The sequence below is a fragment of the Falco peregrinus genome, chromosome 2, assembly GCF_023634155.1.
Source record: "Falco peregrinus isolate bFalPer1 chromosome 2, bFalPer1.pri, whole genome shotgun sequence".
NCBI lineage: Eukaryota > Metazoa > Chordata > Aves > Falconiformes > Falconidae > Falco > Falco peregrinus.
In genome coordinates, this window is record NC_073722.1 from 108,871,446 (window position 1) to 109,079,416 (window position 207,971).

A 207,971-nucleotide genomic window follows, 5' to 3' on the forward strand; every position below is an offset into this window, starting at 1 on the left:
TCTGGATCCCAGCTTGCTGCTGGATCTCCTCTTGGTGAGGTACATTAGCTCTTTTAGCCAGGCTGCTGGAAGATCCAGGCTTACTTCATTTTCCATCTCGGAGCTCGTTTCGTTCCCTCCTGAGCCAGAAGACAGTGTCCACTCTTCTTGGTTTAAGTGATGGTGGTTTCATGTCCTTGCATGTGCAATGTCTCTGTTATACTGGGAGTTCTCTCTTGCACTACGGGCTAATAAACAACTCTTATCTCGGTGAAAGTTAAACTGTTCCTCTCCCTTCTGTATTGCATCAGACTGTATGTTTGGCATCTATATGTGCCTAGCTCAGCACTTGCTGTGCATTTGAGTGAGATGTGATGGTGATTAATCCCTTAACCACATGCAGAATTTATTTATTAGTTTCTTAAGTTGGATTGTCGTTTTTTTTAAGTTGGGAAGATGTAGTAGACAGGCAGGTATTTTGGACAGCTGGTAGGGACCCAAGTTTTTATTGCTCACACAAATGCATAAGAAATGAAAAATTTAACCAGGTGCTTTGCCATCACGTAAAGGCTGAAGAAAGGCTTTCATACTTGACAGAGACTCTAGCTCTGTCACCTTGGATGCTGTAACATGACTTCAGGCTATAACATGTTTCATTATAAACGTTTTGTGACTGAGAGGGGAGAAATGAAGCCTGGGGCCAAAACTGAGGTGGGGGCTTCCCCAGAGGATGAATTAGCAGGGAGGTAGCTAAGGCAGGCTCTGGTGCTAGTGCAGCTGCTGGTTTGTGACCTGAGAGCAGCTGCCGGGAGGGAGGAGATCAGCCTCTCGCTCTGAAGGGGCTGGTGTGTCACTTTGCCGTGCAGAGCGTGTGTGGTTAATGTGAGCTGCTGCAAACACTGCTGCCGGCTCCAGCCGCGGGTACGGAGCGAGCTGGGAGCATGGGGCAGGTGGCTTGGAAGGCTTTATTTCTATCGCTTTTTGATTACAAAACAGAGAAATACGTCATTGCGAAGAACAAGAAGGTGGGGGTTCTCTATCGAGTGGTGCAGCTCTCCATCCTGGCATACCTGGTGGGGTAAGAATCACCTTGCGTTTCACGTACTGCTGCGGTTGTGTTTGCTTGCTGTGTTGTGATGAAGATGAATGTAGGATACTTGGCGTACAGTGACAGCTTGCTGTGCCTTAGGATTCGAATGCAGCTAGTTATGCTTGTTTATACAGCTGGATTTTATAATGTCTAATAGGTTATATCTGATTTTTCACCTGCTAGGGATTGCTAAATTTAGTTCTACCTTCCAGATTAAGGTCGGGTTAAAAATAGATCAAACGGCGCTATGGCTTTGTACTGCATTATTTACGCCTTTATTTCTGTATTTGGTGGGCATAGTGCCAAACCTCAATACCTGACTCATTAGGAAGGATAGCATTTATGGCCATGGTTGCCCTGGGACAAACCTGGGTTGTCTGCGTGACATGCTCGAGTCTGAAGGGGAGCGAACCCAGCACAAAGCGGCAGATTTCTTTGCTGGAGTGGGCTGCAGCAGCGGGGATTGAGGAGGCTGAGGCAGCACAAATGTCAGCTGCCATGCATTTATTTTGGAGCAGGGTGAGTTGGCATGGAGATGATAGCCAGAGCACTTCTCAGAAAAGGCCCAGTTCTGCAAGAGGCTGGTCACACTGACATGTAATGAGCACAGCAATACTCCTTGCAGCTTGCAGGCTCAGACCTGGAATTATCCAGCCTATGTGCTGTCTGTGTCATTGCTTCCTGAGTTTCTGAGGCTTTTCAGAACGTGATTCATAATTCTTTCCCCTCACTGTCTGTACTGAGTCCCTTCACCTTTCTCACACCTCATGTTTTCACTGATTAAATATAGCAGAGTCATTTTTATGTGCTGGGTTTATTTATAGAAAGAGGTACAGTTCCAGAGCCTGTGTTAGTTAGGATGGCAGAAATGAAGTCTCAGTGGTCTGGCATGTATTAGCTGCTAGAGAAGGAATCCTGTAGATAACATTGCTGAGGACACATCTCCCATCCCAGAGGGATAAGCATGACCGGTGACTGTGTGAGCGTTCAGAGACCAGCTTTTTTCTTCACTAGGCATCTATTGCCTCTGCACACCTTTGGCACTGTCACTGATGGTGCCTGCAGTGACTGTTTTGTGGCTGGGGGCTTACAGCTTATTGCAGACATGGTTAGTGTTAGTCTGATGACTGCTTGATTATGTACCCCTTGTACCTGCTTAGAGGCTGGCTCGGGGATTGTGATCACCTGATCATCAAACACCTCTGGATTGTTTCTTGCAAGCAGCTGCCATTTTTTCCCCAATTCACTGCGGAAAATGTAAGGGTCTGCTTTTGAGCCTTCCTGGGAGAGAAGAAGAGTGTTCTCAGGGAAAACGGGAAAGTAGGAAACTTCACAGTGGTGGGAAATTAGTCAGGTTTATCACCAGTAGCAGGTGAAGGGCAGCATTTATCAGTGCTGCTCAGCCGAGATGGATGCTTTCGCTTTCTGTAGTGCATTTTCCATTTCAGTAGTGCACTCCAGGTCAGCGTGCTGCAAAGGGGAGCTGTGCCAGCAGATGCAGCCTGCATCCCTCTGCCAAAACCTGCCCCGGCACACGTAGCTTCTTCAAGGGTCTGGGTGATTTGTTGTCTTGGCAGGTGACTTGGGCAGTATTGCGGGGAAGCTGGAAGCATTTTGTTTACGCCAGAGAGGTTTTCACCTAGTGATACAAAGCTCTTGCTGCTTCCAGTGGGGAGAAATAAGCAAAGCTTTTCCCTGGACTGCTTAGCGAGGCAGCAGCCCTTCCAGGTGTGCCAGTGAGAAGCCTGAAGCCCAGCTCAGAGGCCAGAGTGCAGTCAGGTTTGTTACCATTGCGCTGGCTTACAAAAGATCCTGTCTCCATCTGAGAGGATTCCCTACAGGTTGCTGGTAGTAATACTCAGGTGACCTGCAGGAGTTGCATCTCCCCAGCCGTGGTCTGTTGCTGGACCAGTAACCTAATGGCAGGCTGCAAAAGTGGGAGTCAGTCGCGTATTTGTGAAGCCAACCACGCTTCACTGCAACTTGCAAAAGCTGATATTATTTTTCATCTTGAGGAAGACAGAGCCCTCCCCTCCCCTCTTCCCACTGAGGCTGCTGAGCATAGCACAGGACAGGGAGGTGGAGGCTTTGGCTTTTCTTACCCTGTGAGCAGTTATTACACCTTTCCCTGCATGGGGGATCTTAGTCCTGACTTTTTCTCCAGTGCTGTAGGTAAGCACAGCTTATGTCAGAGAGTTTAGAATAAACTTGCAGTAGTAGTTGCAGAGAGCTTGGTGTCATTGGCATGCTTTGATTTGCCCTTGAATGGTGTTTGGCCCTGGTGTAAATCTTCTCTGGTTAACTTGTTCCCTCACCCCACTTGCTAATGCTGCCACCTGATGTGTTCTTCACAGGTGGGTGTTTGTTGTCAAGAAAGGCTATCAGGACACAGACACGTCCCTCCAGAGCTCTGTCATCACCAAGCTGAAAGGGGTAGCCTTCACCAACACCTCGGAGCTGGGGGAGAGGCTGTGGGATGTTGCAGACTACGTCATCCCTCCACAGGTTGGCATCACCCCGCTGCTGTTCTCTCTGCTGTTCAGCTAGAAAGACATCCTTCAGCGTGGTCACTGGTGGAAGGGCTGAAGTGACATATCCATATCCAGGTCCTTCCTGTGAATAAGCAGGAGGTGGGCTACAAGAAAGCAATGCTGTGCCTTCTCTTAGGTCCTTTCAGCAAATATCAAAGCAGCCTTGTCTCTCTTGCAAAGGTCTGTGATACTTGGCAAACAGAACCTTGCAAGCAGAAGTCCTGTGGACTTTGGTGGGACTGCTCAGCTGAGCAAAGTATCTGCTTGCCTCTGTTCCTGGGCTGGGGCAGGCATGGACGGGGCAGCTCAGAGCCGGGGGAGATGGAAAGAAAATGTGGTGCAGTTGAGGGTTGCTTGAAATGTGTCCGGCTAAATGTGCCTTGCTGCTTCCCTCACTTGGGTGAGGTGAGATGGCTGATGCTTAAGGGGAGAAGCTGGCAGCAGACGTGGCCCAGCACCAGGCTGGAAGTTGCCGAGCTGTGCTCACCAGGGGCTGTTTGTGCTTCCCCTGCCAGCATCCACCGTGTGTGTGGAAAGGTGCGAGGGGAAAATCGTGCCCCTGTGCTGATGGGGCAGAAAGCTGTAAATTGAACAATTTACTTGTCTGTACAAAGAATAACATTTCACATTCCTCCTGCTGCAGCCCACTCTTAGTCAGACCTGTGGATCTGTGCTCTGTATCTCCACCAATTCCAGTGCAAAGCCTCAGTCCCAGGCTGACGTGTGCTGTGCAGCAGGAAGCCAGGCAGGTGCTTGCGGTGCCTCTTGTTCAAGCTGTGTGGAAGCCCTGGGACACTTAGCAGGTGGCTGGTGTGCGCACCCAGAAATGAAATGGTGATGCTGACCTGTATTTTAACTGGTCAGATGTTTCTCCTGTGACTCCATGGCCCTGTTATTGGCTGTTGGCTTATTGGGAGGCCTTGTAGTGTGCTGTGCTGAGTAAAGATAGCCAGCTCTGCCTCTGCTGCTGTGCTCTGCGACGCAGATGTCTGGGGTATGGCATCATGAAGCCAAATGAGACTGTGTAATAAGGCTACAACATTAAATCCAGCATTACTGCAGTCTGCTCTGGTGTGCATCAGCCTTCAGCAACCATGGTGATGTTAGACCCGGGGCTCACAGCGAAGCTCAGCAACTTCAACTGAGCAAGCTGGGGGTGCAAATGTAGACATCTCACAAGGTTTCCTGCTCCATGTGCTGATTACTGTTTGTCTGCTGAATGTCTCGGCTCAGCCATGAAATGCATTCTGCTTGGGTTTTTAGGAGTATCTGAACACCTGCTACCAGCACATTAAGTGACTTGCTTTGCTAGCTGCTGCGTAATCTGTCTCATTTCACTGTGGAGGAAGAGTCCTGCGTTGTCCTGCTGGGTCTGGGTGGGCTGGTTTGCACGGAGAGACCTGGCTAGCAGAGCAGGAGGCAGTGAGGGCTGGGAGAAACCTTTCTCCTCCCCAGAGCAGTGGGCAGCAATCCTGAGCCCACCAGTGCAGCTGCTGACTGACTGTCCCTCCTGCTGGGGCAGGTGTAGCAATGTCCCGGGGTGCTGGTGGAGCGTGGGATAAATGCACCCCATGCGAAGCACAGCAAGGGAAGGAGAGTGAGCCAGGCGACTGCGAGAGCACTGAGCTCTGTTCTCATGCATGGAAACCGGAGATCTCTGGGTTTTGCCTGCAACAGGCAGGGCTGTGTGTTGGAAGGGGTTTTCTGAGAGACTCCGGAACAAACAGCATGTACTCAGTGTGCTGAAATTCACTCTGAGGGCTGCGAATGCCCTTGGACAGGGTGAACCACTGGCACTTGGGGATTAAGCTTAATATAGAGCAGGGATTCACCTGGTGAATCCTTCACTTGTTGCTTTCTTGGGCTTGTTCTCCAACAGGTTTGCAGAAATGTCTTGTTTCCTGCTGTGGTTCAGAGCAGCCTTGTGGGGTCAGGGCTCCCGAGCTTGCTCCTGGTCATGTGTTTTATCACCAGGTGCCTGCTCACGCACACAGCCGGTGTGACACACGGCGGGGCTGGACACACTGCTGGTTCCTGTTGTGGGTGAGGATTTTTTTGTCCCAGGGCTGCCGTGCCTCACGCCAGGACCGTGGGCTGGCTCTGATGGTTGTGTGTGCCCCCTCGGCACGGTGAGGGTCAGGCTCCCCAGTGCTGGGGGGCTGTCAGGAGACAACCCGTGTTTCTGTACTTGCTGCTTGGTGCTGACCCTCCTCCCTTGCCCACGTGCACACGGTATGGAGCAGAAATGGTAGAAGCACGTGGTTTATTTTGACATTGATTTCATTTCTGAGTGGGGAACCAGCCTCCACCCACAGTGCCATGGTAAGCTGCTTTCTCTCCCTTCTCATTGACTGTAGAACTGCCTTCAGGCTTGTTTTCCCTGTGGTTTCCTTTGGTGGTTGGTTGTTAAGGGGAAACCATTAAGGGCAAAAGTTAACTGTTCTAACTTCTTGGTGAATGCAGGGAAGGGACCAAATGGAATCTATAAATGTGCAAAGAAAGGAAGGCACCAAAATGGGAGTCAGCTGTGCATATTGTGGCTTTGCCTAAATACAGAGGAAACACTACTTTGCTAGAAATAAGGACTTTAGGGATGAAAATGCAGTCAAGTCTCACCTTACATGTCTCAGACAGTCATCCCGACAGCTTGATAAAGGGATCTGTATGCTCTCTATTACAGCTGTGCTAGAAATGCTTTGTTTTGTTTTATCACGTCCACAGTGTCGCCCTAAGTCTGCTCCTGCGCTGTGCCCTGCTGCCTTGCTCCACGAGCTTGGGCTTGTAGCAGCACAGCTGGGGCGGCCAGCCTGACCCTGGCTCAGAACAAACACCCTGGCTCGGCAGTGGGACACCGCCTTTGATCCCTGATCAGGCACCATGTCCTTATGGAAAAGGAGGACAAGTGCTTGCCCAGCAGCCAGCAAGCAGAACCCCTTAAGTCAGAGACCCACCGACCTCGTCCAAACAAGTATCCAGACACAGGGTGCTGTTGTATCTCAGCCTGAAGAGCATCAGGAGGGAGGGAGGCGTTACTGTTCTGCAGAGCTGCAGCCTCCTCCTAACAGGTACTTTAAGAGTAAATCAGGTTTTCTAACTCTTCCTGCCTTACTTTGTTTATTCTAGGGTGAAAATGTCTTCTTTGTCATGACGAATCTGATTGTGACCCCAAACCAGAGGCAAGCCACGTGTCCTGAGGTAGGAAGAACTGAGCCCCTTGGCCCCCAGACCCCTACAAAACTGGGGGTAAGAACTGACAGAGGACACCTGGGGAGCAACGACTACAGGAAGGATGAAAGGCGAACGTTTTTTTTCTGTAGTGTAGTATCGCAGTTGTGAAAATCGGGCCGGTTACTGCAAACCTGGGAGCTTCAGCTGCCTTAATATCCAGAGGCACTGATCACGTAGAGGAGTTTTGCTGGCTTTAGTTGAAGGTGGTGGACATTGCCCAGCTGGGGATAAGACCAGAGCAGTGATTGCTCAGGGTCACAAGAAGCCATGGGAGAACAACTTTGAGGTGACTCAGCCTAGTTACGGGTAGAGGGGACTTTCTGAGAGTTTTCCATCCTGGGAAGAGCTGAACATTCAGGCTTTCGCTACCTTCAGGACATGGGAGGGTGCTTAGTACCTTCCAGAACGTGCCTGATGGACCAGAGGCACAAGTTCTTTCTGTGTTGTGTTGAATTGTCCTCTGTGGTTCAGGATGGGATGGAGCCTGGGGGAGGACGCTGGCTATCCAGGCAGTGTTGTCTCCATGCAGCAGAAATTAATTTTCCATATAGCCGGGCGGCGAGCGCAGCGTGCTGGTTCAGGACACGGCTGTCCTCTAGTGGCTGCGTTAGCCGGCCGTGCAGCCGAGAGGGGGGTAACCTGGGGCTCGGAGAGCTTGCAGCTGAACTCAAAGGTGGGGTTATCTCTTCAGGTGAAGTACTGTGGACTCCTGCCTGTTTTCGGTGAGTGCTCCGTGGTGTCAGGGTTTTTCCCCAGCCCGTCCCTCTCCAGACTGAACAGAGCCCAAAAGCAGGGCGCTGTAGCTGAGCCATGGTGTCGCTGGTGGTGTGATACCGCTGAGCTATTTGCACAACCTACGGTTACCACTTCAGCTGCACGTTTAAACTATTCACCATCCTACAGAGAGCTCACCCCACATCAGCAACTCTTTCTTACCCCTCTGAGTCCCGTGTCCTGTCACCGGTCTCACTTCTGCCCTCTTTCACTTCACAGAGCATCAGCATCCCCAGCGCCCTGTGCTACAAGGACGAGGACTGCCTGGCAGGGGAAGCAGTGGTGGCTGGCAATGGTAAGAGAAGGGTCCCTCCTCCTGCACTGTGGTAGAGTCATGTTGCTTCAGAGGCATCAGCCTGGTTACGGCTCCAGATATCTCTGATCACAGAGAGCGGCAAGGACTTTCTTTTCTTTACTGTCTTTTATTAAGATGATTGCCTTGCTTACAGCTCTGTGGTGGCTGGGCCAGAGCACCCCGGGCTGCTCGGAGAAGCAACAAGAGATTGGTTGTTCCAGCTGAGAGGCCCTTGCACAGCAGGGAGGAGGGCTTAGGGTAGCAGTGAAAAGCATCTGATTTTCACGTGCCCTGTAGGCAAGGAGAGGAGGTGGCTGCTCTGTGTGACCTTTTTGGTGATGTCTGTGCTGCAGGGGTTAAAACTGGCCGTTGTGTGAAAGACAGGGACAGCATCAGAGGGACTTGTGAGATACTGGCCTGGTGCCCAGTGGAGAAAAGGTCCAAACCCAAGTACGTGGCCATCCTATGCTATTTCCAAGCTTGGGTTGCTTGGCTTGCATGTTACTCAAGACGGTTCCTGGGTTCCTTCTGCTTGGACGCTTGCTTGAATGCTGGCTGTTCAAGTGCAGGAGGGAGCTCGGCATGGCCCCCTGGCAGGACAGGCCCCCTGCTCCCCCCTGCTTCGCTCACTGGCTGTCCCAGGGCTGTTTCCAGCGCTCAGGGCTGTCCCTCATCCTGCACGCTCCCCGCCAACTCCTTGCTGGCAGTGTGGGGAAAGCGGCGTGGCTGGCCTAGTGCCCCGGGGTGAAACCGAGCTGTTTCTAAAATGGCAATTCAAGCTCTAGCACGTGGGCAGGGCACAAATGTAAAACAGATAACAAACCCTTCTTTTCCAGGAAACCGCTTCTCGCCAGTGCAGAAAACTTCACTGTTTACATCAAGAACTCAATCCACTTCCCCAAGTTTAAGTTCTCCAAGTAAGTGCAGGTGCTTGGAGATCCCTCTGTCCTCTGCATCACAGCACCAGTAACCTCAGTTTGCTCCACTGTGCTTCTGCCTGAGGGCTGGGGTGGGCAGATGGTGTTCGCTCTTGTGCAGCAGCAAGGAGGTAATGAGGGCTTGGAGCTCCTCAGAGAGCAACTGGGATAAGCCTGTCCTTCACCAGATTTGGTCTGCGATGGCTCCTACAGCATGGGATGCGCCAGAGCTCCTAGGGCAGATGCATCTGTCCGCCAGCCAGTGCATAGTCAGGTTCCTGAGCTGCTTCTGCTCCCAGATATTCCTCCTCTTTTCTAAAAATGAAGGTGCCTGGACAAGGCTGGGAAAATGCAAGTTAAAAAATATTTGTTTGCATTTGCTGCTACATACGAACAAAACAAATATGTGTAGAAAGGAGTGTGGTTTTGCTATTCTCCCAGGCTCAGCTAGACATTTCTAGCATCTTTATTTTTTTTTCCTTGAGAAAACCAGGTGGCCCTGGAGCCCTCTGGCAACCTGCTCCTTGTGAGTCCTTTCTTGAGCCCAGATTCAGCTGGCCTAGTCCCTGTCTGGCCTGGAGGTTGTTTTTGTGTGGGCAGACTGCTTTCCCTGGGCCAGCAGTAGAGAGGCTCACAGGGCGACAAGGCTGGTGACAAGGTACCATTTCTGTTGTGCACGAGGGGTGTTGGAGGAGTCTCCTGTCTCTGCAGTCTGGGAGGCGTAGGCTGTGCAGGCAAGCAAAGAGGGAGACAAGGTGGATTTCCCTCTTCCCTACATGCAGGATGAACGTGCTGGCCACCAACAATGAGTCCTACCTGAAGAGCTGCTACTACAGCAAGGAGCATCCCTACTGCCCCATCTTCACCCTGGGGAACATCGTGCAGTGGGCTGAGAGCGACTTCCAGGAAATGGCCTTGGAGGTAGGAGTGCCCCTCGGGCTCAGGTGTGTTCCCAGCCAGCCGTACCGCTCGCTGGGTGGCTATGAGGAGAGCCACTGGTGACCGCCTGAGGAACTCTGCAGTGGAGAGATGCTGGTGCTTAAAGTCAAGCCGGTCCCATTTATCCTGTCCCCAGGGCACGGGAGACAGGGGGATGTGGGTCCTCTGGAAGAGATGCTCAGGTCAGTTGTCTGTTATTCCCAAACCGCTGCCCTGCCAGCAGGGTTTTTTTTGTTTAATTTCAATGTTAGTACACCATCGATTTAAACCCAGGATTCTGGAAGGCCAGTGGGGCTCCTCTGCTCAGAGCACACCCCAGGAGGCTTCCCTGGACAGACACGTTTCTGCGTGGAGTCCTGGGGCTCAGTGCCAGGCAGGCTGCGACCTGGTGTGCAGAGCACAGTGGGGAAGATGGAGCCAGCCTGAGGCATCCCGAGAAGCGCAGGGCGAGAAGAGGGCAGGCTTTGTGCTGGCTTCTGCGCTTGTGAACTTCATCCCCGCATAAAAGAGCATCATCTCCACTGAAGTAGGTTACAGCCACCTAAATTAACGAAATCAGTGCCCTGGGATGAGAAACCTCCTCCTAGGATACCAGCATAGGGAAAGCTAGGGTTGTGGGTAGAGTAATGTGATTAATATCCTAAGCATGAATTTAGCCCATCCAGAAGTGTGTGTGCTCGTGTCTGTGACCAGAAGTGCAGCTGTTCGCATCCCTGGGGAAAACTTGCCCAAGGATCTGACAGATCTGAAGACGCATTAATTGAATTAAGTTTAAAAAACTCACACTGTCTCTCTCTTTCGTTAAGGGTGGTGTGATAGGAATTCAGATTGAATGGAACTGTGATCTTGATAAAGCCCCTTCTGAATGTAATCCTCACTATTCTTTTAGCCGGCTGGATAACAAGTTTGCAGAAAAGTCCATCTCTTCTGGGTACAACTTCAGGTAGGTGAAGAGGAGAACCCAGTGCAGTGCTGCAGCTGGGCTGGTTTGGCTCGCGGGCACTGGAGGTTGGCAGCGAAGTCGTACGGGACTGTGCCAGGCACGGCCCCAGCCAGGTGCACTGCTTGGAGAGGAGGGGAGGGTGGAAGTCACGCTCGTGGCAAGCTAAAGCTGATTTTGATAGGGGAATGGATCTGTGTGACGAGATAGGTGACTTCAGATGGGTTCTTGTGTGTAGGGGGCAGATGATGGAGTTAAAATCAGCATTGTTGTATTCCAGGTTCGCCAAATATTACCGGGATGCTGAGGGGGTTGACTACCGGACGCTCATTAAAGCATATGGAATCCGCTTTGATGTGATGGTGAATGGCAAGGTGAGGACCCAGGCCAGAATACTTTGGAGCCTGCAGAAAAAAAAGGGGGCAGGGGGCATTTCTCAGTGAGAAGGCAGCTCTGGGATGAGAACAGCCTCCCTGGCTTGGCGTAGGAAAGGGCTCTTGCCATTCATCCATGTGGAGCTAGCTGTGTAAGAAAGATGACCTGGAGTGCATGTAAGTCAGCATCTCTTCTACCTAAAAGCAGGCTTGTGTGAAGTCTGACAGAAGTAACTATGCCCCAGAGACTTGTTTTCCGTGCACATGCACTGCAGAAAAAAGAAGCCTAAGCCAGGGGTGGTGCAAGCCCAGGAACGCAGCCATGGACAGTTGGATCGCAGACACAGACCTCTGGCCTCCCAGACTGTCCACTGCAAACCTTCTGGGGCTGCGCCTGCCTGTTGCTAACAAAACATGGTCACGGGCACGAGCAGCTTCCCTGTCGTACCACACAGTACCGAGCACGTTTCTTGACTGCTTCTTTCACAGAGTACCTCACGACTTTTTTTCTTTTAGGCAGGGAAATTTAACATCATTCCCACCATTATCAATGTTGGTTCGGGGCTTGCTCTCATGGGAGCGGTAAGTGAATGTGTTTTCTTAAAGTAACAGGCTGGGACCCCCATCCCTCATTTAGCTGATGTGAGGATAAAGCAGGACAGCTAGTTTGTATCTTCTCCAGCAGAGTTTTTGCTGCTCTGGGCAGTCAGGTGTCTATGTCCTGGCTTAAAGGCCGTTGTTAATGTACCTTAGTACATCAGTACTAAGGGGTAGTCAAAATACCCCTGAGATTACATGGAATGTGAAGGAAAATACAGCTCCTACAAGTTATTCTTCTTTAATTAATGCTGATTGCTAATTAGACCGGAACACTTCCTCTTCTCCTCTGAAGATAAAAACACAAGTTGTTTCTCTTTGCAGGGAGCTTTCTTTTGTGACCTGGTGCTGCTGTATCTGATTAAAAAGAGTAACTTTTATCGAGGGAAGAAGTATGAGGAAGTAAAGTAAGTGGGCTTGGCTTTTGCATTTAAATATAATGGTTTTATTGTTATGACTAACAGAAGCAGAAGGAGATATGGGAACACAGTAAACACTGATGGCAAACAAAGGCCAATTCCAGGAAATTATATTCCTCCAAGTGAGTTTACAAGCTCCTCCCTCCCTCTGCAATCCCTTGCTGCAGTTAGGAAGCTGCTGTGTCATGGTTGCACTGTAAATGGCCTTGCCCTGTCGGTCTGTAATGGCTGGGGGTGGAACTGGGGCAGCTCCAAGGGCTCCAGAGCCTCGTGGAACTGAGACCTGGGGCTTCAGCTGTCCGGAGGGTGACAGCCTTTGTGGTGGGGTGGGCAGGCCTGGCTGGGAACCTCTTGCCCATGTTGCTTCCTGAAACAAAAATAGGCTGCTCGCCTTGCCCATCACCTTTGCTTGTTTCCTCAGGTCCAGTTCCAGGAAACCGTTATCTAGCCCTACGCTGAACGGGAATCAGAGCCCCGACCAGCTCGGTGGGCTCTAGGCACAGTGATGGGTCTGCCAGCTGGACGTGTGTCCCAGGAAAACCATGCAGGTGTGAAATCACACCAGCACTGGGAGGTGGAGATACCCCAGATCAGGTCCGCTGTCTATTATCGGGATACCCAGGGGAAAAAAAGTCCTTTAAAGACCGCCCTTCTTTCCCTGAGATACTCTCTGGTATCCTGAGCTTGCAACAGTGTGTCGTCACTATGGATTTATAAAAGGATTTTATAAAAGGAAAAAGAAGGCACCAAATGAATGTTTTTGTATCTACTGGTAGATGTATGTGTACCTACGTTGGTAGCCAGCGTTATCCTGTGGCTGCGCTTTGCTTCCACATGCAGAAGAGCCGTGATGTGAAACATCACTGGCACTCCAAGAAGTGCCGAGGCTGATGTTCAACCTGTCTCCTGCTCCCCTGGCTTGTGGCCACCGCTTCCAGCTCTCGCTTGTGTTACGTGCAGCTTTAGATGTAAAGCAGCAGGACTGCTCTTGTCGGCAAGCGCAACGAAAGGCAGCAGTTAGCGGCTCTCAGAGCCAGGAGGGGAAGGGGCTCGTTGTCCTTCAGCACCCGTGCCAGCCGGGCCTGTGTCAGTGGGGGCCATTACTCTTACTGCGGGGGTTGCGCAACGATAGCGCTAGAAGCGGTGCTCCTCTGGGCAAAGCCTTTGCAACAGCTGCAACAAGGTGCTCAGCTCATCTCAGGAACAGAATGTCCTGCTGCAGCTCTGAACGGAGCGTCAGTTCAGCCACTGGGTCCCAGCTACCTCACCCACTACCCACCGGCTCTGGCTGTAGCTGGCCCAGGGAACCGACACTTGAGCCCAGCACAGGTAACAGCCGGCAGGAGGATTTCTGAAGCGAGGCAGGGAGATGGTTCTGTGGCTGACCGTGGAGGGAAAAGGGTGTTAACGCACTGAAAAGCAACATGGTACTGGCAGTATCTGCACAAGGACAGTCTCATGTTCTCCCTCCTCCTTTGTTCAGTGGCTGGTTTCATTTGCTGGGGACTGTCCTTCCTGCGTAACTTACCCATTGCTTGTGGTGGGGAGAAATCTGGGCGGCACACTTCATCCTTCTGCTGTTTCTTGTAGCACCCTGAACAGTACTGCAGAGGCTGGGAAGGGGACCTCTGTCAGGTGAAACGGATTTTTCCAGGTTCTGCCAAATACACCAACAGGAGGAAAAGTTTAGAAGACAGATGTATGCTACTTCAGCACTCCGGTAACTTCCAAGAAATGAGGGCTGCTTTGTTTCTCAGTAGAGAAGCAAGATCACTGCAGCCCACTTCGTGAATTTCTGCTCATGTGGGGATGTAACTAATCTCAGGAGAGAAGAGTGCTTACAGAACGTCATCGTTGCAAGTTCGCATTTGCCCGAGCTGACAGGAACCATCTCACCAGCTCCTGAAGACAGCAGGTGAATAAATACCCCTGCTTCATTGAAAGCTTCGACACCGTGGCTTGGTACAAACCGAGCAGTATTCTGTAGATGCTGCCACACTGTCATGGATCAGAAGTTGTCATGCTAAAGGTTGTTCCTGTGCACGCTTTGAATATGCGGATTTAAAGGACTCCTGCTGCAGCGCCCTTGCCTAGTGCTTGGGCAGCCATAGAGGGTGGTGCTGCAGGGAGCTGCTGTCACCAAGTGTTGCGCACAAACAGGACAGCGAGCTGCACTCACCTGTGCTCTAACTGCTGCAGGGTGGTTACTCTGAGGTACGGGTTGACTCTCAATTAAAATTCACCCTTGTTAGCAGTGGCAAACTTCGAATCCAGCCATTGAGAGCAACCCCCACCCAGTCTCATCCACTCCTGCTGCTTCTGTTCAGATGCAAGTGAGTTACCGAGTCAAACATTTAGACAGAAAATAGAACTAAACAGTGGACTTAAAATAATTTGAGGATAAGCTGTGTACCTCTGCTACAATCACATCCCATGCTGCCTCTCTTCATGCCACATGCCTCTCCTCTAGGCAAACATGAGTCAAGATGCACATAACTGCACTAGTCAGGCCTGGCAGAATTATCGTGCCGCTGCAACAGCACAGGCTTTTGACTGTCAGAGCTTAATTCTGTTTGAATAATTTCTAGATAGTGAACCCCACATGTGACATCAGGCCAAGCCACAGCTCATGGAGCCCAAGTAGCTCATCGTAACGTGTAAAGCTGACCGTGCTCTACTGAAACCAGTGTTTCAACTTAACAAAGCACCATCCTCTTGGTAGACGACCAAAGCTGTTTCCTGAATTTAAGTCTTCAGGCCCTCAAAATCCCCTAGAATATTTCCCCTCCTTATTCCACCTGTTTAACACAATTCCTACAACTGCTGCTGCTAATAAAACGTAACCAGATTCCTTTTTCTTTAGGTTTGATTTCCCCCCCCGCCTCCTTGTGTACAGCAATAAAATTTGTCGCTTTAGGGCAATGTTCGCCATGGCATTTCTGTTTAGCGTGGGTTTTAGGTTGCAGATATCACCTCTTTGTGAAAACATACTTGTGCTAAGCAAGTCAACCGAACACTAGGTTTGCAAAGCCGATCTATAGCAAAGCTGTTACCTGTACGGCAGGTAGTTGAATTTGCCCTTCTGTTCCTGCCAGAGGCATATGGAACCACAGCAAAGTACTGTTCAATCACAGAAAATGCCAGCAGGCTGAGTGTGTTCAGTGCAGACCAAGCTGGCAGGGAATAACACGCTGCACTTACCCGACTGTCTACATTTCACGGGACACAACTGTACTAAAAAGGAGCAAAGCGTCTGACTTGCGAGAGCATTGCTTAACGACCACTGTGTACGCCAGCGAGGAGCATCCATGACAGCGTAACTTGCTGACAGCGTGTATGTAACAACTGCGGAAGATGTTTGCAACTCAAATACATTTCTGTACCGAATCTTTACATACAGTTAATTACATGTTACTGCGCAGTATTTCCCTGTGTCAGTGAATTCTTTTTCAGAGTGCTGCATTACACACTGCTTTTACTGGCATTTGCGTGTAGGGACAGGCAGCAAATCTCGAGGGGATTAACTGGTGTGTCTTACCCAAAATGCAAAGGATACAAGGGGCCACGTTAACCAAACCCCATGGCTGTGCCGTTAGGGATGGAAGTTATTCCTTACCCACCAAACAAATATTCATGGGAGGCATCCAAGTGGTGCTTCACATTCAATTTAATTAGAACAGTACTACCGATTCATTTGTACTTGGACATAATTTACTGACAGTATTAACAATACAAGCGATGAACAACAGTGTAAAAGGTGAGCTGGCCTAGCTGTGTAGGTAACTTGGCAACAGTCCTCCTGCTTCGTTAAAAACCGCTGCAGCTAACGTGGCTCCTGGTTAGTTTAGTAGACGTGAACCATGCCGTACAGGAAAGTCCAGAACAGGACGTAGGTGAAGAGCCCCCCTATAAGCCCCCCCGTGAAAAGCGGCCGTCGGGATTTAAAGTACTTGTTCCACCGCCGGCCGGCTTTCAGCACCAGGAGCACGGAGAGGAGGACGGATGCCAGGAAGTAGAAGATGAAGCCGTGCAGGCCCGTCAGGCCGAGGATCCCCGCCGTGGCGCCCGACAGGGCCGAGACCGACGTCCTGCAGTAGTCCAGGATGGCGGCGTTCCCCCGCACCGCCGCCTCGCTGATGAACTGCGGCCCCTCGCGCTTGGCCACCACGGCGGCCATGGCTGCCGGCCGGGCTGCGGCGCCGCCTCGCTGCCGGCCGGGCTGGGGGGAAGGAAACACGGGCTGCGCGGGTGGGGGGCGGGCTGGCCGGGCGCTGCCCCGCGCCCAGGCGCTGCCACCTCCGGGGAGCTGGGCCCGCCGCCCCCGCCCGCCGCCCCCGCCCGCCGCCTCAGCCACGCCGGGAGCCCCCCGGCCGCGCCCGCCCGCCCGCCCCCCCCGGCCTGGGCCCGTACCTACCTCTCATCCACGGCGGCGCGCCGCTCCGCCGGGCGCTCCCGTCACGCCTCGCACCCTGCCAAGGGACACCGCGCACCGCCCGTCACCGCGGGCCGCCGCAGGAGCCGGGACCGCCGCTCCGCCCCGCCGGGCCCAACCTACCGCCGCCGCCGCCGCCGCCTCGCGCCTCCCCACCGGAAGCTCCTGTCAGGCATCTTGGCGCGGGGGCCGCCGGGAAAGCGGCCTGGCTTCCGGCGCTCGCGCCTTCCGCCGCGGGCGAGGCGGCACCTGATTGGCTGGTGGCGGCGGGGGGCGGGGCCGGGCGAGGCGCTTTTGTTCGGGCGGCGGCAGCGGTGGCGGGGCCATGTCGTACGTGCCGGGGCAGCCGGTCACCGCCGTGGTGGTGAGATGGGGCCGCGGGAGCTGCCGGCTGGGGCTGTCGGCGGGAGGAGGGGCGCGGGCTGTGGAGACGACAGTTCCTGCGGCGGGGGCTGTCAGTGCCTGGGGCGAGCCCGGCCCGCCCGGGTAACGGCACCGAGCCGCGCCCGGAGCGGCAGCACCGCCGGTGTGAGGGCACGGGCCCCGGCCCAGGGCCCTGCCTGGCCGCGCTCTGCAGGGGACGAGAAGGGGCCGGTGGCGGCCGGCGGAGCCTGGCGGGACGCGCGGGTTGCCCCCGGCCGTCGCCCTCCCCGGGAAGCGGGGCTGTGCCAGCGCAGCCGTGGCTTTGATCAAGGAGCGGCGCCAGCAGAAGCCTCTTGTGTCATCCCCCGGCTCAGTGCCGACGGTACCGGCACTCTGGGCGGTGCGAGCCGGAGCCCAGCCGCGCTCGGATTGTCAGAGGGGCAGCCCCGAGGAGCCGGGGGGGTGGGGGGGTGCGGTGCGAAGAGAACCGTGGAATGGTTTGGGCTGGAAGGGACCGGGAAGGTCACCTGGTCCAGGCCCTGCAGTGAGCAGGGACACCCGCTCCATCAGCCTGACGACCCTTCTGGGTTAGGTGGCTGTTTCAGCCAAGACCGTGCCTTTTGGTCTTGGCACAAGAATTGCACAAGCTGGCGTTTGTACAACGCTTAGGTAATGCGCAGCGTTTGTCAGGTGCCTGTGTTCACCAGACAGCAGGGAACCTGCCTCTGGATTATGGAAGTGTTGATAAGTTATCTTGGAAAAGAACCACCCTAATAATAGGTTATTCCTGCTGATAGGGCTGGGCAGGAACAAGGCACGCGGGTAAGAGCAAGATGAGTCTAGCTGTGAGTGACTGCTAGTTATTAAGACATGACTCATGATTTAAGAGACCTGCACTGGTTCTAGTGTCTTCCCCTTGTATCTCGGGGCAAGCAGTAAAGCAGCGAGTAGCTGAGGAGCTTGGCCATACCCTGAGTATGCCACTCCTGCCCTGCTGGCCCGTGGTGGGGCTGAGAACAGCTCAGAGCCAACTGCTGTCAACACCGAGGTCGCATGTGACTGGCAGCGAGTGCCGTGTGATTGCTGTGTGCTGCCAAGCGCTTTGAGAGCTCACTGCTTATGAATACATAAGCTTACCAAGCTGCGATGCAGCCTGCTGTAGTAGGCGCTACTACCTGTAGCAGCACAGGTATACAGTACTTCTGAAAAACAAACTGACTCTTAAGTATCTGTGCCTGAAACACACTTGAGATGTATTCCAGTGATGACAATACTGAGCTGTCTTATCTTTTTTCTTTTCAGCAAAGAATTGAAATACACAAGCTTCGACAAGGTGACAATTTGATTCTGGGATTCAGCATCGGAGGCGGCATTGATCAGGATCCGACTCAGAACCCTTTCTCTGAAGACAAGACCGACAAGGTCAGATGCTCGTTGTCTTCTCTAGCAGCCCCCTCTGTAAAAGCCTGGGCATATCCAGCTCAGCCAGCAAGCTCGACTCACTTGCATCTCTTCTGTCCTCTCACACAGTTTGCTACTAAAGTTATTCTGTTGCCACGTTATCATTTGCAGACTGAGTTTGTTTGAAGTTAGCTGTCCGCCTTTTCTACTTTCCGACATTGCACAAACCTGTTTTTAACTAGAAACCTGCAATATACTGGAAAGTATTTTTGTGTTGTCAGCAGAATGGCCCTTGAGTATTCAGTGCTCCTGAATGTAGTCAATGAACACGTAGTATTTTTTTCCCCAGGGTATCTATGTCACAAGGGTGACAGAAGGAGGCCCAGCAGAAGTTGCAGGACTGCAGATTGGAGACAAAATCATGCAGGTAAACACCAAGATAAGGCAAATACTAATGTAGTACTAGGTGCACACTGTGGGAGTTTCTGCTGGTGGAAATACTGTCTTCTGGATATTTCCCAGGATAGTCTGCACGGCTTACAAATAAACTGAGCTGTGGCATAAGCATGTCTACTACCTGGTGCTGATGGAACAGTTATAGCACACCTGTGAGTCCATGCACCTGCCTCATTTAATATTTCTTTCCTAGGTGAACGGCTGGGATATGACAATGGTGACCCATGACCAAGCTAGGAAGAGGCTGACAAAAAGGAATGAAGAAGTGGTACGGCTGCTGGTGACCCGGCAATCTCTGCAGAAGGCTGTGCAACAATCCATGATGTCCTAATCTATCACCAAGTTGGGGAAGGGTTGGGGAGGGAGATGTATAGACAGTTATCAAGCAAGGAAGCAAATACTAGATGGAGCAGGTGGTCTGGAAGGAGTGCATGTTCCTAACTGTGGTAAACACGTTTTTTTTTCCTTCCTCTGGTGTAACTGGCAGTAGTAAAATCTAGTCCCCTCAGCAGAGCGCCTCTCTAAAGTCTTCCCTGCAGGTACATGGTAAGACTTTATTGTAGTCAGGGCTTTCAGGAGGGCAGGACAAACCCTAGTTATTTAAGAAAGCAACTGGAAAAGCCTTAACTTTGACACACACAGCACAAAAGCTTCCTATTTTAAGAGGAAATGTGGTTTCTGCTATGGAGGATAGAGGGTTTGCTGTGCTGAAGCTTTTAGAAATGAGCTGTCCTGTCTTCCCACTCTAGCAAATGCTAGAATTAGAGTTGCATGCTGCTGTGGGGAGGAGCACTGTACTAATCCCACATTGTGTGCTAGCTAGACACAGTATGCTGAAGGGTTTGGGGCATTATGTGTTACTACAAAGATTCCCTGTGTGCAAAAGTAGCCTCTTTGGACAAGAAACAACTACAACACGAGTTAGATTAATGCCTGTGAAGTACACTAAAAGTTCATAGACACTATAGTTCAGAGTAAAACCTTAATTCTCCTTGTTCCCAAGTAATTTGTAATGACAAATGAATCAAGTTTAAATGAAGGGAATATGGAATAGGAAAGAAAACACTGTTGTTGAACTTGGCAAGAAAGCTGCTCGTAGCTGTAGAGTTTTCAGTTCTTCATTCCACTTTGAGACTTTAAATGGGAAGGGTGGATTTTGGTCTGTCTTATAGAAGACTTTGCTTAAATCACTGATTATTGGATGGAAGAGATGAATATGCCAGTAATTTGCAAAAGTGCCTCTTGACCAAATTTAAACTTCTGGTAAGATACTAAGTTGTTTAAATCAACATGCCGCAGGATTTAAGATTTTTGATGCAACACTAAGTTAATTATCTAGCATCCTAGTGGCTTTTTAACCAGTTAGCTTTACAGTTATCCAAAAACTGGAGTTCTTAATCCCCTTCAGTTGATTTATACAAAGCTATACTTTCCTTAAACGGTCTTCAGGTAAGCTGTTGTAAATAGAACATGAGGAGGTGGCAGACTAACTTATTCAGTACATTACTGCTGTGCCATGTACGTATGTTGTGATTAATGCATCTCAGACTGTTCTGTACACACCAGCAGATGCTTATTTACAATTTTTATATTATGGAATTACTACAATACTGCTTTTGAATTTTGTAAGTTAAGAATTCAGTGGTAAATTTTAAGGCTTTCAAGTTGAAGTTATTTTTGTTACTATAAAGATACACTGCTATTTGTACTGCTATTTCACTTGATTTTACACACAATAAAACAGTTGGATTTCCTGAGCTGTTTCTCCTTACATTTAAGAAGACCACATCACGTGAATGCCTCCAGTTGAGACCTTTTTTCTGGCTTTAAGTGGATTGTGGCCTACATCAATGCAATGGAGTCTCAGGTTAGTCATGTCTGATTGTACTGGTGGGTGTTTGCAGTGTTAGTGAGCTGTCAAACCTCACGTGGTCTCTAGTCAGGGGTGCGGGGGGCAGGGGTTCTAGTTTTCCTTGGGTTGACACCTAGTAAGACATACTGGCTTTTGAGCATTCAAATATTCTTCAAGTACATGTATGGATTCCCTTCTAGTTCTTTTAAAGGGTATAACGCTTACCTTCAAGTAACTCAAGAACTTGTTCTCTACCTAGAATGTATCACATGTAGTTAAAAAGTTGCCCAGGAACAAAAATGTATGTTCCAACTTTAATCATGAAGCTGTTAATGTGATCCACTTAGGAAAAATCTCTTTAAGTCTGAAATCTCTTTGATAGTTCTGAAATCTCTTCAATAAGTCTGTAAACTTTACCATCCACCATTTAGAATTCAAGGCATGTCAGTAGAACTGAGCAAAATGAAGTTAGTGCACTAGAAGTATTCAGATAAATCTGGGTACTTGTCTTTGAAAGAGCGTTCAGTGAAATAAGAATACAGTTTCTGCTGCTTCTCAGTATTTTTTTACTAGAGTTCATGTTCTAATATTTGGGTATTTGCTACCAACAGCTGTAGTGGTACATAAAGGGGTTAACAGCCAACCTGAGCAGTGTTCTGCTGTGATCTGTTTGTGAGGAGTCAGCAGCAGCACTTAGATCCACAGCCAGTCTTGTCATTACATTAAGATATTATGTGGTTGCTTAAACACAATCTCAGATTTCTGGAAGCCAGAACTCTGCTCTTCGTAGTTACTTCTAGTGAGAAAGAGATCACTCTGGTCTTTCTCTTTCCTGTTGTTAACGGAAAAAGAATCACATGTTTCTTAGACAGCTCACACCAAGCTGTCTTCGCAGCTTCAACAGGCATGAGTCTTCCATTTGCAAGTGGTGGCTAGACAGCCTGCTGTCCTTTAAGGCATCTGGCAATGTGGCAAGGCAATAGCTTGTATTCCCTACCAGAGAGGATCAAAGTATAAACGGAGATCAGAATCAGTATTTCTAGTAATGGGCAGCAGGTGTCTTGAAAGCCCTCAGCCAGGGTTAAGGGCAAGTTCAATTTAAGGTTTTTGTCTTCGAGTGATGTTATTCACAAGGTTCATATCCTTGTCTCTTATAAAGGCAGTAGTGCTGGACCATAAAAACAATATCAAAGAGAATGGAGAAGACACCCAGGCCGAACTTGGTGGGATCTCCAAAGATTAACTTCCACTGATCTGTCAAACACAAAATTAGAGAGTTAAGGCTAACTCAAGTGTAGTCCTGTCTCAAGACTGCCAGGTCATACCATACGTATTGGAGAAGTTCATGTTTATCATGGACCACTTAGGCACACCTTAAGACTGACTGACATCTTATGCAAAGCTAATTAATAACTTTCTGTGATTTCTTCAGAATAGCTATTTCATTTTCTATCTTCAAGGAATACAGATTCTTTATTCTTTGTATAAGAAGAGCTACCCATGTTACAGCACAAAGATCATTTTCCCAAGATAACGTACTAGTTCATATCTGCTTTGTAGCAGGGTTTTCCCACCCCCTTAAGAAAGGCCCCAGCACTTAAATTCCAGGCTTACCATTGTTGTATGACTGCAAAAACATCTGGAGAAGGCTGAAGCTTCCACCAGTGAAGTCTAGTAATACACTTCCAACACTCCATCCCTCAGTACTCTTCCGATGGAAATTCATGTATGCCTGAGAGTGTAACAAGTTGTCAGTCAGTGTATCAGGTATGAGCATTTCTGAGACTATACAGAACGCTTCTTAAATGTTAACTATGCTGGTTTTGTCACTGAAAGACTTCATAAATCATTGCTGGTTTAATCTAGGCCGGCTTTCAAGAGCATACACTGCAGGCTTAGGGTGACAGGAATATAGTGTAGAAGCATAAAAGTTCAGATTTACCTGTGGAAAATATTTTATCAGTGTGACTGCTAACTTAATGTAAGAGAAGCAGAACAAGAACTGTAGCCATGTCATTTCCTCAGCTGCAGCAAGAAACAGTGTTGTAGATGTGAAGATCCATGCAAGTGCCAGTAGTCCAACAACAACTTTGGATACTTTCTGACTTGCTCTCTGAAACAGAAATGCAGATACACTTAGACTGGCCTAGGTCATACATCTCCAGACACACTTTAAGATGTTATATGCTAATGCTGTTATGGTTAAAGATTCATGGTTGCATTCTAATTCTTTGCTAGAAAAGATGGGCTGTTAAAACTTTTAGGTTTAGCGTCACCAAAGGAAGCACCCCAAGAAAGTAAGTTATTAGGTAGAGAAAATTGGCTGTTCAGATCAGAGGATTTTACAATGGCAATTAAACAGAGACCCACCTGACTATAACAATAAGAGTTAAACAAAGACCTACCTGACTATAGCAATCAGTCTGAAAATGAATGGGGATTATAAAAGGGCCTTTGCAGCTGTTTTAAGAAAAGTGGAAAAAAGCTAGAAGTTTGAATTGCAGGGAATCACTAAGGTCCTGTCCTAGCCTGAAGAATGCTTCAAGTAGTGAGAAACAGCAAAGCACCTACTACCACTTCTACCGTGTAGAGTTGTGATCTATGTCCTGCTTGGAGATCTGTCTGGGAACTTTATGAACTTGGCTGTTTGCCTTAGTTATTTTGAGTCTGCAAGGAGTTTACTTTTAAGCTTAGAACACCCACGAGGCTGAAGTAGCTAAGCTTACTGGACTTGCTACTGGTTCAGGAAAGATAAAGGCAGCAGGACTGTGAAGCCTGACTTCTTGAAAGGCCAATGGAAAGTGCAATGAAGAGGGACTTTGGAGCCCAAGGAGTGGGCAGTGAGTGGTGAGGAGCCCGGCAGAGGGAGCTCGGCCAGAGCTGGCAGATCAGCCCAGCACTGAGACTTACCTCGTAGATGCAGCACTGAATTATGGTGAGGAGAGTTAGAGCTAATGCATGGAGACTGAAGAAAACATCATTGATAGCGACAGGGTTCACCCCACTGGGATAACTGACTAAGAATTCCTCCTAAATGTAAGAGAAACCAAAACCAGCCAAATGCCTTGACTCCTTTCCATAGATACACACAGCTCCCCCACCCCGCAAGTATTAGGAGATAATCACACTCACCTTTATCAAGGGAATCCAAAAGAGTCCAATATTAAACACACTGTATGCTATAAAGCCAGTAAGGTTTAATGCTATAAAGTCAAAGCTTAGTCCAACAACACTAGAGAAGGGGGGAGGGGAAAAAAAAAAAGAGAAATATGTATCAGAGCATTACAGGCAGCTCCAGGGACACCTTGACCGTAGAATGTACTGATTTATAAGCAATTTTTGATGCAAGTGAAAGCTGCAGGCTTTGTAACAACATGATGCTGCTGTGAGTTTAGGAGGAAGCAAGGTGAGATATCCCTCATATGCCATGCACTGGTACTCACAACAGCTCTTGCTGACAAGGTTGTGTCCCTGCTGTTTAACTTCACCCCTCTAGGAGCTCAGCTAGTCTGATAAAACCATTCCAGCCTGAATTCAGAGCAGGAGTAGTACATCTTTGCCAGAACAAATGCTTTAGTTTTCATATATAATAATGTTTCTGTTTAGAGTCACTTAGTTTAAGAGGAGCTGGCTGATAAACAGTTCACAGGGTCAGTAACCTTTGAAAGGGGGTCATCACAATTGGCTCAGCCAGATGATTTGTGACATGGCACCAACGGGAATGGGGAGGTCTCCTTTTCACAAATTAGGACCTTAGGATTAGGTGTCTACAGGATGCACTTAGTTTTCGTTGACCTGCATGCTCACTGGGGCTGTATTTATTCAGGCCCCCTCTTTGCCCTGCTTTTTTCCCCAGTCTTTCTACATGTAATTCACAATGACCCAGACAGATATAACCGAAGCTAGGAACACAACTCACAGTAAGTGACTTGCAAACACATCTTAAGTCTCTTTACCTTTTTCGTCGCCAGTTCTCAAAGACTTGAGGATAAAAGGAGATAGACCAGGCGAGGAAATAGATCCAGCCAATCACCTCATCGGCGTATCTCACTATGATGCTATGAATCACTTGAAATTGAATCCTAGGTCTAATGGTTAATGCAAACAGAATTAGTTAATTTGTCTGTTCACACTTTTTTCAGGAGATTTTGCCTTGTTTGGCTTTGAGAGAAAACAGAGTCCAGGTGTTGAGATAAGACAATAAAGGTTCACTGTTGGTTTCAGTTGAGTTGCTCCCCTTTTCTTTAGTGTCCTTGTTATGTTCAGGACATCTCCTACTCCTACCCTCAACCTACACCTTCCTTCTTGCTTCACTCTTTCTTTCCATTCCTTTACCACAGAAATTTAAAAAAAGGTCATCTTGTGCTTATGGCTTCCACTGTCTCAGCACAAGGTCTGTTATGCAAGAGCAGTTCCACTTGCCACGCTCTGCCAGCAAAACCTCACAATCATGCCTGTCCTGTTGAGCATTTCATGTGCTTAGCACCTCTGCATTTGCTTTTGTGTGTGTGTCTTAAAAGCAGAAGTAAAATGAGGAAGTGCAACAGGATACTCTTGTTTTTGAGTAGCATCTAGGCAACAAGCAAATACAATCCAGCTTTCTCCACCTTGCTAGGCTGTTTTCCTCTTAGGGAGGACTGGCATCTGTGAAAAGAGGGCTCCCCTAACCAGAAAGCAAAACACCTGTTTCTCACGGTATTCATGTGGGCACACAGCTGCATCAGGCTATTAGCACTCCAGAACAAGTTCAGCACAACAAGAAGAGTATCCCACTGGATAATTCCAACCAAATGTTTCCTGGATCAGAAAAGCTGGCATGTAGTTTTGATACTTTCAGGAGGGGTTACTAAAACCAGACTAAGGAGCCATGAGAACTCAGTCATCTAGTAATAAAATCTAAGATGCCAAGACTATCACTCTGCTTCACATACCCTGTATTTACCTGAATACCATGGGGATTGCTGGAGGGTTACCGCATCTTCTCAACTACATACCATCCATGCCCCATTAACTATTTAATTATAAGGAGGGAATAGTTACCCCAAAGTTTAAAAAGCTGTAGGACAGTAAGTGGAACTAAAAACCAGTTTCTCACCCAGTTAAGTTGGAATTAATGGTATAAAGATAAACTGTTACTTGTCCAACATCATCTGCTTTCACTTGGAAGTCTGCTTTAGTGTGACCTGCAGGCAATTGTACCTGCAAGGCAAAGTGGAAAGAAGAAAGAGGAGAGTTGCATCATACTAGCGGGAAGCTTTTGCATAAGGTCAGAAGTCTGTTCTGCCACTTACTTCATCAGGTAGTTCAACAATGGTGCTATGTTTTGATGAGTGTGTAATATTAAGAGTTATCACCAGTGTTTCATTTAATGGAGCCCTGTAAAGGCAGAAAAGAACAAGTTAGACCAGTGCCTGAGTTCAGAAAAATTGCTTCAGGGCTGTGGGACAGTATCTGCTAAATCCGCACAGCTGTTGCAAACATAACAAACAGTCCATACACCACAGTACCTACCTAGTACTCAGAGGAACACCAGCACCAAAGTATGTTAGCATTGTACTATTTCTTTCATTTGAACTAGCGATGGGCACTAGACAGTTACATGGCCACATTTTACCTCCCTCTTCTCCATACAAGTAGCAAATCAAAGTTACTGCTGCCAGAATCCTATCACTGTGCTTGTTCACCCTTTGCTGGTAAAGAGGGGCAGAAATGATGGACATGTACTTGGCGTGATGAAGGGCAGAAATCATAGCAGTGCAGTAAGACAAAAACAAAAAACCCCAACAACCCTCAAACAAAAAACCACCAAGTGACATAGTCCTGCACAGCTTTCCCAGAGAACTCCACTGACCACTTGTCCAGGAGGCTTAATTGCATAGCAGTACTTAAAATATCATAAGGTTCAAATGCCTGTACTTGTCCATGAACGAGATTACAGTACCACATCTTTCTTTGCAAACAAAAATAAAACTTCTAGACTGTTGCAGCCATGTTTTGCTATTTTCCTCTTTATCACAATTCTTACATTTTCATCTGACTGTTTCCTTTACACAAACTTTGAGACCCCAAAGGGGAGGGGTGCACGTGTTTTAACAATCTTTTCCTGGGAAGAGGCTGACAAAACAAAACTATGGGTAAACAGTGCACTGTATTAAACAATGAGACTAAGGCGCATCAGCCTCCGCTCTGGAGTAGCTGCATTTCTTTGCTAGCAATGCAAAGTTCTGTTTGCTTGGTAAAGTTTTTTTTGGTGATCCTTCTAGGATATGCAAGTTTCTCTTAAGCATCAACTTTTAGAAATTGAAGAACTTTATGTTCACATATGGAAGACAGTAAGCTAATTACAGAGCAGACAGCATGAAGCCCCTTTTCCTGCTCAGCTTCCCATACAAATGGCATGAGATATTGTCAGAAGCCAGCCATATAAGGCTGTCTGTGAGAATGCTGCACTATCTTGGTCCAGACTAGTACTAAGCAATGTGATGGTCTAGAAGTGGCCGGTCACACCCACGAGACTCACTCTGTATGAACAGTTAACTGAGTCTGCAGGAAAGTCTTGGTATATAGCCAAGTTCTATCCACCTGCTCATCCTCTGTTCCAAAGAGAAACTAAAGATGCAAGCAACTTCCTTAATTACAAATGCAGAAAGACAGAAAAAAAATAGAATGTAGAGAGCCAGGACTGAAGTGATAAAACTGGGGTGGGGTGGGGCGTGGGGGTGTGTATGGTGTCTGCTTTTAATCAAGTTATATCATCTTACAAAACCTAATGATTTGTTTCTTCTCCAATGGGAAGATATCTGTGATTTGGGGTATGGGTTACTGGTAAATTGGCGTATAAGTGAGTTTGTCCTTCACTGGAATTTCACAAATTGTGCACTCCTTTTATTGTCTTGGAAAAGCACTTTTGATTGATTTAGGCTTAGTGGTGGACTTGGCAGCGTTAGGTTTACATTGAACTTGACCTTAAGCTCTTTTCAAACCTAGATGATTCTATGATTTTACCTGAGAGAGATAGTGACGTTGGTTGAACTTCCACTTTCTAATGAAACCACTTCAGGGACAGACAATACAGTGAGTCCATCTGGGGGCAGGGAAAAACACAACCAAACAAAAAAACCCACACAAGTCTCAATTAGTACGAATGGTGAATAGCTCCTTCAGAACTACCTACTTTCTTTTGTGATATAGCCATTTTGTCCATTGGTACCTGCAGTGTCAGATTAACAAAACCAGTACACATGATAAACACCAAAGGGAGTACAGCTTGTTTCAAGGAGACTAAACAACTTAAAAAAGGAGAAGTAAATAACCATCCGTTGAACACGTTACAAGGAAGCTATTTTTAAGTACTTCCAGTGCAACAAAAGTTCATGCCAAAGGAATGCTATAGGATACTTCAAAGATCCACTAATTGTTTCTCAATGTGATCCTAGTAACTTAGGAGTCATAAATGTCCAAGATTTAGTTTAAAATTGCTTCTTGGGCCACATGTTCAAACTAGGTACACAGTAAGCATACATTCTCTTGAACATCTATCTTAACACTTCAGTAATCACTAGGACCTTACTATAGTGCTCTGCAATATTGCTGTTAAGGGGTACACTTTACAACAATCCAACTATACTGTACCACATCACGCTTTAAGAGAGGCCAAGATTCCAAGCACCACTACAACCGGTATCAAAACCATAAGCTGGTCACCTGTCAACAATTTTGACATTTGGATCCAAGTCTATTTTATTCACTGTATGTTTAAAGGACACAAGAGATGAGGAAGAACAAATTACTATATAAAAGTAAGACCATAAGTGGAGAGATAAACAGGCTGCCCTGGATGCATTTCTTACTACACTGTTCTTAAGAAGTTCAGTGCAGGAGAGCTCCCTAGCTAATCAGTGACTGTACCACAGACAGTATTTAATCTGCTTCTGCAGAGGCAAGTTCAGAGCATGAGGCGAGTCCTCCATCACAGCGGTGCCTCAGCAGAGCACTGCCTGTGTATGAGCAGAGCAAGTCAAAGGTAACAGTGAAAGAGCTGATGGGAAGCATGGCACGGGTCTCTCCAGACAGGTGTCATGGGGATGCTGCAGTACAGCTCTCTTCCAACTTTTACTGGTCTGGACCTGGCCCCCCGCCAGCCCTGTGGGCCCGAGCTGGGATGACCAAACACTCACCACCAGGCCCCAGCAGCACAAGCGAGAGGTACAGCAGAGCATGGAGCAAGTATCGCATCCTCCTGGTGGAAAAGCTGCAGAAGAAGCAGGGAGAAGGCCTTGCTTAGAGCCCACACGTTCTGAGGGGGCACCAGCCCATCCCCTCAGTGGGCAGCTCCCTCCCACCACAGCACCACAGCCCCTTCCCAGCTGGGGAACCCTCAGCACCACTGTGACAGCACTAGTCTTTCTGCCTGCCCAGGCCTCCCCGGGGACATTTTTACCTCACGGCTTCTCCCGCCCCCGCGGGACCCCTCTCCTCACACATGCGGGACTACAAATCTCAGCAGCACCCGCGCCGCCAGGGGTGGGGGGCTGGGGCGGCGCGGTGCACGCTGGGACTTGCAGTTCCCGCCACGCTCCCCTCAGGAGGCACGGTGGCGTGCGGCCGTCCCACGTCTTGCGATGCGCTAATACTGAGGGGGAAAAAAACCGCTGAGGAGAGAGCGCCTACCTCCTTCTAGCACCGCAGCTTCGTCCCGCTCAGCCCCGGCTCTTCCCTTTTCAGCTTCTCACGTGAGGCGGCCGCCTATCGACTCCCCGCCCAGCGCCCACCGCGCGTGTGGCGCCGCTGCGGCCGCCCTCGGGTGCCATCTTGGGTGCGGCAGAGCGGGTTGGGTGTTGCGCTGGTGCCGCCCAGGCTATGGGGAGGGAGAGCTGTGAGGGGCGGGATGGCTTGTTGCTTCAGTTGTTTGTTGAAGTTTCATTTAAAGCTGCGCATGTCGCTGGGGAAGGGACAGTTTGTTACGCTGAAGTTGGCGGGGTAGTGGCTTGGTACTGCTGAGGGGAGGGCAAAGTCCAGGCCGCTCTCCGAGCCCAGCCTCTGGGTGCCGCTGGGGTGGGAGCTCCCACTGCTTGTGCCTTCGGTACTCACCTTTTGGGGCAGGTGCCCTCTTAAAGTGAGCAAGGAGCGGCGTGGGGCTTAGCATGGTGGTTGTTGGTCTGGTCACCGTGTAGAGAGACCCGTGTGTGGTGGGGAAGGTGAAGGCCATCCCCTCTCCCCGTAGCAATGGCGGCCAGCGAGGCGGCAGGCAGGCCAGCGCCCACTTGTGTGCTTGGCATAGACCTGGGCACAACGTCAGTTAAGGCAGCCCTGTTGACAGGGGCAGAGCAAGGGCAGGTGGTGGCAGAGAGCTGCTCCAGGGAGACGCAGGCACACACCAGTAGCCTGGAAGCTGGACCGCAGGTAAGGTCTGGCAGACAGCACTGCTGGCAATTTCAGAATGCTGGCCTTGCCTTGTAGTGGCCAGGTTGTTTTGCTACGTTATGCAGACTTCAGTGGCTTTCCTGGATTGTTTTTGTGCCTAGATTGACAGGTGGTTGCTGTGGGTGTCTGGATATCTGAAGGGGAAAGTAGAATTAAAGTGCTCTGTTTACTGTTTGAGAAAGTAGAGTAGAGCTGCTTGATTAAAGAAGGACCCAGCTTTTGAAAAGTTGCATAAGGCAATCTAAAACTGTTCTCCCATTAATCATCACCTTGTCTTTGACACTGCTAGTCAGGAAACAGCAACCACTTGCCAACTGGAAGGGTATTTTGCGCTTCAATGAGAGATGGAATCACAACCAGGAATTCCCCATGGAAATAATCGGGAACATGTAGTCCTGTTAAAGATCTTTACATCCATTGTGTTGGTCAATGTAAGAAAGTATGCATCAGAATCATAAAAAAATATGTATAAACATTCCTCTGGCCTAGTATTGTAGTTAGTCTAGGGTCTAATTTCTGATCAAAGATACCAAACAGGCCTCCCTACTGTCACGTTTATGCAGCCAAAAGATACACAGACTAGTTCACATCTATATGTAGACTGTATTAGAATACTTTTGATTGTAGTCTTCATATGGGTCTGTCACAAAGTAATCTGAATCTTTGAAAGTGTGAAAGCTGGAATGCAACTTCTCTTGTGGCACCGTTTTGCCGAGTGTATTAGTTTGTTAAGTTGTTCAAGGAATAGACTATGCAGAAACCAAGTATCGGCATCATCAAAACCAGCACTAGGTAGATACAGAGGAGCATTAGGCAGCTGTAAGGGAGACTGCATGCCAGTCAGAACACACAGATAATCCTCTTCGTGAGGCAAAAGAAAAGCAATATGTAAGGTGGACTAAAGAAAGCATGTAGTGAGTGATAATGGAATTTTTAAAAAATGTTATAGCTGAGTATGGTAGCTTAGGAAATTAAGAATTATTTGGCCCTAAGTTTAGGAGGCTGTTATTTCATTTAAGCTTGCTGGTATTGGTTTCTAGGTTTTGTGGTTTTGTGGGGGTTTTTTTGCTTTTTTTTTCCCCAATTTAGTAGTGAATGCTATTGTAATACATGCGATTAAGCTAAATGAATTCTGTCCTTCACTTCTGACTAGAGTAGCCTTGTTTAATAAATACCCTGAGTGAATCCTAATGGTTTTATCCTCAGAATAATGCTTTATGATTGCAGGGAATGGAGCAGAATGTCTGGAGAATAGTAAGAGCATTGAATGAATGCCTTGCTGCTCTACCTCAGCAGCAACTTCAAAGAGTCAGTCACATTGGTGTTTCAGGACAAATGCATGGGATACTATTTTGGAAAAAAGATAAAGGTAACATTAATGCTTTGGCATTCCTTTTCAGAGTATTACGATGCAGAAAATAAAATTTTAACACTGAAATGATCTGTAGGAAAGTGCTGCATGTTCATTTTTGGTCTTCTATTAAACAGAAATAACAGCTCTTCTGTGGGAATTTTGCTTTAATTATTGGAATTTCAGCTACTGACTATAGTTAACGATATTGCTTACACACATTAGTTAAAGAGTTTAGTCTAATGAGATCCCAGCAGAGTCAGCACAGTTATTAGGAAGAATAACCTATTTGTGGCTTGTTAATTGTTTGTGTATCATCTGCTATCTGCAGCCAGTTGAAAACACTTCTGCATCATGTGAATGATTTGGGGGGGTGTGGGGGTGAATCTTACTCACCTCATAAAACAATGAACTAGCTGTTGTCCAGTATCTCAATACCTTCTAATGAACCTGCAGTAGCAGAATTAGCAGTGTTGTATATGCCTTGAAAAATAAGTTATGCTTAAAGTTTATGTTAAAATGTGCATAGCATAAGCTATCCAAAAGTGAATATTGCTATGCTATTTTGAAATGCTGTTTTGAAGGTACAGTAGGAGGAAGACTGAAGTTCAATAAAAGGTGTTTTCAGGCCTTGCTTCTCCCCCTCCACCCCATCCAAAAATCTCAAGGAATTTTTTTTCTACTGAGTCAGACTGTCATGTTGCATTCATCTTGCTGTTTATACTTCTGTTAGTAAGAGCTGAAAAAGGATTATGGTCATGATTCTGGATACTCTGCTGCTGGTAGAATGAAGGGTCAAGACCTCAGAAACAAAATCAACTGCAGTGACGTAGTCACATGGGGCTTGATTGTGTAAATAAGTCAAATAATCTTTGTGACAGTGAGGATGTCTGAAAAATTCAGGCCTTGGATTGCCAGCCCTGTGAGATAGGGATGCATTATCTTCTTGGCTAACATCTTTTAAATCTGCTGGAGTCTAAGGCTTTCAGAATGTGATCAGTGTCTTCTTTCTTTTTACCTTATGATGCGCACATCTGAGCAATTATGCAAGTCTTATAATAATAGGAGTTATGCAGATGAAGCAAAGATTTATTGTAAACCACAGAGTAGATTTCCCAAAAGTGCTAGTCACTGCCTGTCAAAAGTTGTCAGAGTCTTAATTGCTTTAAGAGACACTATGCTATTCATTACTGGCTGTGATTTTACATTAAATACTAAAATGATTAGAAAGAAAGAAATCCAAAGGCTGATGGACTGAAGGAGCTGTTGTTTGCTTTCCAGCTGTCCCAAGGGCTGCATAACAAAGCCTCATGGGTTCATGGTAGACATAGATTCTTATGTCATATTGGTTAATATTTTATTTCCTAAAGCCACATGCCACTTTTGTTTCATTTCTGTCGACTGAAAGAGGGTGTTCGCTCTCATTTGTTTTGAGTAGACTAAGTGAATCCGTGCACTTTGGGACACAAATTACATTTTTAATAGCATCCTTTAGGGTTAGATTTATGGTTAGTAATATTTCTTAGAATCCATTTAAAACTAGAAAAGCAAACCAATTGGAAATTCAGTTTAAACAGACTTGATAGAACAGGGAATTAAGGGAACAAGAAAAAGTATGTGTTTGCTTTGAATGTTTCGTATAGTACTTTGCAGCTTTCACAGCTGCTTTTTGCTGTGTAAGTTCAAATCCCTGTATCCAGCCCAAGAAAGACTCTCTTAGCTATATTTGTGCTAGTCAGTTAAGCAGACGGGTCTCTTCTCTGACCTCTAGTCCAAGTGGCACAGCATAGTTGAAACTGCTCTATCCCCTGCTAAAAACCGAAATGTTGCCTCAGTTACAGAGCCAGCTGGAAACAGTGTGTGGTCTGGCCTGGCCCCACGTTGTGACCAGGCATCACCTGGGAGAGCAGTTGTCATCAGAGGCTGAAGCTGTGCCATGAAGCATGCTAGCAAACATCACATGCCAGTGCTTGAGCTCAGCCTTTGCTTAGTTTGCTGCTCTGATGGGACTGTATGCTGCCTTTGCAGGATGCTTGTGGTGAGCGTGTCAGGGCAGGAAGTAGAGCACTGAGCCAGAGCAATAGTGGGCATTGCTGAGAAGGCTCTGAGCAGCTCTGAGAAGTTGCCATAATTTAGCTGAGACCTTCACCTGAAAGAATGCAAAAGTTTTATCAAAGGTGTAGTGTTTGTTTGAAAGGAACATGCTGGACTGGAAAAACTGAAAACTGAATGAAACCCTATTCCACCTTTGGTGAAGCTTTGTTGTGTGACACAGGGGAGGGATACTGTTTAGTATTTTGCAGTCCATTGCTTAATACATATAGATCTGGGGTTCTTGTTGCTTTGGCTCAAAAGGTGAAACTGTTCTATCCATCATAGGCAGTTTGTTACTAATGCAGCATTCTCTGGCTCATGATGTGGCAGATCCCCGTTATATAAGCTCTTTACTTCCCATAGCAAAGTGCAATGGATTTTTGTTTTGGTTTGTTTGTTTGTTTGTTTTTGTGGGTCACCTGTTATTTAAGTTGTATCATTAATATCTGCTAGTGCAAGTTGCTTCTTCCTCTAGGCACTAGGAGTGCTTATAGAGAACGAGGGCCTTGGATACTATTCTTTGTTTTAGCAAAGGATGACTGGCATTATGATGTTATCTAGAGCTGAAAACTATGACTAATTTGATTACAGTAACTACTGGCTCGGTTTCTGCTCTTTTTCCAATTTATTTGACAAATTATCAAGAGTGACCAGAAATGAAGAATGGCAGGCAGACTACACTGCAGGGAGTCACTGGACTTCTCGGATACTCTGTGTTACAGGTTGCAAGTGGACAGAGTGTAGTACAGGCCCTACCTTTGAGCCGGAGGAGGTCAGTCATCTGATTACTTGGCAAGACGGCCGCTGCAGTCCCACCTTCCTCTCTTCTCTTCCTCTGCCACAGTCACATATCAGCTTGGCTACAGGATTTGGATGTGCCACAGTCTACTGGTATTTAAAGAAAAGGTACATCATTTCTCAAAAGGGTTTCTGTATCAAGCTGTTTCATTGGCAGTTTCTCATCTTGAATTTATGTGACACTTAGTATTCCTGTAGCATGTTAATGCCACTACAGGCTGAGGGACTGCGTTTCTCTGTAATCATAGTATTAAGCAGTCAAAGGATATTTAAAATGGCAGTATTCAATATAAACTTTATGCAACTGAGCACACAAGAGTCTCTGACCTCATAAAAATATTACAGATCTTTTTAACAAAAAGGGAAAGTTTTTGACCATATAGTAACAGAAGTCTTAAAGTATCACAGAATAATTCTAGACCATCCTGCCACTCCGAGGAGCTCTGCTAATGCGGTTTGAACACTATAACTTTGCCTTGTGCAGATTGTCAAAAGCACAAACATGCCTAAAACAGTAACAGCATTGCTTTGTCTGGTTGCTGCCAGATGCTAAAACAAATAGTCCCTAAATTAATTTCAGTTCCTTCCTTCCTTCCTTCCTTAGACACTGAGATACTTATGAGGTGTTACAAATGGTGTGCTTTGTTGTGGCATGTTTGCAAAGGATATGATTTTTTTTACTTATGACTTGGCATCAGCAAGATTTGCTCTTCGGTTTCGTCTGCATATGCTGTGCTTATCAAAGGGCCAGTGTCTTCCTCTGCAGTGAGTTCAGGTTCAATAAATGGGGGAAAACTTAGGCTGGAAGAAGAAACCAGGATCTAGCGTGTCCAGCAAATATATGGAACATGGCATGATCTTGCTTTAGAGCTGTATAACTCATGAGTCTAGCTGCTTTGTTTTGTTCCTGTTTTGTTTCACCATTTGGTACATTTCCATTCATGTAATTTGTGGATCATAGAGCAACTGCAGGAATTTACCTATTTTTTCCAAATGGTCCAGGATCAACAAAGAGGAATTTTTTTTTGTGCAAACTATTACTACCTTCCTGGTAACTTTTGCAATGGTGTGGTTTTGAACCTAGACAACTCACTCCTTAAAGCTGCTGTCTCTGCATCATCCAGCAGGAGAGAAGCGTTGCTGCTGTGGTAACAGCTTGGAAAACAAATTCCATTTAAAAAACCAAACCAACAAAATGCAGGTTGTTTACTGAGATGGCTGTTTCATTTTCAGATGGGGCCACATGTATCTGAAGTTCCCTCTAGCAATGAAAGTAATCTTGCTGCCACTGCCTTAATGCATCCCTCATTGTCTTTGTTTTTTAAATGTTTTGTTTAAAAGCCCAGATTTTCTGAAGTCTTATGATGCAGCTGGCACTATCCATGACTATGTGGTTGCCATGTTGTGTGACCTGAAGAAGCCACTCATGTCCATCCAGAATGCTGCCAGCTGGGGATATTTTAATTCTAGAAAAAAAAGCTGGAATACTGACATGTAAGTGCTAAGGTCATTCAGTGGGTTTTGTGGTGCATTGCTTGTGTCAGGCAATGTCACCACTTCTTTGGGCCCTAAGTATGGATGTGCTACAGATAAAAAAGTGATTGAAATTACTCCTAATCAATTGTGGTGTGGCCTGTACTGAAAACTATTGAGAGTTTGCTCTGGTTTGTAAGGTATATGTGTTTAAATTATATAAAATACGACACAGTATTTTTAGAAACACCTAAGACAGCAGAGCTGAGAAGCTTGTCAGTGTGGCCTTGTATACCAAACTGTTCTCTCCCTTTCTGTGGTGGCATGGGATGGATAAGTGCATGCTGCAGCCAAGGTATTCCCACTGTGCTGGTGAAAGACAGTTATTACTCTTTAGTTCTTTCAGCTGAGCTCCTTCATAAATACTGAGACTTACTTGTGATAATACCTAAGAGTTATTAGGCTACAGGAAGTCTTACAAGGAATCAGTTTATTTATTTACTTATTTCAATGATTTGCTCTTTCAGGCCTGAGTGCTAAGGCCTTATGTATATATTTCAGGGTTTAGGTTAGGACTCCAAGGTGAAAAGATGTGCTCATGAAGGTATGAAAGAGTGACTGAAACTTGTATCTGGCCCACTGAACTTTTACTAATATGGTGTTGTTGCTGTAGCAGTGTAGTGTATCTTGCAGTTGATTGTGTAAGGAGCTTGTTGGACTTAACTCTTTGTGATTTGGTTTTGAACCACTAACTGCATGACAGCTTAAAGTTCTTTGACACTTAGAAGTTGCATTTTTTTGGTGATTTCGTGATTTTCTTTTTACCCTGGAACTGCTTGTCTGTATGACATCAATAGGTTAAACTTGCTAAACATGTACTCCTGGATAATCTCAGGTAATCAGATTGCATATAAAGGAAAGCTATTTATTCTTCTAGACTGTTGTAGTTGACCCAGCCCATTGAACTGGAATGCTGCCCCTGTCCAAGACAAAGCTTTCTAAATAGGTGAAAGCATCCATAAATCCAACAGCCACAAATGTGCGGCCAGGTTCATCTGTGACTTCAAAGAGGTCTTTGTAGTCATACCACTCATTCCCATACTGCTTTCCTGCAATAAAATTGTTCTGATTGCAGACTGAAAAAATCTGGCTTTCCTGTTCACTTGCTCCCGGAGGTGGGAGACCCTGGCAGTATTGCAGGCAGGACAATCTGTGCGTGGCACGGAATACCCAGAGGAGCCAAAGTAGGAATTGCTCTGGGAGACTTCCAGTGCTCTGTTTATTCCTGTCTGACTGAGAGGACTGATGCAGGTATGATTATTGTGGTATCTTTTATTCGGTTTTCTCATTTTCCTCTTTCAGGGTAGCGTAGTTAAATGCTGATTTCCCCCCCCCCCCCCCCCTTCTTTTTTCCTGTTGTGTTCTAGTTCTTAATATCGGTACCTCTGCTCAGCTGACTATCTCAATGCCCCCGGGATTCCAGCCTCCAGAGACACCAGATCCTTCCTCAGCTGTTACTTATTTTCCTTACTTCAATGGTGACTACTTGGCTGTGGCAGCATCACTTAATGGAGGCAATGTGCTAGCAACATTTGTGGACATGGTGGCACAGTGGACAGAAGAGCTAGGTAAGCTATTCCAAAGATAGCTTAAGCTTAAAATTGAGGTTGATCAGCAAGGTAAAAGGAAACTAAGGCAAAGGAGCAAGCCTGGAGCTGTTTTGTCATGCCATATAGGGAACAAGGATGTAACTCTTGGGTCATGCTTCCTACATCTCTGGAATTTCGTGCTGAGGCTTGTGAACATGCTGGGACAGTCATGCTTGGATTCCACATACACATTGCCTCTAGGTTTTGGGTTTCAAGAACACAAAAGAATTTTTTTTTGCAAGTTCTTTTTCAAAAGGAAAGGTCAGCAAATTTGAGGACAGCCTCTAATTTTGTATGACTGCAGTCCACAGAGTCCCTTGATTGGATCCATTGCCTTTTGTGGCATGTTTTGCAGCACTCTAATGGATTTTAAGACTCAAATTCATGTAATACCTTGTAACCACTTTAAACGTTGTCTTCCCAGGTTTTTTAATAATCTCTTGGGGTTTGCAGTATAGAAATAAGCTCTGAAATTGTTCTTTCAGTGAGTAATTGAAGTGGACTTTGTATTCACGTGCAATCCAGCCACTGAAGATGAAGTCTGCTATTAGTGCCTTTAAAGATATTGTATTGTTGTTGTTAGCACAGTACCAGCAAAGAGGAATAGCTGTATTATCAGGAAGGGCAGTTTCTGTAATTGGGAAAAGATTTCTAGTATCACAGATTCTAGGTACACTTGAATGGGAGAGCTGTGGTTCATAATCCTGGAAAAAAAATTACCTTTGGGACATGGAAAAAAGTATTCAGTGTTTTGCTGAACAGGTGGATCACTGTCCGTGTTAAGTCTCCACATGTAAGACACACGAGATCCCTTCAGATTAGTAACATGCTGTTTCCCATCTGCAGGATTTCAGGTTGAGAAGTCTGCCATCTATATGAAGATAATCAAAGCAGCCTTGGCCCAAAATGACAGCAAACTCTCAGTCCACCCAACCGTATTCGGAGAGAGACACATTCCAGAGCGGCTGGCATCAGTGACCAATATTGCTTTCTCTAACCTCTCCCTGGGTCACATCACTAGGGCTGTGTGCCGTGGCATCGTTGAAAACCTCTGTTCCATGCTACCTGTGCAGCGCCTGATGGAGACAGGAGTAAGGAGGATTCTGGGGAGCGGGAGTGCCCTTGCCAGGAACGAAGTGCTGAGGCAGGAAGTGGAAAGGATTTTTCCATTCCCTGTGGTTTATGGGAAGGATGTTGATGCTGCTGTGGGGGCTGCCATGGTGATGTTCCACAGAAAATAAAGTCATTGTCTGGAATGGCCTGAAAGTCACCTTTTTTTTTTTTTCTCCACTGACTGTACAGTATTTCCTTTCACTTCTTTCACTTTTTCTGGAGTTATATTCAACATGCAATCTCACTCACTACAGTGGAAAAAACCCAACCAACCAACAACTTGCATTTAATGTCTGCTTCTGGGTGTACGCATTTTGTTGCTCTGTCATTCTCATTTGTGAAATGAGACGTAATTACCACATTACATTTGACTGAGTGACTAGGAAAGATCCATTAACTTTCTGCATAAAATGATACTTCATGCAAGTCTCATTTTCCTGGTAGGAAATAGGTTTAGAAAGACTGGGAGAGATGAGTAGCTGTCTGTAACTTGGTCTGAAGCTTTCGTTAGAGAGTATTTGTCCTTAAGCTGTCTCACAATATACATATATATAGGCAGCAGACCAGGATGTCAGCCTTGTTTGGGGAGTTCATTGGCTCTTGCATAGAATGAATGCCAGTTTTCACATGTTGCATGTTGTCTCTGTAAAAGGAATACAACCTTGGTGTGGATGTTGAAAAAAAAACCAAAATAAAACACAGGATTATTTCTGTGGCTATCCAGGTCAGGTGCAGTGGACTAAGGTCAAAGGCATGGCTAGGCCAGTACCATGACTGGAGATAACTGGAATGCAGGGCTTATATCCAAGTGGAAAATACATTTATAGGGTAGGAGGTAACTATTTCCCTTATTTGGCATATGTAATTATTTTACATTTGTTTCTTGGTTGGTAGAGTGGATCAGGGCCTCTCTGAAATGGTCAGAATTTGTGATACACTGGAGGAGCTAACAAACTCAGAGTTACAAAAGCCCAATTATCACCTCTTTCAGCTCTGATTTCCATTTTAAGCCCAAATGCAATTAGCATTTTGAGAGATTTGTTCTTGTAGTATAGTGCATAGCTATTTTGATAGCTATTGATCTGAAGGTGTTTCTGATTCTGCCCTTCATGGATTGTGTCAAATCAAGCTTTAATACAGCAGCTGCCAGGCTAGACTGTAATCTATTTTTAATGTTAAGTATTTTTCATGCAAATTCACTTAAAATTTCCAGGGTTTAATCCCCTATGTTATGCTCTTAAAATTTATTTCTCCCCCTAATCTTTATTTTAATGTGAAAACATTTTTACTTTGTCTAAAGCAAGATGCATGTACACCTTTTCCTCTCAGATGAGGTTGGGAAGCAAGTGAGATAGTTTGGTGTTATCTAGATACAATTTCATTATTTAGAAGCATGTATTTTGAATGAAATATGGACATGTATTCCTATCTTGCACATTAGCAACATCAGGACTGGCTAATTTTTGTAGTGAGAAAGCTGTTCTGAGATCTTTATTACAGAGATAGATTAATTTCCATCTCCCTCCATGCATCTGTTCCATGCTGTGTTTAGGGAACTATTGGCATAGAGAGGAATTACAGAAAAAGTGTAGACTAGATTAAGGGTTTTGTAAAAAGTTGGAACTTGTTGTATATTGTTTTCCCTTTTATGTTATTATAAAGTATTTTTGTATTGGATGTACTTTTAATTTTTATTGAATAATTGAAGAGAGCTGATAATACTATTCCAGCATGCTGTTAACTGTGAAATCAAGTGGTATTTGTTTCCAGAAGCTGGTAAATTGTGGCCTTGTTGTAGGTTCTATTAGGCAAGACTATCTCTGACCTGCAGGCCAGCTTTGGATACGTCTTTAAGATCTATAGTTCATCCACTGATGTTTTTCCATTTGCAGTGATGGAGAGGGCTCTTAGTCGGTAAAATCACTCTCAAGCACAGAAGTTGCATAAACTGAAGCAGCATGTTGGATGCAGGCCCAAGAAAAGGAATAAAATCCTTGTTATTACTGGCCTGTTTTGATAAGCATTCACATCTCCTTATGAACTTAACCTTTAAACCAGGTCCCTGCTGAGATGGAATATGATACGTCCAACAATTGTTGCAAAAAATAGTGGAGTGTTGCTGGTAAGAAATAACATCTTGACAAGAAATACAAGTCAAGGAGCCTGATGAAGGAGGCATCAAAACTCAGAAAATAGCAGAAAGTTCCTGAAGTGTGTACATCGGAGCACAGTAAGACTGAAAGGAGCTGGTGCCTGAGCTGGGAGAAGATAAAGAAGGATCATTTGGCAAAAGCGACCAGCAAGAAGCTAGAGACTGAACCAGGGAGACCCTCCACTGATCCATATAGTTTTCTTCCTGAGTCTCTGCTTTGGAAATGGTGGAGTTAATTGTAATGTTGAATGAGGTGCTCTGCTCAGCGAAGCTCCAGGAGCACCAGCTAAGGACTTGGCTTATTGGTAATCTACACTTATGCATTAATAAATAGGCATTTTGTTTCTATTGAGTACAGTGCCGTAGGGTGTTTTAAGTAGTATAATTAGTTTGCTATTAAGTAGGCAAATATATTATTCTTTTTAATAGATAGATAGATAGATAGATGGCAAGACTAGAAAGATAGTTACCAAACAAACCAGATAATTTCACTGAATAATTTCATAACCTAACTCAAAACCTCAGGAGCTAGAGGTCTGGAGGTTGCTTCTAGCCTAACAGCTACAGCCTGTCAGCTCAGCCTGCTGGAAAAGCTGTTCCTCTAGACTAGTTTTGGGCAGAAAGGTCTTATGTAAATTATGTATTTAACAATATATGACACAGTTCTCCATTTTTAAGGGTGTTAGATCCATCCTGGATTAGATAAGAAGGTTTTTTCCCCAATGACATAAATATTTAAAAGCTGACATATATTATTTAAATAAATCATAGTAGGAACATGGAATGATAGAATGGCCTTGGGAATTTCTGTCATTGGTTCTCCCTCAACTCTGTTCAGAGTCGGTTCTCTTTTAAAATACTTGGTGGGGCCTTAGAGTGGACACCCAAAAACAGATGTCCAGAAAGATGACTGATCTCAGAGAAGAGCTGTGGTATATTTTATGAAGTTTTGTAAACTGAAATGAAATTGTGAACCAGAAACAACTGTTTTCTGGTGGTTTTGGGTTTTTTGCAAGCTTGAGTGTATTTACAAAGAGGAAATCTGGAGAAGAGTATCCATTATTAAATGCAATTAAAGGGGAGGGAAAAGCAAGAACAATTTACTGCAGTTCTTGTAAAGAGCTTTGCTAAACTCCTGGGAATAGAAGCCACTGATGCTTGTTCTTAACGATCTTATTACTCTGTTCTTCTAGTGAACTTCACGTGATTCTAAAAATCATCAGACACATAGCACACTTTTGCAGACAGATGAAGTGGAGAAGCAAACTCTGAGGACTTTTCAGTTCTGGCACCTTAGAGGAGGAATATCCAACACCAAATTCCTATAGATCAGAGGCTGTTTACTGAGACTGGACTATTTTGCAGAAGACAGGATTTTTTTTGCAATATTCGTAAGTTCTGCATGTATATTTTAATAAAATGGTTGTTATTTGTAAACTCTATTATAAGCTGTGATGTGGTTAGACATTCTTTCAAAAGTATTTCCTTATTTATTCTGTCAAACGTCAGTGTACACAGGTTTCATAGAGTTCAAATAGATTATGCAGTTTTTTAGGATAGATATTTTTTTTAAAGACTCCTTCCACAGAATTTTGAAGGTTATTTCCCTTGCAAATCATACTCGTGAGGAAATACGGCTTTGTCTTAATTATCAGAGTTACTACAAACGGGGTTTAGAAACAAAAGCACATATAATGACTAAATGAGGTTTGAGGAAATTTCCAAGGAGACAGGATTGAGGATTGAGTCTATTCTGCAGATTTTAATATTGCACCTATTCTGTGGAAAATGTGATTCTGTTTTCCATAGCCATCTCTGAGGTGTTTTTTGCTAATCCACATTCATTTAAATAAGACAAAAATTCAAAATTATACATGGCTGTATTCCCAGTGTATTATTTTCCATTTTTATAAAATTATTTTTATAACTTTTTCACTGAAGTAATTGTTCTTCTGTATTTTTAGTATCATAGTCCAAATAGAAATATTTTTCTGTATATAATTTCTTACTTGTAGAACAATTAAGTTAAAAAATGCTATGTTATTATTCAAAGTGATTCTAAGGACACAAAGAACTTGAAAGGTGAGTTCGGAGGACATAGTGAGTTAAACTGCCATCATGCTGTTTTGCTTCCAATAACCCTAAATGTCCAAGTTTGCAAATTTATGTTTTCTTTACGTGTATATTGTACCAAATTACAGGAAATGCAAATGCCTGACAAAAGTTTCTTTCCTGTCCTATTTGCACAGGAAAATGTAAGTGACCCCTAATGTATTAACTGGTCCCACAGAACTGAAAATCTAGCTCTTATGTACAATGTAGGTTTGCAGAGAACCCCTCAGAATATTTTTTTGAAGAGAAACAACCTTGAAGCGTGTTTATAATGTTTTTACACTGAATGTACAGAGAAGATTGTTGACCACTGTAATTTTGTTTATAATTGAAGACTTTAATTTAAAGATTTTATAACATTCCTGTGCTCAAAGCTGTAAGATTTCCAATCAACCTAGGATTTCAGAGTATGTTTCTAAGGCTGGTCGTCTCTCTCTAAAAGCCAGCTATGCAGCAGTTCAAATACGGTGCAATCTTGTCTCCACTGCTGAGTTCCAGAATATTTTGCATTCAGTGGCATGAAGACCAATATTTGTCTGATTAAAACAGTTTGATAAGAAAGCAAAAAAACCCCACCAACCCCACCAACCCCACCAACCTGCTTTACTTTCAGTATAGCGTATTTGTTAACTTGTGCCAAATTCTTTGTGGTTATAAATCAGACAAGATCAGACATGTGGTCTTAAATTAATCTCTTATCTGTGGTAACCTTTCCCTTTCTGTTTCTGTGTCTCATGTTTAAGGTGACACTCATCTCCCAAGAATCACATGCTCCTATTTTCATCTAGCACTGCTGTAACTGGTAAAGCCATTAAGTGATAATTTTCCTTTATGCAGGAAGCTTTCTGTGCGCAGCATCACTGTGATACGGTTATGGCACAAGCAGGCTTTTTTTTAAAAAAAATTTTTTTGAGAATATATTGTGGCACAAACCAGTCTGAGATTGCTCAGGCTTTAACAACAATTGCATAAGGATGAGACAGTAGTTTTGAGCAGAAGCAGTCAGCTCTGCAGTGGGGTGGCTGGCAAGCTCTGGGACATTCTGACTTGCTTTCTCCGTTCTGAAATGGGTAAAGGCAGTGGGGACAGTAACAAACAGCATGGAGGTAATGACCTACCAAACTGTTCCAACTGGGCATAGCAAATAATGTGTGAATCTGTCTCACTTCTGGGATGATAGCAATCAGTCCGTTCCCTGCTGTTTCTGGAGAGTAATCCTAGGCAAAAGGGGACTCATGGCCCTGTAAAGTGCTGACTTGAGGTGTTTGTGTTGTTCCTCACAGACTGCCTGCTCATCATGTCTTCCATTCTTGGTAAGATGAAGAAATTTGGCAGTTACGACATGGAGGAATCTGAAGTGACAGATGAACACACGGATGGGGAGGACTCCATGCTGGAAATGCCTGACAGCCTCCAGGGTACATTCAGCACCAAGGTGCAACCACCTAAAAGCAACATCTTTGCAAGACGTGGGCGGTTTGTGATGGGGGATAGTGACAAGGACATGGCTCCCATGGACTCCTTTTACCAGATGGATCATCTGATGGCACCTTCTGTCATCAAATTTCATGCCAATTTGGAGAGGGGGAAACTTCACAAGTAAGTTTGCCATGTAAGATCTGGTTGTAATGAATAGTTTGACAGCTACAGGCTGTTTCTTAGAGCAGCATTTATTCTCTCCACATGAGCATGCCCATTTTTTCAGTTTCGCTGTTCTCTATGCCAAAATAAGGAGTGTTGCGTCTGAAAGTGACAATACCTGTTGTCTCTTGGCATCTCTGAAAATTCAGTCCATGGATATTTCGCCCAAAATTAGTGGTAAGCCATGATTCACTTGCTTGAGACTGGTCAGTGAACGGACACCACTCAGAATGAGAACATGCGCTTGCCTGCCTCCGAGGCCTGCAGTTAGACTGGCCTACTTCAATGCCTCTTTTAAGTCTTGTTCTCAACTTTTCTGCAACTGATACATAATTTTATCAGGATGGTTGCTTGGAAATTTTGTTGATCTTTAGACTTTGCAGATCTATCTATACTAATCTGTAATGCTTACTACTTAACACAAGCAAATGGTATTTTATAAAAGGTCTGCTAAATATCTGACTTTAGGTAACTGAAATTTACCCTTGTTAGGCTCCTATCTACAGATTCCATCACAGGCTGCTCAGAAAAAGCTTTCAAATTTTATGACCGCAGAAGGATCTTTGATGCTGTAGCCCAAGGCAACACAAGGGACCTGGATGATCTGCTACTCTACCTTAATAGAACCTTGAAGCATCTCACAGATGATGAGTTCAAAGGTACCTTTTAGTGTCACATACCTTAAATTGCCCTTTTATTCTTCTGAAGATGAAAACAAAAAACCATAATTAAGTGTCTGCAGGAGGTCCTCTAATAGCCAGTACTTCCCTGTTGATTGGGCAACTCGTTGATTGTAAGGTTATAGGAGAATTCAGAAAAGTTCGAATTTTCTGTGAAACCCTGAATGAGTTTTCTTGTCTTTTGAAAAGAACCTCATTAATTCCTGCATGCCTGGGAGTAGATGGTAGATTTGTAATTACTTCTGTATAGCTGTGATTTTTTTGCCTTATAGAGCCAGAAACTGGGAAAACCTGCTTGCTGAAAGCTATGCTGAATCTACATGATGGGAAAAATGATACCATTCCTTTGCTTCTGGATATTGCAAGAAAAACTGGAACTCTGAAAGAGTTTGTTAATGCAGAGTATACTGACAACTATTACAAGGGTAAGGGAAACAGCTGCAACAGTGAATTTGGTGCTAAACCTTAAGATAGGGTTAGGTGGGGCTCTCAGACAGTCTTCTGCATGAGGCCTTATGCCTGAGGATGTAGCACCTCGAAGTTTCAGTGTGAGATTAACAATCAGTGCATTGGTGCTAGGGCAGTTGTTTAGTTAGGTGTGATATGCTGCCATTTTTAATATGCAGTGATTTAATAGCAAGTTCAGGGGACTTGCATTTTCTGTCTGTACCATCATTTTTTGTTCAGTTCTAGCACTTCTTAGGCTGCAAAACTTTCAGTTCCACCATCTTACATGGAGTTGAATGAATTGCAGTGCCTGAAAGCTCTCAGTCTGTATTAAATGTTGAAGGTTTCTGTCTGATGAGTGTCTCTGTAGGCCAGACTGCACTTCACATCGCCATTGAGAGAAGGAACATGTACCTAGTGAAGCTCTTGGTCCAGAACGGAGCAGATGTTCACGCAAGGGCCTGTGGGGAGTTCTTCAGGAAAATCAAAGGGAAACCCGGCTTTTATTTTGGTAGGGGTGAGCACAGTATGGGCTTTATTGATTGGGTTATCCTAGCATTATCCCAAGTGCAAGCTGTTAAATAATCCTGTTTATGTGGGACTGGAGGCTCAGAAGTACCAGATGGGCTGTTCTACCACTTAGTCTAAATATTTACTCCCAAAGGCTGAGATTATAAAGAAACACAGTTGGTAGTTGATGGTGTTGAGTGTGAGCTTGATGTCTGCATCCCTTTGTTTTCTTGGCACTCTATCCTTTGAAAGGTTGTAACCTTCTGCTAGCTGTCCTTACAGTGCTTTTGTTAAACAGCCACATTTCTCTCATGCAACGAAACCAAGGAAAATGTAATTCTAACAGCTAGCACAAGAATTGTTACTGTATCAGCCAGAGAAATTCCCCTTTTCTCCTCATGGTGAAAGATGATGATTTTTCTGTTCATGCACGTGTAGTAATGGGCTTTCTGACCACTCATTCCCATTCCTTGCCTGTAGGGGAGCTGCCTTTGTCCCTGGCTGCCTGCACCAACCAGCTCTGCATTGTGAAATTCCTCCTGGAGAACCCCTACCAGGCAGCCAACATCGCTGCTGAGGACTCCATGGGCAACATGGTCCTGCACACACTGGTGGAGATTGCAGATAATACTAAGGATAATACCAAATTTGTTACCAAGATGTACAATAACATATTGATCCTTGGTGCCAAAATTAATCCAATTCTGAAGCTAGAAGAACTCACCAACAAGAAAGGGCTGACTCCATTAACTCTAGCAGCCAAAACAGGGAAGATAGGGGTAGGTGAGCAAATGTGCTTAACTGTCCCATTACTCTATCAAGTTATACATGCAAAACATTTATGCAGGACAGATTTTATCATTGCTTATTGTTGGGGCCTTTTAGTTAAAAGGAACTGACGCTGCAGTTTTAACATGCAAAACTGCATGGTCCTTAAAGGCTATGAAGTGTTTGTATGTGCCCAGCTGGCATTATTCATATACCACTGGTATGCAAGGCAGCCAAAGTGGAAACAGAAAGTGGGTCTCTGCTATCATCTGAACCACTAGAGGCCTTGTACTTTTGACTGGCTGACAGAACTCATCTTCTGGCAATCCCCATTCAAAATGTCTGTGCTCAGAGATGTGTAACATACATCTCTGCTTTTTTTCTGGCTGTTTTGAAACAGATAATGGCAAGCTGTTTTTGTATTTCTCATCTCCCAGCATCCAGTGAGAAATTTAATTATGTTTACTTCAGACATTGGTCTCTGCGGTGCTCCAGTGGTTTGACTTTAGCACAGTTAAACTAGCAAGAAATTAGCCATCCTGTCCTGTGGAGATATTGAGGAACTAGAAGTCCATTAGCACTGAAATGTTGGTTGTATTGTTCTTTTGCAATTAGATTTTCGCTTACATCCTCAGACGAGAGATCAAAGATCCTGAGTGCAGACACTTGTCTAGGAAGTTCACTGAATGGGCTTATGGACCTGTCCACTCATCTCTTTATGACCTGTCTTGTATAGACACATGCGAGAAAAATTCAGTGCTTGAGATTATTGCCTACAGTAGTGAAACGCCAGTGAGTATGCACCTCCTTGGCATTTTATTCACAGGCTGGGGGACTGTTGGGGAAGAGCTCCATGTTCCACACAGTGCAGCTTGTGCCTCATTTCTATAAAACAACAAACTTCCCTCCTGAGTTTAAGGGTACAATAACATTTGCTCAAGATTAATATAATTTGCTGTTTTCAAAGCCTAGTATATACTGGTCTCATCAAGATTCTCCTCTTCCTCCTTCCACTCAGAACCGTCATGAGATGCTGCTGGTGGAGCCCCTTAACAGGCTGCTGCAAGACAAGTGGGACCGGTTTGTCAAACACTTATTTTACTTTAACTTCTTTGTCTATACCATGCATATCATCATCCTCACTGCAGCTGCTTACTACAGACCTGTAGACAAGAAGGAAAAGGTACGTTACTCCTGTCATATATCAGACAACCCAGTGCTTAATACCCTAGATCTGCCTTCCATTTGAACGTGTGCTCCTAACATCAGAATTTTTATTTTGGGGAGATTTTGACCCTGCTTCCTTCTTAGTCTTGCCCCCTTGCTGCAACACTTTCAGAAGCTTAACTGGTCCCCTAGAAAAGTGGTTACTTTCAGCTGCTGGCAAGGCTAGGTCTTTCCTAACTCCATTTCTGCTGAACATATCTATCTATCTTCCTGTCTTATACAGCCTCCCTTCACGTTTGGTCACAGCACTGGGGAGTATTTTCGAGTGACTGGAGAGATCCTGAGTGTACTGGGAGGTCTCTATTTTTTTTTCAGAGGGGTAAGTTCTTTGAAACTTTTCCTTTTTGCTGTTTGGGCAGGTGTAGGAGAGAATCACATATGCCTTTTCTATTCATCAGCATTGGCTGCTAAGATGATCCATGTTTTGGTGAAGAGCTAAAAATCTTTTTTCTTGGCCTGATTGGGAGTTCTCAGGTTACTAATGAGCTGAGATGCAGTTTTATCTGTTGTATAAAAAAGACAACCTGTGGAAGTTAATGAGCATCTTGGCAATTAGCCTAGCCAAAGCTTAAGAATGGGGTATTGCAAATAGCCAGGCCTCTATTAATGATTACCTGTCTTAACTTCAAGTCCCCGTGATTCCTCTTGGCAGCCAATGGAGAGTGTACAGTGAATCACAGGTTCTCAAACCAGTGACTGAATAGATTGTTGTCTTCAAAACTCTGATATCAGATGTAAGAGAAACGAAGTGTTGATAGAAGAGTCCTCCTTAGATGTTGCCCTGGTGTTGGTTTTGAGCTGTTCTTGTGAGATGCTTTGTAGGTACCAGCTCCTTGGTATGGGTATCAATGCTTAGTTGATGCATTCCCATGGAATACTTAATCCCTCTTTGGATGCAAACCTAGTCTTCATTCTCATTTTTTTTTTTCAGATACAGTATTTCGTGCAGAGGCGCCCATCATTCAAGACGCTGATAGTTGACAGCTACAGTGAGGTTCTTTTGTAAGCTCGAATATCTTTGATTGCCTTTCAGCATGAAACAGATGAGCGTGTGAGATCTGTAGCTTTGGCTGAAGCCATTTGTGACAGGCAGACACTTTGCTGTAAATTCCTGGGTCCTTCAAAAATAGTTGCAAGTGGATATTATAGCACTTGAACGAGTGGGTCTGAATCAGTAACCTCCTTTGGAGGTAAAGCAAATGAAGTGTCTAGAAGTTCAGTGACTGAGTCATGCAGCAGTTAGGAGCAGATCTCCAAGCTGGACTTGCAATCAAGTGCATGCAATGTATGTGCATAAATCCTCCATTCTTAAAGGCAGAATTGCCTCTCAATAATTTGGGTCCTTTCTCTTCCCAACTGGAGTGGAGTTAAGCAGGGCAATTTCATGGGTCTGTGGAAAGAGAGGGAGTGCTGAAGAACTTAAGTGTTTTCAAGGACTTTTCTTCCCTCCAGTCACAAGGAAGAGCAGGGATGAGACTACAGAAGTTTCTAAGTGGGGAAACTCAGGAGTTTGCAAGAGGAACTGTAGGATTTAAGAAGGGAAAGAATGAAGGGAAGGGAAGAAATGTCTGCTAAGGCTCCTTTGTTTTTTGGAGAATCCCTCATTCTGCCCTCATGGGTTCCTTTGTTCCCACCATCTGTGGCCAGCTCATCACACTCCATTCAGACCATGCTTGTCTTTCAGCTTTGTTCACTCCTTGCTCCTCCTGAGCTCTGTGGTGCTGTACTTCTGTGGCCAGGAACTGTACGTGGCTTCCATGGTCTTCTCCTTGGCGCTGGGCTGGGCTAACATGCTGTACTACACCCGTGGCTTCCAGCAGATGGGCATTTACTCTGTCATGATTGCCAAGGTCAGTCCAGTGAGGCTGGCAGAGTGCTCAGATTAGGGGACAGCTGCCAACAGCCCCATTTCCAGGAGAGAAGTAGCCATATGTACCTCCATGATGCCACTGGGAAATCTCATATCACTCTACCATATTTGGTCATTATTTTCTGAGTGAAGTGATACAATTTATGTAGAGAAACCTCCTATTCCTCATCCATACATTTTATAGTAGTGTTGATATTATTATTATTACCTGCCATGCTTCAAAATAACCATGGTTGGATAGATATGGATGAAAGTAGACTGAGAACAGTGCAGACTGGTCTGGTGTGAAATGGCACAGCTTTCTACCAGCTGGAAATTTCTTTGGGTATAGTTTAAATGTTACCAAACAGAGCAATTAGCTAAGAGGCAATAGCTGGCTGATAATACCTCTGTATATGATGTAGACAGCTAGCCAAGAGGGGAAGAAAGATGCAACTGTCTTAATGTGGTTCATACTGAAAAAGATGAAACTATCTGGCATGCGTATGTCTTGCATATGCGTGTAAACCATTGCATGAATAACGGAGGAGAATGTTTTCTGTATTAAAGTTTATTATCTCAGCAGGATAAACAACAGTTTAATGCATGAACAGCCAGTTCACAGCAAATACCTTCTTGAGCTGAAGTAGTATTTTCTACCAGTTTTTGTTGTAGTTTATATTCAAGTTTTAGCAACATAAAAATACTCTGTTTCCATGTTACAGATGATCCTTAGAGATTTATGTCGCTTCATGTTTGTCTATCTAGTATTCCTCTTGGGATTTTCTACAGGTAATAGCATACTTGGAGTTAATTTTTGTTACTTCAGAGAATGTCAGAAAATCTTATTTTTCAAGTGGCTTAGACTTTTTGTTTCCAACTAAAACCTGACAAATTAACCTAATTATAAAAAAAATCTCTTCAGAATAACAATGATCTATAGTCATTTCATACAGCTTTTCATCTCTGGGTCTCAAACTGCTTTGCAAAGCTGAATGGAAAAGCAGGCATCCTGTTCTATATAGATAAAACTGAGACGACACCTTCTGAGAGGGTGTCAGTTAGGGGAGTATTTTATAGAGCAATTTAACTGGGGACAATGCACTGTAAAGATAAAATGCCTTACCTTTATGCTCATTTTCATTGCTTGCAATGGAATTATGATCTCAAATTGTATTTTCATCCTGCATATATGATTCCTCTTTTGCAACAGCTGTGGTGACTTTAATTGAAGATGACAATGAGGGGCAAGACACAAATAGTTCTGAATATGCCCGATACTGCCATATGAAACGAGGCCGCACATCCTACAATAGTCTGTATTATACCTGCTTGGAACTTTTCAAGTTTACTATTGGGATGGGGGACCTGGAGTTCACAGAGAACTACAGGTTCAAGTCTGTGTTTGTAATCCTTTTGGTTCTCTATGTTATCCTTACATACATCCTCCTGCTCAACATGCTTATTGCACTGATGGGGGAAACTGTGAGCAAAATTGCACAGGAGAGCAAGAGCATCTGGAAACTCCAGGTACATTGGTTCTGTGAGGCCACTATCCAAGAAAGTGGGTGTGGGGATCATAAAAAATTTCAGAGAGAATCTTTAGGAACTGACACGTTTCTAAATAACAGGTCACCACTTCTTTGATTCCCCTGAACAGTTCCTAAAAAAAAGTATATTAGTTCCTTTTCCGTGCATATTTGATGTTTTGCCTGAGCAGATGTTCCGCAGATGTTCAAAATTTAAGAAAAGTAGTACTTTTGTAATTAGAAAAAATTACTTGGGCTTTTGATGATGGAAAATCCTGATCAGACTATGAAGACAGGGATTATGCCAGGGGAAAACCAATCCTAACCAGAATCTCAAAGGCACATCAGTTTTTTTTGAGGTAAGAAAGGGAACTTCATAGTTCTGATCACAGGGCTGTAATTCAGCATTTTTAGTGACATATTAACTGAGGATGATGTTTCAGAGATGGTTACAAAGCCTGCTCTAAGATGGTGATAATGGTAAAAGCTCAACGTTTTTAAAATAAAGGCAGAATTCAGGATTTGTATGACTTTGACACAGCAGCCTCTCAGTCGTCTGCTTTCTTTTACCTGGTAGAGAGCCATCACAATCTTGGATATTGAAAACAGCTACTTGAACTGTGTGAGGCGCTCATTCCGGTCTGGGAAGCAAGTCTTGGTGGGAGTCACACCTGACGGCCAAGATGATTACAGATGGTGCTTTAGGTAACCTGTTTGTATGTCAAATGAACAATCTTTTCTAGACAAACAGCATTAAGGTAGCTGGTAATGGGAAGCAGAACTCTCCCCCTGGTGCACTCTGAAAAGTAGTCTGCTACCACTGTCTGCAGTACTCAGATTAATCTGTTTTCTGGGTCAGATTTGAGGCTTGAGAGGTGGCAGTTTGTGATATAAACTCATCCTGGAGTTGTCTGGTGATCCTTAGGATAAATACTGGTTTTGTTGTTCTCTCCCCAGGGTTGATGAAGTGAACTGGTCCACATGGAATACCAATCTGGGCATAATCAACGAAGACCCTGGGTACTCTGGGGACCTCAAACGAAATCCCAGTTACTCTATCAAGCCTGGCAGAGGTGAGGGTTTCAGGGACCTAAATCCTAGTATGGGTTACACACTGGTGATAAAAGCAGCATCAATTAATTGTTAGAGGGCAGTCAGTTTTATGCACTTAATGATAATGGCAGTAGCTAAGTTAATGGCATTTTCAGTCAGCACAAAATGTAAATATTAAGTGGGCTCATTATTCACATCGCAGTTTTACTCTCTGAAATAGAAGCCCCGTATATTCATCAATGTGATTGTAGATTTTACAAGACAGATAATATATGTAAGTCCTGAGGAGACAGAACAGTGTATGATGGCAGCGAAATAGCCAAGAAGCTATTTTGGAGACCCCAAACCCTATAGTTTGGGAGATCAGCATCCAGCATGGAAGGATTTAATTGTATGGTCAGTCTCTGCTGTACTTGCCAGCTGAAATATGGAAAACTCATGGAATAGTATGGGAAAGAAAACCACAAAACCCTTTCTTCCTGCTTCTTTCATTAGCTTCCTATTTAAACCACTTACATATTTTCTTCTGTTTCTGTGGATAGGAAAAAATTAACCATTCCTTTTTAGTTTCAGGGAAAAACTGGAAAACATTGGTTCCGCTTTTAAGAGATGGAAGCAGGAGAGAAGAGACTCAAAAACTACCAGAAGAAGTTAAATTAAAACCTATTTTGGAACCTTATTATGAGCCAGAAGATGCTGAGACGTTGAAGGAGTCAATTCCAAAGTCAGTCTAATCTTACTTTATTTTTAAGAAGGTTAATTCTAGTTGCCTGTGTTGGCCCTCACAAGCAGGGCAAGTAAGAGCGCTTCATTCCTAAGAGGAGGTTTTTGGAAAAAAGTTAGAGGACTTAGGAAATTACTGTGTGCAAGGATTCATTAAGTATGCTAAATAAACTACTTGTTGTTTAAGCTGATGTCTTCATGTTTATTTTTAATACAAATCAGCAAGAAACTGCCTATACTACTTGATTTATATTTACTTGGCTAGATATTTGCATCTAGGGTATCTCATGAAGTGTTAGAAATAGTTCCCATAGTTTGGAGGTTCTTTTGTTTGTTTTGTTTTATAAAGAAACACATTGAGAATTTCCCACACTTCAGAACTATCTGTAACATAGCTAGCCCTTTTTTAATGCAGATTTTTGTCCAGTCTTCATCCATTTCTTTTACTCGTCGAAATTTCTCTCGACACATTTCTGAGATCTGAGCCGACATTTTCATTTAGCTAACAGGATCTTCGCTAAGTTTTGCAGGTTGGTGCAAGTGGCCATTGATGGTGCATATACTGTTGGTAATATGAAAATAATAAAAACGCCTATAGAAAAAATGTTGTCACTCAGCACCCTGAATATAGTAGATTTCATACCTTCATCTGCTTTTACATTCTTTTTCTTTTAGACATTATTTTTGTGAGCAGCTACAGGCCCTGATTTTGTGGCTTTGCACCCTCAGAAACTAACCAACCAAACTATTATGAGAACGGAGGACTCACAAAAGAGCAGTAAAAGTCACCAAGAGCCCAGAGGTATGTTCCTGTGAGGAAAGTTTCTTGGAAAGCAGATAAATAAATAGGGACACAGAGAAAGAATACAAAATAGTGAATGATCTAGAGATGTTGTTATTCTTTTCTCGTAACACAAGAACAAATATACTCTGTGAAATTTTAAAGGTTGAATAGTCAAAATCAATGAAATAAATGTTTCTTTTACACTGTCTGAATAAACTCCAGAATTCAGTTATAGTTACTAAGGCTAAAGGCTTAACATGATCCCAAATTTGACATTTATTTAGATAACAGATGAACTTTGCACAAAGTAAGAGATAGTGGTTATAGAGACTATATGTTTCAAAGGTCAGGTGTATAATAATGTGTAACAATAATAATCTTGAAATCAGAAAGTTTTTGTTCTTGACTTTGACAGCAACAACAGGAGGAAAGAAATCTGGTGCTGCAAGTCCATCTGGCTGGATTTACAAAGAATCAGGAAATATATCTGAGAGAAAGTAGGCAGATATTCCAAAACTACAGATAGGAATTATGGAAAGAGAGGGAAGAATAGGAGCAGCTTTGGCATCCTCTTGAAAAGTGGCTGGACAGAAAGGAGCTAAGGATAAGAAAATCTGTCTTATAGACAGCTGGCCTGAAATTTCAGTGCTGGACCTGTGTAGCTGTGTTGGGCAAGAAAAGGTAAATTGTTTTACCTTCTTTCTTTGCTATGTCTCACTAAAGCACTTAGACTTAACAGCATTTAATGCCCAAGTACAGCATGCGTATACAAGTATCCTTAAGCCAGCAAGGTTTTTAACCATGGGTTTCAGTTTGATTATGAGCACTGGTTTTGTGGTTGCATTTGAAGTACAGTTGTGCTACACCACTTCTGTGAAATTGGGCCAGAGTGCACAGCCTTTGCCAGGGAAAGCCCATCATGCTTAGCCTGTGATGCATCCAAAGGCTGTGGCCAGAGAACATTAATATGAGTCATTGAAGTTGAAAAGTGTATGCTGGAGGGCTCACTTGCAAATTATTGGGAAAATTGGAAATCAAAGACAGAAAATTGAGCCAACCTTTGAAAGATAATTTTAATCAATACGTCCTATAATTTTTCTATGTTTAGTAAGATACTGAAACATTTACTATTCTTAAAGAGAAGCAGTTATTATATTTATATACAGACTGCTCGGGCTGTTCGACATCAGTTCTTTTGTAGGGCCAGGATTTCTCACAGGGTAATACAGCATATTACAACATACAGTATATTACAACAAAATCTTTAAGCATCCAGCTGTTTTGTTTGAAATAGTAGCACCATCTAGAGGACTAGTAATTCTTGTTTCTTTTGCTAACGTTTTTCAGGACAAATGTAATTTTATTTTCATAGAGTTTGTAGGGTATACCTAGAGAAACTCACCAAGGGATTTGAAAGAATTGCTTGAAAAAAAAATTAGAATTTAAACCCAACAAGTTTGTCTCTGGTGGACAGGGAAACCACAAAAGATATTTAAAGTAGGTGTGTTGAATTTCATACCATTACAAAGGTGTATCTCTAAACACTTGGTAGCAGTCTCTGTAGGATCCACTCAAGACTTCATTATGCTCCATGCTGAATATGGCAAGAGACAGTCCACATGTAAAACAAGTATAGCTAAGCAGACAAGACAGGCTCAGACAGTGGAGTAATTTGTTATTAAAACTATTAAGAAATGGGCTGACCAGGAAAACGTAGTTGATTGTCTCCATGCCTTTGTGTGCCAGGGCAAATTTATGTTTGAAAGCACACCAGGATCATGATATAGCTGGAAAGTATTAATGAAATTTCTGTATTCCCTGTGAGGGATCCATTTCTCATAATTATATCAGCCTGGGTAGAGACCTAAGCCATTGCTTAAATTCCATCTTGCTTTGCATCATGTGCCTCTCCAGAAGGATTAACCAGCTGCCCTGCGTAACCCAAACAGAATCTAGACCTCTGCTTTCCTGTCCTTTTTTGCTCCAACAAGATTACAAAGACTGCAGGGGACTTAAAAAAACCGAAATGCTTCAAAAAACCGAAAACTTACATCAGTATAATGCTGTGGTTAAAAATGTAAATGCCCTATATTTGTGGGGTAGGTTTGGTTGCATTTTTTAAATCCTTTAGTCTTCTCTGGGAAGCAAACAAAATTAATCCACTTTTCTAGAGTGAGTTATTACTTATATCTCAGGATTTCCAGCTCTACCATCACTTAGTTACTGCAATTGGCAGAAATTTGTTTCCCACAGATGGGGAGTTATAGCTTGGCAGACTCCAGCCTGGTATCACACACATTTATTCAGACTTAGCTGGCCAGGGATCTGTTTGCCACAGTTTACTTCCTTCATCTTCATTCCACCTAGGTGTGTAGAATTGCCTTTGGAAATGAAGGTGTGTCTCTGTTCATGCAGACTGGGCAGGTGGGATGTCTATGGGGACGTACTTGTTCTGAATGGACAGAGAGCACAAATACTCACCCTCATGGCAGAGGGCTGTAACTAACCCCCAGGGAAGAGAAGTGGCTGGTCAGGAAGTATTTGTGCTTTAAGAACAGCTTTGCTAGGACCAGCACCTTTCTGTTCCTACTGCTGGGTGCCTCCACTGGCTGAGGAGGAGCATGGCTTTGCAATAAATTATCTTTACTTGGATTGGTTTGTGGAGGTTCTGCTCACCTTGGCAGACATATCTTGCATGGTCTTGCAGAATCCATGTATTGAGCACTTAGGGATGTTTTTAGTATGAAGCCTGCATAACTATTTCACACTGGGTATGGTTAGAAATAGAACATGGTTCCCAAGCTGCTCCCTGAGGCTTGCAGGTGGTAAAAATCTATCCTCTCACTGTTATTAGTCATAGTAATTTGTGTCCACACTAAATGCTTAATATGAGATGATCAGGTTCAACAACTGTATATATCCACCAGCTCCCAATAATCACACTGGCACAAAAGCAAAAGAAATGAAGGGTGTTGATGTGCTCACCTCCTGTCTGTGGGTGATGACTGTAATTAGCAATGACTGCAAATGTATGTGAGATGGGAGATAGCTAGAAGCAGTGAGCTAGATGAGGGTGAGTTGGGCTGCATTTCACTGGGATTTGAAAATGAACTGATGAACGTGGAAAAGCAAAAATGTGATCTCTGTATTTTACAGCATTGCTATACCTGAAATGCACCTTGTCTAGTCAGCCATATAAACTGAACTGTTGTATCTTTCAAACTCCAATAATTTCTGAATTAGCTGAGAAAAATATATGTCCTACCTGAAAAACTTGGAGCCACATAGCCTGTTGTTTTTGTGTGCTCATTGTACCCTCTGCAACAGCTGGCATTAGAGTCTGAACAGCCCTTGTCCTAATTAAACAGTAATGTTAATCCATTCTCAGGCAGCACATTGGTAGTTTTTGTTGGGTCCATGGAAGACACCAGGGCCCACAACAGGGTCCCCACACCATGCAGGGACGCTGCCTAGTCCCTCTGGGCTACCCCATAACTGACTTGCCCCAGGAAAGCCCCTCTCCCTCTCACACCAGTCTTACTTTGCTGCCTCTGATCAAATTCATTATGCAGAATCATATTTATCTTTGCCAAATGCCAGTTAATGCTATCACTCTTCTGTGGCATCTATATCACACTAACATATTACTCCGTCATGCATCTTTGTTGGAGTCCTCAATACTCAAAAACCCACAAGGTATGTGCCCAGCAAGTGCTGCTGTACTACAAAACACAGGGGATCCTGCCAACCCCATAGCCTTAAGGGATAAAGCCAGTGGACTCAGGTTCTGATGCTTGAAGTTTTCAGAACCTCATAAATAGGAATTTCATACAGTGTTTTTGAACAAACAAACTTCCAAACTCAAAACAATCTATGTATGTTAAAAATCTCAGATAAGCTGATGTTCAGAGCGACCCACTATCAGCCAGTGTCTTGGATATTTTAACACCATCTTTCATGTTTTGGTGCATTAGAGAGAACCCTCTTGCAGTGAAGGATACTTCTTACAAATCTTTCTTGCTCCATTAGGCAACTGACATGAATTTACTAGAGCTTGGGAGAATGAGGTCTCAACTGATGCTGCCAGATGTAGCATAGACATCCTGGGTCTTCTTGATGTGATTATAGGGCTCTGAAGTGCTTTCCATCACCCATACTGTGCAGGCTGGGATTACTTCTGGCTCTGGAATAGTTTCCACAGAGAAAATACGGACCCGATTTCTCCTGCATCAGATGTTAAACTATACAAAGCACTTCGAAATACATGGTGATGATTACCCTGTTTCTCTGGGAAGGAGGAGAAATTACCAAATGACCTCATTGGACTTGTCTTTTTGTGTGTTTGTGATACTGTGGCAGAGCTACGTCATTGTTAGTAACACTTCCTGTTTCAATGTGCAGGCAATGAGTGGACATGAGGAGATGTGAACCTTTACAGAATCACCAAAGTTTTCAGACTTCATCGTCATCCACAACCACACTTCTCAGTCATTGTTATTATCAGTATTTAAATTCAACATTTTAGTCACCCAAATGTTGGTATGAAAACTCATGTTTCCTGGAATTGCCATGTCAGCTAGCTGCTCCACAGCCAGTGGGAGCAGCTCCCAATTACAGGAACTGGAAGGAAGTGTTTGACTCACTCAGCCAGTAAGAGCAGTTTTAAGCCATGTCACTAAGGCAAAGTCATTCATTTCCAAGCTGACATAGTAGGTTTAGCCCACACAGCTCCTCTTATTCCAAAGGAGAATGTGGATAATGAACCACCTAGAGAAAAGGGATCGTATCCTCAGTTTCTGTTAGTCAGAGGGGGAAAGCCAAGAGTGTTTAACTGGCACAGAGGAAGACAGAAGGAAGCTAGTGTCACTCATTACCAGAAAAATACAGAATGGAGTTTAGGGCTAGAAATAGGTTTCTCAAAACACTGATTTGCAAGGACAAATGGAAACAGCTATATCTTATCTAAGCACTGAATAACAGAAAATTGAAGCATTGACAAGGAGGGGAGATGGTCTACATAATAAAAGGGGTTTTAATTAGAATAATAGGTTGAAACTGAGACAAGGAAAATGTATCCTGAGAAGATGATCTTTCTATGGGGCACATATGATGTGTGTTTGCCCAAAGAACTCCCTTTGGAAACAGTAGAAGTTTCAAACTTCAGCCCATCTAAGCAAATGTATCCAGAGCCATCCTGACTGCAGTGATGTGGGAGCTGGAGGTTTTAGCTCTCATATTTTGGTGAAACCAAGTACCTGAGGGTTTCTTTCAACTGGTAGATGTTCACCTTCAATTCTGCTTCACTTATTTCCCAGAAAGAGCTTGACAAAAAGTGGAAGGAGGCTGCAGGGAGTTTATTTTGTCATAGTTAGTGAGCATCTCATATGCTGCGATAGTTGATGCAAAGTTTAACTTTCAGAGTAAGGTCTGATAGTGGGTGAATTTTTATTCCCTTCATGTTATTTACAGGTCTAACCAGATCTTTGGGTGGAGAAGGAGAAAGAACTATTCCCCAGATTTAGAGAGATGAGACAGATAAAAATCTTTTCCTTTTAAAAAGGGGGGAGGTTTGATGTTCGTAAAATCAAATGACTGAACCACTGTTCAGATTGAAATTATTATAACATTAAGGTTCTTCCCCAGTTTTGATGATCACCCTCCAAAGACTCCTTGAGTCAAACAGTGGCAGTACAGACTCGAGCAAAAATAAAATCTAGCATATAGGTGGGGCACACTTTCTTCACGGTGTATTCCTTGAGGCATTTTCATATTGCTTAATTCCTCTGCACTGCTAAGCATTACCAGAAACTATGCACCAACTGAAGATTTACTGAGGGTACAAACTCAGGCTGAAATAGTTGGAGAACAACCCTGACCTAGTTGGGACTGTGAGGCTCAGAGCAACCAAGCAAAGTTTGTATTTTGAAGACCTCAGGGAAGTGTTACATGTTTCACCCAGCAGACGTGGTACCCTCCTGGGTGACTGTGAAGTGAGAACTAGTAGAAGTAAAACCTGCCTGTCTCATGGTCTTAAAACTGGTTTTCCTCTAATAGAAGCTTCAAAAGGATGCATAGCCATGTGAGCCTCCCCTACTAACTGTGCATAGCCTGTGACCTACAGTACCAGCAGACAGAATATGTGCACAGGACAGGGACAAGAAGAAGTACCCAATACCCTGCACATCTATAGAGTGCTGACTGGTAAAGCTTTGTAGGTTTGCACTGTTACTTTTTGCCTTAGGAGTGGCAGTGAACCCTAACAGTAGCACAGATACAGGAAAAGAGTGAGAGAGTCATTCTTCCCATCACTTATTATTATCTTGTCCTTAAGTAGTCCCCTGTAACTTTGCCAAGAGAAAGGGTAACTATGACCTGAAGTCAAATACTGATACCACTTATATTAAATAGATTTTTACAGCACTTATTTCAGCTCATTCATGACTGAACCCACCCCTTAGTAGGGAATTGGCCACAGGTGCAGGAATTAGAGAGATTCAGGTGGAAGTGAGTGCACTCTCAGGTGGAGAAAGACTATAATAATGGACGAAGGGAGAGTTTTGTTTCTTTGGCAAGGGGCTGGGGGGGAGCCGGTGGGAGCTGAGACAGGCTCAGGCTCATTTCTGTTCTCTTAGCGTATGTGTTAGAGTAGCCTCTGTGAGCTCTAGTTATGGTTCAGCAGGGCACTGCTATGTTAGGTGCTACTCAGAATATAAATGTTTATCTTTCCAAACTTTGCTGTAGAAAGGAAAGCAGTAGCAGAGACAGACTGAGGAATACCATGAGCACTGTTGCTCATTGATAGGCAGCAGTCTCAGGGCATCAGTACTGCAGCTGGAGAAAGCTGCTTGAATTGGGTCCAGAAAATGTAATTTTGGAGGAACAGGAAATTATTAGGTTGCCTGGCTATTGGGTAGCTTTGACAGTCCCAACAATAATGCTATTCCTTCAGTGCATTAGGCTAATCTCCCTTTGGTTTTTTGCCTGAGTGAAAGAATAAGCTGCATAGTGACATAGTTGCAGGGAATACGCTTGTGATGGAGGCTCCAGTAACTTCTCTATCCTTCTATGAATGGAACTGTTCTTTCATGGCAGGAATCTCTGGGGAATAAAATCTCTGGGCGTATATGTTATGCAAATATGCATAACAGTATTGCTAAAAAGGCTGACCTGTCCCTGCAGTCTAGACTCTACCAACTGATCAGTGATATCCCAGTGTCTTCCTGGTATGATTTTCCACAAAGCTGTCTCCTATTAGGTGACAGTCAAACCCTTACAGACTAATTCATTTCTCTGTTGCTCGGCTGCACAAAACAATCTTGTACCTCACATTTTATGAGCATAATATTGAAATATTTGCAAGTGCTATTCAGTTGTCTGGAGCAATATGAAAAGCTCTTCAAATGCAAGTAGCAGCACACAGATATGATCCTAGAGCAAGTTTAACTTTGGAGGAATGAGGAGAGCATTGTATCAGAGAGAATGTTGCTGAAACTATGTACTTGAAGAGCAGTCAGGAATATGCTATTTTAATTCTGCAGGCTGCAGTCTCAGAATCTGAAAGTGTTTGTTACTCGTTACTTGGGATATAGCATGATGTGTGTTTCCAGAAGTGTTAGCACAGTAAGAAACTCAGTACATACTTTTGCTGATCTGCAGGGTCCCTTCTTTTTCAACCCTCAGAGTAAGAATAGCTAAATAAATAGTGAGAAATAGAAAATGTTATGTTGAAATAACATAATCTATAAAACAAGGAACAATTTGGTGAAAAGTCAAGCATAATTATTTAAAAAGCCTAAATCATTTACAGGACTGACATATCTCTCTAATGTGGGGAAATGCTGACATGCATATTAGAGGAGGATTTGTTTCATCTGGGATGATATTTGTACTGAAATAATGTGAAAACAGAAAAGCAACCTTTAAAAAGCAATGTGCATCTCTTTGAATTCAGATAGAATTCTATGTGATTAGACTTCCATTCTTTTGTAGGGGAGACTGGGAAACAGTAACACTGATCTATTAATAGTTGTGGCATTATTTTTCCCTTACGAAGTTTGTGTGAAATGCCTTGTGAAGGGAAGCACTAAGGATCAAGGTCAATCTATCAATTCAAGGTGGGATGATATGTCTTTCTTTCTGATAGAGTATTTTCTAGGAACATAAAAAAAAGATCTGGTGCAAGAGAGACAACTGACTGCTTATCATAACTGACTGAAGAGAAATCAGTTACAGAAAACCTCTCAGTGCTGGGAAGTGACTGTACCAAAAAAACCTGACTCCTAAAATCAAGAGGTCAATATTAGCAAGCAAGCCAGTAAGATCAGGAGAGCTTTGCCTTGCTGTAGCGTCACCCCCTGTGGAATGACTGCAGCATTTACACTCTTGAAACAAAAGATTGGCAGTAAAGCACCTTTTCTGAGCTCTAGTTGAGGTAGCACTATGGCCATACTGTTGTGATCTTCCTATTCTCTCCTACTTCCTTCCTTCTCACTATCTGGCTAAAGATTAGCTGGAAAAACTATGGGAAAATGATAGTATCTCATCCATCTTATCACACCTTACAGAAGTACACCTTCATGTGGTTTTTCAGCATAAACTATACTACTAGCATTAAATGCATACACATTCTTTTAAAGCCATAGTCTCTACGGGTTATCTTGTGGATTCGTCCCCCAACAGACCAACAAGTCTACATACTTTTCCACAGAAACAAAAAGAATTTAAACGCACTTTTTCCACAGTGAAAAGTCATGAAAGACTCTTGTGAATCAATTAAACATTATGCTCAGGAGAATTGGGCTGCTGCTGGTAGTTGGCATGCAGTGTTTTAATACTTAGGCTGTGGATTATTTTTAAGGAGCTTGGGGGATGGAATGCTGACAATAAATAATTTACAATTATCCTTGCTGTTACCTGTTAATGTTAAAAACACTTTTTAGATGATGGCTTTTCCCCTTAGTGATTCCCTGTTGGGGTACTGAAAATCATAGAATTAAACATAAAATTGAATAACTTCTAATGCAAGTTTGACTGGGATAATGTCACGTAACAGCAGAACAGAAAATGCAGCTCTGACTCACTGATGTCAGATGGCAGATCTCCAAATGTTCAATCCCTCCCATCTGGGGTTTCCTTCATCTTGTTCATTTTAGTTTCTAGTGAGTCTAGCACTTGCTCAAAAAACAGAATAATGAATGCCAAATAGGGCTTCCGCTGCTTATTTGTACTGTGCAGACTATCCAAAGGTAATGTTTTCACATAATTTTTCATAAGAGATGCACACCTAGTTATTAATATTCCTGACCTTTATGGCATCTCTGTTAGTAACTGAAGCAGCTGGTAACTGTTGTAAAACCCTATAAAATGGTCTGCATAGTCATGATAGACCCTATTGCAAAACTCTCTGTGGCTTCTGAAAAATGCTAGCCTTGTCAGAAATCTCAGGGTGGAGCAGGTCTGCGAACATAAAGGTTAAGCAGGTTAATGATTAAAACTATAAGAAAATGTTTGCACAGATGTGACTTACTGTAGGTCTGCCTCTCATTTCCTGACTTTTAAGTCTGCCCTTAAAAATAGCTCCCTTCAGGCTCACAACACTGATGAGTAGCACGTGATGTCCTTATCTGTTTTTCAGGAGGATTAGCTAGAAACAGTCTGGGCTCATGTTTCCCAAATCTGACAATTGCACAGAAAAGGCCGCACTTAGGTTTAGTGAGTCAAGGCTGTCCTCGGAACAAGAAGCTGTTAATACAGAACAGGCAGGATGAAGTGTAATTCTCGTGCGTGTGAACTGTTACAGCTCATACAGTCTTCTACACCTTTTCATAGGCAGGTTTGAAACAGGGCTCTGACTCTCTTGCTGTAGCTTGTCCCAGTTTTTCTTTTTGGATAACTGCCACTACATTATAAATAGACCACACTGCTAGGTCCTGTGTTCTGCTAAACCACACAGATCTGGGTGCTTTCAGATATAGCTGCTTTCTGAGTTCAAAGTACTGCTTGCTGCCAAACTCATTTTCTCTCCTTAGCAAAAGAATCTCTTAAGCAGTCTTTTACTGTGGTTGATATGAGAGTTAAAGCAAGAGTCCTCAAATGCACCTTCACCCAGATTTAATCTAACTTTGCCTGTTTTCACATTTCCATCCTCAGAGTGACTTCAGTTAAACAGTCCCTCACAGTTTGTGTTGAGAACTAAGCTGATGTTCTCCCAGGCAAGATTAAATGGCAGTATCCAGTCCTTATTCCAGGTCATTAGAACAGCAGTTAAGAGACCGTCAAAGCAGCTGACTCTAGATTGTAGCATATTGGTTTAGGCAGAGTTGTTTGACAAGATGTGAACAAACTTTCCTGGTACAGGGTTTGGAATGTATCACATAAATTTGTGTCAGGCAAAGCTGGATGTGTGCTCAGCACATCCAGCCAAAGGTGTCCCCTAATGCCAAATCAAACTCGCCTAGGCATGGCCCGTTTCACCATGCTGCTTGTGGGAAGCTGATTCATTACCAGAAAGTGTAGTGCTCCTGCTATTTCATGCAGTAGATTTGAGGCAAATGTAATACCCAGTAGTCCTGTTTTTAAAGATGTCTACTTCATGAAGAGGAGGAGTTTACCTGCAGTTTGTAGACAGATTTTAAAGCCATATTCTTCAGATTAAAATTTCTGGTTGTAGGTCTTAGTATCCTAAGATATTCTGTGGGTTTATTTCCAAATTTTTGATCTACCTCCTACCAAGAAAACCCAAACTTGACTCTTTCTTCTGTTGCCTACAGCTGGAGAAAGATTCCTGTTTTGCTGGCCTACATGGTTCCCCTTAAACTTCCATCTATCAATCAGGTAAAGGAAAGACCAGCAGCTCGAAGTACATCTCTTAGGCCTAACTGCAAAGTTTCAAACATGCTATTTCTGATGATAATGGAAAGACTCTATAAAAAGAGCACAAGAATTTATGGTCACTTGTCTGACATGTCACAAAACAGAAGTCTGCATTAACCATTGCTCAACAGCTCAAAACTAGCAAAGCTGAAAAATGCAATTCCCAGTAGCTGGCACAGCAAGAAGTAACACCAGTACTGTTTATGCGAGACACACCTGTTTGTACTCTCACAGACCCAAAGGGTACGCATTCATCAAAACCCATTATAGATCTCAAAAGATCTAAACATGCCCACCATGTTTTCACTGACATAATCACCGTGAAAGTGTAAGATTTTCTAAGGCCATTTCTACTTTTTCCAAGTAATAGCTAAAATTTTTGCTTTCTGGAGCACTCAGCATGATAGTTTTCTCATTTTTGCTTTGTGCTTTCTGAGTAGTTCCATAACACATAATAAACTAAACATGACATAAAGGGATGTAATTTACAACCCAAATGCATGTGCATAACCATTTTCTTTTGAAAACAGTATGTAAACTGCAGAGCAGTGATCGTTTTAGATATTCTACTGCTGCCATTAAGTCATCCGTGAGCAACTCAGCTTTAGTAATATTTCAGTATATAATTATTGCGTGTGTGTGTGTCATCCCACTTTGGCAGCTATGAAGTAAAGAGTTTGTTGTCTAGCAAGTTTCTCTCTGCTCCCTAATTTCAGATGTAGCAAACCCTGTAAGGCTGCAGTACTCCAGCACTGTACTTACCTGTGCTTTCCAACAGCTGAGCAAACTGGATGACTGAAGAAGGGTGGTTTTGCGTTTTTAGGATAGTTCTGAGCTTGAGTATAGTTTTACTGATTTGGCAGATTAGCTTCTTTGGATGTTGTCGCCAGCGTCAGTGGGCCCCTACTTTGAACTTCATTCGTACAGTTCTGAGGCGCTTTGTCTATACCGAAATGCAAGTTTTGTAAGCGGGGTAAGTTCTCTGGGAGCTTCTGTGGGTGTTTGGTGTAGGTGTGATGCTTTTGTAGAGAGTGAAAACTTCAAGAGACAAAGACTAAACCTATCTTTCAAATGGAGAATGCTTTTCTGTTGTCCTTGTTTCTTTCTGATTTATCAATCTGTCTTTCTCCTGAGCCGTGCCACGCTGACTCCTTGGTCATTCAGAAGTGAAGAAAGATAGACCTAATTTTGTCAGCCTGATGCACTGTTACATTTCCTAATTTCTGTGCCAAGGGGATCTGAAATATACTATCATAGAAGCTAAACAAATAATACATTCATTTTCCATTGAAAGTTTCAGTTACTGTAGTGAATGTTGAAAGTAAAATATCTAGGCTAGTAGAATAGTTTTTATTTCAACTCAGTAAAATTTATTCTTTTTAATTAGGAGACAGGCAGGTAAATAATCTTAAAGTATTTTCCTCAGGGAAAACCATTTCTTTTCACAGGGTCTTTTAAAATTTCTGTTAGGAAGAACCTTCATAGGAAAGAACAAATTACTTGCTAAGAATAAAATAACACCTGATGTCTACTAATGCTTCTCAGAAGTGTAAAAATCTTACAGAAAGTTGAAACTCTTTCTAGCAAGCGTAACTTTATGCTGATAGGATTCATATACCATAAATAATGCACAAAAGTCAAAATGAAGTTTTGTCGTATTTCCCCTCAGGGAGGGGATTTCTGCTTTTTATGAGCTGTTAAGAATTAGGTTGTAGGTGCTGGAAAGCATAGTGGTCTGTACTATGGATGTTCGAAGGATCCTGGGGATGAAACCGCTGTTAGTAGTCACTTCCTCTCCTCTGCCCCTAAGGAAGAAAAGACCTTTGTCCCATGATATCACAGCTGAGTATTTCTCTTGATTTGTAGGATTCTCTCTTTAGCCACTTTGCTTATACTCTTATTGAGCTACAGAGATACTGATATGTATGACTTTTTCTTGTTCTCAGATAAGCACGAGGTAAGTCTGTGGTGGTGTGTGAAGTGTCACTGTAGGAGTGGAAGAGCCCCATTAACCATTACAGACAAATGCCCTTTTCTTATCCCCAGCACACTGGAGATACTAAGTCCTTGATGTCCTCAGAATCCCCTTCAAAGTAATTCTTAATACTATAAATCAATGCAGTGTCTTTGTCTCACTGCCCACTTCAAATAAGCCACTTCTCTGGTGGCCTGTAAGTAACAATTAACTAAATAATGGGAGCAGAAAATAGGTACAACAAAAGAAGAAACTCCATAACAGGTTACATGAGCTACGCTACTTATGATTTGATATTCTTCAGACTGTCACGCTATTTTTCTCTGTATGTCATAGATTACAGAAAATGATAGTGCACTGGAAGATGACGACGAAAGCCCTAGCTTAGTTTTCATCTAAACATGCAATTAATCGTGATTAAAAATGAGAAACAGACGCTACCTCAGCACTGTAGCAAGGTACTTCTACTGTTGTGCCTGTAGTGATTCTCTTCCTTTAAAGTCGCTTCTTTTGAGAAGCTATTTAATGCCCATCTCCCTTTTATTCTAGTCAACTTATATTTGATTTATGTCAAATACCATATTTGCCTCTTCCTTTGGATGGGAAATGTCTTTGCTCATAAACTGCTGTGTATTCTTAAAATACTTGGTAAGAAGTAAATAGCAGAATTATTTATGAACTAAGCAAGACAATAGTCATTTGTTTTAGCTGTGTTAAGATTATATGTTTATCAGTGTATTCACTGATACAACATGTGTCTGAAGACTACCTGAGTTGCATTTTCAAAGGCATAGATAAATCCCTTTTTCCTACCTTGAATATGTAATAGCCAAGTTCAGTTCTTTTGTGCATTTACTGCAGTGAAAGCTATGGTGTACTTTGTATGTAAGTCTACTACGTAAATCATGTTTGCCCTTTATAAGTTAATTCTGTGAAAGTTGTGATATGAATTCTTAGGAAATACATCCAAACCAGGCATATATCTGAGTTGCACTAGTGTGAATGCTTCTACCAATGGTAGAAAACAGAATAAAAATTTATTTTCATGCCTGTTTTTAAGCCAACATTTTCAAGGTAAGGAGTAGTTTCCAATATTCCAGATTTCTGTTCCATTTAGTGACAAGAAATTACAGCTGTACTTACATGTGTTTGGGCCCTGTAAATTCTGTTTTCTGTACTTGGGGTTCAAAATCTGCCACACTTAAACATTTGCTGTTTATGCATTAATGGATTTTTCATTCAAATATTAATGTATTTTATATGCTTGTCTCCTCTTCATCCCAGGTGTCGTGTCTTACAAACACACTTCATGTCTGCTTTCTGTATCTTGATACTCCCATAATGAAGACATTCTAGTGCTAAGGCACATTGACAACATTGTGACGGGAGTAGAAAGTTTGTGTGTACATTTGTCACATTAAGGAAAGTGGAGGTAGGAGAAGAAAAATGTGTAGTGCATTTTGTTCAAACTTGCAGGCAAGTGATTTTTATCATTTGTCCTTGGGCATGGAAGGCACTCCCCTGATTTCCTTGGGAACGGGTCCAGACCTTGTAAAACTTGCTATTTTTATGTTCAGTGAATTTTAAAGTATCCTGAATTCACCTTCTCACTTTCAAATTATCTTGGTGACTTAAAATGGTGCCCTTGAGTATTATATTGAGAAATAGGAAGATAGTTATTCATTATTACTTACAGAATTAATGTTGTGGGTGTTTATAACCAGATAACATGCATTAAGATCCTTTTGTGTCATGTGGTGCTGATTGTTCCTATCCTATCATGATTTTTTTTCTTTTTCCCTGAAGAAATGTTGAGAAATGTCACCAGGACACAAAAGTCCTTGATGTTATTCATGTGATTGTTTGTTCAGCTGAGCTCAGCCTGGGCATTGTATTCAGAATCTATCTGTTGCTTTTGCTATTCTAAAGCAGTGAAAAGTTTCAGGGCTTTTTCTGTGTTCAGTACCCTTCACATGTGGAACCTTCTTTCACACATTGTATCTGTTGCACAGATCTTCCTGGAATTTACCACTTTTCAGAAGCTGTCTTGGATAAGAGCAGACTACTTAGATTAACTGTAAATATGCACAAACTTTAGGGTGACTTGTGAAAGTCAATGTGTTCTTGTTTCTCTGAATAACATCTACTATCATTGTGATTGACAGACTCCCTTCAGTTTAATTTAGGTGCATGCTTGAATTTATGGTTCCTTTGGATTTATGGTATCACTTTTAATGGCACTTTTCTTAGGATGCAATTTAATCAGTCATGAATATAACCCTGCAGCCTTGATGCATAAAATGGTGTTTATGTGCCTAATAACTGAAAAATGAGAAACTTTGGGGGGAAAAAATAATCAAAATTTGTGTGCTTACATTTGAAGAGACAGTGAAGAGGCAATTTGGTCACTACTTTCTTCAAATGAACAGGAGTTAAGTAACTGTGAATCTGTCTACTACAGAAACATGATTAAAGATAACAACGAAATTATTCCACTAATGGGCAAGAAAACAAATCCATCTGGTATTCCCCCTTCAAACCAGCAAGAGAAAAAGCCAACTGAAGGCACTCCCACAAAGAAAAGGTAGGACTCTAGCTCAGTTTAAACCACTAAAACTCCCTGTTTTATGTCCATAGATATTTGCACTGAAATACCACTAGCATCTTTATTCACGCTGCATATATGAATGAGAGAGACCTGATGAACCCAAGGTATCTTCAAAACACCATATGCTTATGCTGTTTAGAAGTGGAAGAGTATCCTGGTTAGGCAGACATATGATACATTTACCCTAATGGGACAAATATTTAACCCCTATCCTAGAGATACTACAATTTTAAGTTTGTGTCTCGTATCAGCTGGGCTTTCTGCATCTACTCTGTATACTTGTATAAGCTTACAAGAATGTGGTCTAATGATGGTCAGTGTTTCAACAGCAGAAGGTAGAGTGATCTTTTCTAATAGAGAATCATGTGGCAGGGTACACAAGGTTTTGTGCAAGAGATGCTGGCCTGAAAAAAGGGAGCATTTAAAACAGCCTCATGTGGAAATGTGACAGATCATGGAGAGGCAGAGGTGAATTAAAAAATGAGGGCTGGTAGAGCAGGAGGTTTGAAAAATTCTGTCACAAACAGAAACCTTAATTCACTCTGTTTTTCATTATTCTGATTAGCAAGACTTCATTATTTTATAAAATTTTCACTTTCATAATTTATGATAGAGAATTAATAAAAGGATTAAGGGTTTGTATTGAATATGAATGGGGAAATACAAGCAGTAATTCATCCCTGCAACTATGCTATTGAAGTCAACTAAGTTACTGTAGAGCAAGGATGATTTTTCATTCATAAACTTTTCACTCTGTGGCTAATTAGTGGCTATTATGGCAATTTTTGAAACTCTGAATGCCTAGGCAATTGCAGATGTTCTGACATTTGTAGTTCTTAATAATCAGAGGACTCACTTTCCACAGAAATGGTGTCATTAGTTACTTGAGACCCACTGCCTGGATGGCCCAGTTCGTCTTTCTGTCATTAAATTAAAAAATAGAAGCTCTTTGCTTGCAGAAGGGGGAGACGAGGTGGTTGAACAGCTCACAATACACCCAGTACTTCAAAAAAGGGCAATTCCATGGAGGATTGTGTAGTTCTAACAAATACTGGCAGATACTACCCCTCAATTACTTAAGTTAATATCTCACATTCAGTTTTGTGGCATCACTAACCGTAACCTTGGGGTTTTTCCCACCTCTCAACCAAAAGCTCAGGGTGTGGCCGACAACATTCCTGTAATATAAGGAACGAAATCACGTGAATTTTAATGCAGAGGTTTAACGTGTTCTATTAATTATATGTTTCTGTGCTGCTGTTCTTCTGTTGCTTCAAAATGCTTCCTTGTACTGTGCCACTAAGCAGCTAGTGCATTTCCATGGGTGGCGTTTCTGACTTGACAAAATGTACTGGAAATATGTACTTTCTCAAAAGACGACAACTTCCCCTTCTTGAAGGTCCTGGTATTTGGGTGGACTAACAGTATATAATTAAGTACAGGAAAACCAACAGGCAGGCTGGGAGGAGTGCTGCCAACGTTGTCAGCGCCTGATTATGTTTGTGGGCAATGTTCTGAGAGTGTGCACTATGGCCACGTAAGCACTTGGGTATTTGTTGGAAGCTGTCCGCTTGCTTTGCATGATGTCTTTTGGGTTAGTTCCCCCACCACTACCAGCGTGGTATTCCCAGATAACCTGCATGCCAGGATGGGTTAGGTGTGTCAGCTTCCAAAAGAGCGTCTACTTCATAGCTGCTGTACATCTATTGGATGCCAAAATCTTCAGCATGAACACACTGTTGGGAGAGCAGGAGCTGCTTTCAGACACATCAGCCTGTAGGGCACCATCCCTTCCTGGTGCTGAGCCAAGAGCAGGTGAGCTGGTCCAGCAAAGCCTAGAGCTTGGCACTTCTGGCTTTATGGAGGTTCACTGTGGCCTCCAACAGATGTTTGCCTGTTGGGACAGCTCCTGCACTTCATGGTCAGGGAATGCAAAAAAGCAGGATGAACCCATGTTTTTTCCACTCCTTAGTCTGGCTGCCAAGTCCAGGCCCCAGTGAAGCAACAGTGATTTACAGCAGCTGGCACAAGTGATGGCAATGGCCCTGTTTCTGTCTGGGTTTTTCCTGTATTCTGAAGAGCAGCCCCTGCTAGGTAATGTCAGGGACACAGTCCTACTAACCTGAAATGGCATTTTATTTGCTGCCTCCTTAGAATACATTCACAGGCACATCTCAAATGTTAAAAGGTCACGTAAGTTTAAACAACAACGCACAGTGAAGTAACACTTGGATCACCAAGCCACTGGAAAATGAGATGAAGTAGGGCTGTTGGATCATGCTGTCTTTAGCAGACATCAACAGATTGTTCAGTAGTGTCCTAATAATATATTGCATTTTAGCATCAGTATTAACAGGATTCTTCGGGCAAGATGCAGTTAAAAATAAGAAGTACCCTACAGACTAAACCACAAATACTAGGTGAACTGGAAACATTTTCCGGGTGACTACTGGAACATTTTAGAAATGTGAGACAGTTTCTGAACAATAGGCCACATGGGACTCACTACGTCCACCACCACTGAAACTCCTTTGTCTTTGGTGAAATGTAGCAATGTTTTAATGAGATCTAGTAATACCAAGCTATTTATTTTTGCCTTTTAACTCTGCAGACTTTAAAGGGCAAAATCTTCCTATTCTTATCACATTCCTTTTTCTGTGTTTCAAATTTTTCAAATAAATAATTATTTATAGGGAAAAGAAGTAGGTTAATGTTATGCACTGACTGGCAAGATTACAAATTCAGCCCTGGATGATGGAAACTCCTGATGTCATTTAACATGTGACATTTCAGACTGTCTGACTTAATGATTTTCACTGCTGATGGATCTGAAATGATCCATTCTGATGGCTCCTGGCTGAAGAAATAGGGACTAGAATGCAGTAGATTAAAAAGCATATGCATATGTGCTTGCATATGCATACATGTATGGCTGTTCAATAAATGTCTGGTGTTGCATTTAACTATTTGCACAGAAGTTGGATACAAGGCTGTTTTTAGGCTGCTGAAGTAGCTGCTTAGACATGTCAGGATCTGATGCCATGTGTCCTAAAAATATCTTGGGATCTTTTGTCCATCTGCCAGCATGAAAGTGCTGGGTGCAGTGCTGGAGGTTGGGATCCCCTGAGGGGAAAGTAGATAAGCCTCTGTTCCAGTGTCCTGTTAGGTATAATGCCAGAAAATCTAAATTGTCAACCTTGTCCTAGGTGTGTACGTGTAGTGCTTTGCTTATTTTATGGTTGAGCTTGCTTTTTTTACTAATATTTTTGTAAATGCGCTGTGTTCAACAGTTCACACTTTTTTCTGGAGATTGATGGTTTTGAAAGCAATGCAACTCCAAATAATACGTCTCCCCCTGTGTTTTCAAAACCAATGGATTCAAATATTCGTCCATGGTAAGTTATAGATGTATGTGCAATAGTCATATTGCAAATATATCTCTTTTCTTTTCAGCAGCAACTCCTTATTTCTCCTTAGACTTCAGAGCTAAAATGTCACATGGTTTTTCATAGCTTTTGGTCACTTCAAAGACAGAAGTCTATTGGACGTCAGTTGTTGCTACATGATTTCTCTTTATCTACTGCTGTCATTTACACTGAATCAATCCGGCCTTAGATTTGAATAAATTTAGAATCAGTCCAGTCTTTTTTTTTAATTTTAGTCTCTTATTTATGATACATTAGGACAAACTCCACACATCCATTTGTGTATTTTCTGCTGTGTGAAGACCACAGCTTAATTTAGCAAACCCACCCTATTCCCAGCTGTGTGCTGATGTCCTCTCTTTATTGCTCATTAACAATCAACATGGAGATGCTAAGTTTGAAATATTCAAAGGCAATGATTTATGCTGAATGAATGGAGAAAAATTATGACTGGGAAGAATGCACTTAATTTTAAAAAAATATGTGGGGTACTAACAGCCAATAGCTATATGGAAAATATGCATCAAATCTAACATAAATATGTATCAAATCTAGCATAAGCCCAGAGCGGTCAAATGTTCTTGTGCCTCATGGATGTCTTGTCAGCTTTTAGGAATTAGCTGACAGTCCTGTTTTGGTTTCAGAGGAGAAGTATCCAAACTTCTCCCTCTCATTCAGGGACTTAGCTGCACAAGACACACATACGCTTTGTCACCAGATTCCTCACAGTTTTCTGCAGAGAAGTGACAGACTGAATAAGAATGGATTTTGAGCTACCAGCTTTATTTCAAAGGGAAGGGAATATCTGCAGAGCAACGCTAAATCCTTGCATCACTGTCCATATGTCTGTTTTCTCAATAACCAATAGTTCAGGCTCCCTAAGTTATTAACCTGAGGCAGTTTATCAAATCTAAACCTTATAGAAAACAAAAATACAAGTAAGAAAACTCATAATAAATTATTTTAAGTCAGATCTGCTTTTAGGAATGTCTGGAAATGATGTACAGTGATTACAAAACACCAATGCCACTGAAATCCTTTAAATTTATTACCTAAATACTTATTTAGGGCCCAGTCCTCAATTTCTGTTAGCTGAAGTTTCCATTCAAGTCAGCTGCAAAATGCTTTTGAGTTGCCTACAGTGTACTGTGTAGTAAATCTTTAGGTAAATCACTTCCATTGTGTGTTTGCAACCTAAACGCTGTTACTGATTTAGCACTTGGTTTGTGGCAGATGAAAAATTAGGCACGTGAAAAGGAAAAGCGTAAGCCTGAACCATTCAGGATAATGCATAAAAAGCAGTGATCATTAAAAAAAATGAAAAACTTCCCACAGTTTCATGATCTGTAACAGTAGAACACAAACCAGGTTGCTTTCCTAGTGATTTTTTAAAATATAATAAAATCCTGTGGATCTCTTCATTTTTAGCACTCACTTTAAAATTCACAGGGGAGATAAAAATGATAGAATTAAAAAGCACAATGTCAAATGTGACTAATTTCAGCTCTACTGTAGATACTGCTTCCTAGTATTGGCTGATTCTTCATGCAGTTTGCTAAAATGTCTTCCAGTATCTTCCTGACTTAGCACTTAGGCTTTTCTGTTTTCTACAGTGCATCTGCAAATGGAGAAGATATGGACTCCCCACAGTCTCTTCAGGATGATGCAACTGAATATAGCCCCAATGTAGACAGCTGTTGGTGAGTGGAGACATGACGTATTTCTTAATACATTTTTGATGGATTAAGTCTATGGTAGCGTAGATATCAACTATGCCATGTTTTAGAAATAAGTTCATATATTTCTGATTCTTCAGGAATTAAATTTTGAAATAGACAACTCTAACCTCTGCTTTTCTCAAATCTCAAATTTAGTGTGAGGATTCTTCATTGATGATGTCTGTTTCCTAGACGACAACACAGAACCGAAACACCATGCACAACTAGGCATGAGCTAGGAATATTTCTGATAGGGGGAAAATATTAAATCATTCTTATTCCACAATAATGCATGATTAGGAATGCTGTGTAAGAACATATGAGGTTAAAATTTTTCTGCTGTGAGAGAGATGGGTGCAGCTGGAGATGCAGCATCAGGTGACTTCAGACACTGAAGTCAGTGAGTTGTGGACAGATAGAGAAGCAGACAAGTATTTCTTAGCCTTTGTTCTAGGAGAAATAAACTGGAAAAAATGCAAAACAAAAAACTCGGAAAATGTACATTTTTATTATAAAACTCCTTCTCAATAGCCACTTACCTGCAAATAAGCAATCTGCAGAAACATTCTGACATCCATGCCAAGATAGATATGGAAGCAGGGCAAGTATAGGTAGTCTGGGGCAAGTAGTTGTATTTATTTTTCCTCTTACATAGAAAATAAAACACAGTAAATTTAATCAGCAGCTTCATTATTATTTCTTACAATTCAGTGCCAACATATCACAAGGACCTGAGCAGACTAGTGCCCGGAAGAAGCTGAAAAGATACATATTTCGGGCAGTATCTGAGGGGAATATAGAAGAGTTGCAATGTCTGCTCGCAGAGCTAAAGGAACGATCAAACGCGTGTACAAACATGACTGTGCCAGGTAAGCTGTGGAGTTACCTGAAGGATTGTTAGCCCTTCTGGCAGCATATGTTTAGTCTTAAGCTGGGAAATATGTCTGTGCAGCAGCTACTTGCCTGTGAATTTGTGGTCATTTCTTTTGCAATGTAATGTATGCCACATTTCCTATTTCAAAGTGAAAGCCTAAGGTATTCCATCAGGCACCTCCTTGCTGCCTCTGAAGCAACACTGGAGAGTATTTGTCTCCTAATTATGACACATGGAGGGTCTACCTGCACTGTATTTCTGTAGCCATACTTAAGCTAGTCTTCTGCAGCATAAGCTGATGTCTCTATTTAAACTGCAGTATAGACAGGGCTTGTGATGTGTGCAGCAGATGTGTAGAACGGGCAAAGAAGTTATGAAAGAGTTCTGGGTCTGTCTGGAGTTAATGTGGCAGTGGGATGTCCAAAAGAAAAACCAGGTGCATTGGCTACCTTATTAATTGGTACATTTCTGAATGCATCGTCTCACAAAGTATACGTAGCTCAAATACAAAGTAAATAGGATGGCATAATTCTTTGGCAAATAGTTTATGTTCTTATATATCCCTCAGGTTCCACCCCTAATAAACAAAAGACTAGAATTCTTTTCCATCCACTTTAATAAATAATGATGATTAATCTCAAAATTCACTCTTGTAGATTATCTGATGAAAAAATTCACAGCTTCAGATACTGGCAAAACTTGTCTGATGAAAGCTCTGTTGAACATCAACGAAAACACAAATCAGATAGTGAATGCACTACTGTCCTTTGCAGAAGAAAATGGTATTTTGGAGAGATTTATCAATGCAGCATACACAGAAGAGGCATATAAAGGTATTGCCATCTGATACCAACTGCAGGTATATGGTTAAATACACCATCCATAAAAGTAATGTTTTCTTCAAACATTCTAATGATGGTTTAAATTCCTAAAACAACTTTTATTCTTTATCACTGGTGCTATCCATCATAAAAAACATCATTAATGTTTCATAATGTGCTCAAGAGAGTCAACGCTAAATACTCATGTCTGTTGTTTCAGGCCAGACAGCTCTAAATATTGCCATTGAAAGAAGACAATATGAAATAACTCAGAGCCTTATAGAAAAAGGAGCTGATGTCAATGCTCACGCCCAGGGTATTTTCTTTAATCCCAAACATAAGCATGAAGGCTTTTATTTTGGTAAGTGGACATGTGATCTCTCTGGAAAAGTTAGGAAGGAATACCCAAACAATTAAGACTGTATGAAAGACAGGCAAGTGTGAATCATTACTGTAGCTAAACCTCATGTCACAAGATACAAAATGGCATAGTGCTGTTAGTAAAATTAACATGCTGGTGTGCAATGTTACAAACACTCAGAAAAAACTGTAAAATACAAAAAAAAAAATCATAAATGCTGGAAGTTTAATAAAATGTAACATTTGATTTTGAAGATTGTATCCAATTAATGTTCTATGCAAATTAAGCTTTTATAAAACAAAAGCTAATTCAATTAATATGTAAATGTGATTTCATATATTAAGATGCTTAACACAGTCACTTTTTTATAGTGTGATTTGAATGCTTGTAATAAAACATGAACACATGTTGCGTTTTATAATTTTGTAGGTGAAACTGCACTGGCGTTAGCTGCATGTACTAATCAACCAGACATAATTCAACTGTTAATGGACAATACCAGGACTAATATTACCTCTCAGGATTCCAGAGGAAACAATATCCTCCATGCATTAGTTACTGTGGCAGAAGACTTTAAAACCCAGAATGACTTTGTAATCAGAATGTACGATATGATTTTGTTGAAAAGTAAAGACAGAAATTTAGAAACAACAAAGAATAAAGAGGGTCTGACACCACTACAATTAGCTGCAAAAACTGGGAAATTAGAGGTGGGTATTATTTCAGTAGCCTCTAAGAGGAATTAAGTATGGGGAAAGAGTCAAGGCCAACTACGTACTCAGTGCTCTGATACATAGTTTTCTATGCTGGTGATGCTTGTACTATGTTCAAAATACAAGCAAATGTTTCTATTGCAATGTTGCTTTTACCCTTCAAGGTTTCCTCTCTAACAACCCTTCTCTGTACAAAATACACATGCTGTTTAAAAACAGCCTTGCTAACCCTTCTGTTGTACCGAAACTCAAAAATTCTGCACTTGTTGCAATACTACACTTATACAATATACGGTCTTTGAATAAATTCAGAAAGCTCACTAGAACTGCTGTTATGCTACTGTAGAATCTGGCTCTGATAAATCAACTGTATTGTGGTAAAGAATTGACAATTAGATAATTTAAAAGGTAATTAAGTTAAAGGGAGATATAAAGGTGAACGCATGGAAAATTGTGCTTTCATCCTTTAGAATAACATCTCTGACAGAAAATCTGGAGGCCTTAAAAGCACTGTATTTCTTAGAGATCTGTCATCTCTAACACTGCTTACTGAATAACAGAATTACAAATACATTGATTTGCACTACCGTAGAATGTGATAGTTAAAAGGTAGGGGTTTTGACATGCGTGTGTGTTCTTTCTCCTTTCACATGAAGAACACATCTGCTTACAAATGATTCTGTTAATGTTTTAGATTCTGAAATACATCCTGAGCAGAGAGATAAGAGATAAGCCTAACAGGAGCCTGTCAAGAAAATTCACGGACTGGGCTTATGGTCCTGTTCAATCTTCTCTCTATGATCTGACAGAACTAGATACCACCGCAGACAATTCAGTACTGGAAATTATTGTCTATAATACGAATATTGGTGTAAGTAACCTATTTCTAACATATATATATATATATATATATATGTTTCCTGGCAGTACACTCATTTCAGATGTGTTAGCCTATACGTTGGACTGAATTACTTCTAAAAGAGTAAACAGTAACTTTTGGTTCTCAGTTTTTCTATCAGGAGTAAGATGAATTCTATATGTCTGTAGATTGTCAACCATAAGCAAATATGCATTCAGCTCCTGAAACACATGCTAAGCATTTTGGAATTGGGTTTTTTTCCTGCATTTGAAGCATTAATTTGCCTTGCATGGGAACACAAATATGTCCCAGCTGGTCAGACCAAAGCTAATGTCTCATCTCCACAGAGTAGCCACTAGCAGCTGCCCAAAATAATGCATGAGAACAGGGCAAGCAAACAGAAATACAAGAATATTCTGCCTAAAGTTATAAACTTTACTTAACAGGTACGTATTTTAGGTGTTTAGGAATGTTAGCTTTTCAAAGCCAGAATTTTACATTTGCTAAATTCATATACTGCCATAAAACACTCATAGGAAGCAAGACCAGATGTTCACATTACTGCTTTAGCTCAATCGTAATTTACTGGAGTATGGCAGGTTATCTCAGCATAGGTCAGAGTTCTCCCATTGTATCTTCTTAGATTAGGGTCTGACATATCTTTGAGCACATCTAGATGCATTTCTAGATCTGCAGGGACAGATACTGAATGAAATCCACAACACATGCCTGAAATTATCTCACTTTCCTTACAGGTGGCAAGTTCAAATCTTTATTGTTATTTTTTTGACAGAATCGTCATGAAATGCTGACTTTGGAGCCCCTGAATTCACTCCTGCGAATGAAATGGAAGAAATTTGCACGACACATGTTTTTTATGTCATGCTGTTTTTATTTCCTATACAATGTAACATTAACATTAGTTTCCTACCACAGGCCTAATGAAAATGAAGTGAGTACAGCAACAGAGTCCTACCAAATTTTACTGATTTAAAATGGAATACAATTTTCTGAATTGTATTTAAAATGCTAAACCAAAACCAGCTATCAGAATATTTGGCTGTAGTGAGATCAGGTTCTCCCACATTAGGTATTCGTATCTGGAAGGAAGAAGAGCAGTAGTAGAGAAGGTAATTGTATTTGCATTTTGTGAAAGTGACCCAAAATACAAATATGTAATAAAAAGACAGGCAGTTACATTTCTGAAAGTGTGAAGAAGGTATTTTGTTTTTATTTTAAGATAAATAAATCTTTTTTTTTAAGATATTCTCTGTTATTTCAAATTTACATGTTAGGGGGCTGATTCTGTAAATCCACTGGGAAGAAAAATCTCACTAAAAGGAAAGAAATTGTGTAGCTAGAGAGCTACATACGTGAGGCTTCCTGTTACTTTGCCTTTTACACTTCAGGTATGGAACTAGTCTTTCATTTTGGACTTGTCTTGCAGGCTCCACCTTATCCACTAGCTCTGACGCGTGGTGTGGGATGGCTGCAGTTATCAGGACAGGTGATGGTTATGTTAGGAGCAATATTTTTAGCCATAAAAGAGGTAAGACTTTTTAATAACAAATACATAAACAACATAGGTGAAGAAGTTATCTAGATTTATGAATACACCTATGATGATATTGGCAATACATTTGGAATATCTTTATGATATGTATAATTTCTAAAAGTCTGGCACAATACATCGCTTACTCACAATGACCTTGGTTATATATTCAAATATAACTGTACTCTTCTGCGGAACAAATATGAAGAGTTTTCTTTTCAAATTCTTAAGACAGAGATGTGATATTTGATATATCATTGATGTCAAATTCCTGGCTATAAGGACCCTGCTGCATTAGAACTTTTAATTGGAAAAAAAAGATATAATTTTTACCATATACTCTAAGTAATTAAAGCCAGTTGCTAACTGTTAAATCATGCCAGAGGTGACAGAAATGTAAACTGTGAAGTTACAGCCCTATAAAAAGATTTTTAATTTTAGAAGTTATCATGTCTTATTATTAGACAAGTTCTTTTAGAACACTGATTAAATTATTTTGAAAAATACATTTTGAGGCCTACTTTCTCTTACTACCATTTCGGTATTTTATGTATCTGTCTACATAGAGTGTAGCCATCTTTCTGCTTAGGCCCTCGGACCTGCAGTCAATTCTTTCTGATGCGTGGTTCCACTTTGCATTGTAAGTCTGTCGTGCATGTATTTTATACTATATATAAAATGCTTATCTGTGGCATGGTCACAGAGAATGTACTCCTGTAGCAGATGCTCATTTTTCTCTAGATTATCAGTTTTTAGAGAGATGGATGTAATCTTACATGCAGCTTTTCTGTAGCACATGCTAATGGTAGCATGGGTCAGTAACGATACTGGGGGTTGATGTGTACGAACCGGATTTTTTCCCCAAAGTGCAGTACTGTCTTTAGCTTGTCCTGGTGCTGTATCTCTTTAAAGCTATATATAGAGAAATGTGTTTAAGAAACCAGGTTAATAAATGTGATAGTTTCACACTCCTTTCAGCTCCTTTAGGAAGGGCAAATAGCATAAAGCTGGTTCAGCTGGCCTAGACAAAGCACAGATGATTCCCTCTCATTTCTAGCATATGACTGTATGATCAATCAAAAGAGAGGTGGCTTAACTCTTACCTTTCTTCCTCCTCCTACAACCACACTGATACCAATCTTGTGCTGCTAAGAATCTGGTCTACATCTTATCACAGCATATCACACCTTCTACTAGTGTCTTCCTTGTTCGTGGAAAATCTGTAATGATTCTAACAATTCATTAAGCTAAAGCTTGAATTAAATGGCTTCTAAGATATTATTAAGAATTCTTAATGTCTTTGTGAGAAAAACCTGTATTGACCAGCTATTTTGGGGATAATAGTTGACTTTAAGGTTTAATAAATATAATCCTGATATGTTAATATTCTTATACCACATGTACTCATTTATTTAATTATAAAACTATAATGGTAATATTCATATGGAATAATAGAATGCAGTATGAAATTAGAAAAGAAGCATAAGAAGCAAATAAGTCTTGTTTTCATATTTTTCCATTGTTGTTGGTTTTGTGCTAGTAATTTCCCTTTTACATACATGTGTTTGTTTTTTAACAGTTTTATACAAGCTTTGCTTGTGATCTTCTCTGTCTTTTTGTACTTGTTTTCCTACAAAGAACACCTCGTGTGTCTTGTTTTGGCAATGGCCCTAGGATGGGCTAATATGCTTTATTTCACCAGAGGTTTCCAGTCCATGGGCATTTACAGTGTTATGATTCAAAAGGCAAGTTTATTTCCTTTTGTTTTATCTTCCTTGTTATGATATTTAGTTGTTACGATACAATCCCAATCAAGCACATTCAGCAATTTAGAGGTATTTTATAGTCCATATTGAAATTTCTTGTCTTCAGTTTATATGTATTATTTCAGCAGAATACACTGTATAAATTCAATGGCAGAAACTAGTTTATATCTTAAAATCAACATTTTATTACAGTAAATATATAAGTTGGGTTTTTTCAGTTAATATCGTTCTGCTATTTAATGGTATCATACACCTACATTATGCATTATGCATTAATGCCTATATTGTACAGAGTTAGTCACCCTTGGATAAGGCACCAGGCTCTCAGTCATTGAGATTAAAAAAAATCAGACCCAAATCTCTGGGTTTCACACTGAGACTACAACCAGTTTGCTTAATGAAAGCAATCTGATACTCTTAGATTGTACCACACCTGTACCACTGCAGAATTCATAAGTATAAAACTCATTATCAATTTTCATTTCTGATAAATAATTTAATTTATTTTTTAGGTCATCCTGCAAGATGTGATAAAATTTTTAGTTGTCTATATCGTGTTTTTGCTGGGATTTGGCGTAGGTAAATATTACTGGAGAAAAGCACTGATGCTCTGTGTGAGTAAAAATTTTAGCATTATTATTCATAAGAACCCTATTGTCGTGATGACAGCTCATGTTGGGGTTTCTTCTGGATATTAAAAGACCTAGTTTAGAGTTTAAAACTGTCTAGAGACTTTCTGAACTGATAAGTATTTTGGCTCTTTCTCAATTTCATTTGTATGTGGGCTTTTTGCTTCTTGGTAATCTGTCATCTGTTTGCTGCTGTATATGTTGCTGGGCAGCTCTAGCTCTTGATTACGCAGTGCATTTTTAATTCTTTAGGATAAAATGTCATGTATGTATAAAGCATTATTGTGATTAACATTTTCTCATGCTTTCTTCTCAGCTCTTGCTGCATTGATTGAAACTTGCCAAGATGGCAGCGAATGCCATTCCAACAGCAGTCTGGGACCTGTTCTGATGGATCTTTTTAAGCTCACCCTAGGACTGGGTGATCTGGAGATCCAGCAAAATTCAAAGTATCCCGTACTATTTCTTCTGCTCCTCATAACTTATGTTGTGTTGACTTTTGTTCTTCTCTTGAACATGCTGATTGCATTAATGGGAGAAACAGTAGAAGATATTTCTAAAGAAAGTGAGCACATCTGGAAGCTCCAGGTTTGTTTGTGAGTTTGCTTAGTGAAAACAGGCTAAAATCTTTTTAGCTGTACCTATGGTAACTTGTTACGCTGACAGAAGGGGTTAGGTATTAACAGTGATAATCCCCATTTGTATATGTGTACAAATAATGGAAATAAGTAATTTTAGTATTAGCATATCATAACTTTAGATTCAACACCTATCCTAAAAGTAATCTTATGGCTTGGATTTTCAGCCTCATGCACTGTCACATACCTTTATGACTTTCATTCCAATTGATACATCACTAGGAAGGTTTGTTTCATTATCTGCCTGGAAATCTGTAACACAGCATCTCTGCTATTCTGTCCCTTCAGTGTGAACAACGCATGAACTCATTCCAGTTTCCCATACCTTATCCAAGCCTGGTCTTTTACCAAGGCTAGACAGCTCCAAGTCGCAAGCTATCATCAAGAACACAGTCGTAATTAGGACTGGAGTTGCTTTCTGTGGTGGGCAGCATCCCACAACAGGTTATATATGTCCCGTGGCAGGGTGTTTCATGAAGGTTTTTTAGCATTGAACCCTAAACACTGCGTTTAGAGTGAGATTTCTTGATTCTTCTCTGAGTATGCCTTTTGCAGCAGGGCTAACAAGAAAAAGCTGTGGACTCCCTGTTTACACATGACAATAAGTGGCATGCCATCTTATTTGCTGTTGTTGGAATCAGTGTTGGTTATGGATGGTGGAGGGATGTATGACATGTTATAATGAAACACGGAGCCTGCAAAATGTATATGCTATGAAATCGAATAATTTTGAATAGTTAACCATACATGTGTTACTGTTTATTGTTAATAGAGAGCCAGAACTATTTTGGAATTTGAAAAATTCTTACCAAAATGTTTGAGGAAAAGATTCCAACTGGGAGAACGGTGTAAAGTGGCTGAAAATGATACCAGGGTGTGTTTAAGGTAAAGCAAAGCTAGAATATTGTGCTATCAATTCTGCTCTGTATGTTTCTTCAAGGTTATTTCTCCTCAAAAGCCTCTAAAATACATCTCTGCAAATTATATTAGGTGTACCAAAATCCAATTTGGTTTCTTCAGTTGAGACCAATTGTTTTAAAAAAAAGGGAAAATATATAGGGTTTTTTAATGTAAGAAATTTTTAGTAAGAAAACAGATTTTCAACTTAAGTTTTTAATACACAAGTAGCAAGTCTGCTTGCATTAAATGCCACTCTGTTGTAATTTCCTTTGAATGTTAGCTTAAAAGTCATATTTAAATTGATTGCTAATTGATGATTACCATATTAAAGCATACATTACTGTGCTGTTTTATTGAAAATACTTAAAATATTTAAGGTGAGTTTCAAGACTGTACTCATAACGTGTGAAATCATAAAGTATTTTTGGTATTATTCTCATCTTCATGTAGTACATAACACTGCAAAAGGCATTCACCCTTTTTAGTACTAGCAAAGCAGGTGCTGATGGTAAAGTATGACAGTCCCAAGAAGAAATAAAGAGATAGAAGGGAAAGTGCAGCTATGTCACTGGGAGATATAATGAATACTAATAACACAACTTATATACAATATAAACAGGATTAATGAAGTGAAATGGACCGAGTGGAAAACACATGTTTCATTTATTAATGAAGATCCAGGGCCAACAGGTACTGCAGCATTTTACAACACTATATTTGCGAAATCTTTTTTTTCTTAGAAATGCTTTGATATAATTTAATACCTTTAAAAATACAAACTCTCATAAACTAGATATTCAGCGATACTTAACTGCTAGGGAAACTCATGGCTAATATGGCAGGGGTGTTACATTGTTTTTAAAGGTTCGGAGAGAGGGTTGGTTGCAAACTCAGTATTTACACCTTGGTGCCAAAACATAGTGGTTTTACCTTTTCTTTATTTTTCTCTAAGCAGTTATGCTTGATCTAAGTTTGATGTTCTGTTATGGCATTTGGGTGGTGTAAGGCTGGAGAACTTAACAGACAGAAAATGTTACTTTGAAAAATTGTGATAAAGTGCATTTAGTACTTAGTTACATATAGTATTGCAGATTTTGGCAAGAAATCAGACTGATTCTGCCGAGCAATACTATACTCTGCTGGTTTGAACCCTCAAACATTCATGTTTATGTTTTGCAATATGTATCGGATGACAATTGCCTCTCCTGAACGTTGACCAGGAAATTCAAGATACCCATCTGCTGACAGTGTTAGAAGTGTAATAGCGAAATGACCTAACTTTGAGGTGTCAGATGTCCTTCTAGCAGCAGGCGTCAGAGTTTATGATAGGGGCATACGAGGATCTGGGAGACGTGTTCTGAAGTTTCTTCTTAAGTCAATTAGCATTTATATTGCTTAGTAGAGTGAACTCAGTAATAATAAAAAAGGGCCAGACAGAAAAATTTCTGTGTAAGATATGGTAGTAAACTGACAACTTACTGCTTAAATAAATGCATGTTTTTAACGAAGAAAAAATAATGTGCAAAACTTTGATCTTGCATATACAGTTTCTACCATGTCCTGTTTTGTTTATAATGCATTTTTTTGCAGATCCAAGCAAAATTCAAGATAATTCAAGAACTAATAGCAAAAATACCCTGAATACGTTTGAAGAAACGGATGATTTGCCTGAAACTTCTGTTTAGTTGTGCTGTATTTGATATGTGGTTGTTTAGAAGGTTCACAGCATCAGCAGTGGATGCTAAAAGTTTTGTTGGTATTTTGGACAGCTGTAGCCAGCTGGAACACAAACTTTCAGTGATGTCATCTGATGACTTTAACCCATTTAATCAGGGCAGCTGAGCTAAAATAAAATGGACTATTTCACTGGTTCACTTTTGAGCCTCTTGAAAACCATTGATGTCCAAGTTTGCATGACACTACTCAAACTTGGCTCTAGACTTTTTACTGGATAAAAAAGTTCAAATGTGAGGTATTTCTTCCTTTTGTGGAAAATTAAGATCATTGTGATCCCAATCTGCTGTCTTTTGGAATCTCTAACTCATGAGAAACGTTTTGTAGACTGAAAAAAAAGTTCTTGTCGTGGAGAAAAGAAAGGCATTTCAGTTCTGAAGACTACCAAATGAAGTATGTTATTTTGAAATAACAATGTTCTTGGATACATTTGAAGCTTTTGTAATGACTGTCAGTGTTATTAGAGGCTTGATCCCGCAAGTTGGAGAAAGCCTCTTCAGGTCTTGTTAGCTTTGCCTGATCTGTTTTTCTGTGTGTATTCCCTAGGTTCTAATGGGGTGTTTACTGCTTTCTGTTTATTAATCTGTATATGTGCCCTCCCATAAAGTAATAGGGCAGCAATATAATTCATGATGGAGAGTATTTGAGTTTGTTCCAGCCACAGAATCTTTACTTTTCCTACTCAGCTGTGGTATCTTGCTGCATAAAATAAGTTATCACATTGGAAGTTCTTCTGGTTTAAAAGTAATTTAATTTCTGTATTAAACCACAGCAGGAAAATAAGAAGTCAGTATTTCTTCCCAAAATGAACAAAGTAAGTTAAATGCAATGCAATTGCAGACTTTTAAAGCCTTTTTTTTATTCAGAGGACTACATAATGCATTTCTGTAGCACTTGATATTTCACTACCTGATGACCTAGTACTATGAATTATATTTTTAGTTTTCTATTTTTTGTGTATATATAAAAGAATATCTGTTCTGTGTACTTTAAAATTTAATACGTTATGTGTCTTCAGTGTCATGGGTTTTCATCATATATATTCATCTGGTGCCTGTTTTAAGGGTGCTGTTTAAGTAAGACTCAGGTGAATTTTGTTCTGCTTGAACAATAGTAAGAGTTGCATTGGATTCTTACGGCTAAGCCTGATGGGGGCAAAATGATCCAAAAGACTTTCTTAACACAGAAGAGAGCATGAGGGAGCTCTCCAGCGGAAAGGATAGTGCAAAGCTATTTGCAGGAATGATGAACATGGTTCTCGCTACTCAACTGGTCTTCTACAGATGCTGTATCCCGTGTTTCCTACCATGTATGGCCTGGATGGATGGGATCAAATTGAAATCTTCAATTCAGTTATGTTTTTACAGGGCATAGGAATTTGAGGGGAAGGACGTTTGTGCATATCAATAGACCAATGTAATACCTGAGCATTTTTGGTCGTCTTAGTAGGATATGTGAGCATGAGAAGAAAAATTCCTGTGGTCTTGGAATCTTTCATCTTTGCTGGTTAATTTTGCATTGAAACTGCCAACAAAGAATATTGCCTTAGGACTCTGCAGTTCCCTTTGGATTCTTTTGAGTGCCAGTTTTTGGTTGTTTTTTATTACATACCTCTTCACATATACTCAGGAACCAGAATAAATTAGCCTGTGCTGTACTTCATGTTGCTGTGGGTAGACTTTTCACTGAAAACAAGTTCTGGTATCTCTGTGCTGCACAGAGGTTACACTGTAGGTGTAGCCATAAAACAGGGAAGGCACAAAAATATGTAAGAATGTGCCGTGCCAATGACCAGGTACAAAACTGCATCATAAAACTGAGGAAGAAGCTGGGTGTTGTTTCCCAAAGTTCTTCACTGACAAAATATCCTCCTTTTGTGGCCACAGCCCTGCCAGATCACACATGCTGTCTCCTCTTAAGGCTGTTACCAAGAACACTATGAATAATGACTGGAGCGGACAATTCTGTACTTTTTATACAATGTTTATTTAAATTAAATAAAACTTCTAATTCAGTAAACATTCTTTCCTGTGTTCTTATTTTATTGCCATAGGAATTACACAAAGCAAGGAAAAAAGAATTTTGGCTTAGTGGTAAATAAGGAAGAAATCACTTTTTAAAAGGTATAATTTGGGGGTTAACTAGACAGTGAATTTTTCAGTAAATAATTAATTATTGTATCCTTATGCAAAGTTCTTGATGTTTTCTCTAGCCCCAATTATTGTCAAATATATTAAAAGCAGCTTTAGAAAATTGATTAAATTCCCATTTTCTTCTCTTTTTCAGCTACTATGACAGGCTTTCTTTCCACAAATACAGAACAAGTCAGTCTCAAAATTCTCAGAAGTTTCCCCATATGGAATTCTTCTTAATTTCCATTCTGAAATACTCAGGTATGGTTTGTACATATCTTTGCATCAAAACCTGAGTTAATTTCCTAATCTTGCCTTCCTCATTGAAAACTTTTGGGGTGCAACAGCTGATTAAAATTTGATTTGGAAAATGTTATAAGCAGTAGGTGGATACACCTAGAAAGTTATAAAGCTATAAACTTCTCTCATCTCCATTGCAATAGAAAGGTAGAAAATTTCTTCAGAAGTTTCACAGGATAAGCACATCTTTTTCCTGAATTTGAATATTGCTCCAGTATGTTTCTAAATACTAGATACTTTCTAAATTCAAACCTTTTTGTCTTTAATGTTAAATCAGAAACAATTTGAATTAATATTGTAATACTTTAAATTTAAAAAGCTTTAAATTTCATTTTAGTATATTTTTCTCAGAAATCATACATTTTTAGCTTGTCTTTGTAAGTACAAAAAGAAAAAAAAAACCAAACCTAAGGCTTCCACCTCAGTGCAGTAGGTGTTAGTTATATATGCAAATAATATAAAAGTTTCAAAATACATACTGTCACTCTTTTTCTCACTCCCTAGCTTTTCCTTTGTCTCATATTTTGTATATTTATCCAAGGAATTCGTTTCAAGGATCACCCCATTTTAAAAGGTGTTGGTTATTGTGGGTTTGTTGTTATAAAATAGAAATGCTGTAATTTTTTAATGTAGTTTTGTGGATTGGTATCTTTCTATATGATGCTAGATATAAATTTTATAGCCACTAACCCGTATGTGGTATATTGTTCATTTTATGTAGTGTGAACTAAGGAACTTCATAAAAATATTTATTCTTTGCTTCTATAGCAATCTATTAGAACAAGTAAACAGTAGTCATAATTAGCATTATGACAGTATGTTTCATCTTAAAAGTGCTCAGCAGTGTTAATTAAATTATAACTTAAAATTAGATTCTGCATTTATTCAATGAATTACTACTGAATGACGCTGGATTTCACAGAGAAGAAATCTACTTTTTGTATAGAAAAATCTGTAACAAGCTTTTAAGAAGTGCTCTGGTCTAAGACTAAGGATCTGATGTGTTTTGCAGTGAGTTTAATTTTTACTGTTTTTACAAAAGCTTGTTTCTTTTCATAATATGCAGCTTCGTTAATAAACGTTGGATAGACTGTACAGTTCCCTTTATATTCAATTACTTCTCCATCAAGAGTCAAAAACAGAGGATCACCATTGTTCAGTGGCTGCCAGTCTTGATCCTTAGAGAAAGAAAATAAATAGAATATATTTACTTTCAAGTTTTTATATATTTCATGTGATTTCTGAGTTTATGCTTAATAACTATATTCTCTGCAGTTTATGGCAAAAGCTTTTAAAATAATTCTTTTTAATCTTCTGTACATTATTTCAGGTGCCTGGCCCTTGTTTTGAGGCTTGTATAGAATTCACTGCTAAAGGTGAACTAAAAGGAAACTGCATATGCTCACAATTGATTAAAACCAGGCCCTCATTTTGAATTAAAAATTAGATTTATATTTTAGAATATGAGCTATCTATTTTCTTTTTCTTTTTAGTTTTAGGTTCAAAAGTTATTTTAGGTTCAGTGATTCCCAAATCTGTTACTGAAATACGGTATGACCTTAGTGATAGAACTTTACCGTAGGAAAGGTCTAAATTATTCAATAAACCCATTGGCAATATTCTAATTTTAAATATTTACTATTAAAATATACTACAATATAGCAGAATTGACACAGGAATACTTATAAAATGTCACAAATTAAAACTACTTTACAATTTACCTGCAGCTTAGGGTGAATAATGGCAATAACTTCATCATTTTTATTCCTGGGATAATCTACTTTCTCTATTATTTTAAAAACCTCAATTGTACATGGTGGAAATTCCTTTCCTAGAAAGAATAAATGTAATTTAATGTCAAAATGAACAACTGCCTGTTAAAAAAAACCCAATGCATTATTTATTCTCTTTAGAATGGCTTAAATCATTAGGTTGTACCTCGTCAAGGTTTACACACTAGTGATTAGCTTATATATCATAAAAATGTCTAGGTCCAGATATTTTTCCCATCAAAGCCCAGACACAGAAAGATGGTCCAGTCACATCTTGTAGCATGTGGAGCCTAGATCTAAATTAGCTCCTGAAATGTGGCTTCTCACTGTATACTTAAAAAGACAAATTTTGTAAATGAAGAAATCAATGAAAGGCCTGTGTTTGATAGTGCTGCACAATACAGAAATGTATCAGTGGTATTTAATCTTTACAATTCTAGCACAATAATGGAGAGTCACATGCACAACTACGTTCTTTTCCTTCTACTTCCAGAAAAAGCCCACTGACAAAATGTACTCTAAAAGCATTTTAAACACCTGTTTTTGTCAGTAGGTATTTTAGATAGTACACAGGTATAACAAAATCTTACAAAATTTATTAACTTTAATTTTAGTTAACAATGCACAGAAGGCATATAAATTGAACATTTCTTAGTATTAATTTATATGTATTCGGTATGTACATACTACTATGCAAATATTGTTAGCTAGTATTTCAGATTCTTAAAGCAACTGTAAGATTAGAATCGGTATACTTATTGAATCTTCAGGAAGAGGAAATATCCTTAAAGCTACCCAAAGCAGCTATACATGAATGCTGACGTTCTGACGCCACACTTAAGTAGGTCTAGAGAACAATCCTTCCCCCCTCCCCTTTTACCTGTGTAACTGTAGAATGTTGTAGCCCGATCTATTTTTTCAAACAGTATTTTCCTGAAATAGTCCACTGATATGACACAGGCGGCTATATTCTCTTACTACTTACTCTACCTTCATTTAAAAGTTGCACAAAATCAAGGCCGTGTTTGACAATCTTCCTCATTTTGTCCAAAGTATCAGCTCTAACAACACCTTGCGGCTGGGGACCCACCTCCACACCTGTTTGCAGATGAGGGAGATTATTAATATAGCCATAATATGTTACATGCTTAGATTACACAGCAAAAATAGATGTCTGATTGGGTCTGTGGTTTATGCCTAAGAGGTATTGTAAAGTACAGAGTTATGTGATTTTTAAGACAAGCAGAAAACTTAGCTCACCAGTCAGGATCAGTTTAAAGAACCATAGGTATGTTTGTGAGCATGCTACTAGGGTAAGAGAAAGGACACTACATACATCAGTTTATCTTATTCTTTTCTTCATCCTATTTTTCTACACTGCATTTTAAAGAACTATCTGTTTAATATAAAAAGCAAACTAATATTTTTCCCCCCTCTTGTTAAGGTTTTGATTCCATAAATGAAAAAGTTAAAAACTTCCATGCAGAACATAGTTTCCCCCTTCCTTTATCACTTAATCTCTTTTCCTCTTCTTGGCTAACTACCAGCATTTCAGCCAAGGCTTATTTAGAGGAAGCAAGCAGTTCTTTCCTGAAGCTGTTACTTCCTCCTTATCCTTATCTATTATAAATATTTTATGCAAACAGTGGGTTAACTGAGTTTAAGAATTTCCAGCTGGCTTCTGTGTATTTTGTAAGCCAAGTATAAATCAGAACTCTTCAGAAGGAGATCATCACGTACATTTGATTCGGTAAAGACATTGTCAAACAAATAGCTACTGGTGATCACAGTACTCTGTATAACACAATGAAATGAACAGATCTGGAAACAGGCTTATTTTAAAATAATGTACAGTGGGTTAAAATAGTCTTTATTTTTCATATTTACCAACAGGATGTTTTGCTACAGATCGAGTTGTTGCATATTTCAAGCTAGGATGTTCAATCAGCAAAACAGGGCAGTGTTCTGGAGCCAAAGCGTTCTGTGGAGATTGTTTAAAAATTTCTTTGTTATGCAAATGTTTTAAAATGTTGTGCCACAAAAGATTACTGATGCAGAAGTGATTTACACATTGTCTTCAATATGTTGCCTTTATTTCATGGCCCTCAAAGAAGTAGGACATCTTTAGAAAACGGACAAAGCTGTATTTGTTGGTCTCCTTTCCATTAACTCATGCCAGGCATACTTCACTGAACTTTGCTGTTTCCTACTATAACTGAACACAGTTCTAGTCTTAAATTGCTAACAGGAGGAAAAATCTACTCATCAGTGTTCCAAAACTTAGAATCAAAATACTGTAAAGCAAATTGCAAATATTTTTTATGTCAGACTTAGATTCTTTTATGGGGAATTTAGGTTGTGAATTAAGCCTTATTTTAACTCTTTTTTTTTTTTTTTTTTTTTTTATGTAGAAACCTTTTCCAGGCCTCTTTCCTGATAACTGCCTACCCTTTCTCTTCATATGTTATTTATAAGTTTTCTATATCATCAGATATGTTATAACATTGAAATAGGATACATGTAATAAGAAAAATGAAATGTTAAAATAAACCTTGTTTCTAAGGGGAAAAAATTTTTAAATTTCACACCATTGGCTTAAGCTTAATTTCATCAGTCATTGTCTAGGTCACAAATACTTCAACCGATTATGCTTAAGCCAGCACTTTTGCCAACCTTTCTACCAATACTTAGCAGGTTCAGGAAAAGCAGAATCACACAGCTTCTAAAGATCTATCATTGTTCCTATAAATAGTGATGAAGGAAACGTTTGTGATTACCTAGCTCCATTATTTTTTACTTGTCTTTATTTCATAGAATTAATGTTTCACTATTTAGCATGTGTGACCCAAATTTATCCAAACTCCGGACAGATCACTATGAAAGCAGATTAAATGACATTAGTTTTCATAGATGTTATTCTAAGCATTCCTCTTTGACCATCAGTCTTACTAACGCTCATTTTAATACATGAAGATTATGAGTTCAAATCTGAGTTACCGGATATTATAATGAAATTATTAATTATCTCTGATTAAAAAAAACATCCTATGAGTGATTAAATATTTTAAACAGTTTTGCAGAATAAAAAATAGTATATTTAAAGAAACTACAAAACTATATATAGTAATAAAACATTACAACTAATAATCTATTTTAATAGTTCATTTAAATTAGTTTTACCTTGATATAATGAAACATTTGAATTGTAAAGTCATCCCTGGAGTTTTCAAGAATAAGGGTACCACCCATGTTAGAAGTGGTGTTGTGAAGGTCAAAAATAAGGTCATACGCATCATCACTACCTTTTGGACCAAATATATGATTGATTTCCTGAGCCCTTCTCACTTCATATGGAATATCTTCCATCACTCTCCTGCTGTTAATATCAGTACAAAGAAATTAGTAAGCTCATTCCATGGCTTTACAGTCAACAAAATACGTATACCCTTTTCTTTTTTCTTTTTTCTTTAATTCCATAATTGACTAAAGTTGAAATCACCTATTTAATTACCAAACTGTTAAAACTTGATGAATTTGTGCTTGAAAAAACAAGTATGATTGTTAAACAAGTCTTACTATTACGTGTCTTGAGCCAAAGGGTAGCAAGCATGTTTTGATCTGATTTTAGCTGGAGGCTATTTCTATTTATTTACATCCTAAAATTTTCCCCCCTATACATAAAACTAACTCAAAATCTAACAACTTAAACCACTTCCAAGATTGGACCCACCACCTCCTGACGACAGTATTTGGATATTGGTCCATGCCCATTTACCTTGGACATCACTCACAAGGTCCTTTGTAACTTCCTCTGTGTCCTGTCTTCTCATATTCTGATCAGACTTTTACAGACTGTTGTTTTGAGACCTCCTGACACTCAAAGCTCATAGAAGATTTTGTTATCTCAAATCTATTCCTTCAAAGTTTTACTACTTGTAATCTCAGGTGACTATGTCTGTACTACACTTCAAAAAATTGGTCTTAGCCTAAGGAAAGGTCTGAGACAGGTTTCCTGTCTATATAAGGGCTCTGTAGGAAACTGATGTATGACACAAGGACATCCATCTTACATATTAACAGTGAACAAAGCTGCTCTAGGCTCGGACTTTTCTGCGCAGACAGCAAATCTGGTTTTGATGATAGGCTTGGGATACTACCCAAGTACAATACAGACATGCCAAATATCTTTTGGGCCAAATTAAGTTTTCTTTCTCGATACAGCTCAAACTTTGTAATATTTTAATTTTGTAGAAACAATGGTATTAAGTTGCATGAAGAAAGTTTTGTTAAATGCTAACAAAACACCTTACTAACTGCATGGGTATTTATGCATTGGAAAAGGTTGCTGAGGAAAATTATGGGATCAACACTGCTGGAGTATTAGAAATGGCAAGGTATGATCTGTTAGGAGTGTTTACATGCAGTTGATCTACTAGTGGATCATGAGGTGGATTAGAATTTATATGTGAGGCCCCCAAGCTCCTTTTTCTATTTTTATGATTCTGTATATCGCATAATCTACCCATGTATTCTTTGGTTCTGTCTTTGAAATGCAAGGTTTTTTTCCACATAAGACTGTTAAATTAATACTTCCTATCAGAGCCAATGAGACTTCCATCATGACTTTCAGGAGTATCAGGATTTCACTCCGTTTTGTTATTTTGTAAAACAATTTGTGATCTTGAAGGGCCTGTACTTAAAGGGATCAGGTGAAGGTATTCCAACCAGCCAGTAGTGTTGTAATAGAACTGGGCAAATTAATAGGATTCACTGAGCAATATTAGTTTAAAAATGAAGACAACCTGCAGGTGTCTTAATCTGCTATTTTTTCAAGTGTTCTATATACAAAGCAGCTGAAAACAAACAGGACCGCTTCCCCCCCTGCCCCCCCCCATTTGTCCTAAGTAGGCAATTAAAAGAAGGGCCTCAAGAGTTACGTATTAAGAAGTCTGCTAATCATATATAATAACAACAAAATTCTAAGATGAAAAGACATGCAGGGTAAGAATAACCACACTTACAAAATACATGGTACATATTTCTTTCAGTAATATTCACCTTTACCATTAAGACCTTTCTGAAACAATTACCTTTTTAGCATACAACTATACCAAGTGTAAGAATGGTTATATAGCAAAGTACACCTCTGGAATAAATGGCTCAAAAGCAGAGAAACATAAAATCCCATTAAAAATGTAAAATCAGTTACTATTTTACAGTAATTAGAGACTGTATTTCTTCTAAAATAATGAATTAGTTACATTACTGAGACTCTCTGGCTATAATTTTGCTATAGAATACATTATTTCCAACTGCGCTAATTTCACCTTTTCATCTTTTACTATATATAACTGAAATTACATACACTTCCCTGATTTGTATACCATTCTTTTGTATAATCAGATGTCTACCTTTAAATTGTTTTTATCTGCTATCTTCCTGCAAGTATAATTGTATTCAGAAGAGCTCCAAAGCCGAATTGCACAAGAAGGCACGTGAGAAATAATGACTTTGCAAGTCAAAACAGAAATACTTTAGTTTACACAAATACAGCTAATCTAATACTAATTCAAAAAGTTGTGTTTAAGATTATCTGTTGGTTTGAGACTCATTCGAGTAGCAGTAGTTCTAAAATGAATCTGTTAACACTCATGCGATTTTTTCTTTTTGGGTTAAAGGTCAGTAATTTCAGTTATGTGACTACACAGTTAAAACAGTAGTGGAACTTGTGTTAACATTTTAATCTGGAAAGGAAGCTCCTTACAATTTAAAGAAAACAGAGAAGTAAAACAGCAGAAAGCACAGCTATTCTTACCCCAGATTATCAGGGTCAAAAACACGGTTCAGATCACAGTCAATGTATCTAGTACACTTCTTCACAGCTCTTGGGTTGGTAAGAAATGGTTTCACTTCCATTCCTGTTCTTTGAATCTCAGCTCCGTTCTCTTGCCAGTGCTTGACCAAAAATACCCCTGATAACTCATTGCCATGAGTTCCCCCGAAGATAGCAACCCGTCTTACCGGAGGTGTATCAACAACAGAAGAGGAAGTCATGCTTTTCAGCAGCTCTAAGAATTGCTGAAAGCAAAACAGAAAATAATTCTAAAGTAAAACTTTTGTCCTGAAAAAAAATGTTTCTTTTTAATAGGAAATTCTTGATGCCTGTTTAGGTCAGATGTGAATGAAAGTGAATTAACATTTCTCTAACAGTTTTCCACTCCTGTTGTGAGCCGGGGAGTTGCTAACCTGGCACTCCTCCCTCTCGAGGAGCCCTCCCCTTCATTTACCATATTTAGTAACATCTCCAAGTACTGTTACACAGTTCAAAAGTTAACTTCTACAGGCAATCTCTATTAATATACAATACATAGGTAAATCTTGTACTAATGACAGCATGAATAGACTTTTTTATTGTAAACTTTAATACTGTACTTAAATATCTCTGAGATCTTTGCACTGCAAACTAGGTGTAACAAGTATACTCGAATATGTTTGAAGTTACATAAACATTACAGTATATAGGGGCAGAAAGATTTAAAGTGAACAAAACCAGTAAAATAAGAGTCATATCTTGGCTCTAGATCAACACATAATGCTGAAACATCAAGTATTTTCCTCTAAAAAAACAACAGCTGAGTTCCTCAAAGCATGTTGTTGCTTATATGACGCTTTTTGTTTCTAGTATCTGAATAACAGTGATTAGAAGGAACACTAGCTGAAATTAAAAGTGCAATTTATCCACAACTGACTTATATAGCACTCCTTGCTCTGTCTGGGGATCTGCTAACACAGATCTCTAACACATTGAAACAACTTTGCCAGTGCCGACCCTTCTAACTTCTGCAATCTCTTATTAAAAAGGGAACAGATGTAGAGCACAAGGGGACAATAGTTGTGTTCTCCCCAAAAAAACTCTTGGTCCACAACTTGACTTCTTCCATTTCCATTACATTCAGATAGGCTTCTGAAACTTAACCCAAAGAGCAGCCGTGACTTCCACCATGAGGATCAAAACATTCAGAAAAGGTCTTAATAACAGAAAATAAGTTTTTCTGCTGTAAATGACAGAAGCATTAGTATCCAACACACAAAATAAATATAAAAAATGTTACATTGCAAGGGAATAAAGAATGTTTATTGAACAATTTCTTTTTATGAAGATTATACTCCAGTGACTGAGAAAGTATTTGGCTTTGGCTCGTGCCTGTGGGAGAGGCTTTATAACCCAGGCTGATAGACTGTAAGTCTACGAAAAGAAAGCTAAACACAGGACTTAACTAGACAAGTTCTGCCAGGAATATATTTCCTACAAAAGTTGCTCTCTATGTTTCAGTTTATGCATACAGATTTGCTGAACCTTACAGCAAGTTAATACAGAGAGACCGTTTACTTGAATCCTGAACTGTATTCCTTCTGTACTTAGAAGCTCTCAGATGTTTAATCATAGTAAGTAATTTATTAAACAAAGCAGTAAAGTTGTATTTTACAGCACTGGACAGTCTGTACTGTCCTTTGACCCCGGTCTCTTTAGCTGTGGTGCCAAAACGGCTATTTAGACACTGCCTGAAAAAAATGACTCACACTCTCGAGTCTTGGTTTGCTGAATTTAAACACCACAGCGGTTTGAAGAGTAAACAGCAAAATGCAAACATGCAGTGCTAGTACGTATAGTTTATATTTTATTGCTGGTGGTACTGTAATGGTTATAATTCCTTGCAAAACACTGAACGGAATGCAGAATTGTCTGTGCACTTACCTCATTTAACATGCAAGAGGTTTGTCTCCTAAGAGCTTTCTTAGGACAGATACAGTGCATTTCCAAACATGAGTTTAGGAAGTAAAGCCATGGAGGCTTCTTTTATACCCTTAGAGCACTTTAACTTCCAAACAGCTTTTAACTCCTGGTCTCCCAGGACATTACAAGAATTTGTGGCATAAATGCAGATGCTTCAAAAGTTGTCACTCTTCTGAATTAAACACCAGGACCAATCCATTACTCCTGTGCTTTGCCAATACTTACACTTTGAAAAATTATGTAGTTTATTAAGAATTCAAGTTGTTTATATACTACATGCAGGTACCTGGTATTGCACCTGAAAGCTTAGAATGGGTGCTGCTGACTGAAAAACATGCAATAATAAAACGTGAAGGGAATGAAGTCTAGGTATCAACGTTGCAAAGGTAGATATAAAAAGTGTAACATGGCTCGCCAAAGCCTTCCAGGGCTGAAGAAGAAGGGTTACAAAAAAATGACAGGCTCCAGTCCTGCTGAGCTCTAGGATTTTACACAGGAACCAGCAAGAAGTTAGATGGTTGAAAACAGCCACATGTAAAAACCCAGAACAGTGGCGGGAAAGAAAAAACGTGACAAATGCTGAGTTTTACTTATATCCGTGTTTGTGTTCACACATTTGTGGATATTCAGCTCCTTCCCTGGGTTCTCTTAAGTGCCACCATGTGCATCAGTTCCACGGGTAGGGAGGTAAAGAATTAAATCCTACAGTGCACAGGTGTAATTGCTCCTGCCAGCCACCCTCCGAGCCACCCTCCTCACTGCCTAGGGTCGCGTCCGGGACCACCGCGCCCGGCTCCCCTCAGCGCTGCCCAGGGGACGGGGAGGGGAATGAGGCCGTAGCCGCTTCCCGCCCTTTTCTGACTGACTTGGCGCGCGAGCGTGGCGCTTCGGGCCGTTATTTTTGGCGGGCTTCACCTCAGCCCGTCCTTCAGGCACCGGCAAGGGTTTCAGGCGCCTTCAGGCGGTGACTGGTACTGCTGCTGCGTGAAGTGCCGCCGAGGCTTACCTTGGTATCTCCTGTTCTCCATCCTTAACTTACTTTTTCTCTATAGCTTTCGCTTAGGATTTTGGTTGTTTATCTTCAAGGGAGGACAGAAAGCAAAACAATACAGTCTAAGATCCTATGTAACACCAAAGCTGGCACATCAAGTTTATGGGGTTTTGTTTTACAAGTATGTTGCTTGCTGGTGGCCATTGGACTTCATAGTGCTAGCAATACAGTTTAAATTGTGCAACAGCAATGAAGTAGAAGCTGCTCTAACGCTGTCACACATGTAATTGATGTATCTCACAGAAATAAATCGACCTATTAGTCTAGCTGCGGTAGATCCTTGTGCTTCATTCTTATCAATATCTTTAATAGCGGTGTATAGTTAACTGCCAGATCAAAATAAATGTAGAGTTTACTGTCTTATATTATTTATACACACAAATATGCAGTGTTATTCATATGCCACTAAAGGCAATATGCACCAGTAACTAACTTTGTTAGAATAGCAACTAATGCTACACAACAGTCTAGTATTCTCAATGTGTGCAGTAATACATAGGCATTTACTATAGGAGCAGATAAATCAGAAAACAGATATGGTGTGTGACCTGTACCTAATATGGTAAAATGTATTTTTTCTGTTCACACTATTTAGCTGATAATGTTTTCTTTTTACTTGTGAAATATTATATATATGAGGAAATTGGCTAAAAGTTTTAGGTCTGCATCATAAAGTACAGAATTTTGGGTTTTGAAGTGTGACACTATTTTTCACAAACCAGTTTTTTACTCAGAGCCATGTACCTTGCCATCACACTTTGCAGCAATGTATAAGGATACATTTTCTATTAGTATTCTGTTTTCAGGAATTAAAGAATATTCCTTGTATTTGAATGTATATACTTTTAAATTTGGAATTGAATTCAGTATTTTTACAGCATTCAAAAAAAGTAGAGAATACAACTTTTGCTTCAGAAATACAATCATTTGGGCCCTTAATCTGCAAAGAGCAATTTCTTGTCACTTGCATACCTGTGAAACTTCTAAATTCAGTACAAGTGCTCGCATCTTTCAAGCTTGTGTCTGAAGTAATGCATATCACTGAGTACACAGAGAGTTAAGAGAAACTGCCATAAAATCACATAAAATTTGGATGCGTTTGCAACATGAATCAATTTACTTAGTTTGTTTATCTAACTTCCATACAGCGAATTTGGAGTAATCAATACATTGTTGCCTATTAAGATACCGCAAGAGAATGAAAAGGAGTCTAGCTGACACTTCAGGTCGCAGCACAGCAGGTACCATCCATTCTTTTGTGTGTTACCATTCATACTGCATTATGCTTATATATTTAAATATATATATATATATACACATAGATATATATACATAGAGATACATACATACATACATACATATATATATATATATATATACTCGTGCTCACAGACGCATGCAGTATTATTACAGGATATACAGTATTCAGTCCTAGATCCCCATTTCCTGAGTGGTCTTGCGTGGGTTTCAGTTTTATTGCAGCACAGGGCAAGATTTTTGAATGGAGTCAGGGGTCTGGTCACTAAGGGAAATGTTTAATTCACAGGATTTTGTGCAGGACGGAGGGCTGGGAAGAATATAAATTCTGTGAGGCAATGGCTGATGTGTTATGTGTTTATGAAATGCAATTCCTATGGGTGACACAAAATAATGGTTAAGTAATCTTACTTAAGTGTAGATTGTGTATCCTTTTGTTATTGGTATAGTAGTATTATTTGAATCTTAATTTTAGGTTGTCTGCCTGTACCTCTGTTCAATCAAAAAAAAAGAAATAGACAGCCCCTCACTTCAAGTCCACTTAAAAATGAGTTTGGTACCAGTTCTGGGACTCGTACTTATGACTTTTCCCCCACATCCTTCGGTAAATAAGATATATTTTATTTTTTTATCGGATCTAAATCCAAGTAAACCTTAACTGTATGATTGTATTTAATTAAATTAGACATTGTCTTTATCAAGAACAATATGCATCCTTTATGTTTGTTTCTGAAAAGTTCATTATGTAAAAAATGTCCTCCAGGAAATTTCTTTCTCTTCTATACAATTGAGCTTTTTATACTTTGTGTCTAGAGGGAGTTTGACTCTTTGTATGTTAGAGAATGAAGTAGCACTGGCATTTAAATAGAGTCTCTTGAATTCTGACCTTTTGTTTTCAGTTGATTTCAATCAACATTCAAGTCCTGTGTTGCAAGAAGAAACATTTATGAGATATCTTTCTTGTAATTCAGAAGAGAACTGCTGTTCTACAAATTGTGCTTGGAAAGAGTGATGCAGAAGTCTCTGCCTTTAGTACTTTCATTATGTTTTAATTATAATAAAGTAGAAGTCTCTGTGCTAATCAGTCTAACTTAACCATGGTCTAGAGAAGCAACTTACTTGTTAGAAGTTACGGATATCAAAGGATCATATAATTCCTTTTTTTTTTTTTTTTTTTTTTCTCCTTCTCCCTTCCTCCTCCTTCCTGTGTGAGACATTGTGGAATCTTAAGCAGATAAAGTGTAGGAGCCCTAAGTAGACCTATTACCTTTAAATCTTTTTAGTCTGTGTCCATATTCAATTCTTTGTCTTTTGGGAATTAGGCTGGGGAATGATGACTCCAGAAGTGGTTGAACTACAGAAAGAAGCAAGCAATGGGTATGTAAAAGGAGATTATTTGTTGCTTATTGATTTTTATTTGGGTGCTAATTGTTCCACAAACTATGATCCATATGTCAGTCTTACAATAAAGCTGCTACTGCGTCACTGATACTTTAAACTTATCTTTGAAAGTCAAACAGAACATCAGGTGGCTTCTTCTGTTATGAAACCACCAAATGCATCAAAGTCTAATTTAGCAAATGCTGGGAAAAAACTTGTATGCCTCTAGGTTGGTGGAGTCTTTAATTTTTATTATCCTACCTTAACCAAAATTATTCTCATGTGAAAGTATATTTTACATTTTTCCATATTCTTGTATATTCAGAGAGAACTTTTAATTCTCAGATCATCACCATAGTCCTAAATAATTACATTGTGCTTATGAGCCAAAACGCACTGAAATGAAGTACTTTTCCAGTCTACCTAATGAGTCCTATTAATTAGCCCTAATAGCTAGCCTTATTATCAAGCCTGAAATTCAGTCTTACCATAAAAGTTGATTCAATTTTGCTGTCTTAGATGCAATTTTTTGAGATTCTCCTTTATGTGAAGTTTTGTCGCCTTTCAAACCATATTTATCAATAGTCTCAAATTTAAGTTTCTATCAGTGTACATTAGGGCAATTTTATATCAAAATATTTAATCAAAACTGAATATAATTGTGAACACTGTGCTTATATAAACTAAGGAAAAGCTTCCAGATTCAGATGCCTAGAGCTGGCAGAGACACTTCCAGCAATGTTGTAATTGTCTTTTTTATCTCTTCCCTTCCTCCTATTCCTTTCCAATGGCAAAAAGAGTGAATGTTTTAAACAAGTGCCTTCAAGGGCGAAATGAAACTGAGGTGGAAGGCATTTCTGAGCTGCCTTTTATAAAGTGTTAGAAATAATAAGGTCAGCACTAAAGTTTGTGGTAAAATGATTTTTTCAGTGATGGTGGTAGAAGAATTTAGAAATATCATTCTCAGAAGAAACTTTGCTTATTTAATTTTAGAGTTATGGAAAAAATGTGAATCTTAGGTCAGGAAAGATCCCTGATACAGGGCAGGACAATACTTGAGCAAGCTTTTAAGACCTATTGAATTCAGCTAGGTTTAAACACAGGTGTGATCATGGCCCTGTATGTGGATAAATTTAAGTGTATATACTCAAGTGCTTTGAGTCTGAATATTTAACAGATGTTTTTAAAACTAAAACAATAGGTTGCCTTTATATAATTTACGTATCTAAGTATTCAGATTAGATATTGTGATACTGAACTATTATATTGTACTACAGGGCAGCAGAGAAGACTCCCAGTACTAAAGTTTGGAACAGAAATGGATATACTCCTCCAAATAACACAACAAATGCAAGATCTGATAGTGGAATTATTCAGAAGTTTGAGAATCTTTCAAATAATTTGAAAACTGCCCAGCAGCAAAAAAACCCTCATAACCGTAATTCATCCCAGCTTATTAAACCAACAGAAACTAGCCAGACATATATATCTAAAGGACAGGGGCCAGTGAAACCTAACATCGTTTCAAGAAGTCTGCAGGATCATAGTCTGGGATATAAATTTAGCCGCAATATTCAGCAAAATAAAATGAATGAAAACCAATTTGGTTGTGTTCCAGAAGACAAAAGCCAGGTAAGCTTATGGAGAGAGTTAATAGGAAGATACAATGAAGAAAATAGTAAAGGAAAAGAAAATTGAGGAAAGATGAGGCTTTCATTATTCCTAGCTGCCTTAGTAAACCCTTAAGTTTCTGAAAATTTAGAATTGAGATTTTTATATTATAATAACCTACAGTTATTATATGTATAATAACCCAGCATGATCATATAAATTGGCAGGGAGTTGTTTGTATAGTCTGAATGTACACTAGTGTAAATATTGGATATTTAACATAATATAGAAATGTCTGTGTGCCTTTTAAAATTGTGTGTTTATCTCTAACTTGCATTTTCATATTCCTCTAAAAGGAATTTTCATCATCTCAACTAAAAATTAAAGAAAAAAATAATTCTTTGCGAATCATATCTGCAGTCATTGAAAGTATGAGGCACTGGAGTCAATATGCTTATAAAGCTGCACTATTATTTGAAGTTTTAGGTAAGCATGGTAGATTGTGTTCTAACTGATAATGGTAGGACAACAGCCAAGAGAAAATCTTATTAACTGTAGGAACAATAGCTGTGAAATACTTCAAACCACAAAATACTGGCATAAGCAGCATCTTATTTTCCTGCTGGGAGATCCATTCAGCTATCAAAGGTGACTAAAATGGGTAAAAAATTAATAATACAGTCATCCTCCAACATTTAAGCTCTTTTTATCATCTTTTCTTTCCTTCTTTTTAGAATGTGTTACAATAAATTTTCCTATTTAATAGGAACCTTCTGTAGAGAGGTACAGTTTTACAGTAATTTTTAATACAATTAATCTAGGAATAAATTGAAGTCTGGAGTACTTCTAAACATAGATGACTTTTAGTGTGTTTCACTTTGTGTTTTCACATCTGAGAAATGAACATGACAAAAGACTGAAATGACTAAACTTTAAATCAAGGTGAATAAGAATACACAATATGATGGTATCTCAGAAAACTATTATTTTGACAAGGTTGCAAATATTTAAAGTTGATTTGCATATGAAGATCAATAAAACCTAAAGAGAATTGTGTTGTGCTCTGCTTAACAAGGGAATAACCAGATTACAGTGACAATTATGAAAACCGCATTTGGTCAGTCAGTTTAGAGAGACATCACATATAATTGTGCTGTTCAAAGACTGTAAAGCCTATAATTTGTATTGGAACTTCCAGTGCTGTCAGCACAAGTTCTCACAGAAAGCTGATGCTGATGCTATATATTGTAGTGCTTTTGTGTAGTAAATGTTGTTATGGTATCTTTGTGTATCATACTTAGTACTGCTCTGACGTTTACATCATGATTTATTTTTGCTAAATTGTATAGGCACACTTGATTCTGCAGTCACACCTGGAGCGTATGGGGCAAAGAATTTTCTTTTGAGAGATGGAAAGGAGAGTCTGCCTTGTGTATTTTATGAAATTGTAAGTATTCTATGTCTGTACCTAACACTAGAATCTCTTTTATGAAGCTAATAATATGCTGTTCTGATAAAACAGAAAGTTGCTGTGTGCAAGGAAAGCTGAATGCTTATACCATGTTGTTCTCAAAGTGGTCTAGAGCAGTAATCCTCACTATTTAGGCATCCTCAGACTTCTGTTTCAGCAAAAAAGTTGGGACTTTAAGTTCAGCTTCTAAGTAGTTGATAACAGCAAAAAAGCTGATGTAAATTCCTTCTGCATTTGATGTAGTCTTTAGAAAGCAGACGTTTTGAGAGCTTTTATGTTAGGTGATACAATTATTTTGTTTGTTTTTTATGCTTTTGATGAAGGACCGGGAGCTTCCAAGACTAATTAGAGGTCGAGTGCACAGGTGCATGGGAAACTATGATGCAAAAAGGAACATTTTCAAGTGCGTCTCTGTAAGACCAGCAACTATTCAAGAACAAAATGCTTTCCAAGAATTTGTTAAAATTGCAGATGTTGAGATGACAGCATATGTAAAAACAATGAATGAAATTTAAAAGTCTAAATGGTTGTCCAAAAGTGATTTTCACTCATCATTACCCGTAAAGGCTGGACATCCTAAAGCATTTACCAAAACTAATGCTGAAAATCTGATTCAATAATTGGAAATATCACTATGCTGTGCTATCCAACAAATGTTAGTAAAAATGTTTTGCTTCCACTATTACTTTTCATAGCTTATATTTCCCACTGAAATATGCAATGACAGGGTTTTGTTTCATAGTAGATTAGATTTTACTGGAGAAATTCTGAATTAAAATGTTTAAGTTTTTCAGTATTGGAAGTGTTTTAGAAAAAGATTATTTATACTAGTTCAGGTTGCCATTGCTTTTCATTATCTTCAATTTTTAGAAATTCCTTCAATACCTATTTCAAAACGTTGACTATATACTTTTGAGGAGTATTTGGACAAAGTTTAGGAACTAACAAATATCAACAAAGTTCTCTTTGGCTCTGCATATTGCATTAAAACTGCTCTTTGATAGAAAGTAAGAGGGTAGTCTTTATTCCACTTCAGTTCCAGTTAACAGGTTCCCTTTGCTGCATTACAAGAACATGTGTAAAAGCTTTTCTAGAAATGATTATAATAGATACTACAGAAAGATTTCACAGGATGCAGCTGTATGTATTAGGTATTCATATGGTTCCTATTGATATGTTATCTGATCCGTGTTTTTTAAAAAATAAATAATCAGTATAACACCTGTATAAAATAGCAACAGACCCTGAAGCTGTAGGAGGATTGCTCAAGGACACAGAGGAAGTTGGAGAGAAATAGTTATTTGAACACAGAACTTCCTTGCCTTTGCCATAGAAACATCTTTCATGAGGGATGGACCATTTACATGTTTATGTGTTTTTGCCTTCAAACAGTAACTTCCATAGATTATTCCTGCTGTCTCTATTTCCTTTTCCTCTTAGCTAGTTCCCCTACATCAAAAGCTTTGTACCAGCTCTGTTGGGAATTGTAAAACAAAAGAGTTGTCAAGAAAATAGTGAACGGTGCGATTTTTTTTTTAATTTTATTATACAGTGTTGGCAATTGGAAATTTCACATTTAAAATAATTGAAATATTGTATCCAACAAGTCAAATACAGAAAACAGTTAATATTCTAAAAAGGAGCCAGCTAGTCAATGCAGAAACACATTAATGGAAAATACAGCTTTTAGTTACACTTAAAAAATTATATATTTAGGATAAAACTTGAACCTGGTCCAGTAAATCATTCGACTTATAACAGGAAAACGCTTCTACACAGTTCAACGCGCAGACAGTCTTTATTTTAAAAAGTGATCTGTCAGTGTTAGCACATGTATTGTTAGCAACATGCCCCTTAATGTTCCAGTTGAAGATCTAAAGTATGTGCTTTACTGGTGTAAGAATCACTTGCATTATCATCTTTACCTTCTGTGCTAAGCTGGTTCTGAGCGTGGATGTTTCAAGGAGAGTTTCATCTATCCAGTTGTAGAGGTCATATACATATATTTGATTTCCTTTATGTATTATAAAATATTAAAGAAAGTTCCAAATGGAAGCATTAGCTTAACTCATAAAAGGTGCAGAATATTACAGTCTGTGGAGCTTGTCGATGTTCACAACAGAAGAGGTTGAGTTTTAAGAAGTAAAGGATTTGCTACAGCAGTGCTGTAAATTGTGGGGCTCCACTGTAACAGTAACTTAAAACTACAAAGGAAGCTTGAACTATGGGACCAGACCAGCATCTGTGCGTGTCATCAACATCACACAAATGTTGTAGGCCTACTGATTTCAGTGGACTGAGTGATGGTTCCAGTTCTGCACATGTGAAAGTTACATTAATAAGTAATGACAGAAATAGGTTATTTGTGTCTACTAGGTATGTTATGGCTGTTAATAAAAATCTAAAATAATTTTACTGTCAGTAAGTGTTTAGATCTTTGCAAAAAAGAAAAAGTTTTCTACTTTACACTAACAAATCACTTTTTCTAGCGAAACATTAAGTGAACAGTCGTAAACATTACACAAAACAGAAGAAACCCTACGTAATACAGTTTATACACATTACTCAACATTTTTCAGTTGTTGGTTGTTTTGTGTTTTTTTAACCATATTGATCCTGTCTTGTATAATGGTTCTAGTGTAAAGGCACAGGTTGGTTAGGAAAGAAAAGCCTGCATCTCTGTCTTTCTACTTCGTGGTGATTATTTTCTTTTTACATGTTGTTTGTTATTCCTCACTTTTCTGACTCTTAGATGAAAATCATCAATTTCAGCTATTCATTAAAAAAAAAAAAGCCTAAGACATTACTGAAAAGTACATTACTATACAGAAGTGACTGAAATTTATTCTTCTTACTTTAGAGGCATTCCTTCAACCTAATTTCTTAAATATTTGGAAGATTTAATTCCTTAGTCACTGTAAGCAAAAACGCATAGCATGTGCTCTCTCTCTTTCTCAGTGCATTTAATTCTACACTGAAATTGTATTTTTCAAAGATTAGTAATGGAACTTGCTAGTTTACGTGCAGAATTTGCTTTAGAGTGCATGAAAATGCAACAACAGACAATTACTTTGGAAAACAATGCAATGTTCCACTGAAGTTTAGAAGGGTGAGGAATGTAAACAAGACTACAGAAGTCTTTTTCAGGTATTAAAATAACACAGCAATTGTTCTGTTTGCATTTTCTTATACTTCCTCAATGTGTCTCTGTCTGTCCCTTCATGTACGCTTTCAATTAAAATAATAATTCAGGAATCAGTTGGACTCAGCTAAGTGAAGAATAATAAATTTGATCACTTGGTTTTTGCCAAAATACAAAACTAAAAAGTATAGCTTTGAATTAAATATAATCTATGTGATACTTTCTTTTTTAATAAATAATAGAAAATAAAAGATGAGAATAGAATTAGAAATCAATTTTTATTTTAAATGAAAAACATAACAGTGGGGTGAGATTAGAACCCAATGTTTCTTTTGCTTAAGGCAATCAAGTGCACTTATTTCAATGCTGATAGTAATGAATTCAGTGCTATTGTGGAAATCAAACTTCACAAAATTCACATACAAACTCATGAAATATGGCAATTTGCTAGTTCTGACACAGCATCAAATTCTTATTAGTAGTGTTCAGTAGCATTTCACTATTTTTTTTTACAATAATGGGCTTTTAATAGTAATGGAAATATTAGAATCTAGTTCATTCTAGCTTGTATTATCACTACATATAAGGGTCATCGGGCACATATGTTTTTGTAAACAGAGTTTTCTCTTTTCAGCCTTAAGAAACAAACAACAAACACCAAAATCTACAAGTTTAATAGTTCAAATAATTTTGTAAAAGCCCACCTAAAATTATAATTTAAGAAATACTGGAAACAAATTCTTAACATTTTCCCCCTGTTGTTAAACCATTAAATCATCATGAAGCTTTTGGAAGTAGTTAGATATCTCTTTCTAAAAAAAGTAATCTAAACTTTATGCAAGTCTTCATGAAGATGACTCTAAATCTTGACTATTAGATTGGCATTAAAAAGTGTGCCAACAACTTATGATATGCAGGCACTACTAATATATAGAGATTAAAAAGCAATTATTTTTTTTTGTATACAACTCTTTTTAGATATCAAGTTTAATTTTAGGCTGTGGCTACTAGTAGGTGCTTTTCTCACTAATCAAAATAATTGTAACAAAATATCATTGATTTTAAAATTATTGGGTTCATAAAAGTTTTGACATTTAATAATATATAAAAAGTGAATTGAAGCTTTTAAAAGACTTACAATTTTGAGACACAAAAGAAACTGGGAGGTAGACAGATGTTTTGAGGATAACCAGATTTTATTTTATTTTTTTTTGTCTAAGGCATTATGCCACTATATGTTTAGAGCAGTATAAAGGCTGCTGATTAATCTTATTTCAATTCCAGAGTGTTTGCTGCTCGTACTTACGGAAGACTATCAATGCACTTTTGGTCTTAGTGAATCTGACCTTCTCTTCCCCATCTCCTTTTTTCTCTTCAGCCATACAGCTAAATGGAAGTGCTATAATTTCTGCCCATTGCCTGTAGACAGGAATGTTCTGTTCTTAAACAGTAATAAAATACTATAAAATTGTAGGTATTGGAGTTGGAGATATGTGCTCTTTTGGTGCATATTTTGCAAAGAATGGTAAAAAGACAGACAACATGACCCCAACAATTGCCAGCATATACCCCCATCCAATCTGGCAGTCTCCTGCATAGTAGATGTCTGAATTCTCACAGAACCTCTTCACAGTAGCAGAGTTGAAACCAAAAGGGTAAACCAAAAGCCCAGAAGCCATTATGAACACTAGAAAGGAGAGAAAAAAACCACGTCAATTATTATCAAACACTTAATTACTTAAGAAAAAACAAAAATTCTTTTAGAAAGGCAAATATGTTATATTAAAATCAATGGGAAAAGTCATAGCTTAAAAAAACCCCTTATGATTGGCAGATCATCTTCCTTTTCATAATTACCTCTTATGGACAGCAGTGTCATAACAGGGTAGCAACTTGGCTTTGAGATTTTTTTCTTGAGAAGTCTTGCCCATTATGTAACTTCAGAAACGTTGTAATCCAAATTAATGGAGCCATTTAAAAAGCAAGATGATTCAGATATAATGGAATCCAGAAGAAAAGAATTCATAGGTTTGCAGATTACAAACCAGCTTGATTTTCTTCTCAATAGCATTTTTGTACTTGAGACAATCGCTTTGTTCCGCCAAATAAAAACTTTCAATGATAGAGTTTAAATGTAGTTTTCAGATTGCGCTGATTAAGTTCTGATAATGGGAGCACTTTCTCATTATTCTTATTATTACAAACTTAAATTGTTTAAAAAATCCTGCATTTGACCCAAAGGTTGAGAGATCAAAAACAATACAATCTGTCTTCTTATTTCAGTTTTAGCATTGGAATCTTTCAGTATTTTTTTTTCTTCATTCTCTCTGTAAATTCAAGTATTAGAAAAAATGTTGACCTATGGTTGAGACCAAAAATACTAAGACCAAAAGTTCCTATATTATCTAACTTTGACAGCTTAAACTCTAAAAACACACAATAAATATAACAGAACATGCTGTAGAAATCTAAAGGTTCGCTAGGTAAAGGCATAGAGTTAAAGTAGCAGGAAATCTCTCCCAGTGAGTCAACTTTTACTCCTACCCAAATACACTAGAAGATTAATCCTGTGCATAATGAAGAAATTTGTCTACAGTACAAGCAAAGCTTCAGCCACCTCTTGATGTTGGAAAGCCAGACTTGCCTGCTGCAATTACACTGTCTGTATTATCTGTTAGCTTTTAATAGCACTTCACAGATTTTACAGTCTTTAATGACTATGTTATATTTAAATATCATGGCTTATGCAATTAATAAACATCAGAACCACTTTTCCAACTCTGAAAATAAGATGGCCAAAAGTATAAATCATGACTATGATAAAGATGCATTAAAATACTCCAGGTACGGTTCTCAGAGCCTGTTTCTGCCCACCTTGGAAGTCAAGAGGGGCTAAGCTAGGCTGGTGCGAAGGGTTATGCCGTCCCAGCCATTGCGCATATACTCTTGTTTGACAGGACACTGAGAAACCCTTTTTTTTCTTTTCTATCCTTTCTACTGATAAATTACCACTGTATTTAAAATCTATAGTCTGTTTTAAAAGGCTTTATTTTATGTACCAAAAAGATACCACGAAGCAATCCCTTTTCCTACTTTCCTGTTTTTCCAAGACAGTGTTTTGTTCAAATTCAGGCTGGATTGTTAGTGATTCAAGAATAGTGGTAATCGGAATTAACAGTTATGTTTGAGCTGATAGATAATTCATAACCAGCAAACATCTAATGAAACATTAGGATTATAAAACAAACACTACGTGCTATTCTTTGTATTTGTAATTGCCTTTCAGGTAGGGCATGTGCATATTATTTCCATTATAATATTGGAGAGAGAGGCTTAATTTTAAAAGTATCCACTAAAAAAGGGCAATCACTCATTAATCTTTTTAATAAAAACCCAACAACTTTAATAAGCTTGAGGGCTAGATGAAGTGAAGAAGTTTAACATACTCAGCCTGTAAAGTCCCTGAATAATTTGAATTAAACCTTTGCTTCTTGCCTAAATGGAACCACTGAGTTAATCCCTTGTGAAAAAAACAAACAAACCAAAACAAAACAGTAAGAGCAAGAAAATGGAAATTAAAAAGAGAAAAACTGGAACAGAAGCAAACTTGTTAGTCTGTTTCCCTCTGGGGTAACTTATGTATGGGTACAAAGAGAAACTGCTGGCCAGTAAGCGGAGCACTCTGAGAGCAAGGTTTTAACCTGCCCTCGCTCCCAAAAACCACTCTCCTTCCCTTTAGGCCTTTATGTGTGAGTTTTCAGTGGTTCCCAAGGAAGGACACTGTGGCCTATCCCTCTTTCCAGGCTGAAGGTGTGTGAAGGTGATGCTGCAGGAGCCAGTTAAGGGAAGGTCCTCCTCAGCACAGGCCACATCCCGAGCACCTCTCACACTGCCTGATACGACTCACCCAGCTGCACCTGCTGTGGGTGCCCAGGGCAGGAGGGAGCTTACAGCAGCTGTGCTTGTGCATTTCAGCTCTAACATTAAACAAACATGCAGAAGCTAAAGACAAAGAAGTAAGTTGTATTATGCATATCTCCCTTAACTACACACATTTGACACCACTAAAAACAATACAAAAAATACAATAAAAATTAAGCTAATCTAGACACACACACAAACATCTTGTCTAGCAAAGGTCACTGAGCTTTCCCAAAAAAACGAAAAGAATGGTTTGAGTTGGAAGGGACCTTGAAGATCACCTAGTTCCAGCCTCCCTGCCATGGGCAGGGACACCTTCCACTAGACCAGGTTGCTCAAAGCCTGATCCAGCCTGGTCTTGAAACTTCCATGGAACGTAGGAAGCAACCTAGGAGAACAACTAGAAAAATGGGAGATTTTCCCTACTGCTATTGTAAACTTGGAGAGCGTTAAACTGCTAAGCTGATCAACAAACTACACTGTGTTAATCCGCAGACCTATGTAGGTTGTAGCATGCACTTGCAGGCTAATACAGGTAGGAAGCAGAACAACATGCTATCTAAGAAACGGTGATGCAAAGTGGCTACAGAGGATAGCACCAGTCAAAACCCAGACTGCTCAACTGCATGGAGAATCTTGGAATAGCCCGTGGTGCAAAATGTTCTGTAAAATGTTGGGCCCATTTGTAAAGGCAAGTGAGCCAGTTTTAAGAGAAACAGCAACTGCTCTAAGCAAGAAGCAGGTCTAAAATTAAAATTTCAGTTTGTTCATCTTTTCAAAGCCAAAATAGTTCATGCATCTCATTTGGTGAAAGAAAACATTATGCAGAATTGGAAGCAATCTTTTTATCAGAAAAATTATTTTAAACTTGCTAACTGTTAAAATTTCCTGGCTTTCTGACACTATCTCAGCCCTTTGCTCTACTTCACATATTTGCCCGTATATATTTGCCCGTTTTCTTTTTGATTGGGCCTACACAGAATTGTTTTGAAGGCTGTGCTTTACAGTGACACCACTATTTTGATTACCACTTGGTGCTGATGTTGTATGGTGTGATTTAATGGAAGAAGCTTTGTTTTTTGAAGGCTAGAAATAATCTGTCACAGTTGAATGTAGTGTGTTCAGATATCAAACGGGCTAAAAAGTTACCCATGGTTTCATATCCTCAGGCATGTCATAGAATGACCTCATTATTCTCATTTAAGTGCCCTCTTTCTTACAGAGCCTCAAAATATTGAATAGCCTGTTATTATCAGCAGAAGCCAAGCTTTCAGACATGGTGCTAATGACTGCTTAGTAGTGCGGTCTATCAGCAACACTGTTAGCTGGGAGAGCACACAAAGAAACAGTGGGGCTCCATTTAGGCTCCTCTTATATATATAGCACTTATGCCTCTGCATCGTTTTCCAACAACAAACATCACTTTAAAGCATGTCAGAATACAGTAGTGAGTGCATCTTACTGTTATGTGTAGCGTAATCTGCTGTCACACAAGAACACGAGACGGCTAGACAACGTATTTGGGTCTGTTCTACAGTGTGAAGCGTATGGAGTGTGGAGGGGACTTGCTGGTAGAACGGATAGTCGGAGGTCTTTTTTTAACATGGCTTGACTGGTCATTTGATTCATCTCCCATCAGCCACTGGGTCTTTTTAAAAACATGCTTTTTTTGTTTGTTTTATAATCTGACACATGGTGTTTGTTATTGCTAGGTCCCCATCACCTGAGTTTTCACCAGTAAGTCACAGCCACTGCTGACTGCAAGGTGGTCTGAAGTCAAGTCCGCATACATCGGTTCAACTGTAAGTTACTTTTTATTTCTATTTTCTAATCTTCTGCTCTCCCAGACAGTTACAGTCTCACCCTCTCCCATCCTCTTTATGTCACTGGTGTCCTACAGCCGGATGGTAAATGGCAGTTTCTCCTCTGAAGGGTTTGCTAAGGCAGGACCTCTGCGCTGTGCTTCTGCTCCCTGTGTGGGCCCAAGGCTTAAAAAATACGGTGTACCTATTGGGTTTTAAAAAAGCTATATTCCTGATTTTGTTGATTTTAAAATTTAATTAACAAGAATGAGGTATTATTAGAAAGAAGGACATTTTTTTTTTTAGGGAAGATAGGGCATTTTGTGGCAAAAGTCATAAATTGTTGGTGATAATACTGAATCAATGACACTTCTACTCAGGGAAAACAGCATTTTCTGCTACTTTAAACTCTAATGAACTATAACTCTTTCTCATCGCAATGGTTCATTCATTTCATTAAGCTCCTGAAATACTGTTTAATTATTTAAATACCTATCACATACCATTTTCAAGTTTATTGTAAACCAGACAAACCAACGTAATGCAGTTCTCTACAGTGTGTGTAGAGGGCACCAATGTACAACTCTCTTAAATACCATGCACAAAAAATGGCTATTTCCATTTCCACTTCTTTTGGCAAGACTGATGGGAGTTTTAATGTATGAAACACAATAGTTGAATAGTTTTCTGTGTTGTGAATTAGGAATGTGAAAACTTGGAAAACTTGGCTAAGCTTATGTGTATCCTTTTGTACTGATGTTGAAATGGATGGAAATCCAGAGGTGAACCACAACTATTGTTTTTTAAAAAGCTATTTTATTTTATTGATTTTGTTAATATGTTTAGATGATATGTGGTAGCAATACTTATCACCAGTAGGAAAATATCCTGTGTGCATAAATTATCTTCCTGAAATTACCTGCTGTGAGAAGATTAGTTTGTCTTAGAAGTTATTTTAGTTATTTGCTTATTTTAGGAGTGTATCATATTCCTAATACTTGTGACAATGACAGATTAATTGCAAGATTGTGGGACATATCAGACAATCATTAGAATTAGGTCTGAATAGTAGGTGAGGAAGAGTATTATTCCAAACCTATTATAGATCATCCCAGTCTTATCTCTTCTTGGAACATTTTTATTGACAGCTTAATCCACCAAAGCAGTTTTCACTCATCAAGAAGTTTCCTCTCACACATAATCTATTAAGTCCCTTCTTGAAGCTGGCAGCTCTTCTTATGCATGGTCAGTTGACTTTGAATAACAATTTCCTCTCAGGTTTATAGATTTTATTAATCTAATAATTTTATTAGCCTCTTTTAAGCTTTTCTTTATGTTTATGTGATTTTACTTACATAATTTTAAATTAGAAAGAAGATGCTGATCCAAAGCTTCAGATATCCTATCTGACAGCAGTGAGAAAACCTTTCAACTACTAACACAGGCAGACATCTTCAAAACCATCATCTCTTGTCCTATTGCACTGGCTAGCCTATATTCACTACTTTCCAGCACTCTTCCCAAGCAAATATGTTTGTAGGATGCCTGAAGGTTTACTACATTTAGGATATTTTGGACATAGGCAATGCAAGTTCCCTTGTACAAAAAAGAGACACCTATATGTCTCTTCCAACAAGTGGAAACCTAAAGACAATGCTAAGTAAGATCCAAGGTCACAGTTATTGTTGATTATAACTGTGCATGAGCGTTACAAACAGAAACAAGATGGAATTTTGTGCTATCCACAAATCAGTGATTTCCTTTTGGCTACTTCAGAGTAATTTTGGTGAGAGCTGAAATACATCCAAAATCAGCAGGCATCATTTTAAATGCCAATGAATTAAAAATAAATTAAACAGGAAAATGACCTGTCAAAGATAAAATAAACCAGACAAAATCCTACTGCTATGGAAGCAAAACTTTTGAGGGGCAAGGCAAACAAGGACCACTGTTAAATGTCATTCTACTCTGCTGAACTCCTGGCAGGTGCATGTCAGGTACCTACAGCTCAAACTTGAAAGCAGCCCTAGCAATTATTCCCTCCAAGGAAAGCAAAATGGAGAGCACGGAACAGGGATAATAACGTCCATATACTTGGTACCAAGATGTAGCTATCTTCCTTTGTAACTGAACAAAGAGCTAGAACTCGTAATAATGATACAGCTACTTCCAACATATAAAAGTTCAGCTCTTCTCCTTTGTAAAGAATTATTCCATTGGCTTCATTTCAGTCAAACATGTTGTGATCTGAAGAGCATGTATCAGTGCTGGACTGTTGCCAAATTAGTAGGTTATACCAGTTCCTTTTCTAGCTTTTCTAAAGGCTGCAACTCACAAGTTAGCACTTAGCGGCTATAATATAAAAGCAGTTATAATGAAAGCTATGTAGCTTGCCAAACCCTTTTGTTAGCTAACAAAGGAAATTTACTAGTTTATACAATGTCTCCAAGCTCAGTGTCTAAGTAAATACTGAGTATGCAACTACAGCTCACAAGCTAAGGAACTGCATCAGATATAGTAACTTGTATTTTTATGTATGTATATATATGCAAAACTACTGGGAAATATATGTACATAAAAACCTAGACAATGTTTTCCATTTCAGTTTATTTGGATTTAGGTGAGGTGGAATAAGAACAAGTTATTTTAAATCACTCGAGCACTGAAATAAGAGTGCCCATGCACCTTTTTTTCCACGCATCTTTTTAGTACCACTTAAATACCCCATTTAAGTTCTGTTGGCACAACTTCCTCATTCAGATGGGCCCTTATTGCACAAATAGCCTGTTTCAGAAATGTCTAAAAATTGTACAAATAGCTGAATCTACCTCACTTATTAACTGAAGGGAGTAGAATCTGACTATCCAGACTTTGGAAAAGAAATTCTCTGAAGCCAACATAGAGGTAATTGGGCTTGGTAATTGCTGCATTAGCTGCAAGTTTATTAAGGGCCACAAAAGGAAATGCCATCCCAGTGACCTTTGAGGTTGCATTTCACAGCATGTTTTCTACATAAGAACAAATGATGAAACTTCACTATTTCTGCCAAGTGAGTGGTAGCTACGGTGAAGATTTATAGTTGCACTGTGGTAATCTATGGGCCTAATCATGCAGTTATAGAGTTGCGTGTCATTTACTCAAAAAGGCTGAAATGATCTAGCACTGTGTAGACTATGGTGAAGAAGTGCATTTTGTCATCTGCAAGGTTAGAAGATATACAGCCTATTTAGCAGACTGTAAAAGGGAGAGACAAGAGATAATGTTTCTCAAAATACCAGACTGTTGCACAAAATTCTACAAGAGTCAGAGAGCTAAGAAATGGGGACTGTCAGATGCACTCCAGTTTGGAAGCCATTATGATTTTCTTTTTTTGTATTGCTTCAATAATTATATTGGGTTTCTATTTATTTTTTTTTTTAATTATTTAAGTCATGCTCACTTCATTTCTTTCAGAACAGCAAACACAGAAGCAGACTAATAACATAATAATGGCATATTTAAGTGTTGGATTCTTTAGGTGAGAGCAGCATGTTCAGAATGTATTGTGCCTGTAATGTGCCTGTATTCCTTATCGCTGTGTTAATATTTTATTCCATAGTTAAGAAGCACTAATAGGAAGTGCATATTTCAGTTGTTCTATTTTAGGTAAACATAATAGGGTACATATTTTCTAGGTAATGCACATTAGTTAGCCGTTCAACTCCATTTCTACAAATAGAAATAAAGGTGGCAAATGCTTTGCTTCTCTTCTTAATTAATGTATCCATGCCAAACCCGGTATGTTCTCTAGCACAAGCAGGGAATGAAAATGATGACTGAAAATTTAAATTAATACTTTTTCTTGTGATCTTTTGGCTAAGAACAAGAGCAGCTTCAACTCACCATCTGATGCATTCCCTAGCAAGGAACAGTATCAGCCTGGATCCATATGCAGCTGGAAGTAGTGCGGGAGCAGACAGATTTCCTTGCAGCATATTGTCTCTGCTTTGGAGCCAGCTCACCTGGGAAGGGGAGATGCTGCCTAGTCTACAGCAGCAGGTCTTGGCTCCTACTCTGGCTGTCAGTTCCAAGTTCTTAAATAGCTGTTTAGAGCAAGGGCTGAGGTCCAAAAGACGGGCAGTGATGTGTAGATCACCTGAAATGCCATGATTCGACATGACACATTGCTCCCTTCTTTTCCCCACCTGCTCACCTCACAGGTCTGTTTTAAATCAATCTTTTCACCTCTCCCAAGACTCACAATTTAAGCAGAGCAGACGCTTGTGAAACCAGATTTATAATGAAGCTGGTGGCCATTAAATACTAGCCTTACATCAGAGGTGACCTTATTGTAAAGCATTGTACAGTGAATTTATTTTGACTTTGCACATTCTATACCTTGTCTCCCACATCACAGAGATGCATGATATGGCAGCTGAGTTCAGTGGTGGTGGGAGGCCTGATGCCTGAGAATAATGCCCACGTCCCACTTCATTACAGTTGCACTTCACATCCCAGCAGTCCCCAAGCCTCAGGGATATCGCATTCATTACCTCTTTCAGAGACATGTATTTTACATAAATGGCTGAAAGGTGATTAGAATCCCTGACAGAACAGCATTTTATCTGGTATGTAACCATTAAAAATAGGTGCCGAAAACAAAAAAGGGATCCTACATCCTTCTCCTAATTGATTTAAGCTACAAAGAACAGCTTCAGTTTTCCCAGAGCACAGGAGCTACCAGGAAGACACAAATTGCATGTTTTCATATCTCCTAATAAAAACTCCCTGACAGGGGGTTGAAACCAGAGTTTTCTATTTCTCAGATGTCCTAGTCCTGTGAATGTCATCAGTCAGCAGAAGCACACATACTGCCACCTGATCATAAAGAACAGTTCTGTAACAACCCTCATTTCACGCTGCTGACTCCAGCCCACCATAAATCAGCAACACCACAAGTAATGTTGGAAATAATTGTCTGTTCCCGAGCTCCCCTCTTTTTACAGCCCAGGTGCCACACAGCTGTAGCCATATGGTAGACTACATCCTACTGAAGTGGGTTATAGCAGCACCTCCAGCAGTAATACTACCTGAGTACTTTGAAGCTTTTTAATGCTGCAAACTGGAAAAGTGCAGCTTGTACTCATGCAGTGGTTTTCCTAACCATTAAAAACATTAGAAAAGGAATCAGCCCTGGCTTAAACTAGATGCTCTGCAGAAGGGAAACAGGATAGCAACTGCTAATTCACTGAAAGCTGCCTGGAAATGCAGCAGGTGATCCCAGAGCTGATCCTCAGACAAGTCTGCTGGTGTGCTGGACTTGGACCTGTCCTCCCTCAGTCAGTGCACCCTTTTTTTACCATCCAGCTTTTTTTTTTTTCTTTTTCTGAGCAGAGGATGCTTGTACTGACTGCTGTCTGTGCAAATGAGTTAGTGCAGCACAGCTAACATTTGGCTTCAGCCATGTTTGACCTCTGTGTTCCTTAGCCAGATCTTACACAGCAACTTTCAGGAACATGTCCTGTTAAAGCACATGGTCAAAACAGTACCAGGCTGGTCAAGCCACACACTCCATTAATTAGCATCAGACAGGGCTACCTGCAAAAATCACCAGCCATGCCTCACACAAGAGGCTGATTTAGTCCAAGGCTGCTGGAAGAAAAGAGCTGAAACTCACCTGGCATCTTATTGCTGAGCACACCATCAGCCTGCTAGTGGGAAGGACCAGGTGTGCTCTTCACTTCCCACTACGGACACTGTTTATAGGTACCTGAGCAAGTCATTGCTTGCAATGGCTCCTGTCAACTGCAACATTTTGCCATTCTAGTGCACTTCAAAAGTTTTTGGGTTTAGCTCATGTCTCTTCTCCACTGCATGGGGTGAGAAACTTGCCGTTGACTGATGTGTTTCAACTCCCAGCTTGTAAACATACAAATGTAACTTCAGGACACAGTAAAACAAAAAAAGTAATTGAGTTCTGAGGGAGAGCTACTTAGGTTAGAAAAATAATGTAGAAATCCAGAGTAGTGGTAGAAATGTCCAAATTACTAGCTAAATAAAAGTGATTTGGGATATCTGATCATTTTTATCAGGTTGGCCCAGCTGCACAATTTCCCATCTCCAATTATACCAAAAGGCCCATACTTCCTCCTTCATTAATGCATTTGAAGGATTTAATGAGTTACTTCATTAGGTTAATAAATCCCTTCAATAACTTTATTACACTTTGATACAATTATTCAAGTGGTGCAGCTAACAAATGTTCATAATTTATATTTTTTGATAGAATAAGTTAGTTAATATATTTGGACCGTGAAATAACAAAATTCATAAATAAGCTATGGGGGTGATCAAATGTCTTTGTGGGGAAGTTTTTTTCTGTCTCCATTTAAGGTAGCATTGGAAATCCTCAGACTCTTGTGCAAGTAACCTCAGGCAAGTGCTACGAAGAACTGCAGGAGGTTGGTGCCTCCTAGCAATCTGCTGCTCCCTACTGAGTGCTTAGGAAGGAGGCAAGCTGCTGCAGGATGCATACTGCCTATAGGGAGATGTTTTAAAATGCATCAGAAGGGGCATAACCTATATTTATTTGTTCCAGCACTTTATCAGGTTTAAAATCCAGCTTCATAAAGGCTGTTCCATTTCTTGAGGTTAAGATCTTTGGCTAATTTTGACAAGGTGCAGTGACACCATCAGAAAATAACATTATATTCTGGAAATTATTTTAAAACTAAATTGAATTGGTTGCCATGCCATTTTTTTTTCCTGTGGCATCATAGTAAATGACATCATCAACAGAATAACCTTAGGGGCAAGGGTGTTTTCAGAATCTTAACCTTCGAATGGGCAACAGTCTTACAGCTTCCTATTACCAGAGTAATAATATTTATGGTACATAGACTGCAAGAATGGAACCATACCATTTATTTACTTACACTTGATAGCTACCTCTGGCAAGAACAAATTTCCCATTAATCACCATCTTATCTCTGTAAGAAACAGTTACTCTCAAGGACATCTGTATTATTCCCTTTGTTTTATTAATACAGAGAATAGCGCTGCTATGGATCTTTTGACACTGAACTTTATTTATTTTCTAGGTTTTCCTTTCCAAGGGGAACTGAAATGCTTCAACAAAATAAACATTAGTCTTTCTTAAAAAAACTATTTAAGACCCCAACTGTAGTGAGGGACATGCATTGGAAATTTCTCTAAATATGTTTTTATGTAAAGAAACTGCAAATCACTCTCTTCTCTTTTTTACCTTGTGAAACTCCAGTTATGAATTCTGAGTTTCTCCTGGGAGTGCAGATGACCTTGTTAACATGTAAGAGTGCCAGAAGAGCAATGCCCTCCAGTCCAGGGGTCAGGGAAATGAAGACAATTTCTAAGCTCAGATCTTGTAATATAAAAAAATGCATATTTCTCTTCTCTTTCACATAGTCTTTAGCTAGAATTTTAAAATTACATATTATATTGAGCTCCAGGCTGATTTGTTTTTGTAATTTTTCAAGAGCACTGTATCATATATTTTCATCTTTAAAAAAGAAATCAATATAGGCCCAGCAGGGGACATATCAGACAGCCAAATTCTCTTTCATGTAAAAAGAGCATTAGTGGAGAGACTTCCACAAGCTGAAATTTGTGGAAGTTTCTCCCAGTTGGCAGCAGGAGCTGGTGATGCTTGTGTTTTTTAGATAGAGCAAAGTAAAAGGCTCTGCCACCAGCCAGCTGTGTGCTCCCTGTGACTTCATCTGTCTCAGCCCAGGACACAGAAGACAGCCTCCACACTGGTTGTGCTGATCCATCCTGCAGGCCTGAGTGTCCTTGCCGTGGAAACCAGAGCCTGAAGATGGAGAAGAGGAAAGAGAAACCCAGTCTGTGCCCTGTATGGCACGATGGCCCTTCCTCAGAAGTGGCCATGTGCTTGACAGGAAAGAGATATGCCCTGTTGCCCAAAAGCAAATAATTCATCTTGCAACAGGGCAAGTCTTATGCAGTACCCAAATTAGGTGTTTGTGCTAGTGGAATGGGAAACTATTCATTTTAATTTGCTGTTTAATTAGGTGTCCAATACCATACAATGGTGAGACACTTGTTTGAATGGGATAAGCCACCTCATTGTCAAGTGAACACACAGTCACACCTGCCTCCTAAACTCAAGTGATGCTCGTACAGCAATTACTCTGGAATCTGTCAAATGTGATTTAACCAATAATTTGCTTGCAAAGTGAAAGGTGCGCTTTCAAATATAGTAAAGGACTCTATCTTCTCTCCTGCCCCTGTGCCACTGCCGGGTCCAAGCTATGCTGGTCCTGCCAAGGATGCTGCCCAGCACAACTGGCCTGTGTAGGATGCCAGGTGTGGTAGGGTTGGTTGAGCCAGGAGAGAGGGAACCCAGCAAAACCTCCAGTGAATCTGTGTCAGTTTGGCAAGTTACGGCAACCCAATGGATCAGTGTGTGTCAGTGAGGGGTAAGGATGCTATTGGGAGGAACGCCATCCATGCAGCTGCGTATCTCTCACTCCAGTGGGTGAGCAGAGCCCGGCCTCAGGCACCCCTGATCAGCTGTGCCTGCCTAGCTCCCCGCCACCCTGCTGAGAGCTGGGACCCCCGCTTTGCTGCAGGCACTGGAACCAGACTGCCAGCCCCACGACACAGCAGTGAGAAATGCCCCAGGCAGGCACTGGTTAGTCCATGATAGGGGCTTCCTTCAGGGATGACAAAATAACCCCACAGCATTTCCATCTTCCTGCATTTAAATGTTTGAGTTAATAACATTTATGGGGCAGCACAGATAAATGAACTTAAATACATCATTTGTCATCTCAGGATACCAAATTACACTGTTCCTTAAAGAGACACAGAGAAATGTGTCCAATAAACATAGTATACTTTGCACAATTTACGTTGCATTTTCCATATCCTGCAACAAGCACAAGATAGAGCAAGGCTTCTTAATGATCATAATATATGTGCAGAAAGAGCAGTTCCCTGAGGACTACTGATTAATCAGGGAAATACTCATTTGTTCTGGCAGAAGTGATGTGCATCTAGGCAGGGCAAATGGTGAACCCTAAGTGCACACAGCAGCCATCAGGGGCCAAAAGTTTCCATTCATTTAACTGATTTTCCTCCTAAGAAAAGAACATGTTTCAGTACAGCACCAGGACATAACAGCACTTGTTCTCTGTCCTAATTCCTTTAGGGTTTTGTCTGACAAAAAGAGGCCCCACATTCATTTTAGAGACTATAAATGCATAAGAGTCAGCTTCCAAGCTAAGATATCCCTGCTGCTTGCTTAGATACACTGTTCAGGGGAGGACATAAGGTCTCAGCTGCAGTATCTGATTACTTGCGAGGAACTTGGGAACAAGTTGGAAGATTTAAAGGATTTTTCATCAGCTGATCTAAATCCCTGCCTGGGTTTTTTGTGCCTGGGAATCACTGCATGCCTACTGATCGCAGTCCTTCCTACGCTCCATCACAGTCATATTAATTTCGTGGTTTGGCAGAGTTGTTGCCACCTAGAAGTTTGCAACCTGGTGTTTGCTAGTAACGATGTGCAACCTTTGTGCTGTACACATATTTCTGTAGTGTTCATTTTCAAATTAGCCACAAAAAGAACAAACTAAAAGCACGTGTCATACTTTTCTCTGTATGTTTGGAAGCTCAGTCATGGAAATATCTTTGTCAGATAAATGAATTCCAGGTCACTGGAATAAATAGATGCAATAAAATACTTGTATGTAGAAGAAACAAAATACTTGTATGTAGAAGAAACCCATACAAAAATGTCATCCAACAACTCTTCAAGGAAATTGCTGTGTAAGAGATCCAACTTTGAGGCTTACCTCAGGCTTTTGCATAACATGATAGTTAGTACTTTAAATTGGAGAAAATGTGATGGGATCTTTTGAATTTTTTCCACTTGCTTTTTCAATTTCATGGGATCAGCAGAAATTGAAGGGAACCAAAGCTGAAATAATGTTACGCTTTTGACTCCACCACTGCCTGAACACACGGCAGGGATTGCTTGGTGGAGAAAGGAGTATGTGTTACCCCTCTTACGGGCATCCCAAAATTGCCGGGAAACGTGGATTTTTTACTTGTTTTCAACATAACATGAGAACAAGTAAAAACAGAAATAAATGAGAAAGCTGAAAGATAATCAGAAAACAGTAGTAGTTTGGCTACCTATTTATTAATGCATTATAGTTATGCAGTCAGGAATAAACCCTCAGTTAATAATGTTCTTCAGCTCTAGCTGGGATTATTTACAGGAAATAAAAACAGTTAAAGAATTAGAATGAAATCCTGCCTGTACTGAGTCAACAGAAATGTCGCCACTGACCTCATTAGGCCAGGTTTTGCCCCCAGATATCTACAAAGAACCACAATTCTCTTGCAGTATGACTAGCAGATTAATATTCAACACCACCAGTTTATCTTTCCCTACAAAATCTTTCATTTTTATGCAGCTGGCCTAAAAATTTTGCCCCACAAGCTTGCAGTTCAGTGCAAGACAATGATCCATGCTCCTTTTTAGGCTGTTTGCCCAACATCGCCATTCCGATTTGGCTCAAGCACCTTCTGAAATTATTATTTTGCCTCATGTTCCTTATAAGAATCTTTTTCCCCTGAGATATCGGCTTTCTCAGCAGCAATTTTAAGGCATTTCAGGCTATGGAAGAACTATAAAATTAACACTGTGCTCATATATATATCGTAAGGAACATACTCCTTTAACCCTATCCTTCAAAAACCCATAAGCATTCACTGTACTTTAGCAATTCACCATATGCTTTTGCGAGGAACATTTTGCACATGCCACCATAATACAGGAAAAATGCCAGCTTTGCAGGAGAAAACATTAACTAACTTACACAAAGCCTTAGGTGGTCTATTAGCCCTGCATAAAAACAAGAACATGTAATTACTGGATCCACAGACAGAATTAGATTTGATTGACTACAAAGAAGCAATGAGTGGAACAATTAACAACAAAGCCCAAGTAAACTCCTCTGATGGGGAACCCTTGGCCTGGCTGAATGAGGCTGACAGCACAAAATCTAGCTCTGCTGTCCCAAGAGACTTATCCACACCAAACCTTTAACTATATGCAAAGAGTTAAGATTCTGCCGACAACACTGTCCAGCCATCTGCTGAACTACTGCAGATTGCTCAAGATACAAACCAATAACCATATAACCAATTCAGCACAGCAGTAGTCTTCTGGCATCCTTAATTTTGTCAAATCATACTTTGTCCTGTGTTTCTGGATGTGGATGGCAGCCACCCGAGGTGGTTGCTCCTCCGTGGCTAATGCCGTTTTGGGAGGATACAGTGTGGCTCACTGGAGCACCACATGCCCAGCAGAGCAGTGCAGCAGATTCTGTCCTGCAAGAGTGATGGAATAGTTGCTCCATAGGCTTAAGTTCATTAGGATAATTGTGACTGGTCAGAGTCACAGGTGCACAGTTAAATGCTGGATGGCAAAACCCGTCCAAAAGAAAAGCGTATCCACTTTCCAGCTCCTCAGCCATGTAGGTTAATTGCAAGTATTTTGCCAGTGCCTGCGGTAAGGCAGGAACCTGGGGTATATCTGTCGCAGCTTCCACCCAGGACTTGATTTAATGCCCTCTATGAGCAATTGCATCTCAGTGCTTGTAATAAGAAAATGTCATAAAGGTACCTGCTGCCTGGTTCAACATCTTTTGGCTTTGACAGTTCAAATTTACAGCTTTAATTCAGGAGTCTGGAAGCCTGGTATTCTGTACACATTTAGTGAAGGGCTGAAGGAACAATATTTTATACGACGTTTACCTGTGTTTGGTGACCCATGGGAGGATATAACCCCTCAGACCTTGTGAAATGACTTGCAGACAAATTCATAGTCCATATTATCCAGTGGCAAATCACAAAGTCCTAGTTAAACCCCTGTATGCCTGGATGTACAGACTTGAATGTTTTGCCTCCATACAATAAAGAGTTGAACTTTCAGCAGCTTAATTGAACAAGTGCTCAGCTGGGGTTATCTCAGCCTTTTATAAGATCCTCTCAAGCTTGATTTCTCTATCATGTATACACCAAGCTGCATTTCAAAATTGTCTCCTGTTTTTATGTTTCTATAACTCTTTTCCTAACAGAACTATTTTGCTGAGGAATGGAGTAGCTGAAATACACAATTATCAACCAATTCACCACCACCACCTGACAGCTCTTGCTGCAATTGACTGAGCACATGAACCACTGAGGCCCCTCCCATGGCAGCAAGATGCGGATGGTGCAGAGGGCACCTATGCCCTGTGCTTGTGTGCCACAGCCAAGGTGCTGCCACAGCTCCAGCTGTATTTGGCATCCTCATTAAAGCTTCAGCCTGCCACTGAGTCAGAAAAATTAGCTTTCTTTCTCCAGACTAAAATCAGTAGGATTTAGGGGTTTAAATTCTGACTTCTGTTGCCTGACCCTTGCAACATTTCCCATACTAGCATTAGCACAGGCCCTTTTTCCAGGGGATTCTGTGTGTTTCAGTGAGCCAGAATACGGGTGGCTCTGGGGCCGGGGCCAGGACAGCTTGCATGGTGAGAGCAGGTCAGATGTGGTGTGCAAGAAAGACAGCTGGTTTTAGCAAGCAGTTTCTGTAGCGATGATGATTTGCCTTTCCATGTATTTGTTTGTATTCATTGAAATGGTTTATAAAATACTGTGAAGGTGTTACTGCACTGAGCATTATCATAGACGTGTAAGGCTGGCACAGTAAGCCAAATACAGCCCTGGGTTTCTAAAGACTGAAAGAGACTATTGAGGAAAATATATATATAATATCAGCAAATTCAGGCAATATCAGATCCTTTCTCTCAGTTCTATATCTATATCTACAAGTCTCAGGACATAACATTTAGAGAGTAACATTGATCAAGATACCCTGAGTTTATTGGCACAAGACTGCCTCAGACACGCTGGCGAGCGTGGGGCAAGCCAGAGAGGTCACAGCCCAACCCACACACATTGACCAGCGAGGAAGGAGCCAGGAGGGAGGTGGGACAGGCTGTGAGTATCCATAGCAGGAGGAGGAAAGTGCCCTTCAGAGCAAGTGTGATCTTCCTAGTCCTGATAACCAGGTGAACCAGGCAGTTCATTACACGGACACAGTTAAGGCTGTGCATCTTTGCAGGCAGGGACTGTGGCTTGCTCTCTGCAAGGGTCACAATGTATTTCACAAAAACGGCGTAACTGAAACACAGAGCTAAGTGCACCCACATGAAAGGCGATGACATACAAACACCACTTGGGAGAATCTGGACAAAACAGCTACGGGATTTCCTTTAGGAAAAAGTGAGCTGTGCGTATGGCTGTCGTGCAGAGGACAATGTCACCCTGCTGAGCACAGCAGGACGTAGGAACTGAGTAACGAAGCGTTAAGCAGAGATGAAGGGAGGCAGCACCCCAGCCATTGCCCAGACTGCTGCCCTATCACAGGGGGAGGCCAACTTTGACACTTCTGCTCCTCTTGCAATCCAATTTAAGTCCCACGTCTCTGTTACTGCTGTGTTCCCAGGGGTCACGTTTGGGGCTGTTATAAAATGCAGGCACGCTAGCATTGCAAATGTCCCCAATCTGTGTCGTATATGCAGCTGTTTAATGAGGCCTGCTGTCATTACAGCAAAATTACTCAAGGACTTTCTTAAAAAAGCCTTTTATTTATAGTATCATAGATTACCTTAATGTCTTTTTACTGGGAAGTGCTTTGAAATACTGTGCAAACATTACAAGATGGTCCTGAAATAAAGTGAATTTAAACAGTATCTAACAAGGAAAACACAAATATTAGATGGAAGAGAAAGCATTTGTTGAAATTTGCTGAAATCTACAGCAAAAGAGTATTTTTATGAAAAGTATGCACTTCTGTGCTGGAGCTTTACAGCCTGTCTTGCACATGGGAGCTAGTGCAAGTGTGTACTCTGGCACTAATTCATAATGGAGAGATGAATGTGTGAAGTGTAAAGATTAGTAAGAATTTTCTCCTACCAGCAAAGCTACCTACAAACAGCATTACAAAGTAATGCTATCATTCACCCACAATATTCAGAAAGCAAGTTACTTTTTCCAGGCAGTGTCTTAGTTTTTGAAGAGAATGTCAAAAACCTGTGTTGATGTCCATCCTTTTCAAAGCTTTACGTAACCCTGACTATAATTTAATCTTTCACCTGTGCCACTTCACTGAAGTTTTCCTTTTTACCAAGTTTCATGTGTTTTATACCCGCTGCTGTCCCACAACTTATCAGAATTATCTCTGACTTCCACTGGCACATCAAAATCCTTCCATACTTTCCATCACATTTCAATCACATCGACATTTTTTCCTAAAATACAGACTTTTGTATTGTGTCCAGGTTTTATTTTATGGCATTAGTTTTAGTTTGCTTTTTAATCTGTAGTGGAGAGGTGGACAATTTGATTTGTACCAGCCTCTGTGTGTTTAGTGCAGGCTTTCTCTTGCCGTATGGACATAACCTAGATGAGCCTTTCATGAACTATAGCTATGCATCCGCATTTGAACAAGAAAAATACATGAAGTACCTATCTAGTGAATAAAGGAGATATCGGGGGCACGCTGATTTAAACCTGGCCAGGTCCTTATGTTCCTACAGTGGGTAATTATAGGTGGAATCTTAAAAAGAAATATATTAATCAGAGTAGCACTGCTGCCAGTGCCCTTCCCGTCAAAATTCAAACAGCAGCAAGGAAATGAAGCGGTAATGATAGGGCTTCCATTTAGCCTCTAAATCTTTTTTCTTAGGTATCCATATTTTAATGAAATTTATATGCTTTTTAATGTAGGAGACATTTTGATGATCTTAAATACAGTCTCTAATTAAACGTTCTATAATTAAACTTCTTGGTTTATCTGTGTAAAATGCCAAGGAATTAGACCAAGCCTTATTCCTCCAGGTTAAGCCCTACTTTAACTCAAAGACATGCAGGGAAGAAAGTGTCTAAGACCAGGTTTTATAAAGCAGTCATGGGAGCAGAAGGGCATCCCTATACTGGGGAGCCCCCATGGGGCAGAGCAACAGAAAGCCCATTCCATCTGTGCCCTGTCAAGGCCAGTGAGCTGGATGTGCTCCCAGCCCAGCAGCCCACGTGCCTCTTGGCCTGGCTTGGTGGAAACTCCTGCCTCTCTTGACAATTTACTCATCTACTTTTTCCCCAGCCTTTGATGAGATTCCCATATGGGATGTGGCATTTGTAAGACATAGATTAATCTGAAAATAACATTTCAGAAAACATGCAAAAGACACAATATACTAGGTTTTGAGTGTCTTCATTCTCACATGCCAATCTATAATGTTGCATCCCAGAAAACTACATTTTAAATAATAACTTCAATTAATTTGTGGAGGGTCTGGCTTCTTTCTGTCTTACAGACAGATCTATGCCATACTCGCCTTTGTTTGCTACATCTGTGAAACATCCATTATATTTCCATGGTGTAAATGATCTCATTTCTGTTGCTTTCCCTGCAACACAGTGCCATGTTCATTCCTCCTTCGAAAATTTCAGAAAGAGAAGCAATTTGTAAGAATGACAAGAAAATGGCTTTTCATTTGTGTACACCACAGCACTCTGATGCACAGAATGAGGCTCTGGTGAGATTCACAAATCCTAATTCCCACTGAGTTTCAAGCAGTCCAAATTAAAGAAAAAAAAAATTACCTCGACCGATTTGATCATAAAGATTCTAATTCAGTACAGGTTAATTGAGAAGTCAGATTTCCTGCTATCACTTCTGGAGAGGAGGGAGATAAGCGAGCACAATGACTCTTTATCAACAATATGGGGACTTCATTTAAAGAGAGAGCATTAGGTTACAGGCTAGAAGATTAGTAGCAATCAGACTGCTCTCAGAAAAGAAAATGCACTGGGTGATAAAGATAGAAGGCATGAAGCTGAATGCATAGAAATGAGGTTTGATGCCAAATATTACAGGTCAGATCTGAGCTATCTGTCAAGTTGGCACTGATCATTGCCAATGCACAATTATTATTATTCACCTGTGATCAGGCCATTTACCACTATCAAGTCAATGGCTCCTCCCACCCATTCCATTTGTTAATGGCATTTTAATGAAAAAGAAAAGTCCATCTATTATCTCTTTGAGATCCCTAACCATTGCATAATAGTATATGAAATACATTTATTTTTTCCCAATCACCCATAAAAAGATATCAGCTGTTATTCTGTTCCTTAGCCACAACCCCATAAATCTGAGTGCAGTTCTGCATTTAAAGGTGGCAGGCTTATTTTTCCTTTTTCTTTGTGTGCCATGTGTTTTCCATACCAAAAAGTGCCTGTTTTGTTGCAAGTGACAGAAGGAGAATTTAAAGGGATACTAGAGGATCATAAAAACTCCCCTTTATCCAATCCCAAGCATGCATTCACCTTATTGTTCTGCTGACTAAAGAATTAGAAACTATTAATATTGTCTCTGCTGGCAGGTCAGAAAAATACTTATTCTGTAGTCGAGCAGATTAATCCAAAGGGGGAAATAACCCTGCAAAGCCCTGCAAAAGCTGACTGTCTAACCAATCCATTTTCTAAACCCAGATGTTTTCAATCTGTTTAAGTGTTAATCTCACAGTACTTCTTTTTATGCCTAGTGAAACGATTTCAACATGTATTGAACTATTAAGAGAATTCATATCCTTAGTACAGTTATTATTCTTTATGAAGGAGCCTTTTGAATGAAACCCCTATCTGTGAGTTTGTCAGTCATATGCTCACATTAATTGTTGAGTCATGTTAGGACCTCTTGCCATTAGCTTTTTTGATGCTCTCTGGATACTGCCCAACTTTACTCTTTTCAAAGAAACTTATAGTGAAATCAGAGGCAGTATAATACTAGGTAAGTTATGAATTAGATGTTGGTGTTCTTCTGTGATGAGAGCCTGAATAAACTGAGATTTAGGCTTCAAAGAAGATGATTGAAGTTTTGGTCTAGGGAAGACATGGAGCACTTGTCCCCCCTCTGCACAAGGGCAGGGAATTTCTGATGCTCAGCACCCTCCCTGGAGAGGCAATCTAGTGAAACAATTAAACTGCAAAGCAGTTATCACAACATTACACCCAATGACTAATTGAGGTTTCTGGACAGACCAGGTGGAGTGGGCAGAGGTTGAGGTCAGAGGTACTGTATTGCAGAGCCGGTGATGGGTATATAGAATGGGTTTGCAAATGAAGGCACTGGAATCCAGTCTCTGAGATTTACTCCTGCAAAAACTGGGTAGCCATGAAACATAGTTGTAATTATAGTTAGCCATTTTTCCTGACAACTGGAGAGATTTTTTTCCTTTTTACACACACCATTCTTATGTCTTTTCTTGGCATGACTTTGGTCTTCTGTGATAAAGAGCTGGTTTGAAATACAACAGCAAGACTGTGAGTTTTAAGCCAAGACCTCTTCTGTGACAGGTGCTGATGGGCTCTGCTATCTGGGCTCACTGTGTGAAGAATAATGGCTTGTGAAAGGAAGGTTACAAATAAGGTCATGAAGCAGCTCAGGAAGCCTTGCATTTCATGTCAAGGATCTGAAAGGTTATAGGAGGCTGCAAAAACTTTCCTCTGGGGCCACTGACTGACAGATCAGCGTCATGATTATAACCTGATTTTGATAAATCATGTTGATCTACCATTTGCAAAAGGTTTTAAGAACACTGTTGGCAGGTCATGCATTGCTGTGAAATACTAGATCAAATCTATAGGAAAAAAAAAGCAGCTTATGCCTTCCTATGCGTCCTGCTGGCATACATACTGCACAGTAGCTGTCCCATACCATCGGGGGGCAGGACCTCCACCCCGGAGAGCTGCCCAGCCTTAAAGTGCCACACTCAGGGGAGCCTCTTTCAGTTTTGTGATTCTCAGTAGACATCCCAGTTCCTTAAGGGCCATTTAACCCCTGAATCCTTAAGCAAAGTCCCTTTGCCTAACAAGCAGGCAGTAGATTTTGTCTGTGGGAACTGGCTGGCAGAGAATACGTGCAGTCGCAGACGGCTATGCCTACCCACACAGGGTGAGGGGTTTATCTTAAGGCTTAAGGATGCCTCTTTTGTAAGTTTGGTATGAGACAAGGGAGAGGACTCATTTTAAAATTAAAATGAGGATTTTTCAAGTTGTCCTTAATATTTATAAGGCTTCTTTTGCCTTACAGACAAATCCTCAAAGAGAAGATGGAAAGCTGCTCATCCTTATTTCTTGTGCCTTTAGTTCAGCTTCTCATTGTTTATACTATTCTAAGCAAAATAACTGTTCTGGAAATGTAGTCATTTACAAAATCCAGCCTACTAAGCCTTAAACAGCAGAGACATGTCCTGCTATGTTTGTCTCTTTGTTGTTGCTATGGCATTACCACACATTTTTCCATGTAGGAAAGGAAATCCCATGGAGACCAGATAATAAAGGCTCGAATTTCCAGGGCACAGTGTCCGTCTCGCCTCTTGACCTGTTTGACACCCTCTTTCACCAAACCTGCATTTACTGAATCCAAATAAACAGCCAGCCATCAAAGGAAATATTTTAAAAGGATTGCTCATGGTTAGCCTTGATGAAATATACATTGGAAAACCTGCATTTTAATCACATTTGGAGTTCTGCATTTCAAAAATGGTTTTGTTTAGCTACATTAGACTTGTCATTCAGGGAAGTTTCCTTCCGTAGGATGCCTGCATTTAAAAGTCAAGTTAACCAAACCCAAACAAATTTCCCAGGAGGCTGTAACAAACCAAACAAGTATCTCACATGCTCAGTGTCTGACCTCTGCACTGTACCAGGTGTATCTGCCTGCTATCTGCAACAGTCTGAGATGCTGCATGTTTATACAACATCACCAATTCATCAAAGTATCATCACTGCACGTTGCTTGTTGGGACAACCTTGGCTTAGACTCTCCACTTGGCTTGACACTAGTTTACAAAGGTTAATCCCGTGTCCTAGCCAGTCTGCTTTGCCTAAAGCCCTTAATCATTCTGGGTTGCACAAAACCATTGTGCCTTGTTTATCCTATAAGCAGCTATTTCATGGTGTTACCTGAAATTGTCCTTTGTGTATATGTTAAAACTGATGTGTTAATACAAGTTTGTAAAATGCTCTGGGACATGAGTCCTATGTGATTTTTTATTCAGGCCAATATGCAAGGTAGTTGTCATACTCAGTACCATTGATCTTCAATTTATTTTAATGTTATCTAGTTATAATTTAACTGTCACCTGTTGATGTAGTTATTAGGGAAGAATGTACCATTCACAACTGACTAAAGAACACAGGTCTCAGATTCAGAATTGTTCTGATGCAAAATAGCATGGTATATTTTGGGCCATACTTCTTGGGCTTCATTTGTTGTCTGTCTTCCACTGCTGTCATTTTTGAGTAACATAATTCAAAGGCACTGGCCTAGCCATCCAGGCATATTAAAATTGCCTTGTGTCCTCTCATCTTTCAAACCCGCATATCCATATTGCGTATAGGATATTGCAGCCAGAAGACAAAGCCAGCCAGCACAGGATGATCTGCCACAGGCAACATATAGCTTGTGGCCTTCTAAATTCTTCAGACAACACAGGAAAACAAACAGCAGCCTTATAGGCTTAATGGTCTTTTAATGGATTTGATGGATTCTGCATCAGCAGTTTCTAATGGAACATCTGAAGACGAAAAATTTCTTTCCCATAGCAATTCCTAGGAGAACGTGAACTGACAGTGCAGAGGCTTCCATTTGCAATGCTTTGATGCTGTGCAAGAGAACTCAATGGCAAGGCTCAAAGTCTACACCTCTTCTGAAAAGCCATTGAGTTTTCAGGGGATGGTAACTGAGCTGTGTCTGTGCCATCAGCTTGTCACATACCATAGCAGTCAATAGTGGCAAAAGGCATCAGTGAGCTCCATGAAGTCCAAGTCCAGCTTGATCAGGGCCATTTAACGCAAGTTCCCAGAGCTAGTGAAAGTTGCTGCAAAACCTGAGGCTAGCAGTCTTCTCCCATGCCCAGAGGGAGACTGTGGTTTTAGATTAGGAGTTTTTCTGCAGTTATCAAAAAGACAAAGCCTAAAATTCCTTTGTTGAATCCAGATAGGCAACAGTGGTAATACATTCTTCCTAGTCACATGTCCTTGACTTTGTTATTTTTGCATAATCTTTTAACTTCAACTATTGATAAATAAATTGGTTTACAAGCCAGAGAGTAAATCACCATTCACTGCTGAGCTACTATTGTGCCTCTCATTTGTAAGGCAGCTTTCAAGCTTGTTTTTTAATCAGTTTGGCTTGACATTTTGTTTTCCTACTATTATTTATGAGCTGTATCTTATGAGTGGATTATGTAAAATAGTTTAATTCCAGTTGTTCCAATTTCTCAGATGCCATCACACAAAAGCTTGCTTTGAGTAGAACACTCAGGTCCAGACTTTGTTCTCAGTTGTGCTGATACAAATTAGACCATCATCCACTGGGATCAAAAGGGCTTTCCTCAGATTTACAACCGTTATGAGCATTTAGGAAAAATTTTAAGCATTTAGCAATGCTTTTCTCAGAGCAAGCAAAGGCACATTGCTGCCTCTCAGCAGCACATTTCACAGATGGGGTTAACCCACTTATCCAGCGTCCTCAGCTCAGTAACTGAACCTGGTGATTATTCTTGCAAGGAATTACCACTGCATTCAGCTGTGACTTGACTGCTTTTGTTAGAATATGCCAGAAATGTGGATGGGTGGATTTTATAACATTTGCTTTCTAAGATTTTTGGATGCACACAGTCACTTTCAAGCAACTAAAGCATTGGTGACTAATTAAAGCAAGTGCATTAGTCCCCTTTTGATGGCAGGTGTTAGCTCTTTTCTGTGAGAGAGGAGGCTACTAGTGTAGCAAACCAACAGCTCTTAAACGTGTAAAAACTATCTCCAGATGTCAAAAATCTTGCCAATTATTACTTTCTATTTCACAGGTCTCTCTGATCTCTCAGCATCTGACTTCACACCTGAGTGTGGAACACAGAATGTGTGAAAACAAGAGCTTTGTTGCTAAGGAGCATTTGGTATGTATTTTTGCTATTTCCCTATACTAAATGATAGTTCATTTCTCAGGATGAAGCATGTGATGTAGCCTGCAGCAGCTGTAGATAAGGTGCACTATCATGCATAGGAGAGAGAAATAACAGTAACTACAAATTTCTGCTTCATGTTGGCTTGTTCAGGTTATTGCTCTGTGGTTGCCTGGACTCAGGTCACTCGGTCAAGTGCCCAGCTCCCGCGCTCACTCAGTGTTTTGTCAGAGGCTTGCCTGGTGTCAGAGCAGCAGCTGGCCCGTGGGAAGCCTCACAAGGAGCAACCTGTACTCTGCCATTTGCAAACCAAACTGGTTACATTTTTCATCTCAGCACATGGAAATAGGTACAGTTAATTTGTATGACATTGTTGTGACAACACAGAGCTGTGAAGATGACAGATGTCACAAAAGCCATTATAGGGCAGTTTTTCAAAGATGACTGCAAACACAGTGCAAGGCAAAAGGTACACAGTTTTGTGCATGTAAATGAGTCAATTACAACCACAGGCATGCAGACTGCATGTTTGCAAAACTACAGCTCCCTTGTTTGAAGAAGTGCCTCTCAGATGAGTTATGTAGAGCTTTACAGACTTGCCTGGTTTTGCATTCAGGCAGGGAGAGCAGGCAGGACCTGCATGGCCCAGGCTGATGCCCGAGGCCTCACGCTGCATGGCCAACGAGTTTTGCTAGTGCTCTGCTGGACCCAGCACAACTCCCTGTCTGAACTACAAAGGTCCCGAAGCCCAGCCTTGCTAGGAGTGGGGAGTAATCCTGCACAAGGCCTTTATCCTAATTTATCCTTATTTAGAAAGGCATGTTATTCTAATGGCATACTATGCCAGGCATGATACAGTTTAAATGTTCTTCACTGGTTACAAATGTGACCTTCATTAACTTGTCTTTGTGCGCCTCAATCTACAGGAACAGCTCATTGCATTTTCAATTTAATTTAATTTGAATGATAATTTAAAAGTTGTTTGATGCAAATGCGACCATCTGCATCCTCGCAGCTGACACACTTTTTAAAGATGAGTTTGTTGGCATGGAGGGGGCGGGGCTTGATGGAGTATAAGAGCCACAGGCTTTGCAAGGTGGCTTACTGTGGGGTGTAGAGCACCTCAGGAACAAGCTGTGAGTGCCTGGGGGGGAGAAGAGATGCCGAGGCAAGCAATTGCTGGTTATCAAATTCATATGTGACTGTTTAAGTGATTGTAAGTCATCAGACCATCCCAGCTTGTGGTACTATTTGTCATCTGAGCTGTGGTAGCTACCCCATGTATGTGCTAGCCAGACCTGCTGCAGTATAAAATGCATGGTAGCTTAAACTGCTGGGAGAGGCAGAGCCAGGTTCTCTGTTGCCTTGTGTGTGGCACTCCAGTGCCTAGCAAAGACACTGCCTGTGGCTTTTATTACAGTTTTAATTACTATCAGTAATGACACTGTCATCAAACTAAGAGCTCATGGTGATTTTGTTGGGGGTGGGGGGAAGGTGTAGAATATCTCTTTTATTTTGCTGTGACTAAATCCAAGCTGTAGGTTTCTGGGAGCAAGTGCCTGCCTGTTCCTCCCCTCTGCTGTGCACCGTGCGGTACTGGATGCTTGAGGACAGTAAATAATAATAATAACAGTGCTAGTGGCTGTTTGTTCAGTCACTACTTGGTTGCTAAACTTTTAATAACTTGATAAAAGAGAAACCCTGAAGTGTTGCAGTGACTTCTCCAGAACTTGATCCAAGTTGACTGTTCACTCCCTCCTAAAGTAATATGATAAAATGGGCTCTGTGTCCAATTCAAGCTATTGAAAGGAGACAGAGAAACCATTTTGCCCCTAATGCTTCCCTGCTGGCAGCACTGGTTGGGTAGGATGGAAGGGGAGCTCCTTGCTGAGCCTTCACTCTGCAGCAACAGTGCTTCTACCTGCACCCCAGGGATTCATGCTTGGAGACTAGCATCCCATGTGGCTCCAACAGAGCCTACTTCAACTACTGAAAAGGCTGGCAAAAGGAAGAAAGCTGAGGAAGGAATTCAAGTAAATCACTTCATGTCCTCTCCCCTGAAAATCTTCTATATTTCAAATAATGCTTTTTTTGGCACCTGTGTGCAACAGCCATTGCACTGGTGCTCATGGGAAAATGGTTGAAAGCTTTTAGCTGAATTTGCAGGCATCGTCTCCCTTGCCATTGTGAGTTGGAATGAGGCAAATGAGAAAAATAACCCTTTCTAATAAAGAGTGGTCGTTGGCTTAGCATTGTCTGTGGCTCGGGAGACCTGGTTTTAACTCAGTACAACCCTATGTCCCTGAGGGGCTGAATTATCTTCTGATTTCTAGTGAAACTCAAGCATTACCACTCCTGCAAGAGCAGACTACACCCATCTCTGCTCTGTTCTAGGAGTAGCAGTGTGTGCTGCTGTCTTCTCAAAAGCAAAAAATAAATGTGCACTATGTCAGCACAGTGGAGTTGTAGGTATGGTCTATGCCAAAGCACTACTGAGGAAGACAGACCCCTTATTAAAATGAGCATGCATGTTATGAACTGCAAGGTTTATTGTCTTAAACCTAGTAACTGGATGAAATGTTGGAAAAGCATCACAGCAGTTTAACTGCAGAGAGTTACTACTGATGCATTTATCTAACATTCTTCTTGCCCTTCATTTAAAACCATGTTTTCTGCAATTTCTTTTGTGCTGCCTAAACTGGAGAGATCACATCATCTTTGACAGAGGGAGCAATTGCCTAGAGCTCCCCACACAGCTCAGTTGTCTTATTGCATCGTGTTTCAGGCGCCTCTGAGAGCTGCATTAGTGGTCGCTCAGGAATACCAAAGCTTGGAGATACTTGTGTGGCTGCACCTTAGGTAGCAAGATGCACAAATGACTATGTTAAAACTTGGTCCCATTTGAAGTTCACTTTACAGGCAATCTGTCAGGATCCCAGGCTCTCTATCTGGCAGTAGAAAACTGAATGTAGCAACTTGATTTCTAATGGATGGCTCTTGCTCTGCAAATTACATTTTAACTGTATTTATGAACATTAAAAAGTGTTATTTAAGTCTGCTTTTGGAAACAAGCAAGAGAGATCCCTGGTTTTCTTAATTTGCTCACTGATATCTCATAAGATAAACAGAGAAGTTGAGAAGGTGGATGGGTACAGAAGCTTTAAATTGCAACTGTAAGGCTGATTTCTGATCCTTCTGCTATGTGTCAGTACTGCTTCGTACTGAACCCATTAGAGAAACACTTCACAGAAAAAGGCAACCCCACTGGGAGAGCTTTCTACCTCCTGTAGAGATTTGGAAGAAAGCTTACATCTACCCATTAGAAAAAAGTACTTTTAGCTTTTAAGTTCAAATTATGGATCCAAACAACATATGCTGGAACTGAACACAATCTTGCTGAGGAGAGGATCTGCCAAATCTAAGGCTGCTTTAGCAATAAATAATAACCTAATTAGGCTCATTCCCTCTGGAGCAACCAATTTTGTGATAGTGATACAACAAGGCATCAGAGCCTCTCTTAACAGCTATTCAGAACAGCACTGAAGTGTTAAACAAAAAAACCCAAACAAAAACCAAAACCCCATACACTTTTCTTGAGAACAGCCAGTTATAGACAGTCGCATTATTTGTGGTTGTATTTTCCTACCATTGTACATCAGCCACTTCTGAAAAAAAAAGAAAAAAAAAAAAAACCCAGCAGCTGGTCTGACTACTGTGCACTGCTGTGCAAGACAGGGAAAGCACCCATTTTATACAAATACTGATTGCAATGTGAGAAAACTGTGGACACTTTATTTTTCTCACAATACTTAGGTTCCTGGTATCAAACATCTCTTTGATAGAAACCTTATAGTTTGGCTTTCAAGAGGCAAAATCACTTTAACTGGTGTGTTGGAAGGACTGCAGATTTCATCTGTCACTGAAAATCCTTCTGTGCTTCCTCTACAAACACACAAACATCAAATGATGGAGTTCTTCCAAGCTTGTCAGCTCAAATATCCTTTTCTGGCCTGGAAGATGCTTAAAATGGGAAGTTTTAGAAACAGAGATGAGAGGACTCGTGTTTCACCTTCTTCATGCTTGCAAAAACTCCCACTACGTGCATTGCCCCTTGCTGGTAGTTTAGCTGCAAGGCTGGGAATTCATCTGTTTTTTCCCTCTGGATGTCTGAGCTTTGGCTCTTCCCTCTGCATAAACCTTGAAACCAGTCAGAGGGAATGAATGGTGCTTTTCCATCGGCAGTTCTGCCAAGCCCAGTTGGCAAGCTGTGGCTGACATGCCATTTAGTCCCACAAACAGCCAGCAATACTGGTGTGAGGAGGGCTGTTAGTGCCTTTGTTGTAGGAGAATTTTTGCACTGCTGGGGTAGGAACCCCCCAACAGCTTGGTAACTGAGCCCTTTCCCCCTTGTGTCCTCATAAATTAAACATAACGTCTGCCGCCCGCTCCTGCAGACAGCCGTATTCTAATAAATCATGTAAATAGAGTCTCAGAGATTCACTGCCCTTTATTTCACTTGAGTCCCGTAACTCAGCAGTTAATTGGATCCGAGATAAAATCTATTTTACTACATGTTCCTTAAGCAAGATTCTGTAAAATCCTCTCCCGAATAATAACCTATAGCATCGCTGTCTTTGTTTTGCTCCTCCAGGGAAGAGAGCGGTAAGGCACCATGGCCAAGCTCAAGAGAAATTTCCTTCCTCGTGACTCTCCCAGGCTGCTCCTGTTTGGCTGTCAGCTCCAAGCCACCAGTGTCCTGGTGAAGATTCACACTGTTTTTTGCATGGCAGCATAGCCAGGCCCTAAGTGGTGGTTTCCCAAGGGGCCTGGCAAAGCGTAACCCCTTTGGAGCAATTATACGAGGCTGTTCTAACCAGCAAATATTTTATTCTAACAGTAAGCTTGTTTTTCAGAAAGATGTTAGAAAATTCTGGTGGTTTAATTGGTGTACTGCACCTTTTCAGCTGGGGATTTCATCGATGAAACAGACACAGGAGGTACAACCACAAAGGCGTTTGGAGGGATTTTTTTCCATGGGGAATGGGAACCCCAAATCTTCTGTTTGCTTCTTGCTTTCCACCAATTGCAACACAGAAGAAATTTCAGGCCCTTTTAGGATAGCCGTTTAAAGACACGAATAAGACCTGCACCTATGGAACTGAGGAAAGGCAAGTTCTTTTTCAGAATTTTCTCTCAAAACTGAAATCCTAAAAATTTTAGCAGGAAGATTTGCTGCGAGGCCTCTTGTCTAGAAATTGTCACCTCCCTGGTCCTGCTCTGTGCAGAGTGGGCAGCATCAGCTTGGGATAGAGCCCTTATTCCCTGCAAAGCACCTACCTGGCCTGTGCCTTGTTGTGCACAGAAAGCATCGAGAGCCAGAGGTGCCTTCAGCCGGCACCGTACAGAGCTGCAGCCTTGCACAGGTCACATCGGCTAAGCTACAGTGGTTTGGCTACTGTTTTTATTGTTTATAGACCTAACCTGAACCAGTATCTAGGAGCAACAGCAACATAATTAGCTTTGGCAATTAACACTGCTTAACTGAAGCTGCTGCAGGACCAAAGGCACTTTTTTAGACTGCAGAAGCAGCAATTAGCATTTCATTTGAGTAACAAGCCTAGCTAGCCTACTGAGCCTGCCAGGGTCTGCTGATCTAATTTTGGGATCCATCAATAAACCTAGAGGCATTAAAGTGAGATGCATCGAGTCTTTCACCACCACGCTTGAAAAGCCTGACTGGAAAATGACAGGAGGATTTTGTCTTTTCTTGGTTATTTAATGGTCATCTCAGTGTCCATGTGAGGTATCACTGGGTAGCACTGACTGCAAAAAAAGCACATGGGTGCAATTTGGTCTGCACACCCCAAAGGTTGAAACTGGTGCCTTGTGGGACCCTGGGAGGCAGAGGTGGTTCAGGGAGGCTCTTCCACCTCCAGCTTTCAGGTTCTACCTCCAATCTAGTAGTAAAGAAAGCAGAAATAACTTCCTCTCTTATCTGTACTGTCATGCGAATATCCTTTTCAATAATATATTTCTGCGCCGCTTTCTTTAATATACTTCAGCCAGTTTCTTTGGCTGGTTTCTGTTTGAAAAATAATGCATTCGGGAAACATACTACTTTCTTTTTTTTTTTTTTTCTTTTTTTTTTTTTTTCCCAAGTCTCGTCTACAGGTGTGGTTTGTTCACCTTAAATCCAAGGTCAGTTCTACCCTGAGGGGAAGGGGCTGACACCACGCAGCCAGATGCTAGTGCTCAGGTCAGAGTGAGCAGGCTTAGTCACTGCTGTACCACTGCTAGGCATCAGGGAGTTAGGATGGTAGAGGTGCATTACATGCACATACGGCTTTTAAACACCAGGTTTCAAAAACCATTAGCTATAATATAGTGAGCATCCCTCTCTACCATCATTTGTGCATATTGAACTCCAGCTAACATACCAAACAGTATTTAGTAGTTTTGCTAGGAAATACCACTATAGAATTAGCAGAACATACCTTTTTTTTTTTTTTGACTGTTCTTTGGCATAACACGGGGAGAAAAACATTGTCTTGTGAAGTTTTCTGATATCCTAAGGGTTATTACCCAACACAGCTGTTAATATAGCCTCTTTTCCTTGCACCCTGCTTTGCTGTTTTCTGTGCTGTACTATAATCAGTGATTTCCAGCAACCTGGCAGCTTGCTAAAAAAATAGACAGATCCGTACTTATGTAAAAGAGAGTGACATGATAAAGCTGCTATTTAGAAAGTTCCTGAATTTATTAGAAAGTGTTTCTGTTGCAGCCAATAACAAGGACAGCTTTGGTGTCTCTTTTCTGAATCAGTGGTCCTGGGGTTTGAAGAAACATTCTTCTGCAACATGCACTTTGCATTTCCATAAGAGCTTTCCCAAAAAAGCCTATTTCTGGATATGCCAGAAAAATAGGAATGCTTTCCTGTTTCCTGAAGATGAAAACTTACTAAGCAGGAGAAAGCGTGTTCCCCCATTCACTGTTTATTTTGGTTACATAAGAAGTTTTTATTTATGGCTATGTATCAGGCTTGGGATTTTTGAGGGGAGAAAATTAAGACAAAAATCTCTAATCTGGCTTCTGTGAATTTTCTGCCACTGAGCTGTATGGAGGGGAAGGAGCTTGGCAATGGGACACCCATTCACAAGCTGGGGACAGGCTCCCTTCCCATGGTGTTCAGCGCCCACTAAAACTCTTTGACCCCAGTGCTGGTCGCCATCGGCAGCGTTTGTCACAGCTCATTACACAGCAGGAATGTGGAAGCCCAGTGACCTTTCCCAGAGGGACAAGCAGAAAAGCAATGACACAAAAGAGGGAAGAAAATGTATTACACTTTAGAAGGGAAATAATTGAATGTTATTGTGATTGAAAACACTGGGCTGACAACAGGCAGGGACAAAAAATTTCCTTTTAGGGTGCTGGTTTTGGGACATGTGGGATTTGGACATCTATTCATTCAACTGGGTTCAGCTTCCCTTCCTGCCCCTCCTCAGCTACCAGGGAATTTTGGCAGGCTGGGGAATGGCTCTCGGGTCCCAGTGACACTGGGGCACGGGGGATCCCAGCACTTTTCTTATGCACTGGAGCAAGAATCTGAGGTGGGAGAGCTGGGGAAGCCTTGTTTGGCCTCCTTCTGCCAGGCAAAGGAAGCAAGAAGCCTAAACGTGACATTTCTAAACCTATTAAAGGAGTCACGACAAATTTTGAGCGTTTCTTCTGAAACCTCCCCAGCTTCTGTAGTGGGGGACCAGAGCCCCTGGGACTGCTCCTAGCTGTGACTCCAGAGTTTCTCCTTCAAACGGGTCCAGGCTTCCAACCACCTTGTTCCCCCCTTCATTTCACTTCCAGTTTTTATTGTTTTTATTTAATCTGACTTCTGCAGTCTCCTGAGACAAACTGATTAATTCTTTTTCCCCTTTGTAGTCCCCTGAGTCCCCTGTTCAATCTTTCCCGCCTCAGTGAGATCTTAATAAATGCTGCTTGTGGCTGGAAGTGGGATTGGATCTCAGAACTGTAATTAATTCTTTACTTCTTTGATTGCTTCAATATGCTATTTACAGCTGTCAGCCCATGCAGAAGCAGAGGTTTGCAGACTGCCTCCAACTTTTGTCTCTGATTAATGTGTTGTATCCACCTTGCTTTCTCCTTGCTCTCTTGCATTTCTTGGTTTGCCTTGTATCTGGTTTACTGTTGACATATGAAAACACTGATGGACTTCCAGTTTAATGCAATCTCAGAGGCAATTGCCAGGCTTTCTCCGTCATTTGAAAGCCTCTTAGTCCAGGCTGGCTGCTTGTGACAGGGCATCCAGACCCATTGCCCCAGCATGACCACGGTCTGACTACAGTCTCCCTAATTGCTTTCTGTAGTCTCCAGCAGCAGTTTGCAGGATTTTAACTCCAGCACACTGACTGTCAGCCCAGGGAGTGCTTTGGAAGCATTGCACAGGAGGAGGAGGGTAAGCAGCTTGGAGGGAGGTGGGTGAGACATGGCAGAAATTACTAGGAGGATTGGAAGGTCTGAATGAGAAAAAGCTATTGAAAGGGTTTGTGGTTGTTGGCAGTAGATGGGAGCACAGTAAATGCTTGAAGCCTGCAAACACTACAGAATTATGTAGGCTGATACCACGGAATATAAATAGGAGTGGATTGAAATTAATCTAGGGATAATTGGGCTGAGTGGGGGAGCTGCTCCTTGCTGGCTGTGGGAGCCTCTTCCAGCAGGGATGGAAGCCCCCAGTGCTGGCCCTGTTTTATACTGAGGGAAGCGCCTCAGCCTTCTGCCTGGAACCTGCTCAGGGTTTCAGCAGTGAACTGGAAAGCTACATTCAATATGCCAGTGAGGGAGCAAATGCAAATTTCCTTCTTCTTTCTCTTTTGGGTGAGATTTATGCCACCTCCACATGCACAGCCTCCTGGCAGCAATAAATCACAGAGAGGGAGGGAATGCTGTGAGGAAACAGTTACCCTGCAGTTTCTGTGTGAGGGGCAGGGACATGGGATGTGTGGGGATCAGCCAGCCACTGCCAAGCATGTAGCCCCAGCATTGCAGACCTGGTGCAGCACTCTTCCACTCCTTCCCACCACTGCACCAGAGACCACCCCCCAGAGCCTGGGGATTTGCTTTTTAGTCATCTGCCTTCCCTTCCCTCCTGCACCCAGTGTTGTGTGTGTGCCCAGGTATGAGAGGCTGGGATGAAGCCGTCAACCTCGTCTTGGCAGACAGGTTTATTACAGAGAAGAGCACTTTGCCTGCTGTGTGCCGAAGTCCCCCCCAGCGTGTAATGAGCTGGGCAACCCCCGACGTGGGCTGCATTGCAGGCCTACAGCTAGTGCATCAGCAGTCACCCACTGGGACCTGCCAAAAATACATGTGGAGTGGAGGGCCCGGTTCAGCTTGAATCGTGGCAGAGCACAGCTCTGCCAGTAAATGGTATGGGTGGGAAGGACTCTGCTTTGCCCCAGTGGGCAATAATTCTGCTCACCTTGCAGGTCTGGCGCAGCCTCCTTGACCTCTGTGTTGTCTAACAGAGGCTCTGGGTTCAGCTCAGGGAAATCAGAAGAGCCACAGGGAGCAGCAAAGGCATGAAGCAAAATAAGCAAATGCACCCTAAGAGTGTCTCATCTGGAAAAGCTCCAGCGGAGCCCTCTCCCTGGGCACTGTCATTATTGCTGTCAAGTGTCTTCACCTCTGCACTGCAAAGCAGAAATGGAGGTTGGGCAAGGCCATGGACAGGCACTGCAGGAAAGCTCTCAGTATTCATACCAACCCTGCAAGGCACCAGCTCAGTGCTCTGCTCCATTCTGCAGCTCCCTGGCAAAAATGCCCAGTTGATCTGATAAAACCTTGTCTTTCCCTGGTAGCCTAAGCCACCTCCTAGCCTTACCTTGCAGCCCCCCTGCTGCTGGGACTCTGGCTGGGCAGCTGTCAGGACTGGAGACACAGGAGATGCTGAATCCCCTTCACGCTGGTCCCAAGCAGCAAGCACAAGAAGACACAAAAGGGACAAGTTCCCACCAGTGCATCATGCCGAGCCCAACACACTCTGCTGCCTGCTGCCCCTGCAGCCTGGCAGGGCTCGGCCAGGGGAATGAGCCCTGCTCCAGAGGATCTGGGTTCAACCTCTGGGAAAGGCATTTGGCTGCTGCCTGTAAGCACCTGACTGCAGTTTAATCCACTTTCAGTGCAGAGCTCTGACAAGCCCCCAGCAGAACTAGGACAGCTAAAAATACTCAGTGCACAAAGAAAGTAGCAATTTGGGTAGGACTGAACCAAAGTGATTTATCTTAAATCAACAGGTTCAAAAGGTGCAGAACGTGGTCTCATCAGGTCAAGCATCAGAAAAAAGGCAAAGATGTGAACCAGTTGCAGGGCTTAAGAAAAGCAGCAAAATCTAAAGATTTTGCTAAACTTCACAGCAAGAGCAGCAGAACCTGTACCAGCAATGCAGGGAAGTGCCTGATGATCTCCCCACCATACGCTGACTTTACCTTTACTGTCAGTCTCAATTCTGCCAATTATTAAATTACTCAACTTGCAGCAGGAACGCAGTTAGATGTGATCCAAATGGTGTCACTACAATTATGGTAATTATCTGAAAACAAGCCAATTACTTCCCTCCTCTTCATGCCAGTTGGTACCAAGATAGCAGCTGTTCGAGGCAAATTTGTTATCACGTTACTGTACATTTGTTAAAGGTTGAGGTTATAGATTCTAGCCTTCTTTAAATATTAAAAATGCGATAAAATCATAGAGTGTATAATGTATTAGAATTTTTTTAAAATGTCAGGAAGGGAGAAATTTCTTTTAGATGCCAAGAGAACCAATGGGAGAGTGATGTACTAATGATTGCTGGCTGGAAATGTGTACTTTGCAATCAGCATACAACTGAGCTATAAATTAACTTGTGTCAGCTTGTTACCTCTACCCATGTAAAATGAACTAAATACAGAATTTTTTTGAGGATCTTTAACATTTCTCTTTCTTCAATTTGGGCATTCAGATTGCTTAATGCATCCGGAGGCATCTTCCAGGATAGGCCCCTCCACTGGATGCGCTTCCAGAAGCTCATTCAGTTTGTCAAGTGCTTTGGCTCATTTAATCACGTGAGAAGCAGCAACACTTATTTATGGAGAGTGAACGCAAAGGATGGCTCAGCTCTGCCTGCAGTCCTGGGAGCACTGCCCCAGGCAAAGCAAGCTGGGCCAACATTGGGCAGAGCCATGGGAAACTCTTAGCCCACATGAAAAGGCTTCTGAAAGTCATGTTATCACAGCATCATTTCATTTTAAACCTGTTCATATTAAAGACTGCCTTGCCTGAATTTCTGGAGGTGTCAGAACATACAAAGCCCACCACTTGCAGCTACAGTCAGAGGTGCACAGATCAGAGTGACCTTTTGTTTTGCACAGACCTTCCTTGTAGAAACTAGAGTCTTTCATCTCATGTTTGCTACCATATTCTCCTTTGGACTGACCTGGATTCTTTTTTCATGTGATGTTTTGAAATCTTTGGCTTTGATGTGCATAAATCACTTCTTTCAATAAATGTCAAGAGCAGATTAAAGAAAATTAAATGGCAGAAAGAAGAGATACTACCTTTTGGCTTGAACAGCATTTTCATGACAACTGAATGAATCAGCTACGAAAAATATGTGCTTCCCTCTCCATGCTCAAGGTACATGCCAGTGGGATCCGTTTATATCTATGGGCTTAACATACACCCCTGTGCATCTGTAATTCCCTGTGGCTCACATGCAGCTACACAGCCAAAGCACAGGGCAGAGCTTAGTTCCTGGGAGCAGGTTAGTGGCACTAGCCTGCTGCTTTGCTTGAAATAATTAGCCTTGCTCACAGATGACCTTCACAGCAAGCCCTAAAGGCTGACAGATTTGGGTTATACTGGAGTAACAGAGAGAAGCATGCTTGAGAGTGCTCCTGCAGAAATGCCCACTTCTCACTCAATCAAGCCAAAGATTTAAAAACGTCACATGATGACAAAACATCACTGTCAGCCCCCAGGAACTGGAGCAGGGCATCACAGTGCCCATGCGCCCACAGCAAGGGGGTTTCTCACTCCCACAGACCATGGGGGACGGATGCAGCCAGTGGGCTCCACCACCTCCCTGGACATGCCTGGCACTTCCCTTCTATTCTTAACTGACACCATCTGCTTTCCGTTTTCCTTTTCCCAGAAGGTCCCTGTTGCTGTCAGAGCAACATGCCAGGACTCTCTCCTTTCTGCATTTGGGGTTGTGTCCAGTTCCTACTAACCTGCCAATATGTGAAGTACCACCTTGCACAGGAGACTGTAAGTACGCTATTCCCTATTGATTGCCACTTGATTCTTCCTAATTATCATTTAAGATTTAATTATTACCTTTATCCTTTTACTTCATATCAAGTTATTTTCACATTTGTTACCCATTAAAACTGCCTAGTTAAGATTTCTCCCTGTTAAGCAGCAACAAGGCATTCAGCCACAAGGATTACTTTTGATAGTGCTTAAAAAAAAAAAATAAATCCAGGCAGTCCCCTGCCCAACTGTAGCATTAGATATGAGTGAGTGTGTAAACAGGTTTCTGCTTATCAGTCCCACTGGTATCTGCTGCACACAAACTGCTCAGCCCCGCAAAATCCAATTTCCAAGAGGTTAGAGGAGGAAGCTGTTTGCAGAAACACAGCAATACAAATCTCCAAAGCCACAGCCTTCAGTATGCTGACGTTGAAGAGAGAAATGCCGCTTGACTCCTTCTGGCACCCAAAGGTGACATTTACTTTTGTGACTTTGATTAGCACCAGCCCAGCTTTGCCATGGGATTGTTTCCTCCTATTTCCCCTGTTTGTGTGGTGGGTCTGCGAAAGCGGCTAAGCCCCTGCTGCGGCCATTGTGCCTGGAGCACGCACTGGGCATGAGGGGTCTGCAGTGCACCCTGTACCTGCAGCACAACCATCACCTTCTCTTTCCCCAAACCAGCTTGGAAACTCGACTTGGAAGTGTTAGCCACGCACTGGCAGGAGAGACAGGAACACAGCCTGCTGCCTCCTGTGGGGTGCCCTGCACAGGGCATGGAGCAAGAAGGTGAAGTCGTGCATTCAAGGCTACACTGTTTTGAGCTTTTGCCCAAGGCCTAGATGTGGGCAGATGCTGCAGCTCAGCCCTGGAGGAGCTGAGCCCTCCAAGTGCCCTTTAGCATTACGGAAGAAGAAGACGCAGCACTGGGGATGCCATGGGCTGGACCCTCTGATCTGGCTGCTGTAAGTGACAGCGGGAAGGACACAGCAGCATTCAGTGGCAGCAGGGCTGTGAGGTGCAAAAGGCGAATGTGCCTCAGCCCCTGACAAAGGCAAGAGCTCTTTGTTTTTTCCCAGACAGAGCAATCAGGCAGCAGGCAGCCCACCTCCGCTCCTGACACCTCCTGTAAAGGGCTGTTGCCCAGAAGTTCCCTGCATCAGTAAAAATGCAAACTGTAAGCTGATTAGATATTCATAGATACTCTTTCTTGATTAGCTCACCATTAATATTTCAATGTCAGAACTGGATGCATACTGCCTCCCTGCTCTCTTCCTTCCTGCTTAATTAATTTTGACCATCACCGACAACAGTCTCCGACAGATAGCAGAAATTAAAGTAGGCTGTTCCGTGACTTTGCTTGCTGTAAACAGCTATTTGCAATTCCTTTTCATACATCACCCACCCACGACAAAGAGATCACAGTAGCAGAAAATGAGTCTCCCTCGTAAGGACTTCAGAGCTCCAGAAGAACATTTGCTTATTCAATAAAAATAATCAAAAAGACAATGGCAGTAGGCACAACTCAGCAACAAGATTTGTGTCTCACCTAGTAATCAGCTGGCTGTTATGCCATTAAAAAAAAAAAAAGAAAGGGAGAGAATTGTTAATTTATCTTTAAAAAGAAAAGGCCTTTGATTTCGGGTAGCTCATAAAAGCCGTAGTGTCACCCAGCTGTGAGGGGATGTGATAATTGCTGCAACCCCAGCAGTGGTATGAGCAGCTCACTTCATAAAATGCAGGCTGCATAGCTGCCTAATGCACAGCACACACAACCACAGCTGATAACACGACATGCTGCTAATAGTCTGTTTGACTTTATTGACATCCTCAAGATATATGGGGGCAGGAGGAACAGTGAGGCAGAAATACGATGGCATTTCTTCCACCCCAGCCCAAGCGACCCTCTGCCTTTGTCCATCCTCATCCTGGGCCCAGAGGGATGGGGAGCTCTCCTGCATGATGGGAGGGCACCTCCCAGATCCACAGGGTCCTGAACAAACACACACCGGGATTGCTGTCACAGTATGCCCACCTGGAACCAAAGCAGCACTGGGTTTGCAGAAACAAAAGTTTTTGCCTTTCTTTGCTGCCACCTGAGCTATGTGCTGCTGCTGCAAAACAAGCCCTTTGCTACTGGACATGCTCCACATCTCCATCCATTGCTGCAAACCATCCTCCAGCCTCTCCTTTCTCAGGGAGTACACCATGATGGTGACCCAAGGCAAGCCGAAAGGCAGGATCGACATGTTGCAGCCTTGCTCAGCTCCATCCCCTCCATGCAGTAACTCAGGCTGTTAAATGCCTGGCCAGAGCTCACCATCTGTCTCCAGTCTTCTAGGAATACCGCTGTGTAATTCAATCAAAAAGGAGAAGATCTTTGTTTCACTGAATCGTAAGTCACTCTTCAAATAATTATATTTTTATACCCCTATCAGAAGCAACAGGGGCTGTTCATTTTATGGGCTTTAGCAGCCAGAGCCATGCTTCTGCCAAGATTACAGCTGGAAGGGGAACACAATTTAACATTTCCTCAGCCATCCAAGGATTATCCATGTTTTTAGCTTTTTGGTTAGGCAAGTGAATAAAGCCCTGCAGGACCAAGGCCTTTGTCCAGGAGTGCTCTTGTTGCAAAGCATAGAAAATGTGCTGGCATGGACCAGAAGAGCTGACCAAATCATCAGCATGAAGCTGATTCCCGGTGGTGTGAAGATGCCAGGCCTGCCCTTCCAGGGCAATGCACGGAGCAGCTTCTGCACCACAGTGATTGTTGCCTAACCAGGGAACAAAATCCTGCTTATCCCAGCAGCTGGAGGAGACACAGGGCTGCATCCTTTGCATGCTGCCTTACAAAGGTCAGATGAGATTAGTTCAGGGGAAAAGCCTATCAACTTGCTCCATCTAAAGTGCCTGGGATGCAACTCACAAGACTCAAAAAAACAAAGGACCCTAAAAAAGATCCAGAAGGGTAACCTTTCTGGAGCTTTCTGTTGCTCTTTGGGGTAATTTCCCCACATTTCCACTGTCCTAGAGTTTGCACCCTCTCCCCAGACAGCCATCCCTTAGCACCACTGTCCTTTCCTGGGTTAGTTCTCCACCTGCTCTTTCACTGCCCCAGATGTTCAGTCTTTTAAACAGATTTATTCCCTTGACTTTGAAAAGGGCTTCACCATGTTTCCATCTGTGTTTACACTCAGTGCAGGGTAAATTTCTCCTCCTAGCAGATCTGTTCCTTACCAGCAAAGAAATATGACTCAGCATAGATTCAGACAGGAAGGCAAAGCAAAACATTTCTGAACCAGCACTCACTTGGGAGCTGTGCTACGTGCCCCCACAAGGATGGAGGCCTCCGCTAGATTACCAGCATTATCAGACTGTGCAAAAAGGAAGCAGGATCTGGCCCAGAGCCACTACTTACATGTCTGGTCTCAGGGCTGGCTCCCCAGCTCACCCAGCACTGCCTGCCAGTTATTCAGGATACTGGAGCCAAATGCTCATCTAGAGCAAGCAAAGCAGGACTGAAACAACTCGCATTGCCACCAAAGGATTTGACCCAGGTAGCCGGGACCCTGCCAGTCAGCTGGTGCTGGAGGTGTTGGAAAGACCCATTTTGTCAGAGCTTCATAGCTCTTTTCTCAGGGAAATCCTATCTCTGTGCATGCCTTCTCTTAAAGCAGGACTGGCTGTAGGCATGCAACGAGCAGGCTGGGCAGCCGCTAATGACAGCTGTTAAATGATAGATGCTCTGAGGCTTTGCAGCATCCAGTTTATGACGTCCTGGCTGGGCTACCAGCAACCTGAACATGCAAGGGAAGAAGGGCCCTCGCATTCAGTGGTTCTCTCCTGCAACAACCAACAAGCATGGTTAAGCGCCACAAAAGGTGAAACATAATCAAAGTCATCCTGCCCCAAAAACTGACGTGAAGCAGCCTGCTTGGTAAGGTATGGCTTGAAGAGCCCTCCGATAACACCCCTGAGCTCCACACTGGTACCTTGAAAATGTTAGAACGAGAGTTAAATGTGTCGTAGAAGAAGGAACAGCTGCCTATAAACTGAATGGAGAGTCACAGGCAAAGGGAAGCAAATTCCATCTAAAACTGAAGTGTGGGTTTTCCCATCTGAAACACATGGCTCTGGCACAGTGCTAGGGTCCTTGGGGCTGGCTTGTATTTCCTCAGGGCAGCAGCTTTGGAGCCCCAGTTGCACTTGTTATTTGTTGTTCCCATTTATTACAAAGCACTGTTATTATTTACAAAATATACTTTTTATGGACTGTTACTGCATCCAAGTGCAGTAATGGGTCTAAACTCAAATACCTAGGAGAGCAGTGGAAAAAGAAGCAATTCAGCCACATATTAATATGACAAGGATTTCCCCAGGTTTAAGGGAATAGAAAATACGTTCTGTACAAGTGAACTAGTTCATTCTTGCAGTATAAAACTGCTCTTTTCCAATGATAGCAATGAAAGGATATTGCTTCTGTCACTGATGCCACTGGAAATGTATTGCCCCTGTCCAAGAAACCAATGAAAGGACATGGCTGGTTTATTCTCTAAATGAGGCTACTGAGAAATATGCTGCTTCTGGCATTAGCCCAGGCATGCTGCCACTGCCATATCCCCAGCCTGAAGGGAGGGCAAAGGCACCGAGTCAGCAGGTTTGTGCCAAACGGCAATACCATACCAGGAGAAAATCAAAGAATAGTTTGGGAACTGAACAGAAGAAAGAAAACCGTACAGATGGAAATGAATCCCTGGCTTCTCTTGCTGAGGGTGAAGCAGGGCTCAGCTGCTGTACAGTGCAGCCAGGATCTGGCCCCTTCTCCGTCAGCAGCTCTGCACCTTGTATGAAATGAGCTTAAACCCTGGGGAAGGCTAATCTACATGTAACCTGTGGCAGAGAGCCTGGTCGCTAGGAAAGCTGCCAGCCCCTCTCCCTTTTACTGCTGAGTTTAATGGTCTGGCTCTCTGTTGAAGATTTTAGCTTTTGAAAGTAAAATCACGAAATGGCTTTTGAACCAAGATGATCTGTCACTCGAATGTATGCACCAAAGTGAGCACAGAAAAATTACTGTTTTAGCAGAAGTAAAAATTTCCTGCAGTGAAAGGCTGAAGTTGAGTGTCAATGTGGTTCTACTTTCATGCCTGTCGATCTGCAAATCTGGCAAGTTCATTTTGCTCCCCTGCAACATCCTCCCAGGTGACACCTCTCAGTTGGAAGGTAGATGGAAAAAAAGTCAATTGTGGCTTTTAACAATTCATCAAATTTAACAGTTCATCAAATCCTCAAACATGCAGAGTCTGGTGGAAAAACATCATTTTGGCTTTGGCACTGGTGTCCAGCATCTCTGCAGGGTTCAGAGCAGACCCTGCTCCAGGACACACTGGGCCCAAGGCCCAGGATGGTGACCACTTCTAGTGAGCTGAATCCTGGAGAAAATTGGCAAAAAATGCAGCAAAGGAAGATGTGCATTAGTGTGAGTGAAAAAAATGAGAGCACATGTAAATCAGGCGTAAGCAATATTGGTGCTGGAGCAAAGCACCTCTCAGTCTGGGCTGCAATCATGTCCCCTCTCCAGTGCCCCAGCAGTGGGATCCTACCATCAGATATTTATTAGTTCTGTCAGGAATTAGTGAGAGTTCACTGACTGAATAATAGTGTGCCAAAGGCAGTTTTTCAACTTTGCTAATGTAATTAAAGAAAGCAGGGGGGAAAAGCCTGGCACTGAGGAAGGAAACAGGGTTTCTGACGTGGTTGGTTGCTGTCTCTATTGCAAGGACAAGATGTGAAATGTGGAGGGGAGAGAGTGAAGATGGCAATGAGGACCTGAGCGGTGACAAGGATCATGCAATTACTGTCAGCTGTGATGGGAGCATTGCTCTTTCCAGAGAAAAACAAGAGGAAGACAGAAGAGTTGCCCTTGAGACTCAGGAGCTGGACCCATCTCTGGATTAGGTTTTATGATGCTGTTTTTTACTTTCATGGCTGAGCACCTTACATCAAGGCTGGACTTTGCTTTATTTCTGGTGCCTCTCCTCTCGCTTAGCCAAATCTTGCAGTTTTAGGAGACCTTTCTTGGATGGCTGGAAATAGCTTAATGGCAACATTTTTTTAAATGCTGCTCTGGTGATTGAACACATCCAGCAATATGATTGCATGATGACTAACTGTTTTTCAAGACACTGCTGCCACAAGAAGAGGGACCACATGGGCTCTGCGATAAAAGCCAAGATACTATTTTTAAAATAGGGATGGGGGAAGCTTTGGGTGATTTTAAATCAAATCAGTGCCTGGACAACAGGGCGCTGCTCCCTGCCTGCCTCCACTGCCAAGTTCCTCTTCCAAATCCCAGGGCTGTCTTCTGACAAACAACTCTCGGCGTCAACAGGATGGGGCTCCTGGGCCATTGCGGCCATGAAAACGCCCATCAGGAAACTGGCTGTGGGTCAGCCCCAGCCCGGGCTGTGTGGGAGGGGGTGGGAAAAGCTGCACAGTCTGGGACTAGCTGTGACCTTTATCTCCTCAGCCATTCCTGAATGTGTTTAGTGTTGGTTGTAGCATTGGCCACCCAACCCCAAACTGTCCCCTGCCTTGGGCAGAGGTCTGGCCCATTTATGTCTCCTCAGAGACATGCTGTGACACTGCCTGCATCCTGGGAGCAGTGGGCACATCCCCACTGTCTGGTGCCCCCTGCAACATCCTCAAGGCATCGCTCTCCAGCATCCCCAACAGCTGCTGGTGCCACAAGTCCACTAAAGTGCATTGGAAGGCAATATTTTGCAGAGTGCCTTCCCCAGGCCATTATTTCAGTCTTGATTTCTTGGCAAGGGGCAGGACAGGATTGATCCAAGACCTTGCAGGCAACTGCTGTGGGTGCAGGCTGGCCATACGCAGTGACATTATGTGAAGCTCTGTCAGCTCACACCATCTTTTGGCCCTAAAAATGCAGCACTCAAGCTACAGAGCAAAACACAGAGGCAAGAGGAGCAGCTTTTTCCTGATTCATGGCAACAGCTCTGCTGGTGCCTGGCCATCAGAGACCCCGTCAGGCAGCACTCCAAAACTGCCTTGCAGGGTAGTGAAGGCAGCAGGGAAAGAAAGACTTTCACAGTGTTTTTAATAGCAGGTCAGCAATTACTAGGCAGCTACAACCCCTCTATTTTCTGCCACCATGGAGATGCTAACAAAGGTTGGAGTACCCAGGCAGCTTTGCTGTACACCCTCTTGGTGCTATTTTTATCTAAGTTACTAATTACACATTACCTATATGTCACCAGGCTAATCAATATTAGTCTGAGGAATCAATATGGATGTGGATGACAGCACTGTTTGCCATTCAGAACCTGCACAGGCTGGGAAAAACAGGGCACCATCAATCCCAAAGGTGGGATGAGATGCAAGGTGGGACGGAAGGCACAACGGGGGCAGTGACCACACACTGCCTTCCTCAGTAACACTGTGACACAGGCCTCCTGGCCAGGGACCTGCCATGTCCGTGCTGCCTCCAGCACGTGCCTGCATCCCAAGACTGGAGCAAACCTCCCACCTGTCCCACAGCACTCTCTTGGGAATGGCACAGTCCATTTTAATCTGGGTTGCTTTTCAGTCCTTGGAATGCGATGCATTTAAAAGATTCATACTGATCTGAAAATGAACAATTCTCCTTCTTCATGTGTTCTTACCTGATGATCAGTGTCTTAAGTAATCACAGGCTACTTCAAAAAGCACAAGGTCTCCTGCATTTTGCTTTGCTGCTTAACTAAGCAAAAGCTGAGGCCATGTCTGTAATGCCACCATGCTTCTGTCAGCAGGAGGGATCTTGGTTGCAGAATGCAATCAAATTTTGCAGGAAGAAGCTCTGGGGACTACCACGAAACTTGGGATTAAAGTGCAGCTGAGTAAGGGAATTGTCTAACTGGATGTTTCTGCCTGTCTTGCTGGAGTCTCATGACTGTTCTGATTCTGCCGTAGCGATGCTGGGAAATTGCTCTTTGAAACCAAAAAGAAACCAAAGAAACCTTGGAAAGGCACAGGCAGGTCAGGATCATGTGCCCTCAGCACTGGCTTTGTCTTGAGGAGTGAGTTGATGGTGGTAGGATTAGACAGAGAGCAGTGTGGGGTGAAAGCAAAACTCTCCCCGAAGGCTTCCCTCATGCTTGACTGTGCCTGTGCCCTCAATGAGGTGCAAAGCTCTGCATCCTTCTCCTGTCAGGCTGCTTCGCAGACATGTCTCAGAGACCAGGCAGAGGATCCGCAGCTGTGGGGTGGCTGGGGGTGCATCCAGTTACCAATGGATCCAACCACCAATGGATCAGCCACCAATCACCAACAAAGGAAAAGCACATGGTGAAAAGCTTCCAACAAGCAACACAATCCTGGTTTTTATTGAGGCTTTTATGGTAGCAAAAAGAGCTGTGGAGGGAGGCTGCTAGTCCCTGCTGCCTGTCTACAAAGACTTGTTGCTTTTCCTAACAGCAGATGCAATCCGCTTTGGTGCCAGAGCATGGTTGCCAGCAGCTTAATCCAACAGCAGACCCATAATCCTTCCTTTAGTCCCACAAGCCCCAAAAGCAGAAAGCTGCCTGGATTTGCTGTTTGATGGAGTTTACTCAGCTTCAACTTCAATCTCAGCTTCCACCAGTAGCGAGCCTCACTCTTCTGGAAAGGCCATTCCCATGGGAGCGCAGATGCTCCTTGGGCCAGGGAGCAGACATGGTCCATGCTGGAAACCTAGCAGAGGCTGCTTTGGCTTTTGGCACCCCCGGCCTTCAGGACACTCCTCTAATGCAGTGATGCTGCTGGGGACCATGAGGGCTGTGACAGCTCAGAGCGGAGCCTTGGGGCTCCTCACGGCATCACCAACGGGTGCCCACGGGTGAAGCTGGTGCCTGAGACACTGATGGCCCCATGCTCCTTCCAGCAGCTTCGCCACTGGCGGTCATGCAAAAACTGAGAGCTTTGCAGAGATAAACTGAAATCATGGAATCATAGAATGGTTTGGGTTGGAAGGGACCTTAAAGATCACCTAGTTCCAGCCCCCCTGCCACAGGCAGGGACACCTGCCACTAGACCAGGCTGCTCAAAGCCCTGTCTCCAACTTGGCCTTGAACGCTGCCAGGGATGAGGCATCCACAACTTATCTGGGCAACCTGTGCCAGTGCCTCACCACCCTCACAGTAAAGAATTTCTTCCTAATATCTCATCTGATTCTACCCTCGTTCAGTAATGTCCAGCTATAAACCACAGGCCCCTGGCACAGCACCTGGAAGCCACCAGAGAGGTTGTATAGGCACAGCCAGCCCTGGAGAACATCCCCTGCCCTTCTCTTACAGCACCAGACATTTCTCCCTGGAATTAACTCCTATTTTTAAAATACCAACAAAGAGGCTTTTGCTGAAAACTGACTGTTGGCAGGATTTCAGCTGTGCACCCATTTGCACTCCCTGTCCCTGGGGTTAGCCCCAGGGCCTCTCTCCATCAGCAGCAGTGGGCTGCAGCCGGGGGCTGAGGCTGCCCCACTGACCCACCCATAAATGGGGCCAGCTTCGTTACTCCAGCCTCTTTGGAGGTGCTGCTGTGCAGGTCTGGGAGGAGGTATCAGAGCAGAAATTTAAATTTAGCAAGCTAGCACCATGCTTAGGGAGCGAGCCTCTAATCTCTTAGGGGCAGCTTTGACTCTGCTCGTAGGGTGTGAGGGCTGAGCAAATGTTCTGTCTTTTATCCTTCCCCCTCTCCCTGTTGCTCTGATGCTCATTTACTTTTTCATTAGGGATCATCCTGTTGTCATTTATGTGGATATGTTGGGGGTTTTTTTCTAAGGGGTGGATGCCAGGCTATCAGGAATCATGTGTTCAACGTATGGTGGCAATTAGCCCAGCTCTGAACCCTGATAGCATGTCTGCATCTGCAGTTAATGCTCTGCTTTATCTGCGTGAGGTTTCTATCTTCCTTCCTGGAAGGCTAGAAAAGGCACAACTTGGATCTCTAAAAAAATAGTGGGAAAGTGTTAAAGACATAGCTTGAGCCTGACTGCCCCTTGCTGTGGGGCTGCTCTCAGAGTTGATTCTTGTTTGGTTCAGCTTGGCATCTGCATCTGGATTTAGGTGAGTGTGGCTCGGGGCATCTGTCTGATACAGTGCAGAGCCCATGGGGGCTGATGCTGGCTCTGCCAGTGCCTCTGCTCATGCACTTCATGGCATGTTTTGTGCTCCTGGCTTAATACACCTGGCTCTTTATTAGGAAATTGCCTGATTCAATGTTTTAATGCATTAAGTTTATTTACTCACACATTTGGTGCTCTGCAAAATACCTTGAGTTGTTTTTGTGGGATAGGAAAATGGGAGGAAAACTGAGACTGCAGGGGGAAAAATGTCAGGACAGGCAGAGGGAAGGTGCCTGTGAAACCTGTTGTGCTTCAGGGAAACCTGGGGTTTGGGAGAAACATAGCCCCTCTCCTCCCTCCCACTGCTCTGCTGGCATCTCATGGTTTTATATAGGGGTTCCTCTGGCAGAGCTGCCTGCTCCCCCCATCAGAAAGTTGCTCTACCAAACCTCATGGGCTTGCTCTGCTTTCATTCTCTCCCATATAAATTAATCTACCTTAAAAACCCTGCTTTTCTCTGTGAGATAATGTGATTTTTGGGGAGGTGTTTTTCTCATGGCCACCTAGCTGCAGCTGACTTCTAATGAAGAGCTTCCTCCTGGGGAGGGGAGAGGGGGAACAGCGAGAGAAATTATGGGGGGACAGCATTTCTGAATCCAAATACATTAAACGATTTAATTCTGTTGACTCAGGGCTGCCTGCCTCTGAATGGGAATTAATCCACAGTGAACTAAAATTAAAAAGCGCAATACAAAATGCTTAGCAAGGCACCACCAGGGTTTAAAGCAACCCATTAGCTTGCTCGAATGTATCCAGTAAATTTTCATTTGTCAATAACGCTTAGAGTCTACAGTTTATTTACAGCCTGTTCAATATTACCAAAACCCCTCGGAGTGCCTCATTTGTATTTATCTGCCACAGTTGGTTTCCTTTCCAGGGACTCTTCCGAATCCCTTGCTTTGTACCTGCTTGTCTCTCATTGCAGGGCCAGACGCAGCAAGGGTGTGCCACCCCTCTGGGCAAAGGTAACGTGGGGTTACCCCTTTCCATCCCAGTTATCCCCTGCATTGGAGATCACCTGCAAGGCCACCCTAAGCCACCTCCCCGTGACCCATGCCATCCCTGGGCGAGGGCTGAGACCTGCTGGCATGGGACTCCTCCATCCTCTGTCCTGCACCCAGGGGAGCCGCTGGCTCCAGCCACCAGCCAACTTAAAGGGGTGAGGGGACTCTCTGAATTGTGGCCTCCAAGTGAAGCACCAGTCACTAGTGACAGGGCACAGGCACGAGCATCTGCCTCTGTGGACCCACAGCCTGGCTGAGCTGGAGCAGCTGTGGCTAATGGGCCAGGCCCCTCCATCTGTTCCTAAATCAGCTCCCACGGGATGAGCCCTGGCGAGCACAGCATGTAACAGGATTTCCCCCAAAAGCCGCTTGAATGCTGCCAGGCAGATAACGAAGCCTGGCTGGCCCTAAGGATTTCTCTAAGGAAAGGAGTTTATTCTTGGGCACAGACATGAATGGGTGGTTTAATCTCCTGTCATGGCTCGTGTCCAGTTGGGGTAGTTTGGTCCAACACTTAGCTCCCAAAGACGCAGCTTCCTGCAGTGGAGACCAGTCTCGGGTGGGGTTTGTCCCTCCACAGGGAGGGCAGCATGAGGATGGACCTTCCCCAGATGCCAGCCTTCTCTCCTCTGCATTAGCACTTCTCCAAGGCAGAAGTATAAGCAATTGCAATGGAAATATAAGTGAATGCAGCATCGAGAGGGCTGCCTGGGGAGGCCAGGGAGAGATGCAGGACAGGCTGGGCAACAGCCTGTCTTGGGTGTAGAGTTCAGACAAGGAAGTCCTTCCAGGGGTTTAACTGCATAGATGGCCCAAATGGGACTGCAAACTTCACAGGAGGCAGCTACTAGACTCAAAGCAGTGCAGCAGCACCCTGCCAGCAGGCAGCCTGGTCTCCACCACTCACCACAGCCCCCTGCCCTACACAAGAGTCTGAGCAGGACCTGCAGGCCAGGCTCTCTGCCACAGACCTGTGTGTTTGAGTGGAGGTGATTTTCAATAGAATTTATACAGATGGATGCAGGAGGCAATTGTTAAAGCAAAGGGCCACTTGCTTCTCTCCCAGTGTTAGGGTTTGCAAGCTCCTCTTGCTGCTGAGATCCAGGATGCTGTGAATGGCTGGGCAGCACTCTGGGGAAACCCCATCTTTCCACCCCAAAAAGCAAACTCCCCATCACTTGCCTGCTGCTGTCTGCATGTAGCCAGCCAGGGTGCAGACTCGCCTCTCACAGGCTCCGCCGGGCAGCAGGACAGCGATGATGGCCAGCAGTGAGCTGAGGGCCAGCAGGGCGCAGCCGCCTGCACACAGCACAGCGCTCGTCTGAAAGGACACACAGGGCTGTCAGCAAGATGATCCACCACCACCATCCCTGTGACACCTCCCTGCAAATTCCCCCTCCTGAAGTGCCCCATCATGGGCAGCTTCTCCCACCTTTTCCCTTCCACCTTCTATTGCTTAAATTCACTGTTAACTCTTGAGCCCACAGTTCACCTGTCACCTGGTCCCAGGGGTTGTTAGTATTCGGGCTATGGCGATAACAGCAAATGTATTACATGCATGAAGGGCTACTTCACTAATACAAGTGCCATTAGATGCCAGTGACACGTGCCAGTGCCTCCACTGAGAGCTGAAACGTATCTCTGGATGGCGCCTACCCCTGCAAGCCTGGCAATTAGAAGGTATTTTGCCAATGATGCTCCACAGCAGGGAACCTGCTGCTGCAAAGGTTTCATTGCAGCAACTAACGCAGCAGGCTGCTCCCAAGCCCTAGCCCAGTTCACCTCCAGCAGACCCACCAGCTTTTTGCTGCAGCAGTCATGGCTTTGATTTAGCCTCTTTTACAACAAAACCGGGTCATTTGGGCCTGTTATTTAAACCCAGCTCACACTGTGTGATGATGTTTTGGGGTACTGGAGGCTATAGGAGTGTCCAGTGGGCAGCATTTTCCTGGGGGCTGGCAGTGCAGAGGGGCAGTGAAAGGGGAGGCCAGCACAGCCTGCAGCCTGTCCCCCTTACCTTCACCTGGCTGAGGTGGAAGCAGTTTTGCTATTTAATATTCTGGCTGTAAGATACAAACTGCATCAGCATCCAAAACCGGGAAAAACGCTAATTTATGGCAAAACAGCTCGTTCTTGTGTATGGGTGCCTGATTACTGCATTGTTGCTGGTTTTGTCTCTGTTGCAGGTGACATATCAACCTCTACCAACGGGACAGCACTGGCAGGGAGGTGGTCCCTGTACCAGGAGGGACATGTGCCAGCCTAGCCAGGGGCATGGTGTGGCCAGGGATGGTGAGGGGACCCGTGACATATGCCTCTCCTTCAGCACCCAGCTCATGGCAGCATTCAAATAGCATGAGGGCATCTCGGTCCCAGCATTGTGGCAGCAACGTCAAGTCCTGTTATTTCACGGCAAATTCCACAAAATGCTTCTGGCTTTGGTGAGTCACCCTGCAGTAATGTCTGCCTCTTAGCTCCCTAAAGCAGTACAGCTGTAAGACAGGTCTTGTCCCCATTTTCCTAGCAAGCCTCATTTTCATAACCTGTGTGGGAGCTGCCCTAAGGAGCTCAGGTCCCACCTCCACCCGCCCTAGTCCAGCTCTCTTGCCCTGCTGAGATGTTTTTTGTTAGAAATGCACTATTTTCTTTTTTTTTTTTACTTTTTTTCCCTATATGAGTTTTTGAGCAACCATGATTATAGGAACAAACCCAGTATATGTTTCCATTTGGCCCCCCTCACTAAAGAGGTTACAAATCAAGAGTAAATAATCTGCTAAATGTAAATTAAGCTGCAAAAATGGCAGGCAGGCTGAGTAGGGCAAGAGGATTTGGGTTTACCATGTGATGGCTACGGGAGGTCCAAACAGCTAAAAAAATCCCCCAGTAGCTAGCATGGGTCTGGCACTGCCCTACAACTACCTGGTTATTTACTGCTGAGCTGTTTTTTAGCAGCAGGACTGGCTGGTGCCATGGTGGCAGAGCTACTGCCTGTAATGTTGTGCCTGGGAGGTACCACTGCTCCAAAAAGGGACACGCTGGTGCTGGCAAGGGATGGGCCAAGGGAGCACGGGCACCACCCTGACACACTGGTGTGAGTGCTTAACCCAGTGCCATGCAGTAATTGGAAATCAGCATCTTATTTATAGCCTATTTATACACCGCACGAGCAATGCAAATGCTGTCCCAGCAATAAATTAATTCCTGACATGCAATGTAAAAGGCACAGCAGTGCAAACAGCTACTGAGAGAAATGGAGACGCTGTTTCAGGAGGGACTGTGGCAGCCGAGGTATCTGCTCCTCTCCGGTGCCTTCCAAGCCACTGAGACCCGAAGAGACAAGTGCTGCCTCAGGGTGAAAGATAGGAGGTCAGGACATCCCTGGTGAGGGCTGGCCCCTTGCCCTGTCTGTACCCCAGGAGGGACCCACAGGGTCTGGGGTGGGGTGGGTGACCCCATCACACTGGCACCCTCCCAGCACAGGGCCCTGTGCGGAGTGCAGCCACAGCCCTGCTCCCCACCACTCCCACGGCAGCAGCATGGTGAGGAAATATGGACTCGTGAAAAAAGAGGATTACCCTGCCCAGCATCTGAATTTCACCTTCCACCCAGCAACACGCAAAACCATCCTCCTTTGCGAGGACCATTAATTATTTAAAGCAATAATTTTTTCAGCAGAAAGGGGTCTTGTGAGGCAGGCTTGTTCCTCTCTTGTGTGAAGCATATTATTTTTAATGATCTAGGTTCTTCTTAATTATGGTAGTGCAAATGCCCTGTAATCTCACAGCTCCTGTTGGAAACAACCTATGAGCTACTCAGATTGCTAATATCCACAGAAAGGTGCAAAGATATGTTTCAGAACATAGTGCTGAGAAAAAAGGCACAAACAGGATGGGTGCAGGTGAAAGTTACATTGAAAGAAGAGCTGGGTCTGGTTTGGGTCCTGCCAGCAGGGTTCATATAGGTGGCAGAAAGACTGTGGGGTCCTGGATCTGGCAGTGCCCTGACATGCACAGCGGCAGCCAAAAAGCAATGAAATCCAACCAGGCCTTGGCAAAGGGAACTAAGATCTCATTTTGAATAAATGTGTTAAAAATTCACATGGCCAAGGGCATACGTTAATGGTGAGGTTTATTTTCTGCCATGTAGGCCAGGAATGCTGAGCCACTGAATGACCACTGGACAGCTCTGGGGGCAGAAGGTGTAAGACAGCCCAGCAGTTTTGCTGTGGGGCACAAGGGATGGCAGAGGCACAGCTGCCCCAAAATAGGTGGCAATAGGGAAAGGCACGGGGGACTTCAGGGCAGATTGCAAGAAACCCTGCTGCAAGCCAGTGGTCTTAGTCTGGCTCCTACATTATGCTAGTACACCATGGCCAGAGCTGTGTGAACACAAGGTGTGAACTTCTCTCCCTAATGGGCTGGCATTACCTGCCAAAACACTGGATATGCTCTTGTAAACCAGAAATTTTGCTTTTGTTATAACCTTTCCAGGGCCTTGGCTGGGAATTATCGCAAGTGCTCCTGCCCTGTAATGGAGTCACACCTGCAGATCAAACAGCTCCTTCCAAAGAAAAATAATAAAGCTTAAGTTTGAAGAAGTCCATGGAGCAAAGGTACCAAACAGTAGCAGTTAAAACACTCTCCTTCCCACTGCACAGCACCTCCTCCTTTCCTCCCTGTTTGTGCCTGTTGCATCTTGCACGGAAAGGAGAAGATGCAGGAAACAGGATGCAAAGGCTGAAACCCAAAAATAGGCAGAGGTGGAGGAAACAAATGGGATGCATTGAGGCCGTCTGTGAGAGCCCAGCTCAGGCAGGGGCAGGAAAAAGCCCATTCATCAAAGCAGAGAGCACAGCTCCCAGTACGAAACTGGCCAGGACCTCCCCGCCCAGTGGGCTGCCTCTCCCCAGACTCATGTCCTCGCCAGTGGAGGCCCCCCAGGGAGCCCGGCATTCTGGGGCTGTGAGCTATCCTGCCTTCGCGCGCTGGGAAAAGACATAAAACTGTGTCAGATTTTCTGCTCCCACTCCCAGGGAGATTAATTGTTTATCCCCAAATAAATTAATAGTCCCCTGGTGGGACTGTAAATATGCCTTTATGTAGCACAATAAATTCCGATTAACAACAATCCCCTACCCGTTATTTTAATATTTTACAGGTCTGACACGCGCCATGGCTATGCCATTCACTAAGCAATAAATCTACTGTAGATGCTGTTTCATTCACCAAAATAATCAAAATTAAAATGTCGCACAATGACCATCCTGTGAAGAATCACTTAATATCCCTAATGAAAAAATTTGCAAAGTTACCCCATCTTTTGAAGCCAGCATCCATGATGTTTAAAGTGAAAAGGGCAAAGGGAGAAAAAATTGTCTGGTCCAGTGAGTTAGTGCTGAGAAATGGTACCCTGTCTTTTGCTTGGCAGAGATAAACCAAGTTGGCAAAGTTCCTGCCATCGTGTCCTGTGCACTGGGTCACACCATGATGCACATTAGTTTATTAATGCAATTTATTAATTGGAACTTGACCACCCACAACAGCTCCCATCCTGGATGGGCCCCTGTGGTACCCAGAGCAGTAGGCTGAAGGCAAGGTTACAGACTCCTTGGGTATCTCAGCCCTGCTCAAATGCTTAAGCATCTTTGCAAACAGGAGCAGAAAATAAATACTCTAAATAATTAGGAAATAAAGCCATAGGCTAAGTGAGAAAAAGGAAGTGAAGGTCACCACATATCTGGCTTTCTGGGGGCGTCTGAGGCAGAAAAAGTCTGAAAAACCCCAAATAAGCTGGAGAAAAAGTGGCTGTAAAATCAACTGTAAGAGAAGAGGGGCCAAAATTAATCTAACCATTTTCTTTTTTTACATGTAGTCCCTTCCCATGAGAGCTCTGTGTGACTAAATATTCATATATTTGCTGTACCCGGACAGGCAGAAACCAAAAGGATGCCAGGGTTTTTAACCTTGTTAAAAAAATAAATCAGTGCTGGATGGAGGTGCTGAGTGAGGATCTGGGGTTTGGGATTTGCAGCAGTGCTGGCAAGGACCCGGGAGGCCACACCAGGGGCTGATGCCGGGAAGTGGATGCAGATGTTGGCAGCTGGGTCTGGCTCTGCTGTATGGCTCAAGATGTTCCTGGTAGAGGAGGAACAGTCACCACTGCCTATTGGAGGGCAAGTAAAGAGGGCTGGAAAGGATCAGTGCAAATACTCAGACTGATATCTACCTGCAGGGCGGCAGCAGTGGTGGAGCAGCAAGGCTGCCTTCCCTCCACCCCAGTGCCTGATGGGGTCTCTGTGTGCCCCTGCACCCCACAAGTTGCTGGCACCAGCACCACACGGCTGCGAGGTCCTTCACTCCTCCCAAACCTTGATGTGAGTCTTGCACTGGATCCTAAACCCCTGCTTTTATCCACACGACACTGGGTGAGGCTACCATGCACCTGAAGCAGCAGTGCCTTCTCCTTGGGCAAAAGTGCAAGACGGCTTGGTAAAAAACAGGAATATCCATTCACCTGGGTGCAATAGAGAGGCGCCTGCCTCTGCAGGAGACGCTGTGTGCGCGGGGTGGGTGGATCAAGCCTCGCAGCTTGTTCATATTTCCCCCACACAAGTCCCAGAAACAAACATCCGCCATCTGGCCAGCATTAAAGCGACAGCCAGGAAGAGGATCCCACATGTCCTCGTCTTCTCCTCCCTGGCAATTACCTTCCTTTCGGCGCCATCTGAGAGCGCTCTCCATCCTGTTTGATCTTGCCTTTCCATCCTGCTCCCATGCAGATGCTATCCCCTGCCCAGCAGTGCTGGGAAGTGCCCGATGTTATCTGATGGGAATGGTGGGAGCAGGTCCAACCTCCCCAAACCAGCCCAGCAGTAACAAAGAGCCCCAGGCGTGATGCTGCCGGGGAGGTGGCTGGTATCTCACAGTCCCCGGAGCCAGGGTGTTTTGGGGTGGAGCACAGGGATGCAGAGGAGGCAATGAGGCTCCAGTCCTCATTTCTTCTCCTTCAAATGAAGGATTTGGTTGATGGGGACCTACCTGCACCACGTCATGCACAGGGGGATGCTTCTCCCCAGCCCAGATTTAGCTGCTCACACACAAAATTTAGCAACCCCCGCTCAAGATACAGCTCGGCCAGTCCCAGCCTTCCAGGTAACTTTCCTACTTTTGAGCTAATCTCGGTATTCAACACAAACACCAGAGGGGTTAATGCCTGAACTGATTCAAGAAAAAAAAAAAAAAAAAAAAAAAAGGCTTTTTTTAATTAGGGAGAAAATAAGAGACAGATAATATGTCTGATGAATTACGGCTGTCTTTCTTCCAGTGCCACTGCATCTGGGGATGCTGGAAAGCAGTTCCTAATGGCACTGCTTTATCTAAGAGGATGATGGATAGTGGTGAAAGAGAAAAAAATGGGAAAAAGTAAGACATTAGCACATCAATGGTGTGCCTGTGACCTCCATCAAGGGATTCAAACCAACTTAATGAAATTTTAATTAGGCAGCAAGCAGTGTGCGTTGTCGCTGTCGCTGGGTACCAGATCAGACCTTCTTACCCGCATTCTGTTATTATCCTTCCTTGGGATAAGCCCTTTCCCAGTGCTGGTGCAAAGCTGGGCTCATCATCTTGGGCCAGGGAATGCTCCACAGGTCACACAGCTCTCCCATCTAGCTTTTCCTTACAAAGCCAGTGGAGAGGAGCCTGAAGGAAGTGGGACTTGCAGCCTCTAGAGGATGGAGGGAATGTCCCACTGTCAGAATGTCCCTGCTGTGTCCCCACCACCTTGTGCCAGACTCTGCTCTGGGCCCTACAAAGGGGAAATGCAATGTTCAGCCCCAGACATCTCTGATGTGCCCAGGCAATGCCCTTCCCAAGGTACAGGGTTCAGGACTCAGTGTTTATTGAGCAGATTTATGGGTAGGCAGCCCAACATGAACCGGTCATCACTGTCATGAGTGGCCATGTCTCAGCTAAGCCCCAGCTGCTGCCCAGCCCCTGGCCCCGCAGCCGAAGCAGCGACACCACAGCTAATACCTGTCTTTCCATGCTTATTTTTTTAAGCAAAGCAGCTTCCATGAGTTGACAGAATTAATCCCAAGAGCAGCCTGGCTGTATTTTCAATCAACTTGACCTTCCACGGCCCACCCATAAGCTGGTCCTGTCTCTGCACCCATTTAAACCCAGTTTAGCAGTGAGTAGTTCACTGGTCAGTGAATCTGGATTATAGTTTGCTACGCAGCCTTTGAAGCACAGGGCCAGAGCCCAGGAATTACAGATTTCCCCAACACTGGGTATTTTCTGTTCTGTTAATGTAGATTAAAAAACTCTGGGTGGCTGATGAAAGGTGATAAAGGCTACTGCAAGGTAATATGCATAAAGAGGAAGATGGTGATTTCAAGAATTGCTGAGCACTTACACCTCTTGCCAAGGCTGTGTAAGTGCAATTAAAAATCAAACTGACTGGTAGACAGAGTAAGCCAGGAAGGCTCTGCTCTCTTGGGAAGTTTGTAGGATGAGGATTTCCTGATAATCCCAAATTAACACACTTGCCTGATACACAGACCCTAGAGGTAGAGCAGACGCTGCAAAAGAGACAGTCTTGCACATGGTTCCCTGCTTAAGTCACACTGCAAGCCGGGGACTCCCAAAACTCTCAGCTCTCCCTTGTGCAAAAGCTGGTGCTAAAAGAGGAGTGACAGATTTCCCAGATATCTTCCCATCTCCACTAACACCCCATGTGCTTTTTCACTGGGAACAGGGCTGCTGTACCTTCGCAAACCTGACCCCAATGGGCAAACCTCAGATTCCATCCGGGCACGCAGTGCTGAACCGACACGGCGAGAAACCGGCAATGAACATTTATGACACCTTTCAGCATTTTCTAACGAAAGGGTAAGCAGGTTTACTGTACATTTTCACTAAGCTTTGCTGAATCTTTTCAAGTCCTGCTATGGGCAAAAACCCAGGGAGGACCCACTCAGGGAACTCTTGGGGGTGTGCAAAGCCTTCCCCCCCCCATCCTGAGTGGGTTATTTTGGGCTCTACTCCAGCAGGGCATTGCTGTCTTCATAGGCAAATGGTCCATGTGGTTTTAACTGAATACCATGGGCTGATCAGCTTCTTTGTTATTTTAGATTACATGCTTGGCAAAGCCTGAAAATAATTGGAGACTATATGGAAAAATAGAAATTTGAAATGAAGCAGCACTAGCTTCCGAAATGCAGTATTGAGATAGGAACCCATGAGCCAAATGCTCCCACTGAAAGAGAAAATAAATTAGCTCAGGAGAAAGCACTATTTTGCAAGCACATAGCGATCTGGCACCAAAAAAAAAAAGAAAAGTAGTGAGATGCAATGAAGCAGCTCAGAGCTCAAAAGAGCTCAGAGCTCACCTGTTTTTCCCAGCTCTACCGGCTGGCCTCCCAAAAGCAATCCCTTCTCCCCACAGTGCCTGCACCCCTCAGGATGCTCCTCTCCAGCCCCCACAGCTCCAAGTCCTCCCACAACAGATCGTCCTTTCTGTTAATGGAAAGGTGTCCACTAATGGTCTGTGTAAGGGCCTCACTCGTAAATTGGCTGTGGTCCCTGGGCAGCATCACCATCACCATCCTCTGTCCTCACCTGGCTCCAGCCAGATCCTCCCCAGTTTCTGTCAGCTTCTGCAAGGTTTCAGCCTGCACAAGACAGCCTGGCCACAACATCTCCAGGCACCAGGGATATTTTATTGTATTCCACCCCACCAAAAAACATCATCATGCTGAGCACGATGCAAAGCCTGAGCGGCCTGAGCATTGACAGGGTTAAATTAAAGGTACCCATGATATTAGAAAGCTGCAAAGTAATTATGAAAGGAAGCAGAAAAAAGCCAGCAACTCTAAGCAGACATGAAGGCCCTCTTAAGAGAAGAAAGGCATGTTAATTAACCTCTAGACATGATTCAAAGCATCATTTGTAGCATGATTAACATAATCCCCCAAGTGCAAACACACAACTGGCATTAACGATCATTTGCAGGGCTGAAGGCTCCCCCACCCCTTCATCAAATCAGCACATTTACACAGGGAAACATTTGAAGCTGGTAAGCATGCACATTTCAGGAAACAAAAAAGAACAACATTCCCCGGAGATGGACATCCCGGCTGTGGGCTGCTCCCACCCCCTGTGCGCTGCAGGTGGGCATCCTCCCCAGGTGTGCTCTCAGCATCCTCTCCAGATGTTCCATCAGCATCCTTTCCAGGCATGCTGTCAGCATCCTCCCAGGTGTGCTCTCAGCATCCCCCCAGATGTGCCACCAGCTTCACACTAGAAGAGCTCCTGAGCCCCATGTCAGCTTTTGCTTCCTTTGCCCCCGTAGCCACAGCTCCACACCCTTCTCACCAGCCTCTGCCACTTCAGCACAAAGCTGGTGGCTGTTCTCAAAAGCTCCAAGATTCCTGTCCATGTTAGGCTATTGGCTTTCATTTAAAGAAGGAGCTGCCCACAAGATTGCATGAAAATTGGAAATGAATGTCACAAGTTCTGAAAGCAAAGAAAAAAGTGCCACAATTCCCCCATCTCTCAAAAAAAGAGAATCTCCTGCTTGAACGTATGGATGGGGCTCACTGCACTTGGGCACATTGCTCCTTCAGTCCTGAGCCCGGAGGCATGTGGGTTCAGAGGGCTGCTCGTGCAAGAAAGCCAAAGCTGTTGCCTGCCTTAGCAAAGCTGTCAGGGATACGTTATCATATTCCACCCCATCAAACAACCATCACAACAGGTATTCTCATCCTCATCATGCCAGACAGCTGGTAGGGGGGCACTTTCCCCTAAGACTGCACTGTTTGTTGTTAGTGAACTATTTGGGTGGTATTAATAAAGGTGACAAGGATGCGTCACCAAAATCCCCTGTAAGCTCCACTCACTGTCATGATATTATACATCTCTACCACAGCACAAGCTCAGGAGCTCAGAGGCTTTGCTTTACATTATATTCTGGATCTAAAGTGTTTTCAGAGACTATTAGATGGCTGAGGCTGTGTGTAGCTGAGTCTTGTTTAAATGAGTCACTGCTGAGCTTCATTCTTATCTTTAAAGTTTGTTATTACTTGGAAGTGTTTATCTGCATTACCATTTGCAAAAATATCAGAACAAAGGCCAGCTTATGGAAACAACAGCATTTTTGCACGTTTTTGTATAAATAGAAAGGATTTTATGCAGCCAGTTCTTTCCTTTGCAATTCACAGTATTTGTCTTCAATGACAATTTTAGGAACCATGACTGGATTTGGGCAATCACACACAGACCTGGTGTCCTGGAAGAGATAACAGTGCAGCTTCACGGCAGGCTGAGAAATTCACTACTGACACCCATTGTGCGGGGCACAGCCACAACCTCTTGGGGACTTAGCTCTCATTGGGATTTCTGCAACAGAGTGACCCGGAGCAAGTCAAAGCTCATCTGTTTTGAGCAGCTGTAGAGAAATCACACTCAACAGCCTCAGGGTAAGAAGCTAAGAATAAAAGGAAAGGAGGAAGAAAGGGCAGGGGCAAGCAGACAGTGAGATCCTGGCCTGGGCTTTGTGTGGTCCCCGTGCACACCCAGCGGGGACAACAGCTCTTTGTCACCCCAGGACACCACAGCAACCCCAGGCCCGACAGGACAAGCCGGGAAGCCTTGGCCTCCATCCCAAAACTTGGCAAGGACATCACCCCCGGCTGGCCGGGCAGGGGAACGGCCACAGTGCCCCACATCCAGAGGCTCAATTTCTGGATCCGCGTGTCCCAGAGGCAGCAGTTTCAGCCACCTCCCTGCTCCCTCCTGCTCAGCAAACTTAGCTGGCAAGCGATGCTCAGTGCCCCGCCGGGGAGCACCAAACCCCTCCCGTTTCTCCCCTGATTCCCTCCCGCACACCCAGGCAGGAGCTCGCCCGCACAGGCTGGAGGGAGGTGAGGCCCAGGCGGGAGGCACAGCCAGGAGCCCTGGCCCAGCGGGGTGGCCGGGTCAGACGGGTGGCACTGACAGGGCCACAGCCGGGAGGTGCACTGCGGCCACGTTCAGGCTGCTCTGATGGCCACACCAGCACAAAGGCACCGGGAGGTTTCCATACAGCACCCCAAGAGTGACCGAGCATCCCAAAGAGGGATGTGGCCCCACAGGGACCACGGGACACCCGAGGGGTGCTGAGGGGATTCTCAGAGGCAGGACAGGAGGGGATGCAGGGTATGAAAGGGGTGCCTGAGAGCAGCATGGGGGGATGCAGAGGATGCTCAAGGGCAGCATGGAAGATGCAGGGGGTGCCCGGGATGCTCAGAGTGGGACAGGGATGGCAGGTCTGGGACAGGACAGGGTGAAGGGATGCTGGGGAACCTGGGTCAGAATGGGCATGCCGGGATGATGACCAGGGGGACCCTAGGGAGGTGAGGAAGACAGAGAGATACCAGAGAGCCGAGGGATGTGGGAGAGATGATGGGTGGGGGAGAAGGTGCCGGAGAGCCCCGGGGCACGTCACGGGGATGTCGGGGAGGTGATGGGGCAACGCCGGGGAGCCCAAGACAGGCGGGGGGCGATGCCGGAGGGCCAGGGGAAGGGCAGGGGGGATGCCGGGGAGTGCCGGGGGGACGCCGGGGAGCTCAGGAAAGGGCAGAGGGGATCGCCGGGGAGGTGATGGGGGTGCCGGGGAGCCCGGAGGAGGCGGCGGGGGGGGGGGGCGGCGCTCACCTGCCAAGAACCGGAGGGGATGTCTCCGAAGCCGCCGGGGCCGGCAGAGCCGTGGCAGCCGCGGGGCGGCCCGGCGCAGCGCCAGAGCAGCCCGAAGCCGGCGGCGGCGCGGCCGGGCGGCAGCAGCCAGGCCGGGGAGAGGAACGCGGCGGCGCAGGCGGCCAGGAGGCCGGCGGAGAGCAGCGCCCAGAAGCAGCCGACGCCGCTGCACATGGTGCGCCGGCGGGGCAGGGAACCCGCGCCCCGCGCCGCCCCCGCGCCCGCCACCGGCACCGGCACCGACAGCATCGGCGGCGCCGCAGCGCGGCCGCTCAGCCGCCGCGGCGCGGGGCGGCCGGCGGGGCCGGGCGCGGGGCCGGCAGCGCTGCCCGCGCCCCCTGCGCGCTGCCTGCGCGCTGCCTGCGCGCCGCCCCCCCCTGCCGCTCCCCGCGGGGCGCGGCTGAGGCCGGGCGCGGTTGCGACACCCGCGGCGGGCGGGGGAGGGAGCCCCGGTGGGCGGGGGGAGCGGCGCCCCCCTCACCTGCGCACACGTGTTGGGGTCTTTCACGTTGTCCCTGCCCGCCGCAGCCCGCGGCGCGGCCCCTCACGCCTCATTTCATTCCCACTATCGGTGACATTCTTACAGCCCCCTCCGCCCCCCGCAGGTGCCGCCGACGGCTGCGGCGTCCCCGACCAGGGACACGAGTGGGGGCTGCAGGGGATTTCGCGCAGCCCGGGTGTCACCGGCGGGGGAGGGGGGGAGGATTTGAAAACGCACAGCCCTGTCCACGGCCCCTCTCGGGGCGGTTTCTTACTCGGGGTCTGCTCGCTCGAGCAACATTAATTTTATCCTTTAATCCCGTAGGTTTCTCCGGAGCGTTACAGGCAGAGCGGAGAGCGAGGCGGAGCGGCTGCCCGGGAATGTGGCCTGAATTTAGGTACAAAAGCTGCGCCTCCCAGTGCAGATGAATTTTTATAACAGTCATTCGGAAACTTCATGGATCAGCCGGGTTTTATTGCTGCTAAACCTCCCTATCGCTTTGCGCCATGAATTGGTACTTTATGCTTGTGCCTCGCGGATCTTTGCGGGGGTTTTCTCGCTCGCCAGCAGCTCAGCTGTCCCCCCGAGCGGCACCCACGTTCACCAGCCGCAAGCCAAAAGAGCCGGCTCCTTTATTTAATATAGAAAAAAGGCATTTATCCTGCCCTAACGTCCTCAGACGGATTACAGGCACTTACTGCTGGAACAGTTAAAGGTATTTGGGCAGCTTTGGGTGAAAAAAGTTTTCCCTTCAGATCCGGGGTGCGTCTGCTCGGTGGTTCAGGCGCAGCCAGACGGCTCTGGGACTGCCGGAGCCGGGCGTCCCTGCTGGAACCCGTGCGGAGGCAGAGCCGGGAGCCGGGGGCTTGGCACCCTCTCCTGGTGTGCGCCCACATTGCTGGCGGGCGGCAGCTCCCCGAGGCTGCCCGGGGAGGAAAACGAGGGGCACCTAATTTACACTTTACAGCTGAATTCACAGACAAAACGTCCCGCATAAAATGTTGCTGTTGTGTCTGAGGGCAGCGTTTGAGTTTCATGGGGGTGGGTGGTTTTCCAGCATTTAAAAATGTTGTGCAGACGACTTGTGGTCCTGTAACTTCCAGGAAAGTTTTGAAGGGACAAAGCCACGCTCAGCCCTGTCTTTTCTCCGTATCCCTGGTTTGCAGAAATACCCAACTGCTGTCGTGTGCTGCATCACTTCTCATACTCTTTGAGGCATTTAGAAAAACAAAAGGGAAAAAAAGCATAAATGGAGAAACACAGAAAATAGTCTTAAACTAATTTTCTTAAACTTTGTTTTATTCAAGTATTTATGACACCATAAATGGCCAAGAATGTGGGAAAACCACTGTGAATTGGAGAAAGGTCGTCTGAGGTGAGTCCCACACAACGCTGGCAGTAACGTCTGGAGGTAGGGACGATCCGGTTTGTTTTCAGTAAATCAGAATAATTCCAGAGTGGCACGAAAGCCCTGCAGAAAAGGCTTCCTTCCTGTGAGGAACAGCCTGCAGCAGGGTCGGGCTGGGGAAAAGCTGCAGAAGCTGCTGTGAGGGCTTTTCTGCTTCCCGTGTCTGTGCTCCTGCTCAGTGCTCCTTCCCCAGAGCTCAGCTGCCCAGCAGATCTTCAGCAGCAGGTCACTGATGCAGCTCTTTCTCCTGGGTGTAAGGCTTCCCCCCTAGCCGCTGCCTCCAATTTCTTCTGTATTACACTTCAAGGTTCAGGTTTTAACCCACCCAGTCACCCACTGAGAGTCATACAGAAACTCCTCACCCCTTGTACCCAGCCGCCAGGCACAGAGGGACACACCTTCCTCCTTGGGCATGTGCTCAGAGGAAGGAGACCTGGAGGGATTGCAATGTCTTAATAAAACCAGTTAATTTTTGCCAGGCTGGGACATGGGATAATTCCCTTCTTTGAAACCCTCAGCATGGTTGAGAAGCCAGTACCAACCTTCCTGTTTCCATTAAGGCTAATGAACCGAGGTCAGCCACATCCAAATTTGCAATGAGTTTTCTGTGTGCATGCAGACACTTGTTTTCCTATTAAAAAAAAAAAAAGAGAGAGAGCGAGAGAGAGAAATACAAGTCTGTAATTGAAGCTGCTGCAATTGCAGTTTTGGGGCACCCCTACTCTGATGGTCTCAGTTGCGTCTTCTCATTTGTACAGCTTCCCCAGCATTCTGCTGTGCACCATTATATGTATGTGCTGCCTCTTTCCCGCTCTCCAACATTAATTCTTGGATTCCTAGTAATTTGTATTTGTATTGCTTGGAGTAGAATCACAGAATCTTTTTAGGTTGAAAAAGACTTTTAAGATCATCAAGTCCAACCGTTTACCCAGTATGGCCAAGCCCACCACTGACCCATGGCCCCAAGCGCCACATCTACATGTCTTTTAAACACCTCCCTGGATGGAGGTATTTTTCAAGTTCATCTAAGATGCCTAATTATTTGTTTGAAATTATATTCTGTAACTTTTTAACAATGATAATGGCAATGTTTAGAACGTGATTTTTAAGCTTGTGGCGTACAAAGCCGTCTTTGACTCCTTATATATTTTGGACATTATTATTGATTCCAGAGTAATATCCAGGCTGTTAAAGCCCATAGTCATGCAGTTTTTATTAACTGTATTCCCAAAGTAGCGAGAAGTCTATATATGAGATAGAATCCCAACATCGTGTAAATACATGTAAATAAGTGAATAGACGGTCTCAAAAATGTGAAAAAAGGCAATGGCCTGTAATAGGGTTTGTTACTTTCTGAGTGCTGTAATTGAGCAGAGCAGCTCCCTGTGATTAATTATCTGAGTCAAAGACACCAAGCTATCAACAAAGTCTCGTTCTGCTTTATTAATTCTGTCCAAACAGGAGCATCCTGTTTAGACCTTTTCAAATACTAAAGTTTGTTTATTTTTATAGCTATGGGGAGGGGAAAATCACCATGCAGTGAGGCTTTTTTTTTTCTTTGAATATTTTAATTTAGGGAGGTGTCCCCCAGCTTCTCTACTGTTGGCCAACCTGTGTCCTGAAGTCGTATTTCAACTGATTGCTCAGATAATTAAACTGTCACTTTATGTTGAAAGCTCCAGAACTTGACGTTACTCATGCTTCCAGTGCGGATCTCCAGGGTCCAAGGCTGAGTGACTAACTGGACTGGGGCTTCAGCCCTTCTGCACATTCCCAAAAAGGGGAGAAGATTTCAGTCCAGGAAATGTAATTCATGGCAATCATACTTGTAGCGTAAGGTTTCATCAGTTATCTAGAACCTGATGCAAAGATAATTGAATTATCCCAAAGACGTTGACAGGTTGGATGAGGAGCTGCTGTTTGAAAATTAATTGCAACATCAGTCTTCCTTATCAAGTGTGATGGGGGTGCCTACAATTTACCCACCCCAAAATCACGTTGCCAGCTGGCCAGGTTTCTGACAGCCTCGCCTTCCTGATGACAGCCATTTGTCACCTTGCAGCTGGTAGTGCTGTCTCGGGAGATTGTGTGTCCCAGCGTGAAAGGGTCCCCTCTGCTCGAAGCAGATAGGCATAGCTAAATAAACCCCTGAGAAAACACGCCTGCTTCTACCACTGCCCTGCCAGAGGAGCAACATCAGTCAGCATCTAAGGGCATGGCAACAGAAAAAAAGATGAGGATTTAAGGTCAGAAAGATGGTCTGGAATACAAATCCCCTTGGGAATTTTACCACAAACTGCAACTTAGCCTGGCAGACCAGGACTCTAATACATTGAGTCCTGCTTCAACCCCACCGTATAGATTGAAACCTAAAGCCTGATCTGCCAAACAGACCCTTCAACCACAGGCGGTTGCATGGAAGTAAAGAGAAATCCGTGTGCAGTGTACGGAGAATCAGACTGGTTAGGGCTCTCTTTATACTGCCAGTTATTATGCATGTTTGTAGAGGACGGGGTGAAAACCTTTTTGACAGAAGATGGTAATTTAGTGTTCCTTAACTGAGTCATCTCCTTCTTCCAAATTTGCTCACCTTTTGAATATTTTGGTCTATTACCAGCCTCTTAGGTTATGTGCCAGTTAAATAATTCCATTCATTATGCAAAAAACATATATAACAGCTCATTATCCTCAAACCAGCCTCTGGGCACGTGTACAAAAATGTATCAAAGAGCATCAGTTAACAAAAATAATATCACAAGAGAAAATACAGTTGCTAAAGGGTGTTGATCAGCTGCAATAATCCTGCCCAAGAGACGGCTTCATCTCAGCCCTGAAAAGATCCCCATATACCTTTTATGCAATTTACAATTTATGAGTCTTAATTACTGAGTGTAAAGAGCTTTGGAACATTTGGATGAAAGATGTTGCCGAAATCTATGTAACAATTATTAATTACGTAATTTTCTCATGGCTCAAGCACCAACAGCGGGACAGTTACATCGCAGAGGGATGACACTGCGTCAATCCATCATGACACGAGTGTGTATGAGGAAGAACGGCAGCCGCCTCCTGCAGTCCCTGCTCCACCTGCAGCTTTTGTTTCAGGATCCTTGGGGCGTTTTGCTAACAGGGCCCCATGGGACAAAGCCCTGGGGGTCGAGCCCAGAAATGTTGTGGCCTAAAAGAGCTTGAAGAGGAATTGGGCTGAGCGCTGTGTGTTTGGAAAGCTAAATCCTGTCCAGTCTGGAGTGCCAAAGCCCAGGAAAGGGGATGTGTTTTGTGTTTCTTCCATGTTCACCGGCGCTGGAGTTCCTTGCTCCCAGCTGGCTCTCCAGTGTCCACGGCAGTTTCGGAGGCGTAGGGCTGTACGGTTTGCTGCACGGAGCAGGTGCAGCTGTGTGACTCCGGGAGAGCTGCTTTCTGGCCCCACGCCTCAGCTTCCTCGTACGTAAACCAGAACTTATAATAATAGTCTTCATAAAGTATTTGTAAAGCATTAGTATCATATACTGCTCCTCAGAGATCAACGTAAACAACGTGTAACAAGTACAAATGTCCTTTGTAGCTGCGGAAAGAACAGGTTTGCCGCGGGAGGATAATTAAGAGGGTTTTTGTGGCAGGACTCCGGATGCTGACGGATCTGACTTATCAGACACTCCACATTCCTGCACCCGCTGCAGCCCCACGCCCTGCCGGGCGGGGTTTTCTGTTACACCGCCACAGTGACCAGGTACTTGGCGATGGCGTGGCAGCGCCCTGCCACGCTCCTGGCACCACCTGCACGTGCCGACTCGTGCCGCCACGTCCCCAGTCCCCTGCGCTGCGGGGGCGGCTTTTGCCCGCAGGGCCCAGGCCCTCGCCTGGCACACCGCGTGCTGGTGCCCGACAGCGGTGAGGCGTGGCGGGGTGTCAGCCCCCCGCTGCAGCCCCCCGCCCCAAGGGGCATTCTGGGCCCACGTCTCGGGGGTCTCCAGGGCGCTTCACGCAGCACCTCAGCGCTCACCGGCCCCGCCGTGGCCGCTGCCTCCTGCCCCTCGCTCGCTGTCGCCCGCCCTCGGGGCGGGTCGTCACCTTTCTCCCACTGGACGTCCCCAAACTGCCGGGGCAGCCCCAAACCGCCTCCTCGCGGCCCTCCTGCCCTCAACCGCCACGGCCGCCTCATGCCGCCCGGCGCCCCCCGCCCTGATCAAAGATGGCCGCCCGCCCCCGCCGCGGCCCCCCGTGAGCTCCTTGCCCTCATCCACGATGGCCGCCCCGGCCAATCCGCGAGTCGGGGCGGCCATGTTGAGTGAGGCGGGGGCCGCGGCCGCATCCCGTCATGCTCGGCGGGCGGCCGCCCGGAAGAGGGAGCGGGGCGGTTGTTGACAACATGGCGGCCGCTGGCGCCTCCGCGGGAGGAAGAGGCGGAGGGAGAGGCGGCGGCGGGCGGAGGAAGGAGTCTCATTCATAGGGAGCCCGGCTTGCTGCCCTCGCCCCCTCCCTCCCCTCCTTCCCCCCTCCCCAGCGGCCGCCTCGCCCCCTCCCCGGCACCATGTCCTTCTTTAGGCGGAAAGGTAGGGGGGCGGCGGGCGGGAGGCCCGGGGCTGAGGGACGGCCGCCGGCCTCGTCCCCCGCACGGCTGCTGGGCCCCGCGCCTGCCCCTCCGGGCACGGTCACCGGGCCCCGAGAGGAAGCTCGGCCCCCGCGGAGCGCGCTCCCCGCGAATGACGGTCAGTGCCGGGCCCCGCGGCGGGGCCCTTTTATCTCTCGGGGCGGGGGGCGGCGGGCGGGGGACCCCGGGGCTGCGGCTCTCCCGGGCCGCCCTGCCCGTGCGCGGGGCCCGGGGGCTGTGACATGGCCCGCACCTCCTGCCTTTGCGGAGCCTCTGAACTGTTGACACGGTGTTTTTCTCACGGCGCCGGTAGACACCGCTCTGTAAAATCCGACCGAACGGGCGAAGGGTGCTAGAGCCGTGGCTGCACCCCCAGCTGAGTGAGGGACCTCATCGCACCGAGCCCTTCGCCAAAGCCGGCGCCACCGACACGTTATTCCCTGACGCGCTTGTGGCTGTTACACAGGGCGATCGGGACTCCTGAAATATGTACAGTATCACCACTGCACAGATGGACGTAGTTCAAACGTTCTTTGGGAGCAAAGCGTTTTGAAGGCACTCGTGCTACAGCTGGCGCTGGTGTGGCACCTTCAGTCTGCACCGTGTCTGGTTTGAGTGGGTTTTGTTGGAAGTGGCACCTTTTAGGAAGGGCCTCCCGGGAAAGCAGCTCTGCTTTCTCTAGTGCTGAGTTCAAGCAATGGGACCGTGGCGGTTCCAGCCGTGGCTGGCAGCAGTGCTCTCGCAGAGCCTTCCTCACTTACTAAAGCCCGGAATGTCCATCTTGGGAGGCCAGGCTGTAAGTTAGGAGGAAGGAGCATAGTATCTGAGATGATGTTTTTGCTCTTGACTGACCCGTCCTGTTGTAACCTTACTCAGCCAGAGTATCAGCGTTGAAAGTTTCATTTTTTGTGGAGGTTAGTGCAGTAGTCCTGGAAGAAATGAGTTTAAACTACTGTTCTGAAGACTCTTGAAGGCCACTTGAGGGCTTTGCAAATACCATAGTCCTTTTTGGGGTGTTTGCATGCTAACATTGAGCTGCAGAATCAAACTTTCATAGTGCTTTTAAACCCTTCAAAAATCGCTTCTGCTGCTTCGCTGGTGAGAACTGTGGAGCTGATGTTCCATCCTGATGCATCATCATAAGAATGATAGAAGCTTTGGTGAAAACTTTCTCGGGGAGAAAGTAATTAAAATCCTGAGTCTGTTACTTTCATTAAAGGATCTTTGGTCAGAGAAGCACAGTCAGAACTAAATGCCCAAGAGAGGCAATCTTGGAGAAGTAAGCTTTCATCTGGGCTGTACAAAGAATGATAGTTTTGTATAATCTCCATTTTAGATATGGGCTTTTAGAGAAGGTCTTAATCTGCAGCTGGGAGAAAAGCAACACAGTAAGGGTTATGGTAGAACTCCACTGACTAGACAGACACGTGCAGCCCCAAACTGTATAGGAGCATCAGTGTTCTGGGGTGAGCTGTCATTGTTTAAGAGGATATTGCATTGGGTAGCAACTAGAGCAATTGTTAAAAATTGAATTATAGCAAGGATCGCAAAAGAACTAGTGTGGAAAAATCAAGAACAGCAGTGAAATGGTTATTTTTCATACGGGCTTTTAAGTAAAGGTCTAGAAGACTGAGGGTGGATCATAAGTTGAGAAATTAAACTCTTACAGTTGAACCAGCAGCCAGGTGCTTGAGGGCAGATTATGAAATTGTTATCAATGAAACAGCCAGACAACGTGCTCATTCGCTAGGAATGTCTTGGAAATAGTGTACAGTCTTACTGGCTGGCTGACCTCTGAAACTTTGTATTACATAATTTTTTGTACACGTTTGTGTGTGAACAGCATGGGTTTGTTCATTCTTCTGCATCTCAAGATGCGAATTAAAATTCTCAAACATCACGTGGCTGGCTTGCGTTGGTTTGATACGTTACTCCTTTGTGAATGGGGTTTGCTACTGGAAGTTCTCACAACCCCTTAGTCCTTGATTATCCTGTACCGCAGTTACCTCTTGTTTCACACAGACACCAAGTGACATCCGTTTTTTTGAGGAAATTGAAAGTAAATTCCTGTAGTGAAACTTCACTCTCTAATATTTGGTCTTGTCACATAGAGGAGTTTTCTTTTGTCCTCTGCTGTTAATGACTTCGTTTTGTTCTGCTTGGAGGTGTGGGGGGGAAGCAGTCTGTGTATAAAGAGGTTAGGAACATGAACCAGGAGTTTGTATTACCAGTAATAAGTAGGTAATTAGGCAGAGAGGAACTGAGTAGTTGGTAAGAAGGAACAGATATATTTAAACTGAAAATAGGCTTATGGAGGACTCTTGTGTTGAAACTCAGGAATCATTGCTGATAGTTAGGAGTCAGTTTGATGAATCGGCTATTGGAATAATTTTGGAATGATAAAGGCTCATAATACTGTAGAGAGGTTTCTTCGTTCCCATTGCACCTCGGGGTTACTTCAGACATGCAGGGTTTTTTCGGTGATTTTTCTCCTGCATATCAGCACGCCCCCAGTTATGTAAAAGCTGCTTATTCCCACTGTTCGCAGCTGCATCTGGCTGCAGGAGCTCAGTTTTGAAAGGATCCAGCTCTTAATGGACGCTTAAGCCCCACTGTCAGAGAGCGAGAATGTGCTAGCTGCTAGCTGAAATCTTAAATGCTGAGTTGCCAGTTTGCAGACCTGCAATGTTTTTACTTCTCGCAGTGAAGGCTGGCAGCACGGCAGTGCTGCAGCTGCCACTGTGCAGGACAATTATGTAACCAGACGTTGGAGTTTCCCTTTAGAATATTTTCAATACTTAGGTCAGAATAGGAAAGTTGGGGGGTTTTGTTTAATCCACTTGTGTTTTGTGATGTAAATGTTTGATTGTGCTGGGTTATGATTTGTGGTTATGTATGGAAGGACTCTACAATCAGTGTTCAGAGATGACCTATTTGTAGTAATAATCCCAGCCTGGAGCAGCCAGAGGAGGCTTTGCTGGTAGATCATGTTCCTCAGTATCCCCACTTAATTTGTTTCTCACACCATCCTCTTTATGTACTACTTCGGTTTCTTTATTTTGAAACGGGTCTGCTCATTTGGTTCCTTTAGGAGCGTCCTTTTAAAAAATAAATTAAAAAAAACACACCACTTTTCCATCACAACTTTTTTAAACTATTCTCTTCCCATTAGTTGCTTACCGTAGGTGTGACGATAGTTCAGTTATATTATTTGAGAGAGAATTAACTGTTTGCAGGGTATTTCCAGAACACTGTTGTGGTATCCATCATGACTGAGGAGTCATGGGCTGGCTCTGGCTTCATGGAGCTGGTACATCTCCTCAGCTTTGTGCGTTGCACTGCTCTTCCTGCAATTTGAGGGAAATGTTGGGTTTAGATGTGTGATTTCTGGTTCACAGAGAGCATCTGCCAGTGCTGTACACTTAAAACCCAGCTGTCCCGTTCTTTCCAGTTAATGCTGCTTATTAAAGTAACCTTGAACGTAGCCTTGCTTTAATCATATAGACAAGCGAGCATCTTTCTCAGCGTTAATTTTAATATACTGTATTTCATTGAACATATTTCACAGATTATAAGGTTTTGCTTTTGAAAATAAATCAACGCAAAAGCTTTGAAAGCCTCTGTTAATTACTATATGTGCAGATTTAAGTAAGATGAGTTTTAACAAAATGATAGTTTACACCTGCCTTGATACTTGCTGAAATAGGGAATTTTGTCTGTTCTCTGGTAAATGCATTTAGTCACCCAAAATAGCATTAACATTTTCCTTTGTATTTTACAGTGAAAGGCAAAGAACAAGAAAAGACCGCAGATGTGAAAGCAATTAAAAGTAAGATCAATGTTTATTTTTGTCTATAAATTCAGTTATCTAATATCATCTGCCATTTTTATTTTAATTGGCATAATTTCCTTACAAGTGAGCACAGATGTGACCTATGCATTAAAAAAAGACCCAAAACTTAATTCTGTTTCTGAGTATTTATAGTAACTAATCTTTCCTAGTCATCTTGCTGAATCTGTAAGTACAGAAGGTTATTAAATTATGTCAGACATGAGCTTTAATTCAAAGTGATCATGCAATTCAGTCACTTTGCAAATAGTGGTTATTCCTTATCTACAACAAATTGCTTCTGAAATCTCTTGCTTACACGTAGTGTACTTTGCAGTTTTGAAAATGCAGCTTAACCCTGTCTGACTTGCCAAAGAGGCTGCCGGTGTCTGATTTAACTTTGACTGATGCGGCTTGTGGGACTGAGGATGTGAACCTTGGTCAGAATGTGTAGCTATTCTAACACTGCGCCGTGTGGTGCAGAAATCTCGCTGCCAAATCTGCTAGGAGGGCAAAAGAAATCTTGAGGAGAAAGAAGTTTGAGCTGTGGCAAAACAAGATTATTTATCCTGTCGTTTTTTATTGCTATACAAAAAGGAGATGAGATAATTTGTTTGAATCTGATATGTTACTTTTATATCCTCAGACAAAATCCTGTTTCTGTACTTGTTAATATGTTATCTGGATACCAAGAGAAAATTAAAGGCTCTTTTCACCTTGGTGGTCTGTCTTTCAAATCAAATATAGGAAACAGTAAGTTGCATCCATTTAATAGCACACCCTGTGATTTCAGTGCAACTACAATTTCTGATGACTAGCTGAAAGAGTTTTCCAGGAAAAGCCTACAGTGTGGCGACCCTGTTATTAAAAGTAAATTTGAAAATTACTCAGTGAGCTGCTACAAACAGAGAGCATCTTTCCAGTGTGGCAAGCAGCTACTCTGCAGTCTGTGTGATGTTGGGTTAGTGATGTAGTGCTATCTGGAAGATTTGGAACAGGTGTTTGATCCTTAGATAAAGTAGAATAATTTTTCCTCAAATGTTCATGATGTATATTAAATTGAAGTCTAATTCACAAAAGGCTAAACCTTTGAGGCGTGTGGCTCTGCTCCTACGTGAGTAGCCCTCACCAAGTTTTCCCCGTTACTGTCAGCAGCCCAGGCAACTGGCTGCCAGTCCGGTGGCCTCAGAAAAAATAAGTTTTCTCCGTTATTGCTGGTACTTAATACCAAAGGCTTTGTAGGAGGTGGCAAGTGGTGTCTTGGTACCAAACACTGCAACTGGAGAAACGCCTCGCAATAACGTAAACATTTTAACTCTCTTATACTGTTGCTCCGAAGGTACCTGTTACCATGACATGCAAGTGTGAAACTGTCAGCTTCTGTCATCATGTGTCATGAAATTGTGAATAAAAATAAAGTTATGCAGCATGAAAGTCATCCAAAGGGAGTTGCTTGACGCCTTGACAAAGCACACCATTAGGAGGTAGTGTGCTGAGATAATGTGTCAACTGACTCGTATTTTTGAGTCAGGTGTAAGATGTCCTTGTGTGACATCCTAATCAAATGCAATTTCCTGAGAGCTTTTGAAACTGCTATGAGCACACTTAGTTTTTTCAACTTATCATCAATTAACAATTAGTTAATTCTTTTTCACTGGCAGTTTTCTGTGAGGAAGTTCTTTGTTCTCTTTGGGCTCAGATAGCCAGGCGTACTCAAAGACAGCTAGAGAAGGTTAAGGTCTATAACCTGGGGTTTCATCAGACATATTTCCTTGCTGCTTTTTTTCTCTTAAAACCAAATAGAAAAAAGAAAATGTTTCTGAAAAATATTCTTGTTAAAACTCACAGATGGCTTTGTAGTTCAGGATTTTGTAGCGCATTTTGGCCTTCAGAAAGGTATGGAAATGGATTGGCAAGAACACTACAACTAAACCACATTGTTGCCAAAATAGCATTAAGCTGTTACGGTATCAGTATCAAGGAAGCAGGAAGACTCGGGAATAATATTTCACATGTAAACTTAGACTTGGTGTCTTTTGATTAGCTACTGAGTAAGGAAAATACAGGTGGGTGGGTTCCACTGCTCTACTGGAAGTGAATTTCCTCTTGCAGTAATAAAACTTGTTTATTTCTGTCATCTTTACTCTTACCAGACCCTCAATCAAAGATGACGCACAGTGGTACAATGAGGTTTTTAGTAAGATTGACTCTTGCAAACTCTGTGGCACGTGTTGGGGCGCTTAGCATTGGGTACTGCTTAGAAGAGGTCTTGGGATCCTTGTCTTTTCATCATTCCTGTCTTGATTCCAGCTCCAGTACCAGTACATTCCCCTCAAAGAAGCACTAGAAATCATGCCTTGCTGGAGGCTGCAGGACCAAGCCATGTGGCAATTAATGCCATCTCTGCCAACATGGACTCTTTTTCTAGCAGTCGGACAGCTGCCCTTAAGAAGCAGCCAAGTCACATGGAAGCTGCTCATTTTGGAGACTTAGGTAAGGCTTCATCAGCTCTAGAATAACGGCAACATTTCTTCTTAGTCTGTGTTTATTACTGGTATGCTCACCGTCCTTTGGTTTTCAGGCAAGTAATTAGCGAAACTGGCTGCTGTTACAATAGCACCTGTGTTACCCTGGAAGGGTTTTAATTGGGGACAGTACCTTTGCTTGTTAAAAGAGGTTCCTTGGCATTGTGTACCACTGTTATGTTGGAGTCATCTCTTCCCCAGCTGCGCTGCAGGATGGTTTTGTATCAAATACCCGTGCCTGCAGTACAGCATGGAGTCATTCCCTTTATATTTTTCTTTAGGCAGATCGTGTCTGAATTATCAGGCTCAAGAGACCAAATCAAGCCTTTCAAAGACCCTTGAACAGGTTCTGCAGGACAATGTAGCCCTCCCTTATTTTATCCAGTTTATGGAACTCCGCAGAATGGAACACTTGGTTAAGTTTTGGTTAGAGGCTGAAAGCTTCCACTCCACAACATGGTCCCGTATAAGAGCACACAGCCTGAACACAGTTAAGCAGAGCTCGTTGGCAGAGCCAGTGTCGCCCTCAAAACAGCAGGAAATTGCGTCATCTTCTCCAACTGGATTGCTTGAGGAGAGGCTGGAGTATTCTAGCACAGTCTGTCTGCTCAGGACCAAGCCAGTGGCTTCGGACAAGAACGACAGAACTAGCAACAGCCAGAACCACGTCCTCCCGGGTCAGGAGAGTGATAATACCAGTGTTCTTTGTCTAAGAAAATCTGAGACAAGTACCCACTCTGTTCCAGCTGACCAACAAGAACCTTCCAAGCTTACAGTATCAAATAGAAACAGCCCCTCCTCTGCACTAAAAGACTTGTCAGGAAAACTCATGAAAAGTAAGTGCCGTGTGTTTCCTTTCTTTGAAAAAGTGGGGAGATGGGGAACGTACCAGCTGCTGCTTGCTTTGTACGGTGAGCTGCCTCTGTTCCCATGTGTTCTTGCCAAGTATGATGTGATGTTGTGAGGAAGAAAATTGTGTGTATCAGTAATGTTAACCTGCTGTATAAGCTAGTGGTCAGTTTGAGCTATGTATTATTTGACTCTCTGGTTGTTTAAAAATAAATAAGCTGCTGAAGAGCCTTCAAAATCATGTGCTCTAATAAGCTTAGGTTGCTTCTGTTCCTACTTGTATAATTTAAGAAATGAAGATGAACACTGCCATTCCCTTTCTTCCCTCACCCGTCCCAACTTAAAAGAATTGCAGAAAATGTGGATGATGGGGCTGAGAATTGATAATTAACTTGGCACAGAAGGTAAATATCCTGTATCGCATAAAATGACATAAGTAACAGTTGCAAGAGACTTGTAGAGACTTTTGTGTGGAACGTACTGTTTTTGTTCTTGGATTTATTTGATAGAGTTCCTCCCCTTGTAACTGATTTGTTCTCATTTGGATTCCACCTCTTCAGAGGCTACTGGAAGTAAGGATGAAATTAAAATATTTACTTTTGGTAGTAAGCTACATGCACAGTAACCTGTTTCTCTACTTTGCATCTACTCAGTCCTTTCTCATTTGTGCAAGTCTACAGACAAAAAGGAAACACTTCTTTCTTCATATTGGTTCCTTTTGTTTGCCCAACTGTTTCCTTGTGTTGCATCCCTTTCTCTTGCTGTTTGTCTTTCTCATATAGTTATTTATCATGTACCTCCACAATACATAACCTCAGCCCCAGAGTAGCTTAAACAAATGCGATGATACTTCAGTCATGAAAAGCACCTCTGCTTTCTGACAGTTAAAAAGAATTTGACAGTACTAGGTCTTTTTTGAGAAGTCTGGAGTATAATTTTTTTTTCTCTCTTCCAGACCAGTGTCCCAAATCTCAAAAGATGACACGTAAACATACTCCTTGTTTTAAGGCATCCTATTTTAAGATATTTTTTTTCTTGTAATTCCTTTATGATACAAATACTTCATATTCTGTATGATGAGAGCTAGAAATTGGGAACTTCACTGCAGATCTTGCCAGAAAGGCGTTACTTCTGGGACTAAGGTGTGCGGCTGAGGAAGAGGGTGCTGTCTTGTCTGGTGGTAGGGAATTGAGAGCTGCGTTGCTTTGTTCCATCTCACTAGTCCGTCCGTGCTGGGCTTATCGTGACCTGGCTAGAGGTAACAGTCACTGTAGCTCATCAGTAGCAAAGTATCGAGTAGTGGACTGAAAGCTTCATGGGAAAGAAACTTACCACTGATAATTAGATACTTGCTTTTCTGAAGAGCAGATGTTTGTTATTCGCTCCTCGTTTTAGACCTGTGCCAGGATAATCAGAGTTTGATTCTGTATTTCTTCCTTGTAGGTATAGAACGGGATGCAGTTAGTACTTTTACCAAATATATTTCTCCAGATGCTGCTAAACCAATACCTATTACAGAAGCGATGAGAAATGACATAGTTGGTAAGAATGTATGCTGCTTACTCATTTCAGAGCTTCCTCCTTCCCCAAAAAGATGCATCTTTAATACCACATACACTCACATTTCTTTTTATTTTTATGAATTTTAAAGCCACTTGTAAAAGATCATAGATAACATGACAAGTATCACTGGATCTGACCTTTCAGTAGTGCTGTGCAATATCCCCAGAAGAACCTTCAGAGGCTTTGCTTAAATTAGTGAAAGAATTCCTGGTGGTTATGGAGGGAATCCCCATTTGAGTCTCAATCAAATGTTTTAGCTGTAATACTATCATTCAGCTATCTGCAGTACTTGAAAAGCTCGTTTTGCACAGTCAGAACCAACTGATTCTACTGGATTTGAACTGCAGTTTCTCATTAACCAGTTGTCACTCGTGTCTTTCAGCTTGATCAGCCAAATACATGTTAAAATTAACCTGGTCTTTCTTTGCAGCAAAGATTTGTGGGGAAGATGGACAAGTGGATCCTAACTGTTTTGTTACAGCACAGTCCATAGTGTTTAATGCAATGGAACAAGAGTAAGTTGATTGGTTTGGCTTCTTGTGTCTGTTGCCTTTTGCAAAAAGTGGTTCTGTTAAATGGTTATGCTTCCCTGAAAATTTTTAGCCAACTGTTTGTGCAGTCTTCTGTATTTGAAACTACTCAGATCTTTTCCTGCATATCCATTCTTGTGATCACTTGAAGTTGTGTGTGCGTGCTATTATTGTATTCTTTGTGTCTGTCTTGTGTCATTTGTCAACCCATACCATTTCTTGTTTGTTTTTATTTAACTAAAAGCTTTAAGACTTGTGGGGTGAGAGCTAGGTGGTTCTAAGGTGCCTTGAACACTGTGGACCGTTAATAACTAACTGTCATTCTGTCTGTGTGCAGGCACTTTAGTGAATTTTTGCGAAGTCATCATTTCTGTAAATACCAGATTGAGGTGCTGACTAGTGGGACTGTTTATCTGGCTGACATCCTTTTCTGTGAATCAGCCCTGTTCTATTTCTCTGAGGTGAGTGTTAGGTTTTGGGGTTTCTCTTCTTTTATTCCTTTCTATCAAATGCAAAAAACTATTCACCCCCTGATGGCTCTAATAAAGACACCTCAAATGTAATAAAAAAGATGAGGTGTATCTTTTTCTGAGAGAAAATGCATTGAAAGGTTTCCTGCCCACGTGTAGAACTATTTCACATGTTGAAACCTACATGCTGTATTGTAGAATGAGTTTTGGTGCGTGCCCGCTCCAGTTAGTGCTTGTGTCTCTTTGCTCTGTAGAAGCTTTGACATCGTTGTCTTAATCTTGCCAAATGAGGTAGTGACTTTGAAAGCCTTAAGCATTCTTACAGATAACAAATAATTCATTGGCTTTATGCAGAGAGGATACCAGCTAGGAATGTGGTAGGTTAGATGTATGATTTTACAGTTGTGGGGTCCTCTGCCTTCAGGGAGTCATCTGTTAATTCTAAAATACTTGTCCCAGTAGTCTGACAAGCCAGTCTAGTTTGAAACGGCAAACTGAGAAGCTGAGACGGTACTCTGAGTTCAATGTGAGCTAAGCAAAACATGAAAATAGTGTTTCCTCTGTCTTCAGTATGATTAAAAAAAAAAAAAAGTATGGAAACTAAACGTCGAAATTACCACAGAAATGTCACAAGTTCTTATTTAAAAAAAAAAAAAAAAAAACAAAACAAAACCCAAAACAAACTAAATCTGTCTGCAACACTGTACCTGAAAATTCAGAAAATGTAAGATACACTGGTGGCAATTCTGCATCATTAATATACGGACTATATTTTTTGTTTAAATGGAAAGCAGCAGGTTTGTCTATGCTTATTAAAAGTTTCTTGCTAAAACTTCTTTAATTTCTCCTCTTTTTTTTTTTTTTTTGATTTCCCTTCTAGTACATGGAGAAGGAAGATGCAGTTAATGTATTGCAGTTCTGGTTGGCAGCAGATAACTTCCAGTCTCAGCTTGCTGCCAAAAAAGGCCAGTATGATGGGCAAGAAGCACAGAATGATGCCATGATTTTATATGACAAGTGAGGGAGTTCAACAATTACTTGTTTCTGAAGCTCTAATTTTGTGCTTGTAGTTTTGTGTTGCACTGTGCAAAAAGAACTTTTCACTTTCAGACTGTAACTGTGCAGTCTTGCACTGTTACACTGAAATGTGTTTTATTAAGGTGGCCTTCGATGTGTATGAACACAAGAACTTACAAAATTTTTCTTTATGCATGAGGAGAAAAATCCTTATAAAGACTCCATTCTTAAACGTAATTTGGAGTTTTCAGGACTTGATTGCTTGAGTTTATGTTTGTTTGTGAAATATCAAAGCCAGTTGGTTGGCATTTGAAAATGTAAAGGATTTAAACCTAATAGCAGGTGCAACACTGTAGAAAAACCTTAAAGTTCACACACTATTGTCCATTTAAAGTAGGCTGTGGGAGCTGTTACATATGTAGTAAAAGCCAAACAGTGCTTGTTCTTAATATTTCAGAATATTTTCTTTTTTTAAGGAAGCAACCAGATGCCTTTTAATATCAGGCTTTCCTCTCACTCTCAATAGTGTAACTATTTTTCCTTTTTGTGCTTCACCTGGGCAATAATGCAACAGACATCAAAACTGCTTCCAGAAAAAGTTTGTCCTTAAGCTTAAGTGTGAGACTTGTTGCCACAGCTTGTTGAGTTATTACCCTGGTAGGAAATAATAATTGGAGAGGAAGCAAACAATTCCCTCTGACTTTCATCAGTCGTCCTCCCACTCCATCCATAAACTTGGTTTTCAACGATGTGATTAGTGAAGCAAGTGCTGTTTCAGAGTGCCGGGTGTTTCCTCTTCCCTGCTGCAAGGCTCTGTGTGTAAGATCCTGCTCATCAGCAGTCAGGTGATGCTCGCTCTTTTATCTGTATCTTCGAGGCAAGGTTTTATCAAAAGCTTTTCTGTGAGTAAGGGATTTTCTTCCCCTGTAGTTAGTGAGGATCAGTTGTACGCATGTTTTTGCAGCCAGCACCATCTAGTGACTGCAGCATGAGGAATGGCCTGTGGGAAGGGTTGGGTACTCGCCACCTGCAGAGTTTTGCAAATCTTGTTCTGTTGTCGTCTTCCTCTGTCCGGTGCTGCAGGTACTTCTCTCTTCAGGCCACTCATCCTCTTGGGTTTGATGACTCGGTGAGGTTAGAGATTGAGTCCAACATCTGTAGGGAAGGTGGTCCTCTCCCTAACTGTTTCACCACTCCCTTACGGCAGGCGTGGACAACCATGGAGACGGTGAGAGAGCTTCTTCGGTTTTGACAGTTAATAAAGCTGATGTGGAGACCCTGTGGTGTCAGGTGTCCCCTGCAGCATCTCTGATTTGTCCTGTTCTTTTATTGAGTTCCTGTTTACCTGGATAATAGAACAAATAGAAAAATTTGCTAAACTATTTTCCCCAGCTTGATTTGAAAAGATGCCACCCACTGGCTTCTGTTATTTCTCTGTGAAATGTTTGTCTTGGGTGATTATTGCGTTTTAATGGAAGTACCAGAATTTCCTTCCTTGTGAATTGCTGTCAGCAGCTCCTTGTGTATCTTTAGAAAATTTTCCTTCCTGTTAGTAACAGTTATTTGCAAGTCTAATACCAGTGGTGTGGTTAATAGCATAACTCTGGGATACCTGGATACTAGAGATTAGTGATTTGATTCTGGATTTTTCAACAGCATTGCAAAATAACTGTAAGCCTGTTGGGTTGTCAGGATTTTCTAGAGGGGAAAAAAACCCACTCTACTTCAGCTCCAGTTACTGGAGGGTTTGGTTAATATGCAGTTGTTTTTGTTCGTTTTGCAGTAGGATTTGAATTTAAAGCAGTACAGTTGGTAATCTGGAGTAATTCCACGTGTGGACACTTTTACTTGTGTACCATCTACACAAGGACTGTGTCCCTTCTGTTTGCAGACATCTACAGTAATTGTGCAGACCAGCCTAGATTAAAGAGAACTCCTTCTTCTGTCTCTCAGGTTTTTTTACCTGGCTTCTTGTCCAGCAACCTTTACTACAAATACTTGAATGATCTCATCCATTCAGTACGAGGAGATGAATTTCCAGGAGCGAATATTGCACTGAGTATTCACGGCCCAGGTAGCTCTCCTGATAGTGATTCTATAGGGGGCCCGGATGGCTCTGCCTCCCAGGTATGCGTTTCTTGGTTTGATTCTGTTATAGGAAATGCTGCCGTCACGTTTCTGTATCAATATCAAAGTTCATACACTTTAAGGAAACATCTTGTAATGTGAAGCTTCCCCTTCTGCTCTAATGTTAAAGCGAGTGTTCTGTCGGGACGTGTTCAGCCTGCCTGCTGCTGAGTTCTAACAGTATTGGCGTGGAAGGGTGGCCGTCCTGTTTGTTGTACCCAGACCCTTGTACTCCTTTTAGTTCTTCGCATCAAAGTGATGTTTTTATTAAGCTGTTAATAGTCACTGAAGACTGTTTTGTAGTGCTGTAACATTGAAGAATGCGCTTTTTTTTTTTTTTTTTTAGAAATAAGGGGTTTGATTAATGCCATAGTTGTAACTTTAGGTGAAAACTGGCACTTGTGAATATTCTATAGAAATTAAATATGCAAGTTTTGTGTGCTCCAGTCTATTAAAATGCCAGATCTTCTGTCCTGAAGAGTCCACTCAGTTCCAGGGTTTAAGGCATCTGTCTGCTCAAACATGGAGCAGTGCCAGTTAATATCTGACCGGGTGGTGCTCGCTGGTTTGTCTCAGCAGACTTCTCCCTGCTGTTGTCCTAAGCTAGCTACTCCTGCTGGTCTGATCGAGAATGGCCAGACTCCTGACTTTTCCAAAAGAACCTTCTGACACTTCACTGTGTTACCGCCAAGATGCTTTGAGCCGGGGGGTGATACCTGAATTTTGTTTGCATGTATAAGTTTGATGTAAAGCCAGACATAAGAAAAAAAGTCTGTTGCTGGGTGAGGCATTCTAATCACGCACGATGAGAGCTATGTGGCTGCTGCTTTGCTGTAGTGTGTAGATACCAACAAGAATGTGCCTAGGCTCCTTCAGCTCTGTTACCCTTCCAAAGTCCTTGAGAAATGGCCACTGTGTATTTGCTTTGCACGGTGCCCTGGTTGCAGGCCAGCATCTTTCTTTTTTACTGCTTTTCATGGTGCCGCTTTGAGAGCTGTGTTCCCTTGTGGGCCTAGCCTCAGAAACAGAGCTCATTACACACTGAAACTAGCCCGGTAATGTTGGAGATGTGTTTTTAACCAAGAGTTGTCTATTCCAAAAATTCTAGCTTTGCTTAATTCAGATGTGAAAGAAGAGAGGATAAGCAGATTCTGACTTATCTGTAACCAGGTCATTTTGCAAACTGCAAGCCCAGCTGAGAGCAGAAAAGCGAAGTAAGAACTGCTTCTGCTGAATTGCTTTTATTGAATGCTGCAGTGCTACCATGGGTTTTATATCCAGTATCTAGACCAACGTTATTGATGTACTGTGTTTCAAGCAACTTGGAAGCTGTCCTACCAGCTTGTAATATTTTTAAACCTCCTAATTTGCAAGGAGGGAATATTCCTCCTCGTTCCAAAGTGGGAGTAAAATCTGTGTTCTTGAAATATCCTGCTGCTTGATAGCGTGAGCAGGAGAAACTGCTGGTAATTGGCTTGCTTGGACAGTTTAGGAAATGAAGTGCTGCATTTGGTGTTGTGCATTCCTGCTTATCTGAATAGGAGAATCTCTGAGCTTCTGCATATATTTGCATAAAGAACAGCACTTATGCAGAGCAGCAGGAAAGGAGTTTGCAAGGCAGCTGCCATAAATGTTTCTGTTGTGTGTTAAGGTGCTAATAGATTGCTGTGCATTTGTGTTCTCCCTGCTGTTGCTCTAATGTTTCCTTGGCTTTTTTCCTAATCTTACATAAATACTCCAGGCCAAAAGATAAATGTTTGTTCTCTGTGTATGGAGGAAGCGTTGTGTGTTCGGGAATTGCTTACCAAGTGCATGAGAGGAATGAGTGAAGCTGCTGAAGCTTTTGAAGTAGTTCAGTGCTAAGTACTCACAAACAAATAATTTGCATGCACAGACAGATCTGTTCAGTGGATAATGCTTAGGCAGCAGTCCTTACACGTATGTATGCTGACCTGTACGTTGTGTTCTGTTCATGTAACTTCATCATCCTCTGTTTAAAAACAGTGTCATACTGAGTTAGCTGTGCAGATGCTCTCTAATTCTTTTATGCTTGCTTACAGACTTTATAGAGGTTTATCTAAGTGTAAAAGCACTAAAATTGCACTTTTGTTAAGAAGCTATTAGTTGTCTGCATTGGGCACTAATACTTAGAATTTTTATTTGTAGTCCAATGTCAAAAAGGCTAATGTTAAAATCCTGAAAAATTTTGATGAAGCAATAATTGTAGATGCTGCAAGTCTGGATCCAGAATCTTTATATCAACGAACATATGCAGGGTAAGGTTCATTCAGTGTATCTCATTCTTTCTAGTGATGTTTCACCTCTCTCATTTTTGCTGTGTCCTCCTGCGTGGAGAGTACCCACACGTAAGATGTTGCAATCTTAGTATCTTAGTCTTAATGTTTGGCAGTAAACTGATTCCAATAGCGTGATTTAACACCAATGTCATAGTGAATGCTTCTCTGACCAGAGTGGCAGCCAGAAAAATATTTCCAATTGGGTTTTCTCTTTCTCCTAGTTATTATTCCTGTTTTACTCCAAAATACAGCCAAGTAGCTCCTGTTTGGAGTTGGAACAGAAAAGAATAAGCTTGGGCGCCTTAGATGTCTAATGTGCAACTGATTTCTCCCTACCTCCATGGGAGAGAATGGCTGAGACTTTCTTTAGCGGTTTGCACAGCTATTCTTCTGTTTCTTAAGTTGCTCTCTGTTACAGAGCTCTTCCACCCTGTGGATCTCATACAGAAATTCTTTGTTTCTATAGCTACCTTGCTTTTCTGTCACATACCAATCTTCTGTCCTTTCAGGTGCTGTAAACTGTTTTCCTCCCTAATAACATGTTTTTGTAGTAGTGTGGAGCACTTGTTAGCACTGCCTGTTGACATTACGTGATTGAGTCATTGAAGCATTTGCCTGCTTCTAGTTTCTAGAAGAATTTTTAAGATACACTTTGAATTCAGATATGTGAGAAGAGCATGGGATTTTTCCCAGTGTATCAAATTTAGGTGGAAGAGGTGGTAAGTGGTCTTCTGGCGCTAGAGTCTTTATTGTGGTGGGGTTTTTGTTTTCCTGACTGGTAGCTTTCCATAATGCTGAAGTTCTCTTGGTAACCTGTGTGGTTCTTTGTATTCCTCCTCTCTTCAGGAGGATGACGTTTGGACGAGTCAGTGACCTGGGACAGTTTATCAGAGAATCTGAACCTGAGCCTGATGTCAAAAAATCAAAAGGTTTGCTTTCCTTTTTCTATTTCTGTAAACACCTGCAGAGCTGCTCTCTTCCTTACTGCAGTTAAGATGAGCAAGATTCTTGGCTCTTCCCAGACCTGTTTTAAGCCAATTAGAGGTGTTTAGGGGATCATCCTGTACTGAGGCAAAACCCGTCTCTGGCCCGGTTTCCTATCCAAATTCTGCTTTTCTGGTCCAGCTGGACTCCTGGGAGTATGAGCAGCCTGTGGGAGTTGGAGCTGTCGATGGAACCTGGCAGGGATGGAAGCCACTAGCAGCTGCGCTGATGATCAAACCTTCAAAGCTTTGGTCTCAAGATGAAAAAGAACTTGAGCTCTCCACATGCTTCCCACCCAGTTTGGGACCTGCTGTTAATGCTGCTTTTCAGCTCTGGTAAAGAGGAATGGTTCGGGCTCAGTGTCTAATGAACCATGGCTCCACGTAATCCCTTGTCTTTCATGCTATGCTTCTGTGTTCTCCAACACCAGCAGTGCAAACCCTTCAGGATGAAAGGAAGTAGCTTTTATAGAGGTGTGCCATGGAGGGTGCTAATCTACTTTGCTTGCTGTTTTTTATCTCAACTAGGGTCCATGTTTTCACAAGCAATGAAGAAATGGGTTCAAGGAAACACAGATGAGGTGTGTCCTATTTTATGTTGTCCTTGTGACTTACTTTACAGTGTAGATTAGGGAAATGAAGTACTGAAGTTCTTGATCCTGGCTCTTTCTCTCTGAGTATCTTTCTGATGCACCAGCAAGACTCTGTGTGCCAAATGTAATTTAATTGCACGCATGTGTGAAGCTAGTTCATTTTTTGCCAGTGCTTGCTGGTTTAACCAATAGAATGGTTAACTGTGTGCTTGCAGTCAAGGTTTTGCTTTTTATGGTGTTATAAGTTGTATCCACAATTGAGAGCAGAGGCGCTGCTCTTCTTTGTCTTGTGTTGGTTGGGTTGGGTTTTTTTACTGTGAAGTGACCACTGCACATGGATTGCAAGCTGCATTTTTCCCCCTTGGAGGGGCTTGGACAAGTCCCCAACAGATAAGTCTGCAATCTTCTCTAACTCACTCTCTTGACGTTAATGCTCTGCTTGGAAACCAGGTGCATTTCCATCAAGGGAGGGTAATGTTTACTACAGGTCACTGAGTTGTGAAGGTTAACTGCATCTCCAAGGTTGAGTGTGTGAATGATGCTGAGGGAACTGTGTTTTTAAGAACTTGCAGCTATTTGTATTTTCGGATGTTTTTTCTGCGGCAGGCTCAAGAAGAGATGGCTTGGAGGATAGCGAAGATGATAGTCAATGACGTTATGCAGCAGGCGCAATGTGAACAGCCTTCGGAGAAGGTTACTAAGGTAAGGGGGTGGAAAGGCTGCCTGTCTTTATCTGACGTAAGCCAGACTGTGGGAGGAGCAGAGCTCTTGCTCGCCTTCCTAGTGCATCCAAAACCCATGCTGGTAAATGTTCAGACTAACACAGCACGATACAAAGAAACAAAGGTTGGAAGTGTTTCAGCCTACATATGATGATGTAGGAATTTCTTAACAGACAACTGTAGCGGTTCTCCTGCGCAAGCATTAAAATTCTTTGTTCATTTTGAGTCTTTACAAACTGCCTTAGTGAAAAGAGTGATTTGTGCTGCAGGATCGATACTGTAATTCCTTACTTGAGTTCACACTTGGTGTTTCCTGTTAACAGATACTGGTATATTTGCCTAAAGGGTCTGTAAAACTCAAGAGCTGGGAAGTTGTCTTGCTGGGTGCGCTAACTTACGCAGTGCTGTGTCTGCACTTTTAAGGACACAATAGCCCTGTCCATAGGCTAGTGGCTTGGTGTGGCGTGTTATTGTTTAGTGACTTAGTTGTTGTGCAAGTCCACATTTTCTGTGTTTAAAAAACACCCCAACGGGTCTGATGCAACAGGTGGAGTTTTGTGAAATAATGACGACAGCAGTGTACCAAGTTAATCTGGTATTTCTGGCTTTCAGGCATCTGACTTCTTAAAAATTTACTTGCGCTGGTTTTAATTATTGAAGGTTAAATGGGCTTTGGCACATGTTTTTAGACCCAAATGGATGGATCCATAGTTTCACTATGTAACTGTTTTCTTTTTAATAGAGCAGTTACATTTAAATGACTTGTATAATGATTTCACTTAATAGCTTGGCTGCAAATGATATAATTCCAGTCGGGCTAGATGAAAAGGTCACTCAGCACAGTATTTAGAAAGTACCAGGTGGCTGCAGGTGCTCTGGCATTGTTTAAGCAAGTATGGTTACAGTTATCGGAAGGTTGAGTGTGTTGGGGGATTTTTTTTTTTCCTCTCCCAAACTCATAAGCATACGTGGCCTCAACATTTTTAAACACAAAATGTCTTTCGAGCGATTGCCTTGTATGTTTTAGGGTAAAGTGAACTCTAACCTTGTTTTTCTTTTTCCAGCTATGATTTCGGAAATGCCAGAACAGGAAATCTGGTTTTCCCGCTTGGAGAATGAGTGGACTTTCCCTTTTGGTGGGTTCTTTAACACAGCCAATAAAAACAAAACACTGTTACTCCAACCGCCGAACTCTCCCTCATTTATAAGGAAGAATGAAAAAAGAAGCAATCGTGTACCTCCACTGTAGAGCGTGAAGAAACACTTTTTCCTGTTGTATGTGGCGTTAACAATAAGGATGGTTTTTAAAAGAGGTGAAGACGCAGTTTACGAATGCGTCACTGAGAAACTGCGATCAGCTTCACAAATACTTAACCCTGTCTCAAAAAGACTTTTAAGCAAAATATCTGGAATGGGACACAAGCCACGACAGAGGGGAAGGTTTTGCTGTAGTTTCTAGTTCTACTACTTGTAATTTTTTTAAACACGTAATTGGAGAGGCCATGGGGCATGTTGCCAACATCGGCCATTGGAGAAGCGAACCTGAAATGGTGAATTCATTGGCATTGAATGACCTAAAAAGTCCGAAGTTTTATTTTTTCCTTACTTGAAATAGATGCGTATTCAACTGTAAGATAAATGTATTTTACTTCATAACTATGTTAACTTTGAAGGCAGTGTAGAATGATGAGAAGCAAAGCCTGGACAGTGTTAACTCCCTTGTTTGAGCTCTTACACCTGCATACACAACCCCCTGCTTCTGACACAGAGCAGACTTGAAAGCTCATCTTGCACTTGTGCGACCCTCTGCCCCCAAGCCATGGCTCCGAATGCAGCCCACATTCTGAGGAGATTGTACCCTGTAGACTGTTCCATTTTCTTTCCTTTGCATCCCATGAGCAAAGAAAAAAGTAATTGCTGCCATTCTCCATAGCTTGTTGTCCTCCAACCAACATGGTATCTAATTCCAGATGTTTGGTTTACAAAGAAAAACAATTTTTAGTAACCTCTGGCCTTCTTCCTGACATTGGCAATGCTTGCGACTTGCAAAACCTTTAGTTTAATCAAAAAGCCACAGTGTTACACAGCACCTCTGTTATTTTTTTTCCAGTGAATTGATTTTGCAGGGTATCATAAGTACTCAGTGTCTCACCATTCTGTTATTGCTGCATTTTTAGTATACAACACTTAGGGTTTTTTTGTTTTATTCTTATGATTGCTTTTTTGTCCGCAAACTTGTGCAAAAAAATCACTTTTTGAAGAACTCAAATCATCTCCAATGTTCAGAATATCTTGATTGACTAGCAAGTGTTATTCTGTTGCAATATTCGATTGTATAGAGACACACTGTATTGTCTATAAAAAAGCAAAAAAGGCTGTGTATAGGTTTTTGGTACTATGTACCACCTCTTACTTCTCTCATGCCCAAGTATTCATGTACTTAAAACATACTATATTTAATTGTGTTTTGATTTAAAATATATAAATATTAAAATTTGTGTCAGTTTTCTGTTTTGATGGGATTTGACCTTACCTGTTGGTTGTGTTTGGTGGTTTGTTTTTTTTTTTTTTTTTACAATGTTGTCTTGGCGAGTTATAAAAGGAAGTTTGTCCTTGGTATACTTGCACACAGTTCTCACTATTTAATGGATGATGTTGATGGCAGATTTTTGAAATTAGAATAATTTCTATCGAAATACTAAATAAGGTGTTTTAATTGCAGGCCATGTCAGAAGTTGGCTGGGAAATGGGTAGAATGGGCAGGGCTTGGTGCTGTGGTGCAGTATTGAACAACCCATGTACATTTGAATCCCGCATGGGAGTGCTAAACCTCACCTGTTCTGCACACAATGCTGACTCCTTTTTCCACCTTTCCAACCAGCTGAGTGTGTTGAGGGATTACAGGCCACAAGTTTAGGTACAGATATGGCTCAGGGCTGCGTTTCCCTTAGCTGCTGTGCTGCCTGGGCTGGAAGTGGCCAGACCCAGCATGAGGGGCTCAGCTTAGCTTGGGTCAGCTCAGTATGAAACGCCTGCAGTGCTGCTGCTGCTAACATCCATGAACAAGAGATGGGAAAAATCCCTGTCAGGGCTTGGACCTGTCCATGGGGCCTAGCCCTGCTTTTCAAGAAGAAGGCAGCATGCTGGCGGCCGCTGCAGACCAGCCAAGCGCCTGCTCGGGGCAGCTTCTCAAAGCTGCTTTGCTTGAATGGTGGCCCAGGGTGAAGCATAGCTCTGTTGTTGGTTTAGGCCCACCTGCCAGTTTTTAATTTTCTCTTTATATGCAGCGTTTAGATTTGATGGAGCATTGATCATGGGGGTTACAGATGTCTGATGCTCTGTGGTGGTTGCCAGTTTGTGTGGGATGGGATGGGGACACTGAATTTCTTGCTGTGTTACCAGTTTGCCTGGCAGGTTTAAGTCTCTCCTAGCGCAGGGTCTCCCTCCTTCCCCTCCAGCCCAACGAGCCAGTGTTTATATGCTGGATAAACCACGCCTGACTGCAGCTCCCGCCCTACTCCCCTTTACCCTGAGGGGTTTACACACGGTGCAGCTGGGCAGGCAGTGGCATTGGATTTTGTACTGGAACGGGATATTTGGGATATGTTTTTTCCTGGGTTTGCTGCTGTTTATTTTAGAAACACAATAAAAAGCACCTGTGTGGGCACCACGGAACATGCCGCGGAGCAGCCGAGCCCCCCGGGGCCGAGCGCGCCCACCTCGGGCGGGCGGCTCCCGGCGGGCGCTGTCCCACCGCCGACCGCTGGGGGGCAGCAGCGCCGCGCTCAGGGCCCCCGCCCCGCCGCTCCGCTTCCGGCCCACGTGGGCCGCGCACGCACATGGCAGCGGTGAGCGGGAGCGGGGCCGGGGTGTGCCGGGCGGGTGGATGGGGGGCACCGGGGCCGCGGGCCGGGGCGCACCGGGCGGACAGAGGGGGAGGGGGGGCGGGGCTGCGGCTGCACGTGAGTGCCGGAGGGGTGGGGATGCTGGGGCACTCCGAGGCCTCCGCACCCCCCTGGGGCTCCCCTGTGGGGCTCCTCCCGCCCCCGGCCCGCGTGGGGGTCCCGGTCGATGTAGGGGATTTCTCCCTCCTACGGGGTCCCCGCCGGGTTCCCCTGCAGCCGCCCCTTCTCCCCGCCGCGGGTTTCGTTGCCGGGGGGAGCTGCGGGGCTGCCCGGCGGGATTCCCGGCCCTGAGCCCGGCGTCCCGCAGAGCATGTCGCCGGACGAGGATGTGCAGCGGCTCCTGATCCAGTTCCGGGATGAAGCGGGGGAGCCCCTGGGTTCCCCCTTCGATGTCCCGGTCACCATCACCCCGGACAAGCTGCAGCTGGTCTGCAACGCCCTCCTGCAGAAGGTGAGACACCCCCAAGCTCCCCCAGCACTCCCGAGCCCAGCCCGGGCCACCCCTCGCTGCCCCTCCTGACCTTTCTCCCCCAGGATGAACCGGTGCCTCTGGCTTTCTTCGTCCACGATGCAGAGATCGTGGCGTCGCTGGAGAAGACCCTGGCGGGGCAGAGTGTAGAGACAGAGAAGGTCCTGGACATCATCTACCAGCCGCAGGCGGTGTTCAGGGTGCGGGCAGTGACCCGCTGCACCAGCTCACTGGAGGGGCACACCGAGGCTGTCATCTCGGTGGCCTTCAGCCCCACGGGAAAGTACGTGGCTGCAGGTGGGGGGCTTGGGGCTCGGCAGCAGCCGCTGTTCCCCTGCCCCGGCGACGCCACGCTCAGCCGGGCTCTTCCTCCTCTCCCAGGTACCTGGCAAGTGGCTCAGGAGACACCACCGTCCGTTTCTGGGACCTCAGCACGGAGACACCACAGTTCACAGCCAAAGGTGGGTGCAGGGGTGTCCCGGGAGGGCAATTCCTGACCCACTCCCTCGTGGACCCCCTGCCTGCTTGTGGGGAAAAGCAAGGCAGAACCTGGGGGCTGGCTGAGCCGCACAGCTCGTCTCTTTGGCTGAGGAAGCAGAGGAAGAGGGGCCGGCCAGGAGGAACAGGGAGGGTTCCCCCAGCTCCAGTCCTGCCTTGGAGCGGCTACGTGCTGGGACACCGGGGACAGGTGGTCGCAGCCCTTCATTCACACCTGCTCGTGCTCTCTGTGCCAGGTCACCGGCACTGGGTGCTCAGCATCGCCTGGTCGCCCGACGGCAAGAAGCTGGCCTCGGGCTGCAAGAACAGCCAGGTACGTGTTGGCTCCCTGCTCCCTTGGTGCGGGGCTGGGGGTGCTGTGGGACCACGGACACCCTCTGCAGCCCTGTCCTGAACTGAAATGAAACCTGTCAAGGGGCCGTGGGGGACTAGGGGTGAAGACTTGCTTTTTCTGGGGTGTGAGGGATGTATCCAGTTGTTTCGAGCGGGATGCCTGTTTCCCAGAGGAGCTTTGTGCATGGATGTGTTGCAGCCGTTGCAAGTAGTTTCTCCAAACTTTGTGCTGGGCAGGGCTCCGGCTTTGTCACCTCTGTAGACCTCTTGCCGCTGAGCCCTGCTGTCCTGTTGCAGATGATTTTCCCTCCACACAGGAAAGAGTCCAGGCTTTAAACATGGCCCTTGGCAGCTGGCTCCATCATGGGGGAGGTGTCTGGAGCAAGAAAGGGTATCGCTGGCCAAGCCAGGGCTGCTGCTTGCATGACCCAGATGTGCAGCGACAGTCTGTTTTGCAGTGCTCCCGCTCAGATGCAGCAAAATTCCCTCTTGAAGGGGGCCCTGCCCCAACTATGGGGCAAAATGCTTGTGCTTGAGGTGCAGGTGGAATTGTCAGGGGAAGCGGGAGCACTCGATTAAAAGTCAGTAACTTGCTGAGCTGCAGAGGGGTGGTTGCTTGCCCTGACCTTTGAACAGTCTGGGAGTGACCACAGAGCTGCTGAGCGCTGCTGTCCCACACTTGGTCTCTGAGTGGCTGCTCCGTTGAGTGCTGGGACACCCGCCCCCAGGGAATGGGTGGCCAGCCAGGGTGGCTCTGCCGTGGTTTGGTGCTGGTCTGGCATTATTTTAACCCAGGGAGTTGCTTGTCCTGTTTCCCTGTTTCTTCCAGGTTCTGAAATAGGAGATGACTAATGCCTTGGCTCTTTGGATGAACATTTATGTAGAGAGAGAAAAAACAAGAGAAAGCCAGCATGTGTCTCGCCCACAGAATCCGATAATAAGTAGCATTTAGTGCGCTCTGGCTTTCATCGCGCTCTGCAAACATTCACTGACTCTGGCACAGGGTGTCGGAAGGCTCGGGCTGGCTTTTTGGGGACCTATATTGGTTTTACATTAAGGCAGGTATTTTTGTACCAGCAGTGTTTTAGACAGAGTGGAGGGCAATCAGGTCTCATTCTTTGAGACGTCAGCTGATTGCTGCAGGGATCTGGAAAGGCATCCAGCCCTCCTGCTCCCCTCCCTTTCTGCTCCCTGCTTCTGCCAATGTAAATCTGACACCAAGGACACCTATGATTTCTAAATGGAGCTCGAACGTCCCTGGGATTCACATGATGTGTGTGGTCTGACGCGACCCTCTTGCTTCCTCTCTTGGACAGATATTTCTCTGGGACCCAGCCACTGGCAATCAGATCGGCCGGGTGCTCTGTGGCCACTCCAAATGGATCACATGTCTGTGCTGGGAACCGCTCCACATGTAAGTGAAGGGCCAGGCCAGCCCTTCCCCTTTACTCATATGGGAAAGAGCAGCCTGACCCGAAGGGCACTGCTCCTGTTTCCCTTCCTCCTGTTATGGGAGAAGGGGTACGTGCGGGAGAATGGCCCTCAAAGTGGGCCAGAAAAAGGCATCTAGCTCTGAGCCAGGAGCTCCAGGTCCCAGCTGGTGCTCACAGTCCTCATCAGTAGCTGGGGAAGTCACTGCCAGGCTGTGCCTCTTCTCCCCTGTATAAAAGACATACCTGCCTATGGAAAACAATGTTTTCATGGTGCTGGGCAAACATTTGATGTGCTCCTCTCCAACGTGCTGAGCTGGGAGCAGGAAAGCCTGCCGCGTGGTGCCCAAGCTTAGGCTTTCCAGAGCACTCCCTTTCTGCTATCCTGAATCCTGGTTGCCTCTGTCATCCTGTTTATCATGAGGGCTGATTAACTGTACAATCCCCTTATCCCTTAGATCAGCTAAAGCTCTGTCTGGGAGAGATGGGTGGAGGGGGACAGTTGTAGCCAGTAATCCAAGACATTATAGAAATAAATAAATTGAAAGAAAAAGGGCCACTTCAGGGCAGAGCCCTGCAAATTGAATTTGCCAGTAGGAAACTCCAGCTATTTGCAGACAATTAACTGGATTATAAAGGAGGATGAGGAAATGGAGAGGAGGGAGATGACCTTGCTGGGGCTCCACTTCTGTTTCTCCAGCCAGCAGTGCTCCCTGCTCAGTTCCTGCACAACAGGAGGGGCTGTGCTCTTCTTCACTCTTACTGGTGCCAGGGACCACTTTGACATTAAAACCGTGTTGAGTGGTAAAGATGCTGTGTAAAGGATGGAGGGCTGTGGCTCCCCTGGCCTTGCTGTGTTCTGGCCAGCTGCTTCAAGATGTGTTAAATTTGCCCCAGAGCCACATGGATGGATGTTGCTGCTCTCAGCCCTGGCAGCACTTTGTGTCCGCAGGCCGCCACATTTCCTGCTGGCAGTGAAGCATGGCACAGGCAGGAGAGCATTCACTGTTCCTGTTGCTACTGGTCTGTGCTACTTCGTAAGGCAGATGGATACCCCTGCCCAGGGCTCTCCCCAGCCAGTGCCCAGGGAAGGTGCCAGTTTGTGGTCCCCTTGTTAGCCAGCAGGTTAACGATGCCTCTTGTGAAAATAAGTTCATTGCCAAGGGTTCAGGTACCAGGTTTACCTTGGATTGATGCCTCTTGTATCGATTTGGAGGGAAGCATATGTCTGCCTTTCCCCCAGCTTGTAGGATCTTGTTCTCTAGGTCAGCGCTCTGCCCCTGCCCAGCCTCTGATCTTAAACCAAAAGAGAAAATTGTTTGTTACTGACTTCTGGGCTGTTGAATCCTCTGGGGCTGGTGGGGGAAGAGTTTGGCAGAGAAGCTGCATGCGCTGCATAAATGGATTTGATCTTCTTCTTGCCCAGAAACCCAGAGTGCCGCTACCTGGCAAGTGCCTCCAAGGATGGCAGCATCCGCATCTGGGACACGCTGATGGGCAGGTGTGACAAAATCCTTACAAGCCACACGCAGTCAGTGACGTGTGTGAAGTGGGGGGGCGATGGCTTGCTCTACTCATCCTCCCAGGACAGGACCATCAAAGTCTGGAGGAGCCAGGATGTAAGTGAGGTGGGCAGCCGTGAGGCTGCTGGTGAAGGGGGCTGGACACGCTGTGTTGTAGCTTTGTCTGCCCTTCCTGGCATGGCTTGTGCCCTGAAAGTGGAGGTGCAGGGTGGGTGCTGTATCCTCTTGACCTGTCAGAACCTGTTTCTTGACACCATTTGGAAGGAGTAGCTGTTGTGCAGTGCTTTCATCGCTAAAAGTGTAAAATGGGTCTGAAATCTGGAAACATCCCTGGAGCCACCTGTGCTGGTGGGTTCCTTGTAAAGCCCTGTGGGAAGCTGGTTCGTGAAGCTCAATGGTGTCATTTCCTCCCTGCTAAGCATGGCTACAGCCCTGCCTGCAGCTTGGGCGAGAGAGTGGGTTTGGAAAGTTTAGGGCTGGTTCTTGTCACCCAATGGGTCTGGTGGGTCCTGTACAGTCTGGCTCTGTCCTGCCCATCCCTCTAAATGGGTGGTTTTGTTTCCAGGGCGTCCTCTGCCGCACCTTGCAGGGCCATGCTCACTGGGTGAACACCATGGCCCTTAGCACTGACTATGTTCTCCGCACCGGTGCCTTTGAGCCAGCTGAAGCCACCATCAACCCACAGGATGTAAGCGGCTCCTGTAAGTGCAGCACCCGTGATGTAGGCTAGGGGAGGCAGTGGGGAAGACAGTGAGGAGACCTGATGTATCTTCTAACACTGCCACGAGACGAAGCAATCCTGAGAGCTGGGAGCAGGTCCTGTGCTGGTGTCGGTTATGCTACTAGCCATGATCTTCCTTGCCCGAGCACAGGGTTGAGCAGTCTGGGGGCTGGGAAGGCCACTTTGTTTTCAAGGGCTTTTGCTCCTAATGTTGCTCTTGGCAAAGAGAAAGTGGGTGAGCAGTCATAAATGCATTTGTTTGGCCCTCAGAGCCAGGATTGGAACAAGCATCACAGGGTTATAAAGTTTCCTTTCACTGAAGGACTACAAATCTTTCTTTCCCTCTCCCTTTCATTCTTTCAGTGGCAGAATTGAAGGACAAGGCACGGCAGAGGTATGACCAAGTCAGGGTAAGTCCCTTGAACACCTACTATAATTTCTAACACTGCTATTACAAACTTGCACAGTTGGCTATTGACCCCAATACTGGTGTGCTTTTGAGCTCTCCACACCTGGTTTGTACAAGACTTGGGCTCTTTCATCCCTTTCTCAGGGCCAGGAACCAGAAAGGCTTGTCTCGGGGTCAGATGATTTCACGCTGTTTCTTTGGAGACCAGCAGAAGACAAGAAGCCACTGGAGAGAATGATGGGCCACCAGGCTTTGATTAACCAAGTCCTCTTCTCACCAGACACCCGGATAATAGCTAGTGCTTCCTTTGACAAGTCCATAAAGCTCTGGGATGGTAGGACAGGAAAGTGAGTTGGTTTGTTCTGTTACAGAGGTGGTGCTCATGTAGGGTCTGCATGTAATGTACAGGTTATGCAGAGGTGGGCCCCAGTGTCATTGCCAGCAACTCCCTGGTGTGTTCTGCATCTCTGTAGCCCAAACTCATGCAAAGTAATTTTGCTGCCTCTGCCTCTCTCTGCCCTTGGGCAGTCCCTTGTCTAGCTCTTCTTGTGTTATGGGGTCTGTGCTTGGCTGGGTGCCTGCAACCCCACTGTTACCCAGCCACAGCGCTGTCTGGCACCCGTGCGGCACATGCTGCCTGCTGCAGGGTTGGTTCTCGGGGGCAGACTCTGCTGCGGTGAGATGGGATGTTCCACTCGGCTGATCTCCTGAAGATGTGTGCATTGCACACTGTAGACTGACCCAGTTTGCATGGTTCCTGTGCCGGAGAACAGCTCATTCTGAAAAATGCAAATTCTTGTTGGTGCTGGTGGTGTTTGGATGCTCCTATAGTCCAGCTTCTAATCTTCAGCTAGAGTATTGAGGAGCTCTCTGGGCCATCAGTCCTTCCCTTCAAATGCATATCAGCCTGTATCAAGTATAAATCAGCCTTTATACTGACGAGCTTGGGTTTTGTATCAGTAATTTTAATGGTTCTTCTAAATCCAGGCTGCTCAGCCAGAGAGGAAGAACACATTCGTGTAGTAAGACTGGTGTTACCTGCAGGATAAGGGTTTCTTGGCAGCAGAGTTGAGATGAAGAGCTGTCCTTGACAAGGCTCTGAGCCCATCTGGGAGGGGTTTTAGACAGATTGAACCACCTATGGTTTCTGTATTGCAATTGACTGCCTTGTGTGTGCTGGGCATCTCGTGACTGTGCTTGCTTGCTTGCACATGGAGAAGAAACATGAAGGCTGGGCAAAGGCAGGTTTGGAACAAACCCAGCTGCCTGCTTCTCCAACAGCTTCTTCATACCTGTCTGCACCAGGTACCTGACATCACTGAGAGGGCATGTCTCGGCTGTGTATCAGATCGCCTGGTCAGCTGACAGCCGCTTGCTGGTGAGCGGGAGCAGTGACAGCACACTGAAGGTCTGGGATGCCAAGATGAAGAAACTGGCCATTGATCTTCCGGGCCATGCAGATGAGGTGAGGTGTCTGGACTGAGGTGTTTGAAAAAGGCAGGAATGACTCCTCCCAGCAGAGATAACTGTTTTTCCCTAATACTAGGTGTATGCGACGGATTGGAGCCCAGATGGACAGAGGGTCGCGAGTGGAGGGAAGGATAAATGTTTGCGGATGTAAGTAACATGTTGTCTGTCCATAGAGGATGTGGCAGTTGCTCCATGTGTCCTTCAGAGCTGCAGTCTCCTTGCAGACACCTGCATGGTTTTGGCTCTCTTGCAGATAGCACAGTGCTGGGCCAAATTCCAGCCTGGAGACCTGACCTCCCTTAGGGCAGGAACTGCTGCTGTCTCCTGGGAGATGAATAGAAAGCAAGAGTCCCTCCAGCTGAGCAGTCAGTGGTGAAATTTGACTCAGAAGTTTTGGCTCCTGGAGAGGGGAAGGAACAGTTGTACCAGTCGGTCAGACCCTTCCTTTCTCACCTTCCTTCGTCTCCCAGTTATGCAGACAGACAAATTCCTGTGAGCTGGTTGCAATTTGACCATGGCTGATGAAGGAACCTGGTCCCCAGGCACCCCCCTGTGCTGCTGTCATACGGTACCTGCTGGCCTGTGTGGCAGTGTTGGTGCCAGACCACTGGGACACAGCAGCTCTTTCCATTTGCAGATGGCGTCGATAGGAGCAGCGACATGAAGCTGTCGGTCCTGTCATAAGCTGGGCTGCCCTTAGCACAATCTGCCTGGGAGATCTGCAAGGAGATGGACGATGGAGGCTGACCCGAGCATGGCTCCCTGTTCCTGTTGACTGCTGTCTCTGATGGACTCTTTCCTTATATTTATTTAAGGAAATTTTAATTCTAATTCTTATTAAGAGCTGTGCTTTGCAGGATGATTTCCTCTGAACGTTATAGGAGGAATGTCTCGTCTGCCTCCATCTCAATTGGCTTTTTATTGAAACTTCAGCCTTACAGTTGCCTGCTGCCTTGAAAGAGGCAAGCAAAGGGTGGGGATGGCTTACATCCTTTCTTGATGCGTGAAGAATCCTGCAGAGGCTTTTAGTGGGAACAGTAAGGGTTGTCCTTGTGTGACTTTCAGAGAGGGAGAGAGGAAGGGGAAAATTCAGCACATCATTGCATTGCAGAACTCTGCTCGGCTGTATGCCTGGGACAAAGATCTGAGAATAAGGTCCTGGGGCTTCTCATTCCAATTCCAGTAAGGTTTTGCCTTTCCACTCAGCCCATTTCCCTGTGGGCTGTGCTGAGCATTATCTGGTAGTGATCCTCTGGAACCACAGCAGATTACTCATTTGCTCATCTGCTCAGGGTGCAACAGGCATGGACTTGAAAGAGCTGCTAGAGCTGTGCAGAGGTTTTAGGTCCCAATAGTTCTTGGAAATGGGGAGGCATTTGTGCCTCTGAACAGGGGAGAGCACCCGTTTCCTGTCCACTGCCAGCTCAGCAGGAAGGAAGGAAGGGGTGGGGAAGGGGAAGAATAGAGCAGGTGATTGGGTGGTGTTTGTCCCTTGCCTTGGATATGTGCTGACAGCAGGGCTGGGACTGTCACAATAAATGGCAAAACTTCCATTGCAGAATTGGCTCCTTCTGGAATAGCTCGAGTGCATTTACTTGCCTAGTGGGTGAGAGGGATTCACACTGGCAGTTACATATTTGTAAGCTTGCTTATGAGTTGTTTTTTATAAGTTAGTTCAGGCTTTCAACAGCCATGAGGCGAACAGAGCTGGATTTAGTTTATTTTCAGGGTGCTTCCAGTGCAAATCAAGATACAATTATATAGGTGTAGAAGTTGTATTGTCAGATTTAGTTGCAGCAAGATAGCATGAAAACCAAAACGTTCTCCAAAGCTTTCATACAGCAGTTGCTACTCAGTGATTACTACAATGCAGAACAGGAGTTTGGGTCTCAGATGCTTCCCAGCTGCAGAAGATGTATTTTAGGACTTTATTCCTGCTGGAAGGATTGCTTTGGAGAACTAAGAGGGGGTGGTGCGGTAATGGCCATTTGCTTGTCTGCAGATGAGCAAAAGAGTGGAACAAAGGGTTAAATCTTTAATATGACTGAGAACACAAATTGCAGTTCCTGTTGTTAGTATCTCTTTCTGCCAGCCAAGTCAGCAGGCTCTATCTTCATGCTATCTTTTGGGAAGAACTCAATATCCTGTACCTGCTCTTTCATTAACGTGCTTCCTCCAGCTGGTTCTTGCTGACGGTGAGGGCTGTGTTGCATCCATCTGCATAAACAAAACCTTTCTTAATTCACTAAGGTAAATGTTGTGGGACAGGGTGATTTAAAACTGGCTGATAATTCTGCCTCCCCAGACTGATATGCCCTTGGGAAGGAGAGGAGCACACATGCATCTGACGGATATCTGGTAACAGCTGAGAAGCCTGCCTGTTTTGCAAGTTTTTTGGGCTGTCTGTGCTAAAGGGATCAATCCACCCATGGGAGTTCAGCTCTGTGTCCAGGTTTGACTTGCTGAAAACAGCAGCTTCTGCAGCTCCTGGTCATATGTGGCTGTTTCTGAAGGAAGAAGCATCATTCTCTGCTTCCTCTCCCAAAGTGCTGCATGGAGTCATTGTGCCCTGTTAATCCATGGTGTGTTTTGTGTCAGAATGGAGATGTATCAGAACTGGGGGAAGTGACCCTGCCTGTGGGGACTGGCTTTGCTGGCTTTGTGTACCTAAAAACCACTTCCTTGTCCACTGATTTTCCAAACCAAAGCAATTGCTGTGCGCTCTGGCAGTGCTCTGAACTGAGGCTAGCTCCTGCCGTCCCATCAGACTCTGCTTCTGTGACACTAGGAACCAAACAGCCCTATTGAAGTGCACTTTTCTAATGCTGGAGCAGAAAGGTTTTCCAAAGCAAAGTGAGACCTCTTGAAGAAAGAGAGGGCCTTGCAACTAAGTTTACACCAAAATAAGCAATCTCAGC

At 43.1% G+C, this 207,971-nt stretch overlaps 12 protein-coding genes across 24 annotated transcripts; 8 read left to right on the forward strand and 4 right to left on the reverse strand.

Moving 5' to 3' along the window:
- The first annotated feature begins 335 nt into the window (after positions 1–335).
- On the forward strand, positions 336–15,507 carry P2RX5 (purinergic receptor P2X 5). 7 transcript variants are annotated; one of them, XM_027791076.2, is made up of 13 exons: positions 336–1,057; positions 3,424–3,574; positions 5,575–5,643; positions 6,724–6,843; positions 7,822–7,897; positions 8,251–8,347; positions 8,734–8,814; positions 9,597–9,735; positions 10,560–10,696; positions 10,974–11,067; positions 11,584–11,649; positions 11,989–12,071; positions 12,505–15,507. In XM_027791076.2, the coding sequence occupies exons 1-13, from the start codon at positions 921–923 to the stop codon at positions 12,578–12,580; spliced, it is 1,326 nt and encodes a 441-aa protein (XP_027646877.2). In that variant the 5' UTR covers positions 336–920; the 3' UTR covers positions 12,581–15,507. The 7 variants fall into 7 exon arrangements, with proteins under 7 accessions (XP_027646877.2, XP_027646878.2, XP_013157119.2 ...); XM_027791077.2 differs by having other exon boundaries at positions 340–1,057; positions 6,724–6,795; XM_013301665.3 differs by lacking the exon at positions 5,575–5,643 and having other exon boundaries at positions 342–1,057.
- A 225-nt stretch (positions 15,508–15,732) lies between these two features.
- EMC6 (ER membrane protein complex subunit 6) lies at positions 15,733–16,658 on the reverse strand. The gene is made up of 2 exons (XM_055795179.1): positions 16,498–16,658; positions 15,733–16,302 (listed from the first exon to the last, which is right to left on the reverse strand). Exon 2 carries the CDS (start codon positions 16,258–16,260, stop codon positions 15,928–15,930), a length of 333 nt encoding a protein of 110 aa, XP_055651154.1. The 5' UTR covers positions 16,261–16,302; positions 16,498–16,658; the 3' UTR covers positions 15,733–15,927.
- Positions 16,659–16,753: 95 nt separating this feature from the next.
- TAX1BP3 (Tax1 binding protein 3) lies at positions 16,754–20,492 on the forward strand. The gene is made up of 4 exons (XM_055795177.1): positions 16,754–16,879; positions 18,181–18,300; positions 18,629–18,706; positions 18,929–20,492. The coding sequence occupies exons 1-4, from the start codon at positions 16,841–16,843 to the stop codon at positions 19,064–19,066; spliced, it is 375 nt and encodes a 124-aa protein (XP_055651152.1). The 5' UTR covers positions 16,754–16,840; the 3' UTR covers positions 19,067–20,492.
- A 644-nt stretch (positions 20,493–21,136) lies between these two features.
- CTNS (cystinosin, lysosomal cystine transporter) lies at positions 21,137–29,402 on the reverse strand. The gene is made up of 11 exons (XM_005240495.4): positions 29,258–29,402; positions 28,765–28,838; positions 27,593–27,671; positions 25,879–25,963; positions 25,683–25,786; positions 24,544–24,675; positions 23,720–23,819; positions 23,498–23,617; positions 22,530–22,700; positions 22,202–22,319; positions 21,137–21,841 (listed from the first exon to the last, which is right to left on the reverse strand). Exons 2-11 carry the CDS (start codon positions 28,820–28,822, stop codon positions 21,711–21,713), a joined length of 1,098 nt encoding a protein of 365 aa, XP_005240552.2. The 5' UTR covers positions 28,823–28,838; positions 29,258–29,402; the 3' UTR covers positions 21,137–21,710.
- A 91-nt stretch (positions 29,403–29,493) lies between these two features.
- Positions 29,494–38,645, forward strand: SHPK (sedoheptulokinase). Its single transcript, XM_005240494.4, has 7 exons — positions 29,494–29,989; positions 31,238–31,379; positions 34,178–34,361; positions 35,595–35,747; positions 36,862–37,037; positions 37,154–37,354; positions 38,222–38,645. Exons 1-7 carry the CDS (start codon positions 29,813–29,815, stop codon positions 38,614–38,616), a joined length of 1,428 nt encoding a protein of 475 aa, XP_005240551.1. The 5' UTR covers positions 29,494–29,812; the 3' UTR covers positions 38,617–38,645.
- TRPV1 (transient receptor potential cation channel subfamily V member 1) lies at positions 31,266–54,621 on the forward strand. Of its 3 annotated transcripts, none has more exons than XM_055795163.1 (19): positions 31,266–31,379; positions 41,834–42,031; positions 43,496–43,554; positions 44,036–44,351; positions 44,886–45,052; positions 45,346–45,498; positions 45,891–46,031; positions 46,511–46,809; positions 47,414–47,590; positions 47,817–47,981; positions 48,249–48,344; positions 48,957–49,027; positions 49,710–49,875; positions 50,600–50,666; positions 51,088–51,404; positions 51,981–52,108; positions 52,361–52,476; positions 53,024–53,180; positions 53,855–54,621. In XM_055795163.1, exons 3-19 carry the CDS (start codon positions 43,521–43,523, stop codon positions 53,913–53,915), a joined length of 2,631 nt encoding a protein of 876 aa, XP_055651138.1. In that variant the 5' UTR covers positions 31,266–31,379; positions 41,834–42,031; positions 43,496–43,520; the 3' UTR covers positions 53,916–54,621. The 3 variants fall into 3 exon arrangements, with proteins under 3 accessions (XP_055651138.1, XP_027646733.1, XP_027646734.1); XM_027790932.2 differs by lacking the exon at positions 31,266–31,379 and adding an exon at positions 38,745–40,945; XM_027790933.2 differs by lacking the exons at positions 31,266–31,379; positions 43,496–43,554 and adding an exon at positions 38,745–40,945.
- Positions 54,622–65,302: 10,681 nt separating this feature from the next.
- TRPV3 (transient receptor potential cation channel subfamily V member 3) lies at positions 65,303–87,427 on the forward strand. The gene is made up of 18 exons (XM_005240406.3): positions 65,303–68,242; positions 69,272–69,394; positions 72,709–72,813; positions 74,457–74,543; positions 75,273–75,430; positions 76,092–76,268; positions 76,477–76,617; positions 77,047–77,327; positions 78,025–78,201; positions 78,983–79,141; positions 79,637–79,738; positions 80,308–80,381; positions 81,321–81,486; positions 82,020–82,086; positions 82,453–82,724; positions 83,547–83,659; positions 84,294–84,364; positions 85,265–87,427. The coding sequence occupies exons 2-18, from the start codon at positions 69,276–69,278 to the stop codon at positions 85,357–85,359; spliced, it is 2,364 nt and encodes a 787-aa protein (XP_005240463.1). The 5' UTR covers positions 65,303–68,242; positions 69,272–69,275; the 3' UTR covers positions 85,360–87,427.
- On the reverse strand, positions 87,403–95,846 carry ASPA (aspartoacylase). 2 transcript variants are annotated; one of them, XM_027790938.2, is made up of 6 exons: positions 95,428–95,846; positions 92,793–92,985; positions 91,500–91,593; positions 90,603–90,710; positions 89,562–89,671; positions 87,403–89,018 (listed from the first exon to the last, which is right to left on the reverse strand). In XM_027790938.2, the coding sequence occupies exons 1-6, from the start codon at positions 95,664–95,666 to the stop codon at positions 88,806–88,808; spliced, it is 957 nt and encodes a 318-aa protein (XP_027646739.1). In that variant the 5' UTR covers positions 95,667–95,846; the 3' UTR covers positions 87,403–88,805. The 2 variants fall into 2 exon arrangements, with proteins under 2 accessions (XP_027646739.1, XP_027646737.1); XM_027790936.2 differs by having other exon boundaries at positions 87,405–89,018; positions 92,793–92,988; positions 95,428–95,845.
- A 3,810-nt stretch (positions 95,847–99,656) lies between these two features.
- On the forward strand, positions 99,657–104,692 carry SPATA22 (spermatogenesis associated 22). The gene is given in 8 exon segments (XM_055797453.1): positions 99,657–99,699; positions 100,191–100,319; positions 101,038–101,092; positions 101,228–101,328; positions 102,378–102,727; positions 103,063–103,192; positions 104,056–104,153; positions 104,501–104,692. Coding segments are annotated over 8 exon segments (1,098 nt in total).
- A 1,984-nt stretch (positions 104,693–106,676) lies between these two features.
- On the reverse strand, positions 106,677–170,650 carry LHFPL7 (LHFPL tetraspan subfamily member 7). The gene is made up of 3 exons (XM_055794294.1): positions 170,272–170,650; positions 158,759–158,897; positions 106,677–109,006 (listed from the first exon to the last, which is right to left on the reverse strand). Exons 1-3 carry the CDS (start codon positions 170,557–170,559, stop codon positions 108,780–108,782), a joined length of 654 nt encoding a protein of 217 aa, XP_055650269.1. The 5' UTR covers positions 170,560–170,650; the 3' UTR covers positions 106,677–108,779.
- Positions 170,651–176,527: 5,877 nt separating this feature from the next.
- AKAP10 (A-kinase anchoring protein 10) lies at positions 176,528–196,793 on the forward strand. 4 transcript variants are annotated; one of them, XM_055794293.1, is made up of 15 exons: positions 176,529–176,908; positions 180,572–180,619; positions 182,930–183,112; positions 183,426–183,980; positions 185,437–185,535; positions 185,987–186,071; positions 186,424–186,547; positions 187,437–187,573; positions 188,657–188,801; positions 189,527–189,700; positions 191,867–191,976; positions 192,844–192,926; positions 193,509–193,561; positions 194,180–194,275; positions 195,360–196,793. In XM_055794293.1, the coding sequence occupies exons 1-15, from the start codon at positions 176,731–176,733 to the stop codon at positions 195,363–195,365; spliced, it is 2,076 nt and encodes a 691-aa protein (XP_055650268.1). In that variant the 5' UTR covers positions 176,529–176,730; the 3' UTR covers positions 195,366–196,793. The 4 variants fall into 4 exon arrangements, 2 of the variants coding, with proteins under 2 accessions (XP_055650267.1, XP_055650268.1); XM_055794292.1 differs by lacking the exon at positions 195,360–196,793 and having other exon boundaries at positions 176,528–176,908; positions 194,180–194,524; XR_008745563.1 differs by lacking the exons at positions 191,867–191,976; positions 195,360–196,793 and having other exon boundaries at positions 176,528–176,908; positions 194,180–194,263.
- Positions 196,794–198,101: 1,308 nt separating this feature from the next.
- Positions 198,102–205,931, forward strand: NLE1 (notchless homolog 1). Its single transcript, XM_055797020.1, has 13 exons — positions 198,102–198,143; positions 198,508–198,651; positions 198,735–198,952; positions 199,051–199,130; positions 199,404–199,480; positions 200,817–200,914; positions 202,357–202,549; positions 203,019–203,154; positions 203,538–203,584; positions 203,728–203,930; positions 204,889–205,048; positions 205,130–205,200; positions 205,691–205,931. Exons 1-13 carry the CDS (start codon positions 198,135–198,137, stop codon positions 205,701–205,703), a joined length of 1,449 nt encoding a protein of 482 aa, XP_055652995.1. The 5' UTR covers positions 198,102–198,134; the 3' UTR covers positions 205,704–205,931.
- The last annotated feature ends 2,040 nt before the right edge of the window (positions 205,932–207,971 follow it).

Coding starts and splice junctions, on each gene's coding strand:
- P2RX5 (XM_027791076.2), top strand. CDS start 921: ATGGGGCAGGTGGCTTGGAAGGCTTTATTTCTATCGCTTTTTGATTAC. Junction 5,644..6,723: donor ACTGCTGGTTCCTGTTGTGG/GTGAGGATTTTT, acceptor TGTTTATTCTAG/GGTGAAAATGTCTTCTTTGT. Junction 9,736..10,559: donor TCCAGGAAATGGCCTTGGAG/GTAGGAGTGCCC, acceptor TCTTTCGTTAAG/GGTGGTGTGATAGGAATTCA.
- EMC6 (XM_055795179.1), bottom strand. CDS start 16,260: ATGGCCGCCGTGGTGGCCAAGCGCGAGGGGCCGCAGTTCATCAGCGAG.
- TAX1BP3 (XM_055795177.1), top strand. CDS start 16,841: ATGTCGTACGTGCCGGGGCAGCCGGTCACCGCCGTGGTG. Junction 16,880..18,180: donor AGCCGGTCACCGCCGTGGTG/GTGAGATGGGGC, acceptor TTTTCTTTTCAG/CAAAGAATTGAAATACACAA. Junction 18,301..18,628: donor CTGAAGACAAGACCGACAAG/GTCAGATGCTCG, acceptor TTTTTTCCCCAG/GGTATCTATGTCACAAGGGT.
- CTNS (XM_005240495.4), bottom strand. CDS start 28,822: ATGCGATACTTGCTCCATGCTCTGCTGTACCTCTCGCTTGTGCTGCTG. Junction 25,787..25,878: donor TTGTTGAACTACCTGATGAA/GTAAGTGGCAGA, acceptor TTTGCCTTGCAG/GTACAATTGCCTGCAGGTCA. Junction 21,842..22,201: donor TTTGCAGTCATACAACAATG/GTAAGCCTGGAA, acceptor TGTGTTTGACAG/ATCAGTGGAAGTTAATCTTT.
- SHPK (XM_005240494.4), top strand. CDS start 29,813: ATGGCGGCCAGCGAGGCGGCAGGCAGGCCAGCGCCCACTTGTGTGCTT. Junction 34,362..35,594: donor TACTGGTATTTAAAGAAAAG/GTACATCATTTC, acceptor TTTGTTTAAAAG/CCCAGATTTTCTGAAGTCTT. Junction 37,355..38,221: donor ACAGTGGACAGAAGAGCTAG/GTAAGCTATTCC, acceptor TCCCATCTGCAG/GATTTCAGGTTGAGAAGTCT.
- TRPV1 (XM_055795163.1), top strand. CDS start 43,521: ATGCTCCTATTTTCATCTAGCACTGCTGTAACTG. Junction 46,032..46,510: donor GAAACCCGGCTTTTATTTTG/GTAGGGGTGAGC, acceptor CCTTGCCTGTAG/GGGAGCTGCCTTTGTCCCTG. Junction 49,028..49,709: donor AGCTACAGTGAGGTTCTTTT/GTAAGCTCGAAT, acceptor CTTGTCTTTCAG/CTTTGTTCACTCCTTGCTCC.
- TRPV3 (XM_005240406.3), top strand. CDS start 69,276: ATGATTAAAGATAACAACGAAATTATTCCACTAATGGGCAAGAAAACA. Junction 77,328..78,024: donor CAAAAACTGGGAAATTAGAG/GTGGGTATTATT, acceptor TTAATGTTTTAG/ATTCTGAAATACATCCTGAG. Junction 82,725..83,546: donor AGCACATCTGGAAGCTCCAG/GTTTGTTTGTGA, acceptor TATTGTTAATAG/AGAGCCAGAACTATTTTGGA.
- ASPA (XM_027790936.2), bottom strand. CDS start 95,666: ATGACTTCCTCTTCTGTTGTTGATACACCTCCGGTAAGACGGGTTGCT. Junction 92,989..95,427: donor TTTGACCCTGATAATCTGGG/GTAAGAATAGCT, acceptor TGATATTAACAG/CAGGAGAGTGATGGAAGATA. Junction 90,711..91,499: donor TGTAGCAAAACATCCTGTTG/GTAAATATGAAA, acceptor ATCTGCAAACAG/GTGTGGAGGTGGGTCCCCAG.
- LHFPL7 (XM_055794294.1), bottom strand. CDS start 170,559: ATGCTGTCGGTGCCGGTGCCGGTGGCGGGCGCGGGGGCGGCGCGGGGC. Junction 158,898..170,271: donor TCCCCTCCGGTTCTTGGCAG/GTGAGCGCCGCC, acceptor GTGTCCTTTCAG/ACGAGCGCTGTGCTGTGTGC. Junction 109,007..158,758: donor CTACATGCAGACAGCAGCAG/GCAAGTGATGGG, acceptor TCTCCTTTCTAG/TGTTCATAATGGCTTCTGGG.
- AKAP10 (XM_055794292.1), top strand. CDS start 176,731: ATGTCCTTCTTTAGGCGGAAAGGTAGGGGGGCGGCGGGCGGGAGGCCC. Junction 186,548..187,436: donor CCCTGTTCTATTTCTCTGAG/GTGAGTGTTAGG, acceptor TTTCCCTTCTAG/TACATGGAGAAGGAAGATGC. Junction 188,802..189,526: donor CGTGGACAACCATGGAGACG/GTGAGAGAGCTT, acceptor TCTGTCTCTCAG/GTTTTTTTACCTGGCTTCTT.
- NLE1 (XM_055797020.1), top strand. Junction 200,915..202,356: donor TGCTGGGAACCGCTCCACAT/GTAAGTGAAGGG, acceptor CTTCTTGCCCAG/AAACCCAGAGTGCCGCTACC. Junction 203,585..203,727: donor AGAGGTATGACCAAGTCAGG/GTAAGTCCCTTG, acceptor TCCCTTTCTCAG/GGCCAGGAACCAGAAAGGCT.